The sequence below is a fragment of the Brachycentrus maculatus genome, unplaced genomic scaffold (assembly GCF_059751285.1).
Source record: "Brachycentrus maculatus isolate JH-2025_06_01 unplaced genomic scaffold, ASM5975128v1 h1tg000589l, whole genome shotgun sequence".
Classification (NCBI taxonomy): domain Eukaryota; kingdom Metazoa; phylum Arthropoda; class Insecta; order Trichoptera; family Brachycentridae; genus Brachycentrus; species Brachycentrus maculatus.
In genome coordinates, this window is record NW_028281329.1 from 290112 (window position 1) to 533904 (window position 243793).

The 243793-nt window shown below is 31.1% G+C and overlaps 3 protein-coding genes across 5 annotated transcripts in view; 1 reads left to right on the forward strand and 2 right to left on the reverse strand.

Moving 5' to 3' along the window:
- Positions 1 to 758, reverse strand: part of LOC148301209 (facilitated trehalose transporter Tret1-like) — a 12930-nt gene extending 12172 nt beyond the window's left edge. Inside the window, exon 1 of the mRNA XM_088273589.1 lies at positions 603 to 758. The gene's annotated coding sequence lies outside the window, so the exon portion shown is untranslated. The remainder of the gene's footprint in view (positions 1 to 602) is intronic.
- Positions 759 to 19002: 18244 nt separating this feature from the next.
- Positions 19003 to 39139, reverse strand: LOC148301210 (uncharacterized). Its single transcript, XM_088273540.1, has 3 exons — positions 38860 to 39139; positions 21247 to 21367; positions 19003 to 19760 (listed from the first exon to the last, which is right to left on the reverse strand). The coding sequence occupies exons 1-3, from the start codon at positions 38899 to 38901 to the stop codon at positions 19543 to 19545; spliced, it is 381 nt and encodes a 126-aa protein (XP_088129666.1). The 5' UTR covers positions 38902 to 39139; the 3' UTR covers positions 19003 to 19542.
- A 14950-nt stretch (positions 39140 to 54089) lies between these two features.
- Positions 54090 to 242303, forward strand: LOC148301211 (uncharacterized). 3 transcript variants are annotated; one of them, XM_088273541.1, is made up of 5 exons: positions 54090 to 54647; positions 117599 to 117644; positions 148661 to 148702; positions 176065 to 176130; positions 237050 to 242303. In XM_088273541.1, exon 5 carries the CDS (start codon positions 237175 to 237177, stop codon positions 239092 to 239094), a length of 1920 nt encoding a protein of 639 aa, XP_088129667.1. In that variant the 5' UTR covers positions 54090 to 54647; positions 117599 to 117644; positions 148661 to 148702; positions 176065 to 176130; positions 237050 to 237174; the 3' UTR covers positions 239095 to 242303. The 3 variants fall into 3 exon arrangements, with proteins under 3 accessions (XP_088129667.1, XP_088129668.1, XP_088129669.1); XM_088273542.1 differs by lacking the exons at positions 54090 to 54647; positions 117599 to 117644; positions 148661 to 148702; positions 176065 to 176130 and adding an exon at positions 190730 to 191008; XM_088273543.1 differs by lacking the exons at positions 54090 to 54647; positions 117599 to 117644; positions 148661 to 148702; positions 176065 to 176130 and adding an exon at positions 211867 to 211908.
- Positions 242304 to 243793: the final 1490 nt, after the last annotated feature.

Below are 243793 nucleotides of genomic sequence, written 5' to 3' on the forward strand. Positions count from 1 at the left end.
TTTCTGTTTTCTGCCAGATCCTCACAGTCCTATCTCTCTCTTATCATGGTGATCCAGCTCATCTGAGTACTTCTTCATTTGTGACCCTATCCACCGGGAATACGATGCATTCTGTGGTGAAGCCACATTTTAAACGCTTCGATCCGATTCACCGTATTCACCTTATACATTTCGCTCACTCCTTTCAACAACGTCATTTATCAAAAATCGCCAATTTTCAGTTGTGTATGTTTTTGAAATGCCCAGAAAATGAACTGTATCCCAGCAAAAGCGGCATATTTTTAACTTTATATTTACCCGCTACAGGGCAGAAAGTGTTGTTTTCGCATTTTGCAGAAAAGGTATTGTATAATTAATTTTTTTAAATGTACTAAATATTTTTCAAATGGAGAAAAAAACCTTCTGGTTTTATCAAAAAGATCTGTTGCACAGTAAAAAGTTTAATAAGTGGCTTGATATTTATTTTTAATACATTTCATCATATTCTTAAACTTTAAAAACGATCTCCAGAAAAATAAAGTTTTTTGAAAGATGACGTTGTTGAAAGGAATGAGCGATATACGTAAATTTAATGGATTTTATTACTTTTTTAAACAGCTAACCCCACTTACAAGCAATGGAAAATTTATAAACGCGAGAACATGATAACCTCAGTAGGTTTGTATTTTGTAAGCAAAATGAAATTCTCGGCGTGTGTCCAATTTTCCTTATGCTCAACATAAAACACGTTTCGAGAATGAAAATAGCGTAACTGCAGCATCTAGGACGCGAACCTTTCCTTTCGGACCTCGGAGAGCTTTTAAAATCCACCGCCAGGAGGCATTCGTGAATGTTTAATTTTTCGTTTTGCCGGTCGGACTGCAGTAATGCCGGGGAATTTTAAATGAAGCAAAGCACACACGAAAGAAGGTACGATTTCAGGATTGGTAAATATGTCTTTTACCGACGTAAAGTTTGCTTTTTTTAGTAAGTGGATAGAAAAATGGGGGATGTTAGGATATTAAATAAAAAAAGACTAGAAGATGGATGACTTAGAGCTTGGAGTCAAATAAAAACCGTAGATTATTTCTTGAATGATGATAGAAACAATGTCAAAGCGACGTATACTCTTTTACATAATTTTGTTACATTTGCAATAAAAAATAAATAAATTTATAAATTTGTGTTGTGTATACGGGGAAACGAAAATTCTTTCATTATGTAAATTGAATTTATTAATAATCTCAAATATCTCAAATTTTCTAAATCAGAGAATACTGTTATTTTCTCATTAGAAATAAAACTAATCATTACGATAATTTTAAAAGTTTACTTATTACAAAGCCTAAAAAAGGCGAAAAACGGGTATTGGTACATTTAATTTAATTTAAAATTAATGTAAAATAGATTTTTTTTATTTTCGTTACAAATCGTAATTTTTGACGTTGTTGTAAATTAAAACAAATATTTCAAGGCATTGTATTCGTACAACTTATACTTAACTATTAACCTATTAAATTATGTTAATATAAGTTCAATTTTAAAGGCATTTTTAATTTTAAGAGACATTAGAAGTTTTCCCGAAGTTTATCGTTTTTCGAAAGTTTTTTTTCTATTACTCATTTATTACTTTTCATTTGAGCATATCCCAAAATTTGAGAACATTTAAGTAGTAATATATTTTTTTTATCATTTGTTTTATTTTTTGCCTTTTGGGTATCTTTATACGTATGTTACATACATATCAGTAGACGACCCGAAGAATTAAATATTCATTGACCCTTCCATCAGTCTCTAAAATCAAACGCGGAGTCGGTTCAAAATTCTAGTAATTAACAATTAACGAATTAACACATAACGAGGGATTGACAGGCCCGAAATAAATTAACATGTTGCCGGGAGATGGGTAGAAAAAAGTGGATATCCCTTCTGTCTTGCATGCCAATCTACCCCACTCTAAAGCATTATCGCACACATCGGAAAATTGTGAATTATTTAGTGCAGCAGTGAAAAATAATTTAAAAAGGGTTGTGTGGTAGCTTTTTAATATGCGTACACTCAAAATGTATTAGGTGATACCGTAAAAATCAACATAAAAAATGTTTTGATTAGTAAACCTTTTCCAGAGTATTATTATTGTAAACCACTCTCCTCACAAAATAGAGTGGGCTTAATTTTTTAATGTATTATTTTTCCGTTAACTAACTGTTGGGGAAAAAATGTTCAAGTTTCAAAACTTTTTCAAGAATTAAATTCAAATGTAAAAAGATACAAAACATATTTAAAGAAGTAGGTAGATTAAAACATGAAAATGTTATTGAATCACAATATAAACATTTTAATTTTTTTATTTTATATTTCAATTCAAAAAGATTTTTGTAAACCGATTGCTCTAAAAATAACTTAAGCTCGGATATATAAAATCAATATAAATATTTCTATAACTTCATTCCTTAATACACAAAAACCCTGGGAATTAAGCAACCAATACTTCGAGCGGGTCGATGGTACCAAAAATCTTAAAGTATACATAGCAGAAAATGACAGCCTTAGAAAATTACTAGGAATGCGATTAAGACTTGCGTGCACTAGTTAAAAAGCTATCTAAACATCAGATTTCTACTCAGTAAAAACCAAATGTCGTATATTCAATGACTTATATTCTCTTATACTTCTGTAAAACATGGGATCTTACAAGGAATGCATGGAACAGACGTATACTGAGCTTTGCAAGATAGGTGTCCACGGCGATTTTTAGGCATGCGGTGGTTTCAGTTTGTGAGGAATGTGGAAATAAGTCGTAGGATACGACAACCTATGGTCACAACTGTTGCCAAGACAGTTGTGACCATAGGTTGTCGACGTTGTGACTTCAGTTGGACAGGCCGTGTACTCCGCATGTATCCCAAGCCACGATAAAGTGAGCCTCTTTTGTGGAGCATCATGTTCCCGCTGTCCAGGAACTCCACTGCTGACAATTCGTCGTCAGTCAATCTTATCAAAACAGATTAATCTGTCTTGATAAAGAAGCGGTAAGCTTCCAAACCGGTAGACATTATAATTAAGTTATAATAAAATATTTATAGTGATTTTAAAACAAACTCACATTTTAATTATTTGTCTAATAGGTTACTTATTTCTATTAAGGATTGCTACTTAAAATGTGTCTCGAAATTTCTCAAGTTCATTCATATTAAAACGGTACACACTTAGCTACCTTTTTGGATTAAAATACTTCTTACTGCCATCTATATCAGGTGGCAATTTTAAAATCCATTATCCATTCTCTTATGCAATGAAATATAACCATAGGTCTTGAAATTTTGACTTGTTCAAGACATTTTTCTTAAAACAGAAACCGATGATTTTTTACCATACGAGTAGTTAAATAAAACATGAAAAAGCTCTTCCATTCAAAAATCAAGAATCTCAAATACGTGTGCTAAGGTGCTTTGAGTTAAAATAAAAATAAAATAAATCTGGAAATTAAGGGAACTCTATTTGAAAATGTCAAAAGACAAAACAATTCAATTTTTTTTAATAATAATAATTTTTGAATAATAATTTAAATTTATTTATTTTTTGTATTTTGTTTGGTTGAAAGCTATTTTTTATTCAATCACGTTATTCTTCTATGTACATAACATAGTTATTGGTAGTAATCATCAACACTTATTTTTACTTGACTTGATTTGGAAACAGGTATATAAATGTGATAAAAAAAATTATAAGCAAAAATTAATTACCAAAAGCCACATTAAGATTTTTAATTGAACTGCACTTTTGAAAGTATAGGGGTGAAAATCATAAATATTGAAGTGGTAAATTGTAAAGTTTATTATACAATAAAATCTAATTCAGAGATTCAAGTCTTCAAAAAACAAACGGAAAATATTATTTTGTGTACACCGTGAACGGTTCATGGTGTATACAAAAATAGAAACATAGTAAGACACTAGATTTTTTCTGGAAAACATTAAAATGTCGCCATGATTTTTCTGACTAACCTCATGAAAAACTAAACTCATGCAAAAAAAAAACCTGTTAATTTTGTAAAATTGTGACTTCGGATTTAAGATTAAGGTTTAAATTATCTGCTCCATGACAGTTTAATTTCTATTTTCTAACGAATTATGTCAAATACTAATTAAACATTGTGTAAAAATATTCGTGTAAAATGAAACGTTTAAACGCGTATAATATTTACGTAATAATACTTTATTGACTTGTGTCCAATATCAATGTGTTTGAAAAATTGACAACAATTATAGTTACGGTACCTATTATTAGTTTAATTATGTAAGGTTACGATGCAATTTTTAACGTTTATAATATGTTTAGTTATATCTTGCATTTACATACATCCTTTTGTAATGAAATATAGCATTCGGTTCACGTAAATCATTCTGAAATAACAAATAGAGCAAACATTTTGGAACTAAAAAATATCCGATTGTGGATTTGACAGGTACGTGATTCATATTTGAAATACTTGGGCAAACAAAAAGTAAAGAAAAATATTATTTTTAACGTCCTTCTTTTTAGTCAGACAACGTGTCGTAGTTGGATAGACGTCTAATAGTCTTATATCAGTCTTTTAAGAGTGATGCAGTAAAGGCAGCACTCTTTAAATACTATTACATTATTATTGATTGTTTTTCCGATAAATATTCACATTAGTAACAATTAAAACACCGAATAAACAAATAAAATAGAAACTTTAAAACCCTTGACTGAGGCTGAGATATTCATTTCTGTGACACAATACAAATGTGTCTATTGGGTAACTTTCATAGATAGATGTTTGATTTAGTGGTACCCATGATTCATAACCTAATCATTACAGAAAGCACATTTAAAACCGCGCTGAGGTTGCAGGTTCCCTGCAATGTATCGGACCTTACCAACAACGGAACTTCACAAATAGCCACTTCTAAAAACTCGGTGGTGATTTTCTACATTGACAGTTTTACCTATATTTTAATTATAATTAATTTTCAAAGTTCTTTAAAAAAAAACAATGTGGTTAATAGGAAATACAATTGAGATAGCATGGGCAAATAGGACGCAGAGAATGCGTGCATATCGTAAACCTGGCAAAAGCAATGGATCTTCCTCGAAAGATTTCAAGAAGACCAAAAAATTCATGGTTTTTGCAAAGAGAGAACATGGTTCGAAGACATGGCCTAGGTGAGGTTATCCATGACAGAAGGACCTACAACCTAAGGATGAGGAGAGCGGACTCCAGCAGTCTACAAAGACGATAAGTTAGGGTTGTAGCAAGGAAGAAGACAAAATGATAATAATTAATTAAATTATTATCAAGAATAACCCATAGTAAATAACCAACTAAAACATAATTTTATTTTAATACAAATGTCAAATCGTTATAATTTTATTTTAATTTTAATATAATTATTTAATTTTTATTTTAATGACCTGATGATAAAATGATTTTCCAAAACCGGCAGTCACAAATAAGTGTTTAAAAAAGTGGATGTACACAAAGTAAACAATGGATGGTAAGGAGATTGTTTTATTATCACAAAGTGACCGAATCAATTCATGAACAAAATGAAAAATCACAGCAAAAATAGGATACGGTTTGTAACTTGGAAGGTCCGCTGACTAACATAATAAAAACCTTAAGACACATAGAATTTCACTTTATAAGCTAATGCTATTGTGAACGAGGATGAAAAATGGCTCAATTAAGTAAATATTATGACCAAGTTAAACAAATAATCAAAAAAGTGTTATTCGATATGGTGTATTGACCCTTCACTCCGCGGTGATGGCGGGAAGTATGAAGTATGAAGTAAGGGCAGAGAGTGGAGAACCTGTACTCAGAAGACTAAGGGAAAGAAGGGATAAAGTCGTAGAAAGCTTTTAAGGCAAGAGTGATCTTGTGTTTGCAGTAGCAATTTTCTGCCAAAATTGAAAACGGAAATATTTGCGCTGGGAAAATATTTTAGCTATTCTCTTATTGTCACTTCTATAAAGAAATCGCGAAGCTTTTACGAATTTAAATAATTTTATTTGCCACCACTCGAGACACATTTCTTTTACAAATTCAACTAAAAGTAAAGTAACATTTTTCAACACGATCAAATTTATAAAAGAAAAAAATATTGATAAAAAATATATCTTAATAAATACAGGTCGTTTGTTCAAAATCTTCAATATATTAAAAATATTCACCGATTGACTTGAAATTTTGAAGCGCAACGGTTGCGTTCGAATACACAGTGTTTTTATCTATGTATGTTATATAACTAAACGTGTATATATTCATTTGTTCAAAATCTTATATCTCCTAAACAGTTGTTACATTGATTTTTAAAATAATTTCATAGGTAACAAATTTTGGGCAATTTGTGTAACGAAAGCTTCAATTATTACTCATTTTTCCTTTACAAAAAATATAAACTTATTTACCTGTTTTTAAATCAAGTCACTACCTTTAACTATGTACATTTTTCTATTTATTTTTTGGAAAACAGAATATTTACACAAATAACAAAACATAACAATAAAAAATATCCAATTACAGGTTTTCATTTTAAAGTAATCTGAAAAACTGTCATGAACATAAGTATAACTATATATTTATTGTAACTGCAGACAGTTGGTAGAATTCCATTTAGAATTGTTGGGTAATATATCCAAAATTATACACGGTTATTGGATTTAATTCTTCTTTTATTTATATACATACATCGCTCACCCCTTTCAACAACGTCATATATAAAAAATCGTCAATTTTCAGCAGTGAATGTTTTTGGAATGTCCAGAAAATATACTATTTCCCAGCAAAAGCGGCATATTTTTAACTTAATATTTACCCGCTACAGGGCAGAATGTTTTGTTTTTGCATTTTGAAGAAAGTGTATTGCTTAATATTTTTTTTAAATATACCAAATATTTTTCAAATAGAGAAATAAAACATTCAGATTTTACCTAAAATATCTGTTGCACAGTAAAACGTTCAATAAGTGGCTTGATATTTATTTTTGATACATTTTACTATATTTTTTAACTTTAAAAACGATCTCCTGAAAAATAAAGTTTATTGATAGATGGCGTTGTTGAAAGGAGTGAGCGATATATGATAATATGTGACGCGTTTCATCTTATTAAGACATTATCAAACACTCAACATGTAAAACTATATAATATTTTAACATGTATTTCTTAATTAAATAATCAAATAGTCAATTAGAGCAATGTGATTGAATAAAAACAAATAAAAGCTTTTAAAAAATTAATAACTCAAAAAATCCAAACCAATCGTTTTGATAAATCCATATGAATAAGTAGATAAATAGACTTTATACGCTTTAAATGTGGAAGGTATAAAACTCTCAGGTTCTATTGTTTGCCTACCTTTTCACTAAAGACGTTCCATTCCACACTCGAATATTTAACCATGTGTTCGCGTTTAGAAGACGAAGAGGGCGCCATCTGCATTATTCCCACGACCTCTCACAAAATTTGATTTTGCAAATATGGCGGCCAAAACCTACCCTGCCACCATCCCCTCACCAACCTTCCAAAGGCCACGTGATCTTTGCATTGCAACCCCATTACTGAAGTTTGCTGATAAACCGTACCAACTGCATAAACATACTCTTTTTTTACATAAACCAATGTATAGAAAAATAAATGGAAAACATTAAAACTACGTCCCAAAGAATTGTAAAATTATCAAAATAAATTAAAAACGTAGAATTTTTTTTCTAATTGCTTTATTTATTTATTACATAAAGTTTAAAAAAAGATACGGAAATATCATACGAGTTCGAAATATATAATATGTACATATATTTAAGTATAGTGTTCTATTTATCAATGTTTTTTGTGATTATTCAATACAGTTTTTGACCGCGTTTATATTAATTACATTAGCGTTTGCTTATTTATAACATACATATATTAAATACTAAGTTACTATAATATTAAGTAAATAAACACCCAGGGGTGTTTTTGTAAAAAAAATCAACATATAAAAATCCCCTTCGACAACGTAAAACTTATTTTAGAATTTAGTAAAAAAAAAATTTATATGTTTAAATATATATATATATATATATATATATATATATATATATATATATATATATATATATATATATATATATATATATATATATATATATATATATATATATATATATATATATATATATATATATATATATATATATATATATATATATATATATATATATATATATATATATGTTTATATATATATATATATATAAAAATACACATATATATATATATATATATACATATATATATATATATATATATATATATATATATATATATATATATATATATATATATATATATATATATATATATATATATATATATACATATATATATATATGTATTTATATATATATATATATATATATATATATATATATATATATATATATATATATATATATATATATATTTATGACGCATCACCAAATAAATCAATTACGGCGTATGGTTTATCAGATACGTACACAAGAAAAAGAACTAGCGTGATTGGTAACATTAGCGAAACCAAACAAGACCACCTACGAAATTATAAAAAAAGCGTGGAAATATGTTTTTTTCTTTTATATAACCGTGTTTACCACAAAATGTTTTGTGCTTTTGGTAAATCGGGATATTTATACGAACGTTAACGGATGGAATACAAATACAAAAATAAATTTGAAATACACGTATTTTATCTAAAAAAAAACATGAAAAAATACTACTAATTGGACAATTACTTCATTTTTTAAATGTATTTTTACAAACATTTGAAAATAATTAACAATGTTAATTTATTCTAAATATATGTATAAAATGTCATGTATATGTTCGGGTAAGACCATTATGAGATTGTATACATATATAATACATTATTGTGATATCCTTACCCTGAGCTCCGTCACTTACATTATCTGTATGTATCCCATTAAATATGTTTATTTACTGTATCTAAGAATCAAAAGCGGTGGACTAAATACCTTGCTTTCATGTTCTATTATTATTGTATATTACTCCTTTATGTAATTACAGATATTAAGCGATCAAATTACTTTAAGTTCGTAGTTTTGAGTTAAAGGTAGGTATCATATAAATTTTTGGTATTTATTTTGTGTTAATAATCAAATAAACATTATTTTAAAATTATTTTAAAAAAACCCTGATTTTACTTAAACAACAAAGCCTCAAAAGCATGAAAAGTTCATCAAATGAATTACAATTTCAACATTACGATTTTTAATCTTAAAAATTAGGTGCGTACTTACAAATAGAAATCAAAATAATTGAATAAATTATCGATATTTCAAACGATTTGTAAATATTACCTAAAAATATTTACAAGAATATTATTGTATTTAAATAAATCTTGCTTTAATTTTGCTGATATGCGTATTTATTACAATGTAAATATGAATTAACAAACCTGAATACATGGGCCTGAGTTCCAGATTGGGTACATTATCCAAAATTGATGTATAAATTGCAATGTTCTACTTTGGAAATCGCATTGAATGCATTTAAATGCATAAGCAGCTGGATTCGATTGCAAAGCAAATTCGATTTGGTCGTAGAAAAATAAACATGTATTTAGATTTAAGTGAATTCCTTGAAAATATTCATAAAAAAAACTTTATTTTAATGAAAATAAAACTAAAGCATAATTTTTAGAGTCTCCAATTCCCAAAGTTAGGAAAATATTTCATTTTTATTAAAATTCTTTTCCAAAATATTTCGAATACAAATGTAGAAATACTGAATGCGTAACCTATTATAAGAATGTAAATGCTTCCCATAATATGCTCCATTTTTAACGCAATCAGATCGTCCCGGAATGCCTGTTGTGTCGCTGCATATGTCTTGTCAGGATCAGAAGTCCATTTGTATATCAAGCCAGACTCTATGATGGACTGAATCTTGGCTTCGAATCTGTTGGCGAAAGGAAAGTTCTTCGCTATCATGAAGAACCAAAACGTCCTCATCACGGGAACTTTCACCACATGCACGTCACGAATTGTTTTGTTAATCTTCTCCAATTCGACAAAGATAATCCGTTTTGGGAACATCAAACCAAAATGCTCTCCTTTTACAATCTGTCTTAGTTTTCCATTCACTCCCACTATCGGAAGGCTGTTAAATTTTGCTTGATATTTCTCAGCTGTTAAGTTTTTCGTATAATAGGCACCTCCGTATGGAATATTTTTCTCGTATATTTCATTAATGGAGTTCGGCAAATCTTCATGCATATCAGAAACTACAAATTTGAACAATTCTGCTAAGTATAGATTTCTCACTAAAAATGTGAACCATATGAATATGAGAATAAACACTCTTAAGGATTTTCCATTTAACTCTAAGGGGACTCCCAACCCTAAAATTATTCCCAATACATCAATAGTCGATATGTTCAATTTTTGTTTTGCTTTATATACTAACAGTACATTACAAAATATATAAGAGCATCCAACGATGAGCCACAATTTGAGGTTGAATGGTTTAAATATTTTCTGGATATTATTTAAGGCTTTCGGTGATGATAGAACCATGTTATAATCGTACATTTCGAATGGGATGGGCATCAAATTCGCGAGTCGTTCGTGTTTTAAAATCATTGGACACGTTACAAAGCTTAATTGGTCTGCAAACGGTCTAATGACTAGTTCTCTACTCGGCCTATCATTGATGGCATGAACTTCGATATTCACATTGAAAGTTGTACTGAGAACATTCAGAATTTTCGCTTCAATTCCATGATAGTTTTGATGATCTGAGTTATTGAATATCATAAACGGACTTTGGTTGTAAGACCCGCTTTTTATTGTGCAATTGTAGAAATCGATGGATGATTTTTCTTCATCGTTAATAAAACTAGGAAAATCATAATCTTCCTTTTGAACTTTGATAATTTTAACATTATCGCATGATTCCTCATAAGGTTTATAAGTATAAACAAAGTAGCTGTCTTCAGTAGTTGTTGAGTCCACTGCAACTATGAAAGTATTTAACAGTGAGTATCTCCAGGTGATCTTAGTAACATCGTTTATACATTTCGGACCACAGTTGGGATTTAACACAACGATGATAACTTTGTTTGGATGTTTTTGTAATTGAGTACAAGTATTATTCAATACATTATATAAGTCATCAGCATTCTTAGTTAACACTATAAGATGGTTTCTCTTTCTGCCTAGTATAAAACTGTTATTTGTAAAACAAGCGACGAACACTTCAACCACAATTTCAAGTCTTGTGGAAATTTTCTTTATAACTTTATTTACGGTTTCATTTATATTTTTCATCATTGGATTAAATATAACACTAACGAATCCTTCAATGTTGATATATTCTGCTACATCAGCACCAGCTGATGAAATTTTATCAATCGCAGTGGTCTCTTCATCAACAATGGTTGAATCTATTTGAGATTCTACAGTAATTTTGACTAACATAATAAATATAAATAATTTGTACAACATTTTCAAAGGTTTAAAGATGTAACGTATATACGATTTTAATCAATAAGAATATGGACTTCAGTTTATTAGAATAGAATCTTATATTGGATGTTGTATTTATTTTTAAATAGGACTTTTATTTGGCTTTAATTAAATTCTGAATATTTTTAAAAGGAACGTATTCGTTTGTTTTTTTAAGTATTAATTTTTATTTATCTGAAATACGTAATGTCTCGATTTTGAAATTGTTTGAACAAAGTGACGAGTGCTGAGAGCACTTGTTTATTGGTTTAGAAAGATCATTATATTTGAGCTGATTTTCATGTCAATAGACATGAAATATATTTTATTCAAGTTATTAGTATTAAGTTGTGTGAAAATATGAATCATTAGGATATATTTTTCGTAATAAAGTTATCTATCAAAATGAATGGAGTAATTTGTGCATTTTATATTAGATCCTCATAAACACACCGTGAAATGATTTATTATATTATTTTATCATTTGACACCTGTATCACTTGAATAATTAAATTGGAATATGTGATTTTTAAATACAAATACGTATATATATATTTATATATATACATATTTGTATTTAAAAATATATTTTACATACAAATTATATATATATATATATATATATATATATATATATATATATATATATATATATATATATATATATATATATATATATATATATATATATATATATATATATATATATATATATATATATATATATATATATATATATTTATATATATATATATATACATATATATGTATATTTATTTATGTGTATATATATATATATATATATATATATATATATATATATATATATATATATATATATATATATATATATATATATATATATATATATATATATATACTGACTTGTATACATTTTTAATACCAAATAACGGAATTCACGAAAATCTAATTTGGAAAACATCAAACCCCATACATTGCATCACATACAAAAATCTTCTTACGGGGATACACTTGTTATTACTATGCCAGTTTTCAATAAAATTACCGACATCATATTTGGTTCACATTCCAAGAGCCTCTGCTTTAGTAATTATTTACGTTTTATATTGTGTTTGTTGATGTAGAGTCAGCTTTACCCCATCGAATGGTATTTATGAGTAAAAGATCTTTTATTTTCATTTTTCATTTTATATACTAGAACATATGTTTAAAGGTAAATTTCTGCATATCGCACATCATTAATAAAACATCTATTTATTTATTTATTTGTATTTATTATCAGTTTTTTAATCTTATTAAGTGATACATTAGTTGAAAACCCAAATAAATAACTTCTTGTGGCGCAGCAACTAAAAAAAATTGGGCAAAATAATATTTTAGCTTGGTTCGTATATGAATTACAAGACTCCTGTCCAGAAGCTCACTAACTCAACAGATGGGTTCTCCGCTGTCATGAGGATTTCATTGCGTTTCTTGGTAGGTAGGTACCCATATATTCACTAATATGTCAAAATTACGAAATGCTAAATCTATTTATCTACGATATTCATAAAAATGTTAAAGTGAATTGTTTTATATGTTACGTCGTATGTCTTTCGAAAATTTCAAAAATATTTCCAAAACGAAAATCAAAAAACCGGCTGCATAACCTATTACAAGTATGTAAATACTCCCCATAATATGTTCCATTTTTAGGACAATCAAATCATCACGAAATACTTGTTGCGTCGCTGTGAGTGTTTTTTTCCGAATCCGTTAGCCATTTATGGATCAAGCCGGAGTCTGAGATGGACTGTATCTTCGCGGTAAGCCTATTGGCAAAATGAAAATTCTTCGCAATCATAAAACACCAAAACATTCCCATAACGGGAGCTTTCGCCACGTGGACATTGCGCATAGTACTGTTGACCTTTTCCAATTCCACACCGATGGTCCTTTTTGGGTTCATCAGACCAAACTGCTCGCCCTCAATTATCCGCTTCAATTTTCGGCCTATGTCAAACAGCTTTAAGCTGTCGAATTTCGGCTGAAATTTTTCATCAACGAGATTTTTCAAGAAGTAGGCACCTCCGTACGAAATATTTCTTTCATAAATTTCATCAAGAGAGTTTGGAGGATCTTCGTGGATATCAGAAACAACGAATTTAAATAATTCCGCTAGATACAGATTCCTTACCAAAAATGTAAACCAAATGAAAATTAATACGAACAATCTTATAGGACCTCTTTTAAATCCCAAAGTAACTCCCATTCCTAAAATTATTCCTAATATGTCGATAGTAGATATTTTGTTCAAATTCATCCGCCTTTTTCTTATAATTTTATGTTTGTAAACAAAAATAAAATTAGAAATAATACAAGAGCTTCCAACAATGAGCCACAATTTTAGGTTAAATGGTTTAAATATTTTCTGTATATTATTTAAAGCTCTGGGTACTGGTAAAATCATATTAAAATTATGCAAATCAATAGGAATACTCAATAAATTGATGATCCGTTCTTGATTTAAACTTAATGGACAGGTTAGAAAACTCAGTTGGTCTTCAAACGGTCTGATGACTAGTTCTCTGCTCGGCCTATCATTGATAGCATGAACTTCGATGCTCACATTGAAAGCTGCACTGAGAATATTCAGAATTTTGGCTTCGATTCCGTGGTAACTATGATGGTTTGAGTTATTGAATATCATAAACGGACGTTGGTTGTAAGACCCGCTTTTTATTGTGCAATTGTAGAAATCGATGGATGATTTTTCTTCATCGTTAATAAAACTGAGAGAATTGTAATCTTCCTTTTGAACTTTGATAATTTTAACATTATCGCATGATTCCTCATAAGGTTTATAGGTATAAACAAAGTGGCTTTCTTCAGTAGCTGTTGAGTCCACTGCAACTATGAAAGTATTTAACAGTGAGTATCTCCAGGTGATCTTAGTGACATCGTTTATACATTTCGGACCACAGTTGGGATTTAACACAACGATGATAACTTTGTTTGGATGTTTTTGTAATTGAGTACAAGTATTATTCAACACATCATACAACTCTGAAGCATTCTTACTTACAACTATAAGATGGTTTCTCTTTCTGCCTAGTATAAAATTATTATTAGTAAAACAAGCGATGGATATTTCGACGTTAATTTCAAGTCTTGTTGAAATTTTCTTTATTAGCTTATTTGCTGTTTCGTTTATATTTTTGATCATTGGATTAAATACAATAGTTACAAATCCTTCGATGTTTATATACTCCGCTACATCAGCACCGGCTGATGAAATTTTATCGTTAAAAGCGTTTTCTTCGTCAGCGAGTATTGAATACTGTCCTGCAATCATTCTCACTGATAGAATTATTAAAATTTGTTTATACAGCATTATAAGAAATAGGCAATGCGAAATATTGTTATGTTTCTGAGACAAAATTTCGATCGTGAATCAATCAAATATCGAATCCATTCCTTTTCATGGAATGTTGTGTGGTGTTTAACTTCCCAATATCAAAAATAATTTCCACTTAAAACGCGTTATTCAGATTTTTTTAGAAAGTATTGAGATTTATGAAAAAAATAATTTAATATTTTCTGTTTGCATACATTTAAGATAAACTATAATAGAACGACCATTTTTTTGTTGTCATAATATCGTGGACAGGCTTTTCAGTCATGAATTATTTATTTTATAAAAATAATAACAAACTTACGCATTCAAACACCAAGAAAAAGAAGGAAACTTTTTTTTTCACTTTACTTTTTCGGAATCTGATTGGATTGATTTATGTTACATCTAGTTTGAATTACTTTCTAGCTTTAATAAGAATTGTCAATTATATTGGGAGCTGAGAAAATCGCATTCCACAATTAAATTTTTGTATCGATTGACGTATAAGCTTTAAATGATCGAATCTTGAATAGCGTTAAATAAATCGAACTTTTAATTTGATCGCCCATGTTTATTAATATATCCATTTTACACTGATTTTTACCAAGTACGTACACTGATATTTATTCAACAGGCACACGCTGTACACTTGTGTCTATTTATTACTTTTGTAAAGCGGGGAAAGCTATGTGAGGACACACGGAATTAAAACCCTCATTATCGAATAAATTATTGGTCATTGTGATCAACTTGTAATTTCTGCATTTTATATTGAATCGGTACTCATTGTATTTGAATTATATATTAAATTAATTTTATACAACGACACCACAACAAACAATGTCACATGTATATAAATTGGGAAAATACAATATTTATACCTTAAAATTACACACACCGATTAGTATATGTTACTAACAATTAACTGCAATTTCGATAAATTTGGTATGTATCGAAACAAGATTAAAAAATTTACAAAAAAGTTTGGGGTTCCTTACAAGATGCGTTAATCTGCCTTTAGAACAAGTCAGGTCGTACAACATACGAGGACCTTACATGGCACTCACTGTAAACCCTTTAACTTGAAACACATTGAAATGATCACAGAATTTTTCTGAAAGGCTAAAAAAAAAGTAGCACTTTAATCCCTGAAATTTCGAAAGTAAGATAGAAAAATAGAGCCAAAATAACGCGCCAGGCAGAATTTTTTGGGTACTCTTGAAAAATTTTATACAACCGGATATTTGATCTTTCGACGAAGTTCGAAACTACGTTTCACATCATCCTCAGTATCCTCAATTCATGTTTTGGTTTGCTTCTTTGCTAAAGCTTCATATTTTCGAACACAGATGTCACTAATAGAAAATATGATAAATTTCTAAATAATTATGTACCACAACCATTTTATCGAAAATTTATTAGAGATTCTCCATCTGTCTTTAAGAAAATGCATTTAAAATGTAACTTTTGGCCTTGCCGTATGACTGAAACTTTTATTTCTAAGTGAGATTTGAAAAACGATTTCTTATAATTTGCATCTCAAAATTTATCCCACAAGCAAAAGGAGAGGGTTAAGACTGATATCTTTTGATACATTCTTTCACATGTGAGTAAGCACTATCTACGGTTGATTTGAGTAAGTGTTTATTATTTTATTTAGCAAAGACATTCATCAGCTGTACACGAGATTCTTCGTAAATTATTTTATGTACTATGCGACGCTGGAAAACATATTTGTACCAAGTATGTTATCAACTTATGTTTTAACCAGTGTGTAAAACAATTATTTTATTGTAATACAAACATAACGATATTATATTAAAATCAATAATTGTATGCAGCTAACAAATGCATTTATATTCGTATTTCCAACATGAATCATTATATTATTTTTTGACATCTCATCAAAAATGAAGAAGAATATGGAAGTCTGGCCATTTACGGGGCTTACGACCGTCATAGGCTGGTTTAAGTGATCACTTTACACACGTGTAACATTCACCAATTCTACCCACTATTGACAACCACACTACTGAAATTCTTGGAAGTTCTATTATATGAACCAATTTAGAAACCTTGTTCATGAATCACTAGAACTTCACTAGAGACATCTATTGGTGAGATGTTTCAGTAGTGTGGTTGTCAATAGTGGGTAGAATTGGTGAATGTTACACGTGTGTAAAGTGATCACTTAAACCAGCCTATGACGGTCGTAAGCCCCGTAAATGCCCAGACTTCCATATTCTTCTTCATTTTTGATGAGATGTCAAAAAATAATATGAAAATAACTCCTGTAATTGGAGATAATCCAGATTTTGTGAACAAGTATTTGGACACACTCAAAATGTTGTAAATGAATCATTATATTATTCGTATTTCTTTGTGAATAAATCTTCTAGGCCCTTTTCGCGCTCAAATGAGCATAGATAGATACTGTATAGAGTCAAAGCGGCGTCAACCTGTTCGTCAATTACATAGAAATAACGTAATGAATCCTGCCTTCCAGATTTTTGGGTATAAAAGTGGTATACTCGTATACCGTATTTGAAGGAATACTTATGACTCTATAACTTTATATGAAGGAAGTTAGAAGCCAAAAAGCATTCTGTTTCAATTTTCAATGCCCCACTTATCTTTATAATCTTCCATAAAGAAGGTTTATACATAAATAATAACTTCAATTTGTATTTTTAATTTTATTTTTAGTAAGGAATACAATAGTTCAAAGAACATCAATACATATAATATATTAATTTAAACACTTAAGGCATCTTACAAAAAGAATTGCTTTTTAATTTAGCATAAAAGACACAATTTGCTTATTTTCAGTTTTTGATGTAAATAGTATAAAACAGATAAAATGTTACTTGGTACACATATTTTTTGTATAAAAATATTATATTTTCCAAAATTTTTATATATATGTAGATAAATATATTTAAAAAAATATCTGTGTATAAAAATATGGTCGGATATTGTAAAAAAAATATCTTATTATAATCTGTGCTACATGACCATTTTATGAGAATAAGGTGAAGGTTTATCACTAAATAATAAAATAAAGAAGTGATATTTTTTGAAAATGTAAAATACCTGTGAAAGAAGCAGTTAACGCGAATATTTCTGTAATCTCATAAAATAAAATAAACTTTTTCCAAAGAAAACAATAAAGATTTAAAATTTACATAAAAAGGTAGGTATGTGTTTTATTGACTGCAGATAAAATATTATACATATTTTACTTAATAAAATAAAATATATGGAACTTAATTAATATAAATGAATAACATAATTAATTCCTTAAGCGTGCTCTAATTCTAGCTTCTATGTTTGTTTTTAAGAAAGTATAAAAATATATTTAAAGAAAAAAAAAACAATATTAAATTTTACATTAACAAAATAAAAACAGTACAAAAAAATCCCAAGGTAAAATGAGATAATCTCAATAAGAAAATTATTATTAAAATAATTACACATCCAAAATTATACAAACGTTTCAAAATGTCGATGATGATTTTTCCTCTTAATAATATGTTTGTTAATAGAACAATTGATGGTAATTTTTTATGTTGAATTTTTTTCCAAAAATATTCCTGGGCGTTTGAATTTATTCTCTTAACAGTATAGGTACTTAGTGTTTATAATATATGTTAAAAATAAGCATACACTCAAGTTATTCATATAAACGCGTTCATAAACTATATTGAATACTCACACAAAATATATTAATAAATAGAACACTGTGATCGAAATTCGTTTTTACACGTGCTTTACGCTTCAAAGATAACATCAACAAACGCCATTCATTCAAAACTCTAAGCAAATATAAAACTGTTGTACACATTGAGAAGGCCATTCATTCTTAGGCTAAAATCAGCAAGCATTCCCAGTTATTTATATATAGAACATGGTATTGAAGTAAATTTACACAGAAAGATATAATTTTAACATTTTTTTTCTTTACAAGGCCGAAAAAGCACACATTGGCAATGACAGGACTAAAATCGTCTAAAACTATTTAATTTTGAAGATGTAAGTAAATTTACATTCATCATTAACAAAGATAGGTAAAATTTTAACTGTACATGTTTGTTTTTCTTTCCAACAACGAATAAAGCCATTGTACACATTGAGTATGGCATTCATTACAGGACTAAAATCGGCGAAAATTATTTTAATTTAGAAAATGGTATTGAAGTAAATTTACTAACAATCACCACAGAAACAACATTAAAATGTAAATTTTTCATTACAACACCAAATAAAACTATAGTATTATATTGAGAATGTCATTTTTTGTAAGACTAAAATCGGCGAAAATTTTCAATTTTACCAATACAGAACATTGTTTTGAAGTAAATTTTAAACGTTAAAATAAAATCGGATTTAGGATAAGCCGAATCAAAATTAAAATATCCACTTTTTTTCAATTAAAAAATCGTAGTGAATGTAACGTAACAGTCAAATAACATTAAATCTATACCATACTTCGAAAGCATTATCCATACATGTTACAGACGAAAATTAAAAATTGGAAAAAAGGAAAAATCTTTATTTAAAAAAAGTTAGTTGTACAAAAATAATAATAATTAAGAACAAGCATACTTTATATAACTAATAAAAACGCGTTTTGATTACTTTTTATTCGAACGGCGGAGAACACGATGGCTTTTGGTTGATCTCTGTAATTTATTCTCCGCGGAAGGTAAGGAGTGAATCCACGAGGAATATGGCTCCGTTGATGATGGCCATCGCTGCCTTGGCCATCTGTTTATCCTTGAGGTCCCCTTTGCCGTAATTCTGATATTTCTCGATGATCAAGGCGCCGGAGGCCACGAACATAGCGCATCCGACCAAAGAGAAGAAGATGTCGATGCGACGGTTGATGGGCGTCTGAAGGATGTAACCTGTAAGAATTTTTTTTTTAATTAGTGGTTTGAAAAAAAAATTAAGATATATTTTTCTGCACACGATCGTAGACTAAATTTTTTGGGTCATTCGAGGATTCCAGTAAGAGGTAGAATGAAGTCTTATAAGTATATAAGTCTATTATGCGAAATCATTAAAAAATACGGAATGATTATATCACACGAAAAAAAGGTCTGTTTTAGGACTTATTGTAAAAAAAATCATGCTAAAATTTATCAACGCAGAGATTTCAGTCGTTTAGATCGCGAACAGCCGCGCTAGAGGTCGGTTTTGCTTCTGCGCGAATTTTTTTTAGAATATGTATTGGAATTTGAGTTTTTTTTAGAATATGTATTGTATACTGAAAAAAAAACATTTAAACCATTTTTTTAACTCTTTGCCTTTAAATAAAACTTTTATTTTCAAAACCAAATATTTATTTCGAAGAAAAACTTAATTTTTCAATACAAAAACCGTATTTGAGACAAAAAATTCAATCACCTGGTACGTCAAGTGTTACCTGGGTTTAAAAGAAACTAAGTTGCGATTTATCGTTTGTTAGGCCTTAAAGTAAAAAAATATTTTTAATAAAATAGTAAATTCAACATGGGGTGTCCACTATTAGGTAATGATAGCCATCTTTACACATATGCGCTTAGCCACGTGTTGCTAGCGTGTTAAGTTGCTGGCGCGTACAACTTACCGCAGAAAAAGAAGTATGCACATCACCATGTGTCCTATTTACGCCATCAGACGTTCACTCGCTAATAGTTAACATTTAGCAAGTAACTAATAAATAACGATTTAATTACGTTGATCGGGGACGAACAGCGACCATGCAGCCATGTGTGGTAGACAAGACAAGGACGCAGAAGTCAAGGGAAATAAACGAAATTAAACATATTTTTATTCAAAATGTAAATTTTTGGTAATCGTAACACAATGCCTTATCCCTAAGCTTTTTCCTCAACCTCCTTCTTTCTTTTGTTATTTTCATCATTTTGTAGTTTTCATAAACATGAAATATAATATAAAGTAGTTGGTGAACTAATAAAGCAGTAATTTGTAATTTATGATTTTTTTATGTTCAAAAACTATTTACCCTCTGATTGCAAACGGCTATATACATACGTCTTATATAGCTGTTTGCAATCAGAGGGTAGATAGTGTATACAGTGACGTGCACAATGAATTAATTAGTTAGGCAGTAGAGCTAGCTAGTAAGGTAAGCTGGTACTACCTAGTAAGGTAGAGTAGGTACTGGTTGCGTTTTTATATGTCACGCGGGTAAGTTAGGATAGGCACTGCTTTTCTGCCTATGGAAGGCACGCCCCTTAGTGTATATTATATTATAATGTATCAAACGTATTGACCAATATCACTAGTCTGTTGTTGATGTGTTGGAAGATATTTCTTTTAAGCAATAAGCCCGCCAATGTACATATTTCTTTTTTGTACATGAAGTTTAAATATATAAATAAATACCTGCAGCACATCCAGCGAGGATGATGATGAAGCCGATAAAGGTTCCAGTTGTGAGCATAGAGATGTTGATCTCACAGTCGAAGCTGTTATAATGGATACCAATGCAGATGCAAGTCAGAGCCTGAAATAAAATAAATTAACAGTTAAAGGGGAAAAAAAATATAAAATATCTACGAGAACTATGATCGAAAAAATACAGTTAATTGAGGATGATTTACACCACTAAGAAGTGTGAATGAAATAAGAAGAAATGTGTCTCGCATGAAATGTATTTCAATTATTGGTAGCATGTTGTCGTCTTGTGTTGTACAATATAGATTAAACTTAAAAATTGTCTTCAGAACCATTCTATCCGATAATACTCTCAACACATCCCTATATTGGGTTGTTAATTAGCATAAAAATTACAACTGGTGGAAAAGTATAAATACATAAAACTTCTATAGAATCCAGATCAAACAACAACGATAATAAGCCGAGATTGTATTTTTTAGTGGATGATTACAAACGTTATTTGGAATAAGTTTTTTTTTACATATTTTTCTTTGCAAAATTATCATTTTATACATACAGGCATAAAAAAATAATTTTAAAGTTGACTTACATACAGGAAAACACTAGTTTTTAATTTAATTTGATGACTTTTTACATGGTTTATATGCATCATCGTTAAAATATGCGCACAAATTTCCTATATACAAAAACTAACCTACTATTAATGTCACTAAATTATACGTGACCAATATTATTATGTTAATGTTTCGGTAAAATACTTTATCGGGAACGAAGTAAAAACTAAAATAGGACACAAATAATGCCCAACCCTAAACACAACCCATGACATAATGAGAAATTGGTACAGCCTTTGTATTTAATTAATTTCTGTCAGAATCGTCACGGAAGCAGGCCAATGTTAAAGTCATAATTCTAGATTTGAAGCACCTTGTGAACGCCTGCAAGGTGCTTCAAATATAAACCCGTTTTTAAACATCATTTTGCTATGCGAAATATTATTGAAAATCACTGATTTTTCTCTCCCGAACATTTGATGTTCTGGATTTTCTATGAATATTTTTTTACATAATTTATATTTGAAGCACTAACTTTGTGATATTCCGTTTTATAATTAAAATATAACTTTGTTTTAAAATCACGATTTTAAAACAAAGTTTTTAAAAAAAATATTATATCATATACTAATTTCAAGAACAACATTGCCTCCTCCTCTGAAATGTTTGTACATTAATACTTTACACGTTGAATAAACAAATCTCATTTTCAATTTACAAAAGTTACTCTTAAGGATCTTTAAAAAAACGAAGAGCACATATCTTCATTTATAAATTTCTGAAATTATGATAATTTCATGCAGAATTTCGTCAAGAGCGCCAAGGGCTTTGCACACTTAGCCAAAGTTGTGCGTCGAGCCAAATTGAGTCATTTTAAATTATTTTTTATACAAAATTTGAAGTTAATCGATAAAAAAAAAACGTAGGGAAGTACTATTATGTTGTGTACATGCACAAACAAATGGTAGAAATGGTAGAACAAACATTCGTAAAATATTTACAAAAGGCGAATGGGAAAAGCTTATTACTCTTCGAAGCCGATCTAAGATTTCGTCCTCGACATTTCACCAAAAAAACCGAGAAAAAGGTATTTTTTTAAATATAGACCTGATATTCAAATTGTTTGATTAATTTTCTTAACGCGAGGGCTGCTTTAAAATGGCGAATCTACGAGTAGAATCATAAAGCTTCTAAAGCGTTCACCCCCCCAAGGCAAAATAACAGGTGTGGCAAAATGAAGGCCGACCAGAGAACCGCCATAAGGAGGTCAGCTGTGGGAAAAGTTACAGGTGCTTTATAAAATAGGAAATGATTGAATTAGTATATATTGAAAACCTTTATATATATATATATATATATATATATATATATATATATATATATGTATATATATATATATATATATATATATATATATATATATATATATATATATATATATATATATATATATATATATATATATATATATATGTATATATATATATATATATATATATACAAATATGTATGTATATATAAATATATATATATATATATATATATATATATATATATATATATATATATATATATATATATATATATATATATATATTTATATATACATACATATTTGTATATATATATATATATATATATATATATATATATATATATATATATATATATATATATATATATGTATATATATATTTACATAAAACACACATGCATATCTTTGGTGGCCCGGATATGTCGCTCACTCCTTTCAAGAACGTCATAAATCAAAAATCGACAATTTTCAGTTGTGCATGTTTTCGGAATGCCCAGAAAATGTAATATATCCCAGCAAAAGAGGCATATTTTTAGCTTAATATTTACCCGCTACAGGGCAGAAAGTGTTGTTTTTGCATTTTGAAGAAAAGGTATTGTTTTTTTTTTAATATATTAAATATTTTTCAAATGGAGAAAAAACCTTCAGGTTTTACCTAAAAGGATCTGTTGCACGGTAAAAAGTTCAATAACTTGATATTGATTTTGAAAACATTGTTTTATATTTTTAAACTTTAAAAACGTTCTCCTGAAAAATCAAGTTTTTTGATTTATGACGTTCTTGAAATGAGTGAGCGATGTGTGTTTTATATTACCCAATTCCTAGATAATCGTCTTTACCGCAGCAATTTTCAACTGCTGTTCAAATAAATGCATAAGTACGATAAGGAAAAAATAAATTATATTTGAAGAAGTTATTTTTTGTACTAAAAGGTACAAGCAACCCTTTATACATAAAGTAAGTAAATATATATTTTGTATTTTTTATCTGAAAGAGGACCTCCGAATCCCGAATGTACATATATCGAATATTACGAAAATAAACGTTGAAAAATACAAGCGGCCTTCATAATACGATGAAATTTTTAATTGATGCGAATACAGATAAATTAAAGGTTTGACCAACACTCTGTGTTAACAAGACAATTGTGCCACGCGTTAATTTTAAAACAACAAACAAACAAAAATGAATTAACCAAAATTAAGCTAGTCACGCGTAATTTTTAAGAAACTGAACACATTTTTACACTGAAAAATGAGGTTATTTACGAAAACCAAATATTTTGTACGTACGTATAAACGTACGAGTATTTTGAGCTACACAAAATACGTTTTTACATTTTAAGATACAAATTTGATTCATATTTTTGAGGTGACGAGCTTGTTTACTCTTTAAAAAAATCCCTTAACATATTTTTTTTTATTATATTTATTAGTTGCCTTCTTCTTTATTTCTCTGTTTTCATTTTCCTTACCTTTTATGTGCAAGGATTCGTAGCACATTTAGTTTGAATGTCTTAAAAATGATAGTGGATGTGTGTAGTTAATAATAAGTGAATAAGGTAGATCCCTAAAAACAATGCAATAGACACAATGGATTCAATATCTTATATCAATCAAGATTTGTCTCATAGCTTATTTACTTGTCTTGTTCGTCTTGTCATTTTTTTCTAATAAGACACTACTAAATCTGATAGATCTTAATGTCCTATTGCCTCATTAATTTTTGTCAACCTTCTTTTGCACATTCTGTTTCCAATATTAATCTTTCTTTTTCAAAAATTGGATATACTTACACTAAATAAAACCTTTAACATATTATGAAATTATAATAGGAAATATTAATATCAGGAAATTAACGCTATTCCAAGGGCAATGCTCCAGCGAGTGATTGAAAATTTCAGTGCCAAGCTGAATTAATGCGAAGAAGTTGATGGTGCGTACTGGACAAACGGTTATTGTTAAAAATAAAAATAAAAATTAAGACCTGCTCTTTAATTTGAAAGTAATTATAACATGTTTGAACGAATCTGATGTTTTATTTTTAAGTTTCAAAAACGAAAAAACAATCTGAAACACTCATAGGTGTAAACAAAAAAGTATCCTTCATCCAACGCATTCTCTCAGTTTTTTTCATTGACTCAACTTCGTATTCAATAAAACGGGCTCCGTGAAACTAAATAAAATAGTTAGAGATAAGACTTCTTTACATTTCGCCGCTTTGCTCTATATTTTGCTTACGTCACGATTCACAATTCCGTCACTATTTGGTCGGTAATTAGTGAATGATTACCATGGTAGCTGATGACGCTTCTAATGGATCATCTCTTTATATCCGCCTATGACTTAATGCATCAAATATTACATTTATGTACGCATACTAACACACGCCATATTCAGCGGAACGATTACAAACCATCACATGACATAAACAATGAACGTGGGTCATTCGTGAATGACCGGATCTTAATGTTCCGTGGATACATTGATCGAGTGACCGGATCCTAATTTTTAGTTATGTTATATAAACTGGTTTTCGTTAATTCACTGATTCACCCACTTATTGTCTTAGATTTATGGTTTAATTTGTCATCAACCTTTTTTTTGTCGTTGTCATTAATACGGATTGTTTTGAACATTTCGCTCTCGTTAAAGAAAACATTTCCTTCGGACCATTTTTTTTGTTGTCGGTTCTTCAATTGTTCCAGTCTCAACGAACGGATTACTAATGGGGATTTTCTAAATGACTGAATCTTAGCCACCAACAAATGATAAAAAAAAATATCGAACAAAACATTATCATTGATGTAAAACATATACTTGGCTGCTTTATTTTTATACTCTTTTTTATTTTATTTCAACAGCAATTTTTTTAATGAAAAATGTTGTTATATTTTCATTTATATTTTTTATGACGAAACTCTACTTACAAATGACTTATTTAAAAAAATTAATATATTTAAAACAAATTTTTAAAAAAAGGTAATCAAGTACTTTTTAAAATCCTTCAACTTTATATTCAAAATAATGCATATCAACAAAGTCAAAACTAAGTTTCAATGCTTTGAATTAATTAAATTCCGTGTTTAAGTGAAAATAAAATTAAAAAAAACACAGAACCATTAAAAAAATTATAAAACTAATGACAGCCTATTTTTCAACTAAAAAAATACCGATTTAATATAATACCGGTCGTAGGTCGGTCGGTGGGAAATTCACTGTCGAAAAATATTGTGGTCGATATCTCCATTAGTACAATCAACGATAAGATATCTACGATTACATTAATATATATGTTTTTTCCACAAACATAACACATTCATTTTGCTCGTAAATTACATTTCCTGCCGAATAGGAAATTAAACATTTAATTTTTCCCGACACCAATTACTTTCATGTTTTCTAATGATTCTTTGTGTGTGTAAATGATTACTTAGCATTTTACAATAGTTCACGTAATAAATAAATACTTGTAATATATTTTTTTAAAGTAAATATTAAAACGTATTTTTACGATATATAATATATGCAAGTCTTTACTTTCCATTTTAACAGATAACGTGACGTAATATTGAATGGACCAATAGAAAAACAGATTCACCATATTCATAAAATATTTCAGTGACGTAAAATTTATGAAAATTTCGCTAAACACAAAAAATTGTTTTCAGCGCCATATTAAAAAAAGATTGACCTTAAATTTTAATTACACGTGGAATGAAGAACGGTTATGTACTAAGGGAAATTATTATTTTAAATGGATGAAAAAAATAAAAAAGGGTGAAAATTCGCTAAATGTATTTTTCAAAAGACTTGCATTTATCTTTTTTTTACTATGAATACGTGAATAATCAGTTTCCCTCTTCAAATTTGTCAGAATCCAAAATGAGAAAAAAATTATAGCGTTTAACGCTCCGTTTAATACGCTCAATATATCGCAAACAATCACGACATGCTGACCAAAACATCAATTATAAAAACGCTAAAATTATATTAAAAATATGAAATTTATTTTTGAAGATACTAGTACATACTGTTATTTTGTGTGTAGCATTCGCGCGCGGCTCATATTTATACTCACTCTGGGACAAGCAAGTGTAAACATGGGCAATCGAGAGGACTAAAACTGAGCTTTACACTCGCAAATAAAACATTCATACATGAACATTTAGCTATTTTTTTTTTTGTAAATTTCTTATTCATTACACACTGACATAATGTATGTCAATAAGCAATGATACGATGTACGTGCCTGACTCGTACGCCGCAACCAACCCGTTAAGGAAATTTGTTTAGAATTTTACAGAAAAATACAAATGCAGGTAGCATTCGTATGTCCTACAAATAATGTAGAGAGCGTTTACTGATATTTAAAAGTGATGACTTATAATTTACCAAAATTAATATTAAAGGCATGTTAATATTGGGACTAAACTTTTAAGCTGCATTCACATACCATCTAGTGCGGGGATCGGCAACCTCTTGGACCAAAAAAGCCAAATGTGAGTAGAAAAACGGTTTGGAAATATTTGTGGAGCCAATTTTGAATTTACAATAATTTTACTGAATTTATTGAATGGATATCTTTAGTATAAATAGGTAGATTTGCTATAAAACGAGCCTTTTATTGGCATATTGAACATGAAAGTGGTTTGAAACTAGTGTGGTTTTTCAAAGGTTGTCTTTTTTAACATTTATTTTTATTTATTTATTTAAACAGAAAAGAAATAAGTACGTCGGCGGGCTTATTGCTAAAAAGCAATATTTTCCAAATGACCAAAAACAGACTAGTGATATCGATCAAAACGTTTGATACCATATATGGCTGTTTGCAATCAGAGGGTAGATAGTACTTGAACATTAACATTTTTAACGAGAGAAAGATTTTATGCGGGCTCATATGTGCTTAAACGGCACCATCCCTCCTTACCCAATCGAATTAAAAACTAATATGCACAGAATAATAAGTAAAATTAATCAAATTATCTAAATTTTGAATTTGAAAAAGAGTTTTGAAAATTGCTTAAAGAGCCACACGTGGCTCGCGAGCCACACATCCCGACCCCTGGTCTAGTGTGTGGTTGCTTGCGTCTTCAGAATATAAAGTGGATCTAAATTATGATAGTGACGCACAGCTAAAAATATCTCAGTTAAGTACTTATTCTATTAAATTTTCCCTTGTTAGAAAACGGGCATAAATTACAATATCCTGCAAATGGTTTGATCAAAAGTACTATTAGAATAATTTCATTGGCGATAATATTACAATCCAATTATTGTCTATTGTTTTAAATGTACTATGCTTTATTAAGTTATAGTTCTAATTATACAATATCTAATAATTTCCCTAGTTTAAAAGTCTGCGAAATTGTCCATAAAAAAACTCTTTTGTTTAATCTGTATTTTAGTTTACTATCTTAAGTTGTAATATATGTATTCAATACTTAATGTTAATTTCATTGAACATTTTTTGAGGTGCCAGATATTATAATATTTACCTTACGTAAAGTATGTACAAGACTTACTATTTTTTCACAGTTTGTGTCAAGAAGCCAATATGTTGTATTTTATTTTTTGTAAATAATGAATATGTTTATGTCACACTAGTTTTGTATTCCATGTAAGGGAAACGAACCACATAACACATTTTGTATACTACAATACACGATGTATTGTATACTCGTATAGTCAGTATGAAACGTGAGCTATTTAAATCCACCAAAATGCAAGCGATGACAACAGACATACTTTTGCAGCCCTTATCCATAATCATAAATACTATTACATTACTTTAAGATTAAACTTTGCGAAAATTCATTCAAATAAAAAAAAGTCATTGTACTTTGTAATAATGTATATGCTACCTTGGACCTGAAGCGTAATACTGCTCACCTTAACTTTGTGTAATTTACGAATAAGACATTTGTGCATTTGTACATAAACTACGAAAAAAAAATGTCAACCAAATATGCATTATACTTTAATAACTTAAAAATTCACATGATTGAATATGAAAAACGAACTGACTGAATAAAAAACATTTTTTATTATCATAACATTTGTTGGTCTTTTTGTTATTATAATAGTGGTCTTTAATAAACGTACTTACCTAAGTTGTTTAGTTAAATAAAAAATATATAAGTATTTGGAGATATTCAAAATTACATTACACCCGATTTTATGTCAATCATAAAAAAAAAAAAAAAAATTAACATCAACAAACGACCTTCCCCTTCCCATTAGGGATACCGCGCCCTATCGAAGCAACACAAAACTTCATGGGTAGCTTCCTAATTTATTGATGATTTAGCACTACCCAGCCCAAAATTTTAAATGCCACAGTAGTTTCTTCAGGCAAGGTAATTAATTATTTAAACAGAAATGCCATAGCGTTAATGGCTCAGTCGCAATAAGGTTAGATGTATCAAGGTCAACTTGTTTTTTGTTTTGTTTCTTTTTTCACGTGGAAATACTTAAAAACTAAAACCTCCATAACTGTTTGAATCATTAATTATCATTTAAAGATTAAATATTTTTGCTCACATAACGAATTTCTTCTAAAACAATAATGCTCATCTAATAAATTCTGCATAACCTTTGATTATTAATAAAATTAATTTTCATTTAATCAACTAAGTTTGGTGGATGGCAGAAAACAAAATTGATTTTTCATTTTATCAAAAAAATTATTATATGATTTTTCCCCTTATTTATATAACTAACGATCGAGTTATGTCATTACTGACATAGTTTGATAGAAAATATCAAATTGATGAATAATGTCGATAACGTCAAAAACTGGTGGCTGTAAAATAAGCGGATAAAGCTTTATAGAAGATGTTTTATTATTTTGAAATAAAAGTAAATATTGTCAGTGTTTCATTTGTTAAGGTTTAACCTTTAAACTCCTTCGCTTTAAAAATATCATCAAATACCTCATATCGCTCACTCCTTTCAAGAACGTCATAAATTAAAAATCGTTAATTTTCAGTTGTGCATGTTTTCGGAATGCCCAGGAAATATATAATATCCCAGCAAGAGGCATATTTTTAACTTAATATTTACCCGCTACAGGGCAGAAAATGTTGTTTTTGCATTTTGAAGAAAATGTATTGTTTAATATTTTTTTTAAATATCCTAAATATTTTTTCAAATGGAGAAAAAACCTTCAAGTTTTATCTAAAAAGATCTGTTGCACTGTAAAAAGTTCAATAAGTGGCTTGATATTTATTTTTAATACATTGTGTTATATTTTTAAACTTTAAAAACGTTCTCCTGAAAAATCAAGTATTTTGATTTATGACGTTCTTGAAAGGACTGAGCGATATGTGAACGGGAAAGGACTTTTGTTTGTTCATTCATTTACAAGATGAAATTGCAATCATCATGTTTGTGAATTGGTGTTGAATATTGTAGCTACGGAAACAATACGATACACAAAACACGAACCGATTGTAACAAAATGTACGATTATAATTTAATCTAATGACCTCTAACTCCAACTAACAAAAAATCGGCAATGAGTTCATTGTGAACCACCGTACACGCGCGAAATGCGAAACGGATTTTGCTGTAGTCGACAGGAAAAACACGATTTGTGACGCAGCTTCAATAAATAAGGGTAAACTGGTAATATTTGTTATCAAAATTCTTTTTTCAAATAAGTATCATTGTTTTGTGATTATTCAATATTAAATTATTTTCAGACCAGCTTCATGATATACCAGGCTGAATTTATTTTCAGGTCAACATGTCAAATTGATCTTCTAATCCTTATGTAATTTAGAATCATACCAATGATATAACTATCATTGTTTATCTAAAATTAAGGGAATCATCAACTAGACTACTAGACCAAGGAAGGTGTAGAAGTGTCGTGTGACAAGAACAACAAAATAACGTTTAATGCACATACTAAACTGATAATCTTTTGAGGTAAGAAATTTTACTCATTTAGTCCATTTAAATGCAATTTATGGAAACATTCAAACTAATGTTTTTTTACCTATGCATTTACTAAATATTTGTCTTTTATGCATGAACTAAAACTAAAATATAATGTGCTATTCGTAACTTTTTTATTTTATTTTAGGATATTGGCTGTTGTATAACGTATGAGGAACTGAAGAGGGTTTCGCATTATAGACCGGAATGGCGAAGGAGGTGTCATTTGCTGCTGCAAACCAATCCACAGGATTGAGACCACATGAGAAGAGTTTTTACACGTAGCTTGCGTCTATTTTACACAAAGTAAATTCTAAATTAACAATATTACAAAAACACAAACCTAAATAAAAATAGTAATGTATTACCTATATGACTTTCGTGAATAATGCAAAATAACGAGTAAATTTAAATAGGTATTAAAAAGGCCAAATTTTATTTTCATACAAATACGCACTGATTTTTAACAACACGATTCCCACGTGTATGGCTAACTATGAGCGGTGAGTCGAATAGCGATGACTGAATTGCGTAAAAATGTTTTCTTTATCGCCTTTTGTCAGTACTACAGCGACCTTGATATAACCATTAAAAATGTTAAATTGGTTGGTGGGAATACGATTTGAGTAGGTGTCGGCATCTAAAAGGAAGTTTACCAAATGAGAATTAAAAAATCGATCTACGAAAATTAAAGTATTTAAGTTCATTTGAAGCAAAGAATTTAGAAATTCATTTACAGTAAACCCCCCTACAACGTTCCCTTTATCTTAGGGAATTTTATTAGGGGTTAATGTTCTGAATTGTATTTTTACGTTTTAAATAGCGGAAATTACTGAAATGAGTCATTTAAAATTGAAATGTTATTTAAAAACATTAACATCCTTATAACGTCCCCTCCGATAATACGGTACCTATTTCAGCGTTATAGGAAGGTGTAATGTACAAACATTGAACTTTTTTTGGTTAATTGTTTATAGGTGTGCACTTTATAATAACTGCAGTAACTAATTCATTGATTGTAAATAAGCCAATATATATATATATATATATATATATATATATATATATATATATATATATATATATATATATATATATATATATACATATATATATATATATATATATATACATACATAATTAATCAACAGGTACGTCATAAAGGTAACTTTTAAAGGACTTCACTATCAGTGGACACGACGTACCTACCCATAAGTGCTTGTCAGATAACGTTATTCGAGAATTTCATTAATCATGGCTAAATTGAAATACACGTGTGTCATATTTTATTTTCCACAGCTTCGAAGAATATTTGATAACATGATGTTTATCTGTAAATTTACTCATTTAAAGCAATTTATTAAATATTTACAATTTGTATAAATATACACCTAGTACGAGTGTTACTGAAGGCCTAAATAAATAAATAAACTGAACGGGTTGGTAGCTGATTACGACGATAAATTTTAAATTACAGTATAATAATAATAAAATAAAAACGTTGATAATTATTTAGGCAATACAAATGTATACGAGTACGTTGAACTATTTTACTATAAACGTGTGATAGACTTCAGTATCGTCTTTAGTATAAATATTTTTGATAACTTATTTATTGTAACTGCAGACAGTTAGTAGAATTCAATATTGAATTTTTGGGTAATATATCCTAAATTAAACACGGTTATTGGATTGAATTATACTTTTATGTACATACATATGATAATATTGATGCGTTTCATCTTATTAAGACATTAACAAACACTCAAGTGTTTGATAATGTATTTGATAATGAGTTTGATAATGTCTTCATAAGACGAAACGCGTACATATCATCATATACATTATATGTAAATAAAAGTAGAATTCAATCTAATAACCGTGTTTAATTTTGGGTATATTACTTAACAATTTTTAATATCACCGTCCTTAGTTGCGCACAAAGATACCAACCTTGTTACCGAAATATTTTACTGTGCCAGATTTCATAAATCTGGAACAGAAACAGTGCAATTTATAACCGCAATTTTCGTAAGCAAATCATTCCGTTGATCGATGTTTAATTTAAAAAAATAAAACGATATTTTCTTCGCATCCACATACTTCACATAACAGACAAAATTTACTCTTTAAAAAAAACATCAGATGTCATTTTGGAAAACATTTTTTTAAAAGTTTGACAGAAATATAATATCTTTAATAAAACTTTACGAGATTTTTCTTTAAAATATGACTCATTGCTCTAAAATATTAAAATATATCAGTTTTTAATTCCGTATATTTATCCGTGCCTACAATCTCAAATTATATACAATCTAGTATTAATAATTTTTAGAGTTAAAGTTTTATTATTCGTAAGTTGAAACCAAGAATGAAGCATGGAACCCACTCATTTACCGAACCCGACAGGTTGTCTAGAAACTTGACATAATTTATTAAATAATAATAATTTATCAATGAATCTATAATAATACGTAAGAAAAAATATTTTTCCAGAACGTTTCAAATAAAAGCCCTACGGAAGTTGTCAAAATACAACCTCTGTAATCCGATGAACACTATGACAAAACGAACTTTGCCGACTGCAAAGCATTTTCTCAAAAAAATTAGAAATGTAAAAATATTTAATTGAAGTGCTTAATATTTTAAAGGAAAAATGTATTTTCTGCAGGTAGCGATAAAATTATTACTTAATCGTCTTCTGACCCTTTTCCGTACCCAACGGTGTATAGGACAGTACATCGGTTGGGCGCGGTATTTATTAGATCGTCGATTGGATGGGGCAATTCAACAAATCCTGCAATACAGTGCAGATAATTGATAAATAATAATTAAAATGAAAAAAAATATTTGTATTTATTTGACCCACCCATTAATCGAACCCAGGACTTTGTGTATAGCTAGCCGATCGCGTTAATCTGACAGTCGGTAATTTTCAACTAACAATAAACGTATTTTAATATAATTATGTTGATATTGAATTGCCTGGTTTTATTATTCATTCAACAATGTCACAGTATATTTATAATCTTATAATCCATGATCCTAATGCGGATTATTGTGAGTCGGATAAGAGAAGTTCCATGGAATTTTAAAAACTATTAAATGCGTAAAAACACTCATTTGAATCGAGGAAAAAATAGTGGGAAAAAAATTCAACAATAATTTGAAAAGCGGAAAATATCGGCAAGCATTATGTTTTCCAGTGAATTCCAAATTGAGTCTCCGTTTTTCGCGTACCGTATACGTTTTAATGTGATATTTCGGCCTTGTATTTGATTATTAAGCAATATTGTCCATCCGAGAATACCAACATCCTACGCATTATGTCATGATTATTATTACTTGCGCATATACGTGTTCTGAAACATAAATCAACGTTCGCGCATGACACACTAGAACACGCCTATAATATTGTGTTTAAATAAAAAAAATAAAAGAATAAATCCCTTACCGCACCCCAATGGTGCATAGGGCACTGCTTCATATAAACGCAGTGTTATCTCGATCGATTACACATGAAGGAAAGGTGATCAGCCCTCCACTTCAGGTACCAGTCCAGTGTAATATTGAATAAATATTAGAGTGAAAAAATCACTTATATTTATTAAACCCCCCTGGGAATCGAACCCGGGACCTCCAGAACGGTAGGCGAGCATGCTGACCATTACACTACGGAGGCGGACATATTGTGTTTACTATCAAAATATATCCGTCAGGTTCTCGGGTATTCGTCCTTAAGGGACTCGTACTCATTACTGTGTCCATACCAGTGTTGCCATATGCCAAACCAAAAAATCTGAATCAAAGTCTAGAAATCTGTATAGAATCAATAAATCAAAATATTAAATTTATTTTTATAAACATTTTTATTAATTTTAGAAATCAAATCCTTTTCTTTTTTTAGTTTGTAGCATGGATCATTGTAGTTGTTTTGATAGTAATAATCCTTCCAACGTAACAACGTACTTATTATCAAATGTTTATCATGGTCGAATCTATAGATATTTTCATTCTTCTGTTTTATCATATACTATGTCCAACTCCAAAAATCTGTATAAAATTAAAAGTACTACCTAAGAGTAAAATCTGTCATCTGTAACGGCAGCCTAAAATCTGTATCAATACAGATAAATTTGTATATATGGCAATACTGGTTCTTACTGTCCATATAACAAAGAATGGACGAATACGTATATGCATCATATGTTCTCTAACCATTGCCGCTCTTCTCATTTTCCTACATATTATTTCTCTTAGATTTTCTTTTACGTTTATTAATGTCTTTTACCCTTAGGTCCTTCACTTAAATCAACTTCATCATAAGCAGTGTCATGCAGACGCAGTGCTCTTCCTACCACCAGTTACAAATAGGGGGGGGGGAGAAGGTAAAATATTCACAAAGACATGATATGGGCAAGTATGGGCATCAATTATTTAAGTTGGAAAGAATAACATATTTACCAGCTGCATACGATCAATAATTATGTATGACATATATATATATATATATATATATATATATATATATATATATATATATATATATATATATATATATATATATATATATATATATATATATATATATATATATACATATATATATATACATATATATATATATATATATATATATATATATATATATATATATATATATATATATATATATATATATATATATATATATATATATATATATATATATATATATATATATATATATATATATATATATATATATATATATATATATATATATATGTTTAAACACGTTAAACTTGATATTAGTTTTCACATCCAATTGTTGTTATCATTTACTTGCATGAACATCAATTTAGGGATAAAAATTATTACAGCAAAAAACAATGGAATATTGCTTTTGAATGAAGATAAAAGAAAGAAAATACATGTTTTTTTATAGGCTATATACATTTTCCTTGTAATTGAAGATGTTAAATTAAAATTATTCAGTAAGAGAGTTACTGAAATATTCGTATTTTATGTTTATTTTTCGATATTTATATGATCATAATATTAGTTTTAAAATCTGCTTTCTCATACAACTAACAAATTTCTCTGAGGTGCACGCAATTTTACACATGAACTACATAATAGGTCTCATTATTTTTTATTATTTTTCAAATAGGTAGCGTATTTCTGCATATAAAAAAGATCCATTCGGTTGACATTTTCTCATATTCAACATCATTTTAATATAATTGTACTTTTCGCAGTTTGTATAAACACGTAATATATTCGATGTTGTTTAATTCTCAGCTTTATTTTTAAGCCGGATTAAACGGTTTTGTTTTTCTTCAAATACATAGTTTGAGTAAAAATTATTTTTCGATTTAAGTGGTCAATTATAAGTTTCCTTGCTGGCATTACCATTTGTATTATATTCAATTGTGTGGGAGTGAAAACGACATAACATTCATGTACGCCTATATTCTAGATAATCGATATGGGAACTGATCAAAGTCTATATCAGATGCTAAGTAATTTTGTAAAGGTAGACAAATCCAACTGCGAGATAAAGCGACTTTTTTTTACTATTTAGCTCTAAATACTTACAAATAAATAAAAATATTGCTCAATTATTTTTACAAAAATGTTAGTTAGTAACTGAGTGGTTTTATACTAATATTTCTAACATTTTTGTAAAAAAAAATGTTAAAATGACTAACCACAGAGTAAATGCTTAAAATATTAAAAATATTGAAAAATATTGTATTTAAATTACTTCTATGAGATAGATTCTAGCAAGTTTCTTTGAATTTGTTTTGAGTCAGGAATCCAACTGCGAGATAAAGCGACATTTTTTTACTGTGAAGCACAAAATACTTACAAAAACAAATAAAAATATTGCATTCAAATTATTATACTTCTATGATATAGATTCTATTAAGTTGCTTAGAATTTGTTTTGAGTCAGGAATCCAACTGCGATATGAAGCGTCATTTTTTTACTGTTAAGAACAAAATACTTGCAAATAAAGAAAAATATTGTATTCAAATTACTTCTATGAGATAGATTTTAGCAATTTTCTTTTAATTGGCTTTGAGTCAGGAATCTAACTGCGAGATAAAGCGACATTTTTGCACTGTGAAGCACAAAATACTTACAAATAAACAAAAAAATATTGCATTTGAATTACTTTTATGAGATTCTAGCAAGTTCCTTTTCGAGTCGGGAGTTATGGCGCCAAAAGCATTTAAGTACGTAGGTACCTACATAGAACCTTCGCCCCATTTTCTTTTGTTCATTTTTCTTTGTTCAGTTTTAGTACATACTTCCTCAAGGACTGTGTACATGGGAACCTACCCCTATTATGTTGTTCGTATTCAGGAGATAGTGCCTACCCAAGTAAATAGATGAATTGACATAAGGAGCGTGCGGACTTACAATATCATAATACAAAAAAAATACGAGTATGTATAACGAAATGACAAAAGACGCAATAAATTCTATCGAGACAATTGCTCCTAAACGCTTATTTATAGATGTCGTGCATCCTTGACCCGACACGTTATATTATGTATATAGGTAATAATGAAATTAAAGCGACAGAAGAAACCATCTGTCAATTGAATAATTTTCAGGCGACAAAAATAGAAGGTGGGTATGTTAATACAAGTAAATATTTTTGTAATGATAATTTCAATTTCGAATACAAACTCGGTTGATGACAGAGATTTGTTTAGAACCAAATTTATTATTTATTAAACAATGTACTTTTTAACTGATACAGTTTTTTAAGACATATTTTTTTATGACAATGCTTTTACTTAATTATTTCAAATAATAAATAAATACTTGTATTGTTATGATGCATATAAATACTTAATTTGTATACTATTATTGTAATATTGTATTATATTATTGTATACTATATCCGCCCGCCCGTTTTTGTCTCCGCAGTGTAATGGTCAGCACGCTGGGCTACCGTACTAGAGGTCCAGGGTTCGATTCCCAGGGGGGGGGTCAAATAAATATAAGTATTTTTTTCACTCTTATATATTTATTCAATATTACCCTGGACTGGTATCTGAAGCGGAGGGCTGATCACCTTTCCTTCATGTGTTAACGATCAAGATAACACTGCGTTTATATAATGCAGTGCTCTATGCACCATCGGGTGTGAATAAGGGTTTAAAAAACTATTTCCAAATACGGCTAGGTGATTTATGGTTTGTAAACCAAATTTAAGGTTTAGCAGTTAAAACTAACCGCAGAAACGCGATCCGATTACTATTAGTTAAAAATCGGAAATCTGAGCATGTTTATATAAATTTCAAACAGTATTTGTGTGATGGTCACGAAAAAATATCCAAAAGGATCAAAACCAGCGTGAATTAAACATTAAATGAGTTTGGTGTATTGGGTCATCGAATGGAGTCCAGAAAGCCGAATAATGTTGACCCGAAGGGCCAAACAAGCATAGAAACATACAACATTTAGCGTCAGCCGACTGTTGTGCAATCTGCTAGTATTATTAAATATTTTCAAATGATTCTAATCACATGGTCTTCGGATGTTCAATTTATGTATACGATAATATAATAAAACATGTTTAAATAAGTCAAACACAGAAAATATAAATAGAGTATTATAGTTGACAATAATTGAAGATTATTTAAAAAAAATTGTAACAATTATGACGAAATTTGAAATTTAGTTTCAAAGATGTCATTTGATTGTAGCCATGGCTACAAACGTTAGTATCGTATATTAAAATACAAAACGATTAATTGTAAAATAAATAATAATAAGCTCTTACCAGTTCCAAGAACTTGATGATCGAAAGTCGACTGATGGCCATTTTTGCGTTTTTTTACGTTTTCTTCACCGAAAATAACAAAACAGATGGTTCACGAAATCGAGGTAGCGTCCTCAATCAAAAAAATACGGCCGCTGTGATTGTTGCGTCTCCCGAATCAACAAGGCACAGGATCGGAATTTTAATTGAGGTTTATAAATAAGTAGACAATCACAGAAGGGCGTTACCCGAAAAGGTCTAACGAAACACACCCACACTCGACAACGCACAGCGGCAAACTGAATACTGAAAACGTGAAAACTGACGTTTAGATGTGTTGTAAACAAAACCATCGCATTATTTCGGCGCTTCGTTATTCAAAATTTTCAATTAGTAAATGTTACTAGTAAAAATAAACAACCGTTTGTATGATGAGTAAAGTATTGAATAGACTTGGAGTATATTTTTTTATTCGGTGTCGTATTATCGCGCCGGCGTGGGTTCTCGATTGCCGCGCGCAGACCAGTCTTTAGAATGATGTCATCTCTTCACTTTCTATGGACGAATAAAGGCTTTAGCGGGTGACCACACGCAGGAACTAAATATTTTCGCTCTCATTAATGATATTTAGTTTCTTCGTACTAACCTATGAACATTGTTTTATTATACTTAATTTCATTGGATACCCTTTTTTACTGTTGCAAAAAACACATTTTGTATTTTTTTACTATGATAAGCGTCGATTTTCGGCATTAGATTTCATTTATTTTTTTAAAACTAAAATATATAAACAAACATATTAATGAAATGGTTAAATAATAATAATAAAACCCTTATCCGCACTCCAATGTTGCATAGGGCACTGCGTCATATAAACGCAGTGTTATGTTGATCGTTTATACATGAAGGAAAGGTGATCAGCCCTCCGCTTCAGGTACCAGTCCTGGGTAATATTGAATAAATATTACAGTGAAAAAATCACTTAAATTTTTTTAACCCCCCTTGGGAATCGAACCCAGGACCTTCAGAACGGTAGCCGAGCGTGCTGACCATTACACTACGTAGGCGGACATGGCGGAGGCGGACGAAATGAAATGGTTACATGTGTAAAATGTTAACATACTGTCTCTTTCTCTCCAAAAGCAATAAAACGGGTTGTATTAAACATTTCATTTATATTTTACTCAAAAACTAAATACACCTTTTAAAAAATCAGAGATGAAGAAGAAAAAAATAGACGCGTGAAAAACAATACTCGAAAAAAATGTGTACCTAAATTATTGTTTACAAATACTGGAATTCAGCTCATAGGGGCGATATATGTTGCATTGAACCTGTAACATAATTATTCTGGTCACCCTGGCACTGACATACCTAGGAATCATGATCGCATATAGATCTTACGTCATTTTATTGATTCAATAAATTTTGGACATGATATCCATTGCGATATAACAGTACAAAGAACATTATATTTTATTTTATTATTAATTAGCATATAAAATGTATTAAAAGTGCACTAAATTTAAACATATATCCATAGGATGTTGCGAAAGCGGTAAACCACAACAACAAATTACAAACCTTCTATTAAAACGTATTAACATGTCGCTCACTCCTTTCAACAACGTTATATTTCAAAAATCGTGAATTTTCAGTTGTGCATGTTTTCAGAATGACCAGATAATGTACTATATCACAGCAAAAGCGGCATATTTTAAACTTAATAATTACCCGCTACAGGGCAGAATGTGTTGTTTTTGCATTTTGAAGAAAAAGTATTGTTTAATTATTTTTTTATGATGGAGAAAAAACATTCAGATTTTACCTAAAAAGATCTTTTGCATACTAAAAAGTTCAATAAGTGGCTTGATATTTATTTTTAATACATTTTTAAACTTTAAAAACGATCTCCTGAAAATAAATGACGTTATTGAAAGGAGCGAGCGATGTGTTAGTAAGCAGTACAATTTTAATTATGACAAAAAATTTAATATTGTAGGGGCACAAAATTCGATACATACGAGTATATATAACATCTGGCGCATAGCTTTTATAAGAATTTTGACTGGGAAGTTTTTTGAAGAATGGGCGCCTGATACAAGATTTTCAGGCGCCATCCGGATCTAATTACCGATTTGATTGCGTATTTACGTATAACTTACAAGTCCTAATATAATACATTCAATTGCTTGCATTAAGGGGATATTCGCAAACGCAGAATTCATTTCACCGGAGACCACCGGATATAACATGTCCCTTCACGCCAATATTTTAAAGAATGTGTATTGGATGTATATCATTTTTTTATTTTTTAGAATATATATAGAAAAATATACATAATTTTTCAACATTTGAATAACTCTTTTCTTTACAAAACCATATAATTATTTCGATTTTTTTTTCAATGTTAAAACGGTGTTTTAGGAAAACAATGGAATTACGCAAAATATTACCTGGATTTACAAAAAATAAAGTAGAGACAATGAATACTGGGCTTTGATACTTCATAATTTTTCAAAAATAGTTATGTGTATTAAAAATATATACAAAAGCTATGCTATACGCTTCATGTTTTTTACAGAGTTACTATAAATTAAGGTAAGTACCAAATTATTCAGGAAAAAAAAGGATTTTGGCAAGGTATTACGTGGATAGGATACACTGATCATAATTATCTACTCTCACCGGAAGTCCTGTAAAACTACAGAATATGGACATCACACCGGATGTATAGTATGTATGTATAAGTGTTTACAATACACTTTTTAAAGTCAAACTCAATGAGTAGGTATTCATACATTCCTTAAATGTTTAAACTTCGTAAAATAACAATATCCAATAGATTACCTTGTATGTATGTATTGTATGTAAAAACGCAAAATCGATGGACACAGAATAACATTCAGCATTTAGTATATATTGAGAAAATCGAAAAAGGAAACACTTTCTTTCAATTCATTTTTCTTTTGCCTTTATCTGCACCTAATGGTGCATAAGGCACCGCATCGAATTGATGCAATTTTAATTTAACTAATCGTAATTCATTTGAGGGAAAAGTGATCACGTCAACGAATGGAATATATTTTATGGGATACAGATACCTATATTGAAGGACATTGCTGCTATATGAAAAAAAAATGGAGGAGGAACGTTTATAAGGAAGAGGAATGTTTAAGTTTACAAGGTTCTGCTCATGTGTACGAATCCCTTAGGAATTTTTTTTTATGAATTTTCTTTATTACTAATACCAGCAACGAGAAAAAATATTTGGGCACCTACTCGATACCGGTTATGACAAATAATGACGATAAATTGTTTTGCGATGATGACGTACTGCATTGCGTTGAGTGGTGTTATTACAAATACAAATAATAAAAAAAAATCTGATGATGATTTTTCACGTTTGGTATTCAGAATGATTTAATCTCTATGTGTAATAAAGCTGATGCCTGTAATGCGTGATGAATAGCGAGCATCATCGGCCCGAAGGTTATACGTACAATTTTCTGGGAACATTATCGCCGCCTTGCTCTTACCTCACTTTTATACTACAAACTTGCCATGAACGAGGTTCTTAAAAAAAAACGAATGTGTAGAATCTATGTGTTAAAACGATCATAATCCTATCAGTAAGACGTTAAATATTGTTCATATAAATTTATTGGCGATTCCAACAAAATATATATCGATATTTTTATTACTCCTAAAAAATTCACACCGAAGGACCGTTAAGGCCCAGCATTCGTTATCGAAATTGAATTTTCCATAAACCCAGGTAACATTTTACATTTAACTTTGATTTTTTTCTTAAAACACAGTTTTTGCATTGAAAAAATAAGTGCTTTCGAACTAATCCTGTGATTTAAAAAAATATTATAACTGTTTTTTAGTTTTTACTATATTTATGACATTTTTATTTGATTATTAAAAGCAATAACCAGCAAAGCCTCTATTTCAGATGCTTGTCTACAGGTATAATAGTTAGGAAAGGTAAGGTAGATGTGAAAATATATTACAAACACCCAGACCAATTTAAAAAAATATATTTATTGAATTAATTTTGCAATGGCAGGAATCGAACCCGCTACGCTAGTTTCGCCAGTCGGGCGTCTACCCGACTACGCCACGGGGCTTGTCTATCTTATAATACACATTTGCTTCTTTTTATATTCAATTATACTGTTTTCTTTTTTCTTTTTTTTTTTACTTTTTTCATGTCTTTATACACAACATATTATTTTTATGTATATCTCTCCATTTGACATTGGCTCGTACGTTTAATGTGATTTCATAGTAGGTATGATAATTTATTATTTAAATTGACTTTTATTAGAATATAACCAATTAAAAGCGTTCCCACGTGTTACGGACAGATCGCACACCCCGTACGGCGGCCCTGAAAAAGAATTCCAGGCGCCTGGCGGCGAGCGAAACGGTCGCCCGTCGGAATGCGACCCGAAGAAGGGCCTCTATGGATTCTACCGATTTCTCATGTATTTACAGAATGTATTAGATGTAAGAAAGAATAAGACAATGTTAATATTAAATGCGCCTAGATGTTAAGTTGTATAAATAGATTACTGATAAAATAAACTTGTAAATTGTAATGTAATAACGAACTGTTGGAACGGCACCGGTACGGTATGAAAGTGTAGCCCGTCCGGTGCCCATTAGAGAGAGACAGAGATATGGCTGTCTCTCTCCCCCGGCCGCTGATTGGCTGTACTTTCCCACTGTCGGGCGGTACGCGATCACGGCCGGGTATATAGAGGGCGCATTTTTTGGTAATAAACCAGTTCTGGTGTGACTGTTGAAACCTGTGTTTCATTTCTCCGCTCCCGCTCCTTGGACGACTCGCCGCGCCGCCAGCCTGGACCGTTTCGCCTCATTATACCGATTCACGGACCAGTTTCGGAAAGCCCTTATCAGGGCTATTGAGGTTGACTTGTCGGTCCAGTGCCCGCTCTTCCCGGCTCATACATCCAGTCACCTCCGTCCGTATCCAGCTTACTCGGTAACTCGGTACGGCGGGGCCGTCTGGAACGTCACCCCTTACAACGGTGGCATAGTTGGGAGATTCCGAAGAAGGCCAGGCGTGTACATTTCTGAGATTCTTCGCACGTAACCCACGCCGGTTACATTTTGGTCCTTCGAGCCGGATCCTTCAACGCAGTCTCCAGCTACGATGCCTGCATCCCTGAGGTCGGGACGCAACGTCGCCATGGAGCCCGAAGAGCAGCGCCGTGAGGAGGATCGGGACTCTGTCAGTTCAGTCCGGACTGATACGAGTAGCGACTTGCGCCGCCAGATGGCGGAGCTAGCCGCCAGCAACGAGAGGCAGTTCCAGCAACTCCGTGAGCTGTTGTCGAAGTGCACAGCAGCTAACGTAAGCTCCCCAGGGGGGGAGGTTATCGCGGGTGTCGAACAATCCACCCACCTACGAACGCGGCAGGACGACGCCGCCAATCAGCCCAGAACGGGATTCAGGACATCGGCCGCAGCTCTACCGGTTCCGGTGTTGGATCCGGAACCTACGCGATTCGCTGGGGAATCGCGGGACGAACTGACCGGCCACAGAGGAGAAGCGCCCGGGGGACATGGCCCGGCGCCTACTGGCAACGCGGAGCCGAGGCGTATGGAAACCTCTGGCTTGCGTTGGCGCGCACCGGACGAACGCGATCGCTACCCGGTACGCGAATGGGTCGACGGAGCTCGACCGGACGAACGGCACCGCAGAGATGACGGAAGAGCAATCTACGCGGAGCCCTCACCCCGAGGCGGGGACTACTTTCGATGGTCGGGGCAGCCGCCGGAGTTGCCCAAGTTCAGCGGAGACCCGAGGGAATGGCGCCGCTTCAACGCGGCATATCTCCAATCTACTGAGAGATGGGGGATAGGGGACGCTGACAACATCGGAAGATTGGCGCGCGCACTGGAAGGGCGTGCGCGTCACATGGTAGCAGGCCTGCTACTGTATCCGCGCAACGTGTCGGAAATATTGCGGACGCTGGAGGACGCCTTCGGCAGCCCGACACTCATCATCGCGCAGATACTGGAAGACGCCCGGAGGATGCCGAGTCTCGCCGACCACCCCGCGGATGAAGCAGTCGTGGATTTTGCGGTTTCGATACGCAACGTCATCACCACCGTGGACGGGATGGACGCTTGCTATCTCGACAACCCGCAGCTGCTAGCGGAGATGGTTGCCAAGATGCCGACGCAACTCCGGTGGGATTGGTTCCGCGATCGCCGCCGCGAGACGAGGAGCAGTATCTACGATCTCGCCGCTTGGCTTGACGAGATCACCGCCGGCATCACGCGCCACGGAGGTCTGTTCAGAATGGTGGCGAGGAACAGAGACAAGGAGCGCGCGGGTCAGCGCGACAAGTGCGCCGAGCCCGCCAGCCGCGAGAACGCTCGACGCGTCGAGCCGAGGTATCACGTGTTTGCGACGCGCGACACAACAAGTGATAAGGAATGCGTATTTTGTAAGGCCAACGGGCATAACATACGCCGATGCAAACGGTTCGAGAAGAAAACCGTGGATGACCGCTGGGACTTTGTGCGGTCGTCCAAACTGTGTTACCAGTGTTTGGAATCAGGGCACAAGGTGCCAAATTGTGAAGCGAGAAGTTGTGATGTATGCGGAAAACACCACAATAGGATCCTGCACTCCTTCCGCACGGACAGTGTTGTGGAAGATGAAAGTGAGGACGCTGTGGACAGTGCGCAGGTGCTGTGGACAAATGACTGTGAGGTCCCGGTCACATTCAAAGTGCTGCCGGTTACTTTGAAGGGACCGCGGGGGACCGCAAAAGTGTTCGCCTTGTTGGACGAGGCTGCGTCTGTGACCCTCCTCGAGGAGGGTGTCGCCCGCGCGATAGGTGCTACGGGGATAGCAAGGAATCTGACGATCAAAGGCGCGTGTGGACGAGGCAACACATACAGGTCACAGCGTGTAACGGTGACTTTGGAAAGTGAACAAAACGGGGAATTCGAGATCAGGGCGAGGACCATTAAGGACTTGGATCTTGTTCGTGAAGGTGGCGCGCTCGCGCAGACCGGAGGCGTTATCAAGCCGCAGTTGCTTATCGGCCTCGACAACGCGTCTCTAATGTTCCCGATCGACACCCCAGTGCTTCAAAGGGACGGTCAGCTGACTATAGTGACCGCACTGGGACCGGTCACGTACGGACGCCCCAAAGTGAAGGGGAATGACTCCGCGAGCGGAGTACTACAGGCGCAAATGTGCGCAATCGACTCCTTGGGAGTATCAAAGGAAAGAAGCCGCGCGGCGAATACGCGTGCAAGAACAGCGAAGGCTACCACGCAGCAACCGCCTAATCATGGGAAGGCGGGGTCGCTGCGGGCTCGAGACGATTTGCCGCCTGATGCGGTTCCAATGGGAAATCCGGAGCGACTCTCGGACAAGTCGCGGCCCGGTAGCACACTTCATACGGTTCCGACGGAAAATCCGGAACTAAGGCGACTCACGGAGGGGTCGCGGCCTGAGGGCCCGGAAATTCATACGGTTCCGACGGAAAGTTCGGAACTAAGGCGACTCACAGAGGGGTCGTGGCCTGACGGCCAGGAAACTTATGCGGTTCCAACAGGTAGTTTGGAACCAATGCGACTCTCGGAAGAGTCGCGGCCTTGTAGCCCGCTTAATGCGGTTCCGATGGGAAATTCGGAACCAAGGCGACATTAAGGGAAAGTCGCGGCCAGACGTCTCCACCTGAATGATTGTGGCTGGATGACTCATGGCCACACATGGATGCTGCCGGGTGATCACAAGCACGTGACGCGGAGCATCACTTCAAGCCCAGGCGATTCTAGCCTGGCATATGTAATGCGGTTCCGACGGGAAGTTCGGAGCTTAGGCGACTTAGGAAACTCAAGACAAGTCGCAGCCAGATGTCTCCGCCCGAATGGTCGCGGCCGGACGACTCTGGCAAGGATGCTGCCGGGTGATCACAAGGATGTGACGCGGAGCATCAACTGAAGCCCAGGCGACGCTTGCCTGGCACCTGCGGTTCCGATGAGAGTTCCGGAACTTAGGCGACTTAGGAAACTAAGATAAGTCGCAGCCAGACGTCTCCACCCGAACGATTGCGGCTGGACGACTCTGGTCGTACATGGATGCTGCCGGGTGATCACAGGATGTGACACGGAGCATCAACTCAAGCCCAGGCGACGCTTGCCTGGCAATTGACGCGGTTCCGATGCGGAATTTAGGCGACTTAGGAAACTTAAGACAAGTCGCAGCCAGATGTCTCCGCCCGAATGGTTGCGGCCGGATGACTCTGGCAAGGATGCTGCCGGGTGATCACAAGGATGTGACGCGGAGCATCAATTCAAGCCCAGGCGACGCTTGCCTGGCACTTGCGGTTCCGGTGAGGATTCCGGAACTTAGGCGACTTAGGAAACTAAGATAAGTCGCAGCCAGACGTCTCCACCCGAACGATTGCGGCTGGCAACTCTGGCCGAACAAGGATGCTGCCGGGTGATCACTATGCACGTGACGCGGAGCATCATTTCAAGCCCAAGCGACGCTTGCTTGGCACCTGCGGTTCCGGTGGGAATACCGGAGCTTAGGCGACTTAGGAAACTCAGGATAAGTCGCAGCCAGACGTCTCCACCCGAACGATTGCGGCTGGACGACTCTGGTCGTACGAAGATGCTGCCGGGTGATCACAAGGATGTGACGCGGAGCATCAATTGAAGCCCAGGCGACGCCAGCCTGGCACATGCGGTTCCGGTGAGAATTCCGGAACTTAGGCGACTTAGGACAAGTCGTAGCCGGACGTCTCCGCCCGAACAAGGTTGCGGCCGGATGACTCTGGTAAGGATGCTGGGGAATCAAGGCGACTTCACGAAGGACGAGTCGCAGCCAAACGTCTCCGCCCGATTATGGATGTGGCCGGATGACTTTGGCCGTACAAGGATGCTGCCGGGTGATCACATGACGCGGAGCATCAACTCAAGCCCAGGCGATGCCAGCCTGGCAAATGTAATATGGAAACCAAGGCGACTTAGATGACAAGTCGCAGCCAGATGTCTCCGCCCGAGTATGGATGCGGCCGGATGACTCTGGAAGGATGACAAGGATGCTGATCACTGGACGTGACGTGAAGCATCACCTCAAGCCCAGACTTCTCCAGTCTGGCGTTGTGACCCGGAAGGCGACTCCATCAGGGCGAGTCGCGGCCTGGTGTCTCTGGTGACGCGAGGATGCTGCCGAGAGACCACGCTGAACGGGCCACAATCATCACCATCGGCGTGATAAGGGAGAAGAACGTGCAATCCGTCCCAGGAAATTTGGTGCAGACTAGCTGCACGGGGGGAGTGTTACGGACAGATCGCACACCCCGTACGGCGGCCCTGAAAAAGAATTCCAGGCGCCTGGCGGCGAGCGAAACGGTCGCCCGTCGGAATGCGACCCGAAGAAGGGCCTCTATGGATTCTACCGATTTCTCATGTATTTACAGAATGTATTAGATGTAAGAAAGAATAAGACAATGTTAATATTAAATGCGCCTAGATGTTAAGTTGTATAAATAGATTACTGATAAAATAAACTTGTAAATTGTAATGTAATAACGAACTGTTGGAACGGCACCGGTACGGTATGAAAGTGTAGCCCGTCCGGTGCCCATTAGAGAGAGACAGAGATATGGCTGTCTCTCTCCCCCGGCCGCTGATTGGCTGTACTTTCCCACTGTCGGGCGGTACGCGATCACGGCCGGGTATATAGAGGGCGCATTTTTTGGTAATAAACCAGTTCTGGTGTGACTGTTGAAACCTGTGTTTCATTTCTCCGCTCCCGCTCCTTGGACGACTCGCCGCGCCGCCAGCCTGGACCGTTTCGCCTCATTATACCGATTCACGGACCAGTTTCGGAAAGCCCTTATCAGGGCTATTGAGGTTGACTTGTCGGTCCAGTGCCCGCTCTTCCCGGCTCATACATCCAGTCACCTCCGTCCGTATCCAGCTTACTCGGTAACTCGGTACGGCGGGGCCGTCTGGAACGTCACCCCTTACAACGGTGGCATAGTTGGGAGATTCCGAAGAAGGCCAGGCGTGTACATTTCTGAGATTCTTCGCACGTAACCCACGCCGGTTACACCACGACTTTTCGATGAATTGCGTGGTAGGTACTTCCATACTGCTTTGCAGCTGCTAAAGGACAGTAATAGCGGCGAATATGTATTTGGGAAAGGCACACACGTTGATCACAGACAAGCATGTACCGATGTTATTAGAACATTTTTTCCGAATTGTCTTTAGAGCTGTTACGGTGCTTTTGCCAAATATCTATTACGTGCTATTATAACGCTTTAGTGGCTGTACGCAATATATTCATAAACGTTTATATTTAATAATATGCTTATGAAGGAAGAAAATATGAAGAACCTTGAAAAGGCCAAATACGTAGTATATTTTAGTTAAATTTTAACAACTCTACCTGTAAAATATTAAAAAGGGGTATTGGAAAATAATTCTAGTATTTCTAATTCAACTTGTTACAATTATTTTGCAAGGGATAGAGAGTTTATATCTTCCGTTTTAAAATTAGACAAAATTCCACATGTGAATGTGATGAGACGTCATCACAAGACGTCATCCCTGATTTAGTGAGGGTATGTCCATTTTTTTTAAAGAATGATTTAAATTGGAAACATAATGTCAAAAGAAGGTATGCAATTGAAAAAAATTGATGAGGCAATAGGTCGTAAAGATCCATTATATTTAGTGGTGTCTTATTTAGAAAATATGACAAGACGAATACGACAAATAATTGAGCTTTGTGACATATTTTTATTGATATAAAATATTGAATCCATTGTTTCTATTGTATTGTTTTTAGGGATCAACCTTATTAATTTATTATTAATTATACACACCATTATAATTTTTATGGCATATAAACTTAATATGATATAAATCCTTGTATGTACATAATAAGGAAGGAGAATTTTCTATGGCAACTAATAAATATGTATATATTTTTTAAAGGGTTAGCTTTTCAGTTTCGGTAAAATAAAGTAATCGCATATCACTTTATTTTAAAGAATACTTAATAGGGTATTCGGTTTTAGATCTCAAGACAAAAGTTTATAATTGAGCATATATATTCAATTAATGGGCGCAATTATTTTCACGCACGAAAAATCTCTGGTGGTCGAGGGCAATGTACCCATTTTTCTTTATTTTCTAACTTCCTCGAAAGCAGGCGCCTGTTTCGAGTCCCGCCCAGTCATTGTGTAGTTACATTTAAATGTAGGTACTTATATTCGATAAGACACCTATATAAATTCTTTAAAAATTTAATTATGTTTGTTGGAATCATATCAATTGTAGTTTTCTGATAAAGAAACAACATTTTTATGATAATATTCGTTATCGAATGTGTCATTTAATTGTTCGCCGTAACAAAACATTATCAGCATGTGTTGATAAGTATTATTATTCTTAAAATGGTATTGTTAGTATATTGATACAACATAAATAGAATTTTAAATACAGTATCTACTCAATGAATTAGGGCCACCCATTATTTTTTTGAATACTCTGAAATCTTTTGGATTATTATATTTATTTTACATAAATACTTTAAGTTTTCTATTGACATCTAATATCATGTATATTACCTTCAATAATATGTAAAATATACCTGGATTATTTATGTCTTTACAAAATTTCAAACCCTTTTTCTGAGAAAGGTCCCTGATTAGCACAGGTAGACAGATAGTTGAAAGTTCAAAAAATAGTCCTATCTCATTTATTAGTGAAGTTTCTTGAGTTCTGGTTGTTGTTTTGTTCAGAGAGGTTATATAGTTATCGTGTCTTGTGAAAAAAACTTAATTTTTAATTTTAGTTCATAAAGTATAATTTTTTTTTGTAAACACAAGTGTTTTTTTTTTGTAAAGGACAAAATGGGAAAAAGTAAAGACATTTCTGAGGAAAAAAAGTCTAGTGTTATAGTGCTACTGAAATTAGGAATACTATCTAATAGAGAAATTTCAAAAAAAGAAAACGTTTCTCGTCAAACAGTGGACAGAATTTCAAAATCAATAAAAAATCAGTCACCCGCCACCAGCAATCGGCGAAAGAACTGTCGTAGGATTAGAAAAACAACACCGAGGACTGATCGAAAAATCGTTCAAAGTGCCTTAGAAAACCGTAGTGCATCAGCAAAAACATTAAAAATAAAATTGGAAGAAGAGGGTATAAATATATCGGTATCAACACTGAGGCGACGTCTTTACGAAGTAAATCTGAAATGCAGGCGCCCTGTAAAAGTACCAAAATTGACACCACGAATGAAAGCGGATCGATTACAATGGACCAGGCTACATCGAAATTACTCGGTAGATGATTGGAAAAAGGTATATATTTAAATTGAATTTTCAACAAATCATTTTAGTAAATAAACTTATATATTTGAATTAAACTTAAATATTCATTATTTTTCAGGTCATCTTTAGTGATGAGTGCCGGTTAGAAGCCGTGACAGAGAGCCGTCGATTCGTCAGGAGAACACCAATGGAACGTTACAATGAAGCCTGTGTGGTAAAAGTTATCAAACACCCCCCTGCTACAATGATATGGTCATGTATTATTAACAATTTACCTGGGCCGTTGTTTTTCGTGGAAGGAACAATGAACTAAAATTCCTATAAGCAGGTCCTCGAACGTATTTTATTGCCCTTCTACCATACACTCGACCCAACAGAAGGTCCATACACCTTCATGCAGGATAGGGCACCTTGCCACCGGGCTAAATCAATAATAAAATTTTTGTCTAACAAAAATCTGCCTTTGCTCCCCTGGCCTGGAAATTCTCCGGACCTTAATCCTATAGAAAACGTATGGAGCATGTTAAAAAATAAGGTATACTCATTTCCAAATCCGACAGTAGACTGTCTAAAAAAATATATTCAAAAAATTTGGTCAGAAGACGAAGAAATAAAAAACATGATAAAACAGTGCATTTTAAGTATGCCAAAAAGAATTGAGGCAGTTATTTCTGCCAAAGGTGGAAATACTAAATACTTACTATATTTATATGAAAATATATGCATAATTTAAGAGTAATAAAGTGTTCATGTGTAAATAAAATTCAATGTTGTTTTATTCAAGGTTTTCTCTGAGTTATTCCTGTTTGAATTGAGAAATTGCGCGAAATTCTGCGTGGCCCTAATTCATTGAGTAGATACTGTATGTATAAAAATAGTTATAATAATTTCTACACCTGATAAAATGCCCTGTATATTTTGATTTATTATAAAGATTGGTAGTTCCGTTGATAAGCTAAAATACCATATTTAAAAAATAAAAATTATTCCGTAAGACGCCTGAGAACACAAGAACGAAAAATAGTAGCTAATATTTTTTTTAAATTAATATTTTTATACCTAAATTCTATGGTTTATACATCTAACCGATTAATCGAACTTTATCTTTATAATGATTAATCAATATAATGGGAAAAAAGTGGTGCATCTTATTTTATTTGTAAATAAAAATCTTCACCCCCTAAGAAAACTTTTAATTTTCATTACAAACTGTGCGTATTTTGATTTTTGCTTTACAAAAATAGCTTTGAATAACGTGGAGATAATATAATTTAACTATCGCCATCTCTCGTCAAGTAACAGCACCCCAAGTTTTACTATCTCACTCAAGATTCAAACCACTTATAAATATGTTTTGTAAACAAAACTTTATACAAAAATCCATAGATGACTTTTATCAAAACTTATACCGCCAATTTTCAAATGTAAAGATAAAAACGGGCCCAAACAAAGATTTTTTTATTCAAAATAGATACGTAACAACAACAATTTGAATGAAACCTTTTTTTTTGCTTTATTAACGTGGTATCATTAAGACACTGGCAGAAACATATTTTCACTGGTTGACTGCCAAACAATAAAAAAAAGATTATCACAACAAACGCATAAATACACATACTTAGAAGTCATAATGGTAAAAAAATAACTTACTAACAAACCATCACGCCGCTTTCCCGCAGGGATGAGCAGAGAGAATAGAACGCCAAACCACTCTGTCTTTGCAAACATTCTTCGCCTCTTACACGTGCATGCATCTCCTCATACATACCCGCCGATTGTTTCGACTCCTAACCTGACCGCTTTCAAATATTTGGCATACCTGATCGTGCCAAGTTTTTCTCGGCCTCCCTCTGCAGTATTTATTTAATACCAAATAATAGTAATATTAAACTTATTTCATATATCAGATGTCTCAAGAGAGACGAAGCCTATTTTATACAAATGAAGTAAATATGGAAGTCTGGGCATTTACAGGTTTTACGACCTGGCATTGGCTGGCTTAAATAATCACTTTATATAATGTGTAACGTTCATCACTCTCCCCATTTTTCACACTCATATTAACCTTATTATTAACCTTATTATTAATGTAGAGTATCTGATCAATGTCATATGTGATATCTATCTTGATTTGTGGCTTTCAAAACTTAAATCTAGTGTTTGAGTTTCAAGTTATCGACATTACCTAGTTGACGCATTTACATTTAATAAGTAAATAAATAAATATTTGTAATGGAAACCCGAAGCGAGTGCTGAACCCACAACACAAATATCATTTTCTTTTGATTTAAAATACAAGTGTTTTATTTTTTAATTTAGTGCAATGTTGCTTCAAGAACTTTAATTGTAAATATTTTTTGAATATTTGGAATTTTTTTATTATTTGCAAACGTTTTTCGTCGTTTCTTAGTTTTACAAAAGAGTTGACTTATTGGACGTAACCTTTTCATATTCAGTTAACTTACTATCTACGCTTTTGCATAAAGAAAATCTTTGTACAAAATCTTTATAAAAATACTAAAATACTAAAGTAAGAACTCAGATGTTAGAAAAAAATTGTTCCAACTTTTCACTAACGTGTCAATTTTAGAATGATTTTAAATACAAGTCATTTTCGACTGTTTGTTTATATTGCTCTATCAGTTACTCCACTGTGCGTGCTGGGAGTAAGAATTAAGTTACTTTTAGCATTTTAAAACGTGACATTCCTCCAAAAATGGATACCAAACGATACTCCCTCGTTTCTAATTTAGTTCTCCGGCTTCAAAGGTGGAATGTGGGTGAAATTAACGAATTAACATCGGTTGATAATCAAAATAATTTGTACCGGCGATCATTTCCGCCAATCCCGTTTTGTCGCGCAGTGGGAAGGGGTAACAGCGAAAGAACACCTTCGCAGCTGTTTACTACTTCTGTCAGTTTTGAGTTTGTGTCCGTCGCGTGTGTCTGCGGCGGCGTTTTTACATGAAATAAACGCTTAAAACATCGCTTAAATAAATGAAAACAGTTGTAAAACAACCGATTTGACGAAAATCAAAGCGGCGTTCTTGCCTTTAGAAAGTTTGACTATACGTTTGACCTGTTCTGTGACTCGGTGCTAAACACATCGTCCATGCCTGATAACTGCAAAGTTTTAATCACCGATTTATCAGCTGTATCTCTAGCCATCATCAAAGTCTTGCATCTTGTGCGATCAGTTTTGTGACCAAATAATGTATTATTGTGCTATCCTCTGTCTCGTGTCTAAGCCATAGCTGTATTGTGACCTCTTGAGAAAATTTGTGGTTTGTCGAAGAGTTTGGGATTGTTTCTGTGAAATAGTTCGACCACAACATTTAGTGGTTCAATTTATCGTTTTATAAAGTGAATTTACAACAGTTTGCTGTAGTATTTTTGTCAAAATATATAACTTTGATACAAATATAAAACCTGTCAAAACTTATTGAGGTAAGTTGTAAAATAAAATATTTATTAATTCAAATGTAGACCGTATATTTATCGTAGCAACTTAAAACTAGAAGAGATATTAATAAGATTTTTTTCAATTTATTATTGTGATTGCATGTACCTATCTGCTTTCGTGTAGACACGAAGAATATACCTACCATTACTCATATAATTTATTCCCGGTAATATTTTTTTATTGTATATCATTGCAAACGACTTTTTTGCTGTTATTTCGTATTTCATTTGAAATTTGACCCGTGTATACTACTTGTTACTTGGTATCTATATAATCCGTACGTACACAGCCACACAAAACAGGTGCGAACTAGTTGCTGAGCTGTCAGTACATTCATGTGCACAAAAAATCCCAAATTTAATTATTATTTTCTGAAACTATACGATGTTATAAACCGAATCAAAAATAATTATTATTTATTTATTGACTTGGCGTTTAATTTGTAGAACTCCATTTTAATTTATGTATTAATTTTAAATCAAACACAGATTTTTTGAGTCTACTAAGTTGTATTTTATTAACAAAAAACACATAAAAAATTATATTGTGACAATTGTTTCGCCTTGTTAGGGCATTATCAAACGAATGTCACAATATAATTTTTTTATGTGTTTTTTGTTAATAAAATACAACTTAGTAGACTCAAAAAATCTGTGTTTGATTTAAAATTAATACATAAATAATTATTAACTGACACACAACACACACACACATTTTTAATCAAGGACTTTGATATTGTATCAAGGACTCTCCAAGATCGCCCTAAAGGTTGCAACTTTTTATACATTGTATTAACCTCTATTTTTTTTAAAGATTTAATGATATAGGCATTGACGATATTTTGCTGAGAAAAAATGTCAAAATTATAAATAATTACAAATAAAATATTGATGTATTTTTTCGTATTTACATTCTTACTTACAATATATCCATTACACAATGGTAAAGTGATTGATCTTGGGCCTCATTGGTTTAAGTGCCGAATGTAATAAAATTAATTAAAATATGCTGTTTTATTTTACATTGATGAAATTTAAGGTGAATTCAATTATGACCTATATAGACATATAGACTAATAAAAATCTATGAGCGGATACCATTACTTTGATCGCTGACCCAGTCGGAAACTCAATCCGGAACGTCACGCACATAAATATTAATACTTACCACTACAGCAAGGGGTGTTTTTAACTTTATTTATGTAAAAATATGGTATATGTATTTCCTCATCGTGTAAAGCCGCCGCGGGCACAACCACTCCTGATTTTGTTTATGGTAATTCAAATGGCGTGCTAAGGTCCTATAATTTTGTGATATATTAATGTTTAACAGTGAAAGTTCTTCCCACGGGAACTTTGGATTTATGTATGTAAATTTGTAAATTACTGGAAAATCAGATAACGTAGCCTGCTAGAGGGTGGAGGGGGTATCTGTTCAAGGGATAAATCCTTTTTAAATTGGCGCGAGACAATTTATTTGCGTACTAAGTACACAATAATAGAATAGACCTTTATTTAATATTGTTACAAAAATTATTACACTTTCATTTGTTAACTAGGTGTAGACTAGACCTTTCCGCTCACAAAATATATTGTTCTAGTAACGCTTTGCCTCTCCAAAATACAGAAGAAATATTTGTGCTTGGAGAGGGAGTAATACTCATTATTTATTTATTGTAGTTAATATAGTATATACTTTTTAATTTTTTTTAAATTTCTGTAATAAAAAAAGCACACTCCTTTCAAGAACGTCATAAATCAAAAATCGACAATTTTCAGTTGTGGAATGCCCAGAAATGTACTATATCCCAACAAAAGAGGCATATTTTTAACTTAATATTTACCCGCTACAGGGCAGAAAGTGTTGTTTTTGCATTTTGAAGAAATGGCATTGTTTAATTATTTTTTTAAATAAACTAGTAATTTTTCAAATGGAGAAAAAACCTTCAGGTTTCACCTAAAAAGATCTGTTGCACAGTAAAAATTTCAATAAGTGGCTTGATATTCATTTTAAATAAATTGTATTATATTTTATAACTTAAAAAACGCTCCTGAAAAATCAGGTTTTTTGAATTATGACGTCCTTGAAAGGAGTGAGTGATATTATCACTTCAGTAATTAAAATTACTTTGCGTCACCTGTTTTTACAATGTAAAATCAATAAAGATTGTTTTCTTAACTCAAAATATTTGCCTGTAAACTACGAGTATATGTCCGCCTCCGTGGTGTAATGGTCAGCTTGCTTAGCTACCGTGCTGGAGGTCCCAGTTTCGATTCCCAGGGGGGGGCGCTGCATCATATAAACGCAATGTTATCTTGATCGTTAACACATGAAGGAAAGGTTATCATCCCTCCGCTTCAGGTCCAGTCCAAGGTAATATTGAATAAAGATTGGAGTGAAAACTCACATATATTTATTTACCTCTCCCCCTGGGTATCGAACCCGGGACATCTAGTACGTTAGCCGAGCCTGCTGACCATTGCACTACGGACCCAGACAATAATAACAATATTGATTAAATGTATATAAATACCATAAGTATATACATTAAATAAAGAAACAAAATGTTTTAATTTTTTAATTTTTTATTTTAGCAACAAAAAAATAGCTTCGATAAAGAAAATAACAAAATAAAACAAAGCAATTCCTTAGAAATAGAGTCAAAAGGTTGTGTTTGAAAATGATGCGGAATGCATCGAAATAGATTTTAAGGTATGGTGGATTTTAACATATTGTATTTACTTACCAAGTAAAACTTAAATGAAAAATCTGAATGTTGAACTAACCGTTAATATATTTAAGTAAAACTTAAAACTTAAGTTTTACCACTTAAACTTAAGTTTTAAACTTAAGTTTTAATTTTTACCAAGTAAAATTTAAATTAAAAATCTGAAAGTTGAACTTAACGATGTCGATGTAGCATTCGTAATTCCAGCTTTGATTAAGCCTACTACTATTAAACAGCTTTTTAATATTTACTTTAATACGTATATCAATGTATAAATACAATAATAAAATAAACTACTGTATTAATTGACTTTTAAAGGTCACGTTAAAGTTCAATGTGTATAACATGAATTATAAAAATTAAAAAAAAAGCTATTTCATATGATGATGAGATTTATAAAAAAAAACCTAATTAATCATTATTAGTTAAGTTATTGACAGAATAATTTTCAGTCGAATTTATCTGATAATCAAAATCGCGGAAGTTGTTTAGCTAACTTAATTTGTTATCTATGAAATTTTTATTCTGACCACGTTTTGTGTGCACTGTATGGAAATGGTAGCACGTACACGAAATTAGATATCTAGTACTAGAACACGTAAAACTGTACACTCTCACGATGTCAATAATATCGTGGGATCTCACGAAATAACGATATTCACTTCTGTCATCATTTGTTCTTAAGGGGATACTAGAGATCTCGTTCGGTGTTCGGCAATGCTAGAACTCACACAACAATTCACGCCCGATTTAAAAAAATATATATATATTTTTTTAGAATTAAAATATGTATATTGAAAACATTTTGATATTTTTTTTAACTCTGCACATTTCAATTACTCTTTTCTTTTAACCTTTCAATAACTCGATTCTTTTCAAAACCATATATGTTATTATTTCAATGAAAAACTATTTTTTTCAAAGCAAAGCATTTTTTTTTAAGAAAAAAAATTAAATACTTAAAATGTTACTTGGATTAAGAGAAAATTATGTTGCGCCTTAACGAATACTGGGCCTTAACTGGTACATATTAGAAATGTCAAACTTACGCAGCTAGTACGAGTACGGGTATGCAATGTAGCCATCGCTGTTATTAACATTTTTCTAATTATTATTCCTTTTTCACAAAGCACCTTCTCCCTGAGCTCCTTCACTTACGGTATCTGTATTCCGTCAAATATATCGAAGATCTGAAACTAAGGGCTAATTACCAGGCCTTTATGCAATTAACGTCGATTCCATATCTAGCTAGGGTAGCTTGGGGGTAAGGTTTGCACAATTGGGTAAGGATAGGAGTTAATAAAGATAGTATAACGATAGTTTAGGTAGTAAAGATGGAATAACGTTTTTAAAAATTGGAAAACATGAAATTTACAAAGGCAGACTTTGGCGGCAAATCGGTGCATTTAATATTATTTTTGACATCTCACCAAAGATGAAGAAGAATATGGAAGACTGGGCATTTACGGGGCTGACAACCGCCATAGGCTGGTTTAAGTGATCACTTTACACACTTGTAACATTTAGCAATTCTACCCATTATTGACAACTACACTACTCAAATTCTTAGAAGTTCTACATATATATATGAACCAATTTTGAAACATTGTTCTTGAATCACTAGAACTTCACTAGAGACAACTATTGGTGAGATGAGAAGAAGCTTTTTATTTAGCAGAAACTCTTTTATTAGTATGTGAGGTCCGAATCGGTGCATTTAAATTTGCGGAAGTTTTGACTAAAAAAGAATAATTCTTTGAAGGATTTTACGTTTCAAATTTTATGTGAAGGTTAAATATGAATAGTTTACTATTTAATTTACAGTCACCCTGCTCTTTGTCAGTCAAATAGAGCAAAAAACAGCCCAATATTGTACAGAAATGAAGATTTATTGATCGCTAATCCTTTGACAAAAGCACCGTGTGAAATATATCACACCTTTCGCGGCAAAACGTAAAATACATCCTTTCGAATTTGATATTTCTCAGAAATGGTTTATTACCAGTTTCTGGGGAGGATCGAAAAGTTAAATGGGCCATTAACCTGAGCTGAGCTTAAAGCACAATAAAACAGGTGTGCAAAAGCGCCTGGAACTATTCAGTAACATAAAAATATGGCGATTATGTATATTATATACTTTATTTATTTATTGAACGTGGACGACCAAAAAAGACTTGGCACGATCAGATCAATCAGAACTTAAAATCTGGCGGTGTCAAAAGTCTGCGTAATCGGAGGGCATGTATGACTAGATGTATGGATGTGAAGGAGGCGAGGAGTGTATGTCAGGACAGAAGAGTGTGGCGTTCCATCCTCTCTGCCTACCCCTGCGGGGAAACGGCGTGATGGTAGTAGTAGTTATTTATTTATTTATTTATTTCAAAACATATTACATACATAAATCATATATATACATATAATATTCCCGATGAGTAATTTCAATTTTTCATTTTGGGACATGGGATTAAGGTTATCAAGACTGGAACACAAATAATAAAGTAACATAAAATATATTTTTTTAAATAACCAAAACTATTACTTATACATAGCAAAATATAAAAACAATAAACAGGTATAATAAATAGGCACAAGAAGCATATTTAAAAGAAATAAATGAGAAAACACAAGGTAAGAAGCATATTTAAAATAAACAAATGAGAAAATATAAAAAACGAGAAAGTACAACAAATGACATCTTAACTTAGATGAAGAAAAATATGGAAGTCTGGACATTTTCAGGGCCTACGACCGTCATAGGCTTAGTTAAGTGATCACTTTTCACACGTGGAATATTTACTTTATAATCTAGGATTCAGACTTTTACATTTACTTTATAATCCAGGATACCTCACATACAAATGGAAAGAGTCTGCTTAATAAAAGCTTTTCTCATCCCACAATAGATGTTTGATCAATTTATCTAGAAGTTTCAAGAATTTGCGTAGTGTGGTTGTAATCATAAGTATGTAGTATTGGTGAATGTTACACATATGTATCCTGATCTGAAATCTTTCTATCCTGAACCATATATTTCATTTTAACCCAAACTACGCTTTCCTTATCCTGCGAAGTACTTTTAGCTTGTCAATAATAGAAAAAGAAGAGAATTGAGTAATCATGATTGTCATCCCATTTTCAGTAATTCAGTTGAGCTGTGAAATACATAAAAAATATTTTAGATTTATACTTTTATACTAATTTTCGTTGACCAATCAACAATAATTTTTTGGTTCAAAATTTTCCACTTTGTAAGTCCTCACTATTCGTAATATAACTTGTGAGTACCTACATGAATCAAACATATCACTTATTTGAATAATTCGCGGGAGAATGCGTTGTTTGCGTAATTTAGTCGTACTAATATGAAATAAATCTCCATAAATACGAAATATAATAATGTTATTGTATGTAAATGGCCACTATTCTGGGTACTTCCGTACTGTGACCTGTTTCAACCATTATAAACCATGACCATGCCGTTTTTACCCCCGAAAGTGAACAATACTAGTAAGGTAAACTGGGGTGAATAAAGCAACATCTTTATTTAAAGAGAATATTTCGTTTTACTTGGCACTTGTTAATGAAAACCTCGTATATGTAAAAACTTTTAAAATTAAATTAAAAAATTAAAAAAATTAACATATCACTCACTCCTTTGAACAACGTCATATAATAAAAATCGTAAATTTTCAGTTGTGCATGTTTTCGGAATGCCTAGACAATGAACTGTATCCCAGCAAAAGCGGCATATGTTTATCTTAATATTTACCCGCTACAGGGCAGAAAGTGTTGTTTTTGTATTTTGAAGAAAAGGTGTTGTTAAATAATTTTTCTAAATATACTAAATATTTTTAAAATGGAGAAAAAACAGTTTTTGCCTAAAGACATCTGTTGCACAATAAAAAGTTCAATAAGTGGCTTGATATTTATTTTAATACATTTTATTTTATTTTTAAACTTTCTCTTTCGTTATTTTTTTCATGTAGTAAGCGTTTTTTCTTCTTCAATGATTTAAACACGAATCGTCGCATAGTTTAATGTTGATATCATTTAAGTAAAACGTGAGTGACTATTTTTATAAAATTGATAAACTACAATAGTTTTAAAAAATCATGTATTTTCGCCACAATTGAAATACGCGTTATGTCTACGATGACTCTTATTCTATCTGTACTACAAATGTGCTGCTTTTTATTTCATCTTTTTCTTCTTCTAACCCTCAGTCGCAACCAATGATGCATAGGGCACTGCATCGTATTGACGCAATGTTATCTTGATCGTTACTTACATTAAGGCAGGGTTATTTCTCCTGCGCTTTGGAGATCAGTCCAGGGTAATATCAAATAAATAAAATAAAAAATATAAAAAATATTTTCGTCCCCCCCTGGGAATCGAACCTGGAATCTCCATCACGGGTGGCTAAACACGCTAACCATTTCACCACGAAGGCGGACAGACCTTATAATTTATACTGTAAGTATAAGTGTCACTTCTTGTTTGATAAAAAAAGATTAATAATCTCATTGTATGTGTATATTTTTGTTATATGTACATATGAAACCTTTCTTGGCAAAACATTGTAAACACCAGCAAGTAAATATCGCTTTGTGTTTTTTTTTATATGAAAATGCGCGTGATCTCAAAAATCATGCACTTTAGACTGTCCTCGGACTGTGTACGATTTTTCCAGATCATGCAAATATTTATTTTGAACAGATTTACTAAAACAAATCAATCTTTACCAAACTGGCGTTCATGACGTTTTGCCGGGAAATTTTTTATTCTCGATTAATCATTTCAAATACCCGAAGCTCGGTTAATCGAGAATTCGCTGTGCATAGTATGTTTATATATTTACGCGGCTGACTATACTGTCATGTTATGGTATTCTTAAAGTGGATGGTAGTAAGTTGAGTCTAGCGGTTGGCAAAATGTGACTCGGGAGCCACATGAGGCTCTTTGACCTTTTAGATGCCCAGCCCAAATATTCGCGGGAATGCTCTACGACTCCACGCATTCAGTATTTTTGGAGCATGAATCTTATAAAAGAAAACTGTGAAATCGTCTTATTGTTGAGAACCTGGAAACATACTTAAAATAACGACATACAAACCTGACTTGATCATACTTTCAAAGGAGATGCGAGGACACTATTTGTACTTATGAATACGTTACTTCTGAAAGATTATTCATGAATGAATAAGATCCTTATTAACACATTTCGGACGGGTGTTTTCAACGTCAGCAGACCGCTGGCGACGTGATTTTATAATTGTGTGCATATAGTTTAGACCTAAATAAAGAGATTGGTACATAATATAAATATTTTTAAAAATCTTTGACTTTGAAAGGAGGCCGGCGAAAAGATAAAATACCCTTCCCGTCCTTAAAGCATCAATCGACCGAACGGGTAAAAATACCTTCCCCGCCCTAGGTGTGAAATCAAGTTTTATTGAGTACCCGTAATTTAATAAGGGTCTTAAATTATAATTAAGGTGTTCTAGAATTGCAAACAGATTTGACTCTCAAGAAAATTTTGAATCGTTTTAATGTTCATAGGCTCTTTGGCTAACATGTTTGCCGACCACTGGTCCAGCGTATACTAGGCGTCATCGCACGTGTCGCTACTTTTATTTTCGATTCAGGAGTATTCTTCCATCTTGTCGAGCGGGCCGTGGAGCACGAAGACGTCTCGTCTTCCACTCCGTTCAGCTAAATCCCGCGTATTATTATTGTACTTGAAATGAATGAACTCTCGAGGTTGACGTTATTATCTGGCGATCAGCCAAGCATTATTTTTAAGCTTTCCCTCTGTGCGTCGCGCGCGGCGGCACAGAACTCTCGTCTTCACACTTCGATATCCGTGATCCACAAAAACCTAGTATGTTCCAAATAACCGTTTCGAATTGGTTTTATTAATTGATTCGGTAGTCACTTTGTGGTATCCATTTTTAATTTAAGTCTTATTTAGTAAATACCATTAATTCGTAAAATGTATTGTTTCAAAGCATTCCATATCCCAAATTCATTTTATATTCTTAATCCCCAAAATTTCATTTGTATCCAGTAAGCTAACCTAACGTTTCGCGGCTAACCAAACCAAAAACCACGAAATTAAGATAGTGTAAAACTGATATTTTAAAATTAAGTTTGTTCTATTCATCTTAGATTTTTTTTTACATTTATCATTTGAAATTCAAGTTGAAAAGAATATTTTATATAAAACATCACCAAAAGTTAACATATCAATTCTGGATTCAGCCACTTTTCATACGAAGATAGATTTACACGGACAATTATAATTTCTTTAGATACTTATAAAATAAATCTCACATCAAAAATATACTTAAATATCAAATAACAAATAAGTCAAATAAAGAAGAAAAAAAACTACATATTTTTATGTTTTGTGAGTTAAGAAAAAAGGTTTTAGCTCTTTATCAGGTAATACATACTACACATTAAGATGTTTGATTAATTAAGGAAAAATTAATATATATTTCGGTATCGCGCTGTCTGTACTTGCAACTTTAGTTTTAGCATGTCAATTTTCAATATAAAGTAATTAATACACTTTCTTGTTTTTTTTTTGTCGGTGCTTTTTCGGAATTGTAGATATAAAATGTGCGTTAGTTACGGGGTTATTCCGAGCAAGGACTCAATTATTTATGGCTTCCTCTCATTAGCTTGTCTGTGGTCTGTTTTCGCTGAGAAAATTCTCCATTATAACTGTTTTTTGTTAACGTAACCGTTCCTCGGTGTAAACTCTAGAAGCATCTCAAGGTTACCGCAATGGTTTATGCCGTGAATAATTTTTGATTCGTACTTCGACTTTTTTTTGAGTTTTTGATCAGATACACCTTGATTGTGCGATCTACAACAATAATGAACTATTAATTGAATAACTGTTTATCGAGTAATCTTAAATGAGTACCGAAAATATAAGCCAAACCAGTGATTCTCAACGTGGCCAGTATCGCCCCCTTGCAGGCGATTCAAGTTGCTTGGGGTGGCGATCGATTGTAAAAAGATGTTTAGAAGACGATTAAATATAATTTTGTACGATAGGCATTATTTTTGCGCTTAATGTATTATAAATAATCGAAAATCCACTAAAATCTTTATCTTCTTCTTCTTCCTCTTTATTAAGGACTATGTCCTGTCATTCTCCGGTCCGCTCCTAGGAGGTGGAAGACCAGCTATCTCTCCAAAGTTTAGGTGGTCTTCCTGGGGGTTTGATTCCGCTTTTGCTGCTGCCTTAAGTCTTTAAATCTTTATATTACCAAATATTGTATTTAAATTCTTCTTTATGGCTCCATCCCAACTTATCGTCTTTGTCGACTGTAAGGATCAGCTCTCGTCATCCTCAGGGTGTAGGTCCTTCTATCGTTTACAACATAACCTAGGTCATGTATTCGAATCATGTTATCTTTCTGTAGAATCCATGAATTTTTTGGTCTTCCTCTAGACCCTTGGTCGTCAAACTGCGGCCCGCGGCAGATATTTGTGCGGCCCGCGATATAGCAAACAATTTTAGTAGACAATAATGAATAATGATTACCAAAACCGATTTAGCGTGCAAAGTAAACTAAATAAAAGTACTTACGCGGGACGGGAATTTGGGAATAAGAAGAGCAAGTGTGCGGGTAGCTACGGCGACCCCGCAGGTAATAGCATAATTCAGGGAATAGCATCAAGTGGCCACTTAAACCAGCTAATGTTGTGTGTAGGTGTTGGCTAGGAGTATGTATAGGAGCTTCGAGCTGGAACCTAGCATGTAACAGTCGGCTATCGTACATAATACCCAATTCATAAGTGTGCGGCCCGCAGTGATACCTCACATTGTCCCATGTGGCCCTTGACCAGAAAAGTGTGACGACCGCTGCTCTAGACGTCTTTCGAGGAAGATCTATGGCGATCGCCTGGTTTACAATATGTTCAGGTTCTCTACGTCCTATGTGCCCATACCACCTCAACTGCCTTTCCTCTACCTTAGTATTGATGTCAGTTACACCCAGGCGACCACGAATGCGCGAATTCTTCATTTAGTCTCTGAGGAACACTCCAGCTGACCATCTAAGCATTCGCATTTCACCAGTTCCAAAAATTGTGTTTAACATCCGAAATAAATGATTGATTCTAGTATTACAACTCCCCTATTTTTGTATCAAATAACGTGTGCTTTATGAAAACTAAGCTGTATCAGGTATTATTAAAATTATATATTTATGTTAAAACACTAAATATCTACTTCTTTGACAATTATTTTGGAGTAGGTACTTAAAGTAATACAATATAGTGCAAAGTGCAATGGATCAAAAAATGTTGAGTGATGAAAAAAAATATATTGTAAACTATAAAGTTTTAAATGGACGATTATTTTTTAAGAAAATAGTTCACTCACATTTAAAAATGATTTTAGCCTCAATTATCATTTTTAGATTTTATGGAATAAAACAACAACTCGGCTGTCCAAATTTAAAACACAGTAAGGGACATTTTTTGTTGTAGGTTTTTTTTGCATTTTTGGACTAAGTAGAGTCTACTTAGTCCATAAATGCAAAAAAAACCTACTTCAAAAAAATGTCCCTTACTGTGTTTTAAATTTGGACAGCCGAACTACTTATGTGGTTTTTTCCACATGAATTTTATTTGACCAGCAACTGGGCTTCGTCGTAACCTTCTGATGATGTCGGTTAAGACAAAAATTCACGTGGAAAACACTACGTTGTTGTTATTTTATTCTATAAAATGCAGTTCCACCAAAAAATGTCAGTTCAAAACTTAAATCAAAATTTTAGGTTTTATAAAATGTAATTTTCGTTTTCGTATTCTTCGTTATCGTATTTAAACCATAATTAATTCATCGTCTTGTAAAATGAATTTTGCGAATAATAATGTTTTTAGGGTTGTACACAATTCCTTGGTGGAGATTTCCCGAGGGTTTCAGATATTCCATGCAAATATTGAACTAGATATAATTGAAGTAATTCAGTTGTTCTTGCTTAATATTCCCTCCAACGCTAAAGGCAATATTATTTCAATCGAGGGGCATCCGATGTTTGCACTTCTCAAACATTTTTTCCTGTAACTTGGTATTATCCTTCACAGAGTAAAGAGATGTTCTTCAAAGTAAATTCAGAAACAAGGATCAAGTATTTTATGCAAACATTATCAAATTTTGTTATGGGATAATTCTGTGGGATCTGCTGTTATTGTTAAATGATTGAATCAATCCCTGGTGATTGTTTGATTTTGTTGAATAAACATTTCTTTAAAAGTTTAGACTGATGATAACAAAATTAAATTAATTAACGTTGGATGTTGAAACCAAATTATCGAAACTTTGTTTCGACACTGATTTAGGAAATTATTATTAGAATAAGTTTAATTTATTAAAATTTATATGTTGCATATTGCAATTTGATCATATCTCAAAGAGAGTATTTCATTTTTCTATGTGTTAAGCTTTTAACGGGCTATTTCGTTTAAACACCCTCTTCAAAATTTAAAAAGCATTATTATTGTACCGTGAAAAAATAGTTTTCTAATAAAGCTCATATTTTCTAACTTTAAAATGACAACCACACAATAATACTAATGGGTTGTACTCGTATTAGGGCTAGAATAAAAATTATAATCAACGAATTAAATTGCCACCCCTCTGCATGAGTAGGCAGAGATAAAAGAACGCCACACCATTCTGTATTTGCAAACATTCTTCGCCTCTTCCACATTCATCTCCTACCATACCCGCCAATTATTTCGACTCCTGACCCGGTCGCTTTCAAGTGTTTGACATACCTGATCATGCCAAGTTTTCCTCTGTTTCTGTTTCAAACTACATTCGCCTCATTGATTTGTTTTACCGTTCTTTCTTCACTCATTCGTTCCACATGTCCAAGCCACCTCAATACACCTTTCTTAATTTAATCGATAATACTTATCATATCTTTACAGTTATAAATAAGGATGGTTTCTACAATAGTATGTTATTTTTGTGTTTTTTTATTACATAGTGAAAATAATTAAAATGCCATATTAAAACACCAGAAAAAAATCATCTTCACGTTTCTTAACTCGCAAAACAAGATAATAACCATAATACGGCTATAAATGATGTAATAAACTACCAGTAAACCTTAAATTAGAATCAACACAAAAATTCAAATACACTCTTTAATAATTTATCGCAATTAATAAATTTTTCATGGTCGAGTAAGACCCATTAGATTTTTTTATAACGTAGAAGTATTGTATGATTACGCATATATTTTTCCTTTTTTCATAAGCGATTCCTTTGCGTAATAGTCTAATAACGTAAAATTGTAAATTATAGCCTATATCTGTTTAAGATGTTTTGATATCCATAAATTAATATTTGAATTCTGTGCTGACTGGAAATAAGAATACTTTTATCAGTCGCCACCGTAGTATTTTGATAAATGCGTTTAAATGTACTCTCTACCCAGACTTTTTTTATTATTAAAATAACCCTTTATTAGGCCTTAAGAGTACGACCGATCGTCCTGAAACCTAGATAATCTCTCCCTATTGACTAAATAGTGACTCGTAATTCCGAAAGCGACTAAAAAACTGAAAGCTGAAACAATTTCTATCAAAAATCCATCTAAAAAATATGGATGTTAAAAAATCTATATATCCTTGGAAAAAAAAGTTTATCAAAATCTCCCCTCGATCCTTAAAAAATACTCTTTTAATAAAAAAATTTTTTTTTAAGAAGACTTTGGGTACCATTGATTAATCAAAATGTACCGATTGGAGTCCCGAAATAATATGGCCACCTTATTCATATATACAATACATACATATGGTATGTAATTTCGGAGATCGCGAGTCGAGATTTCGAAGATCGAGGCATCGTTATTCTGAGGATCGTAACTCGGGTGTGTGTACGTTTATTCACTGAATTAAGTTCGTCATCATTCAGTGGCACTACTCCAATTATAGGTTTGCTTGCAGCTCACGATTCATACAACATTTTGGCAATGTTCCAAATTGGACGAGCTTGTTGTGGCCACTTCAAAGGTATTATTGCTTTGATACAAAACAGCGACCCCTGACAGTGCTTTGGCCTACTGTTGCCGGCGTGTAACTGCACCGCAGTACCTACTTGAATGTCCAATAATACTTCAGATCGATTGCACGCAAAGTTATACATGAAATAAATAATAATTACCTCTTCACTAATTTGAAGTGCGAATTAATACCTTAACCTTTTTGTGTTATTTTTTGACATCTCAACATAGATGAAGAAGAATATGGAAGTCTGGGCATTTACGGGGCTTACGACCGTCATAGGCTGGTTTAAGTGATAACTTTACACTAGTGCAACATTCACCAATTCTGCCCATGATTGACTACCACACTACCCAAATTCTTGAAACTTCTATTTATATAGTTCAAATTCGAAACATAGTACTTGGATCACTAGAATTGCACTAGAGACATCTATGGTGAGATGAATATTTTTTTTCATCCATGCTGAAATGTCAAAAAATAACATGAAAAAATAACTTCTTATTGGAGATAATCTACATTTGTGACGAAGTATTTAGACACAATCAAAATGTAAATTGAATCAATACCTTTTTGTGTTATTTTTTGATATCTCAACAGAGACGAAGAATAATGCGGAAGTTTGGGCATTTACGGAGCTTACGACCGTCATAGGCTGGTTTAAGTGATAACTTTACACTAGTGCAACACCCACCAATTATACCCATGATTGACAACCACACTTGTCAAATTCTTGGAACTCCTATATATATTTATATATATATATAATATATATATATATATATATATATATATATATATATATATATATATATATATATATATATATATATATATATAAATATATATATATATATATATATATATATATATATATATATATATATATATATATATATATATATATATATATATTTATATATATATTTATATATATATATATATATATATATATATATATATATATATATATATATATATATATATATATATATATATATATATATATATATATATATATATATATATATATATATATATATATATATATATATATATATATATATATATATATATATATATATATATATATATATATATATATATATATATATATATATATATATATATATATATATATATATATATATATATATATATATATATATATATATATATATATATATATATATATATATATATATATATATATATATATATATATATATATATATATATATATATATATATATATATATATATATATATATATATATATATATATATATATATATATATATATATATAAATATATATATATATAAATATATATATATATATATATATATATATAGTTCGAATTCAAAACATAGTGCTTGGATCACTAGAATTACACTAGAAACATCTATGGTGATGTAAAAAATAACATTAAAAAAACTTCTTATTGGAGATAATCTAGTTTTTTGACCAAGTATTTAGACATTCTCAAAATGTAAATAACGTCTTCACTAATTTGAAGTGCGAACCAATCAATACCTTAACCTTCTTCTGAGCCAATTTTTTTATGTATGACTTGTTAGTTTTACGAGTGAAGGTTTACATTCCTAGCAGCGGTGACGGCACGTGGCTGACGCTTCCGTCTATTTAAGAATTAGGTTCGTTATTTCTTCTATGAATTACCGTATTAAAAAATGAACCAATAAACTGCAAATTAATTTCTTGAAACTTTTCATTTATATTTCAATATTTTAGAATATAAGATAATATTTCAAAGGGTTTTTTTTAAAAAAAAAGCAATGTCTCAGTATTTTTATACGCTGGATTTTTAAAAAAGTCAAGTGATCATAGGATATTTGCTTTGGGTTATTTAAAATTATTATGTTAACTCGTTCACAATCATGTGGTTTAAATACTTTATAAAATACGTGTATGAAAAATGCAAACACTGTGAATAGGCATGTCACAACTAGGGAATACAATCTTGGGATCCCGGAGTTTTTTTTATCACATTTTGTCACATTGTTCTCTAGTTTTTAATTTTTCTTTATTTAATACAAGAACTCTTGCTTTTTTATTAAATTCATTTTATAAGTTACTAAATAATTTTAAATAAAATTTAAAAAAATGGTCAGTAATCTTTTTGCTCAATCCGTACCCTTCGAGTTTTTATAATCCCGTAATCTCGAATTCGTAAAATTACTTTGAAACTGTTCCCCTTAGTCACAACATAAAAATAAAGTCAATGTACTGTATAATATACGCATAGCTTGTGAATAATTTTAAAACAATGTAAGAAAAAGCATTGGTTTTAAAACTCCAAAGGCAAAAAATAACAACAATTTGTTTCGCTTATTAAATTGACAGAGTTCATATATAATCCAATCGTGTGGAGTTTTCAAATTTTCATAATAAATATCTGCTTACGTTAGTTTTTAGTCACGTAATGACATTTTTTCAAAGATACTCTTTTGAACATTTACCTTTGAGATTTCCGCATTATGGCGATGATTGACTGAAGACTGGGGATTATGGCGACTTAAAATTCTGACAGCCAAAGATATCAAAGCAGAACTAAAAGACTTGACATTTGCAACGGACTGACCAAAATGACACCTCTCTGATCTTCAAACCAAGTAAGCTATGTTCAAAAAAATCATCACTGATGGAATTCTTTAAAAATCTTTAGTCTTTCTAAAAACAAATAAGAAATAATATCATAAATTACTTTAAAACAAGTCAAATTAACCAGTTAAATATTTGTAGTATGTTTGTGAGAGATGATACTTTCGGCCAGTTGTCGGCAATCTCTTGGAACAAAAGAGCCAAACGTGAGTAGCAAAACAGTTTAAAAAAATGGAGAGCCTTTTTTAAATTAACAATAATTTAAGTGATCGAAAATCGAAAAATAGTTCGACGTCATATAGGTCTAAAATATTATTTTTACACTCCTTGAAATTGATTGCACGGAAATCTGGCATCACTGACCCCAGTATTAATACTGTCAAACGAGAATTGTTATAGTCCGCCATGAATAAGCATACCAGTAAATGCATTTTTATGAATTTTTTGTATATCATTTACGTATATTGACTTTCCGATCATGAAAATGGTTGTCTAAAGTATAAATAAATATGTTTGCTATCAAAATAGCATTTTTATTGGCATATTGAACATGAAAGTGATTTGAACCTAGTGTGGTTTTTCAAATGTCATTTTCTTTTCATTATTTACATTTTTATAAGATAAAGGTTTTATGAGAGGTCATATGTGCTTAAACGGCACCATACCTCCTTACCCTGAACTAAAAAGGAATATAAATAGAAGAATAATAAAAAATCTAAATTTCTGTAAAAATGTCATTTTGAATTTCTCAAAGAAAGAGCCACTCAAATTCGTTAAAGAGCCATATGTGGCTCGCGAGCCACACGTTGCCGACCCCTACTTTAGGCGAATGTGTGAACACGATATGTAGGTATAGCGATTATGAGAGGCTAGTATTATGCAAGTCGGTATGAGCCATTCTACATTCTAGCACTGAAGTGCCACGAGCCACGAGTAGGCAACATAGGAGAGTCTTAATAACACTCGTAAACCTATTGTTATATTGACACAGCCCTATTCACGTTACATCCCGCGATTGTTGCCGCTCCCTGTATCTGTGGCTGGTACTCATGTAATCATATTCGTTATCATTTGTTTTATTTGGCCCCGCCTCTTTACTAAACATTAACATCCAAATAGTGGCAGTTTCCAGTCCATCTTATTCTAAATAAAATAAACATGTTTGTCAAGAAATATGGTGGGACCATTTCGAAAATCAGTTTTATCGTCCTAAAAGAACCCACAACGAGTTTACGCGGTCTGACTCTGCAAAAGTAATGTTTCATACGACATGAAAGGTTTGTTTAAAAATTAAATTTAAACTTAAATTTACAGACTACATTTTTCCGAATTTACTCGCAAACGAGTGGAGACTTATAAAAAAATACTCGTAGAACCTTTTTTTTGGCAGTCACGCAGTGGAAAGTTGTCTGCCACTGTCAAGTATTATTTTTATTTAACAAGAAAATAAACATAAAAAAGTATACTTAATGATAAAAATTAATCAAAAAAACAGTTTTAATGCGTTCAGCATTGCAATAACAAAGCACTTGAAAAAATAAAACAAAAACATTCGAGTATTAGCGGTCATTAAAAATGGTTAATTTACAGGATAATAAAAAAAAATATCTGTAGTTTGTGACATGTATCTCTCAATTTAGGATGATTTGCCAAAAAAATGCGTTTATGTATATAAATTTAGAGATTATGACCGCAATTCTATAATTAGTATACGAAAGAATGGTGGATATTTGGATGGGAGTTGAATTCCTGCAGAGTACATAAAAAATAAGAAAAAAATATCAACTGCAATATCCGACCTCCTATCAATATGAAATATCAGTCACGGTGAAGATAATGCTTTTCATATCGGCCTATAAGGGTCAGTAGAAATGATTCGTGATCCATCTTAAAAGTGAAAGCGTGATTTGTTTCGATTAAAAATAATAACATAACCTATTTCTTTAAAGGTAAATTACCATAATATGATGCTCTGGCGTGCAAATGTAGGATGGGAAATCGTTCACATCGGTGAATTTCAAACTCGCCTATGTCCCACATCGCCAATTTGGAAGAAAAGGAACACAAATTAATATAATAATATGTTCAGCGATGGGTTAGACTCAATTTTTCGGAAATTATTGTGAATTTTTGTTTGGTGAATTTCCTATGATACAATTAATATATTTTTAAATACTTTTGGTAGATCACGTAATACCGTCATACATATAGTTAACAAAAGGTATACAAGCCAAAATCTTAAATAAAAAAGGAAAAATTTCAAAGTATTATACAGTAGTCTTCCAGATAGCCCAAGCATGTTTAATATTGTATATTAATTTTTTGTCTAAACTCTCAATTGTCGGCCTAGTTTTTTTGCTGAAAAAATGTTCTAAATGGACTTGTCCGAGTTTGATAGTTACCGCCACGTTTTGATTCAGGCACAATATAGAATACAGATCGTGAGGAGGAATCTCGCCTCTGAGGCCATGAAAGGTTATTCCATTAAGGCCATTTCCGATTCGTGCAATCATTCGAATGCACTCCGTGCATACAATCTCATAACACTTGCCAACCGTGTCAAGTACCTACCAATAACTGAAACGATACCACTTTACAAAAAACAAAAAATACGGTTTTTTGATCTTATGGTTTCGTTGCAGTTTTTTTAGAATGGGAACTGAACTGACTGATCGAAGGACGCTTAAATTTTTTAAGCTGAAAAATAAAATAACTGCTTCAATTATATTTTCAATTACTAGTGAAACGCCTTTTCTTACCTAGTAATTAATTGATCGGAGAAACAAATGATGTTTTCTTTTAGAAGTTTTTGTTTTATGTTTCCATATATAATTATATATATATATATATATATATATATATATATATATATATATATATATATATATATATATATATATATATATATATATATATATATATATATATATATATATATATATATATATATATATATATTATATATATATATATATATATATATATATATATATATATATATATATATATATATATATATATTTATATATATATATACATATATATATTTATATATATATATATACATATATATATATATATATATATATACATATATATATATATATATATATATATATATATATATATATATATATATATTATATATATATATATATATATATATATACATATATATATATATACATATATATATATATATATATATATATATATATATATATATATATATATATATATATATATATATATATATATATATATATATATATATATATATATATATATATATATATATATATAAATATATATATATATATATATATATATATATATATATATATATATACATATATATATATATATATATACATATAGATATATATATATATATATATATATATATATATATATATATATTTATATATATATATATATATATATATATATATATATATATATATATATATATATATATATATATATATATATATATCGCGAGGTATATATCCATCGCGGGTAATAAATGGGTCGAAAAAGCTCAAAATCGAGAGGTTTGGAAGTCGTCAGAAGAGGCCTACATCCAGCAGTGGAAAGACAGATTGTACATTTAATATATTATAAATACATACTTATGTACGTGCAAAAACGTACTTTATAAATTGATATCACTCATTATATTATGCGAATGTAGGTTCCCATATTGTTTTTAGAAAGTAATAATGGTAACATGGTAACTGCACAAGTTACCAAGTCAATTTTACCTTTCGACACTTTGCTTTTCTTATATTTTCACTTTCGAGAAGATGCGTTTCCTAAAGCTCTTAAATTTTAATAAGATTCCGTCCATTTATGTACGAGATTTAATATGGCAATCCAAACACAATGGCACTTCACTTTTATATACAATATATCTCTTCACATTTCAAACGCAGCCACATCCACGAATCCAAAAAAAATTACAACTATATAAATAGAAGTTTCAAGAATTTAAGTAGTGTGGTTGTAAATCGTGGTTAGAATTGGTGAATGTAATATGTGTGTAAAGTGATCACTTAAAGCAGCCTATGACGGTCGTAAGCCCCGTAAATGCCCAAACGTCCATATTCTTCGTCTATGTTAAAATGTCAAAAAACAATATGAAAAATAACTTCTATAAATGAAGATAATCCAGATTTGTGAACAAGTTTTTGGACACACTCAAAATCTTTTGATTTATATTATTATCAAATATTTAAAAAATAAATTAAACTATCCAACAATTCGTGTCGATAAATGCCTCTTAGTTCATTTTCCTATTGGAATGATTGATTTAATTTTTCATGTCTGTAAATTGCGTTTTTTAAAAACGTAATATTATGGTAATTGAATAATAAATCATGTCGAAGTGATCGATTAAAAGTAAATAATTTGTGCGGTGAGATATTGCGTGCAATGTGTAGTCTGGATCCTTAAAACGAATTTGGTAGCCGTATCCTCGAGGCAACTTCCCATACATCCGCTACTGTCTGCGTCTTAAGAGGAGAGAATCCGAATGCACGAAACAGAAACTTCATGTACAGAAAATAAAAAGTACATTGGCGGGCTTATTGCTAAAAAGCAATATCTTCCAACCGACCAAAGACGGACTAGTGATATTGATCAAACACATTATGTTATTAAAAAAGAGGCATATGTTTAGCACTGGGAAAACAAATTAGATGGATTATTCTGTAAAATTTGTATTAAAAAACCTATCCGTATAAAGTCCGTCTCCCTAGCGTAATGGTCAGCACGGTCAGCTAACGTTCTGAAGGTCCTGGGTTCGATTCCCAGGGGGAAGTCAAATAAATACAAGTAATTTTTTCACTCTAATATTTATTCAATATCACCCTGGACTGGTACCTGAAGCGGAAGGCTAATCACCTTTCCTTCATTTGTTAACGATCAAGGTAACACTGGGTTTATATGATGCAGTGCCCTATGCGCCACTGGGATGCGGATGAGGGTTTCAAGATCCGTACAAGTACTGTGTTCATGTTTTCTTTCGCGGATTTATGTAATTTTTTTTCAGTTTTCTCACGAACAAAACAGTATTACCATATACATACATTTATACATAACGTCTAAAAACTCCCCTCTTAAAATTCTAAAAAATACTTAATGATGTGGCGTGTTGAAAATAATATTATTACCTTCTATCTGTTACATGGTTAACAGGTGGATTATTTATTGAACCTTATTGAATTTGATGCGTCGATTTGCCTATTTTTAAGTACAAAATATAACGAAAATTATAAATAAGTTGACTACCGTCAGGCGAGAGTAATTTGGACCAATGGGAACCGAAACTCGTTAATATTATACCAGGTGCATTTTTTTTCCACCTGACTGACTTTTTAGAATCAGATATGAGATAATAGACTAGAGAATGAATAAATGATATCAATACCCATTCATACTGATGTATATATAATATCTTCAAAGATGATCATGTTTTTCGAAATGGTAATATGGAAGCTGGGAATCAATAGGGCTTTTGATTTGTCATGTGCTTGGTTTAAGTGATTGCTTTGTACTTATTCTAACTTTATCAGTCTGACTGTGATTACACATATCGCTTACTCCTTTCAAGAACGTCATAAATCAAAAATCGACAAATTTTTTTTATAAATTCAAATAACGTCATAAATTCAAAAATCGACATATATTTTTTATAAATAACCAAAAAAAAATTCAAATGGAGAAAAAACCTTCAGGTTTTACCTAAAAAGATCTGTTGCACAGTGAAAAGTTCAATAAGTGGCTTGATATTTATTTTTAATATATTGTATTTTATTTTTAAACCTTAAAAACGTTCTCCTGAAAAATCAAGTTTTTTTATTTATGACGTTCTTGAAAGGATTGAGCGATATGTATATAACATGATTGCTTATACATTTCATTTAACTGTTTTTTAATATTAGTTGCCTAACAAATAATCCTTGCCTGTTATGTACACGGATTCATAGTATATCCTGTTTATTTCTTAAAAATAATTCGTTCGTTTTACAAATATCTCAAATATTTTAATATCGAAACCAATAGATACTACTTCATTTTAGTGAATGAAGTTGATCCCTTGTCTATGCCTTTAAATTCAGCATACCTAATTTTGGTAGATGGCGTCGATAAGATTTACTTTAATTTAATTTAAATTTGTTAATTGAATGTTTTTCGTAGATACTTTGTGGCACATTTTATAAACTTTATAAAATTAAACAACTATATTTGAACCAATGTTTTATTATGATTACACTTTTAACCTACCGGTTTCGACAAGAACCTTTTCATCATCAGGAATCAGGAGTGTGTGGAAGTTTTTGGTAAGGGAATATAATTAATGATGAGTATTTTAATGTTTTAGAATTTAATAAACCCTGATGATGACAAAGTTTTTGTCGAAACCGGGAGGTTAAAAGTGTACTCATTATAAAAAAAAGTGGTTAAAACAAAGTTGTTTAATTTTATAAAGTTAAATTTATTTGATTTTACTATTTTACTTATTTGGTTTTGGTAGCTGACGATATTTTTTTTATTGTGTCCTGGCGGGATAGAGTGATTTTACTGCAGGGGCATGCAATCCATATAGGAAGAAAAGCACTGTTTGTCTTACCTGTAATAACTACGTTACCTTACTACCCACCTCTACTGCTTCTCCTGATTAAAACTCTGTTCAACCCGCTTTTCGACTGTATACATAAATATCATAATCATCTATGTGAATAATAATCTTTGTGACTTGAAAGTTCATGCTGCTTCGTATTCTTATTATGATTTTATGGATTTTTATCCCCTATTAGAACGCATATAATGGCCAACCCGCCTACCCTACATGTTTTTATTTAACTCAAACATCTCAATAGTGAAATAATTTTTTCAAACTTAACATTTTCTATTATTTTTTGACATCTCATCAAAGATTAAGAAGAATATGGTAGTCTGGGCCTTTACGGGGCTGACGACCGTCACAGGCTGGTTTAAGTGATCTATTCCATATCAGACTTCCATATTCTTCTTCATCTTTGATGAGATGTCAAAAATAATATGAAAAATAACTCCTATAATTGGAGATAATCCAGATTTGTGAACAAGTATTTGGACACACTCAAAATGTTTTAACATTTTCTAGTCATATAAAAATATTTTTCTTTCCCTAGTGCTCTAGCGTAAGTTAACTATCAGAGGAATTAATACTGGAGGCTACAGTCCAAAACAGGTGTGGTTACCGCTCAGGTAAAAGCACCGGGAGATTCATCTTCTTCCAGATTTTAGTATTTCTTAAATACTTTCTTACATTATTATAATTACGTACTTGATTCTCCGACGTCCAATCTCGTTCATGAATCATAAAGCTTTGTATGATACTAAAATTAATATCTCATTATTGCACAAAGAACTAGTCGACTTGATGTCTTTGCATTATTTGTATACCAGACAATATGTCGTTTCGCTATTTCTGATCTTGATCGCGGGCATGTTATCCACTGTCATGTCCTCGCTCCTTGACATTCCATTGTTCTGTATTATCTCGTCTTCTGATCATCCTCGTCATCTCGAACGTCTCGGTCCATGGACCAACAGTCGTTCTCAAGAAAAATCCTGACGTCCTTTTATTGCAAAGCCCTTTCAGATTGCATTATCTTATTCGGATGGTATCGGAAATAATTGTTATCAAATAATTATAATAATTTTTTGAACTTTAATAATATACCTTCTATGATAACCGTTATTTAACATCTGGAACATTACTATCCTGAGAACTAACTTTCCAACTACGTCCATCACATCATACCTGATTTTTGAACCTTTTCCTTTTCCCCCGATCTCTTACCTAATTTTACTTCCTGTACCTTTCTTATTCTACTGTCATTCACTTTCATTTAATTGTTTAATTAGTAATTTGAACCAACTAAAATCTCTATTTATTTTTTTCTCATATACTTATCTCTTTTTTCTGCAAGCACTATCTACCAACTAATTTCGGACAGCTTTTATGAAGTTACGAACCTTTATTAAATCACACTTGGTCTGTTTTTGGTTGGTTGAAGGATATTGGTTCATAACAATGTGCGTTTGTTAATTCATCTCATGTTGACATGAATTTTGAGCCCAAAAAGTTATGTACCAGCAAAATAAAGCAAGTTTTTAAAAACATAAATCTGAAAACACATGCGTATATTTTCTTTAAAATATACATTTTAGCACTTCAGACTAGGTTTCCTTTGTTCCGTCGTTTTCCGCAAAAACTAGTTTCAAATTTCAAAAATAATTCGCATTTCTTGCTTGAAAACTATAGTATGGCAGTGTACTTTCTTCTCTTTCACATAAGTTAGTTCTGATGGTGCATAAGTCACCATATTGGTCGGGTACAATATCATCTTGATTTATGCGATGGCAAAATGATAACTTATTTTCACAAGTAAGTAAACACTGTATATGTAGCCTAGCTTTTGCATCCATAAATTCATCCAGAGTTACAAATTTACTCATTCTTTTTTTTGCTGACCCAATCGTTAATTGAATTCTGGACCTCTAACGTATGTACATTTACATTACGAGAGCGAACATCGGTGATGGTATTTTAATCGATACCTTATTCGTTTTGTAATTTAAAGGATTTATTATTCTATTTTATTCTCAAAAACCCATGGCCAAGGGCAGTGTACCAACCCTTCAAATTAATATCCGTAGCTACCCGGCTACAATAATTTTAATTTCTTCTTCCATGTTCAAATTCAATTAGTTTTTAGGTATGCACTTATATTGGTAAATGCACTAGTATATACACTCTTGGAGGGTAATATTTACATTACTTGATGCGTAGGTAAAACATAAATAAAAGAAATACAATAATATGAAGAAAAAAATGTTCATCCAGTTTTTTTTCAAAAGGCGCACGCGTTGTGTAAAAAATCGTAATTGTTTAATTTAAATCACGTTTATTTAGTATGATTACGAACATTTCTGTACATGGAAACGTCAAACAGCAGAGCGCAGCTCAATATTTGATAAATCGCAACTCAATTTTCTCTAAACCCAGGTAATATTTTACGATTTATATTATCCACTGACACTTCGTGATAGAATTGCATTTTTAATTTATTATTAGATTAAAACCAATATTTTTAGCTTTTCCACTTTTTTATTTGACCAGCGACCGGGTTTCGTCGTTACCGACATCATCAGACTGGTGATTCGACACATCAGAATGGTGATACCAGTCTGATGATGTCGGTAACGACGAAACCCGGTCGCTGGTCAAATAAAAAAGTGGAAAAGCTAAAAATATTGGTTTTAATCTAATAATAAATTAATATTTTACGTATTTTTTTTTCTTTTAACTCCGTTTTTGTATTGAAAAAACAAGTTTTTCTTCAAAATTAATACATGGTTTTGAAAAGATTGAAAAGAATTATCAAAAGGTAAGGCGTTAAAAAACATTTTTTTTTTAAATCGTGCACGTAAACACGTCCACGATTTCTCGCGCGATCGTCCGCATTTGTTTGAATTTCAACATTTTGAGTGTGTCCAAATACTTGTTGGCAAATCTGGATTATCTCCAATTATAGGTGTATTTTTCATATGAATTTTTCACATCTCACCAAAGATGAAGAAGAATACGGAAGTCTGGGTATTTACGGGGCTGACGATCGTCATAGGCTGGTTTAAGTGATTCCAAGAATTTGAGTAGTGAGGTTATCAATAATGGGTAGAATTGGTGAATGTTACATGTGTGTAAAGTGATCACTTAAACCAACCTATGGCAGTCGTCAGCCCCGTAAATGCCCAGACTTCCATATTCTTCTTCGTCTTTGATGAGATGTAAAAAAATAATATGAATTTCAACGTTCGAGATCTCGGCCTCAATATATTTTCATAGTTTTTTTTTAGTTTAACACTCACTCTAGAATCGCAATGATTATTTAAATTCTTTATTGACAAATATTTATAATATAATATATAAAACACAAGAAACGATAATTTGTATATATAAAAAAATACATTCTTTTGCATTAAATTTCCCACACCAGAAGCCTTTCGGCGGATCCTTTGATTTTGTTTTTTGTACTTTACGAAGGACCATAAGGATCGCATTGTATGATAATATCGTTGATCCTATTATGTATATCGCCCGAAAGGATATCTTCTCTCGGAAGATTTCCGTTCTCACGAACCCAAATCGATCAACTAACCAATCCAATCAATCATCACGCCATTGTTAACCTTCATCAATATTACTCTTACTTTTTAAAAGTGATTTGGATGCGTATGATTTATATTAACAATATACTTCATATGACCAAATCTTGTAAGGGATTTTATGAAAGATTTATTATTAATATCCCACGGAAACCAATGAATCATATGGTAGGGAGTCTTTCGGGCATTTACTGGGTTTTGACCTGTCATCGGCTGGCCTACGTGATCACTTTTAACACTGTATATGAACATCTAATGGCAACTCTTGTAGTGAGTTTAAAGCGACATCTTGCGAGTATCTTGCGAAATAAATTAGCGATCCTCTTCATATATTTTCCTTAACCTCACTCTAATTCTTTACCGGATACTTTGTGTCTGTCAGACATCTTTAATAAATTTCATTGTTTTTTTGTATAACTCCACTGTGAATATTTACGAATATGTTGTAAATGTAAAACCGGCTGCAAAAAATATGTGAGCAAAATTATAATCATAAAGAATAAGTAGCATGTACGAAAGAAAGAGTGTTGAACAAAATGATGTAATTTTTTTCCAAACTATTGTTGCTTGTTTGTTATTATTGGTTGCTTCTTGATTGTCTTAAGTTCAATAAAAAAATATAAATATTACAGTCTACTTAAACCCAGACCGATTATAGAAATTGTTTTCGTATCAAAACATGAAAATAAAATAAAACGCATATCTTAGTCATACAGGAGAAAGTGACCAAGTGTATTTTTTACAAAAACGTGATCATTGACTATTTAATATCTTAATAGCTTAATATTGCCCTGAAAAAATACCAAAGTGATTTTAAACTTGGAATTACAATATATTGTCTTGTTAAAGATGACTAACTGCATTGATGTACATTTTGTTGCCAAGCAAAAGTGACTTAAATGTCCCTCCTGAACATTTTACGTTTTGTCAGTTGGTCACTTTCTCCTGTACGACTACGATATGTAGAATGCCGAGCGAATTCGGTCTTCAGAACAAGATCGAGAAGGGATGATTCTCGTAGGTAGTTCAATGCTGAAGGTATTCTCTACCGGCCGACCCCTAGTCTGGGTACAGGTGGAATATAAAATAAACACAGGGGATTTTCAAGAGGGGGTGAAGCGTGAAGCAGCCAGTCAGGCAGTGCAATGTCCCGACTAAAGGAACCATAATAAAGATATCTTGCGGTGAAAACATTTTTTGGTAATCCCAAGGGATTAGTCTACACACACTCGTATAATTTAGTGCTGCTTTGTATACTTGCAGTTAGTTTAGCAGATTATTTTAAAAGTATGCAGGTATTTCACGACCTTAAATGGGTAGAAATTAAGACAAATGAAGATTTGAGATTTAAAAAAAATCATTTTTTCATTCATTGTTAGATTCCTCTATGATAACACTAGGTATTTTTTTTAAATCGTCTGTCCCAGATGTTTGACTTTCTTTTAGGTACCCACAGTCTCCTGTAAAAAAGGGTATTGTAACATGTGCTGTTTTTATTCCAATTTTATTCCTAAATTTACAAACACGGAGTAAAAATGGTAAGTATTTTTATGCCCAAGTTACTGATATTGAAAATAGTATCTACACTAAATACATATACAGTATCTATCAAAAATAATTCTTGGAATGATGATGGGTGAAATTGAATACTCTTGTTGGATTAATTTGAATATTCAAATCCACATATTGATTGACTGCAAAATGCCTTTTTATATTCTTAACGTCTGCTATATATGTAACTGCGGGCGCGTTTTTATTTTCTACGAAATTCTTATTTTACTAGACTTTATTTCTCTGAATAACGATTCAATACATCGAAACGGTATTAATAATTTATGAAGTCTTGTGATTTTATGATAATTCTGAATCCAAAAATATAATACACATAAAAATATAAATTAAGCTTTATATTTAAATTCTGTATTTAAGAAAAAAACATTATAAAAAAGGAGGAATAACTCGCAATGCTTACATTTTTAGACAATGTAATTATTATTTTTTAATCTTTCACAGAACCTAGCTATTTTTGTGCTTTTCTTTTACGTTTCTAATGCCTTTGTTGAATATCGCTTATTATGTGTATACAATAAGCCCCAGGGGATTTACGATTGAGTCAACATTAAACAACAACAAAAATGTTTAACTGTCATCATTTGAGATAAAAAAGTTTTTGCTTTAAAAAAAATTGTTTTTGTAAAACATGACACAAAAGAGATTATAGAACCAACGAAAATATTATGTATTATGACTGCAGACAGTTGGTAGAATTCCATTTTAAATTATATATATATATATAATATATATATATATATATATATATATATATATATAACGTGGTAATATTTTCCTTTTGAAAATTAAGTGTAAATAATATGTAAAGTGGGTGTATAATAATAAAATAAACAATGTGTTGCTTTGTAATTAAAGTTTATTCTTAATTTATCTTTATAATAATTTTATATCTATCTATCTATCTATCTATCTGATTCTGACAGTTAATAATATTATCGGAAGTCTTTTGTTTAATTCTGAGCGACGCATGCGGCATCTGGTGGTAGAACTGTTTTATGTAGGTACTTTTTGTAAGTACTTAATAAAATGTATAGGTAAGTACCTAGTTATTTTATTACATCTCCCCCCTTGGGGAAGAAAATTCATAGCAAAATTTTCACTCGTCCTCCGGATCATCTTCTTGTAGTGAAGGGACTGGTATAAGTTTAGTGATATGATAAAGTTTATTTATTTATTTATTTTTCTTTCTTTTTTTTCTTTCTTTTTTTCTTTCTTGTTTTTTTTTCTTTCTTTCTTTTTTTTTCTTTTTTCCGTTCTTTTTTTTTTTCTTTTTTTTGTATTTTTTTTTTCTTCTTGACCCTTTTAAAGTAGACACAGTTTTTTTCAATCCATTTGTTTTTTTCTTTTGAATTCCTTCATTTTTATTCAGATCTCTTAAAGTATCTTCTAATTTAACCAAATTTACAACTTTTAATTGTTCATCTGCATTTTCATTCAATTCTAAAACTGGATTCCTGCTTAGACAATCTACTTCTAAATTCTTCTTTCCTGGAGAATATTTTATTTTATCTTTCGTAGAAGTTTTTTCTACTTTATTTTTATTTTCATTTTTCAAGCACTGTTTCTGTGTTATTTGTATGTCTTTATTTTTATTCTGATCTTTTAAATTATCTTCTAATTTAACCAAATTTACAACTTTTAATTGTTCATCTGCATTTTCATACGATTTTAATACTGGATTCCTGCTTAGACAATCTACTTCTAAATTCTTCTTTCCTGGAGTATATTTTATTTTATCTTTCGTAGAAGTTTTTTCTACTTTATTTTTATTTTCATTTTTCAAGCACTGTTTCTGTGTTATTTGTATGTCTTCATTTTTATTCTGATCTTTTAAAATATCTTCTAATTTAACCAAATTTACAACTTTTAATTGTTCATTTGCATTTTCCTTCGATTCCAATACTGGATTCCTGCTCATACAATCTGCTTCGAAATTCTTCTTTTCTGGAGTATATTTTATTTTATATTTTGTAGAAATTTTTTCCACATTATTTTTATTATTAATCTTATCATCCTCCTTTGTTTTAAACCAGCACGTTGCTTCAGGGTGATATCGAGTTCCCTTATTTAAATTTTCACAAATCTTACATGGACTTTTATCTTTAATTTTATCACTAGTTCTTAAATTTCCACGTCTTCTTTGATTATCTTCTAATCGTTTTCTTTGATCATCTTCTAATTTTTCTCTCTCACTCCGAACATATTGTAGTAATTGTTTTAATACATCTAATGTTTCATAATCCATTTCCAATTAACAAAATTGTCGTTTTATAACGTGGTAATATTTTCCTTTTGAAAATTAAGTGTAAATAATATGTAAAGTGGGTGTATAATAATAAAATAAACAATGTGTTGCTTTGTAATTAAAGTTTATTCTTAATTTATCTTTATAATAATTTTATATCTATCTATCTATCTATCTATCTGATTCTGACAGTTAATAATATTATCGGAAGTCTTTTGTTTAATTCTGAGCGACGCATGCGGCATCTGGTGGTAGAACTGTTTTATGTAGGTACTTTTTGTAAGTACTTAATAAAATGTATAGGTAAGTACCTAGTTATTTTATTACATATATATATATATATATATATATATATATATATATATATATATATATATATATATATATATATATATATATATATATATATATGTAAGTAAAAGTAGAATTCAATCATAATACCTTGTTTGATTTTGGATATATTACCCAAAAATTTAAAATATTATGCATGCTTATGATGTTCTTTTTCGAAATTATTCATATCCCATAACACATTCAGTTGTCGCATGCAAAATATCTTTATTTTTGTACTATTCTATTCATATGTCTGCTTTCCCGAACTGTTCATCTATCTACGAGAATTTATGTAGTTCGCCTACAAAAATTCCCCTTTTTTTGCACACACGGTATTATTTTTACACGTACAGAGTAATATTCTTGTCCTTTCAGCCCACGCCATGCATCATTGCATGTACTCGTATATCGTCGCTCTCCGACTAACTGTCGTATCTGCGGTTGGACAAATTTTACAAGTAAGCGTTTTTTGTATTTGCGGTTATTACCGTTAATTTCATATGAAATGCTAACTACTCCCCAGGAGTGGTGTAATTTTATTTTAAGATTCTATTTGTCATTATTTAAGTAAGAATGTAAGATTTTTAACTTTATATCCAATCAAAAATTATTTTTGAAAACAAATACGAGAAATGATGAATGTTGATTTTGTATGAAAGAATATTTCATTTCCCTTTGCCCTCTTTATTATCATCTTTTGTAATTTATTTTTTTTTATGTTCAAGTACTATCTACTCTCTAATTGCAAACATCAATACGTTTTGATCAATATCACTAGTCTGTTTTTGGTTGGTTGGAAAATATTGCTTTTTAACAATAAGCCCGCCAATGTACTTTTTTATTTTATGTTAATGAAGTTTAAATAAATAAAAATACTGTCCAAATCCTTACATCTCTTCGACTTGAAATCTTATTCTAAAAAACATAAAGTTAAGATTTCTGCTTACAGATTTCTGGATGAATGCTTAAAGGCCTTACTCGCAATAATATAATTCATTACGTGTCCAGCTACGTGGAGAGCCGGCCGCCACCTCACGCCTAATTTTTTCCAAAGAATAAATATTGGATTTTTTTGGGTTTTTTTCAGTATATTTATCAAAAAAAATCCTTACCTTTCTATTGCTCTTTTCTTTTCAAAACCATAAATGTATTTATTTCAAAGGAAAACTTTTTTTCCAATACAAAAGCAAATTATCAGATAAAGACATTTTTATAGTTATTTTATAAATATTATTTAAATTTTACCGTTCTGGAGGTCCTGGGTTCGATTCCTAAGGGGGTAAAATAAAAACAAGTGATTTTTTCACTGTAATATTTATTCAATATTACCCTGGACTGGTACCTAAAGCAGAGAGCTGATCTCACCTTTCCTTCATGTGTAAAACGATCAAGATAACACTGCGTTTATATGATGCAGTGCCCTATGGGCGGATACGGGTTTTATTATTATATATATTATAGAAATATGCTAATTATTATTTTATTCCTTTCCGCTCTTTAGGTAGTTGTTAACTAGTTTGATGACCTTACATAATACCCCAGACATTCAGGAACTTTAAAATATACGCTGTTTTGGTACTAAGTAGGACATAATTGGCGATTATTTCAACTCTGCATCAATCAAATGCCGTACCCTTAGCATCATAGTATGCGGTTATGGAAGTATTTTTTTTAACAGTTTGTCTAAATAATAAATAACTTTCTAAAGTATTATCTTACTGATCGCGTCACAGTCTCGTTAACTTTGCCGAGTTTCCGGATAATTAAATCCGGTTTTCTGTTTTGTTGGAGGTTTTCTTTCTGGCGTCGTTTCCCCTACATATCGATTTGTGCAAAGCACCCCAGGGGTTACATTTGGGGCCTCGCCCTTACCCACGGCCCTCGCCATCCAGACTGAACATCGCCAACCAAGCTGTGGTTCTAGCAATTTTTTAGTTCCGCGTAAGAAGCTGTGAAATCGGAATTGTAGTTGATGGCGTTTATTCTAAATAAATTAATTTAAAAATAATTTTTCGGAAGGCGAAAGTTATTTTTTGTGTCCTAATTTTTTTAAATGTGATAATTTTATCCACCTAAAAATATTCGTCATATTACAAATATCCAATTAATAATAAGTATTTGTTTATAAACTCGTTGATTTGATTGATTTGACGTTTAATTTGTAGATCTCCGCAATTTATATTTTAAAAACTCAAATCAAACACTGATATTTAGGGTCTACTAAGTTGTATGTCTTTATATTTGAAACATAAAAAATAAAATTCGTGACATTTGTTTCTCCTTGTTAGGGCATTTAAGTACTGTCAGTAGTTTGATAATGCCCTAACAAATTGAAACAAATGTCACGAATGTTATTTTTATGTATTTTGAAAATGGAAATATCAACTAAGTAGACCCTATAAATCAGTGTTTGATTCAAATATTTAAAATAAAAGCTCATTAAAACCTTGTTTTGCATTTTGGTCACTGTCTTCAAACAGCAACATACTCGCACTTGTTTTTCTCCCTTTTCATGATTCCAGATACGATCAAGTTTATTAGTTCAATTCCATGATATTCCTGTTTTTCCAATGTTTGAGGAAGTTTAAGATAGTCAAGTCTAAATAAGCTAATTAGAGCTCCGTAACGAGAGATTTATATAGTTTGGTTAGGTTCATCATCAGTCTTAATTATCGCTTCGATTTTATTTTCTTTCTAGAATAAGGAAGCGTAACTTCTCCTGCAAAACCGGTGTGAGATTTCAATAGTGAGAAATTCCCTGGATATTTATTGACACGTTCCTCCCTGTGATGTTTGGACGCTGATAAAGACTTAACCTTAAAAAGATTTATGATCCTTCGATGTACTCAACAGTCTTTGTTTTATTTCATTTTGTAATTTATTTCTGCTTATTCGATATATGTTAAAACCTACCGATTCCATGTGATCTTTTAATTTAAGTGAAAAATATTAGAATGAATTTAATTGATAAAACAGTTTACCAACTTTATTCGATAGTCAAATATTTTGCAATATTGTACCATAAGGGAGTATTGGTTTACGAGTGATTGATTGCTGTGTAAATTTTTCAGCTTTTTTGGATTTTATAAATAATTAAAATTGTGTGTTATTTTACGCATTTTCGTATTGATCCGTTTTCAAATATTCATGAATTTCAATTTAAAATTAATCCTGCAAAATATCATAAATTAAATCTGTAACTTAAACATGGCAATTTCATTTTATTTTGAAAATTTAAAAAAAGGTAAACCTACTCTTTCATCTTCTTCTTCTTCTTTTTCTTCTTCTTCTTCTTTTTGTAGATCCTAGGGATCTGTTTGTGTCTCCGCATGTCGCTCTTGGGATGTTGACTCCCAGCTATCTTTCCATCTTTTCGGAGGTCTGCCTGGGGGTCTGCGTCCTTCAGGGTTGCCTTGGAGGGCGATACGTGGAAGTCTGTCTTCTGACATTCTGTTTATATGTTCCTTCAAGTATCGCCTTCGTTGTCGTCCTCACCTCACGATATCCTCCGTCTTACACATGCTCCGGATGTTGGTATTTCTTACTCGGTCTCGCAATGTGTTTCCGGTTATGGATCGGAGAGTCTTCATTTCGGAGGTTCGGAGTCGAGATTTTGTTCTGGAAGTATCTGCTCTTGCCTCAACTACTCAACCTACTCTTTCATACGATAGAAAAATGTTTTTCGTTTATTTGATCAAAACATTGTCTGAATACATGCTAATAATAAAAAATTTCATCCAATCCTTTTAAAGGGTGTATAAATAAAAGATTTTCCATATTATCTACCTAACTGCTTAAAAAACAAATGAGTCCAAATACCAAAGGGGTTTGTTTATTGAAGTTCTAACATTAATATTCTAAAGAAAACATTTTTATTTCGAGTCGTATTTTGTTGTGTTAATTAATGAATACTAATGTATTTATTTTTAATTATGTATTTAAAATATAGGCCTAGCTATGTACCACAATGAACACCACGATATAATAGCAACAGGTGCCTTGCAGTTTAAATCTATTATGTTCCTTTCGATTATACGCCGAGTAGCTCGATTTTTTCCGAGCAGACTCGAGTTGATGTTTCTTAGTAAGGGTGGAAAATTGTATTGTTTGGGGTGGTTGCACGCAACGTCATAAAGCAGGTGTTTTCCTGCAGTATACTCGACCCTCCTGGAGTGCCGTTGCACGGGTAGCTGCTACAGAATTACGCTCCCCTGTTGCTTGCTATATCTCAGTAATACGCCCTTTTACGTCGTTCTGTTTGTTTTCAAAATGATTACATTTCAATACTCGGTGAATTCACCTGTTCCATCTAACATTAAATCGAAAACAGGTGTTACTTGATACAAAAATTATATCTTTCGATTTCTATAAGGTAAATATCATAAAATATCATTGAAAAACTGTTTTTGTTCATCAATTTTCTGTATAATTTATTAAGAAAATCCTTGTTTTTTCCCCGAATCGTATTTCACATAAATAATGAAAATATACCTCAAATTGAATTTCTTTCAACTTATTAAAGAAAAAAAACAAATGGCTTCTACAAATGGTACTGTTTTATTGTTATTATTATTATTGCTAAATTGCAAACAGTACTGTTTTTGTTTTTGTTGTTGTTTTTGTCTAAGTTTGAAAGTATGTTGCAAGTTGTTATTAATATTTGAACTTAGGTTTTTTTCTAATTCGTTTTTTAGTTGTATATAAAAGTCTAATTTAAATCCTGAATTATTAGGACTAAGTCGGAAATTTTCCTCAAGGGAGTCAGACACAGCGAAAGCTTGTTCATTTTACACGAGCTAGCACAAGACCGTGTTTGCAACCCTAAGTGCCCTAGCTGTTTCTTCTATTTTCCCATTTTTAGTTAATAGCACCTCCCATATTACTTTTTTCGTGTTCCAGTAATGTCCTTCACCCTATGCTCGATCATTTTCGTCAACCGTATCCTACTTAATATTTCCCCTTCTAGACCAAGTTACCAAAAAGCGGGGAATTTGACTCAGAATGTCTTGTTTGCTAGCACGAATGCGTTTCGCTGACAAAAAGTTATTGCCGACCAGATTTTTTGACTATTTAGTATGTGCATTCAGATTGAACCTCATTATTTTATCTAATCTTAAATCAAAAGATTATTTCATTTTTCCTTCACTTTCTCCTTTTTGCATCCGGTAAGAGTGACATCCTTACGTCGTGCGTTGAACTTCCCGTTTATAAATAAATAAAATGTCTCGGTTTAATTTATATGCAGAGTCCGTGACGAGTTTTGGCAATGTACAGTGGCTATTGACATAATATAGCCATATTCACAGTTCAATGTGCCGAATTTACATAGTTACTATAAATCTTGGTTTTAATTCTTCATTACATAATGCAATGGACAAGATGTGATCTGTTCCAAGTGTTACTTAATACCCGAAACTAAACTCAGCTATTGACACATCACAAGCCAAAACGTGACCTGAAATGCATTGCGAATTAACAAAACATCAAAATAAGCCACACATATGGTAAATTATCATACATGAACAGATTACACGGTTATCAGAGGCCTTATAATCACGTTCAAATGTCCATTTGATTCTTACGTTGTCTATTTTCTAGAGAAATATTATATTATTTTTTATTGAATAGTCGCGAACTTAATAGGTCCGTCAATAGAGAAAAATGAATTATTCATTAACCGTTTGGTGACCGAATGGAAATGTGGTGTACGAGAAAATTGAATATATAAGCTGGAATGAAAGAGTGATGAATTAGACGAGTCTTTTGAGAGGTATGGAAAGGGTTTCCTACAAGATATTGAAAAAAGCCGAAATCGATGTAAGAAAAACATATTAAGTAAGTAATTAAAACATGAAAGGTTCGTAGAAATGTAACAGAGGGAAGGACAAAATAATGAAAAAGTTTTTCGCACTTTCGGTTATTTAAATATAAATTAACAAATCAAATAATATTTTTTTACAAATTAAATTCAAGACTATCAATACAATACTAATTTTTATGTCATTTTAAATACGAAATCACAATTCTTACTTCTACATAACTTTAAATAAAATTAATTTTTCGATGACACGCACAGCATTCCACATCTTTCAACTACTATATAAAATAATCCTTTAATAAATTTACTAAATATATTTGTACTTTTTTATTTATATGACATTATTTTTGCAATTTTACAAAAACATTTAGTGTTTTGTAAAGTCCTAATTAATTTTTGTCGAGAAGTTTCATTGCTGTTTGAAACGTATATTTGCTTTTATTTTATATCTATGAACGCCCTGCTAACTTCATGCTACTGACATTTAAAATAATGATTTTACTATGTTTCTAACGAGTAAAAACTGAAATATACACATATTATTCAAAACAAACGATTTACAAAATTGCCTATGTATTGTGGAAAGGTGCCTTATTGAAACGAGTCCAGTGCTTCCAGACACGACTACCAGGCGACCTTCGTGTTATTTCTAGTACACACATATAATATTGACACTAGTCTTGCAGAAAGGTCGCCGGTGGCATCCCTTCTCTTCTTCTTTTATCCTGCTCTAACACAAAGTATTCGTGTTTTTTTGTTGTAAACAATTGTTTGGTTTTGTATGCCAGGATAAATAGACAGGATTGATATTTACTATTGAAAAGCTGGTTTTTCCTCAAACTTGACATATTCTCTTCTCTCTGTTCCCTTAAGAAAGTAAGTGTCAAAGACAGGAATGATCGGTGGAATCTGAGATCGCAACAAATTTATTTTTAAAATAATAATTGGTACTTAAATCCAGTTCTCTGAGGTTGGGAAGGTTGTCTAAAAAGTTAATTGAATATTCTACGCTGTGTGTGAAAATTTCATGTATAACATATATTCTGACACGTAAATTTTGCTCCATTTACTGTCATGTTCCGACCAACATATCGCATGTCATACATACGTCACTTTTGAAGTTTCTTGACTTATAACACTGTCAAAGTCATGTACAACATTTCCCAAAGGTTTTGTAACCATGGCTTGTTTTTTTTTTAATAATTTCCTTTTTATTTCTTAATACTTTTTATCGCTTTTGGGTTAAATAAAACATTTACGAACGTCCATTCATACTTTTATACAATGTTATAAAAACATTTACTCCTTCACATATGTCAAAACAATTGAACTCCAATCGATAATTTAAAGATTTAACAAAAATCGGAATCCATTTTTACTTGATTTACTGTTTATATATTTAAAAAATAAACATATTCGAAAAATAAGTATCATCGGATAATTTAATATCGTCTCAATGTTAAAATATTGTATCCAACGATTTATAAATAAAAAGTCAGATTTAAAAAAAACAATAATTGAAGGATATGTGAAGGATTTGATTTTAGGAGACTTTCACACTTTCTTCATTTTATTATTATATGATGTAACACTTTTCACCGTGGTAAAAGAAAATATGTTGATGATATTTTAGTAGCTTGTTGAATTATAGTTTAGATTTTTTTAAATGAAACATTATTGTATAAATATCACCATTTCGTATAACTTAATAACTCATCCAGAATAACGAGTTTATAAAATATATTACCAAAACCAACTCCATTATAATAAACCTATATAATCCAAATCCTTTATTTTTTGCAGCTTATGAATTTTGCTTGATTAAAACGAAATGACAAACTAGAAAAAGCAATTTAAAATATTTTATTTTAAATGTGTACAACTACAAATTGGAAAATATACTCTTTTAAGTATTTTTGGTTATTTATTGACAATATTGTGACATCGTAAATAAATCAATAAACTGAAAATATACCACAGAGCGTTGAATACGTTTCATATAAAAATGCATTGAACATAACATGATACTGAATGAAAAATGCCGGTTTTTTGTAGTGGATGCAGCCGATATGAAATTTCAGGGTATAAATTCTCTCAATAAGTTTTTTAAACGTGACAATTTTTAGATGTATTTTTTATTTATTTATTTTTATCCTGCCTTAATATTGCTTTACTCAGCTATCCCTGTGATGTCACAAGTTGTCACCCGTGTGCAGGAGACACCTGAGATACTCGTCGACCACAGCAATAAAAAAGATGCACCACAAAAACTTGAAGTAGACGTAATACAGAAAATACGAGTAGATATGAAAAAAAACGGAGCGTGATAGGCTATTGTATGTAATTCGCAACCTCTGACGTATGAAACGCATGTTTGAAATCAGAAATATCCACTTCATAAAAAGAAAACATACACATTTAGTAAGAAAGCATACTTAAAAAAATATATTTAATTTAAATAGATTTTTATAATGTTCTCTATCATAGAGCCTTGTTTTTGAACCTCTCCGGGGACATATTTTTCAATCACCTTATTTTGAGTGTGTCCAAATACTTGTTCACTAATCTGGGTTTTCTCCACTTAGGAGTTATTTTTACATTTTTTCGACATCACAACATAAATTAAAATGCTCTCTGCAAAACAAAAGCTTTCTCAATCCAACATAGATGGCTGTTCTGAACTCATATGTACTGTGTCATGAGATTGATCAAATATCTAGGTTTTCCAAAAATTTGAGTAGTGTGGTTGTCGCTCATAGGTACACTGGTGAATATGTAAAATGATCACATAACCGGCCTATGACATGTCATAAGCCTTATAATCCTTGTAAATACCCAGACATCCATATTCTTCTTCATCTATGTTGAGATGTCAACAAATTTATATATTTTTTTAGCTACCCACTTCTCGATGGACTCGACGACCAAAAAATGCTGCCTCCAAAAATCTTACGTTATTTTCTCAAAACTAATCTCAATCTAAACATTTGGTAGATTTTAATCCCGCCCAAGTATGCCAATCGCCTGAACCCATACTTAATCGCTCCCGAGGGATTTTAATCGCCAGCTGGGGAAGCGATATTGTCCACTTTAGGAATCACTGCTCTAGTACAGTGGTTGGCAAACTTATCAGCCAAAGAACTGAGTATGCACATTACAACAATTAAAGATATATATTCTATTAAAATTAAACACTTGAATAAACCACTTTAATGAGTTTTATTTATATATACGACTAGTTTCGAAAACAACAGATGATTTCATCTTCTGGTACAAATTAAAACTAACGAACAAAAAATATATTTAGGTGTATATGAGGGGGGTTAAGGAACAAGATTTTTGTAAAAGGAAACATTGATAATAAAGGTGACGTATTTTGAAACAGTATATTATTAATTAATGTTTTATTTGTACCAGAAGATGAAAACATCTGTCTTTTTCGAAACTAGTCGTAAATATAAATAAAACTCATTAAAGTGGTATATTCAAGTGTTTAATTTTAATAAAATAATCATGTCATTCCACAAAGTTATGGTAATACCGAATCAATAAATAATAATGATACATATTTATTATATTATATTTTCTTACACCCAAATTTGTTTGCAATTCTGGTACGCCGTTATTAAAATTTTAGACCTTTATGAAATTACAGGTACACTCAATAAAACTTGATTTCACACTTCAGGAAGATTTTATTCATTGATTAAAAATCTGTCAAAAATAAGGTATCCATAAGAACACTACTTATTACGAATAATGTCCTTGCAACTCCTTTGAAAGATTGTTCAAGTCAGGTTTTTAGGTCGTTATTTTTAGCACGTTTTCAGGTTCTCATCAATAAGACGATTTCTCAGTTCAATAAGGTTCATTCCAAAAAAATGTTCGCATGAATACATAGAACTGAAGAGCTTTTCCGTGGATATTTGTTCCGGAGCCGTACTTTAAAGGTCAAAGAGCAACATGCGACTCCGGAGCCACACTTTACCGACCTATGCTCTAGTACAGGGATGGCGAACCTATGGCGCGCGTGCCATATTTGGCACGCAAGACTCTTTTGCATGGCACGAGAATGAATAGAAAAAATAAAAATAATTTATATTTGAAGCACCAACTTTGTGATTTCGATTTTATAATTAAAATTTAACTTTGTTTTAAAATCATCATAAATATTTTATTATAACTTAATTATAATGTCTTCCGGTTTCGAAGCTAACCGATTCTTTATCGAGACTGATTAATACTATTAATCAGTCATGATAAAGAAGCTGTTAGCTTCGAAACCGGTAGACATTATAATTAAGTTATAATAAAGTATTTGTAGTGATTTTAAAATAAAGTTACATTTTAATTATTAGAAAAAATAAACGTTAAAATGTTTTTAAAATAGTATTTAAAAACATTTAAATTTAAAAAAAAATACCCAATTGAATGATAGATATAAATATAAAATAACAAAGCCGAGGCAAAACAATTACTGTTATGTTTGATACTAAAAAAGCATTTAAAACTAAGATACCTACATATATTTAAACGTGACCAGAAATTTCAAGTAGTTTCCTAACCTAAAAAAATACATGATGGATCTACATAGTGGCACGTGACATATTATTTTATTTTAAAAAAATGGCACTCAGGCTCAAAAAAGTTTGCCACCACTACTCTAGGGCATTCTCGCCATCATTTTGTCATTTTATAAATTTAATATACCTATGCACATAAATCCAATAAATGTACGGGTCGGGTCAGGTAATAACACGAGTCTAAGGAATGTAGATTCATATAATATGTTATTTTTAGAGTGCATAGGATTCAAGTACCTACCGGAGCTGGAGTTAATATTTGACTTGATGTTGTGAAGGAATGGAGGGAAATGTGCAAACGAATTGCACATGACAAGCAACGAGACATTGTGTGAAGACGGAACTACTGTACACGTTCAGTATGTAACCCTACCGGAACGCTCAACACATCCACAATAAGTGCACTGTACGCTGTAGTAATCTAATCTACCGGGCTACTCCTTTTTCTTGCGACGTAAATAAGAGACCCTTCGTAGTGTAGGGGTCAGCGCGTTTGACTACCGTGCTGGAGGTCCCGGGGGGTCAAAATAAATAGTATTGATTTGAACTCTCATATTTATTTAATATCACCCTGGACTGGTACAAGAAGCACGGAGCTGATAACCTTGCCTTCATGCAATTAACAATCAAGATAACACTGCGTCACTTCGATGCAGTGCCCTATGCACCATTGGGTGCGGATAAGTGTTTAAAAAATAGGAGACCTGTAACTTGTATCTGTCCGTTAATAAATCGGTTCGTTATGGGATATTGGGACTTCTGAATTCACAAAACCTGACAAAAATTTGTAAGAAAGTTCTTATTAAAAAATAATATTCTGCCTTTATTCAGTTTGAATAATAATATTCCCATTTAAATTACCTACGCTTAAGACCATATGCCAAAAAATCCAAAGCAAACAATGCAAAAGCAGTTCGTTATGTTAAATTTTCTTAAATAATAAACGAATGTATTCGATGTATTTGTTTACCTTTTAAATATTGTTTGTGTTCTATAATATTTATTCGCTTGCTACGAATGTGGCAAAAATTAAGGTTATGACAGACGACAGATTGTAAGCGCTGAAGAGGATTGCCAAAAAAATAATAAGGCAGGAAGTTCATAACAGTTCAACATCAATTTTAAAATCGTACGCACATACCATTACGTTATATTAATTTATTTGTTATGGAAAATACTATAAATTTTTATTTTTCCAATTTAGTCTCAATTATTAAAATATTGTGTTTTTTAACTATTTAACAATCTATCACGCCGCAGCTTTCCTGCAGCGGTATGTAGAGAGAACGCCATACTTATCTATTTTTGCAAACAATTTTCACCTCTTCCACATTCATGCATCTCCTCATACATATTCGCCGATTATTCCTCACCACTTTCAATTATTTCAAATACTTAATCATGCCAAGTCTTCCTCGGTCTTACTTTTTTTAGTAGTAAAATATATTTTTAATGTATTATATGAGGTTTCTTTTTTTATTTACATATTCATTTCTATTCGAAAGTCTAAATTATTTTTATTTTTTTTTAAATAAAATTTAAAAAGTGAAATAACATCTCTCGGAGAAATAATACGGTCAGCTAGGTTGCCACGTCATGTTTGTATCTAAAAGCTGCATTATGTAGTCTGTAGGAAATGTACTTGAACTGAGAGCTCGAGAGGTTAGCAGCTAACGACGACGTCTGAAGGCGTTTGGAATAACGCACGGCAATATTTGCAATTAAGAGGATGGTATCATATATTTTTCGTTATCTTCCTCGTAATATTCTCCGCCTTGAGTTGTAGCCCGCTGCTAAGTCTGGAACCTGGCGCACAATAGGGTATTATCACTCGGGAGGAATATCTGATTTAACATACTCAACCTATAAAGGATTGTGTAAGACTCGTTTTGTGTTTATAACAGCCGATATAATAAAAATTTTCAGTCTTCATTTTCTTTTGAAATATTCGCCTTCGTAAAAACGTTGCTTTCGTAAGTTGGTAACGAATGACGTCACATAAACGAATCCACACTACTACTATTACAGCTCTTTAAAGCTGATACATAAAAGCATACGCCACATAACACACCCGATGACGTAAAATTTGATGACGTATACGTTTAAGAGATCCCGTGGTAATAAAAAATCAAGGTACATTAGGAGGTACTGTGTGTTTTTTTTAATTACCTAACGTCCAAGTGACTCTGAAATCTAGCTACGGCTTATGCAACACCGCTTATCATGACCCTACTCAGGCTTTAATTAATTTTTTTGTTTCATTGCCTTTGCCTACTCGTGAGTGGATTTACTCTTTATGTTTAAAGTTACTATAATTTCATGTAATTCATGAGTAAAAATCTTAGTCAAAAACACTCGCATAGGAGGTACTGTGAAGCAACTTCTGTAGTTTTATAGTAAATTGAGTGGAGAAGATATTTTTTTGACAAAAAAAACACTGAATTTAAATAGCTTTATTTTATAACCTATACATTTTATCAACGTAAAAAAAGAAACCGTTTTGTAGATAATTTAATTGTGATTATATTATACAACCTTCTTTTAACTCTAACCGTTTTCATGGAAAAATCAAAGAAAAAACACGTACGGAGATACATTCGGTGAAGTCAGAAGGGGGGAGCAGAAGGGAGGGGACACTTGTAGGGTCCTAAGCAAAAAATCAAAACAATTTTTTTAAGGTTGATGTCTAACTCGCCCGGACTAAGTGTGCAAGTGAAAATATTAAGTGAGGATAAAAGAAAGAAAAAATGTATTTAAATACATATATGTATTTTGATTTTTGACTTGTCGAAAATAATTATAAATGAACATTTTAAATAATTACTTTGATGGGAACAAATGTTATAAAGAAATGCTTCACATACAAATAATAATTTAAATCTTACAATATCCTGTCTTTTTTTAGCTTGTTGATGTCTTTAATAAGATTCAAAACTCACCTCTTTCCGCATTTCCCGCGCGTTTCTACCAACATCATTTCCAATTACTGTTCCTACGTAACCGGAAAATCAAATATGATTTATGATTGGGCTGGTGACAGCTATTCCGCCCTTGAATTGCAAAATGGGCTGTCAAGATTCATTAATCACTTTTCTTCAGAAAAAAATCATATTCATTATTGAAAATATAAATTAAATTATGTATTGTTGCAGTATTTTCGACTGTATGGTAAATACCCAACACGCAGGTTGAATAAACATGTTACCAGTATCACTTTAAGCTGGATGCTTTATACAGTAAAGATTTACTATAACGGTTATATACAGCACAAAGCCTTAAAAACACAACGGATAATTAAGTAGTTATTTTTTTCCCACGGCGCTATCTAGTAATAATCTTTTAATCTACATAAGTATATATTTACGAGCAGTTTATATCGGAAGTTATGTGAACGCAATACCGTGTAATTATCATTGTATAATACTACTTGGCAGAAAAATATCACGAAAAACGTGTCAGGTTCAAATTTCTTAAGTGTTTTTTTTCTGTTGATAACCATCGTATTACACGTACATATGTGTGTTTAATAAAACTGATTTTTTGGTTTTATTAATAGAGATGAACGTGATCTTGAAACGATTTTTTTTTGTTTGTTCTTTTTTTTACTTCATCCGCATATATGTTTTTATCTGATTGGACTGGTTTAGCCTCTAATTCATCCAAAAATGAGGTTATTTTTAAACGTTTTATTTTTTATTTTCATATGATGCTACGTGTAGTATAGAAATAGGAATAAAATGTGGTTTGTGGTGTACGAAATGTGGAAAATCGAGTCATAAGTTATAAGATTCGAAGTTGATGAAATATATATATAAATATATATGTATATGTATATGTATATGTATATGTATATGTATATATATATATATATATATACATATATATATATATATATATATATATATATATATATATATATATATATATATATATATATATATATATATATATATGTATATAAATATATATATATATATATATCTATATATATGTATATATATGTATATATATATATATATATATATATATATATATATATATATATATATATATATATATATATATATATATATATGTATATATATATATATATATATATATATATATATATATATATATATATATATATATTTATATAAATATATATATAGATATATAAATATATATATATATATATATATATATATATATATATATATATATATATATATATATATATATATATATATATACATATATATGTATATATATGTATATATATATATATATATATATATATATATATATATATATATATATATATATATATATATATATATATATATAAATATATATATATAGGTTTATGATATATTTTACATCTCAACATAGATGAAAGAGAATATGGAAGTCAGGGCATTTACAGGGCTTACGACCTGTCATAGGCTGGTTATTATTCCATATTCTTCTTCATCTATGGTGAGATGTCAAAATATAAAAATAACTCCGTAAGTAAGAGGAAAAATCAGATTTGTGACAAACAAGTATTTGGACACACTCAAAATATTTTAAAGTTTTATGATAATTTAAAATACATTTTGAAAGTTCCTATGTAATTTCGAGGTATTCGATGGGCCGACCTATGTTGATCTGGAAGACAACCTCACATATAAAGCTAACAGAAATACATACTTCTCTTTAATCAGATATCAGGTATTTTCTTCCATAGTTCTTAGTTGTTATTATAACATATGCTTAATTTTCCAAAAATAACATTATTTGACGTCATTCGGTTGAAAAAAAATGCGTTTTGCCATATCAAATTTAAATATTTGCATTTCCAATATACACGTTATATCTCGCTTATTTATTTACCGCATATGAGAATATTATCAATAGTCGTGTGTTTTTTCTAGTTAATTTATTTGCTAATAAAAAGTGATAATCGCTATTAAGTTGATTGCCATTTAAAAAACGCTAACATATCTCATCAAGCTAGTATCAACCTAGGTAGTACACCAAGGCCAACTCACAAAAAAACTAAGGTACAGATAGGGCCATTTTATTAAGCAAGAAAATATTGCTTTAATTATATACTTATTTATTTAATTAATTAATTAATTAATTTGGGGAAGAGAAAGAAGACGTTTTTGGAGAGATCATGTGAGAAGAGCGAGTTCGGATCGAGTGGTGAGGGTGGCAGCGGACAGCAGCATAGGCGGGATCAGACCCCCAGGAAGACCACCTAAACGATAGAAGGATAGCTGGTCTTCCACCTCCCAGGACCGACCCGAGAATGACAGGATCCAGTCCTAAAAGAAGAAGAAGAAGAAGAAGAAGAAGAAGAAAATATTACAAATGTAAATTTTCTTGTTTTCCAATTTCATTTGAAATCTGTATATTGTTAATATCAAAGAAACGAAAAAAATGTGAATATGTATTTTCTACATTATTTTTGTCATCTCAACATAGTTGAAGAAGAATATAGAAGTCTGGGCATTTACAGCGCTTACGACCGACATAGGCTTAGTTAAGTGATCAATTTACACACGTGTAACATTCATCAATTCTACCTATGATTTACAACCACACTGCTCAATTTTTAAATCTTCTAGATATATTGATCAAGCTCGTAACACAGTTTACGCGAGTTTACAATAGCCATCTGTGGTGAGATGAGGAAAGCTTTTTTAAGCAGAGACCCTTTCCATTTGTTTGAGGTCCGAATTTTGGATTATATTCACACACTTGAGAAATGCTTAAAAACATGATTTTCAAATATGTTTTAAATCCTTATTGGAGATTATCCAGAATTGTGAACAAGTATTTGGACTCACTCAAGATGTTATAAATGTATTTCCTTGTTTTTATGGTTAAATAATAATGATTAATTTATTTTGTCATATGGATACAAAATTATCTTAATATCTCATAACTAATTCACTTGGCAAGTGTTAATCGTAGAGTCGAACAAGGGCGGCCAAGAAATAGTAAACAAGCTTTTACATGTATGACCACATGTATGGAGTTCAGGAAGCTAGGTGTCAGGATAGACGCGTGTGACCCTCTACCCTCTGCCCACACCTATGAGGAAACGTTGTAATGATATAAGTAGTATTTGATTATCAAAACGGCTATTATTTAACACAAAAATATGTCTTCTATTTCTTGGTCACTTCCGTATGTCTGGGATCATGTCCATCGTGAGTTACTTCAACAATATTACCCATATCTCCCGGAAGCTTTAGAATCTGCCAAGGGAAAAGGCGATCTTTCTCTTCTTTTTGGCCCCCCACACTGAGACTATTACAAGATTTTCGTCCTCTCTTCTGAGCAGATGTGACTGTGACTGTTTTATCAGTCACATTCAGTTCCTGAATGATGAAATTGTTGGTGAATCTGGCTGATCAAGGGATATGAAGTTCATATGCCCAGTCCCACATTTCAAATTCGTTATCTTCTTTTTTTGGCCTTTCGACTCCATACAAAAAGTGAAAATACCAAGATATATACATATACATAGATCATTTATATACATAATTAAAACAATGTTAGTTTATTCAAATCACAAAACCTTTGACCGGTGTTTTAACCTATTTTTTTTAAAGCAATAGCAGCGTAATACACACCATACACGCAATACTTATCATAGCTCATGAAGGACAGCATGCTGACTAGAAACACATAATTTAGCACTTGAAGGTTTTCTGATTGCATTGTTCAAAGATTTTTGATATTTTCGTTGCTTTACAAGCATTGCGAAATTATACATATTAGAAATGTGTGCTTTCATTTTATTTCTTATCTATTCCACCAGTCTGAGGCATAGCAACACGTGGCCGGGTACAGCTAGTTATAATAATAAATAAAGATGATTTAAAAAAAGTAACAGTTAACTCTGCCACCAGTGTAGCAGTGTTTAGTTATAAATGAACTAGTAAAATATTTTTTTCTATTACATTTTGCTTTTAACGAGTGTTTACTCAGCTCGGTAAACGAGATGGGCAGAAAAACTTTTCCTAATATTTCTCAACACGCAAACAGTCCATCGACTCTTCTGACTAAATGCCGTATTTTGTATTACGTGTGTCGACCATGACACTTTACACACATTTTGTTAACCCGTATGTACAGAAACTAATAACCTTGATCTTACAATTTGTTTTTTAGCAAACTTTATCGATTTAAATTAAATTAATTCAACGTTAAAGGTATTTTAATTTGATATGAAGCATGTATCATTCTTCCCTTTTTATGTGAAGGAAGATGGAAGTCCAGCATCCCAGGGCTTACGACCTGGCATTTAGTTGGCTTGAGCGATAACTTTATACATTTGTGTTTGCACACAGGTTTACATACATGCTCAAACACCCGTCCTAACAGTTTTATTTATTAAAAAAAAACAACAACAAAACTCATTCATTCGTTCGAACCCTTATCCGCACCCCAATGGTGCATAGGGAACTGCGTCATATAAACGCAGTGTTATCTTGATCGTTAACACACGAAGGAAAGGTGATCAGCCCTCCGCTTCAGGTACCAGTCCTACCCTGGACTGGTACCGAATACTAAGTACTGGTATTGAATAAATATTAGAGTGAAAAAATCACTTCTATTTATTTGACCCCCCCTGGGAATCGAACCCGGGACCTCCAGTACGGCAACCGAGCGTGCTGACCATAACACTACGGAGGCAGACAAAAGCTCAAGTACTTTTTAATACATACAAAAATCCTTAACACAAAGGTGATGGGAGTTTTCCACAGTAGCAACAAATTTAAAAAAGCTATAACAATATATTCATAAAACAACAGTTATTTGCGTATAAAACACCATTTTTCAAGAATCGGTTGAAAAGCATTCAGATCTATATTCATTTTTTCAAAAACCATGATTTTGGATTTCTCATCATTCATCAACAAATCACTTTCCTTGCACACATTATACACCTTTGGCACCAGCTTCTACAGATCTTCTTTACTATCGGCAAGAAGAACATCATCATCAGATATTCAAATGATCGGCGTATGAGAAGATATATGAATGTGGAAAAAGCGAAGATTGTGTGCAAAGACAGGTCGGCTGTCCAAATTTAAAACACAGTAAGGGACATTTTTTTGTAGTACGTTTTTTTGCATTTATGGACTAAGTAGACTCTACTTAGTCCAAAAATGCAAAAAAAACGTACTACAAAAAAAATGTCCTTTACTGTGTTTTAAATTTGGACAGCCGAGGTGATGTAGGGTTCTATTCTCGCTTACCCCTGCGGAGAAGCGCGTGATTAGTTAGTAAGGTTGTAAAGCATACGCCGCACTAATAACAGTTATTTAAAAATAATACAAAAAAAGTAATCGTATTAAATTGGTTACAATTTTACCTACACTTGACGATTTCGTGAATTTTTACGTATGGTATTTGCAATTATGTAAGTCTGACGCCGGCAATGGTGGAAAAAACTATAATGCCACTCGAACGAATGGGGTTGATCGAATATCTCAATTATTTTTTAACGAATCAATCTGTCGCGCGTAGGCTTATGTTGCAATATTACATTGCAAATATTTTTTTCATTCAAACCCTTATCCGCACCCCGATGGTGCATAGGGCACTGCGTCATATAAACGCAGTGTTATCTTGATCATTAACATGAAAGAAAGGTGATCAGTCCAGGGTAATATTGAATAAATATTAGAGTGAAAAAAATCACTTATATTTATTTGACCCTCCCTGGGAATCGAACCCCGGACCTCCAGTACGGTAGCCGAGCGTGCTGACCATTACACTACGGAGGCGGACATTGCAAATATACTCTAAGATAACATGAAACAGATCATCCAAATACGATCGGCCTCTGGAAATTTAGGTATCGGTTCACGGCCGTCTATAATCATGGCCACTGAACGTCAGGTGATGTAAAGTCATGCCATATTATTCGGGCAGTAGTGTGAAGTCATTATTTATTACTATTGCGTTCAATAAAAAAAAACTGTTTGGTCAACTATTGCGGAATACCATTACCGCTTGTTTGCATGTTGGTACATGAATCGGTCCTCACATTGTATGAATGGTGATCGCGTTGCTCCTAGCATTGTTAAATAAGAATATTGTATCCCATTCTTATTCTCGATATTCCTTTATACAATTTGCATTAACCTAACACTAAAGCACAATTGGGTAAGGTCCTCTTCTGTGTAACTAAATAACTATCACGCTGTTTCCCCGGAGGGGTAGACATAAGGAATAGAACGCCACACCAATCTGTCTTCCACATTCATACATCTCATACATACACGTCGATTATTCCGACTCCTGACCTGATAACTTTTAAGTATTTGAAATTAGATTTATATTATCCACTGACACTTCGTGATGGAATTGCATTTTTAATTTATTATTAGATTAAAACCAATATTTTTAGCTTTTCCACTTTTTTATTTGACCAGCGACCGGGTTTCGTCGTTACCGACATCATCAGACTGGTGATGTCTGATGATGTCACCAGTCTGATGATGTCGGTAACGACGAAACCCGGTCGCTGGTCAAATAAAAAAGTGGAAAAGCTAAAAATATTGGTTTTAATCTAATAATAAAGTATTTGAAATTCTTGATCATTCTTAATTTACCTCGATCTTCCTCTGCTTGTATTATTACCAAACGCATTCGCCTCTTCCACCTTTATACATCTCAAACTTATACGCTGATTATTCCGACTCCTGACCTGATCACTTTCAAGTATTTGAAATATTTGATCATGCCAAATGCCAAGTTTTTCTCGATCTTCCTCTTGCTTCTATTGCCAAATGCATTCGTCTCATAAATTTGTTTAGCTGTCCTTTCTTCACTCATTCGATTCACATGCCTAAACCATCTCAACAATCACACCTTTCTTAATTTTACCGATAATGCTTATCTAAATCTTTCATTCTCTCCTTATATCAGCATCTTATAACTTCTTAGTCGATTCCTCATATCTATTGATCGTAAACTTTACGACATATTCTTGAGACTATCTTCCTAGATCGCATCTTTGTGCTGTCCCATTTCAGACATTATTTGCCGTTATCAGCGAATAAGAAATCATTATTTCTCTCTTTCTCCAACCACAATAAGTTTCTCGAGCCAGTATTCTTTTTCCCCTGAACTTGGCAGAAATATCAATGAATTTGACTGAGGCATATAGGTTAGTGTATATTCCTAGTCTTTGGCTGTTAAAAAATTAAATCGTTGTGCGTTGCTTTGTCTGAATTATCACGATACTCAGCATCCAGCACTACGTCTCAAAGGATTGATAAGAAATAGATAAGGTGCCAATATCTGCATCCTAACAACTAAGAGAACAATTCGCATTTCTCTTTATTACAAGAAATTGTTCTATCATTATTAATAAGAAATATTAGATTATAGCTTAGATTTCTTTATAGCGTTAGTATGGTTAAAGCATTAAAATTATTAACATAAAATACAAATTGATGGTGATCATGTAAATTGACAAGTAGAAAAAAAAACTAACTAATAATCACGCCGCTTTTCCGCAGGGGTAGGCAGAGAGAATAGAACACCACACCACTCTGTCTTTGCAAACATTCTTCGCCTCTTCCACGTTCATGTACCTCCTCATACATACCCGCCGATTGTTTGACAAGTAGAACGGTTATTAATTCGACTCATACTGTTCGCAGTTCTGTTATATTGTTGTATTGCTTTTCATTGTTGTATTCAATAACTCTCATACACATGTGTTGAGGTCCTCGCCAAAAAGTTACATTTCCAATATTGCACAAAAAATTCTTTAAATGCAAATCTGTTCTGTTTACTGTATTCTGTCGAAATTTTAATTGAAGTTGCGACAAAACGTGACCAATCCTGTTTTAAATCGCACCAAAACGTAACAATTTTTTAAGCTAGAATTCCTGATTACTTAAAATCATTTATAATGGAAATGTAACGTTTTGGTGAGGAGCTTCACATATCCCTCACTCCTTTAAAGAACGTCATAAATCAAAAATCGTCATTTTTCAGTTGTGCATGTTTTCGGAATGCCCAGAAAATGTACTATATCCCAGCAAAAGAGGCATATTTTTAACAAAATATTTACCCGCTACAGGACAGAAAATGTTGTTTTTGCATTTTGAAGAAAAGGTATTGTTTAATTTTTTTATAAATATACAAAATATTTTTCGGGTTTTTTTTTAAAAGTTCTAATGCACAGTAAAAAGTTCAACAAGTGTCTTGATATTTATTTTTAACACTTTGTGTTATATTTTTAAACTTTAAAAACGTTCTCCTGAAAAATCAAGTTTTTTTATTTATGACGTTCTTGAAAGGAGTGAGCGATATGTTTTATAAATGGTTCTTACTTGGTATATATTTTGGAGATTGAAATATACATATTTCACAAGTTTGACACAATAAATTTATGAGCGTTGACCATCGTGACATACTTTCTTCGGCCGTGCCATTTTTGCATTTACTTACCTTATGACGCAATTCGCAAATAGCGTATTGGATAATTCACTTTCCGTCAATCCATTCTACTTTCACCCGGCGATAAAGATGATATTGTTATTGTACAATCTATTAACCTGGATTTATAGGCGCCATCAAATATTTTTTACGTGATTTTATTGATTATTCGATTATGAAGCGACATTTTTCCGACGAAAGTTTCGCCGTTGCGTCACTTGAATCAATCAAATAGGTTTCTATTTTTTCGTAATAATTTCAATAATGGTTTTTATAATTCAATATGTGGTCAAACGGATCTGCGATGTGAAATGATGGGGCTAGTAAACAAGGCTGCAGTGTCTTAGGATGCCTGAAAATTCAATATGGAATAACCCTGACATGAAGATCGGGAGCAAAATTAAAATATATAAAACTTGTGTGCGACCCATCATGACACGTGGGATCAAATGCAGAGTGGACACCGCAGTAACAAAAAACGCGCTAAGAGTGTCAGAAATGAAGACTCTATGGAGCATCTCGCAAGAGTCTACGAGATGGAATAAGGAACACCAGGATAAGAAAAATATGCCATATCCAAGACGTTGTTAAGTGGGGAACGAAGAAGACAATGGTATACGCATGTGAGGAGAATGGAACCATTAAGACTCCACAACATCGAACTTCACGGCCAACCCAAGGTAGACGACTTCCGGGCAGACCACTGAAGATATGGATTGTCAGTTGGGAATCAATATCGCTGGTGGCTTATCCCTCTTACAAATAGGCCACAAGTCCTACACCAAAAAGAAGAAAAAGAAGCAATTAAATATTGATTTTTATATTTGAGTTTCCATATTTTAAATCTTAAAGCTCCGTGTATCATAGACAGTTCAGATATCATACGAGGCAGTCCTGTAACTGACTGACAAACCGGAGGAATCCAAAGATTTTCTGCTCCATACTATAATCCAACGGAAGATGTAGAAAGGCGTAGGAGGATGCATGTCATGTCTGCAGAACATCAGAAAATGAAAGAGTCTCGGATTGGAACAGCTGTTCCATGCCGCTAGGGACGGGAACTAGTTAGTACAGGACTATATAGACTTCAACGTCTGGAAACGGATACGGAAACGAAGGAAGAAAAATCTTGAAGTAGATTGTTTGGATCGCCTTTATCAATAACACATCTATCGTTCCTGTTTCCTACACAGATTAAAATAAAACAAGTTTTCAAATAGAAGAAACAAAAATTCCCTGATTGATCTATAAACCTTGTATATTATAAAAACCAGGGTAAATAGTAAATGACCCACCAAAAAAAAAAAAAAATACCTAATCTATCAATTTTTAACTAAAAATCATCAATGTCGATTTGAAAAACTAGTTTTAAGACATCCGCGTCCGTAGTGTAATGGTAAGCACCTTTCTTAAGGTTCCGGGTTCGATTGCCAGAGGGGGGATATAATAAATAAAAGTGTTTTTTTTCACTCTAATATTTATTCAATACTTCCCTGGATTGGTACCTGAAGCGGAGGGCTGATCATTTTTCCTTCATGTGTTAATGATCAAGATAACACTGTGTTTATATGATGCAGTGCCCTATGCGCCATTGGGGTGCGGATAAGGGTTTGAAGAAGTTTTAAGACATAGAAGTTTGAAGTACAAAATAAATTAACGCCAATATTTTTTATTACAAATTTTAAAAAAAACAGCCCTCAGGTATATGTATTGATGTCTACAAAGAAGCAGTCAAAAATACTTTCTTCCTATTAAACTTTTATATTTTTTCAAGACAGTTTTCCTCAAATTGACATAAACGGTATTATTGATACAATATTGATATTCGTTTATAATAAACCACTAGATGTTACAAAAAAAATATAAAGATATTTCTGTTAATCTAAGCATATAATTCTTTATTATAAAGTTGCATTTTTACGTAGGTACAACTACAGGTACAAATATTTTAAAATAAAACTCTGATTAAAAAATAGCTACCAACAATTGTACTTTTGACACTACTGTTTTAAGCAATAAGTTTTTTCTGCGGAAAATATTTAAATATTTACCCATTGCTTGGAAATAAATTCAATAAATTCTGTCGTAATATAGATATAAGTATGAACGAGTATATATTGTAATGTAAGATTTGTTCGTAATTTTTGGCCTTTTTCTAGCAATTATGTCAATTTCAATTAATGTTTCGTCCATGCTCTTATAAAACAAAGCAAATTACTGAAGTTGAAAAATCACTTTAAGCATGATTAAGTACAACATTTTGAGTGTGTCCAAATACTTGTTCACAAATCTGGATTATCTCCAAGTATAGGAGTATTTTTCATATTATTTTTTGACATCTCATCAAAGAATACAAATGGGTAGAATTGGTGAATATTACACGTGTGTAAAGTGATCACTTAAACCAGCCTATGACGGTTGTCAGCCCCGTAAATATCCAGACGTCCATATTCTTCTTCATCTTTGATGAGATGTCAAAAAATAATATGATTAAGTATCTAAAATATGTTTTATTGTGATATTGCTAAGTATGTATAACATTAAGTAATATCGCTCACTCCTTTCAAGAACGTCATAAATCAAAAAACTTGATTTTTCAGGAGAACGTTTTTAAAGTTTAAAAATATAATACAATGTATTCAAAATAAAATCAAGCCACTTATTGAACTTTTTTACTGTGCAACCGATCTTTTTAGGTAAAACATGAAGGTTTTTTCTCCATTTGAAAAATATTTAGTAAATTTAAAAAAATAATTAAATAGTATCTTTTCTTCAAAATGCAAAAACAACACTTTCTGCCCTGTAGCGGGTAAATATAATGTATTAAAAATAAATATCAAGCCACTTATTGTAATAAAATGTATTAAAAATAAATATCAAGCCACTTATTGAACTTTTGTGCAACAGATCTTTTTAGGTAAATCCTGATGGTTTTTTCTCCATTTGAAAAATATTTAGCATATTAAAAAAAAAATAAAAATACATTTTCTTCAAAATGAAAAAACAACACTTTCTGCCCTGTAGCGGGTAAATATTAATTTTAAAATATGCCGCTTTTTCTGGGATATAGTACATTTTCTGGGCATTCCGAAAACACGCACAACTAAAAATTGGCGATTTTTGATTTATGACGTTCTTGAAAGGAGTGAGCGATATGTTTTATCATAATTTTGCGTTTTTATGAATAAAGAAGTTGATTAGTGCAGATTTTTCCTTAGTGAATCACTGCTCCGCAATTCTCGCTTATCTTAAGTAATGCGGCCATCTGATTCATACGCAATATTTGCAAAGCATTCCTCTCGTGAGTCAGATTGGCCGAGTACCATTCCTCATCCCCGTGACCACCAGATCTGATCAGAAAACCATTAGGTAGGTATGTTTTAATTCGTTTTAACAAGATATCGAATCACTGATACCGACACTTGTATTATAGTGTGAGGTGAAAACTGAAGAGTGTTATGTAGTAATGTTTCAATAAGTTGATATTATGAACCGTATATTAAAAAGTCCACCTTGTCCGCCTCCGTGGTGTAATAGTAACTGTCTTTAGCTACCGTGCTATAGGTCCCGGGTTCGATTCCCAGGGGGGGGGGGCTGAAAATAAATATTAGTAATTTACACTCAAATTCGGGTTCAATTCCCTGGAAGGAATGAAAATAAATATTAGTGATTTTCACCCGAATATTTATTTCATATTACCCTGGACTGGTCCCCGAAGCGCAAGAGTGATCACCTTGCCTTCGCGTAAGTAATGATCAAGATAACACTGCACCAATACGATGCAGTGCCCTATGCACCATTGGGTGCGCATATGGGTTAGAAGAAGAAGAAGAATATTAAAAAGTATTTTTACTGAAGATTGACTTAATAACGATGGACTAAATAACTAACTGTTGTACATTTTTTTCATTATTTTATATTTGTATTTTGTACAATTCCCCTGAACTGGGAACTACGCAAAGTTACTTTGTACAATATTTGTACCAGTAATCCAAACTATGAATTACATATGAGATACAAAAACGATGAAAATCGGGATTTAAAAAAACGTTACGACTATAGATAACTTTAATCACGGGCAACAAAGAGAGGCTGTAAATAATACGTAATTTACATTGTGTATGTAGACTTGCAGGAATAATTGCAGAATAATAAGAATAATAATTGCAGTTAAACTATATCTCCAACTTCAAAGTTTTCATATGTGTTACGCTCAAACATTGTTTATGTGTAAACTTTCTCCAATTCGCACCTCCTCGCCAACTAATATAATAATAATACGGACGTTAGATGTTACATTTGGCAAGTTATCCTTCGAGCGTTGCCAAATCTTTTATCTAAACATTAAATTTTACCATCGGATATAATTATTACTCTTACGTCATATCTTGTAAGTGATTCATATGTGACATTTGAGATATTACTTTATCAACCTCTTACCTATATATTACTTTATGTAAGGACAGTGGAATCCGTCTATTGCAGTGGTTTTTAACCCGGGTTCAATCGAACCCCAGGGATTCCTTGAGTCAGTCTCCCGGGTTCGGCGGAGGTCTCAACGTTTTGATGTAAACAAAAATGGTAACGTACCCTATTATTGCTAAGAAAGCTCTGGAGATTTTATACCGTTTGTTTTAACATATCTTTGCGAGCAATCCTTTAAGAGGATGATGTGTATAAAAACGAAGAATAGGAACAGACTTGCGAAAATGAAATGTGAGAGGAACTTTCCATGGTAAATTGCATTACTAAATGTAAAGCCGTTCATTTCTGAACTGGTCTCTGAAAGGCAACAGCAGAAGTCACTCTGATATGTAGTAAATATTTATTATTTTGAATGTGTTTTTATGTGAAAATCATGTTTTAATGGTCTTGTTCTTTGTTTTTAATGGTTTTGTTTATTTATGAAAAGACGTGTTTTGAAATCATATTTTATTTTTTTCAACTAAGGGTTCGGTGAACGCACATATGAAACTGGTAGGGTTTGGTACCTCCAACTCGGTTAAGAACCACTGGTCTATGTAGGCTCTGATTACAATAACCTGGTGAAAAAATGTAATATAATTATCTTTTGCAGATTTTATCCCGCCACTGAAATTTGTATGACTCATTAACAGGATTAAAAACGATAAAATCTTAAAACCTTTCTCATTTATCTCAATAAGAATCAGGATTATTTAAACGTCTCCATAAAATTTGCTCATTTGCACATTGTTTAATTGCTGTGACGATTATAGACAATGGAATAACGAGATACTATAGATCTTGAAAATAATGTATACATTTTCCTTCACGAGTAATAATATTAAATATTTGTTGCACCATTCTTAATAATTTGATTATTGTACCCTTAGATATTTCAAATACATTTTAAGGGTCTATTCTATAAAAGTGTATAGCAATTATTTTTAACAAGCATCCGTCTTATGCCCCTCGTCTTAGAACTGTTATTTTTGGCATAAAATTTTAGCGTTAGTGTCGCGTGTGCTCATTTGTAGAGAGTAAACCAATACTTTTCAAAACAATTTCTCGAAATTGATGATCCAACAAACATATCCTCTTTTACTTTCTATAACCCTGGCCAACACCCAGATAGGGTATAGGACGGCCGACTCGATCGTTCATTATATTACGAAGGCAAGGTGACCAGTCCCCGGGTCCCAATTTTTCAATCGGATACAGATGACTCATATGAAATATCTTATGAGGAAGGATATTACTGCTATGCGGAAAAGCGAATGGAGGTGAAATAGCAGGAAAAGAAAATTAGTAGCAAAAGCTAAGACACTCGTGATTGCTTGAGGAGCCTAGCGTCGTAAATTTTTAGCAATCAAACTAGCGTTTGTGTCTGTATTGGTACTATATTTAGACCAATTCTGATGGAGTTTGGTCTACGTCAAAATAATTTGACATACAATGACAAAAAATAAACTATTTGAAGACATCAGGTGAAGCCCAAATAAACTAAAAACAGTTTTTAATTATAAATGTGGCGTATATAAATATAGCTCTTCTGTCTCGGACTAAATAATACTAAATATTATAACATACATTTATAACTGCATTCATCAATTCGCTCATTTCTTTCAAGAACGTCATAAATCAAAAATCTTGATTTTTCAGGAGAACGTTTTTAAAATTTAAACTTATAGTACAATGTATTATAAATACGTATATATAAAAATAAATATTAAACCACTTATTGAACTTTTTACTGTGCAACAGATCTTTTTAGGTAAAACCTGAAGGTTTTTTCTCCATTTGAAAAATATTTAGAATATTTAACAAAAATTATTAAACAATAACTTTTCTTCAAAATGCAAAAACAACACTTTCTGCCTTGTAGCGGGTAAATAATAAGTTAAAAATATGCCGATTTTGCTGGGATATAGTACATTTTCTGGGCATTCCGAAAACATGCACAACTGAAAATTGACGAGTTTTGATTTATGACGTTCTTGAAAGGAGTGAGCGAAATGTGTTCTAAACGGTACGTTTATTGTAATAATCTCTTCTATTATTCAGTTTACTGTAATATCACGTAATCAGAATTCATTACCCAGGTAATTATGTTGCCTTTCTCCGCTTGTGCCAGAATACAATAACAAGACAAGTACAATAGATTTAGATACGAAATTCAGGTTTGGATGTTGAAAAGATATATGAGCATATTGAGTCTTAACAAAATATTTTTTAACAGAATTGTTGAATTAAAATCTAGTATTTTTGCCAATAAATTAATAACATAATTCCTTTGCGAATTGGTGCTAGAGGCGCATGATTAGAACTCCATGGACTGCCCGACGTTAAATGCTATATATACTCGTATAGGCTCTTCACACTGATACGAGGGGTTCTGGGACATTGAAATCACTGGGAAACTGTAAATTAAATCATTAATTAGATATTTTTGAAAATAATAAATATCTGCTTATTAAATTTTTAATATCAAACAAAGAAGTTGTTTTTATAAAACGGTAAAAATGCGTTTAAAAGTTTTACTTGGTAAATATCACTATTAAACCACTCTCTCTTAAATCTATTGTGACACTTATTCCGATGTATTCTGCGTTATTTTTAAATATTGTAAATAAATTTTAATACAAAATTAATGTTAATAAAAAAAGATGGTGTTTGAAATTAACGCGGAATGCATCGAAATACGAGCCACAATACATTTTAAGATATATTCGTATTTACCGAAAAAAACTTAAATTAAATATTGCAAAGTGACTGCTGAATCAATTAACTAAAAAAACAACCTGCCTTAAAACCTGCTAACTAATAACAGTTAATTAATGTAATGTAATAGTATAATGGAACCTATAGGTAATAATACTTGTAATTTGTAATTTAATCGCTGTCTAAAAAATAGTGCTAAATTAGCAAATAAGAAGCTCGAAAAAGGTAGACAAATAGGCAAATGGAGAGGTAAGATTTCAACTAAACAAACAATTTTTTCTCAATATCTGTTTTAGAAACTAAGAAACCCACTCAAATTTCTTTTAAACAAAGGAATCATCTATATGAAAACGTTAAAAGGATCTAATTTCACTTAAGTAAATTTTCCGAAAAAAACCTTCTTAACGAACGCGCATTAATCCGATTTCATCTAAAATGTTTATATATATATATATATATATATATATATATATATATATATATATATATATATATATATATATATATATATATATATATATATATATATATATATATATATATATATATATATATATATATATATATATATATATATATATATATATATATATATATATATATATAAATATATATTAATATATATAAATATATATATATATATATATATATATATATATATATATATATATATATATATATATATATATATATATATATATATATTTATATATTTTTTTAAAAGAGAAATATTTGTGTTTTTTTTTATTTACACAAATATTTCAATTTCATATTATTTCTGTGAGCCTAAGCGGCTCATTATTAGTAATAGGTATCAAATTGCGGTAGAGGGGTTCGAACCGAGAAACTCTGACTTAAGAGTCCGCGACACTGACCACGCGACCACAACCCGACATTTAAAATGTTTTGAATCCGAAATAATATTTATGAAAAAGCGTATTATTTTTATGTTATAAATGTCTGCCTCCGTGGTGTCATGGTTGGCGTTTTGGAGGTCCCGGGCTAGATTCTTAGGGAGGAGTGAAAATAAATATTAGTGATTTTCACTCGAATATTTATTTAATATTTCCCTGGACTAGTCCCTGAAGCGCAGTAGTGATCATGTAAGTAAATATTAGGATAACACTGCGTCAATACGATTCAGTGCCCTATGAACCATAGGTGCGGGTTAGAGAAGAAGAATAATTTTTGATATTTGTAAATACTATTTTTTATTTATCCTTTGTTATTTATCTTTGTTATTGTTTATTTATCACACAAAGTTAAAATTAATTTTACAAAGCTTAAATTTAATAACAATGACGTGAAAGTAACTTAACTAACTTCACGGTAGTTTGAAAATGTCATAACAAGGCGAAACAATCGTCACTTTTTTATGTGTTTTTAATATTACAAAACAATTTACACAGCAGGGATTATTGAAACAGGAATTTTATTGTTAACGTTTTTTCCTAGTCTAGCCACTATTTAATACATTAATTAAAATGGAGTTCTACAAATTAAAAGCCAAATCCACAAATAAAATATATGTGTTATAACTAAGGTTGGAATGTAATCATTCCAGAAAATAACATTGAAAGCAATATACAAAGTCGAAATTTCATATTTGTGAGTTATAGTTTTTCTATTAAGAAAGCACGATATGTACATATGTGTTACCAAGCATACATGTAACTCCTCGATCCTGCCTATTTTTCTGGTATTGCTTGTAGTCGGATACGTAAGCACCACAGCATATTTTCTTATCTGCACTCAGAAATTTCACGTTTGGTCATTTACACTTTAATTTGGAAATTTTGGAGCGAACTCTCTTCTTGAGTAGCTGAAACTCTTACGCTATCTTTTGCCGCACAATTTTCGCACACCCGCCGCTTTCACCAAAGAGATTCAGCCTTGCCAGCAATAAAGAAGGTACTTAATTTGCAAAGAGACCTTTTTCGCCATGACTACACAGAAAGGTACCTACGTAATAATGCACTGTTCGGCAACCATAAAATTTGTTCTGTCTGCGCCACTAAAAATTTTTCAAGTGGAGCCAACAGGCAATTCACGTGTTATGTAATTTTAATGCAAATGCATGTTACATTATTTAAGAGTATTATATATGTATTACTTTTTTTAAGTATCCGCATAATAAAGTATAAAGAAACAATTTATTTTTAAGTAATTACGTTTTTTAATTTAACATCAATCTCTTCAGAATGAAATATTATTACTATTTATGTAGACCTAAAAATGAAGAGAGAATAGGTAATAAAAAAATATACTTATAAAAAAATCACTCGGATCAAATTTGTAACATCGTTTTAAGACAACGCTTTTCAGTGAACGATCTCAAAATACAAATTTTCACACTGAGATATCTTTTGTGTTCTACTTTTCAATAATTCATTTGATATTTTTTGTGTTTGTTTTTGCATTTTAATATTGCTCGTATTTCATTTAGTAGTACGATCCTAATATTACTGCTCTCATCTACATACACGGCGTAATCTCGTAATGCACAAAAACTATATCAACTAACCTTAAAACCTTCACCTTCACCATTGAAATTTAATTCCCAATTAAGAGTTAGAAAATAAAATTCATCCGTCTCGGCAAAAGTTATTTAAATATTGTGTTTAATATCTATAATAATACGAGTACTTACTAAAATGTTGGTGTAAGCTGTCATTCGAAAGTCAGCCGATTTTATCTCGTCAATGTTAGATGTTATGATAGGATAAAATAATATTTTAATTTCTAGTAAACTAGGGTTGAAATTTATTTTTACATTATATCGCATCATAATAGTCATAACATATGCTCTAATAAAAAATGATCTAGCCATGCTTATTGTCACATATTACTTAATAGAAAAGCAAATACACCAGAAATAATTCAAGTATTGGATACATAAGTACGGACATAAATTATCATTTGAAATATCAACAATTACGAATCGTTAACAGTCGGCAGATTAAAAACACAAGTTCAGTTTTTAGCACATGGGTTCTGGGCGCCGGTAATTAGCTAGCGAAATTGATGATTTTTAAATGTATGATGGTAGGATATTTTTTCGTTACAAGGTCAAAGTATTTACAGCATTAGTGAATACTGCCATTATAACTACGAGAATTACAATATATTTATATTGTTTTTATTTTCAGATAATTCCTGCCCAAACGTAAGAGATTTGTCCAGTCCCATTGTTATGTAAGTGGCTTGTTAATTAATTTAAAATGTATGTAGATATTTATGTCAACCTGTAATCTTATTAGTTTAGTTATGAGGGTAAGTTGTTTTTATTACTTTTTTCAAAATATTTTTACGCCAACAGTATTTTGAAATAGCCATTAGTATTTTCAAAAAAATATTATCCCTAATCCTACTTTTTCAAAAAAAAAAATCTAGTTCTGCTAAAATTCTTAAAATAATGTATCTATTTTATAAAGGTGTAATTTTTGAAATGCAAAATTGATAAAATGAAATATTTTATATACACATATATATATATATATATATATATATATATATATATATATATATATATATATATATATATATATAATATATATATATATATATATATATATATATATATATATATATATATATAATATATATATATATATATATATATATATATATATATATATATATATATATATATATATATATATATATATATATATATATATATATATATATATATATATATATATATATATATATATATATATTTATATATATACATATTTATATATATACATATTTATATATATATATATATATATATATATATATATATATATATATATATATATATATATATATATTTATATATATATTATCATCGTTGATTATATCATTCATGATTGATCAAACGATTTTTTTTTTCAAATGTGATTGACTCCTGATTTTATAACCGCGCAAGCATTTCAGTTAGCGACGTGATCTGATCCAAAACTGACTACTCGATTTGGAGAATAAGGCAGTCCCTGTCATTTATATTAGAAGCACGTAGTGGCGGAAACACAAGCCATCATTTGATCACGACAAAGAAGGATTCTTTTCAAAAAGACAAGTACTTTATTAGTAGCACTGTGCACGAGATCGTACGCCAAAAAAATACGAATGAAAATGCTGCTTCTTATAATCCATATCCGCACTGTGATGTAAATCGTTTAATTCTCTTTTTTGAGCTTGAGAGCGAAAATAATTCGCAGAGTTGAATAAAGCTTCAATTCAAAAATTTTAAGTATGACTCGCCAATTTTAGTATGATAATTGAGTTATTTATTGTTTCGGCATTCACTTTATGGTAAGACAAGATTAAATTTTTTTAAACTATTTTTACCATTTGAGTATTATATTGTAACGACTAGTTTCAGAAGCCATAGATGCTTCCATCTACGGGTTTGAATATAAACTCTATAGTTTACGTAGATGGAAGCATTTGTAGCTTCCAAAACTAGACGTAGCAATATAATACTTATATGTTTAAAAAAAAACTTTTGTGTTATTTATGATTTGATCATGATTATGTACAAGTACGAAGACTATATGGATTTTTAATACAAACACCTGATTATTAGGTCAACCCTGATAGAAATGTCTGTAACGTTTCTTGTATGATGTTCGCAAATATTTCGTCTCAATGTTTTTTTCAGGTAAGTCCAGTGGGTTTGAACATATAGATCAAATTGTGGCAAAGTGGGGATGGAACCAAGAGTTTCTGGCTCGGAGTCCTCAATGCTAGCTACGTTACCACAACACAAATTTTTAGTTGTATTTGTTTCCTAATGATGTGCATAATATATCCAACTTTAGTTGATATGTTTTTATTTTCGAGATATCTCTTCTTGAGAATGCTTATTATTTCTTAAAAATTGAATGTACAAATACGTATATGTACTAATATAACTGACCTCTTTGATGTGGTTAATTTGTCAGTAAAAACTTCGACATGAATTAATCCTAAGAGGAAAAGGTCCAAAATTAGCGAACAAAAGTTTGAGCTCACTCAAAATATTTCACATCCCTTTGTTTTAATAAGCGAATGATCTCCTACGTAGGGGTTGATTCTGTATATCAACGTCGATTTAGTAAGTTTTGCGCGCTCCTATATTATTTATCTATGATCGCTTTGTACTCCTATATTCTCGGGAAACCAATTTTCTTTGAACGGCGATTTTTCTTCGCGAATATGCGAATTATTCACAAAAGCTCTGCGATATGGCTCTTTTTGCTCAACCCTGACTTCTGCTTCTGGTATAGTTTTGAAAATTTTAATAAATATTTGCAAACGATTTTGGACCTTAAGGACCTTTTGTTGTTTACCAGAGTTATCGAAAATTCTTATTTTCCATCCGTCACCTATACAGGTGCGTACGCATATTACATTTCAAATTATCCGCGAACGACACATGAGATGATAAATTGCTCGATTTGGCATACAAAAAGCATTCCCAAAAAATTATGTGTTTTTTTATCTTCTTATACTGAATTCAATTTTGAAACTTGTGCAATATCCAACGAAAATTATTTAAAAATGTTGATAATAAATTATAACAAGTGTCTCTTTTGTTTTATTTGTAGGTATTATAAAATTCTTCAGCATAATTTTAATGCAATAATTTGTTTGTGGTAATCTGATTTTTGTACATTTATTTGGATCTCATTTTACAAATGTGTAATACGTACTTAAAGTAATTAAAATTCTCAATTAAGATTAACATTTCACATTTTGAATTGAATGTTGCATGCATTCATTCACTCATTCACAAACTAAATGAAATTACATAGATTTTGATTAAAAGGAAATTAATGCTCTGTGGGTATAATCTTTGAAAAAAATATCATATTACAAATTCAATGTACTTTAATTTTTTTTACTCGATCTTATTTTCTTTATTTTATAATTTCAATACATGTAATGTTTTTTCTTTGTTTTTTCCAATGAGCGTCGTTTTTTAGTCACGCATACAATGTTTTGCTCCAATTAAGTGCATAAATAAATTCGGTCTGGCCTTGCGAGATGTGACTGCTGGATAAATAATGATAACAGCGTGCATTATCAGATTATCAGTTTGAGTAGTCATGCAATAGGCAGCCACGCACGTACGAATTTCGAAGCAAAAAAATGGAGTAAATGTCAGACAAATTTATACGAAAACTGTATGAGAACAATATGCTTGATAACATTTGTAGTTATTTTAAAATGGCTTGATTTTAATAAGAGTTTATGGTCATGTTAGAATCCCCTTTCTTTTTACTTTAAACCCTTATGCAAACCCAATGGAACATAGGCCACATAGTATCAATACAATGTTTCAATATCGTCAATTACACAAAGATTAGAGACCAGTCCTGTGCTTCAGGTACCAGCTTCAGGTGATATCATAAAATGAAAAATCATTGGTATTTACATGTATTTTGTATCAAACCCGGGACGTCCAGCACGATAGAAAAAACTCCAGCGTGTTAATCACTATACTACAGAGGCGAACTAAATATTCAACTAACTGAAATTTGAGCTGTTATAATTATCAAAATAAATTTTGACAAAGCGTGCGTTGAGAAAAATACATCACTTTTATTTTCCGATATGTAAATCTATTCTATAAACATTTAACGATTACTTTTAACAAAACGGAATATATTAAAAATAACGTAACCCTGATTTGTGAGAATTCTCTGCATACATTCGATTTTCTATGAGGCGTCACGTTACATGCTCCTAATGTGAAAAGAAGCAGGTTCTCTTTTTCGTCTGCTTAGATGAAACATTTCGTCTGCGCATACGAGTATATTTTCTGCAGTTGATATCTATTGCTTTCGTGGCACTATAGCGTGACGTTTTACAGTGTAAAACGTATCTCGGAAATCACTCGTGCTTGATGACTCCACGTTGTGCGTTCTACTCCCCAATTATTTCGAACCTAATCACTAGTAATTATTATGAACGTCTGGGTAAGTACTTTATATTCATAAAATGACATGCCACATTATCATATCCCTGACAGACATATCACTCACTCCTTTCAAGAACGTCATAAATAAAAAAAACTTGATTTTTCAGGAGAACGTTTTTAAAGTTTAAAAATATAACACAATGTATTAAAAATAAATATCAAGCCACTTATTTAACCTGGAGGTTTTTTCTCCATTTGAAAAATATTTAGTTTATTAAAAAAAAATTAAACAATACCTTTTATTCAAAATGCAAAAACAACACTTTCTGCCCTGTACCGAGTAAATATTGAGTTAAGAATATGCCGCTTTTGCTGGGATGTAGTACATTTTCTGGGCATTCCGAAAACATGCACAACTGAAAATTGACGATTTTTGATTTATGACGTTCTTGAAAGGAGTGAGCGATATGAGTATTAAGGTAGGAAGTTTGAAAATGCTGATATGATTTATTTATTGTTCTTCTTCTTCTTTGACCCATATGGTGCGTAGACCATCCCATCGGTTCGACGTGGTTTTAACCAAATTATGAATTACGCAAAGGCAAGATGATCAGTCCTGGTGTCTTCGATTTCCCGTCCAGATTCTCGATTGAAATATACTTGATGGGATATTACTAACGTAAGTGAGAGAGCTCTAGCGAAGGTCATTACGGCTTTGTAAGAATTAAAAATGAAATGTCAAGAATAGGATTTGGTTCAATAATAATTATATAAGTGGTCAATTATTGACGTGATTTTCATGAAATACTTCGTTTCTCTCGAAAAGAAAATGACCGTAGCGCGAATTAACGCGCTAGTAATACTCTTAAAAAAATTACTTCAAATAGCTCGTCTATAGAACTTATCTTCTTATTATCTTCGCCTTGTTTTACGTAGGAATTGGCGAATTTGTAAACATGTGACACATATTTTTCCATGGATTTTCACGGCCGTTCAGATCTCCAAAGCGTTTTTCTGTGCTATTATTCCGTGTGTCGATCGTACATTTCGTCGAATTTTCTGCCAGTATTACACGGGCAATCTTCAGGGCTTTGTGATACTAAAATGTGATTTAAAAAATAAAATATAAATTTTGATACAAACGTACCATGGCGCATAGAAGGCTCCTGTAATGATAGTCGAAACGTCTGCAGGAAGTACCATCGATATACGGGATAACAATAACCCAGAAATATCGTATCAGCACGTATTTTAATTGTTAAGACGTCAATGACGAAGCGTTAAAAATGTCACAACCAGCCAATGATAAGTCATTGGCTGGTAAGTCAAGCCCTTTAAATACCCAGACTTCCATATTCTTCTTTATGAATGTTGAGATGTCATAGTGTAAAATAACTCCGTGGAAAAAGTGGAGAAAACCCAGGTTTGTGAACAAGTATTTGGACGCACTCTAAATGTTGTGAGATCTATATTTAATTCCTATAATTCCTAATAGATCTATATAAAGTCCGCCTCCGTAGTGTAATGGTCAGCATGCTCGGCTACCGTTCTGGAGGTCCCGGGTTCGATTCCCAGGGGGGTTTAATAAATATAAGTGATTTTTTCACTCTAATATTTATTCAATATTACACTGGACTGGTACCAGAAGTGGAGGGCTGATCACCTTTCCTTCATGTGTAATCGATCGAGGTAACACTGCGTTTATATGAAACAGTGCCCTATGCACCATTGGGGTGCGGTAAGGGATTTATTATTATTATATTTAATTAGTCGAAGCTAATAATATAGTACGTCATAGTAATTTATTATTCAAACTTATCATCATAAGCCCTGTAAATACCCAGACTTCATTATTCTTCTTCATCTATGTTGATATGTTAAAATGTAAATATAGATCTGATTATAATAAATTAAGAATAACGCATAAAAAGTGCACCGCGTGTAATACAATATTATGATGTAATTTGAAACAAGTGTTTGAACATTGTAATGTGGGGGATTTGATCAAATTTCCAGATATACAGGTTTTTGCACGCCCACTCAGATAATTTAATTAAAATTATTTAATTAATCTACGCTCAAGGCACCTTCGCAGTATCTATGTAAGTATTTAATATTAAATGTGCGCAGGTTGCTGCCGCAAGGAAAACTTTAATGCTAAGATGGTTTAAGAAGGTAGTCCACGTTTAGAGGTTGTGAAGAAAGCCTTTTTATATCAGTTAACCCACGTAACGCCTCTTTATCATATTATTGCTCGTTATTCGTTGAATCTTAAACTACAGACGTTATTTATTTTGTATTTCCTAGTTTTATTATCATTAACCGATTCGGAAAGAGACATTGGATAACGTTATCTCAATTAGAATTATTATTTAAAAGTAAAAGATTTGAGTTTTTAGTAATAATAAATAAAAGTAGCTATACTGAAAACTAGTCCAATGTTAAAATCATTTTACTCATTATATGTCATATAATAATTTACATTTCAGGATTGTTTTATAAATCAAGGATATCGTTTAAAAATATTGAATATTTAATATTCTATGAACATTATAATTTTACGATTCTGAAATATGCAAATATTAAATTGGTTCTCGTTCAATAATTTGAAAAGTCCCCCTAAAAACCTTATCCTGTGTTTAGTCTACTAACTTAAAGAAACAGCTAGGTCTTCCCAAAAAACGGGAGTGTATGTCTGAAATGTACCATTGCATAGAGTATAAAAGAGAAATTAACTGCTCAAAAAAATGTAATTCGTTGAATATTTTTACGTCGAAAAAACATATATTATTTCGCAATAATGTATTGCTTCCCTATTTTGTTTATTGATTTTGAAAAAAAACGTGTTTTCGTTTTCAAATTAATAAGCGTAATTAAAGTATTAAAGACTCACTTCTTAAGAATCCGGTAAAGCTATAACTTTAGAATTTCCTTCAAATTCCTTTGAAGGTGTTAATTTCTATATTTAAAGCGGAAGCTGCCTCAATTAAAACATTTTCATTTAAACTTTTACGTTTGAACAGAAGATGATTACATATGGGCAAATCATATATATATGTTATACGTATGTTCATAAAAACATACACGTACATACTCGTATTTTCATATCAGCGCTTTTGGTAAGGCTCTTTTGAAGACCAAAAAACCGTTCGTACTCATGACGTTGTACTGCCTTGTCGTCATGAATTGCCCTAGCTCCAATAACTAAATATGTTATCTTATCTTAAAATAAAGGGCTTCGGGCTAGTGTCGAAAGAAAACCGAAACCTTAAAGATATCTTCTTAATTGCATCTTATTTCCTACATAACACTTATCTATTGGGTTGATGCAAAAGTTTTGACCGTTTTTTACATATTATTTTTATATGTATTATTTATTTACTAAATTAAATAATTTCCGTCAGTTCTTATAACCTTCTCCCATCTTTCTATCAACTTATTGATACCAGTAGTATAAAATTCCGTGGATTTTGATGCGAAAAATTAAGTAAGGGATGTTTTTACCTGCTCTATTGTATAATTTTTTTCATCATTAATTTTTTTTTGCAGTGATCGGAATAAATGAAAATCAGAAAGAATAAGATCTGGAGAATACGGTGGATGCTTGATAACATTCCAATTTAACACATTTAGCTTGTGTTGGGTCATCATAGCCACATGTGGTCGCGCGTTTTCGTGATGAAACACTACCCCTTTTCTGTTTACCAATTCTAGTCTATCCTTTTGAAGGTCCGTGTTCAATTTGTATAATTGTTGACAATATCGTTCTGCTGTACTTGCCTGATCGTGTTCCAAGAGTTCAAAATACACAATACCCTTATTATCCTACCAAACACAAAGTATGACTTTTTTATGGATTTCGGCCTTCAAAGGTTGTTAATGGGGCTTGTCCAGGTATAGCCCAATGTCTTTTTCTTGTCACGTTGTTGTACACGACCCATTTTTCATCTCCCGTTACCAAACGATGCAAAAAAGGTTCATATTTTTGTCTCGCACTCAAAGCAACGCACGTTGAAACACGATCCAATAAATTGGCAGCCGACAATTGATAAGGTATCCAAACGTCGTACCGCGAAAACATTTCCATACGCTTCAAATGTCTTAATATAGTTGTTTGGTTGACTCCCATCATTGACACAATCTCCCTGATGGTTAGACGTGGATTGGTGTCAATTATGACTTTTAAATTGTCGTCATCAGACTTCAATGGCCGCCCGGTACGTGGTTTATCAATGAGTGAAAAATCTCCAGATCGGAATTTTGCAAACCATCTTCGTACCTGTCGAACTTTGATGACATCTGCTCCATACACTTCACAAATGTTTTTAGTTGGCACACTCGCGGTATTGTCTTTACGGAATTCATAAAGTAAACAATGACGTAAATGCACTTTATCGAACGACATTTTAAAAAAATACAAAGGGTCATTACTGTACTCTGGCTAGGCCAAAACTGAATAGAAAGTAGAGGGAAAGCATCCTTTATACAATGGAATCATAAAAAATAAGATACTATTCATAATTTATGAAAAAAAAAATATTTACCTGGGATCGTAAAAAACGGTCATAACTTTTGCATCAACCCAATACATATCTCCTGTAAACTCCTGTAAAAAATTGGTACAATAAATAGCTTTGCGAATACCAGTCTACAAATATTATAATTTGCAATATTCTTACAAACAAAAAAGTAAAACGATAAATTGATTACAAGTTGCCGTAATATAGTAGTAATTACCTGTAGTGTAATATAAGAAACGCTATATTAAAAAGTAATCATTATGACCTGTCAAATAATTTTTTTTTTTAAACATTTTTATTTGTTTGTCTAAAAGTTTTTACCTTTTAAAAAATATTTTAGTAGAAACCAAAACTGAAAGTAAAAACAAAATTTTGACTTTTATCATTTTAGTAAATATCTGTCGTAAGGATTAAGAAATTATATTTTACCAGATAGAAAATGTCATTTAGTGCATATATAATCAGGTTTTTTTTACATTTCTAGTGCTTTTTCTTAAAATAGCGAATTAACACTTGTCCCTTAAAATTACTTAATAATTTTAGCACTATAAAATATAAAACCCTTATCCGCACCCAAATGGTGCATAGGGCACTGTCATATAAATGCAGTGTTATCTTGATCGTTTATACATGAAGGAAAGGTGATCAGCCCTCCGCTTCAGGTACCAGTCCATGATAATTTTTGAATAAATATTACAGTGAAAAAATCACTAATATTTATTTTACCCCCCTTGGGAATCGAACCCGGAACCTCCAGAACGGTAGCCGAGCGTGCTGACCATTACACTACGGAAGCGGACGTTATTTTATTACTACCTATTACTACCTACGATTTTAGTACTAACTACTTTAATATTTTAATTAAAATTTTGTGGTCAGGCATATTCTTTAAATGTTAGGTTGGTTTAGTTAGGTTAAGGCGATAGTAAAACGTTTAACGACGCATGTGATTAATTATTATTTTTTGTCAAAATGTACTAGGATAATAAGTCAGCAAATATCACTACCAAGTATCATCACAATTTTGTTATAATAAAGAAGATGAATAGTCATATTAGAAAGACATCTGCGGTGCATTCCGTTAACTCATTACATTAGCGAATTATGCACTTTATTTGTGTTGTCACTCTCCTGACTAACTGTCGTATCTGCGATTAGACAAATATTGCGAGAAAGCGTTTTATGTTTTTCCGGTTGTTACCGTTTTTTTATTATCCAAAAATGTTGACTATTAGCTTTACAGTGGTTTTTTTCAACGTTCAATTTATCCTTTAATTACAGATAAAGAGTAGAAAAGTATAAGGTTACTTTATAATTTATAAAACTGTTTTTTTTTGTTTTTGTTTTTTTTTTAATTTTCATACACGATGCCTTTTGAGCGGTGAAAAGACAAATGTATGAGATTTACTTAGTAAATGGGTGAGTTAGACAGACAAACGTTTGAGTTACATATATATAAATATTTAACTGTTCTTAACCGAAACTCCGCAAAAATGTAAGTTACGACAATAGGTCGAAAGAGCGACGATATATCATAGCATATTGAATTTGAATTTTAAGAGTTCCGGTATGGAGAAATGCGCTCTGGAAAATGTTATGGGTGATTAAAGTGAATTTGAAGAGCTTTGAAAATAATGATGATGCTATGAAACAGCATCGGGATGCATACGGAAGGAAAACAAGACTACATAAAAAGTTTGTAAACATTCTACATTTTGTATTATTCTTTTTGCAATAAATTCAAAGACCGGCAAAGAGACAAAATAGATTTGGTATATTAATTTAATAAACTTTGAATATGAAGGACTATCATTTGGTGCCTACTTATCTGACCACTGGCAACACATGTAACACGTGTCATCTCGAACAAAGTCTACGTAAGTATCTGCATATTACTTCCTCGACGTCTCGCGTTCTGAAAGTTCCTGGCTCATCAATTTTACGTTCATCAATATCAACATTTTTTATCAAAATATATTTTGTTTATTTATATAATCGTGGTTTCCTTTCAAGTTGGGGAAGTAATTGTTTTTTTTGACAATCCTTAACAGGCAATAATTTTTACCTCATACTTATTATTAATATCTTTTATATTATATAAAAATAACCCATTTACCAAATGTATGAGGAAATTACATATTTGTGGTTAAATACCACCACAATATTTATTTAAATAATTATAATTCCTTATACGGTATTATCTTAAGCATTTATAATAAAAAATGCGACAAATTAAAATCATCGCATCAAGAATTATTCAATATTTCAACAATTATTCAATATCTATCTTGATGATTTTAGGAATAATTTAAGATTAATCTTCTCTCAATATGTTATTAAGAAATATGATTGTTATAATTTGACCCTCTGTGGGTCCGTTTAAAGCCCCTACGTAAATGCTTTATTGTTTAAATGAATTACTGATTATCCACAGACGGTATATATATTTTGTCACCCTCTTTTCTTAGTAGTTTATAGTTTCCGATGCTTGAGTAATATCCATTCCTAATGATAGTCACCATACCAATTATTTTAATACAGTCCGCTGCACACTTCTCAATTAAATTTGTATTAATTTAATAGTTAAACAGAGACGATTAAAATATGTATATCTTGAAATTCAATGTTATACTTTAAAAATATTAGTTTGAATCTTCGTGTGTTTATCATGTCATATTAATAAGAGTCTTGTTACCTTTTATTGTAAACCATTTCTGTAAAATAAATAAATATGTAGGTAAAATGATTCTCCATATCATTCATCGTTCAGTTTGTGTAGTAACAAAAAAAAGTATAAATGTCAGACCGTAACAATAAAATTTTAATTTACATTTGACCTGATGAATGATAGAATGATTATTCCGAAACCGGTAGTCACGAAGTAGTGTTTTTAAGTGGTATTACACAAAGTAAACGATGAATGATAACAAGTGTTATATTACCATACCACAAAGTTAACAATGCTTTTAATATACAAAATATGTAAAATGATTGCTTAAACCAGACAATGTCATGTTATAAGCACTGAAAATGACCAGATTTCCCCATTCAGAATAGTCCTCCTCTCTGCTGAAATATCTTTATAAAAATTGAATTGAAGGGACAGAAAGATATGAAAAACATTTTATGTATTACACTACACATAGACCAATATTTTCTTAACATCTGACATTGCACTGGTCTCAATAATAATAATTGATAGTGACCCGTCGACCAATCACACCGCGCGATTGTCAACTTTTTTTCCTTCGCTACCAAATCAGGAAGTGGCTCGGCTACCATTCGTAATGCTGGCATACTTTGGGACACTACGATCTGAAGGGATCTCCAACCTTTACTCTATTAAAGTAGGCAATATCTTGCAATGGATCTGATATTTAAAAAAAAAATGGTTATGTGTAAAGGGGAATTGTTGATGGAAATGCTCCTGGAATACTATAAAATAATTATATTCACAATAATTTATATTACAAACTCAATAATCTACATTTTTAATCAATGTTTTACACGTAGAAAATACCACTATTTCTTAAAATCTACTGTGATTTACTAAGTAAAACTTTAATTAAAAATGGATAGATTTTACCACAAAGTGACTGCCGAATCAATCAATAATTTACCCCTGAAATTATCATATTTTTATAGTCCTTTTATACATTTTACCATATAAAGTCATAGTAAACTCTTAAGCAAGATTTTTTTTCTTCAATTCGAATTCAAACAAGATCCATCAAGTTATTGTTTTCGATCAAATTAATTAATTAGTGATGTAAATCTTTGGAACAACATTATCACTTAATGAAATATATTGAGATAATATCCTTCTCTAGTGTACGAATACTTCTTAGTGTTTTGTCCGCGGTTCTGCATACTATGAATCATTTTATTTTTTGACATCTCTTCAAAGATGAAGAAGAATATAGAAGTCTGGGCATTAGTCTTTAATTGGAGATAATCCAGATTTGTGAACAAGTATTTGGACACACAAAATGTTGTAAATGAATCATTTTGATATATCCCATAAACAAAACATTAAAAAAGTATATGTTTTTCACATTTTTTGTGAAAATTTTTAAAAAAATTCAATTTTTTTCGAATTTTTCAAGGGAGGTTAAAAAATTCATGGGCAATATTTATTTGTAAAAACTCAAGGATATCTTTGAGAAAACTACAAGTTCGCTCAAATCCACAAGTACCTTCAAGTGATACAACTCAAATATTATACCTGAAGTTACAATGGTCCTTTACAGCTCTTCCTACCTACCACTTAAAATTCCCTACACTTTCTGCAGTATCCATAATCGGATTATTTAAAGTGATTTTAAAATGATAAATAATATTCCTACTAACGGAAGGATACCAGACAGCGTCCATAAATATAATTACCCCTAATGCTCACAAATATTTAACTAAATGAGTTATTATACCTTTAGTTCTGTCGTATGCAAATAACTGTTGAAATTTATAACTCGCACCTCTGTAAATGGTTTAACATTCCCAAGGTCAGAACAGTCTCTCTAGAAAGTTTATTGAAAGGCAATTTCAATCAATTTAAATTAATAGGGTTTCCCATTATTATATGGCCACTCACAACTTGATGTATCAATTACTGAAGAATTTGTTACTTAAAATAATGAATTATTTATGACATCATTTTTATGCAATTGATTGTAACCACTGGAGTTGATAACTCCTGTTTAAAATAATTCCACTTTCTTTGTAGTTCATGTGAATGGAATAGAGTTATTTTTTAATCAGTATTAATTTATAAGTTACATTGAAATACAACATGAACTAACTTAACAGTGTAGAAAAAATATAATTAGTGCGTAGTTCAAAATTACTTGCATTTAATATTTTTATTAAATTGACATAGTGCGATACCAGCTTTATTTCAATATTAATTAAAGCGTGCTTACATTTAAAAAAATTAACTCTTGAAAGTATGTCCGTTATCAAATCAATTAAATAACACGAGTCCATCAACACCTAAATTGTTGCGAAGGATGTCATAGAAAAAAATAACAATTTTTAATTCAACGCGTATGTACGATTTCTCACTGATTTTCGGGCACGAATAACTTTGTATGATAACTCATATTTTGATTTTAAAAACCCTTTTGCTTATCATTGATCGGTAAGGCTGAATTTTTTTGACTCGCTTTAATTTAAAGAAACTGTTTTTTATAAATTTTGTTGAGAATATAAATGAATTTTAAAAATGTTACAATTTTTAGTGACCATTACTATTTCCTTCTTATGATGAACACTTTTTCATAAAGGAAGAAAAAAAAATTAACGAACGATATTTTTGTTTTTCCTTTAAAATTGCTGTTGGTGTACTTCACGATTACGGAATACGTAATAAATGCATTGAAGCCCGGTTATAACAATGCGATTCCCGGCGAAACTTATATATAAACTTATATAAACTTAGCTATGTAGTTTGATGGAAATAATGTGCATACATTTCAATTTGTGTTCATTTTTCGCTATGTTAATCACACTACAAAAGATTGAAACACCTTAATTAATTTATATTTTACTTAGTAAATACTACTAAGAAATAGTGGCATTTTCTAAGAAAAACTTAAATTTAAAAAGGATAAGAGTTTACCACAGTGACTGCGGAATCAATTGATGAAAATAATAATAAAAAAACACTTCTGCGTTTTTGACTTTCAGACATATCCTAAAGTAATCATTTTGAATTTCATTTAAAAATATTGAATTTTATTATTATTTTTAAATTGATTTATTTCACAGATTAAAATTAAAAAGAAAAAAAAATATTCTTAATTTATTTCCAAGGATATCTTTGAACGACAAAAAGTGCAAAACAATTATTTTGCAAGGGTGATTTATTTATTTACTACGTTGTGTTTTAGTATGTTGTAGTATCGTTGAATCGGTCACTGCAAACCATGTGGACTTTTCTTTTTGTATAAATTACAAATGGGTGTCGTCATCGTTACAATTTCACACGTGATTTTTGCCGCCGGAGAGTCTGACCGGTCCGATGCATCAAAAGTCCAAGAGCGCCGTACAAACTCTTCAAAAGGGCGAACCAGCGCAAAAAAGCCAACCAAATAGAGAATTAAAGATCCGCATATAGAGGTGCGAATATTTTTTTTTACAAAGTGCTACCCCACTTGATGGATCCGTTGTATTTTTCTGCTCATCTCAACGATGGTCGTCCCACTTCCCACGCCCCTCCTTTCCCTAAAACCTGGTCTGCAGAATGTATCGATAAGTGGCTAATAAAATCGAACCACCGCATAAAAAGAGTTAGGTTTTTATGAGTCATAAGTGTACTTGTCTAAAACTTTTCGCGGAACTACGAGCCGGTTTAGTGAGGCAGTTGACACAGTCTAAACGAGGCCTAACCCGCCTTAAAGCCTACATTCACGCTCAAGCCTCGGAGTTGCTGTGCCAGATTCTCATTGCACTGGTCAGAGCAGACACTTCAACCAGCCATCGCAGACAGTCAAAGATACCACCAAATTTTTGGCATTTTACGACCAGTTTCTACCAACTTTCTCACTGTATTTCAAAAACCTGAACCTATTTACAAACATTAAAAAAAAAGTTAGTTTACTGCTAAGAAGCATCACTTTGAAGTTATAAATATACTTATGGCGGTGTTCAATAATGCTTTTACCTTATCCTTATTCATTTGATTTTATTGTTTTCGTTAGTAGATTACCAGCGCTCAGGACCCATGGGCTAAATATTAAAATAAATTGTTTTAAACAAAAAAAAAGTGTTTTCAAATATGGCGACTATTAGCATTTCATTATGTTCAACGTAATGTCAAATCTACTTACATGTACAATATATTCAATGATTTTTTTTCCTTTAGGTTCTTGATTCAAGATTGTATTACTTTACTAAACCATTATTTTATTACAGTTCATATCAGTAAAAAAAGGTTGAGATTCTAAAGATGCCTTTCCTAAATGTATATTGCTATTACCGAGTTAAGTGGCTATCGGCTAACACTAGCGTCTAACATATTGGACCTAATTATTTAGTACCTAGATTTACTTTACTAAATTCAATATAAATTTTATTTTCCTTTTTTTTGCATGTGGCATTTTCCATCTTATTACCTATATTCATATCACGACTCGTAGATAAAAACTTAAAATAATAATTTATACATTGTATTTTCCATGTTTTCACAAAATTTCGACGTGTTTTAATTTATTTATTTGTGTGGATGTGAATTATTAAATAATTCGCTCAACCTAGATTACAAACTGGTCCATGTCGTGTTACTTCAGTTATTAAGTGAAAAAAGAGATTGACAGGTTTTATTATAAAAGAGTTTGATAATAATTCAATCGATTCGGATGTATGATATTATGACCACATAATGTCGAACCATTATTTGAGATCCAGTTTTCTTTTTCTATTTTTTGTTTAATATGAAGTATGTATGCAGTTTTGTAGGCTTTTAATTAGTTTAACGAACTTACAGTAGTTGGCAAGAAATTTAGAAACCAAAATATCAATTTATAATTTAAAAAGGCCATATTATTGTTTTTTAATAAATATTTTTTACGTTCCCTGTCCAAAATTATTTATACATATAAGACTTGATTCAGACTGGACGTTAAAATTAACAGATAAGAGTGTGCGTAAAATAGATGAACTGAAGATGTGCTGGAGACGTTTGTTATGGATCCCCTGTACCTCATATCATACCTCTATCTTAAATGAACTTGTAATGGAAAGAGTATGCAGAAACGAATTCTTTGGTTTTTCGGCACATTACCAAAAGCGAAGATTCGATGGAGCGGTATATCGCTCACTCCTTTCAAGAACGTCATAAATCAAAAAACTTGTTTTTTCAGGAGAACGTTTTTAAAATTTAAAAATGTAATAAAATGTATTAAAAATAAATATCAAGCCACTTATTGAACTTTTCACTGTGCAACAGATCTTTTTAGGTAAATCCTGATGGTTTTTTCTCCATTTGAAAAATATTTAGCATACTAAAAAAAAAATTAAAAATACATTTTCTTCAAAACGAAAAAACAACACTTTCTGCCCTGTAGCGGGTAAATATTAAGTTTAAAAAAATGCCTCTTTTGCTGGGATATAGTACATTTTCTAGGCATTCCGAAAACATGCACAACTGAAAATTGACAATTTTTGATTTATGACGTTCTTGAAAGGAGTGAGCGATATGTTTCTGGGAGAACTAGTACGAAAATATATGCTGTGGACGGTCACCAAGGCGATGAACGGACCTCATTATGTTAGCCAAGAAACATTCAAAGATCAATCCCACAAGAAATGTCACCTGCAGAAAATTTTTAGAAGGATTGATTGATATTGTGGATGACTACCATAACTACGACCGCTTTAAAGAGTTTTTTTCTTAGAAGATTTCATTATTTATTATTTTTGAACATTAATAAATTCATATAAAACAGAGTAACGACAATTGGTCTGTCAAACATCGATATGACTCATTATTATTAACAAATGGGCCGATTCTTGTAGAAACCGTAACGACTGATTTTTAGCATAACGAAATTATTTTAATCTGAGGATGAGTCCTGTCATTCAATAATCAGCTGAAACCAAATTTTTATCTGTCATTTTTCATGTTTTGACTGATAGATGTCAATGTTTGATATCATTTTGAGAGATTAAAATTATATTTTTTCATCCAATACTGGTCAATAAACATGTTAAATAAATATTTTGTATTACTCTTAATAGTTATGTATATATTCATATAAATACTGTATAAATAAATACCGATATAGTATTATCAAAGCAAAAACTGGAGTTTTAATGAATTTTTCGATATAGCTCACCATAATCGTCCATTTTGATATGTTTTCATAGGATATTAGGAATCGAAAAAAAGTAAACAAATAAAAAAATAAATGATCGTACAAATAATATCAAAACAATATTTAGAATTAAGACTATTTTCTTTACGATATATGTACGTTTATCTTCACAAATAACATACATAAATTTGAATCAAATAATGGTGTAGGTATGCGTTAAGCCTACCAAGAAAAATTTAACTTAAGTACTATAAATTTAAGTTTTGTGGTAACATTTCTTGGTGGAACTGCTTTTTATATAATAAAGTAACAGCTAAAGCTAGTTTTTTCTCTACATAAATATCTAAAAAAACTACATAGTTGTTATTTTATTAAGTAAAATACTCTAAGAGACAATTCAGGAATCAATCAATCGATAATGGATTAATCTCTCGATCTTATATTGAAGCTCTAGTACACTAATGTTAAATCGATAATTAAGGTTTCATAAAAAAATTCAAAACAATATCGTGCAAAATACAGCCATCGATATTAAATTTTGATAATCGTTTTAATATTATTTGCTGTCATACTCAATCCTTGTATAGATAACAATGGCGATGTTAACATCTTGTATTGCATTGAATTTTAATGCTTATTTTTAATTAATTATTCATTTAATGAAAAATGCATTTATATAATGAAAAACAACATTGAATCCTTGAGATTAAAATAAAAGAAGAGATAATTGCAATAGTGTTTTTCTTTATCCCATTTTCAGTTTACCATTTAGCACGATGACATATAAAAACCGATTTTCTTAAGTTTTAAGTGATTATATTAATTTTGAATCTTAAAATATAGAGAAAAAAATTGTGAATGTCTGGGAATTCACAGGATTTACAACCTGTCGTTGGCTAGTTTGAGTGATATATGTACACTGTAACATTTACTATTCTACATGTGAGTAGCAAACACACATTACTCAAATTTCGAAATGTCGCCTATATGCTGCTATCAAAAAGATAACTCGTATTTTCCAAAGAAACTTGATGAATGATATCTATGGTTGAAATAAATAAGTTATTATACACCTTTCATTTTTATGCATATGAGGTTTATGATTTTACAACTATTTCTAAAGGTCTTCTCTTGACCCTTAACCGCACCCGAGTTGTCTGTCCATAGAGGCAAAATAGAGGATATGGAAATATAAAATATCATGCCAAATTTGAGAAATAAAACCTTGTCCGTCTTTGTAATTATTTATTAGTAGTCTACTACGGAGGACGATCAGGTTTTGTTCCCGACTTGGTCGACATAATACAATGCATTTTATGTTACCCTAAGGCTTAGGCAATCGATCGTTAAACTTCTCAACTTGCCTCTATAGACATATGCAATTACGCAATTCGGCGTCTTATGCATCACCACATAAGAGTATTGGAAACAAACAAATATGGTATATCTCTGCAATTTCCAATTTGTGTCACGTACACAAGTATTATTTTTTTGGAGCGTGGCATGAGGTGGAAATATTTCCACTGTACTAGTTTAAGTCTCACGTTTCGTAGTGCTTTTTTAATTCGAAGTTCATCGTGACCACAAATACTAGTCAGGAAGATTGATAATAGAATAGCGAGGTACACTTATTTTAAATACAAATAACTGAATATTTGCAGGAACAAACATGCCATGCTGTATCAATCAAGTTTTTTGATTGTTATTCGTTCAATAAAGCGTGAAACGTCACATTCCAAGCGCAGTAGTGTTACTTGTGTAGTAAGCATGTAATTATATATTCTATTAATACAATGTATGTATAACTAAGGTTTGTATTTAAAAAAAAACTCGTATCAACATTTAAAAAAAATAGGAATGAAGTTATTATAAATACTTGAACCACTAATTTTGTGATTTTCCAACTATCAAAACAACTTCGTTTGAAATTATTTGTATGAGTTATGTTTTTAATTGGTATTGAGAAAAAAAGCTATTTGCTTCGAAACTAATCAATATTATAAGGAGGTTTGTTTAGGTTATTGTTTTATTAAGGTAATTGGATTAATGTGTTCTTACCACACAAACTTTAAATATACCATTGTATGTTTTACTAGATTTTTTTTTTCAAATAATTATTTGATCAAAAAACTTTTCATAAAATTCCACACAGATGATTTGGTTGTTAAGTATCTCGCATTAATATAAATACACACAATCAGTAATTAATTTGAATAAATGTCGTTTTGCCTCGTAATTCAGTAGTTAGGGCGCTTAGCTATCGTGCTGAAGGTTCGGAATGATTTTTTTAAACGAATATTTATTTTATCACCTTGGACAACAGTCCAATTTGAAGCGGAAGGCTGATCACTTTACCTTCATGCAATAACGATCAAGATAACACAGCACCGACGCTGTGTAGTGCCCTATGCACCATTGGGTGCGGATAAGGGTTAGAACAAGTTGTTGAAGTCAGAAATGTACGTGCATTTTATTGCTCTCGAAAGTAAATGGTAACCGATATTTTTATTGAATGCCGATTTCAAAAATATAGTATATGTGTGAAGTTAATATAATAGTCATTGTGTTACAGTACTTTGCCTCAAATGTGGTCTTATCTTATCATTATACAACCTGCACACAACTCCCTCAAAAATAGCAATCTAATTTAACACTCAAGATCAACCGGTCTCCGATCACGTTCTAATAAATATTTAGTACAAAAAATAGATCTAGTGATGATTAAAATACACGTCTTGCCAAAATGTCTCTTTGCTCCCGACACCCAACACTTCCTTAATGACACAATATTCGGCCTCAATCTCGGGCCTTTCTAATGACATATACCCATTCAATTATCATCGTGACAGCTAATTTTGCATACTTAAAAAAATATATTTGTTTTAATTTTTTAGCAATGCCCTACTCAATCATTTGGTATTAGTATTGCCTCATTATTATTGTCCGGCTCCGTAGTGTAGTGGTTACCGCGTTTGGCTGCCGTGTTCAATGCCTAGGGGGGTCAAAATAAATATCAGTGATTTTTCGTTCTGATGTCTATCTACTGTACGTACTTGTATTTTCACTGAACTTGAAACATAAGCGAAGGGCAGATTGCCTTCATGTAATTACCATCAAGAAAACATTGCGAAAGAAATAAAGCAGTGCCCTTATTACCATTTGATTTGGATAAGGGTTTAAAGAAAAATAAGAAAATAATGTTTGTGATATTCAGTCATGTCGTTGTATAACCGATAAATTGCCGTAACAGTTTTTTTAAAATTAATTTCTGATTAAAAAAAATTCTCTTTCGGAAAAATCTCCACATATTCATCGTCTTATCATTCACTTTGTGCGAATGATGAATGGTAAGACTTAAAAACCACTTTAATAACACTTCTTCAAGACTACCAGTTTTGGAATAATCATTTATCACCAGGTCAAATATAGAGTGACTTGATGATGGAATGATTATTCCAAAACCGGGAGTTATGAAGTACTCTTTTTTAAGTGGTATTACACAAAGTGAACGATGAATGATAAAAATAATACTATATTACCATACCACAAAGTTAACAATGCTTTTAATACACAAAATAACTTGTAAATTATTATACTAACGGTAATTTTCTGTATCGTTTGTGCTCATTATTGTAAACAAAATAAATTTCGGAATAAACTAATAAAACAATTATTTATTATTATATTACATTGTTTGGAATTCAATGTCATCTATCAGCTATCTTAAGTCCATGTTGAGCCAGGGTATGTAATCTGTCTCGATTCATCCCTTAATTATTATTACAACCCCCTGTAGTGTTCTCTTTATCTTCCTCTTAGTATGTGTAAATCGTAATTAGCAGTCTCTTCTTACCTCCAGTATATACTGACTTCCTAGGGGCCGACAGGTCCATTTAACAGGAATGAAATTTAATACCAACTCCCAAGGACTGTTTCAAGGTAACATACATAAGTATATATGTATATACTCGTACTTGACCACTAAAGTATAACATACAAATAAAGGTTTTAAATATTGGATAAAATTAATATTATTTATCGATTTGGCATCATCGTTGTAACATGTTGATTAAAAAATTAAACACTTGTATTAAACCACTAATTGAGTTTTATTTCACACGACTAGTTTCTAAAACTACAGATGTTTTCATTGACAGGTTTTGTGATCACCTGTTGATGATAACATCTTTAGTCTTCGAAACTTCTTCTTTTGTCTCGATCCTCGATTGGTCTGCAGCAACCAATTACACCTCCTTTGCCACTCTACACACGTGTATTTTGTGAAACCCTCTTCAGCTCCTCATACGTCGAACTGTCCTCGTATATGTTGCAAAGATTTTTGCGGCGTGGAGATCCTCTGGCGTTTGTTCCCTCTATTAGTATTTCGAAACTAGTCGTATGAAATAAAACTCAATTATTGGCATTATATAAGTGTTGAATTTTTGATAAAATTAATTACTACAGTAAAAACGATCATACCCGTTAATTTCTGGTTCTGTGCAAGAATTAGGGGAAGGGTTTAAAATATGAAAACCCACACTCGCATAAAAATAAAAATTACTCTTAACTACATTGTCGACATGTTTGAATCCCATCGATATTAACATCACAAAATGTCTAAATCTTTGCATAAGTACAATGCTCAATCACTCTAATGTACTCTTGTGGCAGTAAAATATGTACTCTGTATTTTATTTTATCGTTCCATAAACCAAACGATGTAGTTTATATTTTAGCGAACCGAATAAAATTGGTCTTTTGTCTTATATTTCATCTTTGTAGTCTCATATACATTTACATGTAATTCTATTCAACAACTCCAGCTGTTTTATTGTTTTCGATTTGTCTAGGTCCCATATGAAACTCACTTTCACATACTCTTGATTATCTCATTAGCTTTAACTACTTTTCGTAGAGGTCCCGGGTTCGATTCCCAAGGGGGGTTAAATAAATATAAGTGATTTTTTCACTGCAATATTTATTCAATATTACCCTGGACTGGTACCTGAAGCAGAGGGCTGTTCACCTTTCCTTCATATGTAAACGATCAAGATAACACTGCGTTGATATGACGTAGTGCCCTATGCACCATTGGGGTGCGGATAAGGGTTTTATTATTTATTATTATTATTAGATTTTACCACAGAGTGACTGCCGAATCAGTTAATTAAATTAATTTATCAGTTAATCTTGTACACGGTGTCAAACTAACCTCGTCCAGCTTATGTTTTACTTATCTTCATTCAAGGATTAAAGTATTTATTTATTTTGTAAACTATTTCGTTTTTCCTAAACTTATTGATTACCGTAAAGTGGGTTTACATTGCACCAAAATACTGCATTTTTTCAAAAAATTGTCTATTCAGATCAGGTTTTTTACTTTTTCTGAGGTTTCAACTATTGCAATGTAATAACACATATACCTGTAACATGTCTGATACGTTTTTAAATTTTTATCTATTTTGCCTGTATTTTTTTTTTATATTTATATTTTGGTGCAAAGTATCCCGGGGTAAAGTACAACTTTGCACCATGATATTTTCTCTACACTTTTCGTACTAGAATCCAAATTTATGCAAAGTAAAGGCTATCCTACAAGTTTTGTTGCACCTTATGAAGGGTTTTGGCTCACAGTTCACTAAATGCAGATTATAATATTGTATAATTATGGAAAAATAAGACACTTGATAGAATTTTTTTTTTTAAATATTGAAAAATCTAACAAAAATGTTTTTTTTTTTCAATACTGAAGGTTTAAAGTTATATAAAATAAAAGGTAGATATTAAAACATATCGTACTATATAGGTAATAGGAATCAAAATTAAATTAGGTCTAAATATGGTCAAGTTCCGGGACGGTAAAGAAACCTCTTTTGGATTGCATTTTCGGTTCTTTTATGGAACCCGCTACATCCTTCCAAGAATATTGAAGAAAGTCATCCTTCATCGGCCATTTCCACGTTTTGAGACTCTCCTGCATGGATTTAACAGCTCTGTCTTTCTTTATTTCCAAAATCTGTCCCGGAAAATTTTCTCCTTCATAATGAAATACGACATATTTTCCCACCTTCTTTTTTACTGGTCCTAATGAAACGGAAGAACAAATACGATAACTGGTTTCAGTCATCGTTTTTGTTCTTCTCCCTCTTCCTCAAAGCTTCCGTGTCAACTATAATCAGTTAATGCTAGATATGCTGGAAGTTTCGATGTGGAAGGTGGGATCATTGATGTAGTTGGTTCAGGTAGCATTTGTGTCTCGTCAACGTTCATTTCGACATTTGGATTGTGAGCAATGCTCTAACCTGGTTCGATCGGTATTGTTTTCCTGCGTTTTAAGACTGAATTCTTTGGGTTGAATCTGTTTTCTTCCAAAAACTGTTGAAAACTCTGGCGCACGTCATCGTCATACGCTTTTAATGGCAACCGATTAAGCAACTGACTAGTTTTAGCAACAGTCAAGGTTTTATATCTTTACAAAAATGATCTTATCCATTTAGAGCCTGGTACGTTGTTCTTTAATATTCGTACTCTTCTGCCAAATCTATCCAAATACGCTATTAGAATGTAGCGAATGTTAAAAACACTCACTGGGAAACCGTACTCACTCATGTCTACTATGCAGTTTACGAAGGATTGCTCTTCGCACTTGTCACATATCGGAGGTTTTCCCACAGGTTTTGTGTGCTGACCTTTGAGCTTATAGTTAATCGTCCTTCTGGGGATTTTGAAAATTTCTTCAGCCTTTCTTTGACTGATTGTACCATTTCGAATGGCCTCCACACACTGCTCCACTCTCTTCGGTGTAAAATTGCAGTATCGTCTGGCATAAGGCCGCTGTTTGTGTGTTCTTGACATTTTTGAAAAAAATATACCATCAGGAATTAAGTAAGTACACAAAACCAATAGATATTTAGCAAACATGTCAAGTTGTATTATCCGTTTTAAGACTTTTCATCAAATTAATTAACTATGGCCTTTTGTGGATACTTTGCACTTGGTGCAATGTTACCCCAAATGTGGTCAATACAAGTCAGTTCTTAAAAAAATATTATTTTTACATAAACTTGACAACGTAACTAAAAAATAAAGTATTTGAGAAAAGCAGGGCCTATCTACCTATGATTTAGAGACCACTCACTTGTTGTAACTAGTTTCAGTATACTGATTCCACTGGATTTTTTCGGACACAATTTTCAGACAGAAAACTTTCTTTACGTTCGGACAGGAAAAACGCATTGAAGCAATAGCGACCGACTGTTACTTCTGTAAACTAAAAAGTAGATTGAAGTGCCATCTATCAGAAACAATAGAAAGTAGAATGAAAAATGACATGTATCAGAGATGACCAGCTCTACAATTTCTTTACAGAAGGTGGTGCAAAGTATCACCCATGGTGCAAAGTATACCCACTTTACGGTATATTTAAAAAAAACTAAAAGTTCTTATTATCTTAACTATTCCATCCATATTCTATTTCATCTTTTTCTTCGCCATAAATTAATAACAATGAGTTTATTTCTCTCTATGCAAACTACATAGTTATATAATTTCTCTCTAACCCTTATCCGCATCCCAATGGTGCATAGGGCACTGCATCATATAAACGCAGTGTTATCTTGATCGTAAACACACGAAGGAAATGTGATCAGCCCTCCGATTCAGGTACCAGTCCAGGGTAATATTGAATATATATTAGAATGAAAAACTCACTTTTATTTATTTCACCCCCCTGGGAATCGAACCCGGGACACCTAGAACTGTAGCCGAGCGTGTTGACCATTACACTACGGAGGCGGACATTCTCATTTTCTTCACAAATAATAATGAATTTATTTCACTCTATGCAAACTACGTAGTAATATAATTTACGAGTATTATATTAAGATCTAGTTTGTTTTTTTTTTTCTAATCTAATATTGCGTTTGCAAACCAGTGTTCAGAGTTTGTGTTTGCTTAACTTGATAGGAATTAACTTGACATCGATATTGTTTTGTTAATGTATTATAATCTATTTTATATCTTCCAATATCCAAGTAAACATATCGCCCACTCCTTTCAATAACGTCATAAATCAAAAACTTGATTTTTCAGAAGATCGTTTTTAAAGTTTAAAAATATAATGAAATGTTTTGAAAATAAATATCACGCCACTTATTGAACTTTTTACTGTGTAACAGATCTTTTTAGGTAAAACCTGAATGTTTTTTCTCCATTTGAAAAATATTAAGTATATTTGAAAAAATAATTAAAAAAATACATTTTCTTCGAAATGCAAAAACAACACTTTCTGCCCTATAGCGGGTAAATATTAAGTTAAAAATATGCCGCTTTTGCTGGGACGATTTTTGATATATAAGACGTTCTTGAAAGGAGTACTATATCTACTTATTTTTTTATTGTAGAAACATCGTATTGAAGATAAGTAAATTCCCTTTTTTACAAAATCCCACCAAATAACCTCCTCTACCATTTAATCATCCTAATCAAAAACGTTATTTCGACGTTTCCTTTCATATCATTACTCTGCCTTGTCACATCGATTCTCTAAACTATTATCTTTTTATAACTTCAATATTGTTCAAGAAAACGTATTAAATACAAATAATAGATGTTTTGAATATTGAAAGCATTAACTTTGTGGATCATATTGATATATTATTTTGAGAGTCATAAATTAAACCCTGAAGAGGGCAACAGGTTGTTGCCGAAACTAGTTGGTTGTCAATAAAAATGTGAGTGGATCAACAAAGTCTTTTTATTTCTCAAAATAATATACAAATAGAAGAATATGATGAGAGAGTTATTTAAAAAAATATATTGCTCAGATCCAGCTTGTAGACGCCGAAACATACGTCCATATTTATTAACCTGTCTTGTACTATTTGAAATTGGTAATTAAATGATGAACTCTGAATTTAAAGCATTAATCATTAGGCCGTAATGGTAGTTGCTGAAATGTCGAAACTCGTCGATGGTAGCTTCGCCGGATGTGCTCAAGGAAATCAACTGCAGTATGTACTCCTTCTCTACACTAATAGCTCATGTTCTTACCCACATTGTTGTGTGGGCATCACAAAACTGCGAACATCGCGTCAAATTATTACAAACAATATAAAAATTGCAGTTTAGATAGATACGAGTACCTATCAAACCTAGAGACGTCACTGTCATCAGGTAAACAAATCACTTTTACCGCCTAACGATCTCTGGTCAATGAACAGTGTCATCAGGTAAACAAATCACTTTTACCGCCTAACGATCTCTGATCAATGAACAATGTCATCAGGTAAACAAATCACTTTTACCGCCTAACGATCCCTGGTCAATGAACAATGTCATCAGGTAAACAAATCACTATTACCGCCTAACAATCTCTGATCAATGAACAATGTCATCAGGTAAACAAATCACTTTTACCGCCTAACGATCCCTGTTTAAACAAATCACTTTTACCGCCTAACGATCCCTGGTCAATGAACAATATTATCAGGTAAACAAATCACTTTTACCGCCTAACGATCTCTGGTCAATAAAAATTGATAAAACGTATTCGTCATATTATTTCTTAATGTTTTTTAATAAAAAATAAAAAATATGACCATCACACCGCTTCCCGGCAGGGATAGGCAGAGACCATAAAATGCCACACTAATGTCATTGCAAACGATCTTCGCCTCTTCCACGTTCATGTATCTCCTCATACATACCCCCCCATTATTTCGACTCCTGAATGTATAGAAATTAGATGAGAATAATATCCTTAGTTTGTTAAAGACGTTATTTTTATTTTATTATAAATGTTTTATGGGTTCATCGCGTTTTATTTTTATTTTGTATTAGATTAGAAATAAAAACTTATTTTTTTATCTTACTATATTTGATAATTTTCAATCTAAATGATTTTTAAAAAAGTTTAAAATCTCTTAATTTATAAAATAAAACTTTCAAAACTCTCAAACGCGATTACACATGCACACATTGGTTCATCGCCTACTGTGAAAGAATTAAAGTATGTTTACGTTGGCTAGCCTGCGGTTTGATGTTTTCGTATATGGAATTTTGAAATTGGGAATTTTTATCGCTATTGCGACCACATTTTTTTGTTTAAAAAGAAATTCAAGTGAAAATTGTAAGGATGCCAAATTTTTTAACTATTAAAACATTGAGCTTATGAATACACAAACTGTTCATATTGTGCATTGTAAAGATAATTTTCCGTGGAAAATTTATGACTTTGAATAATTAATGTCGTTTGTAAATTCTAGGAATCAATTAAGAGCTCAATATATGTTATGTTATGTTATGCAGAAAACATGTGTCACGTCCATCTTACGTTTGGCAAAGTATCACTAAACGACCTTTGGAGTATGGGTAGTCACCCAATTATGGACAGTCGATATTACCCATACGGTTAAAATAGTTACATGTAATAATAATAAGTTTATTCAATTTGAATTAAATTAATGCTGAATTCGGCAGCTTTTCTACTAAACGGTCACCGCGGACTCTATTGTTTATTGCTTATGCGCGGTGTTTATTTCTTATGCTTATGTCATATCGCTCACTCCTTTTAAGAACGTCATAAATCAAAAATCGTCAATTATCAGTTGTGCATGTTTTCGGAATGCCCAGAAAATGTACTATATCCCAGCAAAACAGGCATATTTTTAACTGAATATTTACCCGCAACTGGGCAGAAAGTGTTGTTTTTGCATTTTTAAGAAAAGGTATTGTGTAATTGTTTCTTTAAACATACTAAATATTTTTCAAATGGAGAAAAAACCTTCAGGTTTTATCTAAAAAGATCTGTTGCTCAGTAAAAAGTTCAATAAGTGGCTTGATATTTATTTTTAATACATTGTATTGTATTTTTAAACTTTAAAAACGTTCTCCTGAAAAATCAAGTTTTTTGATTTATGACGTTCTTGAAAGGAGTGGGCGATATGATTTCTGAATCGACATAGAAAAAATCTTATATTTTTGTTAATTTTCTGAAGGCAATATTGGTACTGTCGTAACACGGACGGCCGAATAAGACTTAGCACAATCATATCAATCAGAACCTTAAGTCTGGTGGTGTCAAGAGTCTGCGTAATCGGAGGGCATGTATGACTAGATGTATGGATGTATAGAGGTGAGGAGGTCAGGAGAGAAGAGTGTGGCATTCCATCCTCTCTGCCTATTCCTGCGGGGAAACGGCGTGATGGTAGTAGTAGTAATAAGAATGCAGTTGCAATCCTGATTATAATTGGAAATACCAACGTCAAGAAATAACAACAACTATCAAAAAATCCAGTGAAAATGTTTGTCGTAAATCATTAATATAATTCAAATAACTTTTGATTAATAACTTTGAAATACGAGTATGTTTAAAAATGGCGCTGAGAAATGGACCATGTCGGGTTGTGGTCCGTTCTTAGTGTCGCGGACTCTTAAGTCAGAGTTTCTCGGTTCGCACCCACTCTACCACAATTTGATACCTATTTTAAATAATTAGCCGGTTAGGCTCACAGCAATAGTATGAAATTGAAATATCTTTGTAAATAATAAAAACACCATTATTTCTCTTTAAATTAAACAAATATTTTCATTAATTGATTCGGCAGTCACTTTGTGGTAAAATCTATCCATTTTTAATTAATATTTACTAAGTAAAACATTAATTTAAAAAATATATGTATTATTTTATTTATCTGCAATCTCCTTACGTGAATGTCACAAAAAGTGGACGAAGTTCATATTCTTGCCTGTATAAATGTCCAAGTAAGGTGCTTTTACCCTACGCTCGATAATTTTAGTATCTCGAGTCACTCTAATGGCCGTTTCTGTATTTTTAAGAGTTTTTAGGCTGGGGCCGAAATCAGCAGGTGAAATGTGAACCGGCATTAGTAATCCATCACCTGTTGTATTATATATCCGTGTTCCTCTTTCCCCTCTGGCCGTGAGTGATGGCACGTTACGGGCCACATTAGTTATCTGAAGCTTCCTAGAACCCTTCTATCACAGCTGTCACCCTGGTAGACCTTGTCAAAAAATAACACAACAAATAATGCGATCTCCATTAGCGGCCAAAATATAAATAGAACTTCTAAAATACCTTTAATGATAGACTGTCGTCGACAGATGTCACACTGCAATTGGAAGTAATAAGTATAAAGGTACTTATCAAGTAAATCTACTTATTAGTAGAATCTCCATTAATAGGAATATTATACATGTGGAATATATGAGTTTAACTGAACGGCGATTCAAACATATTGATTAAATTACAGATTGAAAAAAAACATTGATTGAAGAAATTGATTTGAAGAAATAGTGAAATTTACAAGGTAAAATTTAAATTAAAAATTAAAGACATTTAAATTTAAAAAAAAATATGAATCTTACTAGCTTAATATTGCCCTGAAAAAATCGCAAGGGATATTAAACTTGGAAGTATGATTGATATATTGACTTGTTAAAAATGACTTACTACATTGATGTTTATTTTCTTGCCAAGCAAAAGTGACTTAAATGGCACTTTCTCCTGTACGACTGCGATATATTCGTGTAAATTTTTTATTTTTAAAAATTAATTTTACTTAAAACGCATTATGCAAGTGAAATAATTTATTTCAAAAACATATGTATACTTATATGCCTTGCAGCTTCCCTAAACTTGCAAAATATTATTTTTAATTATGTTAATCGTAATAAATTTGTACCCAAGCGGGCTTAAAAATGTGTTTAAACAGGTGTATATTTCAAGGTAGCGATAAAAAAGACAATCAAATAAACCAAGTAAAGGAATTTTTTTTCAAATATATTCATTGCAGCTTCCCCAAATTTGAGCTAAATAGAGATGGTGCCTTTTATGAAGGGCAACTAATTTTATCACTTAAAAAACCTTTATCTGAATGAATTTGTGCCGAAGCGGGTATAGAAATGTGTCTACAGGTGTATATTTTAAGGTAGCAATAAAAAAAGACATACTCAAATAAGCCATGGTCGGCATTAAAAATGGAGTCGTTTGGGATTACCTTATTCGAAGTAGCGATTGCATAGTTCCACCTGCGCGTTACATAACACCGTGTACTTTGTACAAGACACAAGACATCCGTGTTCCGTATCCGCTTGCATTTTGTAAGAAAGTTGCGTAGTTTGACCTCTCGGACACTGACGACACCGCGACGCGCATGCGCCGCAAACCGCCCGTGACCATTGCTAATTGGTCGTTGGAATTACGTATTAATAAACTAACCCAGTTCACCCTTTGTAGCCCACTGGCAACATTATTTACCACTCATTTTATGACTTTAATGATTATAAATTATTTATTCGTAATAAATCTAACCTAAATTGTTCCTCATACGAATTAAGTATAAATGCTGGTTCTGCAGCGATGGAACATGCATGCATATTATATGGAAGCGTGAAGCTCCGTGTCAAGAAAAAAATAAATTATCGGGAGATACATAAGGATGTGAGAACACTCGCCATCTAATTATTATCCAGAGATAGACTTAATAACTTACTAAAGCTGAAGGACGGTATTTAATTATGATTAGGTGCTAAATATTCTATATATGTGTGGTGTGATATATATATTCTTAGCTCTCTTAGACTCATCTGAAGATTGCTTATAAATCAAAAACGCACTAACTTGATCACAGATCACAGTTAATTTATTTTAAGTTATAAAATAAAATATAAGTAATATCCGTACGCAGGGCTAACAATCTGGTAGGTTTACCAGTGCGGGCAACCTGGCGAGTCTGCTTGTTTGTCTAGGTATCTATCTACTCGTAACTGAGTGACGAGTCACCGCAATTGGATTACAATGTGTTTATTTTGTTTTATTGACATCGGAGGACCTTTGTACAATATTGACTCTCGACTAAAATAAAAATCTTTGAACTCTTCGTAGGTTACTTTCGGTTTTTTGTTTGAATCCAGTTTTATATTGTAATATTGTATTAATTGACTTGTTTATTTTATTTTCAGAAATCGTATGCAGCTCGCAACGAAAATGTCGAGAAAACAACCGTGAGTACCAACATTTTAAGTTTACTAAACAACTTTATATTGTTTTGTAATAGAATACTCGTAAAGGGAATATATGAGTATAAAATCAAAAGCATCACTTGCAACACCTAATACATTTAAGGAGTTAATAATTCAAAATTGTTGTACTTCACATAATAGAAATATAAAACTAAAAATATTCATCGAATGAGTTGAAATTCGTAACATAAAGAAAATTTTTAAATATTTTCCAAACGTGGATTAAAATAAATATTTTTTTCGCTTCAAAATATTAATTATTTCAATGAGACATTTATCTTCTTCATCTTCTTCCTGGCACCATCCCAACTCATTGTCTTTTTACACTGTTGGGGTCAGCTCTCCTCGTCCTCAGGTTGTAGGTCCTTCTGTCATAAGCAACATCACCTAGGTCATGCCGAATCATGTTTCTTTTCTGCAGCATCTATGAATTCTTTGGTCTTCCTCTAGATGTCTTTCGAGGAAGATTCATGGCGATTGCCTGGTTCACAATAAGATAACATAATTCGAAGGCATGCTTGGAATCAAGTTTCGTTTCTGCAGCATCCATGAATTATTTGGTCTTCCTCTAGATTCCTCTACTTTCGAGGAAGATTCATGGCGATTGCCTGGTTCACAATAAGATAACATAATTCGAAGGCATGCTTGGAATCACGTTTCGTTTCTGCAGCATCCATGAATTATTTGGTCTTCCTCTAGATTCCTCTACTTTCGAGGAAGATTCATGGCGATTGCCTGGTTCACAATAAGATAACATAATTCGAAGGCATGCTTGGAATCAAGTTTCGTTTCTGCAGCATCCATGAATTATTTGGTCTTCCTCTAGATTCCTCTACTTTCGAGGAAGATTCATGGCGATTGCCTGGTTCACAATAAGATAACATAATTCGAAGGCATGCTTGGAATCACGTTTCGTTTCTGCAGCGTCCATGAATTATTTGGTCTTCCTCTAGATTCCTCTACTTTCGAGGAAGATTCATGGCGATTGCCTGGTTCACAATAAGATAACATAATTCGAAGGCATGCTTGGAATCACGTTTCGTTTCTGCAGCATCCATGAATTCTTTGGTCTTCTTCTAGATTCCTCTACTTTCGAGGAAAATTCATGGCGATTGCCTGGTTCACAATAAGATAACATAATTCGAAGGCATGCTTGGAATCACGTTTCGTTTCTGCAGCGTCCATGAATTATTTGGTCTTCCTCTAGATATCTTTTGAGGGAGATTCATGGCTATCGCCTGGTTCACAATAAGATAACATAATTCGAAGGCATGCTTGGAATCACGTTTCCTTTTTGCAGCATCCATGAATTCTTTGGTCTTCCTCTAGATGTCTATTGAGGAAGATTCATGGCGATTGCCTGGTTTACAATAAGATAAATGATAAATTTCTCCTCAATGAGGCATTTATCCGCTCGGTATTGTAAATATTTATTGATATCTCGGTATTGTAAATATTTTAGTATCATCTTATAATTGTTGTATTAGTGAAGAGGGTTTTCGAAAGAAAGTTGTATGTTCTTGAAGATAGTAATAGACTGTCAAAATTGCCTTTATAATTATGTGAATACAGTGGATCTAGTGCTATAAAGGGTTAAGATCTGTTTTCTTCCCTCTAGAGAGAAAATTTCTAGTTGTAGTATCTGGTGATACGGTGACTCACCATTCTCTTTCATTCATTAATATAAATTCACTCATTCATTCTGCGAGTCCATTTCAGGAAATCCGTTTGGACGGCGCTCGACACGCACAGCTTGTCATGTCGGGTTAGTGCCTCGAAGCTCCATTATGAACGAGCCTCAAATTCTAGGAAACTAAAAAATATCGTCGAATCAATTATCTTGTAACATATTTCTGTCATGTAAGATATAAAATATTTTAATATTATATATATAAATATATATATATATATATATATATATATATATATATATATATATATATATATATATATATATATATATATATATATATATATATATATATATATATATATATATATATATATATATATATATATATATATATATATATATATATATATATATATATATATATATATATATATATATATATATATATATATAAATATAGAAGAAAAAGACTTGGCACGATCAGATCAATCAGAACCTAAAAGCTGGCGGTGTCAAAAGTCTGCGATTTCGGAGGGCATGTATGACTAGATGTATGGATGTGAAGGAGGCTAGGAGTGTATGTCAGGACAGAAGAGTGTGGCGTTCCATCCTCTCTGCCTACCCCTGCGGGGAAACGGCGTGATGGTAGTAGTAGTAGTAGTAGTAGTAGTAGTATATATATATATATATATATATATATATATATATATATATATATATATATATATATATATATATATATATATATATATATATATATATACATATATATATATATATATATATATATATATATATTTATAATTAAAATATTTTATATTTTAATTGCTATATTGTCGTACGAGGTATTTAAATAATCTTTTATCATCTTTACAAGCTTGAAAGTTATATTAGCATTCCAAAGTATTGGAAAGTATAAACAACTTTATTTTTTTTTTTTATATCAAAAAAGCATTGTTAACTTTGTGATATGGTAATATAACACTCTCCTTATCATTCATTTTTTTCTTTTATTCATTTTATTCATTCATTCATTCATCGTGTTGGGTTGTGGTCCCGTGGTTAATGTCGCGGACTCAGAGTTTCTCGGTTCGAACCCACTCTACGACAATTTGATACCTATTTCTAATAATGAGCCGCTTAGGCTCACAGAAATAGTATGAAATTGAAATATTTGTGTAAATAATAAAAACAAATATTTCTCTTTAAAAAAAATGGTATTACACAAAGTGAACGATGAATGATAAGGAGTGTTAACTTCATTTTTCATCAAATAAAGAAATTTAACTTTTTCCATTGCATTTCCGTAAAACAGCTTGCATTAATATTTAATGAACCGTCGAAATATCGTCAGTTTTTGAGTGAGCCTAACGTATTCACTATTTCGTTAGAAGAAAATATAAGACGATTTTTTCAAATAAAAAAGTAAACCTAATTAAGTATTTGAAATCAGTGTTATTTTTCACAAAATTATTTTTGAAGGAAAATTAAACTGACATATTAAAAAATATGTATTTAAATATTCGTATTTTTTTATTATTTACAAAAAAATACTATTCCTAGTAGGCTTAGCAAGCGGCTTATAGAAAGAAAGACTAAAGAAATATGTATCAGAATGTGGTAGAGTGGGTTCGAACCGAGAAACTCTGACTCAAGAGTCTGCGACTTAAATCACGGGACCACAATCCGACACTTTATTTCAAATTTCAACAATAATTTGCATATATTTACAGTAGATAAAATATCTGGTTTTCTGGAAACGTCTGTCATACAATTCTGAGGCTAGTTACGAATAAAGAACACCATAATGCACGATTTTCAATGAATTTACCTGTATGAGACCCCCTTAATATACACACAGTTTGTATATTTTTTTAGAATTAATTTGTGTAAATAGTTTGCAATTTTTTTAAATAGAAAATGAAACTACGAAACAAGTTTTCTTTATTTCATGTTTTAAATTTTTTTATTGAAACAATACCCGCGTATACGCGATGCCGCTTATACCGGAAAACTATTGTTATACGAACTTTATCCTGACAGCTTTTATCAGCTTTCGCAGAGATTGAATAAATACATTTAAATTTAGACACCCTTTCAAACACCTACATAAATTTATGGTTTTACTTTACGCGAATTCAAACAAGAATATGTACTCTTGTAACGCTATTCATTTTCTATGCACAATATGTGTCTATCTTTCAAGAATTTGACATTCGAGTGTGATAAAGTATTCAATATGAATGAGGAACGTGCGTTTTTTTTTTAAATTATTTTATTATCATATTTTTTAAACGTTCAGGTTTTACCTTAAAAGATCTGTTGCACAGTAAAAAGTTGAATAAGTGGCTTGATATTTATTTTTAATACATTGTACTTTATTTTTAAACTTTAAAAAAGATCTCCTAAAAAATCATGTTTTTTTATAAATGACGTTGTTGAAAAGAGTGAGCGATATATGTATATTAATAAATCCAAAACACAATTGCATAATTGTACAACTGTATGTTCCCCATTTTTATTTACTTTGTCAAAATTAATGATTGTTTGACTGGCATAATACTGCCATCGTATGATACCAAACTTCGATACCTCAATTTGATAAAAACTTTATTTGAATCAAATCATAAACTAAGTGATCACAAATAATTCAATCTTATTGATATGCCTACTTAGTTTAGGTGTCTACCTATTTTTGTTGTTTATTCTACCTATATATATATATATATATATATATATATATATATATATATATATATATATATATATATATATATATATATATATATATATATATATATATATATATATATATATATATATATATATATATATATATATATATATATATATATATATATATATATATATATATATATATATATATATATATATATATATATATATATATATATATATATATATATATATATATATATATATATATATATATATATATATATATATATATATATATATATATATATATATATATATATATATATATATATATATATATATATATATATATATATATATATATATATATATATATATATATATATATATATATATATATATATATATATATATATATATATATATATATATATATATATATATATATATATATATATATATATATATATATATATATATATATATATATATATATATATATATATATATATATATATATATATATATATATATATATATATATATATATATATATATATATATATATATATATATATATATATATATATATATATATATATATATATATATATATATATATATATATATATATATATATATATATATATATATATATATATATATATATATATATATATATATATAATCGTATATATCATATATATATATAATATCGTTTTATCGCACATTCTTCTGAGAGATCGCATTTCGACTGCATTTAGTCTACTTTCATCCTTCTTTATTGATTTAAATATATGTATATATATATATATATATATATATATATATATATATATATATATATATATATATATATATATATTGTATATATATATATATATATATATATATATATATTATATATATATATATATATACTTATATATATACTTATATATATTCATTCAAATGTTTATATAAACATTTGAAACTTATTTAAGATGCCATGACACCAAATACAATTAATGATATTTCCATTTGAATAACTTCATATTTCTAAAGATTTAAAAAAAATACGTTATAGGTTTACATATCGCTCACTCCTTTCAAGAACGTCATAAATTAAAATTCTTTTCAGGAGAACGTTTTTAAAGTTAAAAAAATATAATACAATGTATTAAAAATAAATATCAAGCCACTAACTGAACTTTTTACTGTGCAACAGAACTTTTTAGTTAAAACCTGAAGGTTTTTTCTCCATTTGAAAAATATTTAGTATATTTAAAAAAATTATTATACAATACCTTTTCTTCAAAATGCAAAAACAACACTTTCTGCCCTGTAGCGGGTAAATATTAAGTTAAAAATATGCCGCTTTTGCTGGGATATAGGACATTTTCTGGGCATTCCGAAAACATGCACAACTGAAATTTGACGATTTTTGATTTATGACGTTCTTGAAAGGAGTGAGCGATATGTTAGTCATAGGAAGGAACATATTATGTTTAATGTGTAATCCCACATAATTACTGTTGCAAGGCATATAATTATTTTGTAGCATAACCATTTATGTTCATTTAAATTAGTACAACTTATGTACATGTTCATTAATTTAAAACATGTTTTCTTCTTTTTCTAAAAAATTATTGTAATATTTTTAAAATACCAACTGTTTGGAATGAGGCAGTGAAAATATAAAATCAACGAGATTTAATTATAAAACTAAACGTATCCTTATTATTTGGATTCTAAGGAACGCATTTATTTTTATGTCGCTTTAAAAAGGAATCTTGTATTTTGTTTAAATCATTTGTAGGACGATTTTAAGCGCAAATTTGTAAAGCAGGCAATATATCTAGATTCTGTTATCGTCATACGTATTGAGACTTCTTCTTCTCCTTCTTCTTTTTGTAGATCCTAGGGATCTGTTTGTGCCTCCGCATGTCTTTCTTGGGATGTTGACTCCCAGCTGTCTTTCCATCTTTTCAGAGGTCTGCCTGGGGGTCTGCGTCCTTCTGGGCTACCTTGAAGGGCGATACGTATTGAGTGAATTAATTAATTGAAAAATATCAATATTATTTTAAAATTTTAATTGTTCTATTAACGTAAATAAAATTAAATACTTCACAAAAACTCGGGTACTTGACTGACTTATGTACTCTTTTGAAAGTAACAATAAATATTTTAAAAAAATTATACCATATATATTTATACAGTTTATGCATAATGTTTTATAACACCACATAAAAAATCAGCTCCATTGTGAAATTCTTAGTTTTGTATACAATTAGATCCTTATAGAAAGAAGTATTCGTATAACTGTATTGACACCGCAAGGAGATAAACTGGTAGCACTATAATGTACCAGCATATTACCGGAATCTTCATCCGACATTTCATAATGACATGTACACTGAATACATTTCAAGCTCAGTGGCATTTTACGTAACCCACAAAAAATGAACATGGCTGTACATCAGATCATTAACTAAATATTCCGCGTGCCGTAGATTTTTAGGGTTGTCACAAGTGTCTTGAAATTAAAAATTTGAAATGTGTTTGTATACGTTCTGTTAAATTAACTGTATTTGATATAGTTTTATATCTAAAACTATTATAGGTGTATTGGGACTGTGCACAAGGCTTTTGGGTTACGTTATTTTTTGACCGATTCGTATTACGTATTTTCTTTGTCCACTGATTTGAGTTCTGATCAGATGTATATGCAAGAAATTGTGAAAGTACTGTTTTCATATACAGATTTTTACGCATGTAACTTATAACATTGTTAATATTATGTGGTGTTATAAAACATTGTATGTAGGTTTTTCAACGTTTTCATCAAAATATTGGACTGATAATAATGACACTGAAAAAAGTAAAATTAACAAAATAGTGTCTTGCGATTAGAAATATTTACATATAAATGTTAAAATAATTTGTTTGCAATAGTGAATCCGAGAAAGAAGAACGATATTAATTTCAGATCTGAATGTACCAGTATGTTTTCAATATTTTATTATTGCTTAAATATTTCATACAATTTAAGGATTGTTCAGAAACTATGCTGAATGGAATAAATAATGAAGACAGAGAATATTGTTTATTCATTTTCATTTATTTATGTTTGTTATTGAAATTTAGAAATTGGAAATGGAAAAACAATAAAACTACGAGATAACGGCAAGTAAAAAAATATATGACTTATAATTTAGTATTTAAGTACTGACATATGACGGGTGGCAACCCTGTTTGTGTGACATATTATGTGTACTAGTAATGACATGGCTTTTTGTTTAAACACCGTTTTCGTACCATTTATTATTAACTTTTGCCGCTAATGGCCATGTACCTTGTACAATGTCATTACCGTATTGTACCTACATTTTGGGTTACAACTACGGCGACTATTTTTTCATAAACAAAGTTATGTACGCGAGAATCTTCATATTCCTTCTCAATATGATGAAAATACTTTTTAAGTCTTCATTGGAAACCCACATAACCGAGTATTTGCAACTTACAGTGAAATGGGGTTTATTGTCAACCAAGAAGTTATATTGCCCTTCCTTGTGTGTCATATCAGGTCCCCCTGACGTTAACTATCACTTGAGAGTAATTTTTCTTGTCTTGGGCAGCTTTAAATAGAGCCTCGACGGTCCTGATCCCATATCCAATCTCGTATATTTATTTGCCCAACGACTTTTTGATATTTTGAGGCATTTACCAAATGCGTACAATTGATTACATAGTTGATATAAAGTATGTTTAGACAGATATATAAATACTTATAGCTGAAACATATGAAATAGTAGTTAACTACATTTAGACTAAAAAAAAATAATAAAATAAAACCCTTATCCGCACCCCAATGGTGCATAGGGCACTGCGTCATATAAACGCAGTGTTATATTGATCGTTTACACACGAAGGAAAGGTGATCAGCCTTCCGCTTCAGGTACCAGTCTAGGGTAATATTGAATAAATATTACAGTGAAAAAATCACTAATATTTATTTGACACCCCTGGTAATCGAACCCGGGACCTCCAGAACGGTAACCGAGCGTGCTGACCATAACACTACTAAAAAAATATTAATACCAATACTAAATATCAGCTAACAATGGCTGAGAGCCAAAATTTTAAATGAAATTTTAAAAAAAAATTAAGGAAATTCTAGCTACATATTTATTCTACAGTAGCGTAACAGTAATATAATTATAGTTATTTGAAAAAAATGTATTTTAACACATTGTTATATATTTTTTCCATTTCAACCCGTGACTAATAGACTAAAAAATGATTAATATCATTACTAATAATCTTCGAATATAAAATTATGTAAATACGATACCTATGATATCGTATTAACATAATTTAATAAACTTATTCTTAACGTTTTCTCTTTTCTCTTCGGTTCACTTCAGGTGTTTGTACAAAGGTTTTTTTTCTAAAATCATTCTGATTTTTGTCATCAATGAAGTGAATATATATCAATTTATATATACGGGGCTTATTTTCTCATGGAACGGAATTCCCAAACCTTTTAATTTTATTATTATTATTTTCAAATCGGCCATTTTTTAAATTGCAAGTTTTAGTTGTTTTCCACTTAAAATTGTATGTACTCATACTAATATCTTATAAAGGTATGATCCTATAATGACATCTGTTGGTTCTACACTTTTTGTTTAAAAAAGTCATTAAAATATTATCCGCGAATTCGTAAAATATATTATGTACATTATATGACAATTATTGACAATTTATATAACCTAAGAATAACCCGCATAGCCATGTTTTTGAAGCCTTTTCTGCAGGTAGGATGATAGTTAGGATAGTGAATGTTAATGTGAAAGATACATTTACAACATTTTGAGTGTGTCCAAATACTTTTTCACAAAATCTGGATTATCTCCAATTACAGGAGTTATTTTCATATTATTTTTTGACATCTCATCAAAGATGAAGAAGAATATGGAAGTCTGGGCATTTACGGGGCTGACGACCGTCATAGGCTGGTTTAAGTGATCACTTTACACACGTGTAACATTCACCAATTCACCATAATTGACAACCACACTACTCAAATTCTCGGAAGTTCAATATATATGAACCAATTTAGAAACCTTGTTCTTGAATCACTAGAACTTCACTAGAGACATCTATTGGTGAGATGTAAAGAAGCTTTTTACTAAGCAGAAATTCTTATATTAGTATGTGAAGTCCGAATCCCGGATTATAATCACACACATTAGAAACGCCAGAAAATACCATTTTCATTTTTATTATTTAAGCTTATGCTTACCAGATAATTTATTTACAACATTTTGAGTGTGTCCAAATAATATTAATAATAGTCAATCAATTAATCTTTATAATTATTTTTTATTCGTGTACTGTTTATTTAGATAAATTATAGAAAAATTACATTTCTTCATCGGTTTAATAAATTTGTTTCATTTAATTCTGTTAGTATCACATATTTACATTTATACCCATATATTATAACGAGTATGAGGATTTTCTCTCTGCGTTAGTAAAAATCCAATATTTTTTTCCATTTGTTTCTCATTGGGGCTTCTTTTCCCATACTAAAATGTCTCCTTCACGTGTCTTAATAGCACTTAAGCCTTTTTTGTTTTCACCTTTAAAAAAATTGAACTCTACGGCAGAATTACTCAACTTCCCATTAAGACATAACACACACGGAGAGGAAATAAGATGATGGATGATCTGACGTTCATAATGTTACAAGAAATACTTACATGTTGTTTTATTTTTCGTACTCTAGGTGTTCGTCCACTTCTACGTCAGCGACAGGGCTATCGTATTTTTTTTCTTAAAATCTGTATTGTATTTCTTAAAATCTACTGTGATACGTGTTTCGATGCATTCCGCATCATTTTCGGTGTTTGAAAATGATGCGGAATGCATCGAAACACGTGTCACAGTAGATTTTAAAAAATAGTGGTATTCACTAAGTAAAACATTAATTAAAATTTTATTTATTGTTTTTATTATTTTGTTTGTAAATAAAAATAAGACTTAACACTGGCAGAAACATCCTCTCACTGGTGACTGCGTAATAGGTCAGTAGTGGTAGGTAGATATTTATTTGTAGATGATAGGTACCTACTATTCCTGGAGATTTTATTAAACATGCTTAAGTTTGTCATATTTAGCGAGTCGACTTGTCAAATTGCATGACAACACTATGTCATGTTCTTGATTAACATTATAAAAATTCCGCCACACTAACGCATAAACTAATTTATTATATAAATTTATCTTTAATGTCTATCTTTTATCTGAAAACTGTAATTACAATAGTTCCATTATTTCCTCCGCCTACCCTGTTTTTTTGCCATGGTCTTTACAAACATTTTTTTAAAAATATACATTTTGCGATCCAACCCTGGTGGACGCAAACATTTCTTTCTCGTCAAGAACATGTTATAATATTACAGAGCCGCATTATGTATTTTATTGTCACTATTACTCCTTTGTGACGGATGGTAAATCATCCCATTACTGTGCGCAACTCGAACGAATCCCTGCTGCTCATAAATCACAATCAATCAAGAAATTCCACAACAATTCACTAATTGTCGATCCGTCTGAACACGGCTCTCGCTTTGTTTGTACCGATTCGTGCAATATCTCGCCCAGTATTGTGATCGCCTGGTTTAGACGTTTTAACAGCAACAATTAATCTTTCTGGCCTCGATGATTTTATTCCTTTTCATAAAAGAGAAAAGCAATAAAAACATGCTATATATATTTTTCATTCAAACCCTTATCCACACCCCAATGGTGCATAGGGCATTGCATCATATAAACGCAGTGTTATCTTGATCGTTAACACATGAAGGAAAGGTGATCAGCCCTTTGCTTCCGGCACCAGTCCAAGGTAATATTGAATGAATATACGAGTGAAAAAATCACTTATATTTTTTTGACCCCCCCTGGGAATCAAACCCGGGACCTCTAGTACGGTAACCAAGCATGCTGACCATTACAAAATATATATAAATAAGTAGATATTAAATGTTTTATAATATCTACTTATTTATATTTGGGAAGACGTGCCGGGATATTTGATAGCATTTACATCTTCTTCTTCCTTCTTTTAGATCCTCGGATCTGTTTGTTCGGTTATTCTCTTGTGATGTGGAGTACTAGCTATCACGCCATCGCTTTGGAGGCCTTCCAGGTGCTCTTTCTTCCATCTGGGTTCTCCTGAAGAGCAATTCGAACCTGTCTATTTTGTGCATTCTATTGACATGGGCATTACATAATCATCTTCGCTGTCTTCTCCATCTGACTATATCATCCATCCTACGCATTTTCCAAATGTCTTTGTTCCTTATTCGGTCTCTTAACGCATTTCCTATTATACACCTCAATATCCTTATTTCTGAAGTTCTTAGAAGAGATTTGGCTCTCGCTGTGTCTGCTCTGGTATTTATCCCATATCGCTCACTCCTTTCAAGAACGTATAAATAAAAAAAACTGATTTTTCAGGAGAACGTTTTTAAAGTTTAAAAATATAATACAATGTTTAAAAAATAAATATCAAACCACTTATTGAACTTTTTACTGTGCACCAGATCTTTTTAGGTAAAACCTGAAGGTTTTTGCTCCATTTGAAAAATATTAAGTATATTTAAAAAATAATTAAACCATACCTTTTCTTCAAAATGCGAAAACAACACTTTCTGCCCTGTAGTGGATAAATATTAATTTAAAAATATGTCGCTTTTGGTGGGATAAAGTCCACTTTCTGGGCATTCCGAAAACATGCACAACTAAAAACTGACGATTTTTACTTTTATGACGTTCTTGAAAGGAGTGAGCGATATGTGCAGACGATTTTACATACATATTTTTACTTTGCTTTAAATATTCATGTGTTTACTCTTCTACTCTTCCAGATGTTTTTTTTAATGTATCCCGACATTACAACCGCTTTATTTTCCTGTTTTACAATCTCAACATAGAGGTTGCTAGTGCTACTGATGTCAACTCCCAGATACTTGAACTCTCATGTTAATTTCATTTTATATTTCCGGTTTGAAAATATTAATAGATTTTTCTGGCTCACCTGTTTTATCGTATCCACACTTATTGCAGAAAAAAATGTGAATCAAAAACGACTGTTTCAAAAATAATTTATTATTCTTCTCACCTTTATCCACACTCAGTGGTGAATAAAGCACTGCACGGCATCACCACAGTGTTATATCTCGATCGTTAATTACATGAAGACAAGATAACTAGCCCTGCTCTTATGTTAACAGTCATGGGTAATATTCAATGAAGTTTAAAGAGACTTCTCTGGGATTCACATCCAAGACCTAAACCATCCAAGTAGCCAAACATCCTAACCACTACACTACGGAGTCGGACAGTACTTAAGTGAATCTATTTTTAGCGAAAGCGCTCAAAATGTTTAGATTTCATCTGTAATTTATTTATGCCCTTCAGGGCATAAATAAATTGAAAAACGTATATATTCTGCTGGATATTATATGCAGCTTCTTGTCGTATTTATTATTATTGTTTTTTAATGTAGAAAATTTTATACTTACTCTCATATTATTTTCTCAAACATTATTTTATTTATGTATCCTATCTTAAGTAATATGTCAATTTAAAAATATATGTATTTGCAATCAGAAATGTCACACAGAAATGCAGACTCAAAGAAGCATATCTGGCAAGAGTCTAAGAGACAGAATAAGGAAAATATGCCAGATTGAAGATGTCGTTAAGCAGGGAAGGCAGCGTAGGAGACAATGGTATACGCATGTAAGGAGAATGGAACCATCCAGACTCCCCCCCCCCCCCCACATTGCACTGTACGGCCAACCCCAAGGTAGACGACTCCCCGGCAAACATCCAAAAAGATGGATCGACAGCTAGGAATCGACACGAAACAAAGCCTTAGCCACCGAGCAGAAGAAGAAGATATATATGCAAAATTATGAAATAACCTTTATAGACATAAACTTTGAAAACTTAGATGTGAAGTCGCCTATAAAGCGTTAAAGTGGTTTTCGTGTCTAATATAGTGTTATATATTCAATGATATAGTTTAGCTTTCAATCACCATAAGACAAAACACGCTAGCGAGCATATTAATCCCGAATAACCCTCAAATTGTCTCGTGACCGACTAACCATCAAGCATCATACGTCACACATGTAGGGAACTTGGCGAACTACGCAGCGAGCAGTGCGCGTGTCCCGTTCGCTTCGGACTCCATTATTGCCTCCTAATTTAACACCCGAACACAATGGATTTATGACCATTTGACATCAGAGATCAAGCAATAATTTGGTCGGGTTACTGCCAAGTCCACGCGAAGGACTGAAAAATTATAAAATAAGCTGTTTGCCATCCGATCATTATAAAAATAAATAGATGCAATTTATAAATGCTATCTAAGAACCGGGTGTTCACAAACCAAGATTCTAAAAATGTCCTTACGAATTTATCAGACAATAATCAAATTTACATTTTGAACGATTAAATTGAACACAAATCAGTTGAAACAATCGGCGGGTATGTATGAGGAGATGCATGAACGTGGAAGAGGCGAAGAATGTTTGCAAGGACAGAGTGGTGTGGCGTTCCATTCTCTCTGCCTACCCCTACGGGGAAGCGGCGTGATGGTTAGTTAGTTAGTTTCAAATCAGACTACTGATTTCAAAAATGAATAAATAAAATATTAATAAACTTAAAGGACTAGCTGCTCTATTATGTTTATATTCTGATAACGTATACATATTATTAGTCTTATTTTATGAAAACTATTATATATCGAGCCATTTTAATGCCTTTTTTCTTTCTTCTAATTATTAGATTAATTAAAGTATAATAGTATGATTAATTTAAATTTTGTTTACTAAAAAAAATTACTTGGTAAATACGAACTTTTCTTAAAATATATTGTGATAATATTTAGATGCATTCAGCTTCTTTATCAAACGCCATATAATATGATGCTGAATGCATCGAAACTCGTATCACAGTAGATTTTAAGATATTAAATAAGTTTAACCCTAGAATACTAAACTATCACGATGGCAAAATGACGATTCCAGGAAAAAACAATGTTACAATCGTTCCTGCAAACCCTGTTTCACATTACCTTTAATTTTTTTCAATATTACGTGATCTCTTAAACACAAATGTTACTCTTACTTCTAAAAAACATAAAAGTTTTTGATTATCTTATTTATTTCCGTTTTATTTCTGTCGTATTTTTTACGAATGTTTAGTTACAACGTCACTGTTACGTATTGTTTAGTAATCTAGGGTTGGTAATATTTACCGAGTAAAAATTTGATTTAAAGCATTACCAGAAAGTGGCGGCCAAATCTATTAATTTAATTATTTAAGTAAACATTAAAACTGTTTTTTAGAAATTGTAAGATTTTGATGCGTTGAATTTGTACCTACAGACAAATTTACAGGTAACCCTGTATAATTTTTCCGTAGGTACAAACTCGAGTCGGTCCGCTCTATTTTGGCAGTAAAATAACAGTTACGTCTTTTTGCTTTGTTTGCTGAGAATTCCACCGTACTATAAAATTAGGAACAATGTCACTCTTCGCTTTGTATCGTGTCGCACGGTTTATCGCGCGTTTTACGTAAATTCTCGACATATTTTCGCCGCGGTAAAAAGTTCCGGATGACTCGGCGCAATTAAACTTAGATTTAATACCGCAACTGGCAACGATTTGCCGCTGCTCTTCCGCCGACCCGGGAATCCATTGTAAACGAGCCTAGAATTTGGTGCATATCGCTGCTTGATAGCTACCTAAGAGATTTGTCGGCGTAATTACTTATTACGTTTGCCGTGTCCACAAGTAAATTGATGTCTGTGTCAATCATACTATCTCACGATAGGAATGTAGTGTATTTTAGTGTTTATATTTTTGAGATTGCTATTTATCCAGAAAAAAAGTTATGATTCCAATTTGTGTATGGATTATCCATACCTTTTTTGCATTCATTCTTCCTGAGATTTAATATGATGAGTTTAATATGTTGACATAAGACCAAATCAAGTTTTTAATTTTGTACAGAAAAATATCGTTACAAATCTAGTGTTACAATTTTTGGTTTTGTTACTTAAATACTTCAATTTCATACTATTTCTGTGAGCCATAGTGGGTCAATATTAAAAATAGGTATGAACATGTTGGGTTCGAACCGAGAAACTCTGACTCAAGAGTCTGCGACACTAACCACGGGACCACAACCCGTCACTGATTGAACAATGCATTCAACACAATATACTTAAATATATGAAAAATCAAACCATTTACATTCCTTATAACTTCTTTCTTATAATATCCGCACCTAATATTGCATAGGGCAATGAACACTGTTTTTTCTCGATCGTTAATTACACGGTCAGACCCTCACTTCACATACTCTAATGTGCAAAGGCAAATAGCCGCAAGTTAAAAACAGTAGTTTTGAGATAATCGCGTTTATAGTAAACTTAAAATGATGCTTTTCACCAATACATGTATCAAATTAATACAACTTTGCGGCTACTTGGATAATGAATATCTCAGTAAAGGAAAGAGATAGCAAAATCTGTGATTGTATATGATAGAAGCCAGTTTTAAGAATGATTCGAGCCGTATTACGTTAACAGCCGCAACTTGAGTTACGGCTAGTTGCCTTTACACATCAGTAGTTTACTATAGTATTCACAGACAGATTAAGCCATTTTCGTTATGTTTTAGTGAAACACGATCATGCACCCATAATTGTCGGGTAATATTAACACGCAATAACAAAGCGTCAATAGTGCTGTCTGGGAAGACATGGTTATCACTTGGCTAGCGGTTTTACCGTCAAACGTGAGATTAAGCTAAAATGTGGTGAAATGGCGTCGCGCTACTAAATGAAGGTTAAACCATAATTTAACTGAAGCCTGGTACATTCTACAATACCTTTATTGTGATGTCATCTTTGGTTTCCGTCCAATTTATAACATGTATTGACCATCATAATCAAATATTCCAGTCGGCGTTTTGACATTTTGCGGAACAATTTGATATGAATTCAAATTATAATGATTGCTTTTATAACTACATATTATGTAATAATAGTAGGTTGCGAAATAAATTGGTATGGAAATGTCAATGTCAAATAGAATTATAAATATTATCAAAATTTTACTTTTTTTACATTTGATTAAAAGCTTTTATACCAAGCGGCAGGTAAATAAAAAACAACTTATAGTTATATAAATATATAATGTAAGAAATAAGAATTACGCTCCGGATTTTTTGCTGTCGACATAAGTAATTCACCAAAAACACAATCGGTATATGGAAAATGAATTGCGAAAATTTACTAAATCAAACAAAGAATTTTTACAAAAATTTTATTTATGGCAGTATTCAATGTTTCTGTTTAAAAATTGACCTTCTACAATTCCTAATTTTATGCGTTCAAGATATGTCACTTTTGATACTTGATTGTGTTCATTTCGCTCACTCCTTTCAAGAACGTCATATATCAAAAAATCGAACATTTTCTGTTGTGCATGTTTTCGGAATGCCCAATAAATGTACTATATCCCAGCAATAGCGGCATATTTCTAACTTTATATTTACCCGCTACATTTTGAATAAAAGGTATTGTTTAATTTTTTGTTTAAATATGTTTAATATTTTTCAAATGGAGAAAAAAACTTCATGCTTTACCTAAAAAGGTCTGTTGCACAATAAAAAGTTCAATAAGTGGCTTTATATTTATTTTTAATACATTTTGTTTTATTTTTAAGCTTTAAAAGCGATCTACTGAAAAATCAAGTTTTTTTTATATATGACGTTGTTGAATGGAGTGAGCGATTTGTGCAAATGAGTGCTATTTTTATTTTTTATACATTTTTTTATGCTAAACTAGATTTAGAAAGACCACATATCAATATCCATATGTTAGATGTCTTAACAGAAGCGATACATCATTGGATACGATGGGAATCTGGGTATTCACAGTATTTACGACTTGGCATTAACTGACTTAAGTGATTAGTTTATACACTGAGATAACATGTGAGGGATTGATACGCTGGTATATCTTCACAACTTCCATGATTTCAGGCAAAATGGATGTTAAATGATATGTAGAATAGTAAACGTTACAATTGTATAAAGTGATGACCTGGGCCAGCCAATTCCTGGTAGTAATATTTAATTCCTGGAAGTGATTCCCCTACTTTCATATTCCCGTCGTATAAAAGGATGCTTTGTCTCTTTTGTGTTGAGATATGTCTTTTAAATTTTAAATTCGAAGTAGTGAACGCCAAGGTGATCATCAGTCATATTCTCCAAATAAAAAGTGTAAAAAAAATACCTTTCACAGGTGTATATAAAAACAAGCGCCTATTCAATCGCAACGTTGTGATAAAATTTCGAAGTGAATAAATTCAGGAGATAAAGGATTTTGAACAAACAAATATTTTAAAATTTTATTCATATGGATAAGGCAAATGAAACAAAAATGTCCGAATCATACACAAAGCTACAAAATTATAAAGTTATAAAAGTATGCCGCGTAAAAAAAATCCAAAAGAAGACCAAACAAAGGTTAACTTGTTTTTTCTTCCAAGCTTTGAATCATTTAAGAGATCTTAAGACCATTTTCCTCTTATATTGATTAAAACACCCCTTCAGTTTCTCAATAAAAAATAAATAAAAATGACTCGACCTACTAAGTATGGTGACCCTTGTTACGGATTTACACCTGGTGACCCCTTCAGCGTGTAACGGGTCGCGGCTCAGCGTCGGCAGGGGTCCTCGCTTGACCGCTCTTGGGTAACGTTCACACTCTTGCAGGGGTGACCAATCGAACGCTTTATTTTCGCTAATAATTTTCATTTTTTATTTATTTATTAAATATACATGTACATATTAACTGCCGTTTACAAACTACATATAAAACACCCGGTGCCACGTTTACAAACTACATATAAAACAATATTAAAATAATCAGAAATTCATTAATTTACAAGAATGGGTCAAGGTCATGTGAAATAAGTTCTTCCTCGGAGTTTTCCCTATCGATCCTTATCTCCGATCGACAAATATTCCAATTTCATCGTCACTGTCATTATTTTGAGTATAACAAACATTTTCGTCACTATTGGACGAATATGATATTGTAAGGGTAAAAAATTAAGGATTTTTACAAAAAAAATTCATTTAAAAAAATATATAAACGAACCATCCACCCGCAGCGGTTATAGAATCCTGGGGGGCTCTTTGTAAGCTGCGCAAAGAGGAGATTTTTCAAAATAATCTTTAGGAATAAAAACTCTACGCAGATTAATGAGGGGGGAGGAGGATGTATGGACAGAGGCCGACACTTCGTCCCCACAGTCTGGATCCCCTTTATGCCTATTTTCAAAAGAAATACAAAATTCAGTAGGTATATACAAAACTTATGAACAAAAATAATGACTTTACTAAAGCAACACAAATAAAAAATTATTAATTTGATAATTTGTGAATGTTATTGACAAATCGGTTTTTAAAACGCGAAACCTCCGAGCCCGATCGCTAAAATATACGGGCGATATCGTCGCTATATCGACTGGCCGCACTTTTGGCAAAGTACAACAGAATCGATATATCGATCATCATCACTGTAAAGATTAAGAACCAAGTAACTGTTAAGTCAATCTGTATTGTGTTATGTGTCGGGGTTGAATTCAATTGACGTATAGAGACTGCCACGGGTCATCATTACCGTTTTGTAGATATTTAACCCCTTCCGATTCCCCAAAATTAAAAAAAAACTAGGTAGACAGTTGCATTCCAATTAGAAACAAATGTCTCTGCTCCACGTACTGTTGTAATAGCTACGAGTGACAAAAATGTAAGCTTGGAATTTAAATAAATAATAAATGATGAAAAAATGTCGAATAACATCCGACATGGGACCTAAGAGGAAAAAATCGAATTACTGCCTCATCCACTACTGGGTACGGATAAGATGACAAAAATAATGCCAGTTCAATGTATTTTCTTAATATTATTTTTTGACATCTCATCAAAGATGAAGAAGAATATGGAAGTCTGGGCATTTACGGGGCTGATGACCGTCATAGGCTGGTTTAAGTGATCACTTTACACACGTGTAACATTCACCAATTCTACCCAATATTGACTAGCACACTACTCAAATTCTTGAAAGTTCTATATATATGAACCAATTTGGAAACCTTGTTCTTGAATCACTAGAACTTCACTAGAGACATCTATTGGTGAGATGTAAAGAAGTTTTTTACTAAGCAGAAACTCTTATATTAGTATGAGAGGTCCGAATCCTGGATATCAATCACACACATGAGAAACGCCAGAAAATACCATTTTCATTTTTATTATTTTCTTAATATTATTTATCATTTTTTAATGATAAAAATATACCATAATGCTTAGTTTATTTACATGTCAGGTAATTGTCTTCCATTTTACCTGTTTAATATACGTTTAGTTAAGATATTATTCACAAAATATCAACGTGTTATGTAAAACAACTTACTCCATAACAACAGATAACAAATATACGGGTGTAACAATAGACACTCGATAACAATGGTTGATAACAGCTATCATAATTGTATTCACTTAAATTAATTTATCTATGAAATGTTCATTACGGAGGTACCTACGGTTGACTTTGTAAAATTACCTAACAACGTATAATGTGTGGCAGTCTTATTTGAGAACCCGGAAATTTAGGGATTTTTTGACATTATTTACGAAATCTACTTTTTTTTTTGTAACACAATTAATAAATTTCAGTTAAATTTATAAAAATAGTTTTTGTAGTTTATCCTAAATTTATAAAAATAGTAATAATAAGAAGAAGAAGAAGAATTTTGTTGGAATATGAAATGATTGCTTTTGCTACTCCTGAATAATCCTCAATATTTCTATATTTTTTGCTTTTGTTACTCTTCGAAAATCTTGGAATTGACAAGTTTTTTTGACAAAATTTTACTGATATTTATATCTGTGAATAAATTCATATATTTTTTTAAGTTGTTTTAATCAAAGTCATCGTTCCCATTACGGATGCATATCGCGGTCAAAGATATCTGCATGACCTTAAATATTATGTCATGCATCTAAATTAGGTAGTAAATAATATTAATTTATTTTGCGTGAATACTACAGACTACGTTATAACACAGGCAATATTTTTTGTACTATTCATTATATGGTGAAAAATTTAAGGAATGTAAAAAAACAGCAAAACTATGAAATTGTTATTTGCGAAAAAATAAATGAATCTAAAGGACAAATGAGCAAATAGGAAAACATATGGAAGAGTGCATATGCAGTTAAAGAAGTGACATGATTTGACTAAGTTGGCGAAAATTTGACTTTACGATTGCGCTTCGTTCGAGCTAGCCGTGGCGCTCATATGCCCTAAATCAAATATATATATATATATATATATATATATATATATATATATATATATATATATATATATATATATATATATATATATATATATATATATATATATATATATATATATATATATATATATATATATATATATATATATATATATATATATATATATATATATATATATATATATATATATATATATATATATATATATATATATATATATATTTAAATATATTAATATATATATATATATATATATATATTATATATATATATATATATATATATATATATATATATATATATATATATATATATATATATATATATATATATATATATATATATATATATAATATATTAACTTAAATTGTAGCAATGACCTAGTTTTTCTTTTGCATCTTACTGATTCCGCTGAGAAAAGTGAAAACAATGTCTTGATAAATGATCAAATTTACAAAACTCTTACATTTTTTGAACAATATAAAAACCCTGAGACCAGGAAACAGTTTGAAGGGATGGAGAAAAGAACGAAGAAATATGTTGATGAGTGATTAAAAGTTAAGAGAGTGGTAGTAATCTTTTAGAACTTTCTTGAGAGTTATTAAGAGGGTGCATCTTTCAGTGGAAAATGTAGGGCACTTCACTGTGAAATAACTTTGTACAGTGAAATAATTAATAAAGAAACAATGTTATAACTTTTTCCATAAAAACACTAACTAAAAAAGAAAGATTTTCCAGTTTATCCGCGTGCATCTTCTCCATTATATACGCGTAAAATACGATTATTATATTGTTTGTTTCACATGGTAACTTTGAACAAAGTAATTTTGATAAGTATTTATGTATGTTAGTCTGCGGAAGTTGGTTCTGCAATACTTAATAATAATATGTAGAAAGCACCGGGAACCGCTTATGGTGGCGTGTATTTATATAGAGAGTTTACGTCATAGAAGGATTGGCACTGAGTAGATAAAGTGGAGATCGTCATTAAATGGCTCGCACCAGCCAATGATGAAGTCCTTGATCAAAGAGATCTCGGCGTCTTTGTGTAGTACGGTAATTTGCATCCAACAATAATGCTTGTAATGGGGCGTACACATCGTGGACTTCCATAAGTAAATTAATAATAGTAGTTCTGTATAATCAAGTGTTCTAGCGTGCTTCTCGTTATGATAATCACTTTTCATTTAGTTGGTCAATGAAAGGTATAATTCTAGGCACTTTGCCCTTTACCTAACTTTTAGCTGTACGTAACATCAAAATTTATGACAATTACCAAATAACTTGATGTCGCTTTTAACTCCCCATGCCATATTTCAGTGTACAAGGAGTTAGTTAAACGTACTAATTATACAATCAATTAAACAAAATAATTAATAAATTCAAAACAGCAATTCAGTTTTCATATGTAATCAATCATTTATTCATCTGGTAAAGGATGTTGACGTTTATCACCTTAAATGAACCATTACGAAGATGTTGTCTTTAAGCGGGATAATCAATAGCCCGCAACTTAATTTTCTTTAAACCCAGGTAAAATTTAATGTAATTGTTTTTTTTTACTCCATTTTTGTTTTGAACAATATGTTTTGTTATAGAAAAATATATGATTTTGAAAAAAATAGGTTTTAAAAGGGAAGGAGTTAAAAAAATATACAAAAAATACTTCAACAATATGTATTTAAAAAAAACTAATTCCAATCATATTCTTAAAAATATGTGCGTGGACAACTTATAGCTTTTCGGGCAGCCGGTCGCGTACTGAATTGTGTATTTGAGAGTACCTACACCTTTAAGTTCTACGATTTTAGAATTGGTTAAATTTCGATAAGTACTATACGGTTTTTACGGGACGTATGTTACGGTACAAAAGGCACCGCGTTTGATCAACATGATGTCAACTTGACTTCGTCAATCACCTGAAAGCAAAGTGATCAGTTCTGCGTTCCTGTTTCTCGGGCATAGGAGTAGAATATACTTGACGGGGTATATACCATACCCCGGGGCAGATAACGCGAGAGAATGAGTTCAGGGTGAAGGACATTACTGCTGCATTTTTAATAATATTATATTTTTTAATGTTTACTGTTTCTGCTGTCTTCGTTTGTTATCACAAGAGTATTGCTCGCCGCTTATGATTATAATTTATGAGACAATTCATTTTATACAAACAGTAAAATAAATGTAAATAAACGATAATGATGGGTAGAATTGGTGAATGTTACACGCGTGTAAAGTGATCACTCAAACCAGCCTATGACGGTCGTCAGCCCCGTAAATGCCCAGACTTCCATATTCTTCTTCATCTTTGATGAGATGTCAAAAAATAATATAAATAAACGATCATTTTATTATTGAAATTAATACTACGAACGTATTTTAATTATTATTTAATTTTATTGATGTACCGGAAAAAGTTTGCATTTCATTTCTAAATCCAGGATGGGCATATAATTAGGATATCCAGTACATAATCTAGGAAGCCCTGGTTTATCCAATGAGGAAAATGGCTGAAGGAATCCCTCGGAAATATTTGGTCGCCATTTTGCTCGCCGTTTTGTCTCATTTAGTTTATGAAATTCCAAGATGCCCTCCCAAAGTGCCGCTAGATTCGCAATTAAGATTGTGGACCGAGCTGTTAACTCTGGAAAATGTGCCCGGGAATTAAGACGGATTAAGTATCCACCCAAAGAGTTCTTTGTCAGACTGCGTAATCTCTACGTCGCGAATTCACCGTTCTGCTCTTACCTACTATCTCCCACCACGCTTCCACTCCAGACTCGCCACTGCTTTTTAAATTCACATTTGTTGTTATTTAACATATCGCTCACTCTTTTCAAGAACGTCATAAATCAAAAAACTTGATTTTTCAGGAGAATATTTTTAGAGTTCAAAAATATAATACAATGTATTGAAAATAAATATCAAGCCACTTATTGAACTTTTTACTATGCAACAGATCTTTTTAGGTAAAACCTGAATGTTTTTTCTTCATTTGAAAAATATTAAGTATATTTAAAAAAAATAATTAAACAATACCTTTCCTTCAAAATTCAAAAACAACACTTTCTGCCCTAAAGGGGGTTAATATTAAGTTAAAAATATGGTTCTTTTGCTGGGATATAGTACATTTTCTGGGCATTCCGAAAACATGCACAACTGAAAATTGACGATTTTTGATTTATGACGTTCTTGAAAGGAGTGAGCGATATGTAGATACCTAATAAGGTATCCATTAAAATGTAATATATACGAAACCACGTTCGTAACATCCATTTCGCAAAGGTTATCGTAGATTTAGACGAAATTTTGGAATTTCTTTGTGTGATAATAGCAATTTAGTTAGGAGCACATAAGTATTAGTATTTGGCTATTTGATCCCTGGCTCCCTAAAAGTATGGCCCAGGTCAAACGTCCACATCCATAAATAATGCCTTTTACTAAATGATTACTTTTTTTCATTTATTGTACATGTACATAATTGGACACTTCTTTTCTATATCTACATTTTATATTTATACTTTTTAGTGTAAATGAAATAAAAAAACCTCTTTTCAAATTAAAAAAAACGTGCCATCGTGAATTGTTTACTAGTAGTATACTCGTATTTTATCGAATTAAACACTGTTCTACATCATTCAATTCAAACAAATGTATGAATTAATTTTACTAATTTACTTTAAGCTTGAAACATACCGTAATAAAAAAATTATCTTTATATAGTATTACAAAGAGAAAAAAATGTCTGCCGTTGAATTTTTGTTTGTTTTATACATATCCTCCAATATAAAACGACTCGCGAAACAAAATGCGCAACTTAGACGTACAAACCATCCACCCCTTAATTAATTCTTAATTGAAATTTTACATACCGCTCCACATTTTTAATTGATTTATTTAACACAGAAAAATTACCCGTCTCGACTTTAAGAAGTCTTTTTGCTCATGATTTTATCCTTTTTCGGTCTTTAAATAATTTGTATCATCGTTAGCCGTGGTCGCCATCGTCCTTAAAATTAAAAATTTACTCTTAAGTTTAACCCTCAAGTGACATTATCAATTAATTTCTTTAATCAAAGGCCACCCGTTTCAAAAATAGCATTGGACATTTAAGACACGTCGTTGAAGGATTCAGCTGGCATTAAATTTGGCAAAAGTTACAGGGAAAAAATGTCAAAGCTTCTTTTAATTTTCTTTGATGTCTACATAGCACCCGAGTCAAATAATTACTAACATGGCTAAATTTAATTTGTTTCATTACCAGATGTTACTAAAAACGTTTTTTTGACATGCGAATTAAAAATTTTCATACGTGCCTTTATTATTCTTTCCTCCCCTTCCATTGATGCGTACGGCAACATTTCAGATCCAAGTTAACATTTTTAAGTATTCACTAAATTAACATTAAAATAAATTATGGACTCGGAGAAATACTTCGGTTAATATCATTAATCGATTGTTAAATTAACAGTTAATTTCCGCACATTACGTTCCGGTCTAATTTCAGATTTTTGTGTATGTAGTATAAAAATAATGTTTTATTATTTAATATTTTATCATTGTTAGTATCTAAATCCAAAACGTTCGCTTTTTCATCATATCGCTCACTCCTTTCAAGAACGTCATAAATCAAAAAACTTTTTTTTTCAGGAGAACGTTTTTAAAGATCAAACATAAAATACAATGTATTAAAAATAAATATCAAGCCACTTATTTAACTTTTTACTGTGCAACAGATCTTTTTAGGTAAAACCTGAATATTTTTTCTCCATTTGAAAAATATTTAGTATATTTAAAAAAAAATTAAACAATACCTTTTCTTCAAAATGCAAAAATAACACTTTCTGCCCTGTAGCGGGTAAATATTAAGTTAAAAATATGCCTCTTTTGCTGAGATAAAGTACATTTTCTAAGCATTATGAAAACATGCACAACTCAAAATTGACGATTTTTGATTTATGACGTTCTTGAAAGGAGTGAGCGATATCTTTGTGTAATCATCGGCCAGTGTGTGATCTAATAAAATCTTATAGCTAATAAAATAACTACGGTTTTTATACTAATTTAATATCCTATACTGATATCGTAACCTAGCTAATCATATAACACCAATCAAATGCAATATCCTATGCAACATTTGATGCTGATAAGGATGAAAGAAATTTCGAAATTGATTTATTTACGAATTCTTTTTATTTGCAATTCCACCGTCTCGGCTACTTTGTAATAAATACTTCAATTATTTACCTGTATTTTATTGCAAATTGTATTGCAAAATCCACACAGCCATCCGTGCCTCGCAATTTATCATCCTCGTTATGCGCCGAGAGATATTTTAAAGCAGAATTCTCAATCATTAAAGATGATGATTGACCTTTCCGTATTTATGACATCTATAAATCACGATACTTTGTACTGTACCGGTTTTATTGGGGCTTCTTCTTGTCTATCAACCTTTCTTTCATTCCTACTCAAGTTCTCCCGTTCGATCACTATCTAGTACAAACCTAGAAAAATATTCCGCTTTACCTCTCCAATCAATGAAAGTTGGCCTATATCCTAAAATATCATAAATAGTTCCGCGAAAGACATATTTAGCATAATTAATCCCGATCCATTCCTGTGTATTGTGAAAGAATGACTTTCTTTTTACAATATTTTGAGTGTGTACAAATACTTGTTTACAAATCTATATTATCTCCGATTAGAAGTTATTTTAAACCCTATGCCCTATTCCAACATAGACGGCAGCTGTGAACTCACATGTCCTGTGCTACAAGTTTGATCAATATATCTAGAAATTCCAAAAATTTAGTAGTGTGAATGGGTGAATTTTACACGTGTTTAAAGTGATCACTCAATCATGCCTATGACGGTTGTAAGCCCTGCAAATGCCCAAACCTCCATATTCATCTTCATCTATGTTGAGATGTCAAAAATGTAAATAACTTTCTGACTATGCCTCTTCTACCCTCTACTGCTCCCATCATTCCTTCCCAGTAGTTTTTCTCTTCATTTTGACTACTTTTTATAACAGATATATTAAAATTTATTTTTCAGTAAAAGCACTTTATCTTTATTCTGACAGAACTCAAAAATTATTTATTTCTCAAACCTTACTTGCAACAATAATATATATATTTTTTTATTGACAGTTCAACCACTCATATGTGTATGTTGACGACTTTTTTAAAGCTCTCTCGCCGCTATCGGAAGACCCATACCTTCGAATTGATTTTTTCCGGGTGTGATAATTTGAATACGTGTGTTAAATTTAGAATATCGCCTCTGTCTTTGATTCTGTTGTGTTCGTGTCCACCAAGATGGCACCTTATCGAGTTTACGTGCATCGGATGGTTCAAGGAAATTAATCGGATAATTAATTCGAAGGTTCGTTACAAAAGGACTTAATGCAAATGTGTAATATATTTTATCTGATGTTATGATATTTTTTATACTTGACGAGATATGTACAAAATTATCGATTATTTCCGCATAATACCCGGTGTTTCGAAAACTCGAATGAATGTGTGAAATACATTAAATGTTGCAAATAGTAATATTTATTTTATTTACAGGAAAAATATCTGCGCGCTTGAGGACTTGAAATAGGACATTTCCGATGCCTTTTCCTAATTGAAAATGTAAGCATATTTATTTTAATATATTTTTTTTACTATTTATTGATAATCTGGGATAACACCTAAGTAAATAAGTTTTCACTTTCTTCTTCTAACTCTTATGCATAGGGCACCCAATGATGCATAGGGCACTGCACCGTATTGAAGGAGTGTTATCTTGATCGTTACTTTCACGAAGACAAGGTGATTACTACTGCGCTTCAGGGTAATATTAAATGAATATTAGAGTTTAAAATCATTTATATTTATTTTCACCCCTCACCTTGGGAATCGAACCCGGGACCTTCAGCACGGTAGCTAAACACGCTAACCGTTACACCACGGAGGCGGACTAATTAAGAATATTAAAGCATTAATATTATACCTTCGTGTATGAAATAACACGAGAAAATTAATTCATATCTTTTCATTGCCAGTGTATCAAAAAAAAAATTTTTTTTCTCTATTAACTGCTTCTTATCAAGGTCTACTTGCATTTTTTTCTTAATATTTTTAAGTAAACGTCGACTTAATAGATACCTAATCCTTTTTGAAATTCGTTTAATTGAATTATCTGTAGTATACCAATATTTGATTCGAACCACCCTGTGCGTAATGGCGTTTTTGCATATTATTTTCTTAATATGAATGTTATCGAGGAAACGTGTTATACTTGACAAATGGGTAATTGGCATGGTTAGTATTCCGATGGCAAGAGATATGGCCATCTATAGGTGGAATTGGGTAGGTACTACTTATTACCATACACGCCCTACTATTGTTCTATCACGGCTGAGATCACTCCAGGCAAGGATAACAAAGCATTTTTATGATCACCAAAACGACCTCGTAGTAAAATTGTAAATATATATCGTATGTTTTCAAATTTGAAGAGAAAAGATTAAGGGCTAGTTGAAGCAAGGAAAAAATACGTTTCATTTTTTTAAATTACCTAACATCTAAGTGACTCTGAAATCTAGCTACGGCTTATGCAACACCGTTTATCATGTCCCCACTCAGGCGTCAACTTTATTAGTTTCATAGCCTATGTCTACTCGTGAGTGGATTTACTTTTTATGTTTAAAGTTATAATTTACTAAAATTTCATGTAATTCATGAGTGAAAATTCTAGGCAAAAACACTCGCTTCAAAAATACGTTTAAAAAACTGTCAATGTATTGATTCCGCAGGTTATTTTCTTGTTTTAAGTCAAATGACCTGTATCCTGTTTGGGATCTTTTGAAGGAAAATGAAGAAATTTTTTATTCATATTTTATTATTAAAAATTATTCATATATTAGACTGAGATAAGGATTAAAGATAAAATGTAGATAGGTGTGTTGAAATGGTTTGGGTATGTGGATCAAATGAGTGTACAAAGAATATCAAAGAGGAATTTATGAGGCGAATGTAGCTGCTAATAGAAACAGAGAAATATCGAGGAAAATTTGTCATGATAAAGTATTTTAAATGCTTGAAGGTAGTCTGGAGTCGAAATAATCTGAGGGTATGTATAAGAAGGTACATGAATGTGGAAGAGGCGCAGAATGTTCGCAAATACTTTTTGGTGTGGCGTTATATTCTCACTTCCTACCCCTGCGGGAAAGTGCCGTGATGGTTAGCTAGTTATATTTTATAAATTTTAGGCGGCATGTTATTTTTATACTGCTATTTTTGTATTTTTATATCTAGTGAGTACAAATACTGAATTTCCATATACTCGTTTTTTTTTTCAAATCGTTCCTCGCGTTTTCTAGGTAGGTATATCTTTTGAAAATAAATATAAATGTCCATCAAATGAAATTTTTCAACGAAGACCTTTCGATCACATTCAACTTCGATTATTATGTTATTGTTATTATTTATAATACAGGAAGTATGCCTCGCAGTCAATTGAAAATAATTAGTATGTAACCTTGGTCATACAAAAATCGTTCTAATAATTTGATAGATTGTACATGTGCGTCAAATTTAATCTCTCCAACAATAAACTGAAAAAAAACTTCAATATAAAAATAACATATGTATTTATAAATTTATATTAAGTATATAGTAAGTTATTATGGGCTGAATTATTTTTTGTACAGAAATTTGTATGGGGCATCATAATGAAGTATTAGTTTGAATATTAGTTTCACCACAAACCATTTACGAAAAATTATTAATAGTAATTTTTATTTGATACTGGCCATACCCGGCTACGTTGCTGTGGCTCAGCTTGTTTAAACGGAAAATAAATAAAATAGAATGCACATATTTCTAATATGTTTAATTCAAATTTTGAAGCAATGAAAATATTTTAAAAAATCTATGAAACAACAATCCCATCGAAAACATTAAAAATACTTAATCACAACACCTGTCAAGAAGCAAGCTGTCCGCCATGAGTAATGTTTAGTTTTGCTTGTGTTGCTGTTGCGTTCAATAGACGGCGCAGCCATTCTGGTCAAAATGCTGTTAAAAAAAGTATCTGTCACAGGTGTTTATAAAAATACGCTTGTATTCGAATGCAACGTTGCGTTGTAATTTCAAAACAATCGGTGAATAGCTAGAAGATTTAAGATTTTGAATATTTACACTCTTATGTACACAGATTAACAGTATCAATGCCTTATATGAAATTAAAAATTATATCATTTTTATTTTAGAGCGTTAATGAAATTTAATTCACGATCGTAACTTTTTTACCTAATTTTACAAATATTTTATTGTATTATAGATGTAGGTAAATACCTATTATAATACGTTAGGTACGATGCCCCCAAATTAACCTCTAAGTTGATATCTTAATTCACGTATTTTTACTAACCTTTCAGCTAGTTTAATCGTTCTCATTACGTTATTAGACCTGTAAGAAGATAAATTGATTGATGGAGGAGGTTCAAGTAAAAAAATCAAAGGATTTTCATGTGATTATATTTTTAACAGGGGATCTATTTTTTTCTAAAGAAGACACTAATGTTCTTGGTGATTACTAAGGTTTTTAAATTATATATGAGAACTTTATTCGGTATAATACAGATAATAATAAATTCCTAGAATTATTTAAATAGCATTGCAACAAACGTCTACCTGGAATCTAATTCAATATCAATAGTTTATTTAGCTAATCAGAATATTTAAATTTCATAAGTTCACGACCGCACGAAGTTCTGCTGAAATGCATTCGTATCAGAAACCTTCAGTAATGCATGTGATATTCGTTTCCGAATCATCTACTCGTATAAATCATATACTAGGAAATGCCCTAAAATGTAATGTTCAATTTTATTTAAGTAATTTTTTACAATAGTTTGAGTGTGTCCAAATCTTTGTTTAGGAATTTCGGGTTGTACACCACCTTATTTGTATATTGGCAATAACTAGAAAATTTTATTTTGGTAAAAAATCAATATTTCTCTGTACTTTCTTTTGTAAATTACTTTTTGTCAAATTGATTTTACATATTTACATTTTTCGCTTTTCGTTGAAGACTCGTAACATAAAAGGAATATGTTTGTCGATATGTTAATATAAATACTCTTTAATCGCTTTTGTAGAATAGACCACTATGAATGTTTGTTCACTAAAATCAAATGGATTTTTGATAGAAACTAATTGAAACCACTACTTACTCCTTTGATATTATTACGTTATGGTATAAAATTAACGATCCATTGACTTTCGATATTAATTTGCTTATACGATAATTTTATCAATCTATACTCTAGCTCCTCCTTGATAACGTCTCATTGATCTAATAATTAAAGGCAATAATCTTTATTCAATATAATTTCATTATCCTATTTGCATCGTATACCTCGAAATAGCGCTTCGCTAATTTATATTAGATTTCGCTTTTAATCCTCCACGGTACGAAGTAAAGGACATTTGTTTGAGCACTAACATAATACCTTTTGATATTCTCCCAACATACTACAAATACAAGCCTTGAAATAATGTTCAAAATTAAACGACTAATGTTCAAAACGACTAAGAAACTCATCATTGAGGACATAATAAAATACATGTGGAACCGATAAACACAACTAAATTTGCAGTAAGGTCCTTGCAATATATTGCCTTTACCTAGATTAGCCAGCTGAATGCCAATGAACTGAAAAAATACTTTATGGAAAGATATTTGTGTTAATGGTAAGTTATATTTTCTTTTTTTTTTCCTATAATATATTTATAATATATATTATGTATTTCCATAAAGAATACGAGTTTTAAGCAAGTACAAATTTTCCCACTATCGTTTTTTTAGATATCGAACAATATTTCTACACTTAGGCAGAATGCAACCATTAAAAAAAATATTGTATGATAATGCGCGCCTTGTACCCTATCAGTTTGACAGTCGACCGGCCCGCACTTCGTAAACAACTCATAGAAATAGAAAGCTGTACTATAAACCAGAGACATTTTAGGTAAAAACTGTGACGTCATATTATGCGATCTTATAGCACAGTATGACACCACACTTAATGACATAAGGAAATCCTTGTTTTTCGTTTTATTAAAATGAGCACAGTTTAATTCTTTATATCTCCCTTACTTCTCTACAGATTACAATAAGAATAGTACTGATTGTCTTGTGATTTTCTATACGAATTTATTAGCTTAAAAAATGACCGTTGAAATGATCCCATTGTTCCGATAGAGGACTATTTTTAGTGCCTGTAAATAATATAAGGGCAGGTTGTGTTATTTTGGACATTTCACAGTTTTTTTCATTTTATTTCAACACTTTTTCTTTCTTGAAAACCATGGCATAAGCCATTTGGTCTATGAGATTTCAATTTATACAGCTCGCTTCGTATCCTGATTTTTGTACAATATTGTTGTTAAGAAATACACGTACTTTTTATATCCTCTGAATAGTACTAGTTCCTTTGTACATCAAGCAATTTATATTTTTATATAGAATTAAATAATAACTACATATATAGTTTTTTCCACATAAATTTTATTTGATCAGGGACCGGGTTTCATCGTAACCGACATCATTAAACTATTTAGTTATTATTTCATACTATAATATGCAGTTCCACCAATAAATGTCAGTTAAGAACTTAAATCTAATATTTTGTATTTCATAATGATACTAAATATGTACGCTTATTTATGTGTCTTCTTTGTCCTTAAGTTTGCTACGTATATGTTGTCGTTTATCAACATGCAGCTTTGAATATGATACCCATTCAAGGCGTATGAACTGTAAACTTATAAATGTGTTTCGGCGACCTTTGCTGTAATGCCAGGTAGCAGTTCACCACCCCAGCTAGAAGGTTCACTAGGGTTAATGTCCGTTCAATCCCTTCGTATAAAGCAAGTCCATAACTCTTCCATCGAGTCAGAAATCGGTTTTCTATTTAAATATTTAAAAATCCCGCAGTATTATGGTACTTTAGGTATTGACTTTGCATGTTATCAAATGCATGGATTCCTATATGGTATATTGTATTATGTGGTTTATGATATTGGGAATCAACGAATCGAACCTTATTTTCCTTCAAATTTGCATCGGTAATATCAGCTTTGTAAACATTCGGTATTAAGCAAAAACTTTTGATATAAGTTAAAAATGTATGTCAAACCAAATCAATCCAAAATTAACGAATTGTAATTATGTCACAAATACTTATAAAAAAATGAAAACGTCGTTAATAATATAACGTTAACAGACTACCGTTTTCTTTGTTTTCCCTTAATTCATATGTTAGTCCTACTTAAGTTTCTTTTAAAATTATTTGAAATTGTTAAATTTCAGTGATAATTCTAAAATTACATCAGGGATGAACATTGTTTTACCCCTCCTAATGAACACTGTCGTATGTCGTATGTGATAATATCGTATCGGTAATCTTAACTACATAATTTTATAACTCAATTCATGCTTTCAATAGAATATATTTACAGGAAGTTACTGTGATCGAGAAAAAAATGATAATTATTTGTATACTATCGAAAAAAAACTCACCGACACGGTACTTATTGATTTTTTGAAATATTTTTTTTTATATTCTTATAACATTCACAAATGATGTTTATATTTCCACTCCGGGTTGCGTTATGGTTTTATATTAATTGATATCTTCTGTTCCGGTGATGAGAAATACAGTTTTTACTTAAAACAACCTTCAAATCATTTCCTCTTCCATGTAATTTATGAATGACTTGGCTTTCCAGCGTTATTTCTATAAAGAACTTTACCTATTTACATTAAGATCGTTTAAGTTTAATCGATTTTAACAATTTCTTATAATATTCTCAATATTTTTAATATTTAAAGCATTTAATTGTGGTTAGTCATTTTTACTTATTTATTTGTTTTCAAAAATGTTAGTAATATTAATATATTGTACAACCACTCACCGGGATTTTTATGTCACAATGTGGTTGTATACTAATATTACTAACATTTTTGTAAAAGAATAAATAAGTCTTATAATTTATTAAGACCAATCTTATTTAATCTCACTTTCTGCATAGCTTATTGGCTAAATTTTCTCTCACTATAAATTGACCGCAAATTTTCTCTTACTATAAACTGACAGAAATTATAATGCCATTAATTAATTACCGCTCATCTTATGTAAGAAGGTTCCATACCATTGTACCACTTTGCAAATGGGTATCATGATAGAGGCCAATTAATACACGAGCACTGCAGTCTATTACATTGCATGTCGACCTAAGAAATAAGTCAAGGGAAGAGGTATTGTTTATTACTAAATGTTAGCATTAATTATTTTCTTCTCATTATTATTTTTCTTAATCCTTTTGCATCGAATTAACAAACGCCGGTAGGTACGTGCAGGGATATACTAAACACCTTCCGGCGGATGCATTTTAAGTGTGTGATTCTAAATTCAGCTTAGTTTTGAATATATTTCCATATGATTTTGCATTAGGGTCGAGATAAATCGAAATAATTCAATTCGAATCAGATATCCAAAAAATATACATAAAATATATCGATAGTTTTTTATCAAAGTTATTTGTTGTTTGTTTATTTGTGAAAAAATTCCTCGCTTGATAACTATGTGTTTTTTTATTTCCTTCAAATTAAAATATTTTTTTTCTATTAACAAGCATCTACCTTTGTATATACAAACGTGCCTTCCTATGTATAGCTTTATGGTGTACGATTTTTTATTTTTTTATTTTTTTGTTACATTTTATAGTAATGAATTAATTTACATCTATTTGAAACATGAACAAAAAATTGTATGAAATTATTTGTAATATTTTTAAACCAAAAACGGTGGAATAACGAGATAATGAGTGAAAAGGGTATTAAAGTGAGAAAATTAAATTGAGACTACTAACTCACCAATTTAGATGAATTTCAATTTCTCCTTAAGAAACTCATTCATACACAAGATACCCATAGGACAAATGTCAATAACCTCCCCTGTAAACTGTAAATAGTAAATCTATACGATAATTGATTTATGAATGAGCCATGTCGTCAATTCACAACTCACAATATACGAGGAGAAATCAATGTCATTCACGCGATGCTGATTTGCTGCTGCAAGTCAGAATATCGATTTAGATAGATTTATAAGGTGTTATAATAATGGTGTAACGAGTAACTAAATTTAAATGATAGATTTATATTATCCACTGACACTTCGTGATGGAATTGCATTTTTAATATATTATTAAAAATATGTATTATATTATAATAATATAATATATATTTTTAATATATTATGTATTTTTAATATATACCAGTCTGATGATGTCGGTAACGACGAAACCCGGTCGCTGGTCAAATAAAAATAAAGTGGAAAAGCTAAAAATATTGGTTTTAATCTAATAATATATTAAATTTAAATGATAAAAACAAAATAATATACCTACTGAAGATTTTTTTATTATTATAGAGGAATAACCCGCAAAGCTACTCTACTTTTAGAGGCTTGTCTGCAGGTAGGAATAGTAAGGATAGGGAAGGTTAATGTGAAAAATACATCACAAACACCCAGTCCAATTGAAAATAATCTTGAATTCGTTTTGCGACTGTCGGGAATCAAACCCACGACGCCAGTTTCACAGTCGAGCGTCTATCCAATCACGCCACGGCACCTGTCATTTAAGTTTTACTTGATATTTACAACTTTTTCTTAAAATCGATTGTAACACGTGTTTGGGTGCATTCCTCATCATTTTCAAATACCGTGTTTGAATTAAAGTGCAAGGTTTAAAATACGATAGATTAGAAATAAGAAGAAATAGTGGTTTATACCAAGTAAAACATAAATTAAAAATGGATGGATATTAAATGTTGTAAAACATATATGGCTGACTAAGTATTGCACCCACCACTTAGTCAAGCTGGAATAAAGATTTATTATTATTAACCACAAAGCGACTTCCAAATCAATATAAAAAAAAATATTTTAGAGAAGGGATATTTATTTAAAAATAAAAATAAAACAATACATTTTGAATAATAAAAACGTTACGATTTTTAGTTGATTTTATGTGGTATGTTACCGTAGAGCATTACTTTTCTCGTACTTTCAATTATTCTCGTGAATTGATTTGAAGGCACCACTTTCCGCTCGGCTGTCCAAATTTAAAACACAGTAAGGGACATTTTTTTGTAGTACGTTTTTTTTTTGCATTTATGGATTAAGTAGACTCTACTTAGTCCAAAAATGCAAAAAAAACGTACTACAAAAAAATGTCCCTTACTGTGTTTTAAATTTGGACAGCCGCGCTACTCCAGTGTGCAGTATCCAGTGCACTATCGTGTGGTGGACCGTCCGGCAATTAGTCCCCACGGTCACCTCACGGCTACGCTCTAGTCGGGAACCGAACCTCGCTACTCTAGCCGCTACATGAGCGGTGTAGTGTTGCGTCACACTGCACATAGCGCACCGCATTCTCACACTCGCCCTCCGCTCACCTTCTAACTCGACACGCGAGAGTGTTCCGCTATCACTCTACTGAGGACCATGGACCAATTCAGGGGAACTCAACATTCTACAATGGCCCTTTGGCTATCTGGCTCTAAATTGTAGATTACATATTTTTATGCCTTTTTTGGTTCCATGTGATTTATATAACGTTTGTAAGAATTATTTTCATAGCAAAATTTTCAATAGAAATATTTGGATTTTTTTACCATTTTTTCTACACAACCTGACAATTCTTATTTTAGATTTTTTTTATCAAAGATATCAATAAAACTGTTCATAATCCCTTGTGTGGAAATTCATTATTTAAGTAGTAATATTATTACTTTTTTATCTATGGTGAATTTCGTCTATTATTCAATACTCTTTAACTCCTAATCTGTTTTTGAATATAGAAATCCGATTTCTAAAGATACTGCCCAAAATAATGATGGTAACTCTAATATAATTTTATTGTTTTCATTGCTGCTTGAAATATTATTCCTATTTTCACCGGCCCGCAGTTATTATTATGTTCAAATTGTTAAAAACCAATGTCGTTATTAAATTTAAAACTTACGTTAACCCGTACTGACGTCAAAGTTTGCGAATGATAACTTGCGATAAATTACCTTAATTTTCATTTCGTATCATAGACAATGATACAATCAATGAACCGATGCAATATAGCAGTCTTACTCCGTACACAATAATTAGTTGTTGATAACTTTATCGTTAATTGCGTAAAGGTAAATTGATCGGTTCCATGTTCCGGAGTCTTAGACACACGTGTGGGTTATAATTTTAAGAAGAGGAAAATGAGAATAGCAGACAAGTTTTAGGGCTGACACCGTTTGCAGTATTTTAATTGCATGTGACGAGTGTTTTGTTATATTGACATCTATCCATAAAGCAATATTAAGACATTTCTTTATGAATAGTGCTGTAAGATAATAAATGTAGTATATTTGGCGGATTTACCATTATTGTATTATTCTCAGATGAATTTGTTTATCAAGTGATTTATCTCGAAATGCCATTTTTCGACATGTAATAGTGCAACATGTTACGTATTGTTATGACGATTTGGCAAAGGCCTAAATTATTTCAATTGAGGTCAACAGTGTTAAGCTTTTTTGCAGCGAATGATCTTTTTTTCTTTTGATCGTGAAGTTCGTGCCACACGTTTAGTGTTGTCGTAATAAGTAGTACCTTCTTTAAAAACACAATGCGTTTTTTTTTATTTTTCGTTTACAACATCGTGTACTGTTTTTGTATACATATTCTTTCTTCCTCTTCTTCTTACGAGGTCTCTGGCAAGTTTGCGTTATAAATACATATATGATTGCATCAATTATTTTATCTTGCATGCTTAAACGCTTTTGAGTATATGGTATGAACATTTTTTCATTTCGTATGATCTAATCGTATAGGCTAAACATCAGGCTACATCGGATCCTCTCATTCTGTATTTTGCACTCGTTCACTTAAAATAAAATGCAAATGATAAAAAATGCACTCATTCTCTTAAAAATAAAAATAAATTGGTTGTGTCCAAATTCTCATTCACGAATCTGGGTTTCTCCGCTTAAGAATTATTGTATATTTGACATCTCAACATAGAAAAAAAATGCTTGTAAATTAGCTGCCATCAGGACCTATGTTCTTAAAAAACGCAAACGAATTTGCTTTGTTTTACTCAATTAACAACGACAGTAAGCATTAAACATTTTGAAAACTCTATTTTTTAAACATTGGTTTTTATTATTCGAGATATGTCATTTTGTTGACTTTTAAAATTCTGATTTATTCATATTTTTTTAGACCAATATAAGATGAAAGAACTCCCTAAAAATATAGGTAAAAAAAATTACGAAGTTTAACGATGAAATGCAGCAAAAAGACGCATGACATAACAGGAATAGGTTTTTTTTTTGTATTTCGTTATGTTAACACCTAATCGTTAATCACTTATTAAACTAAACTGAAAAAGACGTATGCAACATACACTGTACAAACAACACTTCTTTTGGTGTATATATATATATATATATATATATATATATATATATATATATATATATATATATATATATATATATATATATATATACACCAAAAGAAGTGTTGTTTGTACAGTGTATGTTGCATACGTCTTTTTCAGTTTAGTTTAATAAGTGATTAACTTTATAGAATTAATGTATTTTTTTAAATCAATAAAACCAAGTGGTGGGTCAATTCGTTACATTTTCCTGTATTTTTTATAAACCTTGACCTTTTTTCTAAACTAACATCGAACTTCGTCAGCCCTGTATATCCGATTTTATTATTATATTATTATATTTAGTGGTCTGGCGCTTTTATCCACGATTGTACAACTAATGTAATTCTATTCATTAATGCTTTGGAGACAATGAATCCGCCTCACGTGCGTTTAATGAAATTTGAAAAGAATGTAAAAGAAAATTGTCAATGAATGTTGACAGTCCCTTTCAGAGTACGATGGTCGGCCGAGCCGCTAGCCCTCCCGCGCCGTTTTTACTTCATACAGGATCTGGTAAAATCCCAATTACGACACCGCGAGCCGCCTTGTTTCTTCTCTTGGCCACTGTTTCTCATACTTTAGGCGTGACGTCACCTTTCTCTCGTTTTGTTTACGATCTCTGGCGAGTAAGTGATTCAAAAATATATCTTCCGTTAATTCACCACCGTTATTTACGTTTAAAATTTTAACTTGTAGCGAAAACTGTATAATAATATTAAAAAAAAAAAAAACAGTTTGGTCGTTCCCCACCCCCTGTATCTCACTGTAATCTGGTTGAAATCGTCTTATTCTCAAAAAAAATACAGTCGTTCTAAACCGACATGTCGAATACCAATAGCGAAAGCAGTTTTTTTATTGAACATAGGTAGGATATAGAGGTTAAAGACATGCCAAACTATTTTTTGTATGGAGTTTTTGTAATGTAATCAAATAATAACACGGTTCATGAATATAGGTATAAATATATATAATTCTAAGAATTTATAAAATGCAACAGTTTAAAATCTAGGCACAAACAGTATCTAAAAAATCTAATTTTATAAAATCTTGGGGAGTAAAATAACCCTTAAACTTTTTTATTTATTTTCAGATCATCTGTCTGTTTTAAAGGCTATTTTGCATTATTTTATTTTATATTAACTTATTTGTTATCAGATGAAAAAATAGTCAGACTTCGGCTTTTACTGCATGTATGTTCTGCAATCATTAGTCGACCAAAATGATATGTGATCAACATTTAATGTAGTTATAAGTGTGTGAATAGTGCTATGGTAGTGACGTGTAGCATTGTTTGCATGCTGATTGTACGTACTGATTGTCCTGACGAAGAGATGGGTAGGTACTTCTCGAAACCAGTAGACAAAAAATTTCGGGGAGTGTTTATATACTAATATAAGTATCATTTTTGTAAAAAAAATATATGAAAGAAAAAATTAACATTTTTAATTTTTTCTAATGTAACTTACGTTTTCATGGTCTTGCGAAAAAATTGTAAAAATTCGTAATAAAAAGTGGTATCATTTTTTTATGACACTTGCCCTACACTTTGGGAACACCAGCCAATCAGATGTGTAGTGTGTAAACACAGTAGCGGTAAGTGTAGGGCAAGCACGTGCTCTCTCTCCGGCTCATGATCACCACAACAATACTTGACGAATCTAATATCAAATCGGAGACACCTTGTAAAAGTTGATCAACTCGTTGACCCCATCGAAATGAAAAACAAAATGAATAATACACCTACTTGCGTCGCATGAAATTTACTGCACTGTTTTTTCGCATTTTCTAGTCGTGTCTACGAAGACTTCGTAAAGAAAAGCGAGTAGATACTACAAAACCACAATGTAAAAAGGTTAATAGAACAATTTAGTTCTATATTTTACGTTGTTCACATAATAAATATAAATTATAATAATTAATGAATCTTTGTCGCTTCCAACGGCTTCTACTTCTCCGTATTGATCATTTGTCTAAATTAATAGATCAAAGCGGCAATTTTCACATTATACTACATAATTTAATACTCACCCGTGATTTTTTTCTTCTTAAAGTTTGAGGACAAGCAAAAAATCTCTATGAGATTTCATAGAAATATTCGGATTAGTTTGTAGCAAATTCTTTTGTTATGGAATTATTATTTTTGTCGTCATAGCTTTTCTCACCTTGTTTATTTTATTATTATCCTAACGGTTTTGTTCAAGAGTGCTTTGTATTTTAAGGTGTCAAAAGGATAATAAAATTAGAAATTTTCTTGGAAGTAATCTCTAGTCGGCGTTCAGGTTCTAAGGACAAAGAGTGCTAAAATAAACAATATTTTGAAATATATACACACGTGAAAGAGTAAACCATTGCTTTCTTAAAATTGAAGAAATTACTTTAATACATTGGTACACAACAGATTATTTCTATTTTATTTTTGTAGCCCTCACATTTTTTCATTTAATCATTTTGTAATATATTAGTCACTGAATTCCAATACCTGATTGATTCTTTGAAACGGTTGAGACAATTTGTGTTTTGAATATAAAATTAAATGCCATATTTTCGAAGTTGATTTTGAAAAATATGTGAAACCATTATCAATTGACATCTGACTACCTCGTTTGATGACTTGATTTAATTCAAAACTACTGTATTGTGTAATACGCAACTAATTACACTTGAAATTACCGTATTCGACTTCACAACGCAATGCTACCTTTAAACGTATGCACTTTACCGCGCGAATAGCGTGTGATGTAGGAAAGGGAGCGTTGTCGAAACTGGCGTGTATATTCCTCGTCCGTTAGCAGAGCACGCGATACTTTTACCAAGTTACTCGTATCCATACCTTGGCCTTGGTTGGTGCCAGCTCTACCATAGATTCACTTGGCACAGACGCCCTGGCACTTTGCTTACAAGGAAGGAGAGATGCCGACATGACATACAGGTATGATGAGAGTTGACAATAATATGCCGTCTCTTTTCAGTTAGTGACATGGTTATAGATTTGGCACTGCTCGAGGGTTTTTTACGGTTTATTCCGACCGATGGCATAGACAATTTGACAATGTGGCACATAATAATCGCACGGAAAAGAACGTACGTATAAAGGCAGCTATCGTCAAGTATATTATGATTCTACAATTATAAATGTTAATGAATGTACATATTTCAAATCTCTATTTTCGCCGAGATTTAAAATATGTACATATAGTAAAATCGTCTCATCAGCATACGTATTTTATTAGTACATATTGTTTTTCCTGCGGTAATTATTATTTTCTTTCGTACTACATATTTAGCTGTTCACGTGATATAAAAATTAAAAGAAACTCTCTAAAGAAAGCAAATATAAATTTAACAGTAGTAAATACAAAATACCTTAATTTGTCAATAATTTAAATGTTAAAAAAAATAATCGCTTCTTGGTTTAATTGTTCGTTTTAAATCATACTGAATATTTTTTTTATATTGGAGAAAATAGTGTATAAATTAGTAAAGGGTAATTTTAATTTTTTGTTCCTTCCAAATCGTACCAAAATTCTTATTTTTTTAACCAAAAAAAATACACTAATTTTTTTATATTGTTAAATATTAATTCTCTTTTTACACTGCGCCCTAGTTATCCCCGCTAATTGGTTCACCACTTGTCTCGTTCAGACCATACGTCAGATCATAACGCAGCACATCTCATAGTCCCATAGTAACTCTACCGCTGGTAGCGGATGGACGCGTATCGAGTCGAGTAATACAGCCTTAAAAGTCTCTCTTGTGTGAACACTTTTCAGCCCGCTGAAACTTTTAAGCAAGTGAATAGACTGACAAGTTTTTTCCTGTGTTTTATTGTTTTGACTTGCCGAGTGAATTAAAACAAGGTTTCGTGATTTTTGTTGTTGTTTATTTGTTTTGTTTTTATATTTATTGAATTTGTTAACGGTGATTGTTCGTCCAGCCATCCTGGAAGAATAGAGTTTTTATCGTATGTATAATTTTATTATTTTACCAATTTTCTATTTAATGTTTTATCAATACAATTTTTTGTTCAGAAATTTCATTAAAACTTTTTACTACCCATTTTATTTAAATCCTTTATTTGTTTAAATCATTTTTTAAAAAAATACATTAAATTTATGATTTCGGCCTCATTTATTATTTTTTATTATTTTTTAGCAATATTTTACTACGCAGCATATTTATTTTTTTAAAATTAACTCCTTATTTTGTAATTCTTAATTTATTTGTTTTATGTACATGGTATGTTTAAAATAAATTTGAAAATACTAAATTAATATGACAACACCAAAGTTCTTTTTTTTATTGCTATAAAAGCCGAATGATAAATTCAAGCAGAAAATTAGCGATAAGTAGGAATTTCAATATCAGCATATAACATGCATTCATTAGGTGTTCATTGAGTATTGATAATTTTATTACAAAATTATTTAGTCTTTTATTACTTAATGGAAAATTACCAACTATTTTTGTTAAATAACTATGAATCTGTCAAGAGAAAACATGATATCACGATTAATACCTACCTATAAACCTATTATTCTACGGCATTTGCATTGAGATTTTTTACGGATTATATAGTTATTTTTCAATATATAGTTAGTTATATAGTTAGTTTTCCGTGATTAAAAGTTGTTCCTTTTTATTTTTCTTCGTCATACCCTGAAATGTAGATACTTCATTCGTTACATTTTATTACCAAGTAATTATATTTTTTGAAATGCGGTAAAAGCCTCTTACAATTTTTTCTCCTCTTGAGTTCTCTATATACTTCTCTTGAGATAATTTTGTCTGTTCTGTTTTATTTCTGTTTTTTATAATAATAATATGTAATATTTATAAAACATAACGCAAAACTTTGTAAGTAATCTTATAAGTGTGAATACTACGAAGGGTTTTAGTTTTTTTATTATCATTTTTACACACGAATTTTATTCTGCTGTAAAAATATTATGATGGGTATTATACCTAAGGCATTTTCAGTGTTGACAATGCATGCTTTCTTCGTAAGGCAAATGATAAGTTGAATTAGAAAGAGTCTGTTGATTTATAGCTAATTACTAACTGTACCCAGCTAGCTATACGTTGCTGTGGCTCAGTCTGTTAAAATGGAAAAGATATATTTCTAATATGTTTAATTTCACAATGTTTGTGGATATACAATATGTTCAGCTGTCGAGAAACACGCTGTCCGCTATCAACAACGTTCAGTATAATGTGTGCTGTTGTTACGTTCAACAGATGGCGCTGCCATTGCGATCAAAACTGTTTTCTAAAAGTAATTTTTGCCTGTCGCAGGTATATTCAACACGCGCGTACTTGAATTCAATGTTGTGTCAACATTTCAAAGCAAACGGTAAATAACTTTGGAAGACTTAAGATGTTGAACAAACTAACATTTTCATTTTTACTTGTATGTATGGATCATGGAATTCTGCAAAGTAAACTTTACGTCAATAAATAATAGACCGCGCGTATTTTTTTTCTTCTATCTAAGAGTAATATCGGGCCTCTAAAACATCAGTAGGTACAATTTTTTTTTATCATTGCTTCGCAAATATGAAGAAAGAAATCTTTCAAGGGTAATTGGGATTTATTGGGTTTTCTTGATGAATCTCCTGAATATTTCAATCACACGCAATTCTGTATAACTTTCATTGATTGCTTTGAGCCATTTCACCCTCTGCATTCTTAATCTCATCGTGTCGGTAGTAAATACTTTATGAAAGTAAAACATAAACTTGGGCTTCATGCCTGCAAAGCCTTATGCATACTGTAAACCCTGCTCTGCTGATAAGGATATTCAATTTACAGGCATTGTCTACGTTAAGGTTGTCAAATAAGTAAATAGGCTGCAGTTGTCGGATGACTAATGCTCTGGCGTCGATCTTCCTATACACAATCTCGTAGATAAGCGTTTCAGATCTCGACCACTAAACATTCATATCACTGGATTATTATTGTATTATCTTAGTCTGTTTTATCTTAGTTTGCCAGACGCTGTTTTGAAAGCCAATATACTTCTACCTCCATATGCATAAAGCCCCCTCAGACACATATATCGCTCACTCCTTTCAAGAACGTCATAAATCAAAAATCGTCAATTTTCAGTTGTGCGTGTTTTCGGAATGCCCAGAAAATGTACTATATCCTAGCAAAAGAGGCATATTTTTAACTTAAATTTTACCCGCTACAGGGCAGAAAGTGTTATTTTTGCATTTTGAAGAAAAGGTATTGTTGAATTATTTTTTTAAATAATCTAAATATTTTTCAAATGGAGAAAAAACCTTCAGGTTTTACCTTAAAATATCTGTTGCATAGAAAAAGTTCAATAAGTGGCTTGATATTTATTTTTTATACATTGTATTATATTTTTAAACCTTAAAAACGTTCTCCTGAAAAATCAAGTTTTTTTGATTTACGACGTTCTTGAAAGGAGTGAGCCATATGTGTGTGTGTGCATATGTGGGGTCATGGGAAGAATGATGATATGTTACAGTGAATGTTACACATAACGTGATCACTTAAACCAACCAATAACAGGTTATAACCCCTGTAAATGTCTAGACTTCCATATACCAAAACAGTACACTTATCGCAATATAATCAATTTTGCGATTTCACCCTGATTTTTATCTTTCTCCTTATTTTTATTCCTGCAAAAAATATTTCCAAACACGACCACTCACCCTTATCTTATCTGTTAGATCCTAAAGTTTTTGCGGTGTACCCATCCGCACACCGATTTTTTGCACGAATAATCTACACTTAGATTTGTCCGAACTGACTGTCCACACGCGAACAACGGTCATCACAGATTTTTCTGACAGATCTTTCTGTAATGGTTGGCAGGCCTGAATTTCTACATGTGAAAAATAAACTATTTTTCTAAATTTGTGGTCACGATAATTTGTTGAGAGACTGTAGTAACCATATCTATTCTACTAAGTATTGCCGACATTCAAGTAAGGGACATCGATGGCCTCTAATGGGTAGACCTAGTGGTCCTAATTGAGTGATTAGCAGTAAACAGGTCCCTCCATTCTTAGAAAATGGGTAATACTGATATTAGTAATATTTATTTCCAATTTCTAACGCGATATGCGTGAGGAGTCGACCATTCATAAAATTCATTTAATATAATCGGGATTTTGGGATTTTCCCTCATTTCGTTATACTTATGATAATCAATTGATGGATTTTATGATTCGAGGTTCTTAAATCAGGTTAGGACAAGAGCCCGAATGCATTTTTAACGTTTTTTTTTAATTTTTTTTTCACCTTACACATAATTACATAAATACAATATTTTTTAAAGGTGGGAATTGCATTCATTATTTACCTTGCTTATTATATACAAGGTTTATGGATCATTAAGTGATTTTTGTGTCTTCTAACTAAATAAAGCTGTTTTATTTAAATTTGTGTTGGGATTCTTTAAATTTGTGTTCCTTATGAATGGTTTTACTATTAGAAGTTGTGTTATAGGATTATTTTTTTACTAAAGAATATTTATTTTAGATTAAAAATCTATACAGATAGTACATTTTTTATAAGACCGCTAAATAGTTGTTTTTTACTTGAAATTTTAGTAATCTAATTGATATATTTTAGTCTGAGAAATAATTAGGGTAGACAGTAGAGGTAGGTAGTAAGGTAAGCTAGGTACTACTTAGTAAAGTAGGGTAGGTACTGGTTGCGTTTTTACGTGTCACGCGGGTAACTTAGAATAGACACTGCTTTTCTGCCTACATGGAAGGCACACCCCTGGTTGCTAGTAACATCTTATCTGACTTTGAACCGAATCACAATTGACAATTAACCCTTTTTCAAAATGTATAAATATTTCATTTTCAAATACTTGAAAGTGGTCAGGTCAGGAGTCGCGGCGGGTATGAATGAAGAGTTACGAGTACATTAATGTGAGAGGGGCGAAGATTGTTTGCAAAGACAGATTGGTGTGGCGTTCTATTCTCTCTGCCTACCCCTGCGGTGAAGTGGCGTGATGGTCAGTCAGTTAGTCATTTAATAATTTAACAACCGGATGAACGCTTTGATTTTCGGTATTCGGGTATCATTAATGGTCACTACCGTGTATGTGCTCAATTTTTACCTGCATGTATTTAACGGTCAGAAGTTTACCTAAAATGTTCCGAATTCACATACCATCCCACCTCCAAAATAATAATTAATAATCACAAATACGAGTACGTAATTATAAATAAATACACAATATGCTTCCAGAGCATCTAAAAGAGCTGTGTATCCCAGAGGAATTGATTGATAGACGTCTCACGCTGCGATTGGTTACAACTCTGACACACTCTGTAATAAATTTAATTAAAGCAATTAATTGCAATTAATTAATTAAAGCAATTTTAGCTATTTATTTGGATTTTTGACAACACACAACTTGGGAAGATCCATATTTGTGTTAGTTTCACCGTGTCTCGTTTTTCTACGTTATAATTTGATTACTTTTGACTCTTTGCCAATATGTTCAGCTTTATCCTTGAACTAAAATAGTTTTTTAAAACGTCATATATTATGAATATTCCCAATCACAACTTCTAAAGTTATTTTCCTCCCGATTCTTCCATGTACGACAAGTCGATACATCTTTTTCTTCTTGTTTCCGACAGATTTGTATAACTCGTTATTTATTTCTTAAGCATTCATTGTTTCTTTTCTCAATATTTCTTTTATTAACATCCTTAAATTTATAGTTTAATGGTCAGCACGCTCGGCTAACGCACTGGATGTCCCGGGTTCGATTCCCTGGGGGGGGGGGTGTCAAATAAATAAATAAATAATTCACTCTAATATTTATTCAATACTACCTGAAGCGGAAGGCTGATCAATTTTCCTTCATGTGTTTACGATCAAGACAACACTGCGTTTATTTGATGTTGTGCCCTAGGCACCATCGGGTGCAGATAAGGGTTTGAAGAAGGATTAGAGACGTGTAAAATCACAAAATTTTATTTTCACTCTCCCTCCCTGGGATCGAAACCGAGACCTCCAGCACGGTTGCTAAACACGCCAATCATCGCACAACGGATTCAGACAAGTTATTTAACTTAGTTATAATTTATTAATCTTACTTTTAACAATTAAAAAAATAAAATTTTAATTAATTTTTATGTTATTAAATTACAAGTACTTTATATTTCTTTTGATGCGTTTTCAGTCCTATTAGCGAATTTCACCAAACACCCGTCTCACAGTTGACAAATTGTATTGTTTTTACATATCAAAGGAAACGTGATGTCAAACGTGAGGAGTTTTGATTACTACGGCCGTTTTCTTTGATTAAAGCATTTTCGAGTGCGAATCACCCAGTTTGTCAAATTTCTCAGAAATCTTCTTTCAAAATTAACGATTGAATTCAGTTTACAACAAGCACTCGTAATTCTCAGCTGAAAATTGTTTCACAATCAGGTACCTACCCAGTTTAATTATTGTTTGATTTATAATTTTACCGAGGATTATTTTGTGAATTATTTTAATATTATTTCATGTAGCGTTATGAATATAACAATTTTTGTACATAACGCCGATGTATATATGTATAATGAATCCTAATGAAGTGTTAAAATAGTTGTGCGAAGTATGTCATTAAGGGTATATTCGCAAACACAAAATTTATTCACTGGCCGACCACGGGAGAGGTCACACGTCTTTTCACGCCCGATTTTTTTTAAAGAACGATTTTGGATATTTTTGGTTTTATTTTTTAGAATGTGTGTAAATAAAAAATATTTTTATAAATATTTTTTTAATCACTTACCTTTCAATAACTCTTTTCATTTCAAAACCATATAATTCTTTCGAAGAAAAACTTATTTTTTCAATACAAAAAACGGTGTTTTAAGTTAAAAAATAATTACGTAAAACCTAGACTTGAGAAAATTATGTTGCGTCTTGACGAATACTGGGCCTTAATTCAAATGATTTAACGTTTCAAATTATTTTTAACGTTTATTGAGGCGACATTGAAAATAACGAAATTTAAAAAAATCAAAAAACATACGCTGTATTCCATTTGGATGCTTACTTGAAAGATATTTCTATCATATAAAACCTTTGGAATGACTGACTTATAAGAATATTTTTTTTGTTTTTTTAGAACTCAAACGCTAAGACAACTAATGGAGTTCTCACCCAAAAAGTGGGATCCATGATCTAATTGTTACATTATTTGTTCCTTAACAATCACGAACCTTGTCTATAGTATATTGAGAAATCATCTTTTTAATTCGTACCTACCTGAAATAATAAGAATTAAAAAAAAAAAACAACATAGAAATTTGACTTATTTAAATTCTTCAAGGAAATGCAAGTCCTTTGTTCATATTAAATATGACAATGTTTTTAATTTTAATAACAAAAATTGCATCTTTTTTTTACCAAAAAGTAAGATAAGTTGATATATAGTTGTATATTTTGTACCCTTTTTGAAAAACTTCTAAAAAGAGGTTTATTGTGAAGAAATTCGGCAGAAAATCGTTGTATTGCTGATATTTAGCTCTTTTAACTAATGCCCAATGATTTGCCGACACCTGATCTAACCGAATGAAAGAAACGTTGACACAATTTCAAATATAAATTGTTACTATATTTTATAGGTATCTTGATGCGAAGCATTTTTCTTTTTTAAACTCTTCCGGTTTTAAATTCTCAACTGAGGGCGCCACCGTCAGCCCAAATTCCAAATAGTCAAAATCACAACTAACATACAAACCACAGTGCACTAAAAAAATTACGCAATATGGATTTCCAATCATTTTTATTCGTTTAAAAACGATAGATGATTCGTCTCAAGTTGAAACACCTATAATAATATGTTTTGATAATATATCATCCGTAAGGTGTATAATCCAGTGTCTGAATAATTAATATTATTTTTTGACATCTCATCAAAGATGAAGAAGAATATAGAAGTCTGGGCATTTACGGGGCTGACGACCGTCATCGGCTGGTTTTAGTGGCCACTTTACACACGTGTAACATTCATCAATTCTACCCATTATTGACAACCACACTACTCAAATTCTTGGAAGTTCTATATATATGAACCAATTTAGAAACCTTGATCTTGAATCACTAGAACTTCACTACAGACATCTATTGGTAAGATGTAAAGAAGCTTTTTTACTAAGCAGAAACTCTTATATCGCCAGCCCCGTAAATGCCCAGACTTCCATATTCTTCTTCATCTTTGATGAGATGTCAAAAAATAATATGAAAATAACTCCTGTAATCGGAGATAATCCAGATTTTGTGAACAAGTATTTGGACACACTCAAAATGTTGTGAATAATTCATGAAAAAATAAAAGTAAAAATTATTACCCCTTCTCTAATAGGTGTATGTTTACAAGAAACAACTTTTCCTTTCCAACGCACTTTTCGTCAGTAATCACATACGATGCACCTACATATTCTAATGACCTTATATCGTTGACTGATAACAGTGTTTGTTGTTTGTTTATAAATTATGAATATCTTAAGCATGCATGTATAATTTATTATACAAAGACCTCTACATATTCCACAAAACTTCTTGCGTTAATTAAACGACATGCTATAAAGTAAAACGTGCAATAAACCCACAAAAATCATAATTAAATACGAGCATAGTTTAAATTTTATCATTAATCATATATATATTGGGATAATTTTCACATAAGTATAATATTATTGTTTTCTTATTTGAATCAACCAAATCTATCGTTACCAAACCACAATTCAAAGAATCAAATAAACAAGAAGTATTATATTCTATTAAATAATAATTATAATAATTATGTGAATTCGTCTGAAAATCAATTTCAACTTTTTTCAAGTAAATATATCGTTAAAACGATAAATTATTTAGATGTTTATTGATATTTTAAGAAGCTATTGAAGTATAGAAATTTTCAAGGCTTACGACTTATCATTGGCTGGTTTAACTATTCCACATTCATCATTTTACCTTTGTTTGAACAACCATATAAGTCAAAGTTATAAACTTATTTTTTAAACATTTAAACAAATAAATAAACGCTTTAGATTCCATATGCCAAGCTCTATACATCCAGCTTATTTAAAAAAAATAGTTATAAGTTATATCAATACTAAGTTTTTAGACCTAAAATTTTCATTTATGCATTTTTCATAGTGCATAAAGTGATTACTTAAACCAGCTACTGACATATCGTAATCTCTGTAAATTCTTAGAATTCCGTATTCACATTTTGATAAATTATTTATCTCTGTTGAGATATCAATTAAAAATATTAACCCTCTTTAGGGTTATATCCAATATGTGCGTACAATATTTGAGCACACTGAAAATATTGGTGATACTGAGTTGACCTTTGTCTTAATTATACTTTATCCAAGGAGAATTTACGAACACCTGAAAACAGTATCTAATAATTAACAATATTCTCGCTTGGCAAAACTTTATACGCTATCGATAATACCTTACAATAAAGTTATCTGTTTTTAATTAAGTGTTTGTTGATTTATTAAAACATTCCACTCCAAACCGCAAATAATATCTCTTAATATTTATTACGCCGAAACATTTTTGGTATTGGATACCTTCTTGGTCGTTATACTTACGAGCTCAGTACATACTTATTATTTATACTATTTATCGATCTCATCGGATTCTAATATAAAGACTAAAAAGCTTATTTTACTGCAAAAAATAAAAGAATTTATATCTCGATTTTGGTCAACCAAAGCATAACGAAATCATGCACTACAATTACAAATTTCCTTTGTGTTGAGCACCGACCAAATTTTAGCCAAATTTGTCATAGAATAGTTTGTTTTTCCCTTAAATACGAGTATATAGGTCTTGAGGTAAAATATCATGAATAAAAAAACGCTTTACAAAACTATTATTATTGTAAACAAAACATAAACTCAAATAAATGGTCAGATATTAATGGATACCACATAAATGGCAGTAAAATACACCAAGCAATTTAAAACATATCATATTATTTCGAGAAATAAAAATACTTTGTGTTCTGATCCACTCACATTTTTATTAACCAACTAGTTTCGGCAACAACCTGTTGCCCTCTTCAGGGTTTAATTTATTACTCAATTTATTATTTCTCGAAACAATATACCAATATGATCCACAAAGTTATGCTTTCAATATTCAAAACATAAAACATATCAGTTAAAATTGAAAACAATTATAAAAATATGTGTCATTAGCATAATAATTTTTTTATAAACTACACATTTTATATCGTCTTAAATATGTATATGACAGATCGTCATGTTGAAAATATTTTCAGGTATTTTATTGTAGACAGTGCACTGCAAACGCTACTTTACTTAAGTTATGAAAAACCTAAAATTCTGAGTAGATAACTTGCAAGCTTTATATATCTTATGATCATCCCAAGAGACGTTTCTGGATGTTTAATTCGTTTCAATAAAATTTTAATCTTAAGAACAGTTTTATTGATATTACCCTCTCAACATAATTGAGGCAATAAAATTCACGCAATTAATCATTAAAAAATAGTCGTTTAAAATAGCTGTTCAATAATTCATTAATTTTCAAAGTATTACTTCTTACTGCAAATTATAGTAGTAAAATTAATCAAAAAACGTGTTATGCATTGTTAGTGTGATATATATTTATTTTTAATAAATGTTTTACTTAGTAAATACCACTATTTCTTAAAATCTACCGTGACTATCTACTGTGATATCTATTTAATTTTAATGCTCTATGTTTCTGCAAAACCTTTGATTTAACAAAATTACCCAATTTCGACGGATTAAAACAACAGCATTTTATTTTATTTTCTTCTATTATATTTCACAAATATTTCAATACGATGCAGTGCCCTATGCACCATTAGGAGCGGATAAGGTTTAGAAGAATATTTCAGTTCTATTTTATTTTCAGGTCTTTACATGACTTGTGTTACTTAATAGGAATTAAGTTATGGAAGAATGGGTAGTGGCTTTTAGATGTTAAATACGGACACATTTTTCCACAATTTTGAAGTTAGTTGCATGGAACACAAGCGATTTGTTAAGGCTTCCACTGTCGTCAAAATTTGGGAATCACTACTCCAGCCGATGTTATTATGCATGCATAGCCTTTTTCCGACAGTTACTAAAACGCAATTATTAAATGCAATATGTTTTTGGGATTGACACATAAAAAGCTCTACATACATATATTTATTGATACCATTATGTTACTCTCGGTGCGATGGTTGGGAGAGTTGGAAAATGCAATTTAACGCGTTTCGATTTCGAGAGTAAGTTTCCCTAAAAACAAAATGGCAGACGTCAAATGTAAAATGATCGGACATGTAAAAATAAAGAATATTTTCCGACTTTCACGTGACAATAACCAATATGCGCTCGGCAAATATGAAAAATTACTCAGATGACATGAATATGGGAAATTAATGAATCCGTTTTGACGCGCATTCTTCACCATTTCGCGAGAATCACTGATATTTACAGCCGTACCTACCGCGGAGGGCTAGCCCGTTAGAATATGAGGGTGGCCTGAGAAATACAAATATTGTACTTAAAAATAGAGGTGATTCCACCCTTTTTAGTGTCCATTTTTATCCCAATAATTCTATGTCATTATCTTACTTAATATACATATATCGCTCACTCCTTTCAAGAACGTCATAAATCAAAAATCGTCAATTTTCAGTTGTGCATGTTTTCGGAATACCCAAAAAATGTACTATATCCCAGCAAAAGAGGCATCTTTTTAACGTAATATTTACCCGCTACAGGGCAGAAAGTATTGATTTTGCATTTTGAAGAAAAGGCATTGTTTAATTATTTTTTTAAATTTACTAAATATTTTTTTAAAGGAGAAAAAACCTTCAGGTTTTACCTAAAAAAATCTGTTACACAGTAAAAAGTTCAAAAAGTGGCTTCATATTTATTTTCAATACATTGTATTTTATTTTTAAACTTTAAAAAAGTTCTCCTGAAAAATCAATTTTTGATTTATGACGTTCTTGAAAGTAGTGAGCGATATGACAAGTTGTTATCTGTTAGTTAATAATTAATTTTATATGGTTATATCGTCACGCCCCTCATATTATCAGATCAGGGGGTCACCACGGATCATTAGGTCGATTTGTATCTAATTAACCCTTAGACGGAAAAAATTGTGACATAATTATTTATTATATTAATGTACGTATATTGGACATTATAAATGGGAATCATTATTAATAACTAAAATAACTTTGTTTTAATGTCACTTTGTATCTAATTATAATATAATTAAAACGTCGACTGGTTTCGAAGCTGACAGCTTGTTCCTTAAGACCAATGGATACTAAGCACTATCTCCTAAAAAAATATATGAAAAGAAACTGGCCAATCAACACAAAAACATAACCACTTGAGATTCCTATCCTACTTCTGCTAACCGCCATTTTTTTTTCAATTTTTGTTACTCAAGTTGTAATAACATATAAAGTAATTTTATATCAACGTAATTTTGAGAATCATTTTATTTATTTTCTACTTTATCGGAGTTTTACAATAATGTTACAAGGGATACAATTTTTCTGCTAGGATTTAATGTAAATGTTTTTCCAGATGTCGTAGCCCTTAAATAAAATATAAAATATTCTGCAATATATGAAGATTTTTTTGTCTTTAAAATATACAAACTCAGTAAATCGATTACAGAAAAATCCGTGTGTTTCAATTGAACGGAGATGATATTACATATTTTCTTGGATTCACATTACATTTTACATTATTTGAATAAAAATCTCTTTTTTATCTCGCTTTTTCCTAAAACGTTTTCCCGTCTCTGAAAAGTCCATTTAAATCAGGTATTTCATCGTTCAAACAGTAATAATCTTCACCTCTTATTTTTTTCAAGAGCGGAGGCCAAATTGTACATTATGATAATGTTATGAGTGAGACAATTCTAGTTGCTAAATTATTGTCATTAGTATTTTTCGTTTCGACAAGATGGCAATATGTAGAGTCAATAATGCAGGCGGATGAATTACGTGCCGTTTATAGCAACTGCTCTTTCTGTGAGATCCCCCTCTGTTAGTATGTTAATCGAGGTACACATTTCGATTGACAAACACGATTCGACATTGGTACAATAGTGAAAACTGTTCTGGCGACAATTTACCTTGAAGTTTATCAATATGTATCGCTTTTTAATATGCGAACTGTCTGTGGGCAAACTTCTCCATGTTATCGGTACCAACACAAGTACTTAAATATCCAACTACGCAATCCATGCATATTCTGCAATTGGTGAATGTCAATCTTCAACATGTATGGATCGTCCGTTTAATTTTTCTTCTCACCAGTTGTGTTTCTATCAATGATTTAATTATTATTATTATTATTAAAAACAATATCTTCCAACCGAGTAACCAATCTACTGAAAATCGTCTGGTTCGTAGGTACTTTTCCAAATTACGATTCGAACTTTTGAATGATATAAAAAATGTTTAGTACCTACTCAGAATCATATATAGATTTAGAGAGCGATTTAAGTTTTTATTTTTATTTAAATCATAATCGTTGTTTATATAAACCACGATTTCCATAATTATAAGGCGAATTTTTAAAACTTTATACCTACTTAGAATGTTAATGAATACGTTCTTTTAGTAAGCTTGCATTCAATATTATTTATGCACATTTTACCTTAACTAGGGCAAAAAAGTAAAATCTTCAAATGATAGTAAAGTCATACAAAAAAAACCGGAAAGAGGTGAACTTTAAGTCAACTTATGTTGCGGTATCCTTTCTTAAAGTCTCTTTAAGACATAAGAATAACCTCGCATAGTAATTATTATATATGTATTATATTGCATATCCAAATAGTGTAATACATACTTACTTTTATGATGGAAAATATAATTCATATGATATAACCATTCTAGAGTCCCTATTCTCACTCTAAATTTTTTATGGAAATTACTTTATTTTAAATGTGTAAAAGTTCCTTATAATCTCTTATATGTATTTATATTACAATGGTTTAAAATCTATTTTTACAAAGAAATCTAAAAAAATGTGCTACATTAATTTTAAATGGTATGTTAAAATATATGACAACGTGTTTAACCTCTAAAGATGATATTTTCTTGCACAAGTATCTCAAAACAGTATAATTATTTTCGTACGGCGGGATTAACCCGACGCTTTATGGTTTTACCTTTACAACTTTAGTGAAGGCCGAGGTTTATACTCAATTATCTTTCATTTCGGAATCGGAAATATTCAAATAACTGTGGTTAACGCTATGAGCGAATTCTAAAAAATAAAATAATACTCAAATTGTATAATTTTTATTACTTTTTGTATTAACACCAAATTTACCAATCAATTTAATTGTTTTTTTTTTATATAATCACTTTAAGGCAAAGCGTGTGATGTATAATTTGAATATTCATTTTCGCTAACTGATTGATTTGCCAATCGGATACTAGTTCGGTTATGAATGATCATTCAATTGAAAAGATAATTCTAATTAAATTTACAAACGATTTTTCTATAATCTAAATTTCTTCATTGGGCTTAGGGAGGCTAACATATATTAGTTAGCTCTGGCGATAAAAGAATGGAAACCAGTCTGATCAAATTCATTAATAAATAATCCGTAAATAATACTACCGTGTCCGCCTCCGTAGTGTAATAGATAGCTATCGTGCTGGAGTTCCCGGGTTCGATTCCCAGGGGGGGGTGTAAAAATACATAGTGATTTTACACTCTAATATTTATTTTATATTACCCTGGAATGATCTTTAAAGCGCAGGAGTGATCACCTAGCCTTTATGTAAGTAACGATCCAGATAACACAGCATCAATACGATGCAATACCCTATGAACCATTGGGTGCAAATAAGGGTTTAAAGAAGAAAAAGAAATACAATTTTAACAAACAAGTGTATTAATTGTAATATTTTTCAGATATATTTATTTGTAAAATCTTAATATTGATAAAAAAAATTAAATTGAACCCTTGAATATACCACTTGATAAGTTTTATTTATATACTCGTATACGACTAGTTTAAAAAACGTACAGATATTAATATTGACATATTTATTTTAATACTTAAAGGATCTTTTCACGCAAGAACCTTGTTTTTTGGTGAAGTATAACCATTTTTGTGTCATTTTTCGTTACGGTTACTGTTTAGTTTAAGTTTATGTTGTGAATATGTACTTACGATAAATTAAGAATGAAATTTAAAAAAATCGTGTGTTTGTTAAAAAAGTGAACACACCAACATAACATATCTAGGTTTTAGATGTAACATAAGTTTCCAGCTAAATTTGTATCCTTTCCATCAATGTCTAGAATCCATCGTGTTAAGGATAAGTTTAGGATAAAATTTATAAAAATCGAGTGTTTGTTAAAAAAGTGAACGAATCAACATTACATATCTAGGTTTTAGATGTAACATAAGTTTCCAGCTAAATTTGTATCCTTTCCATCAATGTCTAGAATCCATCGTGTTGCGACGGATTACCTTATATATTTTTTACATTATGCGCACTTTTACCTATTTTTATCTTGTTTTCCATCTACTTCTTTCTTAAACTTTATAAACTACGCGTTTTCTTGTGTTGCCAGATTCGATTTGTTCAGGATTTTGCACTTAAGTAAATTTATTTGCATATATATTATGCATTACACAAAACTACTACACTTTATCTTCAAAACGAATTGAAAATGTTTCTTTGTACGTAACATAGGTTCGTGGGAGTAAAATATTGTTTTTTTTTTATAGAACTTTTTCTAATATTTTTTTTTTTTTAATAAAATTCATTTTGAGTAACAAAAGTTATGATATTTTTTAAATTAAATAGTTTTCAGAACAAAGATTTTTAATGAAAGCTTCTTTTAACCCTTATCCGCATCCAATGGTGCATAGGGCACTGCATCGTATTGACGTAGTGTTATCTTGATTGTTACTTACATGAAGGCAAGGTGATCACCCCTACATTTCAGGGACCAGTCCAGGGTAGTATTTAATAAATATTAGAATGTAAAATCGCTATTATTTATTTTCACCACCCCTGGGAATCGAACCCGGGGCCTCCAGCACAGTACGTAAACACAATAACCATTATACCACGGAGGCGGACCAGTATTAATGCTTAGTACCAGTAATATGACAGTATCTTCCTAGATGTTCAGACAGTATCATCCACACTAACATAGTTTTTTTATGAATTTCCTTCACTATCATCATTAAATTTTAATGTTATTATTGCTGTTATTAACACTCCACGTGAGTTTTCGGTATCAATATGACAATAAGTATGACGATTTGATAAATAAACATGTTTATATAAAATTCTTTGCGTTGGGACAAGGGTCATTAGGTCGTCGTAATATTCCGACACAAACGCGCGTCGCAAATATTTCATTATGTTATCGATAAATTTTCGACATTTTTCTTGCTAAATTGTAATTTGTCATAATAATATTATACCATTCTTGATAAGAAATAATTAAGTTATCGTTTAAAAGTATATTATACACCGGGTGTTAGGTTTTATTTTGACTGCCCAAAAACGTCAGGGAATAATTCCACATCGTCATAACTATTACTAAAATGTAGTTGCCTATATCCGCTACAACCGAAAATTCAGATAAGAAAAAAGCTTTTTTAGTCTCTTAAATTTTATTCAAACTAATTCTAAATTCAATTCAAGTTAAATACATATTAAAATGCGTATCAAACGTTAATAAATTATTAATCCCACTTGTTCAGTTTCATTATAAAAATGATCAAACGAAATACATACTTTATTGGTATGAAGTTTATGTAATAAAATAACAATAGTTTTTTCCACATACCGGGTTTCGTCGTAACCGACATATTCAGACAGGTGATGACCAGTATGAGGATGTCGATTACGACGAAACCCGGACACTGGTCAAATAAAAATATTTAAAAAAACTATATACTTACGTAGTTGTTATTTTATTATATAAAATGCAGTTTTGCCAAGAAATGTCGGTGCAAAACTCAAATCTAATGAAGTGTATGTGTGATCGAATACTCTAGTTAAAAATATATTTGTTAAACGATATAAAATAGCAAGTTTTTTTAGCTTTACGATACTACGTTTAATTTTGAGAACCGAGTGATCCGTGATAATCGGCGCCTACTGTATCTAGCATATAATATTGGCCGGCTACGTCACGGTTTGTTTGGAGTGGTTCAATTATTACTTCATGTAATCATCCGCATTATTATATACTAGTTCGGCCTTGAAAACAAATAATGGTACAAAACAAACGATATCTCGTCTGTACGCTACTTGTAATTCCAGCGATGGGGAAAATGAGATCACATACGCTGTGCGATGGTGATCTCAGTAATGAATCGATTCCGAACACAATTTCGTGATGGCAAAATCTAGTTCTGCTATAATCGTAGTTGGTAAAATGTCGAATCTACTAAAGGTCCTCGTCTTGATATTGCACGCTGCTTTAATACAAATTGTATATTTCTTCTTCGTCGTCTTTGTGTAAGACTGAGCGCTGCGCCGTAGTCTTCTGGGATATCTCGGACTCGTGAACGTTTTTCCTAGATTTATCCTAGTCCCATGCCTAGTATGTACTCCTCTATTTGGTCTGTAGGGGTCATATTGTAGTTTTTTTAAGATGGGAATTGTATCGCCAAAGCCAAGTGACAAATTGAGCAAAAATGACGTGAAGGAAATGTAATGATTTACATATGACAAAGGCCAATGTTACCTTACCCTTGAATTGTGTAACCTTCATAGATCCTTTGGTTTACAATTCATTAATATACATTTGAGAATTGAAAATGAAATAAGAAGTGTGTCAAATTGTGTCACTTTTTACATCACTAATCAGGGAGACATTTAAAAATATTATGGACTTGAGATTTTCACTCAAAAAAAAATCCTCGTCAAAATATTTTCGTTTCTTGCATTTTCATTATTGGTGTGAATTAAGGTTGTGGACGATGAACAGTAAAATATTGCTAGTTCTTTGACTTTGGTTCATTCCATATATAAAATAACAGCTCTAAGTGAGTGGACTGCATTTTAGGAGAGACTGATCTAGAATGACCGCTTGCCAGACTCCGTGGGTATTCACACGGTTAGGGGAAGTCGTTGTCATCACTGTCAGCAACATACCTACATTCCTTACAATTAAAAAAATTGTAATTTATAAAAGTTTTAAAGAAATGAAAATATGTATAATATGTCTACAAATATTATTTTATGTCCCAAATGTGTGTGTTTGAATACAATGGAATATTTAGCTGCTTTATAGTACCTAGATATAAACGTTAAAACAAACTTCCTTTTTTAAGATCTTTTTAGAAAAAAAATACATCCATCGAGTGAATAAAGTGCGGTCTTCCGGATTATGATACCAAACGTTACGTACCAACTCCGGAAAGGAAGATATCCTCAAAGCTCGCACGGTTTTCTATACAATAGTCCGTTAGTCGACAGTGCTACTAACGAAATGTAGTCATATCGCCTAACGCTAGACCCTCTAGACCTCTGACCAAGAACCGGAAACCTTTTTGATAACAAGAGCGCAATAAAAATATATAAAAGCGCGTTGAATAATACACCGATCCTCATTTAAGAAAGGTCTGTAAGCTTTCACGGGTGCCGCGTTATCTATAGTAGGTTTTGGCTACTAGGAATTTTCTTTTAGTGTAAATATTATTATACTGTTTTTTTTTTATATTTACGAAATATTTCTTACGATTACCTTATTGCTAAGAAGCTATATTAACTAACTCACAAATTGAAGTCAAAATTTTACATGTTTCCACCCTATTTCAATGCTATATATGTCCAAGTACACTTAAATTGCTAAATATTACAATTATTTATATATAAAAAAGTATAAATGCTTATATGTTAAAAATTTTAGATCACCTAAAGTTTTTCACCGATTGCTTAAAAAGTTAAGCTGTGACAGGTTAAAATTTGTTTTTAATAAAAAACATCGACCACATTGGCAATATGTTTAACGTAACACCAACACGCGCAATACTAAACATAGCTCTGACAGTTGCTGTCACATAGCATTTTCAATGATTTTTTATTGCATTGTTGTTTCATAGATTTTGAATTTTTCATTTCTTTACAAGCATTTATAAAACACATTAGTGCTTTATAAATGTGTGTGCTTTCTATTTTTTTATTTAACTGGTCTGCATAAAAAGCGAGGCCGGGTTCACCTACTTCAAAATTTAGATTAAATTAAAGAGGGAAATTAATTTTTTACCCAATAACAATGAAAGGAAAATATTGTTGATCGAGAAATAAAACTATAAAAAATAATACTTACAAAACCTAATTATACTAATTTAAATAATATTATATCATATTATATCTCACCGCAAACATAACGTGCCTTGCAATATTAATTATTAGGTCATTTTGGATCAACTGCCAAATAAGACCCAGCTATTTTATCTTTCTCCGTGATCTAACGAAGATGTTATTGTCTTTTAGTTTACTAGATTTTGGTTATATTTCCCACAGCACAGATTCTTCAATATAATATCAGACAGCCATCTTTCGTACAATAAACCCAAATCTTATGCATACAGGGTGTCTCATAAACCATATATAATCGTGGAACTGATAATAACTGGTCATAATATCAAAGCACGAACATTGTAGAAGTCACATGGTTTTCGAGATACATGCAAACTTTATTGACATTAAAAATAACAGCTCTACATTGAGTCATTATGTCATCTCTACAAACTTAGATTGTTTTGATAAAAAAATATTAAAATTTTACAAATATAAAGTATTGTGTCTACCGTTTTGCAATGATGTCGACGTTTTTTTCACATTTGGTGTTGTTTAGGAATTCAAATTTTAAAAATCTACTTATGGCGTAAAATAACAAAAATCTCTTAACCACGTAACTTTGACGATACGATATATCATAAGTCGACATTCCCTAGTATATACATGAACTCATTATTTGTAAAGTCAATATTAAAAGTTGAATATGATGGTGGTTGTAATAAACAAAAATGGAGATGAATTTGGATTCAAGTTCATGTGAATTTGGAAATTTCTAGTCAAGTTACTTAAATTGATCTCTCGTTCAAGAGATCAGCTTCCCACACGATCGTAAAATTTATTATGGCTTCTCAATATTTGGTCTGCCAGATTTATATAGCAATTTAATTATTCTTGGCATATTCGTGGTTTTGTAATTAATACTAACATTATATCCGTTCTAAGGAGGCTATTTTTCAAAGGCATACGTATAATACATATCTAGTAAATACTTCAATATTGACAGATGCCGAGGCGTAGGTTGAACACTACCGCCAAAATGACGTCGCTAGTTCGATTTCCGTCAATTACAAATTACAATTTTGTTTTTTTAAATGTTTTTCATTTATCTTTCCCTCCTACCTGCTGACTCTACTTAGAAAAGTCTACTACATACACATTGCGAGTTGTTTTTTCTTGAGAAAAAACTCTTTTTCATTAACTCAATAAATTATACGTGAAATTTTATCATCAATATAATGATCAGAGAAAAACAACACTAAACCTTAATATTGTGACATATATATATATGTATATATATATATATATATATATATATATATATATATATATATATATATATATATATATATATATATATATATATATATATATATATATATATATATATATATATATATATATATATATATATATATATATATATATATATATATAAATATATATATGTATATATATATATATTTATATATATATATATATATTTATATATATATATATATATATATATATATATATATATATATATATATATATATATATATATATATTAGTGTTTTTTTTAAATATATCCAAATGTTTTGAATATTTAACATTTTTGCTACCTTATACAATACGTTTATAGCTACCATTTTTTAAAAGTTTTATAAGAATATTGAATTTAAAGTAATGAAAAATTGGAAAGATGCATTTAATAAATAACGTATACTCCCGTTATATGTAATTGCTAGCTTCCATGACCGATATTTTGTTATTCAGTCTCGTTTAATTTACAAAATTAAATGTTGTGCAATTTATTCAGGACGGCAGTAAATTTTCAAAAATTATATAAACATATTTTTAAAATATGTAGTGAAACTTTAGTAAGTATAATAGTTTTAACGTAGTTTCTATAAAATGTATCATTTATTAAAAAATGGTAATACTTAAATGGAAAAATAGTAGGGTACATAGTAAAGATAATAAAACATACCAAGAATTAGTGGAAAAATGCAAATGGAATATTTACTTTATACCAATATAATAATTATGTTTTAAAGCACACTAAGTTTCAGTGATTAGATATATTTTTCATCATAGATTATTATCAATAGCTTTTTTATAAAGATAAAGCGGAATAAAAGTTATTTCGTAATTTTTTAAGTAAGTTCTATCGTAACTCATGCTGGATTAAATTTAATAAAAAATGTGTGCTTTATAAGTAAATGATAAATTTCCACAGCTTTCTGTAAAGCGACAAGATTGAAGATATTTACATAAAGAAACTTCATAATCATATTTTATGGTTTTTGGGAGCTTAAATTCACATTCATCATGAAAAGTAATAACATTACTTTAGGAAATGTACAAACATTAGTTTTTTTACAAAAAAAATCTTATTTCAACTTACGATATAATACAACCATTTCTAAATAGTTATTATTATTAGTTACAAAATCACCATAAACTCATAACTTATTTTCTCTCGACTGATTTTTATTTTATTACTATAGATTACTGATCTGATCGTACGATAGAATTCTACATACGTGAAGGTAAATAAAAATAAAATTTATTGAACATTTTGTTTCAAATCAATCCAGTTATATATTGCGATCTAACAAGATCCGTTCAAATATGTGTTTCTGTGAGTGTTATTAAGCATTTTTACTGCAATAATAATGCATTTTTACTTCATTCACAATCTTATCTTATGAAGAAGATCGACAAATTCAACTGTTTTCAAATGTAACCAAACATTACAATAACTATCAATAACAATAAAACTCATTCTAGATAACGCCGTCATACCACATGTGTGTTTATATATAATTTGATTGTAGTATTTTAGTATCGAAGTATTTATGTTCGCTAAAACACTTAAATAAAGCTTTAATTTATTTCAGCGTTTCTCGTTCAAACCACTTTGATTCAGAAACATTAAACTCGACCAACTAAATTGTGTCTATGACGATAGTACTATCATTCCACACACGTGATAACTTTTTTTGTAAAACTTATAATTAGCAAGGATTTAATAAAGATTATAAGCGTAAACAAGACATTTTGAACCCGCTGAAAAGTCCATAGATATTATATCTCGTACACTATAAATGAGCTCTCACAAAAGTTTTAGTACTTTTTTCACCTTAACTTTCATAATTAAGTTACTAACAATAACGATCTTGAAAAAAAATATTCTAGAATTACCCTGTTTGTAAAAGTGTAAAAAAAGACCGGGAAGCATTCGCAATTTTTAAATTTAAAAAATACTGGAAATTGCAAAAAAATAATGCATCAACGCAATGCATTTTTTTTTTACTTAAAACATTATTTTTTATCGCACAAGCTGTACCCAGCCACGCGTTGTTATGGCTCAGCTAAAAATAAAATAATGAAAACAGAAACCACACACTTCTAATATGTTTGTGAGTATACAATATTTTTATGGATATAAAAGCAGCTGTCACGAAGTATACTATCCGCCATGAGCAATATTAATGTTAATGCGTGTATTGCTTAGTTTTTGAAAAACGGCGCTGCTATTGTGGTAAAAAAGCTGTTTTTCAGAAAATTCATGCCTGTAAAAACACCCTCTTATTTGAATGCAACGTAGTGTCTAAATTTCAAAGCAATCAGTGAATAACACAGGAGATTTAAGATTTTAAACAATTGAAAATTTACAATTTTATTTATATCAAATATGTATCGGAACATGATGAATTAAAGTGAACAAATTATAACTTTTTTCCGGTATCTTTTTGTTAACTTCCGTAAATTTGTACTTCCATAGTTCGGATTGTTTCTCAATTTTCCGATTCATTAAATATGGATTAAACAATAAATTGAATACAAATAAGATAACATTTGCTATCGTTTATTGAAAATGTGTTTCCCTTTAGATAGGCTTCATTGTCTATTTAAAATAAGTTGCTGGTGAAATTTTTGCGTCGTCTTGAAATTCGAAATTGAGCACAATTAACCCGGCGTATGTAGACTGCGTAGCACATTCTCAATGCGTATAACTGATATGCCCATTGTAATTTTTATATTTGAAGGTGTTGGCTGAATATTGGACAACGCACAACACTATTAAGAATGCAGAAAGGCTCTTGCACGGACGTGTGGCCTTCCTTGCGGTTAGACCATCCCTACATTTTGTATCAACAATGACCTTATAGGAATATAATCATAGTGGCATATCAATATCCAAACGCGTATCGTTGTATTTACATTACTAACAAATTTTGATACCGGGCAAACATACATTAAACTATACAAATTTGAAAGAAATGTATTTTATATTTGTATATTTTACTTTGTACACTAAAATAATTAAATATAATATAATAGAACCATTAGAGCACGTAAACTTAAAGAAATGATTTCTTTAAACCGTTCGTATATTACTCTCAACTCTTCGAACTGTGTAAAAACTGTGCCAACTGCTAAAGAGGTGACACGTCTTTCCAACCCCGATTTTTTAAGTAATGTATATCGGATTTTTTTTTGAGAATATATTAAGCTAAAATATTTTTATATATTTTTTAACTCCTTACCTTTCTTATAAACTCTTTTTTTTCAAAACCATATATTTTTTAATGAAAAACTTATATTTGCAATACATTACAAAAACGGTGTTTTAAGAAAAAATCAACTACCTAAAATATTACATGGGTTTTAAGAAAATTAAGTTGCGACTTATCGAATACTGGGCCTTAAAACAAACTATGTATGCTCATCATGTTAATAAAGTTGATGGCAAGATATAAAGATTTGAAGTGTGCATTTCTATATTCATCGTCCAACTTCGGACTCCATTATAGAGTCGACTAAGTTCACAGTAAATTTTGTAATGACAACTATTGTATGCTATACTGACCCGTTTGCATAAAGCAGTGTTTTATCAATGACCCCTGAGGTTATTTTTTTGAATATAAAAAAACCGATATACAATATTTTTCTTGTATAAGCTGCCATCGCATCTGTTCTTCTCAAATTAACATTTACGCTTGATTTGTAGTCTAAAGCAGTTTCCTTCTCGGATGCGGTTTTGTGCATCGTATCGTTTCAAACAGTTTCAAATGCTAGAAATAGTTTGAAGTTAAATGAATCGTGTCGAAAAATAATTAATCAATGTTCCCTTCGAATTTTATTATATGCCATGTATGCCATTAGTCTTGGTTGGAAAATATTAATATTCAATACAATAACTTAACATATTTACACACATACACGAACCACCACGCTATGGAGACATAGTATGTACAATATTATATAATGTAAATATTTCATCCATTTCAGTCATAGAACTGCCTTAATTTCAGTTATATAACACGTATAAGAATCTGAAATTCAATTGAATTCTCAATTTCGCAGCGGATAAATGCGCAGGAAAATTTGATAAATTTTTAACCGTTTCCAGTATCATTTAATTTTCGTTTTTCCTCCAAAATCTCCTTCTTTTATCATTTGATTTTTTTACGCATGCGTACGTACTAAAGATAAATTACCATAACAATAGAAACTACACCAATGTATTAATAAATCACATTACGCGCCATTTTATCTTCACATATTCACGATATTTCACATCCATGAATTATTTTTGGATAAAAATGAAGAATACCAGATGTTTACAACCAAATTCATCGGTGTAAAAGAACTTTTTTTAATTTTTTTTTAATTTATAATTTTTTAATCAAAGATACATACATTGTATGGCAAAATAATCAACATAGTTACATATATATATATATATATATATATATATATATATATATATATATATATATATATATATATATATATATATATATATATATATATATATATATATATATATATATATATATATATTTTTTTTTTTTACGTGCTACCTCACTAAGAGAGCAGATTGCTCGTGTTTAGAGAGGGAGTTCGCTTACAGGGTTTGTACATATAAATAAGAAGTAAAAATAAGAAATAATAAATGGTAATCAAACGGTAGTTTGCCTTATATGTTTTTGTAAATCATTTTTGAAAGATTTTAAATTGATTATATTTTTCATTCTTGCAGGTAGTTTATTAAAATGTTTTATTCCTATAAAAGAATAGTGGTTTTGAGCTGCACTAGTATTATATTTTGGGGTCTTTAAGTTAGTTTTTACTTTCAAACATTCGCGTGTATGTTTATCACTCTTATGTGAACATTGGATATCTATTTTTTTTTTCGTGATTATGTAATGCTTTAATATTTCCATATTAATTAAACATACATAAATGATTATCAGAAGATCGTGAATTGTGACTGACAATTTTTTTTGTACTTTTGATTTAATAAATATATTCCTATACTTAAAATTAATTAATCATTTTACCATTTTGTCCGCCTCCGTAGTGTAATGGTCAGCACGCTCGGCTACCGTTCTGTAGGTCCCGGGTTCGATTCCCAGGGGGGTTCAAATAAATATAAGTGATTTTCCACTGTAATATTTATTCCATATTACCCTGGACTGGTACCTGAAGCGGAGGGCTGATCACCTTTCCTTCATGTGTAAAAAAAACGATCAAGATAACACTGCGCTATATGACGCAGTGCCCTATGCACCATTTGGGTGCGGATAAGGGTTTTATTATTATTAATCATTTAAAAATTTGTTCGATAAAAATAAATACCAAAAATTCAAAACGTATTATTTTCAGATAACAAAGGTAAATAAAAGTAAAAAAATATTCCACCTAATATTTCTCACAACTGGATAAGACAGATTTTTACTAATTTAGTTTATCATACGATACAAACATGTAGCTATAAAGTTATAAACTTCAAGTATTCTTCGGCACCTACTTTCAACCACATTTTTTTGTAAGTTTAATTTTCCGTTATTTTCTCACTTTTTTGTTTAACATGCCCGTAATGCTCATTTACTTTTTAGATTAATTGTCGTATTATAGTATTTCTTTTAACTAACACTATTAATTTTGCTAAAATTGCCCGATATGTAATCGTCTATTTTTCTATTTATAATGCGATATTTATGCTAAGTCAAAAATTAATATTTATGACGTTCTGTTTTCTTTGATTGTAAATTATTGGTAAAGTAAATATCTGGAGATACGTTGTTTCGTATTGGTTTTTATATTGTTTTTACGGATTGATTTTTAATGAGAAAATCAGCTTCCTTCGTAAAAGGATTCGTTCATCTCCGTTTAAAAGTGGAAAGAGTTAAGTTATTTGGCATCTTCATAAACGGGCGTTTAATCTCCTTCCTATCTCCTTCAGGATATTATTTATTCCTGGTATACATTTTATCCGCCGATAATCCTGCCGATGAATATAAAATGTATCATCTATTTGACATCTCAACGGAGATTGTATTTGTCTTTGCCATAGTAAGTCGTTTCACTATGATATTATAATTTTCTAGCTAGCCGATTGTAAGAATCCGCCATTTTCCATAATTTATTTGTTCCACTATCTGCATATATTTTCGTCCGCCTCCGTAGTGTAGTGGAAAACGCATTTGGCTACCGTGCTGGAGGACTCTGGTTTGATTCCCAGTCAAAATAAATACAACTGATTATAATTCTCATATTTATTCAATATCACCCTGGACTGGTGCAAGAAGTTCAGGACCTAATATTAAAACTAGTACGTAAGTAAAACCACGTAATATAAAAAAAAGAAGAAGAAAGTCCCTCTCCAAGCACAAGAGCTCAATCTCTTTTTTGGAGAGGCACAGCGCAACTAAAATTATAAGAATGTATAAAGTAAAAATGTGAAGAAATTGTATTAAATTGTAAAAAAATAACTGTATGAAATTGATGAAAAATAAAAAATAAAATTTATACTTCCACTCTAAAACTTTAAATTAAGTAACACGCATTTCTTTATGTATAATACGCCGGGCCTTTTGGCCCACTTTATTCAACCCAACTTGATAGAGCTTTTTTGTTTGACTAAGAAATAGTGTTATGATAGTTCAAAATTAAACAAACACCTAGACCTGAAGTACAATATAATAAAACATTAGCGTTGTTATCATTCGGGGAATCGATTAATTAATTTTTTCGTTCATTTTCTCGTAAAATATTACCAAGCACTTTGCAAAATTCTCTCAAACCATTATTTTATTTGAACTGTGGTATCGGTGTATCGATGGTAAATATGACGTCATACTAACACTAAAATGAAAATATTTTTTGTAAATGCAAGTTTGAATGTAAAGTGTAAGTCCAATAGTAAATAATACCCTCTATTTTGACATAGTATTAAAGTAAAGTAAGAACTGGTTTATACGAAATATGATAAACGCACACATATTTTAGTCCACGCTGCAATTCAACAATAGGATTAATCAAATGTAACCTCAAAAAATATTTTCTTGCATGTTTTTCGTAGATACTTTGTGGCACATTTTATAAACTTTATAAAACAACTGTTCTTTGTTTTTAACCACTTTTATTGGTACTTTTTAACACCGATGATGACGAGGTTCTTGTCAAAACCGGCTGGAGAAAAGTACTAATAAAAAAGTGGATAAAAACAAAGTAGTTTTATTTTATAAAGCTCAAAAAATCTTATTTTCTGAGATTTGATGCGACATTTCAATATTTTTAGTTTGGTTGTTTTTATTCGTTTGTGAAAGATTGTTTATCCAATTTATTTTTACATTTCAGTGTATACAGAAGCTCCAGTAGTGTGAGAGCTTGACATGTTATCACAGTTGTAGCTTTACTTTGAAATTTCCCGGCCGTTGTCACCGACCAGTGGATAGTGAGCACTCTGTGCTGTGTTGTATGCCCAGTGCTGACAAATCCTAATCCATTGTGCAGTGTGTATAAACACTAGTTTGCCCAGTTAAACGTGTATACATGATGTGATTCGGACATGGTCTGCTTTTCATACACATATTTATTTTTCCTTACTCAACTTAACTTGAATAAGATTTGTTTAAAAATAATCTTTTAAAAACAATACATCAAAAAATAGTTTTTGACATATTTCTAAACTCTTATGACCGTATTATATTTTGATTAATGATTTACTTCTACTTTTGTGTATAATAGTACTTCTCATAGGTAAAAAATGACCAATTTTATCATTAGATAAACTTCTAAAATGTATTCCAACATTCCATTTAGGCTCAGCTTAGGGCAGCATATATAGGGTCCGCCATCTAAAGTTTTTTTTTTCAACTAGTGCTTATTTCGTGAATGGTAACACTTAGCTCATGTCTGATTTGACAGATAATTAGTTTTATCCTTCCGCTGAGCGAATATGGTTGTGTATACGCTTGAACAACGCTGGGAAATATTGCGACATTCGACTTACAGAAGATGCCGATTTTGCCAAAAAAATCATCTTTTCGGATGAAGCTCATTTTGATCTTGGCGGGTATGTAAACAAGCAAAATTGTCGTATTTGGGGCACAAAAAACCCGCACGCATACATTGAAAAGCCGGTACACCCAAAACGAGTCACTGTTTGGTGCGGATTTTGGTCCAGAGGCATAATTGGGCCATTTTTCTTTGAAAATGAGCAAGGAGTGGCCGTTAGTCAATGGCGATCGTTATCGGGCCATGTTGAACGGATTTTTGTTCACAAAAATTGAAGAGGAGGATATTGGCAACATTTGGTTTCAACAGGACGGCGCTACGTGCCACACAGCCGAAGCTACACTCGATGTTTTGCGCCCCATTTTCAAAAAAAAAATGTTATTTGGCGGACCCTTTAAATACAATATTATAAAAATACCGCATTTCTTTTAGATTTATTTTAATTTTAATTTATTAACATTACCTGAACTACACAATATTATTTTTTAAATAGTCGGGGTGGTTGACGACAAATTATAAAATGAGTAAAGAACCGGTACCATTTAGAGTGAACTTTGTATAAACAAAATATATAAATGTAACAGAAATAACACAACAATTTACATACAATAAAATAACAACTTTTTTAGTTTTTATTTTATTATATAAAATGCAAGAAATGTCAGCACAAAACTAAAGTACTGTTATGACAGTATGTAATTTAAATATTTAAGTAATAACTCGGTATTCCATCGCCGTTCGTACTTCAATAATATACGAATTTGCCTTCGTAGTGTAGTGGTTAACGCGTTTAACTTCCGTGCTGGAGGTCCCGGGTTCGTTTTCTAGGGGAGTCAAAATAATTTAGTATCGAATAAGGTGATTTTTCACTTTAATATTTAAAACCGTGTACTGTGTACTAGTATTTAAAATTCAGTACTGATTTCCTTCTCTTCACGTAAGATAACACTGCATCGATGTTATGCAGCGCCCAATGCACCATTTAGTGCAATAAAGGGATAGTTAAAGAATATACTGTAAATTGAAAACAAATTAAAATATTTATTAAAGTTTTTTTTCCCGATTTATACACCTACGTCAAATATGTTGTTATCTAAAATAAATCAATTTTCTTCGAAATAACAAATAAAGACGCATTTAATTAGGCACGTAAACATTTGAGATCCGTCGTACATTGATACTCTTATAATCACTTTAAACAGTATCATTTTCTTGTTTTGTCTTTATTTTCTCGTATCAATCGCCTCAGGCTGTAATTACCCAAAATAAAATATTTAAAAAAAACGTTCATTTGATATTCTCTAGAATATTAAGTTACGCTCCATTCTACCTGTACACTGTAGATATATTGTAAAAACCGATTATGAACTTCATTCAAGAAAATGAAACAAAAATTTAAACAAGTAAATATAACATTGTTAGGTTAAAAATATATATATACACGTTGTATTTGAATTTTCTAACGTCTAACGTCTGAACGTCTAAAACAAAGGTGGTTTTAATCTACGTTGTCAATTAAGTAAAAATAATAAACATATAAAAAATACTTTTACATAGCGTAAATACTTTTAAAATGCCAGTCTCCACAACATAGTCGTTAGTGCGATTGACATGGTTGCCATTCGTTCATATACGCCAGGACATTTATTGGTGTCCCGAAGAAATACAAAATGTCCAGATTTTGTGTGTGGAAGTTTTTTGGTGAGAGTATTTTAATGTTTTCCATATTTTTTAATTATTATAAACCTGATGATGACAAGGTTCTTATTTTAACTTTAAAAGTGGTTATAACAAAGTTATTTCATTTTATAAAAAATAAGGTCAGGTCAGAAATCGAAATAATCGGCGGGTATGTATGAGGACATGCATGAATATGGAAGAGGCGAAGAATGTTTGCAAAGACAGAGTAGTCTGGCATTCTATTATCTCTGCCTACCCCATCGGGGAAGCAGCGTGATGGTTAGTTAGTTAGTTATTACAACCGTTTGCTTTTCGTTCGTCCTGAGAAACAATCTACGAGTAACATCGGCTATTGAGAAAATTTAATGTGCTTTTGTGATCCAAAGGTTCAGAATCGCGCAGTGCATTTCAATACATTATTCTCACAGCCAAATAACGGACTCATCCATTCCATCTGATTTATTGCCACGCGATCTTATCCGATACTTATTACTAACATTGGCAAACCTTAAACTAAATCACACAACACACTCGATATTCTTCTCAGCATGAGGGTAAAATTATTTTTTAACTATTGAACTTTAATAATAAAGAAATAAATTAACGGGTCGGTTTTATTTCATTAATTGATTCTGCAGCCAATTGTAGTAAAATCTACCCATTTTCAATTTAAGTTTTACATAGTCAATACCACTATTTCTTAAAATCATACGGTCTTTGAAAATGATGCGGAATGCATCGAAACACGTGTCACAATAGGTTTAAAAAAAAGTGATATTTACTAAGTAAAACTTAAATTTAAAATGAGCTGGTTTTATTTGTTTTCTCTAACCAATATTATTATCATCCTCAATTTTTTCGTTATCTTTAATTGTTTATTGATATTTAAATAAAGCTTTACAATTATAAATTCCAGCAAAACTGACATGCTTTTTGTAGTATTCCCCTCTTGATTGCATATTTACAACTTGGATATTATAATGAAAGCTTAAAAATCATACATTATTGACATAAAGATTAATTTTTCTTAATTTTATACATCTAACGGATTTATTTCAGTTACAGTATTGTTAAAAATTATTGCAATTCTTCATTCTATAAAACCCCACAAATGTATATAGATTTGTTTGTCGAATATTCCTCGAGTCCTTTGTCTTATTCCAAAGTGTTCTAAAAATAATTTTACCTGTTCTTTTTTACAAAAGTAGGAATAATAAGTTGAATGTTTGAGTGTCTCGGTGTAAAATTAAAATGATCCAGTCAATAATTTACTGAGTTTTCTTGAAAAACCATTAAAAAAATTAAAACGTAAATTAAGTATCTTGATTAAATTAAGTTATTTAGAGACAGTTTTGAGCCCAGTTTACTGTTTTTGGAATGTACTTTACTATTTACGGTTATTTTATTTCGGCATCAATTTTAAAATTATTGGATTCAGTAGATTATTATTTTCGCCATTTTAACATCCTCACCTTAACTATCTAATATTTTCTCTTTATCCAATCAGGGAGACACGATCTACTCAACAGATTTTGTTCGTACAGATCACGATTTTGATGATTTTGGGCGGAGTTTACTTAGCTAGCTTAGGTAGATGAGAAATTCGTTGTATAATTCCGTTTCAACTAATGATAATGATATTTAGATATGATTTTTTTTGACATCTCAACTAGATGAAGAAGAACATGGAAGTCTAGGCTGTCATAGGCTGATTAAGTGATCGCTTTACACACGTGTAACATTCACCATTCTACCCATGATTGACAACTACGCTACTCAAATGTTTGGAAGTCATACATATATGATCAATCTAATGATGTCCCACGATTGAGTTCACAGCAGCCTTCCACAATCGGATATAGAAAGTTTTTATTTGACAGAGACCCTTTTATTTGTAAGCAAGATCCGAACCCAGGTTATTTTACATACTGGGAAATCTGATTTTTTTTTCAGCTTATACTTTTGACAGTTATTTTATTCCCATTTGTGTGTCCAAATACTTGTTCACAAATCTGTGTTTCTCCACTAACGAATTATTTAAGGTATGGTCACTGCAGTGATGATCGAAAATTAGACATATGAAATTAATAACGGGAATTAAAATTATATATCCCTCCATCTTAAGTTTTGTCTTGTAAAATAGTGTTATTTACCAAGTAAAACTTGGACATATAGTACCTCGAAGTGACTGCAGAATTAATTAATGAAATCAAATATCTCACCCGAAGAAAATAGTGGTTATACAAATCTAAGTTCATATCGAATTTGGAATATTATTTCATATATATTTTTCAGATAAAAATATACTATCAAATATATTTTTGTTTTGTAGTTTGATCCAGAATATAGCCATCTTCTCTCTTGTACGAACGGCCCTACGCTTTACGATAAATCCATCTTGTCTTACGAAAATGAGCTTTGTTTTATTTTATTATGTATCTAATATACGGTTCGTTTTGCTTAACCTCGTGCTGTATTTTTTCTAAACGTAGTCTGCTCGTCGACGGATCTTCAATTTACTTCACTTTATTTGTTTTAACTATTTGTTTTAATAACGGCGATATGATTCTTCAATTAAATGTGAAGAAAAAACGATTTGTGTACATTGCAGAGGGTGTATGGGCACAAAAGTGTAGAAATGACGTAACCAAATACTTAAGTTTTTATGACATGTATTTTTAATATTGCCTATTTCTTCGCAACCGCCCTCGCCACGGGCCTTACTTTGGCATCTTCGTATGAACTAAAAAAGCTTTACTCGATCACGCATGTCGCTTACTCCTTTCAAGAACGTCATAAATAAAAATCGACAATTTTAAATTATGCATGTTTTCGGAATGCCCAGAAAATTTACTATATCCCAGCAAAAGAGACATATTTTTAACTTAATATTTACCCGCTACAGGGCAGAAAGTGTTGTTTGTGCATTTTGAAGAAAAGGTATTGTTTTATATATTTTTTAAATATACTTAATATTTTTCAAATGGAGAAAAAACCTTCAGGTTGTACCTAAAAAGATCTGTTGCACAGTAAAAAGTTCAATAAGTGGCTTGATATTTATTTTTAATACATCGTATTATATTTTTAAACTTTAAAATCGTCCTTCTGAAAAAAAAATCTTTTTGATTTACGGCGTTCTTGAAAGGAGTGAGCGATGTGTCACTTGCATAAATGCCGCCGTTATTGCACCACGCATTACGCCATCCAAGCTAAATTAAACCTCGTCCGTGGCATTCAAAGGCGTAGCTCGGTAATACGTTTGCCAATCCTAACAGTGATGATCCAGGGTTTTCGTTAAATTCAATTTGAACAATTGATCCTTGCATTGACTGATGTAAAAAACGTATCCGTCTAAAAACATTGAGTGAGCATAAATATAATAATTGTAATGTTCAAATCGATTCAGATCTAAATACGTCGGCTATAGGATCACTAGCCTTACTAGGAATTTGTAAGTGAAATGGGTTAAACCGTAATTTAATTACTAATCAATGTTTCAGAGAAAAACGCGTCTTTGTGCAAACACGGTCAGTAAGCAAGTATCTGCTGTCAAACACAAATAGCGATCTTTATTCCACATTTACTTTTTATAGGACATCGAATGAAAGTTGTACGCACTAGTATTTATTAAACACTCTAACCCAAAACTGATTCAAATACAAATAAATACACCACTACGATAAAATAACACGAATGAAATATACATTTTTCAATCACAAATTCTGATTTCTTTATCACAAAAACACAACAACAAAAATGATTTCGTGCCGAATTTAAATATATATAAGTATATATATATATATATATATATATATATATATATATATATATATATATATATATATATATATATATATATATATATATATATATATATATATATATATATATATATATATATATATATATATATATATATATATATATATATATATATATATATATATATGTATATATATATATATATATGTGTATATATATATATATATATATATGTATATATATATATATGTGTATATATATATATATATATATATATATATATATATATATATATATGTATATTATATATATATATATATATATATATATATATATATATATATATATATATATATGTATATATATATCTGTATATATATATATATATATGTATATATATATATATATATATATATATATATATATATATATATATATATATATATATATATATATATATATATGTATATATATATAAGCGTCTATTTTAGATGCTTGTCTGCAGGTAGGATAGTGAGGATAGGGAAGATAAATGTGAAAAATACATCACAAACACCCAGGGCAATTGATTTTTTTTTTCTTTAATTCATTTTACAATTAGTGGGAATTGAACCCGCGATGCCAGTTTCGCAGTCGAGCGTCTACCCAACTACGCCACGGCGCCTGTCAATATAAATTGAGTGTATCAAAAATTTAAGAAAAAAATCTGCTCGTTTCAGGATTCGAACCTGATTATTCTTATATCTGGTCGAGGGAGTGCTTCACTAAGCCATAGTGTGTTATCTCGACCGTGAAATACATGAACTATTATCCGAAATAATAGCCTTTACTCCCTTCTTTAAAATCAGTCATAATTATATAACGAACCTAAGTTCACAACGTTCATATATATCATAAAACATTCAAATGTGATTTTTATCATTTAACGTGGTCACTTCATTTTTTTATAATTTATTTTAAATCTTGATTGATATTTTTAACATTTTCTTGTTTTCTGTCGCCCTTTAAAGAAATGTTTATTCGAATATCGAACCCATAATCAATCTTTAAATGTAAGTAAAATATTTCGCAGTCCATAATTTCGATAACGTATTTTTTCGCGTAAGTCCAAAGTTTTTATAAGGAAACCCGTTTTCCCGAACATTGGAAGGATTTAACCCGAAGGCATGTATTTTAACCGAGATTATTATTTTTTTTATTAACGGTTTTTAATTCATTTAGGTCATTATTTTTAATTGAAATCGTACCACACTGGAAAAAATTGTAAGTTATGTACATTCTTGGCAAATTAAAAATAAATACACTCTCGCTTTGAAAACCGTTTCTAACCCAACCACGACCGCCCGAGTACTTTAAATTTAATACACAGCTCAAATTTTATGGATTTGCAAAGTTGGTAGTATTGTTTCTGACCTTTTAAACTCTTAACTATTTTCATGTTCGATATTACAGAACCCGTTATGGATTTGTGAATTATTTAACAGGATAAGTTTTACAATTCTAAGCCCAGAATATAAGATGATACTTTCAAGAGAATGGGTTTTTAAAACATGGAGTAGGTTTAAAATAACAAGTACGCTTCTGAAACTTTTAGAATTTGGCTGTTAGAACCTCGAAATATTTTTGTGTATATTGTTCATATCAGGGTCAGGAAAGAAATTTGGAAAAGAAAGTGGGGTTGCGGTCCCGTGGTTAGTGTCGCGGACTCTTGCGTCAGTTTCTTGGTTCGAACCCACTCTACCACAATTCGATGCCTATTTCTAATAATGAGTCGCTTAGGCTCATAGAAATGGATGAAATTGAAGTATTTTTGTAAATCATAAAAACACAAATATTTCTCTTATTTAAAAAAAATGTATTAGGTAAAACTAGATTATCTTTGTGAATTTATTTCCCACCGATCATGCTTTTTGTATCACTCGGAACACCACTAAGCGATACAAGTTTTCTCTGCAACGATTTCGCTGTCAATTCCTTGAATTCTACAACAAGTAGCCAATAGGACGATATATATACAATAGATTTTTTGTACTTACGATTTTCAGATATTCAGATAGATAAGATGAAAAAAAAGTTTAAAGCAAAACATAAAGAGATTTTTTTTGGTAGTGTGATTAAAGCTAAAAGTGTTTTGTTTTTAAGTTAAGCGCCTCTCCAAATGGAACAACACTTTCATGTACATTTATATTTTTTCCGCAGCTTTTCTCGTAAATGTAATTAACTGATTAACGATACATAGTCTTATCTTGTTGTGGAATTCCACTTGTCTTTATTGTACACATTTACTTTCTTAAGTGCCCACAGTACGATCAATAGCATTGTCCATTTTCCTTAATGATGCGACATTTTCATCGTCTAAAGTAATTAAATTGATTGACATTTGTGATTTTTTCATCAACAGAATATATAAACTAAATTTTATCTCATTAATTTGTCTTTTTCGGCAAAAAATTATAAATAGCTCGACAATCTTCTTTTTTATTTAAATATTATTAAGTGTATCGGTGTTGTATTGTATAAAAGAAATTAAAAAAAATATTGTGTTGGTGAGGAACGCGATTTTAACCAAATTCTGATTGAATAATGTTGCAATTTTGAATAGTAATGGAAAGTAAATTTTAAAGACGAAAATATTGACGACATAAATTAATGTTCGGCAATCATGTCCCAATCAAAACTGTCAATCAAAAGACATATCCTCAATTTGGATGGTGCTGGGGCCCCATTGTGTTTGTTTTATTCCAGCTGTATGTCTTTTAGCACTAAGTGCTTAGCAAAGTCCATATTGCAGAACCCCGCGCTCCTTGCACTCGAATATCGGCCACCACAGATGTACGGGTACATATCTCCGGTTTTGCTCAATTACTGTTCTTAATGGCAAATAACTAAATCAATTGCGTCTTGCAAAGGCTCGCGGGAGCGCTGAAGAAATGAGGACACTTTATTGTTAAACATTTTTTTAATGATGGAAAACATCAATCACCTTGTGATGGGACATAACTGTTTTAATCATTTTTAATTTCTTTGTTTTCTTAGGAACGACCTTTATTACATCGCGACTTCCTCATTTTTATATTAGTCTTGAAGACGATTCGTTAGTTCTCAAACCAAGGGATTGGAAAATTCTGACCGACAGCCACTAAAATGTGGTAAAAGCGTGTAATAAATATCCCGTGATGCATGCAAAGTGCTGTACTGACTGTCACGAATATATTTGCTAAAAAAAACACTTTTTGAAATCTACAATTATTTTAGATAAAAATTTAACTTATCGCTAAATACTTGTATGTAGAGCTCATTAAGTGTCAGCTAATTTTTTTATAGAACAATACTCTAAAACATAATTCTTTTTAATGTAATTTAAATGTAAAAATTGAGGGAAAGGCTTTTTTTATTATGTATTTATCTCTTTACGTGTCTGCCAATTTTTTATAGAACAAGACTTTTAACCATAATTCTTTTGAAAATGTAAAAATTCAGTGAAAGGCTTTTTTTATTATGTATTACTAACTTTTTTGTGGAGATCGGGTTGGATAAGGTCAGCTGTGGCCTATTTATGGGAACATCTACGCCTTTGTGATGAGAATAGTAGAAAACTTGCAGGAAAAGACGAACTGTAACTTCCTTCGCAACCCAATTCTAGACCTTCCGTTTCACTTCTGAAGTGCTCTGCATTTTGCTTGGTATTTTGATTCATATGTTTTTACGACCTTAACTAACATCGTAAATGCTGCCACCTCTAGCGACAAGTCCCTAGGACTTATTATTGGTTTGATATCCTACTCGAGCTGTTTTTTCTACTAAAAAGATGACATTTTTTCATCAATGAAAGATGTCTTTATTTAAACATGCATTAAATGCAAAAGTTGTTGAATTGTTTAATTGGCTTTACTTTTGTTAATGTAACTGTTTTTGGTAATGTAACTATTTTTTTATTATTTACTTTTTTAAATGTAAAGCTGTACAATTCCCGAACAAAAAAAAAACAAGTTAGCGGCTTTCGCACAAAATTGTTGTCGTATCTTATATGGCAAATTATTTTTTCTTCCTCATTTTTTTTATATTATGTAATTAACAACTTTAATAAACAACTCTATAAAACATATTTTCTTTCGTAACAGACTTTTTCTAAAAACGTAATTTTTCAGGAATGCATGATTTTAACTATAGAATTGATAGATAAGTAACTGATTTTCATAGAAAATCTAAAATAGGTATAAATACTCTTTCTTCAACGCTTATTGTAAATAGTATAAGATAGAAAAAAAATCTCAAATGTTCATTCAAATTGTATAATTTTCATATTTGAAGTTAATAAATATAATAAAACGTGAAGAAATAACCTTTTTTCTCTTCGAGTAGAAGGATGTCTATGATATTATTATCCTGGAGTGTGCACATCGGAATCAGACATCAAATACGTCATTAAATCAACGGCAATTCAGGCTTGAATTAATTTTAAATGAAAATGTTTTACTCTTTTGGCCTGTTGACGGCATTACCCACGTCTCCTCTTTCAAATCAATTATTTCAATATATCGCCCGTGAAGCATCTGGCGGTATTCAGGGTCGTAGTTTTTCATATTAAATCACTTAAGCTTTATTGCGACTTTCATCATTTAATATCAACATCGTCCTATGAAGAATATATATTTTTAATTAATGTTTTACTTAGTAAATACCACTATTTCTTAAAATCTACTGTGACACGTGTTTCGATGCATTCCGCATCATTTTCAAACACCGTATACGGTGTAAGTAAAACATTAAATAAAAATGGATAGATTTTACCACAAAGTGACTGCCGAATCAATTAATGAAGAACATAAAATTTTTATTAATATATTAAGGGGATATTCGCAAACACAGAATTCATTCCACCGGAGACCACCGAGAGGTCACATGTCTGTTCACGCCTGATTTTTATAAAGAATGTTTATCGACCAAAAATTGTTTTTTAGAATGTATACTTATATATACAAAAAAAACTTCCTACCTTTCAATAACTCTTTTCTTTTCAAAACCATAAATGTATTTGTTTTTAATAAAAACTTATTTTAGCAGTACAAAAACGGCGTTTTAAGAAGAAAAAAACAATTATGTAAAATGTTACCTGGATTTCGAGAAAATTAAGTTGCGACCTCACGAATATTTGGCCTTAATACTTAAATATATATTTACATTGTGAACCTTTTTTGCAATCCCATAGTAATACTACATATATATCTGCATCGCTTTTCGTATATCTAACTGCTTGGATAGGTACGTGAGTATAATGTAATCACGTTGCCACAATGCATATAGCCTGCAAAAGATCGTCCAATTCGATGGCACCGGTTTTTTTCTTTAAGTTATTTGAAGAGCAAATTTTATACGTCGTATGTAATCAACAGATAAAGGAGAATGTTTACTAGGAAAATTATCAACATTCTACCCGATATGTCGAAGAAAGTTTAAAATACTATGTAAAGTTTATAAAATAAAACAACTTTGTTTTAACCACTTTTTATTGGTAAACTTTATCCAACCGGTTTCGACAAGAACCTTGTCATCATCAGGGTTTATGTACTAAATTCTAAAACATTTCAATAATTTTAGTTAATTACCCTTCCCTTGCCAAAAACTTCCACGCACTCCATACACCATATGAAAATACGATTTAAAAAATATGATTTAAAAAACTCCTAAATGTTGTTTTAATTGTGCATTACGTAGCGAATACGTCAACTCCAAATGACAAATGACATTTTATAAAGTTTGTAAAATGTGCCACAAAGTATCTGCGAAAACATTCAAGAAATGTTATATAAAGTTTTAATGCCATATAATGTTTTCTAGTTTTCGTGTTATGCTGAATTTTCTCTCCAATATTTATATTATATAATATATCCTGGACTAATACCTCAAATGCAGGAGTGATCACATTGCCTTTATGCAATTACGACACATGATACCGTAAGGTTTTCAAATACAGCACCTATCGGATTAGCGAAACACTGCTGAAGTAATATGTTTTTTAAACCACAATATATTAAAATGTTATTTATTCGTTATATTTGTGTGTATAATTTATCTAAGTATCTCAGGTTTTTACCACAATTTATTAAACTCCATTTATATATATTTAAAGTTGGTATCAAGCTGTGAAGCCGAAATTGAATTGTCTTCGTGAGTAAATTTACTTCAAACAACAAAGTTTTAACCAAATAGTACTTGATTTTCAAGTTTGTTGATTGTCACGTACATATTTATTTAACTTTTCCTCAAAGTAATTTTATTTCATGGTTCGTTGTTGTTGGGGAACATATTTGTTTTCTAATTCTTAACATTAAAATTTCTTATCGCTTGAAAAGTTAAACGTAAACGTCTCTTAAAAACAAATAGTGATTTTGTGAATTTGACAGGTAGATGACTTCGGATTTTTGGGAAGTATGTTTTCTAGGGATGGAAATATTGATAAAGATATTGAAAGGCGAGTCAATGCTGGGAACAGGGTAAACGGTGCACTAAAATCAGTTATAGCAAATAAAGGCTGAGATAAGCATAATCGATAAAATTAAGAAAGGTCTGTTGAGATAGTTTTGACATGTGGAACAAATAAGTGAGACAAATTTATGAAGCGAATGTATTTGGAAAAAGGAGCAGAGGAAGGCCGAGAAAAACTTAGCATGATCAGGTTTGTCAAATACATAAAGTGGTCAGGTCGGGAGTCGAAATATCGGCGGTTTTGTAAGAGGAGTTACATGAAAGTGGTAGAGGCGAAGAAAGTTTGCAAAGACAGTGTGGTGTGACGTTATATTCTCTCTGCCTAAACCTACGGGGAAGCGGCGTGATGGTTAGTTAGTTTGAATTTGACCTCTTGAAAAGTGTGACCTCTTTCCCCAACAATTAGCAACAGCAAATTTCGCATGAAGCGAATTGACTTTACAGGTTTTTTTTTCAATCAAAACCAAGTTTTAATTTATAATCTGTCTCCGTTTCTAGTTGGGTATCTACATTGGGTATTGAACTTATTACTACGGGTAAGGAAGCTTACATTTTAAGCATGGATTTACTTCCCATGTCATTAATTTATGATAACATCAATTGTTCAAAGCCAGCCCAATCCTGTGATATCTCTGCATTTACATAGTTCGTCGAGGCGAAAGTTGACTGTTATTGTCAATTACTATTTAAGTCACGGTTAAAATATATTATTCAAGCTGTTCTAGATATTACATACATAAATATTTATGATAACGGTTGGACAGTAATTTAGCGTAGCGGCTCCGCATCTTTGTATCAGTGATTCGATCACTGTTATCACATGATTTCTGTTACGCAAGACAAACGTTACTCAAAATGGCAGTTTAACATTTAAATAAATTTTATAAAATTAAACAACTTTGTTTTAACCACTTTTTTATTGGTACACTTTAGCCAACGGGTTTCGTCAAGAACCTTGTCATCACCAGGGTTCATCAAGGTTCTTGTCGAAACCGGTTGGATAAAGAGTACCAATAAAAAAGTGGTTAAAACAAAGTTGTTTAATATTATAAGGTTTATAAAATGTGCCACAAAGTATCTGTGATGAACATTCAAGAAATATAAATAAATTGTTCATTTTAATATCACCTTTTTATATGTTTTAATTTTTAAATCAAACACAGATTTTTTGAGTCTACTAAGTTGTATTTTATTTAAAAAAAACACATTCATATTGTGACACACACAAAAAATATTAATATTGTGACAATTGTTTCGCCCAGTTATGGCATTTCCAAGCATTTTTATGTATTTTTTTTTAATAAAATGCAACTCAAAAAGTCTGTGTCTGATTAAAAAATTAATACATAAATTAAAATGGAGTTCTACAAATTAAACGTCAAATCAATAAATAAAAATTCATATCACTTTTTTTGTTACATCCAATTAACAAGTTCAAATGGACTAAAGTGTTTTCTCATTAATTGATTCTGCAGTTACTTGGTGGTAAAATCTATCCATTTTTTTAGTAAATTTTTGCTTAGCCTCCTTTGAGGAAAGTTTGGTATGGCCGTACATGTACGGCCATACCAAACTTTCCCCAAAGGAGTATGGCTGTATATATGCGGTCTCGCTTTTAAAGCCCGGTGACATTTATATCTAAAATGGCACTTGTACTGACATTTGTGGTTGTATTTAAACAATATAATCAAATAATTTTTATCTAGTTTAAATAAAATAAAAAATCCAGAAAATATGTTGCTTAAAGCATCGACTATTATATAAAATTATAAAATGTAAAAAAAAGTAGCTAAAAAACTCACTCCCCAGATACAGCTTTGTCCGCAGAACCTCACTCCCGAATAGGTTAAATATTTAATGTCACGTTAATCTTCCACGTATATTCAATGCGAGATTATATTATTTGAATCGCAATTTCTTTGACATGTAAAATATTATTCTCTTATTTTGGCAGTGTTTTCAAAAGACATTGTTATTTTTGGGAAACGCTATGGCTGGAAACATCTCAAGTGCTACACTTTCAACGACTTTAATTTATTCTCAGAAGCCAGAAAGTCAAGGCAATGTGCCGCTTTTGTGACGATAAAATTCTTTAAGAATTTTTATTTTGTATGAATAACGACGTTTATTTTTTTATATGGATATCTAACTCAGGTAAACTGCGCGATAATTTGAAAATGAAAGTGCTTCTCTTGATATTATGTTCAATAAATGTATACGTTTAAGCGCTTCTCCTATTGTATTACGTACATCAATACTAGATTTCATATGTTTATAATGGGAAATAGTAAACAACGAACCGTTTGCGCTCAAATAATACGTAAGGAATACATATGTTTTAAATTATTTTCCTTATTTCGAAGTAATACCATTATCTAATCTACTCAACATCTAATCAACGTCGCGAACTAAGCTTTATTCTTCAAAATAATTGTCAGAATAAACGGTAATTTTTATATATTTTTTCGTGTTAAATAAGGGGTAAAATCTGGAAAGCTTGTCAAACCGCGTCAAGATGTCTTTATGATAAAAGGTGATATCAAACCATTAAATAATTTTATTAAAAAACAGAAAAATACTACATGTATTATTTTACCTATTTTAACACATACCATATTTATTACTGTCATTTATATCCATATTTTGTTTGTTCAGCTTTCAGTATTGAATTATATAGCGTTACCTCAAATTATTTATTGTATTAGTATTTACTTTGTAAAATTCCACAGTCTTTTATTATTCATATAAATCAAAATACGATTTATGATTTAGCTGGATATGTTTATTTTGTGACAGCTGTTTCGCCGTTTAGAGGGATTTTTCGTAATGTTTTACATTATAAGTAGATTTGTCACTAGAATGTAGATAAATAATAAAAAAAATCAAATTTACTATCTGTGTGACTTTTTCGATTTGAAATTGAAAGCATTGTATTATGAAACTGAAAAATGCTGTATTTCAAAAATTTATTAAATCTTTTTTATAAATAAAATAATAAGCCAAAGCCTGTTACCAAATTAACCAAAATACGAAATCAATTAAGGTTACCTTTCATCCAATCAATTAATTTTAATTCCCTTCATCAAAAAACTGTAAAGTTCTTTCTGATTAATTGAATTTCAAAGCACCTCAATTTTCTACCGTCAATGAAAAACTCATTGAATTGTAAAATTACCTTACCTAATTTATTTTTACTAAAATCATACCAAATTTGTAAAGGTGTTTTTTATTCTTAAACTTAAAATAATAGCTCCTTAATTCTGTATTTTTTGTTGCTTAAGGAATAAGTATTTTATTTGATTGATTGTTTTTTAACAAAAACTAATTTCCGGCAAAGATTTTAAAAATATGATTTTTAATTATAGGTACCGGTTATTAATTTCATATTCTCTTCTTATCGAAAAATCGCTAGGGGTATCAAATTTTTATTTTTATTTTATTTAATATGGTTATAAAAGTTTTTTTTTTTAATTTAGATTAATTTTCTTAACATTTCTACTTACAATCTTTGAATCAAAAACGCAGTTCTCTCCAATAAAGAGACTGAGTTCTTGTGCTTGGAGAGGGACTTACACTCGTTAGTTATGTTTGCTGGCACTTCAATTTATTTTTATTAAAACTTTTTTTCCGTTTTTTTTTCTTTTTTAGATTAACATATGTATATAAAATTCATTTATTTAGATTTTGCATTTCTATGTCTAATATATTTAAATACTTGTATATTGAGTTATGTTTGTATATTTTATTATTATTTATGCTACATAGTACGCTGACAATAAAACCGTTTTTTTTTTCTTTACGAAATAGGGACTCGTGTCTCTTATAATCATGAATTTGGTCCTTACGATGTTCTTCCAGTTGCTCGATATTTCTTTTAGTATAATTTCTTAATTTCGGCATATTTCTGGTTCCGAAATGCCAAAATAAGAGTTATCGACCATTTGGCCGATTTTTGAAGCAGCACTTTCATTATTCTGATATCCATTTTGCAATGTTTATAAATGAACATTATTGCAAATAATTGAAATGCACAATAGTTTCGAAGGCGACGAGCCGCAGAGAATAACTTTAATGATTGTTGTAATCTGTGAACATTATTCGCTTTGCAGTGCATCGATTTACTATGAAGCAATTGTTATTCTTCATCGAAATCGTTCACGGTTTCGCAAATATTATAAAATTCATAATAATGAACCTTTAAATGATTTTCTGTGATTCAAACAAAATGGTACTTTGAAAGCATATATTGATTTGTTGATAGAGTTGAATCTAAAATAAAAAATGAAAGTATGATTTCAAATTTTTAGATATTCACGAAAAAATTTCACTTTTGAAAAATATTACTGTTTTGATGCTACCGAAGTTTTAACTCGGTATTAAAGTGTTTAGAAACAATTTTTTATTGATACGTTGCAAAATTATATGAAGGCAACTGGAGCACTCTTGCGCTTCAGGGGCCAGTCCAGGGTAATATTAAATAAATATTACAGTATAAAATCACTAATATTTATTTTCACCCTCTCTCTGGGAATCGAACCCAAAATTACATATTTCCTCTTAACTTCTAACATCTTCAAGTATAATAAATTCCAATCCATCATACATTCACTACGCGGTTTCAATTCAATGAAACAGTTTTTTTTTAATCACGTATTCCATTTTCAGTGTACCTTTCACCACCAGATATCCTTCGTTATTGAGTTTTTTTTTCGCAAATTGAAATTTTAAAATATTGATCATTAGTTTTCGATTGCAAGTGGTCCGATCATATCTTTGTAAAAATGGAAATATATACCGCGTACTATATATATAACAAGGCTTAAGGATAAATCATAGAATAATATTTATTAGTATGTGATAAAAAAATATGTACAATAAAACTTTGGGTTTCTGAAAACTTACGAATGTTTAGAAATACATATACGAGTAGTTTTGGAAAAAACACACACCCACACACACACGCTTACAAAAGGTAATTACTACTTATATTGTTCAAAAAATGTATTGCCTATTCCGTTCGTATTCCTCGTCCTAGTCATATGCGCAGAAGAGAACCTGTTGGTTTCCGCAACACCATTTTTATCTTTTGTATAAATATATCCTGGAGTCCTTTAGAACTCCTACAATCCCTGTTATCGACGGTCATCAAGTGTGTTTTCAGACTTTATATGGTTGTTTTTTTTTCTCAGGTTCTTATTTTACATTGTTTTTATTTACAGCGAAGACTTTAATAATTTTATATACTAGAAATGTAGAAGATCTCATTTGTGGAAAATCAAATACAAAATAGGTGTTTTGATATTCCAAGTTGGCGATTACATGATTGGATTCCCGTTTCACGTAGTGAATACGGTTTCATGTTAATGCCTTGAATATTTGTAAGTCTTTCAATTTTAAAAACTATTGTTTTTACAATCCTGCTGTCTGCGAAACCTAAATATAGTTGCGGCTTATGTAATACCGCTTATCGCAATCCTAATTAGTTTATTATTATTAGTTCATTACTTTGCACCCTTGGCAGCTCCAAAAATGTTCAATTTCAATTATAGTTACCATACGTATCTGATTCTTGAAATGCTCGACAAAATTTTTAAAAATTACAAAAGAATCAACGTATATTATTGTAATTTTTATTTAGTTACTAAAAGTGTGAATTTTAAAATATAACAGTTGAGTTTTTGTTTCAGATTTAAACCATGAAAAAAATGAAATTCTACTATGGACTCTCTTGATTTCAAACTCAAACTCAATGTACTATAAAGAGTCTTGAACTAAAGTTAAAATTAGTTATTATTTTTTTATTCACAATTAATTTGAACACCCTTCAACTCTAATAATTCGTTTATTAAAAAAACATTAATCATCAATTCCAGTTCTGTTATTAGAAATAAATTAAATGAGTATATAAGTACCTCTTTATTTCGATGGGATGCAAAAGTATTTTGCCAACTCCTCAACCAATTGAACATTGAAATTTATACAAACGTCATTCAACTATACATTTCGTTCCAACATGCCTGATACCAACCTGAATCAAGGAAGCTTTTTTTTATACTGAGATAAATAACTTCCCCAAGCGCAGTCGAGGAGTTACCGACCAATTTTCTTGTTGTGCTTCTATTTGTAATCATATTATCCTAGTAAGGCTAGTTGCGCCAGTAAACGATGCGAGTGCTTCTCAGTACAGTTGGCAAGCGATGTCCCAATTTACACGGCCACACACCACGAGGGTAGAATACTTAATGGAAATAAAAAATGGACTCCTACTAAACACCACGTCTAGACATTCTGACTCTGACCCTGTCAGTGCTCTTCATGCGATAATTCAACTACACTATTCTGCAGTCATTTTCACTCGCTTTATAACGTAACGCTCCGAACATGCTATGTTAGATGAATAGTAATTAATGCAATATTTTAATGTTCTTCATTTTGCTTTGTTCACAGGTGTCACGCAAATGATTGCGTTTAACGAATCATTCAACCACTGTCAACGATTCTTCAGGAACCTCGCCTAAGTTCCAGGAAATTGTACGGATGTGACGCACATCCCGGAAAGCTCCTACTTATTTATGGAGAGAAAACGGAATATCGCGATGATCCGGAGGCTGCTGATTATAGCGGCCATCGGAGGTGCGGCGCAGACGGCTCCCACCACGCGGCCCCTGGAGCACTCGCCCAGCGAGCTGGCGTGGGACGCCTGGCTGCAGCAGGGCTCCCGCCAGGCCGCTCCTCCGCGCCGCATCACCACCAAGTCCCTGTTCGTGCTGCCTCACCTCGGGCCGGACTCCCTGCCCGCGTGCGCCGAGGGATACCGCCCAGACTCCATGGGACGTTGTGTCAAGGTCGTGAAAGTCGACGAAAACGCGCATCTCGAGTTTCTACTCCAAAAACTCAACTCTCAGTTTGCCACCGAAACTTCGGAAGGACAGGATGAATCCTACGATTACGATATAGACACAGAATCAACTGACGCTTCTGGACCATTCCAGTTCAGCATCCCGTTAGCTCTGCAGGCGGGATCCAAACAAGAGAATCCTGACGCGACTGGCGAAATCATAATAATCAAGAAACATTCTTCTTCGACAAAATTACCCGAGTCTGATAAAAAACCAACATCGTCTCCCGAGGTAGTTCCAGAATATAATGACAAAAAGCAGTTTTTTCTTGACAGCTTCCCTGCAGCAACTGAAACAGTTCTACGGCAGAATAGTTCAGCTCCTGCAGGGTCTGTATCGATACTTCTTCGGAACTCGACTAGTTCAGGTATAACTCTGTTGGCACCGACAAATGGAAAATTTGAAAACTTGACCTCGGATAGTAATTACGAGTCGAGTGACCTAATTAAAGAACTAGAAAGTATAAAAGTTGACAATTTGTTCCAGGATATCAAAGCGGAGCGCGAAAACGCGAAAAAAAAATTAGTTCAATCATCGACAATAAATCCTGTGGTTGAACTTCCCCCACCTGAAACCACAATTGTCGAGTCGAGCTTCTCGAATAACAATTATCACAAAGGTTTAAATTCGCCAGTATTAATCGAAGTAAACAAAGATATGAATGTCTCGATGAAAATAATACCCACCAGTGACTCGGCATCCAATATTCCCGGTCATGCCTCGATCAAATCATCTGGCGAAAATGTAACTGCTGTAAAAAATAATATAACAAATAATTTACTTGTAAATCAAATTGAAGATTTAAAGCCAGGACAAACAATAGAATCAGATAAACATAATGCTGCAATCACTGGAACATCGAGTTCTGAAATAACGGGAGTACTCGGCACTAGTGTTTCTGCGAACCGCGATCCTAGCACATCGGGTGATCAGTCCGTGGATATAGAAGAAAAAATAAAAATCATCAGCCGACTCGCTGATGTGTCGAGAAATACCGAAGGACCATTCCCAAGCAACAGCGTGAATATACATAAGAAGACCTCGAACGAATACGTTAGGTTTCCCTCTAGTCCTGACAGTGAAGCGGCACCCTCGAGCACCATTCTTCAATACCCTCCGAATTTCGTGAAAGTACCGCCACCACAAAATTCATTTCCGGCAGGCAATTTTGGACCGACATTTGTAAATCAGGACAGCAGTCAGCCTTTATTTCATCACCACAATGACCCTAACGTGAGACATCCTCCGTATTGGTTGCCCTACGGTTGGAACGTGAACAACCCATCCGGGGAGCATGATTTGATGGATCTTTGGTCTAGAATGTCTTCGATGCAAAGGTACCCCTACAAAGTGAGGTTCGAGCAAGACCGCCATCCTCCGTATCACCAGACGCTGTTTCCTAACTCTAGAGAGTCCGGAGGGAGACTAAATGTTCGCCACACTCCCGTCAACTACAGACAAGGAAGGGATGACGCGTCAGGGGGAAGACAGGTGTACCAGGACGAGTCGATGAACTACAAGCGAAGTAGACACCCGCACTTCCGAGAGTCCGAAGAGTTGTCAAGGATACTGGAAGCTTTCAATGGAAGATAGATTATTTTCTTGTTTTGTGTATTTCGCACTCCAATGTTACCACACTATGGACAATAGTTCATTATTTCTTATCTAAAACAAACCAAAAATGTGTAATATATATCTTGACAGTACAAGCATTTATTTTAAGTGTAAATATTAGTATATTTTTATTTAATCCGAAACCAAATGTTATAAATCTGGTGAGAATTGAATGTCGGGATTAGAAAGAAACGCATGAACGGTTCCCTGAAATGCTATTCTATCATTTGTACGTACAAAATATCTAATCACACCTAAATACTTATTATCTTAAATGTAGGTAGTTCGATTTGATGTCAAAAATCTTGATGTTTTAGTATGTGACAATTTAGATTAGTCAAATATTCCACGGAGATCAACTACTCGAAGAAATGTTTAACAAACGTTTTTTCTTACATTTCAAAATCATATCCAGTTTAAAAAATCATTTAGATAATAGGTATTAACCAGGGTAAACCGTAATGTAACCAGCCACTACCAGTAACCAACTACAGTATGGATTTTTTATAAATTTTGTACGTTAATGTTTTGAATATTGTAGCTATTATTATGTTTGTCTTGTTTAAAAGAAAAAGGAACTGCATGTATACCTATTGCTACTTCTACTGCGATACAAATAGTTCTTGAAAATTTAATTAAATATAACTTTTTATTATTATTGAATGATTTTTTTACTTCTAAATTGAAAATGATCAAAGAAAATGCTTGTTTTTTACCACTTGAGTTTTATTATAGACTACATGTTTCAGAAGTTAAACTTCCATCATTCAGGTCTGTATAATAACTAAAATATAAAATTGCTCTATAATCATTGTAACATGTCTTACCACAAAGTTAATGCCGAAACAATAAATAAAATAAATTGAAAATAATTATTTGGTTATACTTTTTTCGGGAAACAATCATTTTAGTATTTATTCGCTGCGATCATAGGATAATAATAAATGAAGCACTAGGTAAGTTGCCTAAGAGGTCAGTTGCTAAATAATGTACTGGTATTATACGGTTTACCCTATATTTTCCTTGTTATAGTAATAGTTTTTTTCTAAAACTGCTCCATTTTATATTGGTATATTAAGAATTAGTCGCCATTTCCCTCATTAATTCTAACTGTAGTCATAATCAAGTATAAATCTTATATAATAAAGAAGAAGAAAAAATGAGATTCGTATGTAAAACGCTATTTGATCGTAAAAATGTAGAAAAACTAGATACCTTGCTTTTCGACGATGCGTAATCTTGCTTATATTTAGTATGTTTGAATTTGTATTAATATGTTGTCTGTACATAAAGTATTTCTATTATTAAGTTACTGAATACAAAATCATATTTTCCATCACATAATTCTAAAATGTACGATTTATTTTCTTATCGATAAATTTAAAATATTTTCCATAAATTTCTGAAATCGCTCATAATTTAAAATATTGGAATATTTTTTTAATCATATCATGTTTATTTTTTGAATAAATATATGCATTTTAAAATATACTCTAAACATATCAAAAACTATAAAAAATATCAATTAATTTTTTTAGAATAATCCTCTATTTATTTATTTAAATTGATTACATTATTATTTTAGTTCTGTCCTTACAGTGCTGTAATAAAATCAACATTATTTTCATGACATGTAAAATTTCCCCATGCATTTTACTTGTGAAAGTTCTTGCCTCTGATAATGTTTATCACAAAAAAAATATTATTCTCTTGTAGAGAAAAAACACATAAAAATACATATCATGTTTTTTGTTGTTATTGAAAATTAATAAACTGTTTGCCACATATTTATATTCTCTTCTTCTTATAATTAAATAGGACTTTGTTTTAACAGCATTTTCAAAAATACGCAAGAAACATATAATGTAAATTGTTTCGTATCTAAATGAAGTTCTAAGAGAGAATATATAGTATGTACGTGATTTGAATACTAGAGAACGGCCTTTCCTTAAACATTTTTTCCATTTTCCGAAACTTTTTCGTATTTGCGTGTTTATGATTTTCAATTATTATATGTTAATCAGCATCACAAAGTGACTTTTCCTTACGAAAAGCATTACGTGATGAAAATTTACTTTATTCGTAAAAATGGTTTTTTTGACATAACAGTTTATCTCTGTGATTTGAATGTGAATCTTGTAAATGGTCTACAATATGAAAATATGCAATAAAGAACTTTAACTGAATAGCAACACATAACTAAGCACAAATACGAACCTCGACTCTCGCGGCTTAATAAACATAAATATATTTTTAGGCCAAACTGTGTAATAATTATTTTTTGAAATATACCTTTTTGTTCCTTGAAAAAAGGCCTCTGAAGGCTGACCAAACCGTATAAGGAGAATATATTATTACACGGTGTGTACATAACAACCGTGAATGTGAGGTAAAATTACTTAGGGGTTGAAAAAAGTTAAATAAATCACTTAATTTTGGGTTCTCAAATATTATTGTTTTTTTTTCAACAATGTGTTTTATGTGTGAATTAATTATTATAAATGCTGTTTGTGTAATAACAAACTGCGTGTTTACCTGTGATTATGAATTTATGTTAATTTTAGGTTATTTTGTATATAAGGTTGCCATGTTTTGCGAGTATTCATTACCTAAGTAGACAATATTATAGCATAGTTTCATTTTAACTTTAATACTTCCTTCATCACTTAGTATTTATTTATTACCTACTTATTGTTTAATTGTCTTTATTATAAAATGAGCTTTGACTGATTTTTCTAAGTTTACTTACTTGTATTAGAAAATGGATGGAAAATAGGTGTTCACTGATGAAAACTTCAATTCTTATATATATTACGAATGTGTATTTTTCAAATGTAATGAAATATATTTTTTGTGGGAAAAATCAATGATTTCAAGAAGCTAAATCGCTATTTACTTAAAAAGTAGAATAAAAAACCTTGTAGTATTTTATGATTGTAGAATTTTCTTGAAATATATTTCGCGTCGATAAGATAAATATTATATTAAATGTAATTTATTAAAAATGTTTCGTGTTTATTCTGAAATTTCTGAAATTAAATCTCTTTTGGACATCATTATTATGGCTTTCTAAATGTTGAAAGTTCGCATTATTCTATATTATATATTCCTTGTACCTATTATATTGTGTAGTATTCTTCACTTCAATGTGACTCTTAATAATAATTATAACCAAAGTGTTAATGCAACCCTTGTTTTATTTATAACCTCTCTATCTATTTTTCATTACGACAAGAATAACAATATTTTGAGTGTAAATATTAAATATACCCCTGACCAGCGGTGGGCTAAAAATTTATTTTTTGAATAAATTGGTGTATTATGAAGATAGAAATTATGTTAAAATAATTTTATATAAAAAACACCTTTCGAAATATTTTTCAATTGTGACAAAATTACACACAAATATCCACTGATGTCATTGCTATACAAGTTACATCATTCTAACTGACAGACGGACTTCGACATTCATTAACGTCGATACTCCTTTAAGGAAAAGTCGCACTGACGTTCATTTACGTCCATACTCCGGGACAGGTTAAAACAAAATGATACACCACAATATAATTCTTCCTGCACCCGTGCCCCTGAGTGAGTGTTATTAAGGTTTATGATACAGTATTTTTTTACAAATTAGATTATACGATAATTACACTAAAAATATATTTTAAAAAAGAACTCCACCGACAAGTCAAATCAGGTGGTTCGGTGGGTCTCGGCAAAATAATAATTATGTTAATAAAAATAGTACATCAACTCTTTGGCAAATGCATAATGCTAGAATTTTGGGCCCTGGCCTTGCCTTCAATCATGCAAAGCCAGTATTGGTGACTGGATCTATATATATATATATATATATATATATATATATATATATATATATATATATATATATATATATATATATATATATATATATATATATATATATATATATATATATATATATATATATATATATATATATATATATATATATATATATATATATATATATATATATATATATATATATATATATATATATATATATATATATATATATATATATATATATATATATATATATATATATATATATATATATATATATATATATATATATATATATATATATATATATATATATATATATATATATATATATATATATATATATATATATATATATATATATATATATATATATATATATATATATATATATATATATATATATATATATATATATATATATATATATATATATATATATATATATATATATATATATATATATATATATATATATATATATATATATATATATATATATATATATATATATATATATATATATATATATATATATATATATATATATATATATATATATATATATATATATATATATATATATATATATATATATATATATATATATATATATATATATATATATATATATATATATATATATATATATATATATATATATATATATATATATATATATATATATATATATATATATATATATATATATATATATATATATATTTATATATATATATATATATATATATATATGTATATATATATAAATATATATATAAATATATATATATAAATATATATATATAAATATATATATATATATATATATATATATATATATATATATATACATATAATATTT

Bases quoted from the DNA above. Each gene is read 5' to 3' on its own strand.
- LOC148301211 (XM_088273541.1), top strand. From the start codon at position 237,175: ATGGAGAGAAAACGGAATATCGCGATGATCCGGAGGCTGCTGATTATA.
- LOC148301210 (XM_088273540.1), bottom strand. From the start codon at position 38,901: ATGGCCATCAGTCGACTTTCGATCATCAAGTTCTTGGAACTG. The intron at 21,368-38,859 runs GTAAGAGCTTAT...ATTTTATTTCAG, and splicing joins TCATCAAGTTCTTGGAACTG to GCTCTGACTTGCATCTGCAT. The intron at 19,761-21,246 runs GTATTTATTTAT...AAATTCTTACAG, and splicing joins CCTCGCTGGATGTGCTGCAG to GTTACATCCTTCAGACGCCC.